Source organism: Amblyraja radiata, chromosome 1 (genome assembly GCF_010909765.2).
Source record: "Amblyraja radiata isolate CabotCenter1 chromosome 1, sAmbRad1.1.pri, whole genome shotgun sequence".
Classification (NCBI taxonomy): domain Eukaryota; kingdom Metazoa; phylum Chordata; class Chondrichthyes; order Rajiformes; family Rajidae; genus Amblyraja; species Amblyraja radiata.
The window spans coordinates 119,207,022-119,442,979 of NC_045956.1; the positions used below are offsets into that span (position 1 = coordinate 119,207,022).

The 235,958-nt window shown below is 42.8% G+C and overlaps 4 protein-coding genes across 12 annotated transcripts; all 4 read right to left on the bottom strand.

The window, feature by feature from the left end:
• Positions 1 to 5,642: 5,642 nt before the first annotated feature.
• Positions 5,643 to 40,851, bottom strand: LOC116978521 (cytochrome P450 4V2). Of its 3 annotated transcripts, none has more exons than XM_033029733.1 (11): positions 40,422 to 40,851; positions 37,096 to 37,208; positions 33,777 to 33,862; positions 28,643 to 28,833; positions 24,576 to 24,645; positions 22,967 to 23,097; positions 20,944 to 21,131; positions 15,819 to 15,921; positions 14,945 to 15,079; positions 8,771 to 8,950; positions 5,643 to 6,238 (listed from the first exon to the last, which is right to left on the bottom strand). In XM_033029733.1, the coding sequence occupies exons 1-11, from the start codon at positions 40,600 to 40,602 to the stop codon at positions 6,075 to 6,077; spliced, it is 1,542 nt and encodes a 513-aa protein (XP_032885624.1). In that variant the 5' UTR covers positions 40,603 to 40,851; the 3' UTR covers positions 5,643 to 6,074. The 3 variants fall into 3 exon arrangements, with proteins under 3 accessions (XP_032885624.1, XP_032885615.1, XP_032885607.1); XM_033029724.1 differs by having other exon boundaries at positions 14,945 to 15,075; positions 15,815 to 15,921; positions 20,944 to 21,135; positions 22,971 to 23,097; positions 40,422 to 40,848; XM_033029716.1 differs by having other exon boundaries at positions 20,944 to 21,135; positions 22,971 to 23,097; positions 40,422 to 40,843.
• Positions 40,852 to 42,680: 1,829 nt separating this feature from the next.
• fam149a (family with sequence similarity 149 member A) lies at positions 42,681 to 135,892 on the bottom strand. Of its 4 annotated transcripts, none has more exons than XM_033029754.1 (16): positions 134,891 to 135,891; positions 101,911 to 102,018; positions 100,714 to 100,846; positions 98,523 to 98,665; positions 96,992 to 97,117; positions 95,170 to 95,340; positions 86,346 to 86,542; positions 81,485 to 81,642; positions 78,983 to 79,086; positions 70,790 to 71,017; positions 67,911 to 68,015; positions 59,460 to 59,580; positions 57,565 to 57,690; positions 46,854 to 46,932; positions 46,311 to 46,457; positions 42,681 to 44,665 (listed from the first exon to the last, which is right to left on the bottom strand). In XM_033029754.1, the coding sequence occupies exons 1-16, from the start codon at positions 135,490 to 135,492 to the stop codon at positions 44,586 to 44,588; spliced, it is 2,628 nt and encodes an 875-aa protein (XP_032885645.1). In that variant the 5' UTR covers positions 135,493 to 135,891; the 3' UTR covers positions 42,681 to 44,585. The 4 variants fall into 4 exon arrangements, with proteins under 4 accessions (XP_032885645.1, XP_032885637.1, XP_032885663.1 ...); XM_033029746.1 differs by having other exon boundaries at positions 100,714 to 100,849; XM_033029772.1 differs by lacking the exon at positions 134,891 to 135,891 and adding an exon at positions 115,197 to 115,691 and having other exon boundaries at positions 100,714 to 100,849.
• A 34,296-nt stretch (positions 135,893 to 170,188) lies between these two features.
• Positions 170,189 to 235,032, bottom strand: trappc13 (trafficking protein particle complex subunit 13). Of its 4 annotated transcripts, none has more exons than XM_033029792.1 (13): positions 234,872 to 235,032; positions 221,223 to 221,291; positions 217,257 to 217,356; positions 208,100 to 208,184; positions 199,360 to 199,487; positions 195,885 to 195,957; positions 187,964 to 188,008; positions 180,527 to 180,544; positions 177,828 to 177,961; positions 175,531 to 175,729; positions 174,749 to 174,849; positions 172,706 to 172,853; positions 170,189 to 170,964 (listed from the first exon to the last, which is right to left on the bottom strand). In XM_033029792.1, exons 1-13 carry the CDS (start codon positions 234,915 to 234,917, stop codon positions 170,857 to 170,859), a joined length of 1,254 nt encoding a protein of 417 aa, XP_032885683.1. In that variant the 5' UTR covers positions 234,918 to 235,032; the 3' UTR covers positions 170,189 to 170,856. The 4 variants fall into 4 exon arrangements, with proteins under 4 accessions (XP_032885683.1, XP_032885674.1, XP_032885699.1 ...); XM_033029783.1 differs by having other exon boundaries at positions 172,706 to 172,856; XM_033029808.1 differs by lacking the exon at positions 180,527 to 180,544.
• Positions 227,710 to 234,476, bottom strand: shld3 (shieldin complex subunit 3). Its single transcript, XM_033029820.1, has 2 exons — positions 234,343 to 234,476; positions 227,710 to 228,821 (listed from the first exon to the last, which is right to left on the bottom strand). The coding sequence occupies exon 2, from the start codon at positions 228,791 to 228,793 to the stop codon at positions 227,867 to 227,869; it is 927 nt and encodes a 308-aa protein (XP_032885711.1). The 5' UTR covers positions 228,794 to 228,821; positions 234,343 to 234,476; the 3' UTR covers positions 227,710 to 227,866.
• Positions 235,033 to 235,958: the final 926 nt, after the last annotated feature.

Below are 235,958 nucleotides of genomic sequence, written 5' to 3' on the forward strand. Positions count from 1 at the left end.
TTGGAGGTAATCTATCCAAACAAGTGAAAGAACTCGATGAGGAGGCAAAAACCCTGGGGCCCATCAAAGCAACGTCAGCTAAAACCTACTTCGGCCACAAACAGCACCCTTACGCACCCACCAGTCGAACAAAACAAACTGGTGAAAGCTCGAAGGCCAGGTACACTGAACATCGGTCTTTTTAAGACCGGCCTTCCTGGAAAATGCGCAAACCTCCAACACCAACCCAACCACAGACACCGGCGCCTCAACGTCCACGGAGGATACCGAGAAAGAAGTAAACCTACCACTGGTAACCATGGAGGTAGGTGGGTCTGGTTCCTTATGAATTAAAGGGAGCATGGAGGTTGGTGGGAGATTACACTTCTATCTGGATGCATGGAATAAGTTAACTACCGACACTTATATTTTAAGCAGTATCCAGGGATATACCATAGAATTTATACATAAACATAACCCTCCAGTTCAGCATGTACCGAACCGAAAGTTCGTGCTTTCAGGCAAAGAAAAATCAAAAGCACACGCTGAACTGGAGCGGCTTTATGAAAAAGGGGTAGTTGAAAAAACCCAACACGAATCAATGGAATTCGTGTCCAAGTTCTTTATCAAAAACAAAAAAGATGGTGGTTGTCGCATCATCATAGATTTTGACTAATTTGAATAATTTCGTACAATATATTCATTTCAAGATGGAAACCTTTGTTACTGCTAAGCAATTGATTTCCAAAGGTTACTACATGACAAGCATCGATTTAAAAGATGCTTACTATTCAGTACCTATACGAGGTGACCACAGATGTTATTTAAAATTCAACTGGATGGGTCAGCCGTGGCAGTACAGAGCACTACCTAATGGTCTAACATCAGCCCCCAGGCTGTTCACAAAAATGTTGAAACCAGCCCTAGCATTTCTGCGGAAACAAAAACACATGGTGATGGCATATCTAGACGACATACTCATTGTGGGCAAAACTTTGGAATTGGCTAAACAAACGGTAACAGCCACTAAACAATTATTTGAAAACCTGGGTTTTATCATCCATTCAGTTAAATCTAAATTAACGCCTTCTACCACAATGGATTATCTGGGGTTCACTATTAACTCAGTTCACATGTCAGTGCCTTTGCCTAAGGAAATGGTTACAGCCTTAACAGAGGCTTGCAGTAACCTCATTGACATCAGTAAACCATCCATCAGATTGGTAGCAAGAATAATTGGCAAAATAGTGGCTGCCTTTCCAGCCACACAATTCGGACCTTTACATTATCAAAATTTACAGAGGGCAAAAATACGAGCACTCAAAATTAATGGTGGTCATTTTGACAGACCAATGAAGCTACCAACCGAGGCCATAATGGAACTAAAATGGTGGAAAGATAACATTCGGCATTGTTCCAACCCAATCATTATCAGCAACCCGTCTATGGTACTACAAACTGATGCCAGTGCACTTGGTTGGGGTGCTACCAATTCCATCTCCAGCTGTGGAGGTAGATGGAATGCACAGGAGGCATCATTATTACAAACACTGGGCATAAACTACCTGGAAATGTTGGGTGCATTCCATGGCCTTAAGTCATATTGTTCTGGGTTATATCACCAGCATGTTAGACTACAAATTGACAATACCACCGTGGTAGCATATATCAACCACATGGGTGGAAACAAATTGACATCATGTGACAATCTGGCCAACACAATTTGGCAATGGTGTATCCAGAAAAATATTTGGATATCAGCTACCTACCTACCTGGTAAACTAAATTTAGTGGCAGACACCAGGTCATGCAAATTTAATGAAAACACCGAATGGATGTTGGATAAAAAAGTATTTGCTGATAGTGCAGCACGGTATGGAACACCAGATATCGATCTATTCGCATCCAGGCTTAATCACCAGTTATCAAACTATGTTTCATGGGAACCAGACCCTGGGGCAGCGGCGACAGATGCATTTTCACTGCATTGGGGGAGATTGTTTATTTATGCATTCCCTCCTTTCTGCCTCATCAGTCGGGTATTAAGGAAAATACAGCAAGACACTGCAACTGGTATTTTGGTAGTACCTGATTGGCCTACTCAACCATGGTTCCCTGTGATACTCAACATGGTATTAAAACCATGCATCACCATTCGGCATAGACCAAATTTACTGTTTCATCCCGTAACAAGGGAAAGCCACCCATGTCATAACCATATGAACTTATTAATTTGTAGAGTTTGAAAGCACCTCTACTGCATCTGGGACTGACGGACCGAACAGTGGACATTATTTCAGCGGCCCACAGACAGTCCACCAAAAACCAGTACCTGGTGTACATCAGGAAATGGGAAATGTACTGTCACAACAACAACATCAACCACAGATCAATGAACATCCTGTCTGTTCTGGAATTCCTGGCAGGCCTCCATTACGATGAGGGGCTCAGTTATAGTGCCATCAACTGCGCCAGAAGTGCTCTGTCAACATACCTATGGCAAGGAACAGAGCAGCATTCTGTTGGGACACTCCCCCTGGTAACTAAACTCATGAGGGGAATTTTTAATGTCAATCCCCCAAGAACCAGGTACTCCCAAATATGGGATGTGAGCATTGTACTGACCATGTTAAGGAACTGGTCTCCAGCTACAGCTCTGTCCCTACAGAAACTGACACTGAAAACAGTCATGCTGATGGCCTTGGTCACGGCACAAAGGGTACAGTCGCTACATAAATTAAGACTGGACAACATGACTTCTTCATCTGGAAACTTAACTTTTCACATCAATGAATTAGTCAAGCAGAACAGACAGGGGTCAGCAGGCCTTAAAATAGAATTTAGGGCCTACCCAACAGATGATCATCTCTGTATAGTAAGACACTTACTATTATATATGGAGTATACAAAAATCATCAGATGCAAAGAAATGGCACTTTTAATCAGCCACAAACAACCACACAAAAAAGTGACAGTCCAGACCATCTCGAGATGGCTGAAACAGGTTCTAATAAAGGCTGGAGTGGATACTAACATTTTAAAATCTTACCTCAAATAATATTGCTCCCATCTCATGCAACAATGAAAAACAGATAATTTTCAATCCTTCCTTGCCCCTAGAACATGCAACAGCTTATTGACAGCATTTACTTCAGTGTCTGAATATGAATTTCACCCAAAATAAGATAATGTGCATGCAACTTTCATATGCATTTATGGAATAAAGTTACAAATGCATTGTTTGATTTGTATGGGAAATTAATTTGAATATTCAATAAACCTGATATTCCTTCTCTCCAGAGATACTGCCTGTCCCGCTGAGTTACTTCAGCATTTTGTGACTATCTTCAATTAAAACCAGCATCTGCAGTTCCATCCTACACTTTCCACCTGGAATGTTGGAATCTGATATATTATTATGCATTTTAATCTGTGACACTATTGCATATGTTCCACAATTATTTGACAACACGGCGGCACGGAGGCGCAGCGGTAGAGTTGCTGCCTTACAGCGGCAGAGACCCGGGTTCGATCCTGACTACCAGTGCTGTCTGTACGGAGTTTGTACGTTTTCCCCATTACCTGGGTGGGTTTTCTCCAGTTTCCTCCCACACTCCAAAGATGTACAGATTTGTAGGGTGATTGGCTTGGTATAATTGTAAATTGTCCCTAGCATGTAGGTTAATGCTAGTATACTGGGATTGCTGATCGTCGTGGACTCGGTGGGCTGAAGGGCCTGTTTCCATGCTGTATCTCTAAACTAAACTAAACAGTCAATATGAGATTCATTATCCATCTGCCTGTTTTTGCAACTATGTCCCTCTAGAAACTATAAAAATTGCCACTGAACATCACCATTTAATGATCTGTTTATGCTCAAAACTAGAAATACCGATAAGGGACCCGACCCAAAACGTCACCTATCTATGTTCTCCAGAGATGCTGCCTGATGTGTTGAGTTACTCCAGCATTTTGTGTCTTTGTTTAATAAACCAGCATCTGCTGTTCCTTGTTTATACAGATAAAGACCAAGCCTGGTAAATTCACTAATTGTAGGTATGTTGCAAAGCCTACCTGAAGCGTCTTTGAAAATCTGCCGCTACGGGTGTGCGCGATTTTGGCGCCGTTTAGAGGGGGCGGGTTTAAAACGCGATTTTCTCTAGGCTGTTCAAATCGAAGATGTTCAGCCTAGTTAATTATTAACGAAAAATCGCTGGAAGACCCCGTCGCAAAAGCTATTATTAGGTTTAAAGGCCTTGAATAATAGTTATAGTAGTTTAAAAATCAAACTCTAAACCCGCGAACACCAGCAACCGCAGGGTCTCATAAAGCAGACAACTGAAGGAAGGTTGTATATTTTTACATTAAAAAGGGCTTCTAAAGATCCCGTTATACAAAGTTTAATATTGCGAGTAGCTCAATTTGGGCCCATTATATCGCGCAGTATTTTTCTGGGCATTTGAGGGCACAAATCTACCGCAATGTGAACGTTCTAAACCAGCGCGTTCCACAGGGACCCACTGGAAAGCTGATTTAAATGGGCATTTATTTACAGCAATTAAACACTGAATTCCTTCCATTTGGCCTATAAATGAATGTAAATGAGATTTAAAAATCATGTTTTATTGTGAATTATTTGTGAATATTATTTGGACATTTAGGCTATTTAAAAATGTTAATCATTTATTAAGAAATGGATAGATGTTTAGATCTAGTAATTGAAGTCTGAAATTAGCTACAATTAGGTAACTAACTAATTATATGCTTTAATTTCAGGTCATCCAAGTAAGATTATTTTATATTTGTTTCAGAATGCTTCAATCTATGATAACTGAAAATTTCATTCAGTTCTCTTAATTTTTAAGAAAGTTATGGGCTTTTGACTGTTCACGATCACAACTTTTTTGTTATGTCCATAGAAAATCAATAGGGAACAAGATGCTCATTTCCGAGTATGAAAATGGCCATAACTTTTTAAATACTTGAGATATGAAAGTGAATTAGGTGTCAAATTAAACTTATTTTTATGCTTTATCTGATCAGATAAATTACAGACTTGATTTTTAAAATCTCAAAATTTTGTAACATTGCTACTAATTGGTTGCTAATCTGGAAAATGATTGAAGCAATTTTACAGCTTCACATGAACTGTAATGATGAATATTTGTGCATATTTACTTCCACCTGCGTTTAATCTTTTGTTTTTGTCAGCTGTTTATAAATCCAGATTTTGGTTCCTGTCAGTATAAACTGTTTGATTTCCTCTCTCTATTTACTACCTATCACACTTTTACAGCAGATTAAACACTCTCCTTAAAATCAATCATTTTAGACACATCTGAGAGTATAAATTAATCTGGGCATAGACATAAGACAGGCATAACCAAATTGATATTCCATTATGTACTTTGCTCAAGCTTCCATTCACTTCAGGGGGGAAAAAGTGAGACAGGCTCATTATTGCTAGCTTTTGAGCTCAATGGAAACATTCTACTTTAATTTTTTTAAAAGAGGCTTCAATGAGATTTTTATTCTTATATTTGAAGTGTGCAATATCATAATTTACCATATGTGCAGTTCTGATTTATGAGAGATGAACGGCAATTTTTTTTTCAATCAATCAAGTTAGATGAAGGAAAGACAAATAAACAAAAGAAGCGTAACAATTTCAAAAGGAACATTTATTTATAATAAGAATATACAAAAATCACTGAACTCCTGATATAATTCCTGACATGATTAGTTTTCCCTGCAGTGGTTATGCTCTGCAATTTGTAATCCAATGTTCATTAAAATATTAAAATATTAATAACAATGTCATTCTTTAATATGAAGATTGCAGAAAGCATTCATATAGAAATTACACATCAGTGACTTCCAACTCTCAGGTTTTGCAACAATGTAAATGTGTTATTAACTTTATAATGCTCATCAGTGCAATGTACTGGTAAAAAATTTAAAATCAAGGCAAACAAATATTTAGTCGCTAGAGAATTTTTTAAATTTATAAAACTAGTCAGAGTAAAATGACACATATTTCCCTGCAGCAGTTTAATCAGCATTGCTATAGCTAGGTGTGCATTTACTGACAATATTTAATTTGTTCTGTGGTGAAGTTCTATCCAGATACCATCCCTGGGACGCAGAATTAATTCTCCCACAAGATGGAGATCGTCGCAACTTTGCTTTGCTTCTACTTGGAATCGGCGAAGAATAGACGATAACAATACTTTCTCTTCAAGCAGTGCAAATTTTTGTCCTACATTGAGTAAAAAGTCAGTTGGGTTATTTCAAGACATAGCCTCAACTGCACTATGTTAGTGCCTTTAATACTGTATAACAACGCTGTTCAAGACATTTTGTAAACGGATGCAATAAAACCACTGATGTACTCCAAGCCCACAAATCACGAGCTCAGATGTGAGGAAATCCTACATAGTTTTATTTTATTCAGCATGGATGCATTGAATTGACTGGTCACATTCTATGATTACACAGCAGAAGGCAAGCACTTGTACACTTGGTGAAAGAGGATCCATACATAGGAAGAGAATTAATCATACAGTTATTCGACAACAAGCAGCAACATTTTGATTCCTAAGTACTAGAGAAGAAGAGCAAAGGAAAATATCAAAGGAAAATTTGAGTGTATTTGGAGCAGACTGGGATATGGCTGATTATTTTTGGACAGATTGCTGTTAAAAACGAGTTGTGGAAGAGGAGAGATCAAGTGCTCAAGGGCCAGCTGCAGTCATGGGTATTGTGTGGTGGAATGAGCTGAGAATATGTGCAGATCATGTGGAGCAATTAGGAAAAGAAAATGCTTGACTTGTTCATTCCACTTACTACCTATGTATTTACAGTCCAGACTCAAGAGGCCCTGAAATGCACCTTTTGTTGAACTTTTGCCTGTAATGGAGATTACAAGGATGTGCAGAACTAGATCTATTCGCTAATATGCCTCTGCAAATTGGCAATAAATACAGTTTATATTAAGCTTTCTTATAACACTGCAGATCACATAAGCAGGAAAATAATATTTGTACTATTATCATTTAAGCTGTGATGATCTTCCACTGTTCTCGTGTGCTGAAAGGTAGTGATTTAATTAGAAAGGAACTCCCAGTGGAAAATTACTCAGATGGACTATCTTCTCATATCTCAGAGGCATCACAAACATAGAAACATAGAAACATAGAAATTAGGTGCAGGAGTAGGCCATTCGGCCCTTCGAGCCTGCACCGCCATTCAATATGATCATGGCTGATCATCCAACTCAGTATCCCGTACCTGCCTTCTCTCCATACCCTCTGATCCCCTTAGCCACAAGGGCCACATCTAACTCCCTCTTAAATATAGCCAATGAACTGGCCTCGACTACCCTCTGTGGCAGGGAGTTCCAGAGATTCACCACTCTCTGTGTGAAAAAAGTTCTTCTCATCTCGGTTTTAAAGGATTTCCCCCTTATCCTTAAGCTGTGACCCCTTGTCCTGGACTTCCCCAACATCGGGAGCAATCTTCCTGCATCTAGCCTGTCCAACCCCTTAAGAATTTTGTAAGTAATGCAGAGCAATGCAATGCAGAGAGTGTTTTGGGAGAGTAGAGAAATGGGACTTGTGGGCCAATGAACACTGAATTTAATTTTACACTCTTGGTCATTCTGGCCACCAAAGGAAAAACATCACTTATTTTCTAATTTCCTAGCAGCCAAGAAATTGTTATGTTTTTTCACACCAGTAATTAAAAAAATGACTTTCACTTCCATAATGGGGAAATAAAGTAGTAACCAATTGAATTCCTAGGCGCAATTTTTTGATAAAACCCATTGTCATCGTTATTAATAAAATTGCTGCAGGTTACCACTTTCAATGCATCAAAGTCATAGAGCTGTACAGCATGGAAACAGGACCTTCAGCTCAACTCATGCATGCTGACTAAGTTGCCCAAACAAACTAGTCCCATAGCCTCTGCCTGCCCGATACCCCCCCCCCCCCCCCCCCCCCACCAAATCTTTCCTATGTATGAACCAATCCTTTAAATGCGCATTGTACATGCTTCTACCCCTTCCTCTGGCATCTTGTTCCATATACACATCACCCTCGGTGTGAAAAAGTTGCCCCTTGGGTTCCTTTCAAATCTTTCTTCTCTCCCCCTGAACCTCTGCTCTCGAGTTTAGACTGCCCTATCCTGAGGAAAAGACTTTGGCTATTCTACTTTTCTATGCTTTTCATCATTTTATAAACTTCTATAAGATCATCTCTCAGCCTCTCATGCTCCATGAAAAAAAGGCCTGACCTATCCAACTTCTCCTTATAACTCAAACCTTCCAGACTCAGTAACATGCTCATAAATCTCTGTTGCACCCTTTCTAGTTTGATGACATCAATTAATATATTTTCATGAATAGAAAAAGGATATTCTACTATACTGCTTGCTTGCACAGGTTCACAAAAATGTCCACGTCAAGGTTTATACAAATTAGTCTGGACCAAGCAAAAGGAAGGGTCTCCACCCGAAACACCACCTATTCCTTTTCTCCAGACATGCTCCCTGACCTGCTGAGCTACTCCAGCATTTTGTGTCTATCTTTAGTCTGGACCAAGACTTGAGTCATATCTGCACTTCTGAAGAACTGGAGCCATTGTGCTCAGTGTTACACCTCTGTTCAAAGTAAACCTTCCATCCAACTGTTTTTAAAATATTAACATTACACCAGAATGCTGCTTTTATAATCTGGATAAATAGTTCTACACAACGCACGTTACATGTGTTGGATCTGAGGTACACGTACCTATGCAGTTTCGAGGTCCACCTGAAAATGGAATATATGCATATGCATTCTTTTTATCTGAATTCTCTGGCATAAATCGCTCAGGCCTAAACTCCTCAGGGTCAGGAAAATATCTCGGATCTCTGTGCAGTGCATAAGGAATTATCATTGCATTGACTCCTTTGGGTATCTTAAACCCTCCTGAAAAACAAAAGTTGAATGTTACAAAATGATTGTTTTAATTCCGCAAATTGACCGTATGAAAATATTATGCAGGGACGTAGAATCATTATGTATTTGTGTAATTAGGTAATGTCTAACTTGGTGTGAAAAATTTACCTTAAAACAGTTAAACACATTTTGCTAGTAAAAGGTGAAAATGCAAGTTTAATTCGCGGGCAGTGATCAGATTTATTGGATTTCTTCATACATTTACTTTGGAAAAATTTGAATAAAATGTTTCAAAGGCCGATCTTAAATCCGAATACACATGATGTGTACACAATAAATCCTCGGTATTACAGACCTCATTATAATGGATCTCGGTTGTAGCGGACGGATCTTCTGACCTTCACCGCCAGGCCAGGTTGCCGATGCTACTCAAGGCCTGCACTGCCACCTCGGCTACTTCCAAACCGGGCTGCTGACGCCACCCCCAGCCCGCACTGCCACCCCAGCCATTTCCTGGCGAGACCTACCACCGGTTCTCACAGCTTCCTCGGCTGCTTCCCCTGCCGATCCTCACCTCAACTCACCTGGATTCCACTACCAGTTCCAGACCAAAAGGGTCTCGACCCAAAACGTCACCTAACCATGTTCTCCAGAGACACTGCCTGAGCTGCTGAGTTACTCCAGCACTTTGTGTTCTTTTGTGTATTAACCAGCATCTGCAGTTCTTTGTTTCCATTACTTATACAATGATACTCTATTACTCAGTAATCCCTTACTCAGTTATAGTGGACAATTGGTAATAATAGACACCATTCCCTCCCCTATGGTTCGTTATAGCAAGGGTTTCCTGTATTTACCACTAAGCTGCAAATATCAGTTGTGGCTGGACACTCCTTCAAGGATTTTAACAATTTCCTCAGCCAAAAATAGAAGGGAAAAGAGTTAGGAATGGAGCTAAGTCACTTGACATCCATCCAACTGGACTATGATCCAAATCAAGAACTGGATACTAGAAGCGACCAGATAGATATCCCTTTCTTTGATGGTTCTGTATTGATAAACTAGGAGGGATGTACGGAGGGATCTTGGGGTCCAAGTCCATAATTCCCTGAAAGTGGCAACACAAGTACATAGAATGGTATAAAATGCATATGGTATGCTTGCCTTCATTGGTCAGGAAATTAAGTATAAGGTTAGGGCGTATTTGGAGTATCGCATGCAGTTCTGGTCTCTCCATTACAGGAAGAATGTGGAGGTTTTGGAAAGGGTGCAGATGAGGTTTACCAGAATGATGACTGGATTAGGAGTTACTAGCTACAGGGAGTTGGTCTGGAAATCCGGACGTTGCGAGGAGACCCGATGGAAGTATATAAAGTGATGAGAGGCATAGATAGGGAAGACAGTCACAAGCTTTTTCCCAAGATGGAAAAATCAAATACAAGAGGGAATAGCTTTAAGGTGAGAGGGGTAAAGTTTAAGGAGATGTGCGTGGCAAGCTCTTTTTACATGGAGGGTTGTGAGTGCATGGAATATACTGATGTGGGTGGTGGTTGAGGCAAGTACGATGGTGGCCTTTAAGCGACTTTTGGATAGGCATATGGATGTGCAGGGAATGGAAGGATATTGATTATGCGCAGGCAGATGCTGGTCTTGGCATCATGTTGGGCACAAACATTGCAGGCCCAAGGGTCTGTACATGTGCTGTACTCCTCTATGCTGTGGGGCTCTGTAAATAACCTCCAAGCATTCATTGGCCAGGCACACTGATACATCTCACAACTCAATTCAAACTTTCTAGCCACGAACTTCTAGCTGATATCATGCTCTCCACCAATTATTCCGTAAATGTTGGCAACTCTCAGAGAAACCCTTTCAGTAGTTTGGTGGGGCTCACCTGCCCATGGGAACATTAACGTTTCCAAGAAGTTGTCACAACCCAGTTCATTCTGATCATATAATGAAAAAGCTCAGGTGCTGTGTAAATTGGACTCCCCATTTACTAACAGCCTGTATTGCACTAGCGATATTGTTTCTAGGTATTATTTTTTTGTCAGGCTTGGAGTCTTTGGTTAAGTAACGTGATTAGAGCTATGTATATTCTGACAATGAATATGACAGAATATATTCTGAATATACACAGCATCCATTTATGTATATTCTGGTGACACAGTGACACATCTAGGAGAGCTGCTGCCTCAGAGCGCCAAAGACTTGGGTTCGATTCTGACCTTGGGTGGAGTCTGTATGGAGTTTGCACATTCTACCAGTGACCCCATGGGTTTCCTCCGAGTGCCGCAGTTTCCACCCACATCCTAAAGACGTGTGGGGCAGTAGGCTAATTGGCCTCTATAAATTGCCTCTGATGTGTAGGGAGTGGATGAGAGTATGAGTTAACATAGATCTGCTACTTTGTCTGCTACTTCTAAATCAAAACTGCTCCACAAATCAAAAATTGCTCAAAGATTGTAGGTCAACCACTACAAAAATTGTATCTATCATCCTACCTTAAATATCTACTAAGGATGGCCAATAACATTTCCTCTGACACCAACCACGTTCTGAATAGTGAGTACAATTTGTTACCATCAAACCGGAGATATAGGGTTCCAAAATTTAATAAGGTTAGAATGAGGGGCTCTTTTGTGCCCCAGTCAATCCTTGAACTAAACACGGTGTTTAATCCCAGATCAAACGTACACTGACGGGCCATAAATGGGGTCTTCTGTTATTGTAATGTCTTGTTGAATGTGGGTATTTTGGGCTCCTGTCTTGATAGCTTGATGCGTGTCTTCTTTCGCCCCTCTTGTCTTTTTTGTGATGCTGTAAATGGAGCTTCTGTGATGCAAAACAAATTTCAGACTAGCTCTGACAATAAAGTATTATCGTATCATATCGTATTGTATCGTATCTAGTGTGAGTGGGTGATCACTAGTCAGCATGGACTCAGTGGGCCAGAAGGCCTGTTTTCATGCTGTGCTTCTAAATTAAAGTAGAGACATATGACATCGTTAGTCAGTACTGCCTCATTTAAAAAGACTAGATATTTTTCAGGCAAGTATTTCTAATTCAACTAAATATGACAGTAGAACATATGCCAATTGCTAAAGTGAATGGAAACTAATGTTACAAATATCCAGCTACTGCCCAATGAAAAGATGAGCAGTCAGAAAGTGGCCAAGGTTTATGTGTTCCTCATATGGTCTCATATAGTCTTGTTTGAATTATAAAATATTACGCATGAGTAAAGTAAAATTATCTTGGAAATATAATTTGAACCCAAAAGCCTTGAACTAGAGATACCAATATTGAGATACATCAAATGCAACAAACATGTTTATTTGCATTGCTCAACAGAATAAATATTGGCCGTACAAGCAAAGCTCTGCTCCTCTCTATCGATGGTGTTCAGTATTTGGGAGGGTAAAGTGCAGAGTATACAGAAAAAGGAACACCGATCGCTGAAACACATCAAGAGGATGGTGCTGTTCTAGGTGTGTGAGTGCGATTGTTCGCAGGGGGCCAACAGATAATTTGATCATGGATCCACTGCTGGGAAATCCATTGGGCACAAAGATGCTAAACAGGTATTGCTGTGAGAGAGCTTACAAAGAAAATCAGATGTCTGAAGGCTTCAGTCAAGGCTGTGGAGAGTGAGCTGGGAGAAAAGCCAAGGCTCAGGGCTAGAAATCAAAAGAGTAGGGGTTAATACTGGTCGATATTCAGAGCTAACACAAGACTTTGTGGAACCTGCATGATCTCTGAATTTCATACTGTGCATTTTTTCATTAAAAAACTTGATCACGTAGTACCCAAAAATGTGGCATTAAGTAATCCAATGATCAGGTCTGGATATTTAGTTTAATTTAATTTTGAGATAGAAACAGGCCCTTCAACCCGTCACGTCCATGCCAACCATTGATTCACACTAGTTCTATGGTATCTCACTTTCCCTACACAGTAGAGGCAATTTACAGAGGGCTAATTAACTTAGAAAGTTGCGGATCTTTGGGATTTGGGAGGAAACCGGAGCACCCGGAGGAAACCCACACAGTCACAGCAAAAACATGAAAACTCCATGTAGGCAGCACCCAAGGTCAGTTTGAACCCGGTTCTCTCCGCAGTGTCCCAGGGACTCAGAGAATCTCTGGTCCATGGCCTCTAAAAGTGGAGAAATAACAATCAAGGTGGCATTGAGAAATTCTCAGCCACACATTGTGAGCACCAGAGGTCGTGTGCAGGTGGTAGAAGCATAGCGCTCCACAAACTACTGAACTGGCCAAGCCATCAATAATCAACTGCCCCATCAGTTTGTAGAGTCCACAGTTCACACATCGATCTCATCAGCCATTTCAGAGCACACAAATCATCCTCATTCCCTACGAGCTGCCTAATGGGCCTGTCCCACTTCGGCAACTTTTTAGGTGACTGCAGCAGGAGATTATGCAGTCACCACATGGTCGCTACATGTTCGCGGGTAGTTGCCGGGGAGTCGCCTTCACGGTCGTGAGGAGTTCCCGCATTCTGGGAACTAGTCACGGCCTCATTATGGTCGCCGTGAATTTTTCAACATGTTGAAAGATTAGCGGCGACTAGAATGAAGCCGCCATGGAGAGTAGCGAGAATTCTCGAGCCATAGGTGGGTCGCCAGGAGGTCCTAGTGGGTTGCCAGGAGGTCGAAGGTTCTCGGAGGTTCTCGTAGGTTGTAGCCGGTGCTGACCGGTGAATTTCATTGGCTCATTGGGGGAAAAAAAGGTAAGCAGTAATTTTCAGAACCAAGTATAACCGACCGGTAATGTTAATGTCCGCCGAGCTTCAGAGCCGTGTATCTCTGGCTTCTTAAAAGTTGTCTCCACTCCTTCTACCCCCTTCTCCCTCCTCTCCCCCCCCCCCCCCTCTCCCCCCTTCTTTTAAAGGACTTACCGTACACTGTGCTTTAGCCATCTTTTTACAGCGCCAACCTTCCTGTTGATCGCGGTGTGTGACTGTATCATCTTGGCTTTGCACCGTGTGATTTTTTAGACAGGGCAAGCAGGGGGAGCGCTGTCTAAAAAAATCACATGGGCTGGTGAAGGAAGCAAAGTGTTTGTGTGTTCCACTCTGACAGTCGCTGTTCCAGTTCCCGGTTTTTCAGGCGACTGCCTGCAACTTGACAGTCGCCAGCAGTCGCCTGAAAAATCGCCAAGTGGGACAGGCCCATAAGAAGAAGCAGCTGCATAGTTTATAAAAAAATCCACCCAGCTTAGGAATGCTCAACTTATGTACAGGCTATGCACAAGATAGAGCCTTTGGGATGTATTTGCCAGCTACTGTGGGACTGCAGGCATCGACTGTCATGTGTGAACTCAGTTCATGGCCACATTTCTGACTTGTTTGTACAAGTTAAAACTCTGCTCCACTTTAGCAGAAAGAGGACAGTATTTGGCTGGGTAAATGCCGAATATGCAATAAAAGGGCACCATTACATTAAGTAGTAATGGTACCATTACATTAAGTGGTTACAAGAATAGGAGCTGCATCGCTAGGCGTGTGATTGCAATGGTTCACAGGGAGCAAAAGGTAATTTGTTTGTGGGCTCACTGTATAGTAATGCAATGGGCACTATACTAAGCAGGTCTTGTAAGGGTCAGGAACAGAACCCTGAAGTAATCTGGGGTGACCTGTACTGAGAACTGTGGAAGAAAATCAGACACCACGCAACTTACATTCTCACCGATTTGCAATTCTTTTAGAAATTGGATCACAAAGTACACAAATATTTGATGGCACTTGATCAAAGTTTGATATCATTAAGAAAGAAAACTCAAAACAGAATTACAACTTGGAGGGTTTTCAAGAATAGCACAAGGTACCCCTCAGGCTATTTAAGCCAAGTACCCTGTTTCTGTGCTGCAAATTACATAATTCCATGAAACCATTTAATTTTTAATATCAATACTCCAATCCAAATTTTATCAAGTAACACAATTCAAGTTACTCCACAAAACAATAGAAGTGTAAGGGAAAAATGAGATCATGCCAACATACCAATATAGCAATCCTCCAGCAAAGTGCGGCCAAAAATTGGAACAGAGGGGAATAATCGTAGAGATTCCTTAATAACACACTGAAGATACTGCAGTTTCTTCAGATCTTCCATCGTAGGAGGACGATCAGTACTACCTGGCAATACCACAATTACATTCAAAAATAATTATCAAGTCCATTGCATATACATATTTATACATATTTCTACACAATGATTTAGCCAAGCTGGGTAGTAGTCATGTCTATGGAAGGAGTGGAAATTGTTGCAGGGGAAGAAAGGAATGGGGACACCAAGCGTCACTGACAGAAAGAGTAGATAGAAGTACCATGTTCTTAAAAGTTAGTTTGGATAGGTCAGAAAGGCACTGTACATTGTTTATAAGTACCCATAATTATAAACAGCTGTCAATTAACCTAATTGTAATAATCTCAGACAATTTTACTGCAGTAACATCTATCATCTGCAAAAACATATTGACTACATTAATTCACAGACTTTTCCTGATATATCTCGACTCTTTCTCGGTATTTCCTAATATCTTAAAATATTTCAGATGTTTTAAGTTACTATGATACACCAATGAAGGACCAATAAAAAGGAATTCCTGTAGTGGTGGTGAATCTGTGCTATTCATTGCCAGAGATGGCGTGGAGGCCAAGTCATTGGGTATTTTTAAAGGTACAGTGATAGGTTCTTGATTAGTAAGGGTGCCAAAGGTTATGAGGAGAAGGCAGGAGAATAAGGTTGAGAAGGAAAGATAGATCAGCCAAGATCAAATGGCAGAGCAGACTCAATGGGCTGAGTGGCCTAATTCTGCTCCTATCTTATGATCTTACGACTTTTAATATTTTTTAGGTAAATGTTGGAACTTACCAAAAACATCATCCAGCTCTTCCTGAGCTTTTTTGAGGACATCTGGATGGGACCCCAAGAGATGAAGAGCCCAGTTTATTGCAGCAGCTGTTGTATCATGTCCCTGATGGAAGTACAAGAAAAGTAGATTGTTTTTAAGATATACAGCTTTAGACAAATTCATCCATCTTCTAAAGGGTGGGTGCATTTTCATAGTCCTCTGAACAAGCTAACAAACAGTTGCCAGCATAATTACATCAATTTGAAAATTAAATAATCTATTCAAAATGACAAACAACAATTGAGGTGGGAGATTGCAGCCTTCATATGGTCCACCCTGTTTTGACGAATGCAATTAACCTGGCGTGCACAAACAGAAGATCAAACAGAACAAGTTGTCTTACAAATGTTGGCTGTGCATGCCATACGCAAGAAAAAGAAGAAGACAAACAACAATAAGCCTTTAAGTAAAATATTCCATTCTTTAATGGACTTTCCTTTTCAATTTATTTTCTAAACTAGCAAAAAAAAATTTAACTCAGATACTGGGTAATTCTTCCAGTAAACATATATTAAATACAGATTATCAATTTAAACTTATTATAAAAACATGGAACAGTGTCATGCAAATTATTGTGGGCAATAGAAAAGCAAGAAACAATTCCATTGAATACAAAAATACTTGAAGGCTTTGTTTATACACGTTTTAAGTTACTTACCTATTGGAATTTACCGTAGTCTAATTTTAGTCTAGTTTATTGTCATTTTTTGTTGCATGTTATCCAGTCAGTAGAAAGAGTATACATGATTACAATCATGCTGTCCATAGTGTACAGATACAGGGTAAAGGGAATAATGCTTAGTGCAAGATAAGTCCTGTAAAGTCCAACTAAAGATAGTCCGACGGTCTCTAATGAGGTAGATGCTAACTCAGGACCATTCTTAGTTGGTAATAGGATGGTTGGCCTATCGATAAGGTCGTTAAGGCATGCGATCTAGCTTTTGCTCGGTGCTGGGATAATTAATCTACAGACACATCGTTGGGATGTGGGAAGAGCAGAAATCCAAACGGTGAGAATATGCACATTCTACAGCAACAGCACATTATGTAAAGTCGAACCTCAGTCCCTGGAGCTGAAATGCAGTAGCATTATCTGCCATGCCACTTTCTCTTCTCTCAAGATTTTCTAAATATTACTGTAGTCATGGAGTCATAGAGTGACACAGTATGGAAACAGGCCCTTCAGCCCGCCTTGCCCACACTGGCCAATATGTCCCAGCTACATTAGTCCCACCTGCCTGCGCTTGGTCCATATCCCTCCAAACCTGCCCTATCCATGTACCTGTCTAACGGTTTCTTAAACATTGGGATAGTCCCAGCTTCAACTACCTCCTCTGGCAACTTGTTCCATATACCCACCACCCTTTGTGTGAAAAAGTTATATCTCAGAATCCTATTAAATCTTTTCCCCTTCATCTTGAACATATGTCATCTGTTCCTCGATTCCCCTACTCTGGGCAACATACTCTGTGCATCAATCCGATCTATTCCTCTCATGATTTTGTACACTTCTATAAAACCACCCCTCATCCTCCTGCACTCCAAGGAATAAACCCAGCCTATGCAACCTCTCCCTATAACTCATGCCTCTAGTCCTGGCAACATTCTTGTAAATCTTCTCTAAACCTTTTTAAGCTTGACAATATATTTTCTATAACATGGTGCCCAGAACTGAACACAATATTCTAAATGCGGTCTCACCAACGTCTTATACAACTACAACATGACCTCCCAACTTCTATACTCAATAGTCTGACTGATGAAAGCCAATGTGCCAAAAGCCTTTTTGACCACCTTATCTACCTTCGACTCGACCTTCAAGGAACCATGCACCTATACTCCTAGATCCCTCTGCTCCACAACACTCCCCAAAGGCCGACCATTCACTGTGTAGGTCCTGCCCTTGATAGATGTCCCAAAATGCACCACCTCACATTTCTCTATTAAATTCCGCCCACATGGCCAATCGATCCTGATCCTGCTGCAATCTTTCGCAACCATCTTCACTACCTGCAAAACCACCCACTTTTGTATCATCAGCAAACTTGCTCATCTTGCCCTGTATGTTCTCATCCAAATCATTGATATAGATGACAAACAGTAACGAGCCCAGCACCGAGCCCTGAGGCACACCACTAGTCACAGGCCTCCAATCCGAGAAGCAACCTTCCACCATCACCCTCTGCTTCCTTCCATGAAGCAAATTTGCTAACAATTCAGCTATCTCTCCTTGGATCCCATGTGATCTAACCTTCCAGAGCAACCTACCATGAGGAATCTTGTCGAATGCCTTACTGAAATCCATGTATACAACATCTGCCCTCATCGACCTTATTGGTCAAGTCTTAAAGAAAATCTATCAGATTTCCCTGCAGCCCTTCTTGAAAAGAGGCACCACATTTGCCACCCTCCAGTCTTCCGGCACTCACCTGTACTTAAAGACGACTCGTAAATTTCAACCAAAGCTCCCGCAATTTCCTCTCTGTTTTCCCACAATGCCCTCGGATATATCTGATCAGGACCTGGAGATTTTTCTCCATACATACATGATAGTACCTTCAGTACTTCTTTGATGGTAACACTGACTGCTCTCAAGACACTTCCATTGACTGACCCAAGTTCCTCCGTCCTACTGTCTTTCTCCTCGGTAAATGCAGAGGAGAAATACTAATTGAGGACCCATCTCCTGTGGCTCCACACAGAGGTGACCGCTTTGATTCCTGAGAGGTCCCACTCTCTCTCTCTCGTGACCCTTTTCCCCCTTATGTGTTTATAACATCTTTTGGGATTGTCCTTCATGGTATCTGCCAGACCCTGGTATCTCCTGGCCCTGTTTTGCCCTTCTGAATTCCTTTATCAGTTTACTCCTTAGTTCCCGAAACTCCTTCAAAAATGCACTTGATCCCAGCTGCCTATACCTGTCCCATGCATCCTTCTTGTTTTTGACCAATGCCTCAATTTCCCTCGTAAGCCAAGCTGCCATATATTTGCCTGCTTTGCCCTTCCCTCTAACGGGGCATTACTTATCCTGAGGTTTTGTCAGCACTTTTAAAAACATCCCACTTGGCTGATGTTCCTTTCCCCCCAAATAACCTGCTCCAGTCAACTTGAGCGAGACCTTCTCTCATACCATCAAAGTACTCACTCTATACTCATGACTTCGTAGCCGGTCATAGTGCGAACTCCATCATCAAGTTCGCTGATGACACCACTGTTGTGGGACGTATCACTGATGGAGATGAGTCAGAGTATAGAAGTGAGATCGACCGTTTGACCAAATGCTGCCAGCACAATAACCTGGCTCTCAACACCAGCAAAACCAAGGAATTCATTGTGGACTTTGGAAGGGGTAGGATGGGGACCGATAGTCCCATTTCTATCAACGGGTCGATGGTGGAGAAGGTCAAGAGCTTCAAATTCCTAGGCGTGCATATCTCTGAAGAACTCTCCTGGTCCGAGAACACTGATGCAATTATTAAGAAAGCACATCAGCGCCTCTACTTCCTGAGAAGATGACGGAGAGTCGATATGTCAAGGTGGACTCTCTCTAACTTCTACAGGTGCACAGTAGAGAGCATGCTAACCGGTTGCATCGTGGCTTGGTTCAGCAACTTGAGCGCCCAGGAGCGGCAAAGACTGTAAAAAGTCGTAAACACTGCCCAGTCCATCATCGGCTCTGACCTCCCTACCATCGAGGGGATCTATCGCAGTCGCTGCCTCAAAAAGGCTGCCAGCATCATCAAGGATCCACACCATCCTGGCCACTCACTCATCTCCCCACTGCCTTCAGGTAGAAGGTACAGGAGCCTGAAATCTACAACATCCAGGTTCAGGAATAGCTGCTTCCCCACCGCCATCAGGCTATTAAATTCAACTCAAACAAAACTCTGAACATTAATATCCCATTGCACTTTATCTGATTATTTATGTGTGTATATATATATTCAATAGTATATGGTCACACTGATCTGTTCTGTATTTATGTCTACTATATTCTGTTGTGCTGAAGCAAAGCAAGAACTTAATTGTCCTATCTGGGACACATGACAATAAACTCTCTTGAATCTTGAATCTCTTGAAAGTTGGCCTTATCCCAGTTGAGCATTTTAACACATGTTCCTATCCATAACTATCTTAAATTGAATCGAACTGTGGTAACTAGTCCCAAAAGATTCCTTCACAAACACTTCATTAACTTGCCCTTCCCAATTTCCCAATACTAGATCCAGTGTTGCCCTCTCACATGTGAGAGCCTCTACATACTGGTTGAGAAAACTCTCCTGAACGCTTTTGACGAATTGCACCACATTTAAACCCTTCACAGTATGTTTTTTTCCCAGTCAATATTGGGAAAGTTAAAATCCCCTAGTACAACAACCTTATTTGACCTGCAGCTGTCTGCAATCTCCTGGCATATTTGTTCTTCTAATTCTCGTTGACTATTCAGGGGTCTGTCGTACATCCCCAACAAGGTGATCATCCCTTTCTTGTTCCCCAGCTCCACCCATATAGCCTCACTGGACGAACTGTCCGTAATGTCACTTCTGACCACTGCAGTGACATCCTCCTTAACCTACAATGCAACCCCCCTCCTCCTTTTATTCCCTCGCCATCCTGCCCCTCCTGTACCCTGGAATAATGGGCTACCAGTCCTGCCCCTCCTTAACCAGGTTTCAGTAATGGAATGTCACTTAATCTGGAATGACATGAATACAAGCAGACACCTGCAAAACCAAGCTGCATTAAACTTACCAGGTATCCATCTGAGCATCCCTGCCCCCACTTCTGTGATTTAACATATTTGTCTCACAAATAAAGAGATGTAATTAGGCTTTCAATGTATATTCAGACAACATGGATGTGCCATAGTTAGTCTGGAAATTGCATTATAACAGTATCTGCAGGTAAATACTCAAAAATAAGTTGTGTTTTTTAAATTTTAACATTACTAAGACTATACAAAGTATCACCTAACTATGGTAAATGTTGATGGTATTCTCAGCCATAGTGTTAGTATTTGGTCCACAAACACATAAACACTGAAGGCATAAAACAGCTAGCTGCTTATTATATCTTCATATATACCTCAAATAGGAACGTATTCACTTCTTCATTAATGTCCCCCTCACTCAGATTTTTTCCATCTTCGTAAGTCGCATTCAGCAGCACATCAAGAAAGGTATTGTACTTCTTGTTCCGTGAATTGGAGTCCGATTCAGAACTGGATTGCTTGACATCTTCATTATTCTCGATTTTATGAATCCTCTCAGCAATCACCTAAACATAACTCACAATTAATTTCTTTGGACTTTAGACTTTAGAGATACAGTGCGGAAACAGGTCTTTCGGCCCACCGAATCCTCGCTGACAACCGATCACCCATACACTAACAATATCCTACACACGAGGGACAATTTATCAAAACCGATTAGCCTACAAATCTGTACGCTTTTAAAATGTGGGAGGAAACCAGAGCATCCAGAGAAAGCCGACACAGTGATAGGGAGAACATACAAACTCCGTACAGGCAGCACCCAGTCAGGATCGCTGGTCGCTGGTCGCTGGCGCCACAAGGCAGCAACTCTATCGCTGCGTCTCAGCGCCGCCCCTATTCCAATTTCATTGGAAGAAATTGGAATGTATTATGGTTGTTGTACAACAGACAAATCCCAAGACCTTCACCTTACTACTTCCACAGCTAACAGCCATCAGATCCCCAAATGACCCAAACCAACACAGCGCCGATGTTAGAATGTTGAAATAAAAAATATAGAAATATATTGTATATATTGTTTATATATTATTTATATATATATATATAAATAAAATAAAAAAGGGATATATTAAAAAACACAGCCCATTAGCACCAGTCTGGACTCCAGGGGCCTAAGCAACAGAGAGAGGTTGGGTAGGCCAGGGCTTTACTCCTTGCAGCATAGGAGGCTGCATGATGATCTTATAGAGGGGAATATCCATGAGGGGAATAGAGCTGGGTGAATGCAGAGTCTTCTTGCCAGGGTTGGGGAATCAAGAATAAGAGGGCATATGTTTACTGTGAAGGGGAAAGATTTAATTTGAATCTGAGGGATAAGTTTTTCATCCAGAGGGCAGTGGAAATATGGAATAGCTGTCAGAGGAAGTAATTAAGGCAGATGCAATAACAACATTAAAAAAATATTAGGACAGGTACATGTGTAGGAAACATTTAGAGAAATATTGGCAAAACCCAGGCTAATGGGTAGGACACAAGTAACTCAGTGGGTCTGACTGCATATCTTGTTAGTCTAGTTACTCCAGCACTTTGTGTTCTAGCATCTGCAGTTCATTGTGTACTGGCAAAGGGGACCAGCTTTGCTGGGGCATCTTGGTTGTCATTGATGAGTTGGGCAATCATTCCATGCAGAATGATTCTATGAATATACCCATCCCAAAAATACAAACTGAGCTCATTCCCCTAGGAAAACGAAAAAAAAATTAGAAAATGAGTGCTGTAATTTTATATAGACATTTAAAAGGGTGGAATCTAGATTGATTCTTTGTTGAAGGCCTTAAGAGTAAATATACAGGCCGGGTTTATTTACACAGGAAAATGGCAATAGAGTTATAAATATCCAATTCACTATTGAATCAAAAATTTATTCTAAGAAGAGTGGATATTTAATTCTTAAATATCAACACTTTTTTCAATATACCTAAAGACTATTTTACTATTTATACATCTTATAAAACGCTTTAATAATATCAGTCTGAAGAGGGGTCCCAAACCAAAACTTTGCCTGCCCATTTCCTCCATAGATGCTGTCTGAACCGGTGAGTTCCTACAGGACTTTGTGTTTGGTTCAAGATTCCAGCATCTGCAGTTCCTTGTGTCTCCTTATTAATATCTTTGTTCTTCCCTTCAAAATTGGTAATTTATGAAAAAATTAAGTATGCAAATCAGGAATTAAATCAGCAGAAATGTAGGCGATGCATCGCATTTGGAAAGTATAAATTCATTGCCTAAAGTAGAACATATTCAGTGGTTCAGCTGCAATATATTTCAGTTTTAACAATGGATTTTTTCTCAGTTGCAATTTCATCTCGTGAGTGCTTTGAGAAATTTATAAACCTACCTTTTCTGTGAAGGAGTGTAGGATCTTGAGTGCTTTTTCATGTTCCTTTCCCTCTCCAAACATGTTGTAAACAAGGTCAGGCCAAAACCAGGGCATTTTCTGTCTGCGGTGTACCAAGTCACTCATCCTAAACAAAGTGGAGCATTTACTTTTATTATCCAACACTCAACCTCCACTCTGCACAATTGTTCACAACTGTGGAAAAGACTTATTTTATCAGCCATCCATCACAATACATCTTCTTTCAGATATCTTCTGTAATCCCCCATGAGTCATCTGTTAAAACATCCAGAATTTTCTGCTTCACGCCTTTGACAAAACGCCTATACCGCATCAGCAATCCAAACATTCTACTTTAGAGATGGTTGATAAAAGCATTCCATCCAGGAGAACATAAAAAAATACAGCATAAAACCAGATATAAATTTATAAACATTTAAACTTCACAGCGCAAAAACAAATGTCATTACAGTTTGTTCACAGTGTGCTTCCTGCATGACTTTCTTCTATGCATGTGTGCAGTTGTGGGCAGAGGCGGAAAACCCGGGGGGGGGGGGGGCAGAGGGGACACGTCCCCCCCATGTTTTGAGAGATGGGGGACATCCCCCCCCCCCTCAAATTTTTGTCATCCAGATTTTAAAATCTCCATTTTCACAAGACAGTGGGAGTGGGATTGCTGATCGAGGGCCGATTGGACGAGAGAGATGTCGGTCAGCAGGCAATGGGGGCGGGACATGATGATTCAGCGCGATGATTGGAGGAGGGAGGAGTGGGGGGGGGGGGGTGGGGCTGAGGATAGAGCGCGGTGATTGGAGGAGGGAGACGTGGCACAGACCTGGGCCTCACCCGCAGCCAGGATTTCCGGCGCTGTCCCGTCCCCACCCGAGTGCCCACCCCACGGGTGGCCAGAGAGGTCGGGAGTCAGATGGGAGCTGTACCCCAGGCCCACAGCCAGCGCAGAGAAGCAGCGCTAAACCCAGCTCATTCTGCCTGTCCCACCAGGTTAACCTGCCTGGGCTTGCGGGAAATATGGCCAGCGCGGAGAAGCAGCGCTGGTATCCCGCCAGTCCAGTCAGGGCTGTAGGTTAACCCGGTGAGACAGGCAGAGTTGAGCTGCATTTAGCACAGGCCTCTGAAGCCTCGCGCATGTGTTTATGAGTGTGCGCATGCGCGCGCGGCCGCCAAATTGTGTGTCCCCCCTGTCCCCCGGTCCCCTCCATATTTTGATAGTGAGTTCCATGCCTGGTTGTGGGAGAAACAGGACATGAAATCCATAAATATTGAGAAATATTGAATACGGCTTAGGTTATAATTGAAAGTGTGGTTCTTAGATCCACATGCTTCTGCCAGGAACTGTGTTAGTGACTTGACTAAATGCAGCCCACATTTAACTGATGGCCACTTCATAATCCTGCAGCAAGTGGAGGAGAGGTTGTCCCAGGAAATGTGATAGGGAAATCCTTTAAACTTTCTTAATTCAATTCTTCTGATAGATTATTGTTCAAAACAGTAAAAATCTTATGATCCTGCCTCAGAAGTTTAAATTTTTTTTTTTTAAACAGCAAAGTGTTAAAATAAAGCATTTAGAAAGTTCCAGTAACTTACTTGTAAACTGCCTGAATATATTCTGAGTCACTGTTGCTCTGGGCAAAGATCTTCTTATCCATGGCAGTTTCTAGAACAATATAAACTAATTGTAAGCAGGCCACTTAGCTAATTGAATTGTTCTTGACAACGTTTTTCCATCTTAATCACTCTGTAAAGCCAGTTGGCTTAAAAGTTAGAAATACTGGGTAATATGGAACGGCCATGAATAAATTGCATGGAAACCAAAGAGAACACATCAGTTGACCATAGAGCCATAATCATAAAGAGCAGAAGCAGATCCCACTGCCCACCATGTTTATACCGTCTACCAAGCACCTATCTGTACTAATCCCACTTTATCTTCTTGCAACCCCATCAACTCTCCCTGATTCTATAACATCCTGAAGCCGCGGTCTCCGGTAAGAAAATGCCAATTCGGGACCTGTGTTTGACTGTCCTGACGTCTGAGTTATGATCATCCCGACGAGAGGGCCTGTACATCGGGCCGACCATAGCGGCGACTACGGAGGGTTTATGGCCCCGACCACGGGTGAACAAAGGACTGACTGAACTTTGTTGCCTTCCACTACAGTGAGGAATGCTGTGGTGGATGTTTGTGTTAAATCTTATTGTGTATTGTGCGTTCTTTATAAGTGTATTGCTGCTGGCAAATTCATTTCACTGCAACTTCGGGTGCATGTGACGAATAAAATTGACTGACTTTTCTCCCACCGGCACACCAGGAGTAATTTGTAGCAGCAAATTAACCCACCATCCTGGTACACCTTTGGCCCATGGGAGGAAACCAAGGCACCTGCAAGGAACCCATGGTCACAGGGAGAATGTGTAAGCTCCACACGGTGATCAGGACTGAACAGCCGTCAGGATCTCTGCGACAGTAATGCTAACTATTGTGCCACTGTGATATTAGCAGTAAATCCACAAATCATTCAGCAACATCACTGTCTGCCAGAATATATGAGGAGCAGCTTTGATTTATGGCATATTTTTGGTTTAGTATAGAGATTCTGCATGAAAACAGGCCCTTCGGCCCACCAAGTGTACGCTGACCAACAATCACTCGTACGCTAGTTTAACGTTATCCCAGATTCACATTTCACAACAGGGGCAATTTACAGAAGCCAATTGACCTACAAAACTTGGAACATGGGAGGAGAACGGAGCACTTGGAGAAAACCCAATGTGGTCACAGGGAAGACGCACAAACTCCGTATAGACAGCACCCATAGTCAGGATCGATCCTGGGTCTCTGGCGCTGTAAGGCAGCAACTCTAATTCTGCGCCACCGTGCTGCCCGAATACAAGGAATTACGAAGAAACTACAAGGAATGGCTGTGAGCATACAATCATTATTTCAGTATAGGAATAAAGAGGTCCTTCTGCAGTTGTACAGGGCCCTGGTGAGACCACATCTGGAGTATTGTGTGCAGTTTTGGTCTCATAATTTGAGGAAGGACATCCTTGCTACTGAGGCAGTGCAGCGTAGGTTCACGAGGTTAATCCCCGGGATGACGGGACTGTCATATGAGGAAAGATTGGAAAGACTGGGCTTGCATTTACTGGAATTTAGAAGGATGAGGGGTGATTAGATTAGATTAGATTAGATTTCCTTTATTGTCATTCAGACCTTTCAGTCTGAACGAAATGCTGTTGCCTGCAGCCATACATGTAATAATAACAACACAATAAACACAAATTAACATCCACCACAGTGAGTTCACCAAACACCTCCTCACTGTGATGGAGGCAAACGTCTTAGAGTTACTGTCTCTTCCCTCCTCTTCTCCCTCTGCGCCGAGGCGATACCCCACCGGGCGATGGTATCAGTCCCGCGGTTCAAGCTCCGCGGCCCGGGGGTGGTCGAAGCTGCCGCCCTCCAGTCCAGCGGACGCAGCTGTTGCAACGGGAGCTCCAGGTCGCCGCCGCCAGAACGCCGCTTCAGCCGCCGGAGCACCGTCTCCGCCCCGCACCGGGCCGCCCACACGGCAGCGTCTCAGCCCCGCACCGGGCTGCCCCCACGGGAGCGCCTTCCAGCCGGGACCCAGGCCGCTCACACGGGAGCGCCTTCCAGCCGGTAGCCGTGCCACCTGCACGGGAGTGTCTCAGCCCCGCGCCGTCCGCCCTCACCGGAGCGCCGAGTCGTGCCGCTGCCCGGACGTCGCCGCAGCTCGAAGACGGCCAGCCTCGCGTTGGTGAGTCCTGGCTGGCTCCACCTCCGGACCCTCGAGGTCGGTCGCAGGTTGGAGGCCGCCAGCTCCGCCATTAGGCCTCAGCGCAGACGGGGGAAGAGAAGGGGGATACGACAAAAAAGTGGCATTCCCCCGAAGGGAGAGACAGAAAGCCCTGTTTCACCCCCCCCCCCCCCCCCACACACACATAACACCACCTAATAACCAAAAAATTTACTAAACTAGACAAAAAAAACAACACAAAAAAGTAAAAACAGACAGACTGCAGGCGAGCCGTATCTTATAGAAACATCTGAAATTATAAAAGGAAGCTAAATGCAGGAAAAATTATCCCAATGTTGGGGGAGTCAAGAACCAGGGGCCACAGTGTTAGAATAAAGGGGAGGCCATTTAAGACTGAGATGAGAAAAATCTTTTTCATCCAGGGAGATGTGAATTTGTGGAATTCTCTGCCACGGAAGGCAATGGAGGCTAATTCACTGGATGAATTTAAAAGAAAGTTAATAACCGTCAAATTTTAGACAGTGATCAACATTCAAGAACCAATGTTATTCCAGACAGGAATCAGGGATATGATTGCCTGTGGAGATAAATGGTTACAAATTAAACTCTTACACTTACCTCTGTTTTATCTTCACATCGTTTTCTACTCTCATACTACCAACTGTATAAAAAAACTATCAACTCATCCATTCACTAATGTTTCTTCAAGTTTCAATCGATTTTCTTTATATTCATCAAATTAACTCTTTCTTCATCTCTACCAGATGACCTGTTTCCTGTTAAGGACCTGTTTCCGTGCAGAATCACTCTATGATTCTACCCAACCCCAAATACTATTGCCCTAAGAAAAATACAAGATTGTTCGAAAATTAGTGTCTTGTAATTTTATATGGACCTCAAAAAGGGAGGAATTTAGTTTGATTCTTTATTGGAAGGCCTTTAGAGAAAGTATACAGGCTGGGGATTTTTTTACACGGGAAATTGGTAATATAGTTATAAACATATGTCACTCAAAATTGTCTCAAAAATTAATTCTATGAAGAGTGGATATTTATTTCTTAAATATTAATCCATTTTTCAATACACATTGTATTTATACATTTGATTATAGTTCTTGTTTTCTTGGTCCTCCAAAATATTCCAAATTGGAATTTAAACTGGAGGTGGAACAGTTGATTATATAGGTTGACATTGGGTTAGAGCAGTAATACAGATACAATAGGCCAATTATCCTCCTACGGTGGCGCAGCAGTCACGATGGCGCAGCGGTAGAGTTGCTGCCTTCCAGCGATTGCAGCGCCGGAGACCCGGGTTCGATCCTGACTACGGGTGCTGTCTGTACAGAGTTTGTACGTTCTCCCCGTGACCTGCGTGGGTTTTCTCCGAGATCTTCAGTTTCCTCCTATACTCCAAAGACGTCTAGGTTTGTAGGTTAATTGGCTTGGTATAAATGTTTTTTTTTTAATTGTCCCTAGCGGGTATAGGATAATGTTAATGTGCTGAGATCGCTGGTCGGCGCGGACCCGGTGGACCGAAGGGCCTCTTTCCGCGCTGTATCTCTAAACTCAAATCCTCCCTAAAAACTCATTTTTATTCTCTGGCTTTCGACACTGGCTGAGACATTGCTCCTGTTCTTAGTGCTTTTAATGTCTTTTAATTTTTACTGTTTTTTAGTCCTTCGTTTTACGGTTTTTAATGGTTTGTAATAACTTTTTGTCCATGAGTTCTCATGTACAGCACTTTGTGGCAACTGCGGTTGTTTAAAGTGCTTTATAAATAAAGTTATTATTATTATTACTAAAAACTAAACTATTGTGTTGCAAATTCTTACACTTCCCTGGAGTTTCATTTCAATAACACCGCCCAACTTACCGAAGATTATGTCCAAAGCACAGAGTGTGATATCATTGAAGCAGTTAAAAGGTCCCTTTCCCACTTGTTTCTCCAGTTTTCCCAGTAATATATCGGTCTGTTCAATCATAACCTCAAGATATTCCGTCAGAATTGTGAAGTGAAATGCTGGAGTTATTAATTTTCTCCTAGCACGCCATTTATTTCCTGTACTAGAAAACAAAGATTTTGGAAGTTGCAAAGACAAATTCACTTTCATAAAATAACTGCAAAGAGAATATCATACCAACAGCAAAATTAATATAGAAATACTCAGCAACTTAGGCAATATTGGTGGAAGAAACAGAGTTAACATTGACAATCAATAATCTATTAGAAAAATACAAAGTGTTGGAGTAACTCAGCGGGTTAGGCAGCATCTGTGGAAGACGCAGAAAATGATGTTTCAGGTCAGGATGCCTCTTCATGTTTTTCAGACTGAAGCATAGCCAATCCATTCCTTCCACAGATGCTGCCTGAACCACACCGTTACTGCATCACTTTGAACTTTACTCAAGACTCCAACGTTACAGTTCCTTGGGTCCCATAAATCTGTTAGGTATATTCTGAAGCTAGAGTACTGATCTGAAAGAATATCTTTGCTATTTTGTCTTACAGTTTTTGGCCTCTGCATTTAAGGAAATATTTACTTGTGTTGGAGATGGCGCAAAGAAGGTTAACCAGATTGATTATTGGGATGAATGGGTTGATGTAGAAGTGAAGGATGAGATGTGATCATCTTGAAATGTCCAGCTTTGAGGGAACTGTTAAGGGTGAATGCTGGGTGAATGATTCCACTATTGTATTTATTTACCGCAGAGATCTGTGGAAGCAAAGTCATTTAACATATTCAACATGGAGAATCAAACTGCATTGGAGTCAAAGGATGTGTGGAGAGAGGGAAAGTAGTGTTCAGGTTAAGACCAGTTCAAATATGATCTTACTGCAGGGCAAAACAGGCTCAATGGATCTTCTGCTTTATGTTTATTGTGTTTTTAAATATTTACTTTAATCCAACACTTTTTGGCATTGACAAAGATAAATTGTAAAGCTTCAAGAAGACAGATGGGGAGAGGGATAGGTAGACTGCTTAGAATGTTGAAAATCATCTTCAGGTTTCATAATAATGATGTGCTTTAAAGAAGGTTGAAGCTGAGCATGTGAGGCTGACACTCACTGCAGTTTACTTTAGTCAAATTCTGTTCTCTGTCGTCAAAGGACAAATGGCAAATTATATATCGAAGAGGTAACAGGACATTTGTTTATCTGTAATGGGGTGACATTTGGCTGTGTTTACTGTTCTGTGTTTTCTGGAGGTGAATAGTCTGAGTGATGTAAAACCATTTGGGAAGAAAAATTCCTAAGGTGCTTGCTATGGTGAACAGACAATAAATGTAGGAGTAGGCCATTCGGCCCTTCGAGCCAACACCGCAATTCAATGTGATTAGATTAGAATTAGATAGAATTAGATAGAATTTATTGCCACACAACCAGGGTCGGTGGAATTTTGGGTTGTCAGCAGCGGTACAATAATAAAGAACACACAACCACAATAAAAATGTAACACAAACATCCACCACAGCATTCATCACTGTGGTGGAAGGCACAGAACTTGGCCAGACCTCCTCCATTTCCCCCCGTGGTCGGGACCTCCACCCTCCGCAGCCGTTGCTGCGGGCGTCCAGATGGTAAGGGACAAAGTCAAAGGCAAGGTAAGTCCAGGATCGGCTCTTCCCCACCGGAGACCGCGGCTTCAGGCTGGTGTAGGCCGCAGGCCGGCGGTCGAAGATTTAAGGTTCCCGCCGCGCCGCAGCCAGAAGCACCGCAGACCGCAGGGCCGGTGGTCGAAGCTCCCCTCCAGGGGTGATGGTAAGTCCATGCCGGACCCGCGGTAGAAGTTGGCCGCGGGCCGGCAGTGATGGCTTCTTCTTCCCCCGGGTCCCCCACGAGGGATCCCGGGCTGTAGACGCCGCGCCAGCTGGAGCTGTGCAGACCGCGCGCGGCTTCAGGCTGCCGGCTGCCCCGGGCCAGCGAAACGGAGCGCTTCCCTCCAGCGAGCCCCAGCGAGGGTTCACCCGCTCCACGCCGAGAGTCCACGCTGCGCCCGCCTCTGAAGCCCCGGGCGCGTCTCCGGGAAAGGCCGCGTCGATCCTTGCTGTTAGGCCACGGGGGAGGCGACCTGGAAAAAGTCGCCTCTCCGTGGAGGAGGCGGCCGAAACGGTTTCCCCCTTACCCCCCCACACCACCCCCACACAAAACACACCGAGAAACATCAAAAACATACTTTAAAACATACTAAAAAAATTTAAAAAGTTGAAAAAAAAACTAACGCGCTGCTGACAGGCTGCTGCCACTGCAGCGCCCCCTACCTACCTGTCGTCCCCAATCAGGTAGGTAGGGGGCTGATCATCCCCAATCAGTTCCCAGTTCCTGCCTTCTCCCCTGCTGTACCTGCATGCTTACCTTCGGTGACTGATGTACAAGGACACCCAGATCTCATTGTATTTCCCCTTTTACTAACTTGAAACCATTCAGTTAATAATTTGCGTTCCTGTTCTTGCCACCAAAGTGGATAATCTCACATTTATCCACTTTAAACTGCATCTGCCATGCACCTGCTCACTCGCCCATCCTGTCCAAGTCACCCTGCATCCTCATAGCATCCTCCTCACAGTTCACACTGCCACCCAGCTTTGTGTCAACTACAAATTTGCTAATGTTACTTTTAATCCCTTCATCTAAATTATTAATGTATATTGTAAATAGCTGAGGTCCCAGCACCAAGCCTTGCTGTACCCCACTAGTCACTGCCTGCCATTCAGAAAGAGACCCGTTAATCCCTACTCTTTGATTCCTGTCTGCTAACCAATTTTCTATCCATGTCAGCACTCTACCCCCAATACCATGTGTTCTAATTTTGCTTACTAATCTCCTATGTGGGACTTTATCAAGGGCTTTCTGAAAGTCCAGGTACACTACATCCACAGGCTCTCCCTTGTCCATTTTCTAGTTACATCCTCAAAAAAAATCCAGATTAGTCAAGCATGATTTCCCCTTCGTAAATCCATGCTGACTCGGACCGATTCTGTTACTGCTATCCAAATGTGCCGCTATTTCATCTTTTATAATTGACTCCAGCATCTTCCCCACCACCGATGTCAGGCTAACTGGTCTATAATTCCTTGTTTTCTCTCTCCCTCCTTTCTTAAAAAGTGGCTACCCTTCAATCCGCAGGAACTGAACCTGAATCTATAGAACATTGGAAAATGGTCACGAATGTATCCAGGATTTCTAGAGCCACCTCCTTAAGTACCCTGGGATGCAGACCATCAGGCCCTGGAAATTTATCAGCCTTCAGTCCCATCCGTCTTCCCATTTCCTGCCTAATGTGGATTTCCTTCAGTTCCTCCGTCACCCTAGTTTCTCTGGCCACTAGTACATCTTGGAGATTGTTTGTGTTTTCTTTAGTGAGGACAGATCCAAAGAACCTGTTCAACTCGTCTGCCATTTCCTTGTTCACCTATAATCAATTCACCTGTTTCTGTCTTCAGGGACCCACATTTGGCTTAACTATTTTTTTCCTCGTCACATACCTAAAGAAGTTTTTACTTTCCTTGTTTATATTCTTGGCTAGCTTACCTTCGTACCTCATCTTTTCCCCCCGGCCTTTTTAGTTATCTTCTATTGCTCTTTAAAAGTTACCCAATCCTCTGGCTTCCCTCTCATCTTGGCTATGTTATACTTCTCTTTTATTTTTATACTGTCCTTGACTTCCCTTGTCAGCCACGGTCGCCTCTTACTCCCCTTAGAATCTTTCTTCCTCTGTGAATTGAACTGATCCTGCATCTTCTGTATTATTCACAGAAATACCTGTCATTGTTGTTCCACTGTCATCCCTGCTAGGGTCTCTTTCCAGTCAACTTTTGCCAGCTCCTCCCTCATGCCTCCATAGTCTCCTTTGTTCAACTGTAATACTGACACTCCAGATTTCCCTCTCAAATTGCAGATGAAAACTTATCATATTATGGTCACTACCTCCTAATGGCTCCTTTATCTTGACTTCCCTTATCAATTCCGGTTCATTACACAACACTAAATCCAGAATTGCCTTCTCCCTGGTTGGCTCCAGTACAAGCTGCTCTAAGAATCCATCTTGGAGGCACGTCACAAACTCCCTTTCTTGGGATCCAGTACCAACCTGATTTTCCCAGTCTACCTTCCCAGAGAAATCTCCCAAAATCACCGTAGCATTACTTTGCCTCAAGCCAATTTTAACTCGTGATTCAACTTGCACCCTATGTACAGGCTAATGTTTGGGGGCATGTAGATAACTTCCATGAGGGTCTTTTTACCCTTACAATTCCTCAGTTCTATCTCTACTGACTACATCTCCTGATTCTATGTCACTCCTCGCAAGGGACTGAATTTCATTCCTTACCAACAGAGCTGCCCCACCCCCTCTGCCCACCTGATACAACGTTTTTGATAGGACGTATACCCCTGAATATCCAGTTCCCAGCCCTAGTCCTAGCAACCATGTCTCTGTAATTCCTACAACATCAAACTTGCCAATCTCTAACTGAGTCTGAAGCTCATCCACTTTATTTCTTATACTTCGCTCATTCATATACAACACTTTAACTTTGGTATTCGCCTCCATTCTCACACCAATCACTATTTCCCCTGACCTTATTGGCTTATCCCTTCTCGAACTTTGCTTCCCATTAATTCGGGAGTCTTTTGTAACTTTTCATGTACTCACTTCCCCTTTAACCCCATCTTTATACTTCCAAATTGTCAACCCCTCCCCCCTGCTATTTAGTTTAAACCCACGCGTGTAGCACTAGCAAACCTGCCTGCCAGAATCATCAAAGGGAAAGTCTGTATATAAGGAGCAGATTAATCTTATATGAATTCAACAGAGTTAACAGCTCTCAGCTGCTAATGCAACTAATGTTATTGCCATATGGTGAAACTGTGCTAAATATCCTAAAGACTAAAGATCGACTCTCTATTACCTTTAAAACACCTCAGAAAATTAACCTACAATGATTTAAATCTGTTATAGCTTAATTAGACAAATTTGAAATCAAGTGCATAGATGCAGGAACAATACCTTGTTAGCAATCCAGTACCAAGCCATGGATGAAGAAATTTGTAGGCATAGGATTTATCAAGATGCTTAGAACTGCTGAGTACCACCTAGAGAAATACAAAATGGCATACTGTAAGATTTTAGTTCTATTGATGGGTCTAAAACCCGGAACATTAATTATGCTTCTATTTCCACCTTGCTGCCAGACTTGTTATGGGGTTTCTACATTTTCTGTTTCTTTTTTGGATTTCCAGCATCTGCAGTTTCACTTCATTTTTCATTGCTTGTACTTTTATATAATACATGTATGTTAAATTGTGTCCGTCAGTCTTTTTATTATTTTTTTGTCTCGTTTGAATGTAGTTTTTATTTTTATTTTTGTGTATGGGTGTGGGTATGTGTGTGGGGGGCGGGGGGCGGGGGGTGGGGGAAACTTTAAAAAATCTATCCCCTGCACGGAGAACCCGACCTTTTTTCTGTCGGGTCTCCGTTGTCGTTGGGGCCTAGCACCGTGGAGCGGCCTCCAGCAGGAACGACCTGGGGCTCCAGTTACGGAGCCTGCGGACCTACTCACCATCGCGGAGCTGGCCGAGTTCAGAGCGTGAGTAGCGGTGGTGGCGCTCGGCTGCGACCCGACCCCGGGGATTCGGAGGCTCCAACCGCAGGTCTGGCAGACAGGAACACCGGGAGCCCGCGGGTCCCTGCTGGGAGACCGCTTTTCGGGGCTTCCGCAACGGCGACTTCACCCGCCCGAGTTGCGGGGTTGAAGAGTACCTGGAGCGGGGCCTTACATCACCGCCCCGCGCGGCTTGGAATGGCTGCAGGACTTTGCTAGCGCCCGCCGGGGCCCCCAACAAGAAGACCCGGAGCGTGGCCTTGCATCACCCGGCGCGGCGTAAATGGCTGCGGGACAATTACCATCGCCCGCCGGGGGCTTTGACTTTGACTCTGACATCGGGAGGGGAATGGGAAGTGCAGGGGAGAGATAAGTCTTTGCCTTCCATCACAGCGAGGAGGAGATGCGCTGTGATAGATGTTTGTGTAAATTGTGTTGTGTCTTGGTTCTTTTTTGTGTGTATGACTGCAGAAATAACATTTTGTTTGAACCTCAAGGGGTTCAAATGACAAATAAATTGTATTGTATTGTATTGTATAAATTCTGAACTCATGTCGGATTCTGCAGTTTGCTGACTCTATAAATGAATAATAGTATAATCAGGAATAACTTTCCAGATATTCTGCTAATTCCTGAAATTTTTACTTTAGAAGTGAATTACTGAAGTTAAATCAGACAGAAAATGTTGGAAACAATCAGTAGGTCAAAGAGCATCTGTGGAAAAAGAAAGTGTTAACATTTCACATTAATTACCATTTTGACAAAGGGTTTAATTCACAAATGTTGCCTTAAAAAGAAGCAGGCAGAAATCACTACAACTTCCTCATAAATCTCCAGTACACTCATTGAGATAAGTATGTGGACCAGAACTATAAACAACAGTCAATCTGTGCTCTAATCAGCCTTGTATACAATTCTAAACCCAATAGTAGTGAAATCGGACACACTGGACTGAACTAGACAGAGAGGTGACCTGATGGAATGGGTGGATAGAATATGTATTCCATCATAGGGGGTATCAGACACAGGAGGGCAGAGGTTTAAATTCAGTAGAAAGAATTTTAAACTATATTTGAGGAAAAAGGTTTTTTTTACACAGGCACATTTGGTGTTCGCTGCTAAAGGAGATGGTGGAGTCAGTTGCAATCACTATCGGGACCGACATCGGGAACTCCAAGCCACAGGAACTTCGACCACCCCGGCGCGGGAGCTTCGATCGCCCTGACGGAGGAACTTTGATCGTCCAAACGCGTGAGCTTCGACCGCCCCAACACGTGAGCTTCGACCGCCCTGACGCGGGAGCTTCGAACGCCCTGACGGAGGAACTTTGATCGTCCAAACGCGAGGGCTTCGACCTCCGGCTGCGGGAGCTTCGTTCGCCCCGGCGGATCGACTGCCACGACCGCGGGAAAATAAAGAGGAAGAAGATTGGACTTTTTTGCCTTCCATCACAGTGAGGAATGTGGGAAATCCACTGTGGTGGATGTTTATGTTAACTTTTATGTAGTTGTGTGTCTTGTGCTTTTTTTCGTATGGCTGTATGGTAATTCACATATCACGACACCTTAATTGGTAGATGTGACAATAAAAGACCTTTGATACCTTTGACTCATCTCCTCCATTTCCTGGTTAAATGTAGTTCCAACAACACTTAGAATCTCAGTAGCAACCATGACAAAGCATTTTGAGTGTGTACTCCTTCCACCACTAGGCCAACATGATCACAATGTTAGACAGAAAATGATGGCGTAACTCAGCGGGTCCGGCAGCATCTCTGGAGAAAATGGATAGATAACCTTTTTGGGTCGGGATCCTTCCTGATCCGAAACGTCACTTATCCAGTTACCCCAAGCAGAGATGCTGCCTGACCTGCTGAGTTACTGCAGTATTTTGTGTCTATCATTAGTAAAAACCAGCATCTGCACTTACTTTTTATTACATGATTGCAATGTGCTCTGTGTAAAAAATACACAAGATCAACGCATGAAAGATTCTTCAAAAGCACCTTCCAAACTTTCTGTTCCTCTATTGTCACTGAACTTAAATTCTTGAACTCCCTACTCTGTATTCCTTCAGGAGCATCTTTACCACATAGAGTGCTGCACGTCAAGGCGGCTACTCATCATGTCATTAAGCAATGATTTCATCTTTATGACCAAATTTACATCTTCTTTGGTCAAAAAGAAAAATATTCCCTTACCTTGCCATCCTTATCTTTCTTTACTGGAACATACCAGTCTGAAATTCTAATCAGCTGGCCTTTAGACAACTCCCACGTGTTAGTTGTGGACCTACCCAATAACAACTGCTCTCAATTTACTCTTCCTAGCTCCTGCTTAATAATGCTGTAACCTGTCTTACCCTAATTTAGTGCTCCTACGCAAGGTCCTAACATCCTTATTCATAACCATCTTAAAACTTAGGGAGTTGTGATCACTGTTCCCAAAATAATCTTCCACCAGTCACCTGGCCCTTCTTCGAGTCGGAGTATCCACCTACTATTTCAGAAAACCCTCTTCTTCAAAATACTGCAGTAACTCAGGGCTTGCTTAATGTCACGATGAGTAGCTGCCTTGAAAACCCTCTTGAAACAAATTCTGCCCCATCTAAGCCTTTTGCATAAAAATATAGCTTCAGCAGCAACATTGATATTTCATGCATTAATAACAAAGATGTCATTTTTAAATGAATCCCAAAACTGAAGGCTAATTGGCTGGTCCTTACCTCCGCCGTCTCTGCATGAAACAACACGACAAATGGTAATGTTCCCAACCATATTTTCATTAATGGTTTATCTCTGAATTGGGACGTAAATTCAATCAACTGAAGAAAGAAGTCTAAAGAGCCAAAGGAAAACGGTTGGAAATGTAAAAAAACACAATAAAGACATTCAATGAGCACTTTTACGGTACAGAATTATAAAGCAACCAAGTTTCACCTTTCCTTAAAATCTAAGTAATTCAACACAAATTTATTCACAATAATTTTGAAACATTAGGCATCCTAGAAATTCCAAAGCATTAGACCAAATACAAGGCCCAGTTGAACAATCTAGGTGGGGCTCATGTTGTCGACCTCCCCTGTCAACTGACCTCAGTCAGGCCAACGACAACAAACAGCGACAGCAGCAGCGCCGCAGCTTGGCGCCAACCCGGAGCATGTGCCCTTTGTAGTGCGGGCACCTATGGAAGGCATCATCTTGCTGCGTTATTATTTGTACATTATTTTGTTAACCTGGGTCCAATTGCAAACCTACTCACGTTCCTGACCAATGATATTCTTGTCACACACTGGGCTCATGCCCAGTAATATCTGGTTGATCTCACAAAGATGCAGGGGATAGCAAGTTTGCAGATAACAATGAGTGATCTGATGCCAAGCTATTAAGATTTCGGAATAATTGGATCTGTTGTCAGAGCTTTGTTGTATTCCCAGAAGATCTACCCAATTCTCTGCCCAGATCAAAATATGTAAACAGTCAGAATCTGGATCAGATTTTGATGTTTGACCTTCACGTAGTTCTTATAACATGATTGTTGTGTTTCTAAGAAATATTTTGTTCTGGAAAATTGCTCTATAAAGACAAGTGTGTCAATGGAGAAATGGGGATAGGAGCCAAAGTGTTTCAGACTAACAATAACAAAGTTATTCTTACCCACAGGATTTCTATCTGTAATGGTCTTTTCAATAGCAAAAAAGTTTATTTTTGTTAGTGTAAGCTAATCTATCTATGATCTCATCTTATTTGTTTGTTTGTTTGTTCGTTTGTTTGTATGCACGTGAGTTCCCGAAATACAGCCAAAACAGTACACGACAGCGCTACAATCTTTGGCCCACCTTACTCACCATTGTCCTGCGGTGTGCATAAGCCAAGTTTCGTTCAGATTATATTGTACGTTATTGACATTTTAAACTTTAAAACATCACTTTCCCACTTGCCCTGCCCGTCAGCCATGTGCAGGATTTGAAATGACCGCACGTGTGCAGTGGGCCATGAATTCGCGCATGTGGCCCGGTATCTGTGCGTGCGGGATTTTAAATGACCGCGGCACAGATGCTGGGGCAAGGTCTGGGGGCGGTGGCGCTGCTGCTCCAGGCCCACGGGGAGGGAGAGGAGTGGGACCAGGGACAAGGAATAGGCCGCAGCCTCGGCCTCTCCCTCCCCCCGGATCCAGGCCGCTCAGCCCATCCTCCCCCACCAACCCCCGCCTCAAGTACAACTTAATTGCCAAAGTGGTGGAGAAAACAGGGCCGACGGTGGTTTACATCGATATCCTGGGGAGGTGAGGAGGGAACGAGTGGGTAGGGAGGGAGAGGAGGGGGGAGTGGGGGAGGTAGGGAGTGGGGGAGAGAGGAGAGGGGAAAGAAGAGGGAGGGTGGAGGAGGGGGAGGGAGTGCTGGGGAAGCGGGGGAATGGAGGAGGATAAGGGTAGGAAGAGGGTTGGCGAGGTAATGGATAAGGGGAGGGGGAACAGAGAGGATGGGAGGGAGGGGTGAGCGGAGGAAGCAGAGGAAGGATGGGGAGAGGGAGCATAAAGGAGGAGGGGAATAGGGGACTGAAGAGGGAGAGTGAGATGTGTTCACATTGATTTTATATTTTACAAGTTATTGCCATTTTAAACTTTTAAAATGTCGCAGTCGCACTCCCACATACCGGCCGCACCTGTGCAGTTGGGGGAGAGTTGCCATGACTCGCGTCACAACGGGGATCTCTGGCTTCACAACGGCAACCCGTCAGCCGTGCCCGCACAGTTGAGAGCTATGGGTGAGTGGTGGAATATTGCGTTGGGGGACCGGGCCCAACGGGTCCGCACTTGGTCTAGTAAATATTAAATATGTTATATTGTTTATTAGAGTATGATTGAACGAGTGTCAATGGAAGCGATTGCTTGTCAATTTGAATGGCCACCTGCCTTTAAATTAGCAGTTAGTTTCTTAAGAGACAATGGTGTCTGATTACTGCTGGGAGGTTACATGGAAACAGGTTTTTTGTCACTTTTAGTAAACTAAGGGTATTGTCCAATCTCCAAACCTACCTCAGTGTGGGCTTTTTGAACTTTTTCCTGTACCTGTAACACTTTACCACTCTAACACTATCTTCTCCGGTGGGTTTTTTTTCTTTTTGCTCTACCTGGTATACTTGTTTATAGCTTGATTGCACTCATATACAGTATAATTTGACTGGATAGCACGCAAAGTTTTTCCACTGTATTTCGGTACACGTGGCAATAATAAACCAATACCATACTTTAAATCCAAGACAGCTTATTTTCCTGGTAGTCAATTTCCTAGTAAGTGGTTCTCTCTTGTTCTGTATCAAAATCGCTTGATAACTAATTTGGCCCGTGTAATGCAAATAATGTTCCCAAATTCATCACTCGCACTATCTTAAAGATAGCGGAGTCAGAGGATATGGGGAGAAGGCAGGAACGGGGTACTGATTGTGGATGATCAGCCATGATCACATCGAAGGGCCGAATGGCCTACTCCTGCACCTATTGTCTATATCTAATTCACAATTATTGAAGCACGCCTTAGTGCAGAACTACTTATACTAAATTATTAAATTGTGTCTTACAATATTTGGAGTTCCTCGATGGTCACGAGCCAAAGCAATCAGTTCCTGTATATTACACAACCTGAGGAAGGTCTGAGGAAGGGTCACGACCCCGAAACGTCAACCACTCCTTCTCTCCAGAGATGCTGCCTGTCCCGCTGAGTTACTCCAGCATTTTGTGTCTACCTTCGATTTAAACCAGCATCTGCAGTTATTTCCTACACATATTGCACAACCTCCTTCTTTACTGAACATTAAACACTGATTGCATAAATAATTCAAAGAGTGCTCCTGCTCAAAGATCTGGGACTGGGACGAAATCTCGTTACACAATGTTTACAAAGTATCAAAAAAATAATTCGGGAGCACAAGAGAGTTCAGATGCCGGAACCTGGAAGAAAGGAGATCTGCTGGAGGAACTCAGCTGGGCGAAATGAAGTCTGTTGTGTTAAATGGCACTCGCTGTTTGCAGGCCGTCGCTGGGAAATCTTACCTTCGCCGCTGGGTTTGAAGAGCAATGCGTTGCCCAATATCGGCAATGTCGGGCTGAGCCCGGGGATGCGCTTCAGCTTGTACCACGTTCGGACATAATTACCGAGCAAGTGGAAAGCGATGAGAGCCAGGAGAGTGAGGATCGCGGCTGCCAGCAGAGCGCCGGACACCAGCACCACCATCCCGCCCGGCCCGCTCGGGGAAGGAGAGGGAAGGGAGAGAGAAGAGAAAGTGTTGCGTGGACGGGAGAGTGGGAAGGGCTCTAATCAGCCCGTCCTCATTCTTATCAAACTGTCACCAGAGTTTCCACTAGTTACTAGAACATTGCAACTCCTGCAACAGCAAAGTGCGCAAGGGTTTCCCAACCAGAGTGCGAGTCATCGCCGCTTGAAGGCGTTCCCTGAGCTTTGGCCACATGATGTTTGCCAGTCTTGTCGCGTTTCTTCCTCCTCGCAGAGAACTGATTTCAAGCCGCCCTGAGAGAGATGAGAGTGGAGTCCAGGGTCAGGGTTGAGATCAAAGACCTTTGGTTGAGATCACTGTTGATTGCGAGTTCAGACACAGGGCTCATACTTTCAAATTCTGAAGATAAAATTCAACCTATTTAAATTGTGGGTTCGGTAGCAGAAATGCGAGGCTGGCGGCGAATGGAATGTAATGGACCAATTCACTGGTATGGTTGTATAAACTATGTGTGCAATCGGTCCATTGGGGTAGAGGGACAGCCGTTCGAGGACCTACTCCAGCACTCTGTGTCTTTTTGTGTATAAACCTGCCTCTGCAGTTCTTTGTTTCTACCTTTGGAGGCGAGAGTGGGTTAGGTTTTTCATTAAAAAGGCGACTGAGGTCTTTATAAATAAAGGCTTCCTGCAGGAAACACTGACGTTAGGGGGTCGCTTGCCGTCGCCACACATCGCACCGTGCATCTAGTAGAGCTGCGCCAGAGATCCCAGTTCGATCCTGACCTCCGGTGCTGTCGGTGAGGAGTTTGCGCATCTCCCTGAACGCTAGCTTCAGCCTATGTGGGTAAATGATCTATATCCCGCTGTATACTTTGATCTATATCCCGCTACAAACTTACTCACCAACCTGTCTACTTTTATATCCAAGTCATTTATATGATTTTAATTTAACACCTCAATAAGCGAGTTCGGTATTCCGAAAAACATAAGGAATCATGGGATTTGTCAAAGGTCACAAGCGATAAAAACTCTCGGCAGCCGTGCCGCGGCATGGACACATACCTGCGCCTCATCTGCAGCCAGGACCGGACCCGGGTCTCCGGCGCCGCAATCGCTGCTGAACCGCCACTGGACCATCCCCGTCCCTTCCCAAGTGTCCCCCCCCCCCAAGAGAGGTCAGGAGTCAGATGGGAGCGGTGCCCCCAGGCCCACAGCCAGCGCAGAGATGCAGCGCTAAATGCAGCTCAACCCTGCCTGTCTTGCCAGGTAAACCCTCCTACAGCCCTGCCTGGACTGACAGGACACATGTAATGTGTTACTAACAGCAGGGTGTGGGACAAGCCCAGCAAATCAGGCTGTACTGTACTAATTTTTCTGCAAAAACAATGTTTCTGTATAATTAATATTGCTGCAAGTACATCTTAAAGCGCTTAATAAATCAGTAGTGAACCATAAACTAGCTTTAGTAATGACTTCAATATCTAATTCATGGAAATGGGGCCAAGTTTAGAATTCCTACCAAGGTACATTGAATCATAAGGTCATACGGCATGGAAACAGGCCTTTTGGTCAAGTCGACCAAGATAATAATAATAATAATAAATGGGCGCCTTTCAAGAGTCTCAAGGACACCGTACAAAAATTTAGCAGGTAGAGGAAAAACATGTAAGGGGAATGAAATAAATAGTAGAGACATGACTAGTACACAAAGTAAAGACAGAATTCAATACAAAACACAATATGAGGCAATTAATGAACAGATGAAAAGGGAGGGGACGTGGGGCTAAGGATAGGCAGAGGTGAATAGATGGCACAACTATGCTTGATCCACCCGCCTGCATTTGTCCCATGTCCCGCTAAAGCTTTCCTATCTATTTTGAGCAGTCTCTCTGCATTAATCTATGTCTTAGATAACATGGTGACCTTTGCACTGAAAATCTTTGACCTTTGCAAACAGAACGCCAATTGAACCAAAGTGACACCAAATTATTATTCATTAGGTGTACACACATCACTACTTGTATCGCTGAGAAATTGTATCTACTTTTCATCTAAGTAAAAATAAATGCAGAAGCTAGTTCTTATTGGATCAAGAAACATTGTTTATTTACACAAAGAATCAAAGAAAGATTTCTGAAATAACAAAATTATTTTGTATCTATAAAAACATATTTTATGACTCACCATAAAATCCAAACAGTATTAGTCAGAGATTACAATGGTGGTCAGAGTTTACAATGATGGTAAAGACACTTAAAAAAATCATACTGTAATTTCTGTGAAAGGTGTTCTGCTTCAACAGAGGCAATGGAAATACTCAACTAAAATAAGTAGCAGAGGAATATCATACAAATGAATTAAATATTCATCTGCCAATATCACAAACTGTACATTTTAAAATCACTGTACACGCGCACAGTTCCAAACTAAATTTGGCAAATTAATGCTTCAAAACACAATCAAAACTTGTCTCGACCAATTACAAAAAACAGTTGATCCTCACTTCACCATCTCTTTTTTAAATCATGGGCCAAATCTTTCTGGAAAATTAAACAAAGTTGAACAAGAATAAAACAAACTGATGCAGATATTAGTACACAAATCAGCCAACCTGTTGAGAAAATTGAAAATATGCTGTTGCACATTCCCAATTCTTGGTGATTGATTTATATTACTTTGTACAAATAGCATCTCATCCTTGGCATTTCTCTTTTTTAAGCTAGCTCGCCCATTAATTGTCAGATTCAGATTCAGATGAAATCTTTATTGTCATTGTGCAGTGTACAGTACAGAGACAACGAAACGCAGTTAGCATCTCACCCAGAAGAACGAACATAGAATAACAATTGTCCATTTATCTTCACCATAGGAAAATATGATTCCTAATTGAAAGCACTTTGAGCAAGATGCCCTTCTTCAGTAAGATTTGGCCTAATGAATTAGGATTGAGTGATCAATTTAAAATTTGAATCCACCATTCAATCACAACATGATAAAATTTGAACAAATTACAGGGAAAGATTATTGGCTTCCAGTGTTTACGAGCTCCGTTGTTGCCATTGCATAGAGTATTTGAATACAATATACAATAAATAGATTACGTAATATTAAATACATTTGGGAATGAAATGTGCAAGACATTATTAAAATACCTTAGAAACATATTTTTCATTTATAAATAATATAAATAAAATAAAACTCATGTAGCCTCAGTGAAATTTGAGAAAAATGGCAAATGCATGCCATAAATTTGTCTTTGCATACTGATAATCTACAACATGTTGTATTCGTCAAAAAAAGGGAAAAAATGCATTTCTGTAGCTTAACTACAAACTAAATATTTCCTTTTAGTTTGCTCACATTGCATTCAATAAGCATAAAGTTTCAACAATAACTATTCTGTTTTAGTTAACACATGATGTACTAACTAGCTGCCTTTCTGTAGGTTACCTATTGAGGTATTAACAGTATATTAGAACCAATGAAAGGGTCACAAAAAAAAAGATGTAAGGCAGTGTGGAGCTAGCTTCTCATGTCAGAGGATTGAGTTTCCTGCCGCTCAGTATGTGCAAGCTCAGGCAGTTGCCCGGGTGTAACAGACCAACCCCACACGCTACCCCAACACCAATCCTGTCCTCTACCTATGGAGTCAGGTTTTCCAATAGGATATCTGCAAATGCTACAATCCCAGAGTGAATTACCTAAAGTCCTGACAAATTGCCTGGAGAGTTCCTGTAAAAAAAATGCTTTGGTTGCATAGTTTGCTTAATGGATATTAATTAATAGGAAGACAACTAATACTCTGTGTATTATTAATTGTTTGAAACCATTGAGGATCATTGAAGCAAGTCTTTTCACTTCAAACTCTTTGGATTTTCATCTTGTTTTCTTTAAGTCGGGTGTCTTCCAAGTGTTGTCTGTGACCTCACATTGTCTTTGTCACCTCTGTAGTCTCATTTCTCCAGTCAGTGGACTTACTGTACCTACGAAACCACCTGCGATCGCTTTTTTGAATTTGTTGGAAATCGGTTGAAGGTTTTGGACTGGAGATGTACTTGTGGTCCTATAATGATTAAAATGAGAGAAACAGGTGAGAATAAACTTTATTAGAGTGTCAAGAGTGTTTTATTGTCACCTGTCCTGAAACGGAACAATGAAATTGAGTTTAGTTTAGTTATACAGCGGGGAAACAAGCCCTTTGGCCCATCAAGTCCTCACCAACTAACGATCCCTGCACATTAACACTACCCTACACACACTAGGCACAATGTTACATGTATGCCAATTAACAAACAAACCTGAACGTCTTTGGAGTGTGGGAGGAAACCGAAGATCTCTGAGAAATCTGTTCGCTGACCACAAGGTCATGTTGCAGCAGAATGTGGACATGTGGGAGTCCAATACAACTCCCACACTGAAGTAAGTTTTATGACATTAGAACCCCTTGACAGCTGACAAGATCAAACTCACCGTCCCCTCAATTGCTCAAACCAATGGATCGTAAAATGATGACAAATATATACTTTATGCAATTTCAGCTTAATTAAATATTTAAATTACTGAACTAGTCGTGGCTGTTACTTTATTTCAGACAAACATTTATCATACTTAAAACAACGTAGGAGGCCCTTGTAGCCTGGTGAGCAAACCTATTAGTTCTATTCCCCTTGATTTTATTTCCCCGTACCCCACGTACTCTCTCATACAAGCCCATCAATTCCCCCGTGATTCTTTTTGCATTGATTATATGGAGTAATTTACAGCAGCCAATTAGCAAAGCTATTTGCTGCCTACGAGATTATGAAAATGGGACATTCATTTTGATGGTGTTATTGTTGCTAAACACCAAGGATGTTTGGTAGCAAACAATGACAGTCAGTAACAAGGAGTCCATAACCTTGGCAATGCTGGATCTTAGTGAGCAGTTTTTTTTAAGATGGTCTACAGCAAACAGAGTCACAGGTTGAAAAATCCAGACCTGCATTATTGAGGAAAGTCCTCAAGTTTTTTTCTATTTTGATTCTAGTGGCGAGTCATTAGATTCAAAACCAAGCAAAATTATTCTTATGGGATGCACTAAAGTAAAGGCTCACCATATTCTACGGAGATGTGTACAGGTAAATAGATCAACTTAACTAGTCACTGAAACTAAGATTAAAAATTGAAAATATAGCTTCATGTCAGCATTTTTTAAAGGATAGGATACCCTGGTTCTACAACTCAATTTATTTCATTAAAAAATGATTATATATTGAAGGATATAATTTTTGTAGGGAGCTCAAAGCTTCATTATCACAATTTAGTTACATTTAATGAATTGATGATGAATCATCCAGATAGTGAGTTCTTGAATGAACTGTAGAGAAAAGAAAACGTAGGGCCAATATATAAGTGTCATGTTACCAGACGTAGCATGTAGTTCAATTAGTTCCCAAAGGCGAAATACGTAACACATGAATTAACAACACAACTAAAATATTCTCCAAAATTTCGGCTATTTAAGGACACTAATATGAGCCGACACCTAGAAATTCAAAATTTACCATATCCTCAGCTTACAGGTTTATATTGTCTCTTAAGATTATAGGTAAGAGGTAACAATTGGTTTCATCCTAACATAATAGTTATTTGTTATCTTAACAACGCACTTTTCTCCTGAAAGGAACTAAATTGCTCTATATTATTTGACAAGAATTATGTATCAGTACCCCACATTGTTCGATATTCTTCCTCATCTCCTTCTGCGGGTGGCTGGTTTGACAAGTGGTGATGATGATGTACGAAATCAGTGTGATAATTGGAACTAGAGGCAGAAATTCCTAAGCTGATGCCAGTCACACCAATACCAGCACGATCTGTAAAAAAAAGTTAAGGCACTGGTAATGTCAAATGGCTTTCGCTTCCATTTTGATTAAAATCAATTTTGATTCTAAACGTGTCAGTAATGGACACTGGGAAATGTTCCAAAGCTGCTCTGAATTCTGACAAAGGATCTCAGACCTGAAATATGTATTATTTTTATTTCCACAGATGCTGCCTGACTTGCTGAGGGTTTCCAGCAGTGTTTGCCTTTGTGTCAGATTTCCAGTATCAGCAGTTTTTTTGATTTTCATCTTCTGCCAGTTAAATGGTTAAAATCCATGTAGATCTTTTTGGCAGATGTTACATTTCAATATTACCAGAGGGACAGAATTCAAATTCCCACACGCCAATTTCGATAAAGTATGATTAGCACAATGTTGCTCATTTACCTGTAAAGGAAGCCCGCCCTAATCGTGCTTGGCTGGCATAGTCCATAGGTGTAAACGACCTCTTGAAAGGCGTATCAGACTGAAATACAATGCATTTTGCAACAGTTAACAGTTCCATTGTTCCAGCTCAGTCAACAATTCTCAATTGGTCATTAGCTCTTCTATTATAACCATAAGGCTATTTTCACCCATAAATCAAAGAGTTTAGACAATGTCCCATAGCAGGCTCTAATCCTTTGAAAGTATTACCAAAATCCCAACAGACACAGTAGAAATGCTAGTAATTAGGGATAAGCAGCACTGTTGTATTAATCATTTGACCCAGTGCATAGTGTGTTCCATCTTGTGAGCATGATTTTAGCATCCAACCAGCACTAACTGTCATTTGTCACAGCACATTGGCAGTCAGCCCATTTTCTTGCATTCAAGAGTTCAACTTTGCTTGCAGTTCTTAAAGCCAGCCCCTACTCATTCAAGAAGGGACATTATCAATGTAGCAGGTGTTCCTTTTGGATACAATTGCAACTTCAGGCAAGAGCAGCACCTCACAGGAGGGAATGTGTTCGGTGGGTCGAGTCTAAGGATACAGAAGGGGTGCACAAAAGTACGTAGTGCACCTTTAAATGATACACCACAAGTCAATGCACCATACCCACATCACTTAACTACTAACCATCCCTAAACAAACATCGGTCAGAACTCTGACCAAATATTCATTTGCTTTACCACATTAGTATTCCAAGCTTCACAACCACATTTCATAGTCTGCATTCATTCTATGTTACAAATACACCATGTTATCCAAGGTGCAGATACACGCACATCATCCAAACATATTGTGATAGACCCACGGGCAACCTAGCCTCTCTTTTGTAAACAGAGTACAATTAGTGCTTACAGCAGCTACTGGGATGAACAGGCACAGGCAAAGTTCCCCTGGCTATCATGCCCAACAGCAAAGTGCAGATCAATGATGATACCATAGTCCAAAGTACAGACAGGAGATTAGTATTCTAATACTAAATCACCTTCTCATATCTGACTTGAACCTCAACTACACTTTCAAAATAACAAACTGAAAATGCTGTAGTTGCAACTCTGTCTTTCATTGAAATTTTCTCACTTTGCGCAACATGAGCTCGAGAGGCCAAGAATAGAGCAAAAATGAAAGCACATACTTTAACACAGCTGCTACATGACATTCACTGTATGCACACTCCGAGAAGTGTGTTCAGCTCTGGCTGAACAATTTCTAATCTTGATGTGGACTCGATAAGAAGAAGCTCATGGGGGAAATGCATGTTTTTTTACCCAGAGTGGGGAAATCAAGAGGCAGATAGAAACATAGAAACATCGAAAATAGGTGCAGGAGTAGACCATTTGGCCCTTCGAGCCTGCACCGCCATTCAATATGATCATGGCTGATCATCCAACTCAGTATCCTGTACCTGCCTTCTCTCTATACCCACTGATCCCTTTAGCCACAAGTGCCACATCTAACTCCCTCTTAAATATAGCCAATTAACTGACCTTAACTACCTTCTGTGGCAGAGAATTCCACAGATTCACCACTCTCTGTGTGAAAAATGTTTTTCTCATCTCGGTCCTAAAAGACTTCCCCCTTATCCTTAAATTGTGACCCCTTGTTCTGGACATCCCCAACATCGGGAACAATCTTCCTGCAATCTTCTAGCCTGTCCAACCCCTTAAGAATTTTGTAAGTTTCGAAAAGATCCCCCCTCAATCTTCTAAATTTTAGCGAGTACAAGCCGAGTCTATCCAGTCTTTCTTCATATGAAAGTCCTGACATCCCAGGAATCAGTCTGGTGAACTGTCTCTGTACTCCCTCTATGGCAAGAATGTCCTTCCTCAGATTAGGAGATCAAAACTGTACGCAATACTCCAGGTGTGGTCTCACCAAGACCCTGTACAACTGCAGTAGAACCTCCCTGCTCCTATACCCAAATCCTTTTGCTATGAAATTATATCAAATTATATCACATCCAGTCGAGGCATCTCAAATATCTATGGTGTCAAGGAATGCCTCAATGAATGTAGTTACATAACTGTAGTCACATTACTGGACATTGGCCAGGATAAAGTTGTGGGCATGGTAATGCACCAGCTGGACATTCAAGAATTTGTTCCAGTTGTCGTACATCTTGCTGTTTAGGCATTGCATCAGCAGACCAGTCAATGTCAGACGGCAATATTGGGAAACATAAAGTACCAGCAAAGCTACATGCTTGGTCTCTCTATTATTCTCATCCAAGAGTTAGTGAAATATACACAGCTCTCGTGTAGCATCCATGACTTCCCTTAAATAATTTGGCAGGCGGGCAATGAATAAAAATTGGTGGAAAGTGTAGCCTTATGGGCCTTTCCCATTTAGGCGATTTTTCCCTCGTCTGAAAACGGGCGACTGTCAGAGTGGAACACACGCACACACACACACACACACACACACACACATCGCTGGCGGGGGACAGGGCAAGCGGGGGGAGCATTGTCTGAAATTCACACGGTGCAAAGACAAGGTGATACAGACACACCGCGATGAACAGGAAGGTTGGCGCTGTAATTAAGACGGTGAAAGCACAGTGTACGGTAAGTCCTTTAAAAGAGAGGGGGGGGGAGGGAGGGAGGAGAAGGGGGAGAGGGAATGGAGACAACTTTTAAGAAGCCAGACAACATTTAAGAAGCCAGAGATACACGGCTGTGAAGCTCGGCGGACATTAACATTACCGGTCAGTTACCCTTTGTTCTGAAAACTACTGCTTACTTTTTTTTTCCCCAATGAGCCAATGAAATTCACCGATCAGCACCGGCTACAACCTACAAGAACCTATGAGAACCTTTGACCTCCTGGCAACCCACTAGAACCTCCTGGCAACCCACCTACGGCACGAGAATTATCTTTACTCTCCATGGTGGCTTCATTCTCGTCGCCGCTAATTTTTCAACATGTTATTCAACAAAAATTTAACATGTTGAAAAATTCACAGTGAGGCCACAACTAGTTCCCAGAAAGCGAAAACTCCTCACGACCATGAAGGCGACTCCCCGGCAACCACCCGCGAACATGTGGTGACTGCATAGTCTCCTGCAATCCCCTAAAAAGTCGCCAAAGTGGGACAGGCCCATTAGCAGCCATTATTAGCAACTCAAATGACTATGATTTTAGTTGTGACTGGAATACTTTGCATGCTTCAGCAAGGACTGCATTGTGAAATCATTGCATCTTATGCATTGGTTCTAACTGGAGTGGACAAATAAACGTTCTCTAAATACTCCATGGGGAAACAGGCTATGTCGTCCTCAGGGAGATGTTCATCCATATCTTCCCTTTTCTCATCTAGAAGGCTGTCCTTCTCTGCACCCTCCCTGTTGCATTGCAGCCACAGATAATGATTATAGTACCTGTTGTGCAACAGCAGCTAGAATCAAAGACCCATAAAGCCGTAGCGCATAGGGAAATGTGCCTTTCCACCCAGCATGACCAAGCAAACTCCAAATGCCAGACAGACTGTACAGTTTACAAAAACTGCTGTGGTTTAGAATCATCAAACTCCCTTACTAAAATCGCACTTAAAGTACACAATAGTAATAGGGGATTCAATTGTCAGGGGAATAGATAGGCGTTTCTGCGGCCGCAAACGAGACTCCAGGATGGTATGTTGCATCCCTGGTGCAAGGGTCAGGGATGTCACTGAACGGCTGCAGAATATTCTGGAGGGGGAGGGTGAACAGCCAGTTGTCGTGGTGCATATTGGCACCAACAATATAGGTAAAAAAAGGGATGATGTCCTACAAGGTGAATTTAAGGAGCTAGGAGATAAACTTAAAAGTAGGACCTCAAAGGTAATAATCTCTGCATTACTACCAGTGCCACGGGCTAGTCAGTAGAAATAGGAGGATATTGCAGATGAATACGTGGCTTGAAAAATGGTGCAAGGGGGAGGGATTCAAATTTCTAGGGCATTGGAACCAGTTCTGGGGGAGGTGGGACCAGTACAAACAGGACGGTCTGCACCTGGGCTGGAATGGAACCAATGTCCTTGGGGGACTGTTTGCTAGTGCTGTCGGGGAGGATTTAAACTAATGTGGCAGGGGGATGGGTGCAAGAGCAGAGAGGCAGAGGGGTGTAAAATGAGGGTAGAAGCAATAGGTAGCAAAGTGAAAAGTAAAAGTGGCAGGCAGACAAATCCAGGGCAAAAATCAAAAAAGGCCACTTTTCAACATAATTGTATAAGGGGTAAGAGTGTTGTAAAAACAAGCCTGAAGGCTTTGTATCTTAATGCAAGGAGCATTCGTAATAAGGTGGATGAGTTGATTGTGCAGATAGTTATTAATGAATATGATATAGTTGGGATCACAGAGACATGGCTCCAGGGTGACCAAGGGTGTGAGCTGAACATCCAGGGATATTCAATATTCAGGAGGGATAGACAGAAAGGAAAAGGAGGCGGGGTAGCGTTGCTGGTTAGAGAGGAGATTAATGCAATAGAAAGGAAGGACATTAGCTTGGAGGATGTGGAATCGATATGGGTAGAGCTGCGAAACACTAAGGGGCAGAAAACGCCAGTGGGAGTTGTGTACCGGCCACCTAACAGTAGTAGTGGAGTTGGGGATGGCATCAAACAGGAAATTAGAAATGCGTACAACAAAAGTAAAACAATTATAATGGGTGACTTCAATCTACATATAGATTGGGTGAATCAAATTGGCAGGGGTGCTGAGGAAGAGGATTTATTGGAATGTATGCGGGATAGTTTTCTAAACCAACATGTAGAGGAACCAACGAGAGAGCAGGCTATTCGAGACTGGTATTGAGTAATGAGGAAGGGTTAGTTAGCAGTCTTCACTCTTGGACAAGAGTGACCACAATATGGTTGAGTTATTCATTAGGATGGAGAGTGACATTGTTAATTCAGAAACAAGGGTCCTGAACTTAAAGAAAGGTGACTTTGAGGGTATGAGACGTGAATTGGCCAAGATAGACTGGCAAATGATTCTTAAAGGGTTGACGGTGGATATGCAATGGAAGGCATTTAAAAACTGCATGGATGAACTAAAACAAGTGTTCATCCCAGTTTGGCAAAAGAATAAATCAGGGAAGGTAGTGCATCCGTGGATAACAAGGGAAATCAGGGATAGTATCAAAACAAAAGATGAAGCGTACAAATTAGCCAGAACAAGCAGCCTACCAGAGGACTGGGAGAAATTCAGAGTCCAGTAGAGAAGGACAAAAGGCTTAATCAGGAAAGAGAAAATAGATTATGAAAGAAAACCGGCAGGGAACATAAAAACTGACTGCAAAAGTTTTTATAGATATGTGAAGAGGAAAAAGATTAGTTAAAACAAATGTAAGTCCCTTGCAGTCAGAAACAGACGAATTGATCATGGGGCATGGCAGACCAATTGAATAACTACTTTGGTTCTGTCTTCACTAAGAAAGACATAAATAATCTGCCGGAAATAGCAAGGGACCGGGGGTTAAATAAGATGGAGGAACTGAGTGGAATCCAGGTTAGCCGGGAAGTGGTGTTAGGTAAATTGAATGGATTAAAGGCCGATAAATCCCCAGGGCCAGATAAGTTGCATCCCAGAGTACTTAAGGAAGTAGCCGCAGAAATAGTGGATGCATTAGTGATAATTTTTCAAAACTCTTTAGATTCTGGAGTAGTTCCTGAGGACTGGAGAGTAGCTAATGTAACCCCACTTTTTAAAAAGGGAGGGAGAGAGAAAACGGGGAATTGCAGACCAGTTAGTCTAACATTGGTGGTGGGGAAAATTTTGGAGTCAGTTATTAAAGATGGAATAGCAGCACATTTGGAAAGTGGTGAATTCATTGGTCAAAGTCAGCATGGATTTATGAAAGGTAAATCATGTCTGACGAATCTTATAGGATTTTTCGAGGATGTAACTAGTAGAGTGGGTAAGGGAGAACCAGTGGATGTGTTATATCTGGACTTTCAGAAGGCTTTCGACAAGGTCCCACATAAGAGATTAGTATACAAACTTAAAGCACACGGTATTGGGTGTTCAGTATTGATGTGGATAGAGAACTGGCTGGCAGACAGGAAGCAAAGAGTAGGAGTAAACAGGTCCTTTTCAGAATGGCAGGCAGTGACTAGTGGGGTACCGCAAGGCTCAGTGCTGGGACCCCAGCTATTTACAATATATATTAATGATCTGGATGATGGAATTGAATGCAACATCTCCAAGTTTGCGGATGACACGAAGCTGGGGGGCAGTGTTAGCTGTGAGGAGGATGCTAGGAGGCTGCAAGGTGACTTGGATAGGTTGGGTGAGTGGGTAAATGCATGGCAGATGCAGTATAATGTGGATAAATGTGAGGTTATCCACTTTGGTGGCAAAAACAGGAAAGTAGACTATTATCTGAATGGTGGCCGATTAGGAAAAGGGGAGATGCAACTAGACCTGGGTGTCATGGTACACCAGTCATTGAAAGTAGGAATGCAGGTGCAGCAGTCAGTGAAGAAAGCAAATGGTATGTTAGCATTCATAGCAAAAGGATTTGAGTATAAGAGCAGGGAGGTTCTACTGCAGTTGTACAGGGTCTGGGTGAGACCACACCTGGAGTATTGCGTACAGTTTTGGTCTCCTAATCTGAGGAAAGACATTCTTGCCATAGAGGGAGTACAGAGAAGGTTCACCAGACTGATTCCTGGGATGGCAGGACTTACATATGAAGAAAGACTGGATAGACTCGGCTTGTACACGCTAGAATTCAGAAGATTGAGGGGGGATCTTATAGAAACTTACAAAATTCTTAAGGGGTTGGACAGGCTAGATGCAGGAAGATTATTCCCGATGTTGGGGAAGTCCAGAACTAGGGGTCATAGTTTAAGGATAAGAGGGAAGTCTTTTAGGACCGAGATGAGAAAATCATTTTTTACACAGAGAGTGGTGAATCTGTGGAATTCTCTGCCACAGAAGGTAGTTGAGGCCAGTTCATTGGCTATATTTAAGAGGGAGTCAGATGTGGCCCCTGTGGCTAAAGGGATCAGGGGGAATGGAGAGAAGGCAGGGATGGGATACTGAGTTGGATGATCAGCCATGATCATATCGAATGGTGGTGCAGGCTCGAAGGGCAGAATGGCCTACTCCTGCACCTATTTTCTATGTTTCTATGTGATTCATGGTCTCTTTGGATGTAGGAAAGGTGGGGAAGGGGGGCACAAATACATTTGATACACTGAGAACTGAAAACAGGATATCAGTTGCTCTGTTGGTCTATTATGGTTAATTTAGCATTGCACCGTGATAAGTGTTACGAACTGCATCGTTTACATATTTCTGGTGGAAAAAAGCATTAATTAGGATTAAGCCATTCGGCCCATCACGTCCATTCTGCCATTCAATCATGGCTGCTCTATCTCTTCCTCCTAACCCCGTTCTACTGCCTTCTCCCCATAACCTCTGACAGCCATACTAAATCAAGAATCTATCTATCTCAGCCTTAAATATATCCACAGACTTTGCCTCCACAGCCTTCTGTAGCAAAGAATTCCAGATTCACCACCCTCTGACTATAAAGAAATTCCTCCTCATCTCCTTCCTAAAAGAATGTTCTTTAATTCTAAGCTATGAGTTCTAGTCCTAGACTCTCCCACTAGTGGAAACATCCTCTCCACATCCACTCTAGCCAAGCCTTTCATTATTCTCTATGGTTCAATGAGGTCCCCCTCATTCTTCTAAACTCCAGCGAATATGGGCCCAGTGCTGTCAAACGCTCATCATATGTTAACCTACTCATTCATGAGACCATTCTTGTAAACCTCCTCTGGACCCTCTCCAGAGCTAGCACATTCTTCCTCAGATATGGTGCCCAAAACTGCTCACAATATTCAAAATGCGGCTTGGCCAGCACCTTATAGAGCCTCAGCATTACATCCCTGTTTTTGTATATAATCCCTCTCAAAATAAATGCTAAATAGTTTGCTTTCTTAATACTGATTCGACTTGCAGATTAACCTTTTGGGACCTTTGCACCTCCCGATTAATTTCTAGATTATCCACATTTCTCCACATTTAGAAAATAGTCTACATCTTTATTCCTACTACCAAAATGCACACTCCACATTTTGCTACACTATACTCCATCTGCCACTTCTCTGCCCACTCACCCAAACTATCCAAGTCCTTCTGCAGAGTCCCTGGTTTCTCTACACTACCTGCCCCTCCACCTATCATCTGCAAACTTGGCCACAAAGCCTTCAATGAAATTAAAATCTGTCACAAAACATCACAATTAATAAAGATTCTGTATTTTACAACAGAATTGCGTTCATTCCAGATTCATAAAGCATCTGGTTTTCTAACTACATACATCATAAGCAAAATGAACCTATGTACAGTTTGAATTGCACATTATCACTAATGTTACTCGAGAAGAGTGAGTTTGTGCTGAAGTTGAGCCGTTCAAGGATGCATTTTGCTAGATTTGAGTTGGCCTTTGGAGGTAAAATAAACTAGGAATTGTTCTCTTCACTTCTCTGACATGTATTGGTTCAGGAAATGTGCACTATAGATTGATGCTTAAAGCATAACAATCAGGATCCCTATCCATGTTCTGATCCGCTGAGTTACTCTAGCACTTTGTGTTTATTTGAATAACAAATAAATGTCAATTCTAACATGTCACCTTTGTGAGCACTTATGAGGTGCAAACTAAAAGGTTTTTTGGTAAAATATATTTATGCTGGCCAGGTTAGTTTTGGTATCTCAAGCCAATTTGAAATGATGGTTAAGAAGTTAAGCCATGGTTTACTTGGGCATTCAGATGCACAAAGATGCAGGGGCGGAAAACCCGGGGGGGACAGAGGGGACACGTCCCCTCCATGTTTTGAGAGGTGGGGGACATCCCCCCCAAATTTTTGTAATCCGGAATTAAAAATCTGGTGAAATCTCCACTTTTCGCGAGACAGTGGCGGTGGGACTGATGATCGAGGGCGCCGATTGGAGGATAGAGACATTGGTCAGCAGGCAATGTGGGCGGGACATGATTCAGCGCGGTGATTGGAGGAGGCAGGAGTGGGGGGAGGGGGGGGTGGGACTGAGGATGGAGTGCAGTGTTTGGAGGAGGGAGATATGGCACAGACCTGAGCTTCATCCGCAGCCAGGATGATCCCGGCCGGCTCTCCGGCGCTGTCCTGTCCCCACCCGAGTACCCCCCACCCCCACCCCTCCCCCCCCGCGGGTGGCCAGAGAGGTCGGCAGCAAAGATCCTCCGCTATAGGATCTTTGGTCGGCAGTCAGACGGGCCAGCGCAGAGAAACAGAGCTAAACCCAGCCAACTCTGCCTGTCCCGCCAGGTGAGCTTACAACCCTTCCTGGACTTGCGGGAAATATGGCCAGCGTGGAGAAGCAGCGCTGGTATCTCGTCAGTCCAGACAGGGCTGTGGTTAAACCGGTGAGACAGGCAGAGTCATGGGCAGAGTTAAGCTGCATTTAGCGCTGGATTGAGCCTCCGAAGCCGCGCGCGCGCGCGCGCGCGCGTGTGTGTGTGTGTGTGTGTGTGTGTGTGTGTGTGTGTGTGTGCGTGTGTGTGTGCGTGTGTGTGCGCGCATGCGCGCGCGGCCGCCAAGAAATTGTGTCCCCCCCTGTCCCCTGGTCCCCTCCATGTTTTGACAGCGGTTTCCGTCTCTGCAAAGATGGCACTATTTTGCAAAACTGAGAAGGGGTCCTTCCTGGGGTCCAGACAAATATTTATCCCTCAACTGGCAACACTAAAGTTAGATTATCTGCTTGTTATCATATTGCTTTTTTCCTGTAATGTGCAAATTGGATACCACATTTTTGACATTATAACAGTGATTGCTTTTCAAAAGTTTCTAGAGAGCTTTTTGGAATTATTTTTGAGGTATCAAAAGTCAATATATAAATGCTAAAAACAAACCATGAAAGGAACTCAGTGGGTTAAGCAGCATCTGTGGAGGAGAAAGGGATTGTTGACATCCCAGGTCTAAACCCTGCATTATGATTGAGACTGGACAGGTAAGATCACCGGTATAAATGGAGAGGCAAAGGGTAAGGCAGTGTACAGAGCATTTTTGGCAGACTGAAAAGGGGTGAAACATGATGGGCAGATGGAGGAGGGAGAGAAGTGGAGTTGGGAGACAGAGGCTGGTGGGTGACAGGTGGAAGTGGACAAAGAGAAAAAAAAAGGCAAATGGACCCAAGGGAGGAGAGGAAAGAGCTAGGTGGAGGCATCTGCTGGTGATTGATTATGGGGCCACAAAGGCTGCAGGCTCTAGAATCTGTTAGGTACGTGCTAATGGGAACTTTAAAGAGAGAGATGATGGGCAGTTGGAACCACATGGGGAGGGATCCAGACAGTGAAGTGCATAGACAGAGATGGATGGAACCAGAAGGGGGGGAGAGAGGGAAAAACAAATGCAAGTTTGATTTTTTTTTTGGTAAAAATTAGGAAGTTCATATTAGAATTGTGCCAGGTTCTGCAAGTTTTCCCTCCATTTAAACTGGTGAAAAGACACTCTACTCCTCTTCTGTCTTTCTCATATTTCCCCCATCTTTAAGTCTCCTAGGTCACTTTAACATTGATCGAGTTATGTTCAGGTCACACAAACACAAGATTACTTATTCATCCTCTAGTATCATTAATAGCTGGCTTTAAATTTACTGGCCTTGCATTAGGTAATTTATTTTCATATAAAAATCATACCCGAAATGTGTGCGTTGTATTTGGCCTTGAAGATGTGTCCAAAGCAATTGGTCTCTCCCTGAGAGGCCGACGGCCTGAGCCTTCTCCAACTGCACTTGACACTCGGCTATGTGGAAATCTTCCTCTCTGTCAGAGAATACACATCATACATTTTTCTTACAATGAATTAATTCATCAATAATTTAATACTCATAAAAGTAGAAGAAGTAGCTATGAACTGGTTAATGAATTCATACTAGAAGAGTGCAATTACAGTCGACTGTCACATTGATTGCTTGTGCCAACACTGTCAATGGTCAATACTTAGGGTTATGGGTTCAAGTCCCACTCCAGAGTGTTGGCAAAAATAAAATCCAGGTTGACACTTTGGTGCCACACTAGAGATGTGTAAGGCAACTGTTTCTGCCCAGCGGGTGCCTAGATATCCTTGCCAGGGCTGGTGGTGGAGGCAGATACTATCAGAAATTGTATCTTTTGGAAAATACGTTAATACAAGGTCCCATGTGCTCCCTGAGGTGAAACTAGAATACCAGTTTGAAGAGGATGTTATCCCCTGCAGCACAGGGGATAAAAACATTTACCTCCTTTTGGTTTTGAGAGATTGCTGTGCTGAAGTTGACTGTCTTCCACCCTGCATTAGAACAGTTTCCTCAAAATTACTTTATTGGTTTTAAGGTTCTTTCAGATGTTTTAAAGATAAATGGGGACACTAAATAAATCAAAGTCTTTCCTTACTGATTTTTATTTTCAAAATTGCTCTTCATAAATAGTAACCTCGAGGTACTTGGTATTAGAACATAGAACAGATCAGCACAGGAACAGGCCCTTCGACCCACAATGTCTAGGCCAAACATGATACCAAGACAAACTCATTTCTGCCTGCACATAATCCATATCCATCTATTCCCCGTATATCCACGTCCAAAAGTCTCTTAAATGCCACCATCGTATCTGCCTCCACCACCAGCCCTGGCAAGAACATCTAGGCACCTGGTGGGCAGAAACAGTTGCCTTGCCCTTCTCACCTTAAAACTATGTCCTCAAGTATTTGATATTAGCATCCTGGGGAAAAAAGGCTATGACCATCTATCCTATCCATATCTCATAATTTGATACACTTCTATCGGGTCCACCCTCAATGTTTGGCATTGCACAGAAAACAATCCATGTCTGTCCAACCTCTCCTTGTAGCTAATACCCTCCAATTCAGGCAACATTCTGGTAAACTCCCTCTGCACCTTTTCCAACGCCCCCACATCCTTCATGTAATGGGGCAACCAGAATTGCACACAACACTCTGCAGCCTAACCAATTCTATAAAGTTGCATCAAGACTTCCTGTAACTTAATGCCCCAACCAATGAAGGTAAACAGACCATATGCCTTTTTGCTACTCTATTTACTTGCGTTGCCACGTTCATGGAATTATGGACTTGGACCACAAGATTCCTCTGTACATCAATGTTGATATTAATTGTATATTTTCTCCTTACATTCTACCTCCCAAAGTGCAACACCTCATATATTAAAATCTATGTAGATAACAGCCTGCTCTCAACTAGTTCCACAATTTAAATGTGAACTCCTGGCAACAAATTAATGTGGAGCATTCTGGAAATAGTTGGCAGTTTTGAAACATCTTTGGAGAGAAACAGTTACCTTTCAAGTTGATAAATTTTCAACAGAATTTAAGAAAACAGTCATAAAACAAGTTTTTCACTCCATGGTTGCCGCCAGACCTGAATATCAACAGTATTTTTCTCTGTTTATTTCTGATTTCAAGCATCTGCAGTTTTTTGCTTTATTAATGCTTAAGCATTCTACGTGACTTTGACGTAATGTTTGGACACAGGCATACGAACGTAACTGACAAAACATGAAGGCTTTCCACCTTACCAGTTGTCTTGATACAGGCATGGGAAAGTGCATTTCTGCCGAATCTGAATTAATAGGTGGTAATTGGTTATGACGAGTTGTTTGTGCTGAAGGAGAAGAGAGTTGATCTAATCCAGAATGTCTAAATGAATGAGAATTAGAAACCCTTTTAGCACAGTGAAAAAAATCTGCAATTAAAATTAGTTTAAAGATACGAGTTAATACTTCCATTGCCCAATAATCAGTAACAGCGCAGAACTAAAACAAAGGTAGATAAAGGTTAAAGGATCAATTCTAATGCACAGATAAAATACCACAGGAATAGTGGAAAAACATTTATTTAACCTTTTAAACCAATTAAAGGTAAAGCAATAGCAGTGTGTATTAAATGAAACGATTGTAACCTAAAAGATGTTTGCAATTAATCATCTAAATATTTTCAGCAAGGCTTGGGCAGTTTAAAATCTTCTGAAAAAATATAATATAGTAAAAAGTATCTTCAGGATTGCTTCTTCTTCTTCTTCTTTGGAGTTTTACGGCAGCCGGCATCCACAATGTTGCATTGCTGCCACCTTCTGGCTTCACTCCACAGTCCTCATGTCTTTACATTATATCCTTTTTATAAGGCCAGAGGCCCTCAAGAAATTAAACAACACCTTTACTCCTTTTCCTTCCCCTCCATACTCTAGAATGTTCTTTTCTGATATATCTGTCATTCCAATTTTCTTCATTTCACTGATCAAAACTCTTCTTTCTGTTTCATATCTTCTACATGCAACTAGAGCATGCTGAACTGTTTCCGGCTGATGGCATTCCTCACACAGCCCAGTAGGGTGTTTTCCCAACATTTTTAATGTGCTGTTCAGGTGAGTGTGTCCGATCCTCAATCTTGCTAATACTACCTGTTCTCTCCTGTTCCCCCCTCTTCTTGCTGTAATGCCCACTCTATTTTGTAGCGAATAGAGGTGTCTCCCCTTTGTCTCCTGTTCCCAGTATTGTTGCCATTCCTGATTTATTTTCTTCCACACAATGTGTTTTCCTTCAGATTTGGATAATTGTAGGTTTACCTCTATGTTCTCTTTTTTAACGGCCTCTTTTGCTAATTTATCCACTTTTTCATTTCCTAGCACACCAATGTGTGCTGGGACCCACAACAAAGTCACGTCACTGCCCTTCCTTGTTACTTGGCTTAATAGTAGTAGAATTTCATACACTAGGTCAGGCCGCCTATGGGATGCACCAGACCCAATACTCTGGATTGCAGACAATGAGTCGCTACATATTAATACTTTGCATGGTTGCACCTGTTCTATCCACCGAACTGCCATCAAAATAGCGTACAGTTCCACTGTATACACTGCCAAATAGTTATTTGTTCTTTTGCAAATCTCAACATTCATTCCTTGCACTACCACAGCTGCCCCTGTTGTTTCAGCTACTGGGTCCTTTGATCCATCTGTGAAAATTAAGAGGTGTTCCCTGTATCTATTATATATATGGTTATGGTATTCTGTTTTTAGGTCCGAATTTTTTTCCCTCCTTTTTGCCTCCCATATCTCCAGATCAACTTTTGGGATGTTCAGTAACCATATTGGGACAGATGGCCACAATACTGCAGGGCAGAACTCTTTGTCCTCTACTTCCATGTCCCTTGCCACACCTCCTCCAACCCAGCCGAAGCTTCCAGACTGAGCCACCCCTCTCTCCCAGCACTCCTGTACTACCTGTTTTGTTGGGTGGTTCTCTCCATGACCCTTAAGGCTTAGCCAGTAATTAGCCATTAGTTGTCTGCGGCGCAGTCTCAACGGCATCTCCCCAGTTTCCACCTGTAGTGCACATACAGGTGACGTCCGCACACCTCCTATACAGATTCTTAGAGCTTCCGCTTGGACTTTGTCCAACTCGGACAACACTGACTTAGATGCTGATCCATAAGCTATACTGCCATACTCTAGTCTGGATCTGATCAGTGATACATAGATATGTTTAAGAGATAATATATCTGCTCCCCACTCTAAGCCTGCTAAGCATCTCATTACAATGATGGCTTTTTTGCATTTTCCAATTATTTTTGTAATGTGGACCCTCCATGTTAATCTGGAGTCAAAATGGACTCCCAGGAAACTGAAATCTTTTACTCTTTCCAAATTGTTGCCGTATAGTTTTAACTGGACATCCTCTTTAATTTTCTTCCTTGTGAAAACCATTGTCTTTGTCTTCTCTATAGAGAATTTAAAACCCCATTTCACTCCCCACTCTTCCACCTGGGCTATCCCTTGCTGCATTTTACCCACGATAAAATCTATATTCTTCCCCTTTCTCCATAGGCTGCCATCATCTGCAAAGAGCGATCGCCCCATCTCTGGTTGAATGTTTGCAAATATATCATTGATCATGATTGAGAATAGGATCGGGCTTATCGCACTTCCTTGGGGAGTTCCATTCTCGACTACACATTTACTAGAGATGTCTGACCCTATTTTAACTTGGATACTTCTACCGTTAAGAAAATCCATTATCCAGTTAAAAATATTTCCTCCTACTCCCATTAAATGCAGCTTTATTAGAAGACCTTGTCTCCACAACATATCATAAGCCTTCTCTACATCAAAAAATACGGTAACTACAGATTCTTTTTTAACTTGTGCTTTCCTTATATCATCTTCCAAGCACAGAACTGGATCATTAGTACCTCTCCCTTTTCTAAAGCCACTCTGATAATTAGCCACTATACCGTTTTTTTCCATTAGATGCATTAATCTTTCATTTACCATTCTTTCCATCAGTTTACACATGTGTGCTGTTAAAGCTATAGGTCTATAATTTACTGGATTACTTGCATCTTTCCCTGGTTTTCTAATAGGCACAATGATTGCTTCCTTCCACCTCTCCGGTATTCGCCCTTCTTCCCACACCTTGTTATATGGTGCAAGTATCTTTTGGAGTCCCTCCTCACTTAGATGCTTTATCATTATGTAGCAAATATCATCCTCCCCTGGGGCTGAGTTCTTACACTTGGCCAGAGCTCTCTTTAGCTCCCCCAAATTAAATGGAATATTGTACTTGTCCTCTGTGATACCTTTCCTTTGTAAGGCCTCAACATTTTCCTCTCTTGTTCTTTCCCTACCTCTTCTTCCTTCATCTGACAAGTTGTGGGAGCTGTGAACCCTACTAAAAGTGTTAACCATTAGTTCTGCTTTGTCTTTATTTGAGACTACAGTTTGATCTCCATTTGTTAGGATAGGATAACTCCACTCCCTTTTATCACCTTCCATTTTTTTAATCATCCCCCATATCTCCCCTACCTGTGTTGTGTTTCCAATTGAATCACAATACTTCCTCCAATATGCTCTTTTTATTTGTCTTATAGTCCTCCTTACAATTGCCTGAGCCTGTTTGTAATTAATCATGTGTTGGTAGTTATGAGTTCTTTTTAATAATCTGAATGCTCTGTTTCTATTCACCACCGCCTCTTTACATTTATTGTCCCACCATGGCACAGCTTTCCTTTTTGATCTTCCTTTACTTTTAGGTATGGAAACTAATGCTGCTCTTTTGATACCTTCTGACAATTTATTCTCAAAGTTTTCTATATCTGTCTCTTCTTGTATCGGTTTTACATATCTATCACTTTCCTCCTTAAATTTCTCCCAATTAGCCTTTCCAAACACCCATCGTCCACTTCTGTTTTCTTTACTCATAGTTAAAGTAATATTTATTTTGCATAGCACAGGATGATGATCACTTCCTATGGTACCCTTTTCATATACTTCCCAGTTACATTTAGCAGCAATCCTATTAGAAACAAGTGTAAGGTCCAACACAGACTCCTTCCCTGTCCTAACATCTACCCTGGTCTTCTTTCCATCATTTAGACATACTAGATTACCATCATTTAATAATCCCTCAATTACCTGTCCATTATTATCTGACTTTCCACTGCCCCATAATGTATTATGTACGTTAAAGTCCCCACACCAAATAACATTAGATTTGCTCTGGCCTTCTACTTCCTGTAACTTATTGACCTCTAATCGCTTACATGGATTATAGTAATTTATTACCACTATTTTCCTCCTCTCAGACCACACTTCTATTACCACATATTCCTGTTCCTGCCCAATTCCTAATACCTTGTATGGTATCCCTTTTTTAATGAAAGTGGCACAACCCCCTCCTCCCCCATTTCCCCTATCACATCTCACTGCAACATAATCATATAGAACAAAATCTAAACTTGGTTTCAACCAGGTTTCCTGGATACATACGACATCTGGTTTTTCCTTCCTACTGTCTATGAATTGCTTAAAGTCTTGCCCATTGGCTAACAAGCTTCTTGCATTCCATTGTAGGATTAACATTAATATTATTAACCCACACATGTTGACTCTTGGCTCGCCTGGATACTGAGACCATCATGTATTTCCTCCCACTTCAATCCTGCCATGCCCAAGTGGTGGACTGCAGCCTTTACAATGATTTGGATCCTTTCTGTTTTGGATTTTACTTCTGCTGTCGCATTTATTACTCCTGCTATAAATATAACCAGGTTTTTCTTTTCTTTCCATATACTCTTTTCTTTTTCTTTTATTGTTTCCATTATGCCCATATCTTGCTCCCTCCTGATCCTTCTTTCATTCATCTGTTTTGTAGGGTCAGCCCTTTTTGCTGCCTCTGCATAGGAGACCTTTTCCTTCACTCTTATGTTTTGTACTTCAGCTTCACGTTTCATCACCTCACAGCCCCAGTAAGCCACACTATGCTCTCCTCCACAATTACAGCACTTTGGTTTGACCCCCTCTCCACACTGACCATATTCATGGTCCCCACTACACCTTGCGCATTTCCTCGCCCCCTTGCACATTTTAGCTATATGCCCAAATTTCTGACATTTGAAGCACCTCATTGGTTTGGGTATGTACTCTCTTACACTATATCGCATGAATCCAAAATGGACCACTTTTGGAAGGGATTCTGTCTTGAATTCAAGCAGGACTGACTCCGTTTCCTCTTTCTTTGCTCCTTTGGTCATTCTTTTGGCATTCATAATTAATTCACATCTCTTTCTGAGTTCCTGAACCAGTTCACTCATATTGACTTTGAGAGGGATTCCATAGATAACCCCTTTACACCCTGCCCTCCTCCGTTCTCCCACTCTCACTACTTTGATTATTTTGATTTTGTCAATCTTGTTCATTTTCATTGCCTTTTCAACTTGAGCCTCACTGTTGCACCCTATTAGCATGTTTCCATCTTCCAGCTCTATCTTCTTTACTCCTCCTTCTCCTTCAAACCTCACCACCACATTTAACGACATTTCCTTTTCTGGTTCCTTTTCTGGTTCCTTGTCTTCACTCTCCGATCCACCAATATTGCTTTTCCTTCTTTTACGGCTGCTCTTCCTGGGACTACCCCGTGTTCCCACAGTTTCCCATTCCTTCTCAACATTTCCTTCATTATCCTCTCCTCCACTGGCCTCCATACCACTAGACCCACTCTCTCCTGTCATTTTGTAACAGCAGGGAATATTGCAGAGCACCGTTTACCGGACCTATACAGGCCGTCGGCCGATACCCCAATACAATATCTCCCTACTATTATTACTCAGTGTCTTCTCTCTCTCCCAACCTCCGGACCGCCGCGGTCCCTCCCTGCAGCTGCACTCAATCGACAGCCAAACTCTCGCTCTGTTGTCTGCTCATTGGAGCGACGCCGAGCACTTCCCTTCAGGATTGCTATGTAGGAGTCTGATATTTAACTAACTTGCTCCCTTTATTGCTTGCAGTTGTTACTGTAGTACTGATTGAAAAGCCTTATCAGTGCAGTAGCCAGCCACAAATTGGGTAAAGTTCAGAGGAAAGGCAAAGAATAATATTTATCTTGCTAAGAATTGGGACTCGATCAAATATATTGCTGACATTCCATGGGTGCTCCTGAGAGAAGGTTTAATTGCAGGGTAGTTACAATTTAAATGCAATTAACAAGCCACTCAAGCCAAATGGCCAATGCCAGGCTTATGCTGGGCAAGGACAAAGGACATTTATTGTCACATACATCAATTGGTCCAGTGAAATTTGAGCTACCATGCAGCACAAATAAGATAAACACAACACTATAGAATTTAACATAAAACATCCCCCACAGCGGAATCAACGTTTGTGAAGGAAGGCAATAAAAGTTCAGTCTCTTCCTCTTGTTCACCTGTGGCCGGGGCCTATTGAGGCCACCGCAGTCGCCGCTACGAATGGCCCAATGTTTCAGGCCCTCTCGCCGGATGATGGTATTCCAGCATCGGAAGAACACTCTCAGTGGCTTGGAGTTTCCGAATTGGCCGCTTCCTACCGGAGACCGTGGCTCCCGAAGTCCACAGGCCGAGCTGGGCGGAGCTCCAACACTGGCGACCGCGGCGAAAGATCCCAGGCCTCCGTGATGTTAAAGTCAGCGCCGCCCGCGGCTGGAAGCTCCGCGGACCACAGCTCCACGGTGTTAATGTCGACAGTCCCAGCACTCCGGAGCCTCCAACACGGCGACCCTAGTAAAGCATCGGCCGCTCCGCGATGGTACTTTAGTGCTGCGTTGTCGCTGAAGCTGAAGCTCTGACCGGTCTCCGGCAGGAATCCGCGCTAATCCAGATGGTAGGCCACGAGGAGGTGGCGAAGATGCGGCTCGGAGGAAAGACGCATCCTCGACCCAGGTAGCGACTGTGAAAAACAGTTTCCCCCCCCACATAAAAAGAATAAAATACCTCCAAAACAAAACTTTTTGACGGACTAAAAATAAAAAAAGGATGAAAGTACGAACAGCTGCAGGCGAGACTGCCACACTCGATGGCGCCACCACTCGGGCTTATACCCAATACTCACCTCCCTACTCTTCAGCTTCATCTTCCTAGGGATTACTACTGAGACCCCTGGAGATAGGTAAATGTCACCAAAGGGAGAAGAAACACATGGATAGGTAATGGGCAGATGGAACCAGATTAAGCGGAAAAGATCGAGGGAAAATAATTTATTGAGGAATTGCAAGTGGGCCTGGGCAATGTTTAATCAATGATATTTGAAATTCAACACAATAAAAGTAATTGAGGAGATTACAACTAAAGAGAGACATAGTTAATGAATGATATTACACTAACTAGAGGGCACAGCGAAAAATATTTCTGAGTGACAGCAATATTGATTTAATATCTTCACCATTTCCCTGGTACCAGGCCAGTGGACGACATCGTCGGGAGCTCGCAGGTCACAGGTTGGTGACCTGTTTTTCCGTAGAGCTCCCGCAACAACAGCTTCGTCCACTGGACTTGAGGGCGGCAGCTTCGGCAGCTTCGACCACCCCGTGCCGCGGAGTTTGAACCGGACCGTTCGCGGAGCTTGGATTCAGCCGCGGGACTGACTTACTTACCATCACCCGGCCTCTATATATTGACCAAGGAATCTTACTTGATAATAGATTCCACCCTTTCAACCCCTTTATACTTTGAGAGACCCAGTCAATATTAAGGAAGTTAACATCTTCCGCTAACACTAACTACCCTATTAATTTTACAGCTATCTGAAATCCCCCTACACATCAGCACCTCTAATTCATGCTGACTCTTGAGGAGCCTATAATACAGTTCCATCAGAATTACTATTTCCTTCCTATTTCTCAGTTATACCCATTGAGCCTCACTGGACAATCACCTATGAGTACTATGGTTATGTCCTCCCTGATCAAAAAGGTAATCTCCCTGCTCACTTATCTGCATCTCCATCATGTCTGTGGTACCCATACTCTGGAATATTGAGCTGCCAGTCCTACCCCTCTTTCAGCCATATTTCTGCTACGGCTACGATATCCCAGTCCCCCGAGCCAGGCCATGCCCTGTGTTTATTCGCCTTACCTGTTAAGCTACTGGCATTGAAATAAATACACTGTAAATCTTCGGGTTTTCTTCTCTTCACCGTGCATCTGGCTGTCCAGCCAATCTTGCTCTCTTTGACTACAGTATTTGACCCCCAACCTTTCATCTGCCTCCTTTCTGCCCTGGAACCATCCACCCTGGCAATTTGGTTAAAATCCTCCTGACCAGCACCAACACCTCTCCCTTTTAGGAATCTGGACCCCTCCCAGTTCAGATGCAACCCCTCCCTCTTACATAAGTCATCTCTACTCCAAAGTGGATCCCAATAATCAAAAATGAGGCCTTCTGCCCCAGCTAGTCAATCACATATTCCTCTGGCCTATTTCAGCCCTCACTAGCACATAGCACCAGAGATTACTACCCTTGAGGTCCTGCTTTTTAACCTCTTCCCTAACTCCCTATATTTACTCCGCAGGTCCTCATCGATTTTCCTATCAATGTCATTGGTACCAATGTGCGTATCAGGCCGCTCTCCCTCCCCCTCGAGAATGCTCATCATTTGGCCAGACTCTGGTTCTCAATTCAGGACAAAGTTCAGATATAACCTGATTAATATTTAATCTTACCTCTTTAGTGTGAAGGGCTGATATGCCTGATGCCTTGCAGCACTGTGGGCTTTTGCAATTACTTCAACATGTTGAGAGCTCTTGTAAGTTGCAGAAGCATTTGTACTGTGAGGAGAAGTAGAAAAATTAATTTGGTATGCCCATTGATTCTTGTGTAGTAATTGACATATTTTATGAATGATGAGCTCAGTGAAATTGACATCTCCTTCATTTCTGAGATTTTGAGTGGGAAATGAAAGTTAATTTCATGAGACTGTGTGCTTGCATGTTTCAATGTGTCTGGCAGTGCTTTGGTCAATATCATAAATCATAAACTGTACCCTAATATTCTATATATTTCCCACTAATTCATTAAAATCCATTCAAATTCAGTAACTCATTAACTCAGTAACTCTGAACTTAAAGCACACGGCATTGGGGGTTCAGTATTGATGTGGATAGAGAACTGGCTGGCAAACAGGAAGCAAAGAGTAGGAGTAAACGGGTCCTTTTCACAATGGCAGGCAGTGACTAGTGGGGTACCGCAAGGCTCAGTGCTGGGACCCCAGCTATTTACAATATATATTAATGATCTGGATGAGGGAATTGAAGGCAATATCTCCAGGTTTGCGGATGACACTAAGCTGGGGGGCAGTGTTAGCTGTGAGGAGGATGCTAGGAGACTGCAAGGTGACTTGGATAGGCTGGGTGAGTGGGCAAATGTTTGGCAGATGCAGTATAATGTGGATAAACGTGAGGTTATCCATTTTGGTGGCAAAAACAGGAAAGCAGACTGTTATCTAAATGGTGTCCGACTAGGAAAAGGGGAGATGCAGCGAGACCTGGGTGTCATGGTATACCAGTCATTGAAATTAGGCATGCAGGTGCAGCAGGCAGTTAAGAAAGCGAATGGTATGTTAGCTTTCATAGCAAAAGGATTTGAGTATAGGAGCAGGGAGGTTCTACTGCAGTTGTACAGGGTCTTGGTGAGACCACACCTGGAGTATTACGTACAGTTTTGGTCTCCAAATCTGAGGAAGGACATTATTGCCCTAGAGGGAGTGCAGAGAAGGTTCACCAGACTGATTCCTGGGATGTCAGGACTGCCTTATGAAGAAAGACTGGATAGACTTGGTTTATACTCTCTAGAATTTAGGAGATTGAGAGGGGATCTTATAGAAACTTATAAAATTCTTAAGGGGTTGGACAGGCTAGATGCAGGAAGATTGCTCCCGATGTTGGGGAAGTCCAGGACAAGGGGTCACAGCTTAAGGATAAGGGGGAAATCCTTTAAAACCGAGATGAGAAGAACATTTTTCACACAGAGAGTGGTGAATCTCTGGAACTCTCTGCCACAGAGGGTAGTCGAGGCCAGTTCATTGGCTATATTTAAGAGGGAGTTAGATGTGGCCCTTGTGGCTAAGGGGATCAGGGGGTATGGAGAGAAGGCAGGTACGGGATACTGAGTTGGATGATCAGCCATGATCATATTGAATGGCGGTGCAGGCTCGAAGGGCCGAATGGCCTACTCCTGCACCTAATTTCTATGTTTCTATGTTTCTATTATCAAGCACTCCTCCTTCAATGATTTTTTAGTGAGAATAGAAATGAATTCATTTGTTCACAATAAATCAAAGATTTCTCTTTTGAATCCATTGGCAAAGAACTGCAACACATTTTTCAGAGCAGGGTATCAGTAACCTTGACCTCAACGTTTTACACGAGCATAATCCAGACATTGCTATTATTTTTAGTTAGTACTGATGGAATTGTTCCACCACTGTCACTGTAAAGACCAGATCATTAATAAATCGTTACTAACACAATTATATAGATACAAATATATTTTAAGTTACCTGCGTGATCAATTCTCTTAGTTCTGCACAAGAGATCAAAATGTACCACTACTACTGTAAAGACCAGATCATTAATTAGATCGTCACTAACACAATTAAAAAGTTACAAATATATTTTAAATTGGAATGACCTGTGAGCTTATTCCAGCTCAACTCTTTTGGTTCTGCACAAGAGATTTTTAAAAAGGTACATTTTTCACGCAAAGGGTGTATGGAACGAACTGCCAGAGGAGGTAGTCGAGACAGGTGCTATCGCAACATATAATAAACGTTTAGACAGGTACATGGATAGGATAGGTTTAGAGGGATCTGGGCCAAATGCAGGCAGGTGGGACTAGTGTAGATGGGAATATGTTGGCCAGTGTGGGCAAGTTGTGCCGAAAGGCCTGTTTCCTCGCTGTGAGACAATATGACTCCATAGAGTTGAGGTGGTGTACGCACACTGCTCGTATCATATTTTCACTGGCATTTCCAGAAGAATAATACGAAGTACTGCATAATTAGGTGTGCCATTAGTCACATGACATGTTAAGCCAAGTTAAAGTTGCCTGCCCACAACTGGAAGAGTTTCCTAGAATAGGCTCAAAAAGCTGGAGTAACTCAGCGGGACAGGCAGCACCTCTGGAGAGAAGGAATGGGTGACCTTTCGGGTTAAGAGCCTTCTTCAGACCCTTCTTCAGACTGGAGTCTGAAGAAGGGTCTCAACCCGAAACATCACCCATTCCTTCTCTCCAGAGATGCTGCCTGTCCCGTTGAGTTACTCCAGCTTTTTGTGTCTATCTTCGGTTTAAGTCAGCATCTGCAGTTCCTTGTATGCTCAGTACAATATTTCAACACTACCAATTGGTTTACCCTGATAATCCAGTCATCTGTTATTTGTGACTCCTAATAAAGTGCAATTTGGATTGCTACTAAAATTTGCTTGAAATATTCTATTATGATGAGCTGTGGTGTTATATTAATGTATATTCTTCCTTTGCACTTTAAATCAATTTTAAGTTGTGGCTTTATAAACGTATCCAGTGTTCTCCAGGTACCACTCACAATTTAGTTCCCCGAAGAATCTCATCACTGTAGACATTGGCGGCTTTCAATTTTAGCAGTTCTGAACTAAGTGATGGCAGCTTTCGTTGTGTCACCGTCTTTCTTGCAGATGCCTGAATGATGCGGGATGCTGAAAGAACGCTGTGTTCCGCAGTCCGTCCCACACGATTTCTTGCAGTAGACAAAACACCAGAGCCCGTACTTAGCTGTTTGTCATCTTGGTCACATCTTTAGGTGGAAATGTAAAAAAAAGAACAAGATATAATATTTGGCAGATGATTCTTGTCGACTCCCATATGAGGAAAATCCATAATATCAAAGTATCAGATGGATCCCCTCAGTTCAAATGAGTTTTTGCACAATTACACCTTCTAATTCCCCACTTCAGGTTGCCTCAGATTAGATCACATGGGATTCAGGAAGAACCACCTAATTAGACATATAATTGGCCTGTTGTTAGGAGATGGAGGTTGGTGGTGAAAGATTGTTTTTCAGACTGGAGGTCCGTAACTAATCTTATGTACAAGACATACATGTGTATGTACAGTATTATGTACATGAGTCATAGAGGACCCATGATTGTCATCTATGTCAAAGATTTAGATGAGAATATGCAAGGCATGATTAATAAGTTTGCAGATAACATGAAAATGGTGGGGGCGCTGCAAGCCGGCGCCCTGTCAGCAGCGTGTCCGTTTTTTTCAACTTTTTTTGTTTTTTTAGTATGTTTTAAAGTATGTTTTTTTGTGTTTCTTTGTGTGTTTTGTGTGGGGGGTGGTGTGGGAGGGTGAGGGGGAAACCGTTTTGGTCGCCTCCTCCACGGAGAGGCGACTTTTTCCAGGTCGCCTCCCCCGTGGCCTAACAGGAAGGATCGGCGTGGACTTTCCCGGAGACGCGCCCGGGGCTCCAGCGGCGGGCGCAGCGGGGACTCTCGGCGCGGAGCGGGCGAGCCATCGCTGGGGCTCGCCGGAGGGGAGCGCTCCGTTTCGCTGGCCCGCGGCAGCCGGCAGCCTGAAGCCGCGGTCTGCAGAGCTCAAGCTTGCGCGGCGTCTACAGCCCGGGATCCCTCGTGGGGGACCCGGGGGAAGCTTCCACCGCCAGCCCGCGGCCAACTTCTACCGTGGGCCCGGCGTTGACTTAACATCACCCCTGGAGGGGGAGCTTCGACCGCCGGCCCTGCGGTCTGCGGTGCTTCTGGCTGCGGCGGGGACTTTAAATCTTCGACCGCCGGCCTGCGGCCTACACCATCCTGAAGCCGCGGTCCCCGGTGGGGAAGAGCCGACTATGGACTGGCTCTGGACTCTGATCTCGACCACGGGGGGAAATGAAGGAGGGCTGGCCAATTTTGGCCAAAGTGATGAATGCTGTGGTGGATGTTTGTGTTAAATTTTTATCGTGTACTAGACTAAGTGGGACCCGTTGGGTCCCAGCATCACACAGGAGGGCTGGTCATCCAACGCAATATTCCACCTCTCCACCAATTCTAATATTGGTGGCCAGTTGGTGGGGTGGGGAGGGGGGGCTTTCTGGAGCGCTAGTATGGGTGTTGTGGGCAGAAGGGGCTGGTTTCCAGAGGGCTAGTATGCAAATTGTGCGCCAAATGGATTCTTGGGCTGGCGTCTCAGTCAATCAAGCCTGTTGTGCTGGCCACTCACTCACTCAAGGCTGGTGGGCTGGTAGTTGACACGGCTAATCCTTGAAATTCTATTTCAAGCAGGGTATAAGGCCACCAAATTCAAGTGCAGTTTCTTAGCACTTCTATCAGGGTGCAAGGCCACCAAATTCAAGTGCAGTTTCATACCATTTGAAGTAGGGTGCAAAGCCACTAAAGACAGCGAGTCGTGACCTCTCCCTCCTCCATCTTGCAGAGACTGAGCCACACCCACATTTCTGGGTTTTATAACCCCTCCTCCCCCCCCCCCCACCGGAAAAGGTGTAGCTTTCATGGAGTGATTGACAGGAGAGAGATTCTCAACATTTTATTTAAAACTAATAACACTTTTATTTTTCATTGATGGGAAGAATTCTCTGCATCTGCTCAGCGGAGGGGGACTGAGTAAGATGGATAAAAATCACAGCCGTAAGTGGTAGCGTTTTATCTAAAATCAATATACAGTGCAAACAGGAAGTAAGTGCATTTACAGTAGTGCCTTTTAACTTCAAGCCAAAGCACCCAAGCCACCATTTGCAGTAAGTAGTGCATTTCAACTTCATGCCACAATTTGCAGTAAGTGGTGCCTTTCAACTTCAAGCCAATGCACCCACGCCACCATTTGCAGTAAGTAGTGGCTTTCAACTTCAAACCACACCCAAGCCACACCCAAGCCACCATTAGCAGTAAGAGGTGCCTTTCAACTTCAAGTCAAAGCAACCAAGCCACCATTAGCAGTAAATAGTGCCTTTCAACTTCAAGCCAATGCACCCAAGCCACCATTTGCAGTATGTAGTGCCTTTCAACTTCAAGCCAATGCACTCAAGCCACCATTTGCAGTAAGTAGTGCCTGTCAACCTCATGCCACCATTTGCAGTAAGTAGTGCATTTCAACTTCAAGCCAAAGCACCCAAGCCACCATTTGCAGTAAGTAGTGCCTGTCAACCTCATGCCACCATTTGCAGTAAGTAATGCCTTTTCTACTTCAAGCCAAAGCTCACAAGCCACCATTTGCAGTAAGTAGTGCCTTTCAACTTAAAGCCAAAGCACCCAAGCCACCATTTGCAGTAAGTAGTGCCTTTCAACTTCAAGCCACAATTTGCAGTTAGTGCCTTTCAACTTCAAGCCAATGCACCCACGCCCCCATTTGCAGTAAGTAGTGCCTTTCAACTTCAAGTCAAAGCTCCCAAGCCACCATTTGCAGTAAGTAGTGCCTTTCAACTTCAAGCCAAAGCAACCAAGCCACCATTCGCAGTAATAGTGCCTTTCAACTTCAAGCCAAAGCTCCCAAGCCTCCATTTGCAGTAAGTAGTGCCTTTCAACTTCAAGTCAAAGCTCCCAAGCCACCATTTCTGGAGCGCTAGTATGAACCATTTTAGAACCAATAGACATTTTTTTGGCAAGCTTTAGAACCAATAGACACACTTTTTGCATGCTTTAGAACCAATAGACATTTTTTGCAAGCTTTAGAACCAATAGACATTTTTTTACATGCTTGAGAACCAATAGACATGTTTTTGCAAGCTTTAGAACCAATAGACTTTTTTTTGCAAGCTTTAGAACCAATAGACATTTTTTTGCCAGCTTTAGAACCAATAGACATATTTTTGCAAGCTTTAGAACCAATAGACATTTTTTTGCAAGCTTTTGAACCAATAGAGACATTTTTTGCAAGCTTTAGAACCAATAGACACTTTTTGCTAGCTTTAGAACCAATAGACATTTTTTGCAAGCTTTAGAACCAATAGACATTTTTTTGCAAGCTTTAGAACCAATAGACATTTTTTGCAAGCTTTAGAACCAATAGAGACACTTTTTGCAAGCTTTCGAACCAATAGACACTTTTTGCAAGCTTTAGAACCAATAGACATTTTTTGCAAGCTTTAGAACCAATAGACACTTTTTTTGCAAGTTTTAGAACCAATAGACATTTTTTGCAAGGTTTAGAACCAATAGAGACACTTTTTGCAAGCTTTAGAACCAATAGACATTTTTTGAAAGCTTTAGAACCAATAGAGACACTTTTTGCAAGCTTTAGAACCAATAGACATTTTTTGCAAGCTTTAGAACCAATAGACACTTTTTTTGCAAGCTTTAGAACCAATAGACATTTTTTGCAAGCTTTAGAACCAATAGAGACACTTTTTGCAAGCTTTAGAACCAATAGACATTTTTTGAAAGCTTTAGAACCAATAGACATTTTATTGCAACCTTTAGAACCAATAGACTTTTTTTTGCAAGCTTTAGAACCAATAGACACTTTTTTGCAAACTTTAGAACCACATTTTTGAACCACTAAGGACACTTACATTTGAGTAGACATGTGTTCAGTGTTATTCACAGCTCAGAGAAACATGACCATCTGCCTTCCTCCATCTTGAAGAGACTGTGTGGCACACCACTTCCTGGTTTTATAGTCCCTCCCCCCTGCTGCCAGCGGGGGCAGCAGAGAGAATGGGAAAATTTGTAAAAACATTAATATCTCTGTCATTTTTAATTGATGGGAAAAATCCTCGGCACACATGCCGCGGAGGGGGGCTCTGAGCAAGGTGGCCAAAAATGACGGCCGTAGGTGGCGGCGTTCTCTCGGAAATCGCAGCACAGATGGCCAAAACCGGTCAAGAACAGACTTTTAGTAATATAGATTGTGTGTTCTTTCTCATTGTATCACTGCTGACATATTCATTGCACTTGCAATGTGACGAATAAACCCGTATTGTATTGTATTGTAATAGGTGGTATCATAGTGAAGAAAGTTATCGAGAATAATAGCGGGATCTTGATCAGCTGAGTAAATAATTGGAGGAATAACAAATTGAATTTCAGAACAGAGCAACATATTGCATTTTTGGATGTTGAACCAGGGCAGGACACTCACAGTGAAATATAGAATAGTGTAGAACAGAAGGACCTAAGAGTACATGTATAGATCCCTGAAAATAGCATCACATGGACAGATGGTAAATAAGGCTTTTAACATTCTGGCCTTCATCAGTAAGGCACACAATACTTTATGAGTATAGAAGGTTGGGATGTTATGTTGCAGTTGTACAAGATGTTGCTGAAGTGCCGTTTGGAGAATTGTGTGTAGTTTAGGTCACCCATCTATAGGAAATACACCATTAAGCTGGAGAGTGTGCAGAAAATATTGCCAGGACTCGAGGGACTGAGCTACAGGGAGAGGTTGAGTAAGCTTGGACTTTTATTCCTTGGAGCATATAAGATTGAGGTATGGTGTTATAGATCTGTAAAATCACAAGGGACGTAGATTTGGTGAATGCCCACAGCCTTTTTCCCAGGGTTGGGGAATCAAGAACAAGAGGGTATTGAAAACTAGAAGAATTAGAACTTCAAGGTGAGAGGAGAAAGATTTAATAGGAACCTGAGAGGCAACTTTTTCCACACAGAGGAGGCACATATGTGGAATGAGCTGCCAGTGTAAGCTATTGAGGCAGGTACTATAACAATACTTAAAAGACATTTGGACAGGTACATGGATAGGAAAGGTTTAGAGGGATACTAGTCAAACAAAGGCAAATAGAAAATTATGCAGATGGGCACCTTGGACAGCATGGATGAGTTGGAACAAAGGTGTAGGAAGGAACTACAGATGATGGTTTGGAAACATAGAAACATAGAAAATAGGTGCAGGAGTAGGCCATTCGGCCCTTCAAGCCAGCAAACCGCAATTCAATATGATCATGGCTGATCATCCAAAATCAGTAGCCCAATCCGGGTTTTTCCCCATATACATTGATCCCCTCAGGCCTTACAGCTAAACCAAAAATAGGTGGTATCATAGTGTAGAAAGTTATCAAGAATTATAGAGGGATCTTGATCAGCTGAGTAAATGAGTGGAGGAATAACAAATTGAATTTAATTCCGAAACTGAAGATAGACACAAAATTCTGGAGTAACTCAGAGGGACAGGCAGCATCTCTGGAGAGAAGGGACAAGTGAAGTTTCAGGTCAGAACCCTTCTTCAGACTGAAAGTTCCTTTTCTCCAGAGATGCTGCCTGACCCGTTGAGTTACTCCAGCACTTTGTGTCTACCCATTGTTCGAGTAATGTGGATAAGACACAACAAGGGACTTGTAGAGTCAAACTATCAGGTGAGTGAACATTTGGAAGGAGATAGAGAGGTCCAGTGTATTCTTGTAAATATTGCAAGCACAAAAGGATCAAGTGTGTTCAGTACTGTCACCTGACACGTGGTGGTTCAAGATGGTGTCTCAGAAAATCTCCACAAGGACATTTAAAGAAGGGCAATTAATGTTGGTCAAGACAGTCAAACAAATAACCCATTACTGATTAAGGGAACATATCTACTGAATTTCAAAATCTTTGCCCAGAAAGGATAATACAGCAGCAAAAATGTCACCATTGTAACGCCAATAATTAATCTAATTAATTTACAATAAACAGAAAAGCGCATGCCAGCTATTTTTTGAATTACTTAGCAGCAGCTGCTGTACCTTTAATTAAATCACAAAGAAGAATAAGCACTTTTAAAGATGAGTAAACACTTAGCTGCATGACCCAATGACTATTTAGGGCTTACTCTCCTTTCAATCGTCTCTCTTGGATAAAAGCACCCAACAGTAAATTAAGAAGGAGCAATGCAAATGAACTCAGGATGTTGCAAAGAGATACAACAGACTGAGTGGATAAAATTACAGCTGAAGGCATTTAACATGGACAACTCTAGATGTTAGGAAGATAAATTGAGTTATTTACGAAACTATAAATCACCTAAAGCTAAGATAGACACAAAATGCTGGAGTAACTCAGCGGGTCAGGCGGCATCTCTGGAGAGAAGGAATGGGTGATGTGTCGTGTTGAGACCCTTCTCTCGACCCAAAACGTTACCCATTCCTTCTCTCCAGAGATGCTGCCTGACCCGCTGACTTACTCCAGCATTTTGTGTCTACCTTCGATTTAAACCAGCATTTGCAGTTCCTTCCTAATCATTTAAAGCTACTGGACAGGTACAAAACCCCATCAATTAGAGAATGGAATAATATAATTTATCTTGTCAGGGCTGAATTACCAGGAACACAGAGGTCTATCATTTGTCAAGATCATGATTGATCTACATCTGCTCCATGTCCATATCCCTCTATTCTCTTAACATTTACGAATCTATCATTCACCATAATGACTTTTGCAATCCTCAACATAATCATTGGTCTCTGCATGGATAAAATCCCCCTTGCACCCCCCTGCAACCCTAACCCAATTTATCTCTTAATCTTAGACATCGACCCATGATTCAAGACTTCACAGCCAGACAAAATATCTTCTCTGTACCCTTTCTGTAAATCCCTATAACATATCTGTCCATTTCAATGAGATCTCTCATTCTTCTAACCCCAGAAGAAAACAGTCTGCTCAATCTCTCATCATTCAGCAAACGTGTCATCCTGGAACCAATTTAATGAGTCTTCGTTAAATGCTCTGCAAGGCATGTACACAATACTCCAAAGCATGGTCTCACCAAGGCCCTACACAACTGTCACTTCAGTCACTTGCCCCTCCCAATTACTGTGTTGAGAATTATATGTTTTTCATGCTTTTTTGAATAAACAAAAAGTGAATCAGAGAATAATCAGCATTTATACAGCAGTTTTAATGAAAAAAGTACATTGCAATTCGTTGGGGCAAATAAGGTGAAGAGGGAAAGATTTAAGGTGAAGGAGGAAACATTTCATAGGAATCTGAGGGGTAACATCTTCACACAAAGGGTGGTGTGTGTGTGTGTGTGTGTGTGTATGGAACGATCTGCCAGCAGAGATAGTTGCGGTAAGGTCTATTGTAATGTTCAAGAAATTATTAGACAGGTACATGGATAGGATAGGTTTAGAGGGATGTGGGCCAAATGCAGGCAGGTGGGACCAGAGTAGATGGTGGTCAGTGTGGGTAAGTTGGGCCGAAGGGCCTGTTTCCACGCTGTATGACTCTATCACACATTAAGAAAAATGGACATAGAGCAGAAAAAAGTTTGTATGAGTTGGCTTGAAGCTTGTACAATAAATATGTACATAGGAGGGTGAGGCTGAGGGGTGAAAGGGCTAAGGGAAAGAAGAGAAATTAGGAAACATCCCATGAAAAATTGCTGTTTTCTCCCCACTCACACATCTCCTGATATAGTAACTTCCCCAGTTTACAAACACCCAACGTATGTACAACCCATACATACTGTAGTAATGAGTGTTTGGGAAACATGTACTCTAAATATTCAGGCTGTTGAAGGGCTACAGGTATCTTCTGTCATGTGGCAATCCATCATGTGGTCACATTTTAGATTTGCAAACTGTTCAAATCATGATCAGGTCGTTGGAGAGGAACCCTGCATAAACTATGGCGTTATGTGTTATGTATTTCAGAGTCGTGAGGCTAGTTATTTACCAAATCTGTCTTCTCGTTCACGGAACAGCACAAATTTCAAAAGAATATTGACGTTTAAAAAGAGAATCACTTAAAGTAATTTCACACCGCAAATAACAATCTTCTGCAAGTATTTTTTTTATTCCATCACTTACTGTGCTTTTTCAGTAAATCCCACGTGTCTCTGTTGAAGCGGCTTGGCTTGAATCGTCATGACACCATTTAAATTATTACGAGAAGAGTTTGCCATACGATGAGCCTAGAAGTTGTAACAAAAAGTTTACTCAATGTCAGTGTGACTGCCAGTTAATTATCAGTTCATTAATACATAGAAACATAGAAATAGGTGCAGGAACAGGCCATTCGGCCCTTCGAGCCAGCAACGCCATTCAATATGATCATGGCTGATCGTCCTAAATCAGTACGCCGTTCCTGCTTTTTCCCCATATCCCTTGATTTCGTTAGCCCTAAGAGCTATATTTAACTCAAAAATAGTTAGACAAAAGGTTTATCCTCTTTAAAATGGTTTGGCTTCCTGGACTGTTTCTTATTTAAGTAACTTTTGTTATTCATAGCTCTTTGCCTGCTATTTCTCTTAAGATCCAAAAACTGGGGTCTGTTTATTCTTTTTAGAAGGAAGTTGTTTCCCTTCCTTCTGTTTTTACAGTGTTTTCTCCTGGAGAATATTCAGTTAACAGAAGTGCCAAAGCAAATACAAGGTTCGGAACTGATGGAACTCAGGGCATTGGGCCAGATCATCCTAAGGATGAGTTTACATTTCCAGGCCCCCTTGGATCCATAAGTCCTCCAGGTCTTATTACCAAGACTGCCCCCACCAAACACGGCAGTTCGGGAAATGTAAATGAGCCCTCCCTAGATGATGCTAAGCCCTGATAATTAGAGACATAAAACAAAGAACAATACAACACAGGAACAGGACCCTTCAACAATATGTGTGCCAAACTTGATGTGAAGTTAAACAGATAGCATCTGCCTGTACATGATCCATATCCCTCTATTTCCTGCACTGCCATCTCAAAGCCTTTTCAACTGCCTCCACCATTAAGCCCTAGCAATGCATTCCAGGCCCCTATCACTCTGTGTAAAAGAACAGCCCTACACATCTCCATTAAACATTCCCCCTCTAACCTCATAACTATGCCCCCTGGTGTTGGACATTTCCACCCTGGGAAAAAGGTTCTGACTGTCTACCCTACCTATGCATCGCCGCTATGGAGGCCCGATGTTCCAGGCCGTTCTCGCCGGGTGATGGTGCTCCGGCGTCGGGAGAACCCTCACAGCGGCTTGGGAAACCTGGAACGGCCGCTTCCTTACCGGAGACCACGGCTTCCAAACCAACATGCCGCGCTGGATGGAGCTCCACCACTGGCGATCACGGCGAGAGATCCCAGGCTCCGCGATGTTAAAGTCAGCGCTGCCGGCCGCAGCTGGCCGCTCCACAGACCTATGGCTCCGCGATGTTTTTTATCGGCGGTCCCAGCATACCGGAGTTCCAGCGCGGCGACCCAGGCCAGGCATCGCCCGCTCCGCGATAGCGCTCCAGCGCTGTGCCACCGCCGAAGTCGAGGTTCTGGCCAGGTCCCCTCAGGAAACGCCGCTCCAGGCCCCACTGGTAGGCCGCGAGGACGGGTCGAAGGTGCTGCTCGGAGGAAAGCAGCCTCTCCGACCAGGTAGGGACTTGAGAAAGCAGTTTCCCCCTTCCCACCCCCCACCCCCCCACACATAAAAAGATTAGGCCCCCAATGACACACTTTGACGTACTAAAAATAATAAAAAATAAGTGAAAAAACGGACAGCTGCAGGACTGGCAGCCGTACAGGACAGCGCCCCCTCTCCAGGCTAGTTGTGTGTCATGTTGCCTTTTTTAGTATGGCTGTATGGTAAGTCGAATATCACTGAACCTTAAATGGTACATGGGACAATAAAAGACCTTTGAACCTTTGAAGTCTCCCCTCAACCCCTGATGTTCCTGTGAAAACAATCCAAGTCTGTCCAAACTCTCCCCATAGCTAAAATTCTCTAATACAGGCAGCATTCTGGTAAACCTCCTCCACATGCTCTCCAAAGCCTCCACATCTTTCCTGTAATGGAACGACCAGAACCGTTGTGAATCTGTGGAATTCTCTGCCTCAGAATGCAGTGGAGGCCTATTCTCTGGATGCTTTCAAGAGAGAGATAGAGCTCTTAAAGATAGCGGATTCAAGCGATATGGGGAGAAGGCAGGAACGGTGTACTGATTGTGGATGATCAGCCATGATCACAGTTAATCGCGGTGCTGACTTGAAGGGCCAAATGGTCTACTCCTGCACCTATTGTGTATAAACTGAAGAAGGGTCCTGAGCCGAAACGTCATCTACCCATATTCTTCAGAGATGCTGCCTGACCTGCTGAGATGCTCCAGCACTTTGTGCGTATTTTTTTATAAACCTAAATTTAAGCCAGGTTAACTTCTCTCTTTCCAAGCTGAGGTTCACCAAGGCAAATCACAAAGCTACAAGGCCACCAGAGTTGAGAATAGATATGTGATTCACATTGTCATTTGCGGTTGTCAAGCATTTACTGTGCAATTTAAAAGATTGTTTATAAACATGCAAAGAACGCAGCTACACACAAGTATAATATGCGCTGTGACGTACCTGAGAATGGAAGGAGGAGGTACCTAGTGCCAAGAATCGTGCCTCAGAACCTCTTGATGGTGGAACGCTATAGTTTGTTAGAATGAATCGCGAGTCGTTGATGTGAGGCAGTTTACTCATTATTGAACTCTGCATGGTTGCTGCTTGCTTTGTCTCACCTGCAGCCAGAGAACAATGCAAAAAGAAATCCAATCATTATCCAGGGCATTATTAAATGGGATGATAACATCATCTGCAGTGCAAAGTTTGACGTTTCAAAATGTTTGATTAATACTAACAGGTTAATAGGTTAATGCTATCAAAATAACTGAAGAGCAGCACATATTTGCAGCTAAAAATATTTTATTACAATTCTCTGCCTCAGATGGCAGTGGAGGCCTATTCTCTGGATGCTTTCAAGAGAGAGATAGAGCTCTTAAAGATAGCGGATTCAAGCGATAATATCTTTAAAATCCAACTTGAACATCCATTTTCATGGTGATAGTGATTCTCAAGCATATGTCTAGTTGAAATCAAGGGTTTCCTGCAGTCATTTTGACAAACATATAGAGAAGTGTGAGTTGTTGCTTTTTGGGACGTGGAACAAGGGCAGGACCTACACAGTAAATGTTAGGCCTATGCATAGTGTTGTAGAGCAAAAGGGACCTAGAAGTACAGATTCAGATTCAGATTCAAACTTTATTGTCATTGTGCAGTGTACAGTACAGAGACAACGAAATGCAGTTAGCATCTCCCTAGAAGAGCGACATAGAATATGAGCAATAAATAATAGTACAGGTGTATGGTTGCTTGAAGGTCGAGTCGCAGGTAGATAAGGTGGTCAAAAAAGCTTTAGCCACTTTGGCTTTCATCAGTCAGAGTATTGAGTGTAGAAGTTGGGAGGTCATGTTGCAGTTGTATAAGACGTTGGTGAGAATCTTTAAAATATTGTGTTCAGTTCTGGGCACCATATTATAGGAAAGATATAATGCCATGCTTGAAAGGGTTCAGAAAAAATTTATGAGGATGTTGCCAGGACTAGAGGGTGTGAGCTATAAGGAGTGGGTGAGTAGGCTTGGTCTATTCCTTAGAGCGCAGGAGGATGAGGGGAGATCTTATAGATGTGTACAAATCATGAGAGGAGTAGATCGGGTAGATGCACAGAGTTTTTTGCCCTGAGTAGGGGAATCAAGGACCAGAGGACATAGGTTCAGGATGAAGGGGTTGAGATTTAATAGGGATCCGAGGGGTAACTTTTTCACACAAAGGGTGGCGGGTGTATGGAAGAAGCTGCCAGAGGAGGTAGCGGAGGCTGGGACTATCTCATAATTTAAGAAGCAGATAGACAGGTACATGAATAGGGCAGGTTTGGATGGATATGGAACAAACGCAGGCAAGTGGGACTAGTGTAGCTGGGACATTGTTGGCCAGTGTGGGAAAGTTGGGCCGAAGGGCCTGTTTCCACACTGTATCACTCTATGACTATGACTGTGCAGATACATTAATTGAAACTCTATGCTTGATCATAATTCTAGCAGTGCATATATGCCTCTTTCCTTACGTATTTTCAACCTCTAATCTTTGTTCTTGATATAAATACTAGGATCTATGAAAATAACATAAGCACAGATCCACAAGGAAGAGAAATATGGGAATAAATGGACAGCAGGTTTACAGATCCGGCAGAGCCACGGCGAGCTGAAAGACCTCCTTTTTTCTGCTGCATGATCTCATGATTTCACAATTCCACCTGACAGAAAGTCACTCAAGACGATAGCTATTTTGCATGGAAATAAAGAACAGGAGTCGACCATTTCGTCCTTCAAGCCTGCTTCACCATTCCATTGGGAACATGGCCAATTCTTTAACTTAACCTCATATTCTGACTCTCATCTCAGATGCCTTGAGTTTTTTTTTAATCTCTAGATGTCTTTCTCCTTCTAAAATAAATTCAGTGACTTGGTCTCCACAGCCTTCTGAGGTAAAGAATGCCACTGGTTCACCACTCTGAGTGAAGACATTACTCTTCAAATCTGTCCTAAATGTCTTACTATTTATTCCAAGATGACGATCTGCAGTTCAAAGTGACCGAGCAAGGAGAAACATCCTTCCTGCATTTAGTCTACCAAGCCTGGTCAGAAACCCCTATAATGGATTCTCCTCTCCTTCTTCTGAATTATAATGAATTCAAGACTAGTCGACCCAACACTCTTTGTACGAGTCCCACCATCCCAAGAATTACTCTGGTGAGCCTCTGCTGCAGTCCCTCCATGGCGAGCATATCCTTATGTTGGTAAAGGGACCAAAACTGCACAAAATACTCTCAGCTAAGGCCCTAGATATTGGCAGTAAAAATCCTTGCCCCTGTACTCAAACACTCTTGCATTGATTACCTACATATCATTTGGCTTAACTGATTTCTGCAAAGCAACATATTTTGTTTTCTGTGGTTAGTGTACGAGCACATCCAGATCCCTTTGTACATGAAGATTTCTCAGCCTGTCACAATTTAAATCATACTTTTATTTTTTTTGCCAAACATAATGGATATTTATCCACTTTGCACTGTTTTTTCACATGTATTTGCTCACCTTGAAGAAACATAATTACAGCTGCATCTCAGGTACCCAACTGTCATAGGAAATTGCCAAATACGATTGAATGTATTAATACTGAGGAAGAAATGCCATAACCTGGCTTATAACATTAGCTGATAGCTCTTTATAAAGAGGCCTTATAAATTCCAGGCAAGCATATATCCCTCAAGTGTACAGGCCTTAATCTCTGATTGTCTGGGCAGGCCAGAATCTGTGCATCCAATAGTATCGGTAACTGAAGGACTCACAGGATGAGGACGATATCATGTGTCTGTCTCTAATGATGCTAACTTTGGTTAATGGAAGAACTTTCACCCGCAAACATTCCCCACATAAACTACCAACATACTCAGGTTGCTGCTCGCTGGAATAACAGGTACTACTTTGCAATTGCACTGGGAAGACTGGTGCCATTTCCAAGAACATTTAATTCCTTACATACACTTCACCGTGCCTATCCAGCCAATCAGTTGCAATTTCCCAGCCATTTACTTAAATTGTGAATTTGAAATTTTGCACTAATCAGGGTTACGTAGTCTCCTGTTCGCTAAATGTTCATAAATTGCACTGTGGTAAAACAATTCAGGAGGTTGAGGGGTGATCTCACAAGGGTGTATATGATCATGAGGGGAATAGATGGGGTGAATGTGCAGAGTAGGGGAATCTCGAACCAGAGGACATAGTTTTAAGGTTAGTGGGGAAAGATTTAATACAAATCTGAGAAGTAACTTTTTCACATGGGTATATGGAATGAGCTGCCAGAGGAGGTAGTTGAGGTGGGTACAATAACAACATTTCAAATACATTTGGACGTATTTGGATAGGAAAGGTTTAATGGGATGAGAGCCAAATAAGCAGGAGGGATTAGTGTAGATGAATGAATGACCTCATATTTTTATACAATTATTCCACAACCATAAAACTACATGGCTTGTGTTTCCTTTTTCTGATGAACACTCAGCAGCAAACCATCAGCATGTCTCTGGCCGAGGTGAGGAATTACCCTGTGTGATTATTTAGGAACAAGCCTCGTTGTATTTTATCAGTTTACAATACAACTTCAGGCAGTATGGTGCCTGCCCACAGTATGTTATTCTAGTAACACTGAAACCAATATAAGAAAGATCCAAATAGTTACAACCCAATTTATCTGATCTACACAGGTTAACTATAATTAGGACCTCCAATTATGATAATTAACTGGCGGAAGAACTGGGCCAGAAATTGCAATTATCTGTGAACGAACATGACCTTGTCTCTTCCCAATGAATTCTCATGAACATTTTCCCAGCGAGTTCCGACCACTCAGAAAATGAAAATGTAGCATTCTTGAGAAAACCTATGAAACCTGTCTGAATAAGCCATTGTCCTGGCTTGTTTTAAACATTTAACGGCTTGAAATACTGCAAACAAACATTAAGGAATCAAGGGATATGTGGGAAAAAGCAGGAACGGGGTACTGATTTTACATGATCAGCTATGATCATATTGAATGGCGGTGCTGGCTCGAAGGGTCGAATGGCTTCCTCCTACACCTATTTTTCTATGTTTCTAAAGCCTGAACCAGGAATAGTCGATTCAATATTGCAAATCCAGAAAAAAAAGAGGTTAAAGTTGGGATAAAGAAAAAGAAAGAAAAATAGAATAAAATGTAACTCGTGTTCTCTAAGACAACAAATACGATTTCATGGCTGTTGAAGATAGCTTTCAGTGCCAGATATTGTTTAGCATAGGTAAGGATCATGCCGATTAGCAGACTACTTAAATGGAGAGGAGCTTAGCCTTCTATGGCTAGTTTGGTCTACAATTTAACACAGATTAATAGCAATGAAAATATTTGAGTGGAGAGAATGATGGCAAAATGCCATTTAGATCCACCTTATTTCAGAGAAGTAAAATACATCTTTTTTCAGAGCAGTATGTCCAGGAAAACAAAAATGAATAAATATGAATCAATAATGGCTGAATTATCAGTAAGTCATGATTATGAACATTGGTAATTCTGTATTTAATTCATAATGATGGATTTATATAGCTCCATTTTGAATTGGCTGTATAACGTTAAATCAAAAGAATGCTCCAAAGAAAAACACCATTGAATTGTCTAACCTTTGGCTAGGACATCTGGTATTGCCAATAAAGATCCCAACTGGCTGTAATTACTAATGGAACTGTACATTTTAAAACGCACATGGATTAAAAAAATGACTTTAAGTTGTAAACTTCCGAAAATTAATTCAGTATAACATTCTAAGCAGTTAAAAAGTTTATTTGACCTCTCGTACCTGAAATGTTGTTTTGCCAGTGTTTCCTGATTAGCTCTTCCAATACATCAATCACATCTCGCCAGATATCATTAAATATCTCTGCAGATACAGCATCTTTAATGCAGGCATTGGGAGAAATGGGAGGAATGCCCCGTTTATTTCTCCTCAGAGCAACTTGATCTTTCTTTTGTTCTAAACTCTCATCTTCGCTAATACTGTAAGTGAAGCACAATGATATTTACATGCCTAATGATGCCATTCTTCATAAACAGGTACTCAGTACTACAATTTACTGAGCTTATTATACAATTTAAATAGAAAATAGACCCTTTTCTGTTGCTAGTATTTTATATAATCTTAGTGAATTCATCTTAAAATTAGTTGTTTAAGCTGTTTGAGAGGCTCCTTAAACCGATTGTTCCAGATAACTCTTCTGTTTCAAACATTATGGTGACATTTTATGCAGTGATTTTCATAACTCTTGTAAACTTCTTTTCATTCCCATTTTCTTTCGCTGTTAGTTTTCATTTTGTCACATTTCGGTGCTCCTTGCATCTTTTCCCGTCACTGGGATCTGTGCTGTTTTTGCCTTTGTGAATGGTTTTATTATCATTCAAATGTTCCCTATTTTTCATGACTAATTTTGGCCAGTACAACTCTTGACCCTCATCAGGTACAAACTGATTCTGCACCACATTAAATGCTTTTTGATCACCCATAACTTTCTCTGGCCAATTTGCTCAGCACAATCTGGGCAAGTAGCGTTTAGATGTAGGCTTTTAGTTGGGCACATGGATATGGAGGGAGTGAAGAGGTATGGATCATATACAGACAGATTAGCTGTTTTTGGCATCACATTCAGTACTAACATTGTGGGCCAAAGGGGCTGTTCCTGTTCTAATATCGCTGTATTTAAATCTTTGTTACTAACTTTAAATGTTTAGTAGTTGTTTCACATTTTCCCTTTCAACTACACATTAAACTTGATGGGCTGAATGTTGGAGCCGCACAGCTCAAATGGCCGCCTATAGTCCTAGCCGGATGATCCACTGGCTCCCTGCACCTCTGCATCTGAACATTGGCAAAGTCGCAGACCATTGTTCCCACCCAAAAACCATCCCTTGCACTCTTTGGCAGGAAGTAAACATGACATGGAGCTTTGTAAACCTCCATTTAAATATTTCTAATAAACCACCATCAACTACTCTAGGACATAACTCCAGAGATTCACTACCCTCAAGAGATATTTTAATGTACCTTGGTTTTAGATGACCAGCCCCTTATCTCAAAACTATGTCCTCTTGTTTGAGACTCTCCTGGAAATAGAAAATATCTCAACATCCTGTTATGTCTCCTTGGGATCTTATATGTTTCAATAGATCACCCCTCAATCTTCTGAACTCTAAAAGAATACAGAACCAACCACTCAGCCTCTTTTATGAGGACAATCTTCTCATTCCAGCAATGGCCAGGTGAATCTCATGTAGACTGCCTCCAACTCTACTGTGTCCTTTCTTTAGGCAAGGAGGCCAAACCTGTGTGCAGTACTCCAGATCTGGTATTATTAACGCCGTACAAATGTAACAACATTTCCCCACTTCTTAACCCCAAACAATGTGTCATTTGTCATCTTCAATACTTGCTGCAACTGTCTACTAACTCTTTGTGAATCATGCACAAGGACACCTTGTCCTTGTATAGTCCGTCTGCACTTCATTAATTTGCAGTCTCCTTCCACTTAGATATCAGCTGCCTTTTGATCCCTCTCACTCACACATTCCCACATAAAATGCCATTTGCTACATTTTTGCCCTCTCACTCAAATCTACCTATATCTCTTTGCAGAGTCACAATATCATATTGCAACAAGCAGCAAACTTAGATACCTTACTTAGATTCCAATTCATAAATATAAATAGTAAATAAAAGTGGGACAAGTACTGATCCCAAAAGCAAACCATTAAAAATTATTTTCAAATGATTGAAATGAATTAACAAGAGAGAGAGTTAGGTTTAACTCTTAGGGCTAAAGGAATCAAGGGATATGGGGAAAAAGCAGGAACGGGGTACTGATTTTAGATGATCAGCAGTGCTGGCTCGAAGGGCCGAATGGCGTACTCCTGCACCTATTTTTCTGTTTTCTGTTTAAAATTAAGCAACATAATTAAAATGTTATTCTCTTTTGTCTCGGCCTAATTTAAATGAATGTATTCTCATATCCTGAAGCAAAGCTGATGACGGCAAGATCTGAGAAATAATTCCTTAATGGATTGCTGGGGATTTCCAGCAAAGTCCACATGTTTTTTGACTCCTAGGGCCCATCCTGTAGAATCATTTATGCATATTCAGCATTTGATCAGTTCCCGAGTACAAATCCAGGGCATACTTCAATGTGAATGGCTCAATGCCCAGTAATTCTGCCACAGTCAACACAGACTGTCACTGTTGGATAAATATCCACACACCCATTTAGATCGTAACTAAATTTGTCTAAATTTTTACTTAGGTAACTTGAGGGATAGTGTGTACTCACTCAGGAAAAAAAATAGTAAGGGAACAGAATATTCCAATTTATCCTGCTAAATGCCATCACCTGTTATGAAGTAAAACTAAAGTGGGCAGTGAAATATTGAAAAGTGTTACAACCACGAATTGAAGTTACAGTGCCCTCCATAATGTTTGGGACAAATACCATCATTTATTTATTTGTCTCTGTACTCCACACTTGGAGATTTGTAAGAGAAAAAATCACGTGGTTAAAGTGCATATTTCAGATTTTAATAAAGGCCATTTATATACATTGTGGTTTCACCATGTAGAAATTACAGCAGTGTTTATACATAGTCCCTTCATTTCAGGGCACCATAATGTTTGGGACACATTGCTTCACAGGCGTTTGTAATTACTCAGGTGTGTTTAATTGCCTCAATGCAGGTACAAGCAAAGAGACTAGAGCGAAGCAAGATTGGCCACTCGACGAAAAAGCCGTAGTAGGTCATGGGTAATCTTTAGCTCCATTTCCATAACCGGCTTCCGTCTCCGCTCTAGTAGCTTTGCTTTGGTCATGGCGTCTTCATATTGCTATTATTTGATCAAATACCACACAAATCATCTTTTTTTTCCTCAGCTGCAGGTGATCATTTTGATATTCCTGCCTAGTCCTCCTAATTAACTTTGAACATACAAAATATTGCCATTAGGAAGGAGCTCCAGAAAATCCTGTCAGTCTGTAGAAGGGTCTCGACCCGAAATGTCATCTATTCCGCTCTATGATCTTTGCTTTCGTCCGTCTGTCCGTGTGTTCGCTCGCTCTTGGTGCCGGCGCTTCTCCCCTCAGACTCCACCAAACAAACACACACACACACACCATGTCCGGCAGATCGGTGCGGGCCGAGACCAGGAGCAGGGCGAAGGATGACATCAAACGGGTCATGGCAGCTATCGAAAAAGTCGACCCGAAATATCACCTATTCCTTTTCTCCAGAGATGCTGCCGGATCCGCTGAATTACTCCAGCCTTTTGTGTCGGTCTTCGGTTTAAACCAGCATCTGCAGTTCCTCCCTGTACAAGGTTAGTGCCATTTTAACTGAACGCATAACTGACATAGGAACAACAATGGCAGGTATTTCTAGGAATAAGGTGCAGGGTCAGTTCATTCCTATGGAATGATTCTGAGGAAGAAAGATTCCAAGGGTTGTAAGGGGCGACCGTGGCTGACAAGGGATGTCAGGGACAGTATAAAAATAAAAGAACAGAAGTACTACAATGTAGGCTAGCAAAGATGAGCGGGAAGCAAGAGGATTGGGTAATGTTAAAAAGCACCAGAAGATAACTAAAAAGACAATACGGGGAGAAAAGATGAGGTATGAAGGTAAGCTAGCCAAGAATATAAAGTAAAAGCTTCTTTAGGTATGTGAAGAGGGAAAAATTCGTTAATACCAAAGTTGAACCCTTCAAGACCGAAAAATATGAATTTATTATGGGGAACAAGGAAATGGCAGATGAGTTGAACAGGTACTTTGGATCCGTCTTCATTAAGGAAGAAACAAACAATCTTCCTGATAGTAGTGGCCAGAGGATCTGGGGTGACGGATGGCCTGCATCCCAGGGTACTTAAGGAAGTGGCTCTAGAAATCCGTGGATGCATTGGTGATAATTTTCCAATGTTCTATAGATAATTTTCCAATGTTCTATATGTCAGGATCAGTTCCTGTGGATTGGAGGGTAGCAAATGTTATCCCACTTTTTAAGAAAGGCGGGAGAGAGAAAACGGGGAATTATAGACCAGTTAGCCTGACATCGGTGGTGGGGAAGATGCTGGAGTCAATTATAAAGGATGAAATAGCCGCACATTTGGATTGCAGTAACAGGATCGGTCCGAGTCAGCATGGATTTACGAAGGGGAAATCCTGCTTGACTAATCTTCTGGAATTTTTTGAGGATGTAACTAGGAAAATGGACAAGTGAGAGCCAGTTGATGTAGTGTACCTGGACTTTCAGAAAGCATTTGATAAAGTCCCACATATGAGATTAGTGGGCAAAATTAGGGCACATGGTATTGGGGGTAGAGTGCTGACATGGATAGAAAATTGGTTGGCAGACAGGAAACAAAGAGTAAGGATTAACTGGTCCCTTTCAGAATGGCAGGCTGTGACTGGTGGGGTACCGCAAGGCTCGGTGCTGGGACCACAGCTATTTACAATATACTTCAAAGATTTGGATGAAGGGATTCAAAGTAACATTAGCAAATTTGCAGATGACACAAAAGTTGTGTGGCATTGTGAACTGAGGAGGATGCTATGAGATTGCAGGGTGACTTGGACAGGTTGGGGGAGTGGGCAAATGCATGGCAGAGAAGTTTAATGTGGATAAATGTGAGCTTATCCACTTTGGTTTCAAAAACAGGAAGGCAGATTACTATCTAAATGGCATCAAGTTGGGAAAAGGGGAAGTACAATGGGATCTGGGGGTCCTTGTACATCAGTCTATGAAAGTAAACATGCAGGTACAGCAGGCAGTGAAGAAAGCGAATGGCATGATGGCCTTTATAACAAGAGGCGTCGAGCATAGGAACAACGAGTTCCTTCTGCAGTTGTTCAGGGCCCTAGTGAGACCACACCTGGAGTATTGTGTGCAGTTTTGGTCCCCTAATTTGAGGAAGGACATTCTTGCTTTTGAGGAAGTGCAGAGTGGGTTTACAAAGTTAATTCCCGGGATGGCGGGACTGTCATATGCTGAGAGAATAGAGTGGCTGGGCTTGCACACTCTGGAGTTTAGAAGGATGAGAGGGGAACTTATTGAAACATATAAAATTGTTAAGGGTTTGGACACGCTAGAGGCAGGAAACATGTTCCCGATGTAGGGGGAGTCCAGAACTAAGGGCCACTGTTTAAGAATAAGGGGTAAGCCATTTAGAACAGAGATGAGGAAACACTTTTTCTCACAGAGAGTTGTGAGTCTGTGGAATTCTCTGCCTCAGAGGGCAGTAGAGGCCGGTTCTCTGGATACTTTCAAGAGAGCTAGATAGGGCTCTTAAAGATAGCGGAATCAGGGGATATGTGGAGAAGGCAGGAATGGGGTACTGATTGGGGGTCATCACATTAAATGGCGGTGCTGGTTCGAAGGGCCGAATGGCCTACTCCTGCACCTATTGTCTATTGTTTAAGTCGGGTCGGGTCAAAGATAGGGTCGGGTTTACTGAAATGGCGGAAGTTACGCCCCATTGCGTGCTACACGTCAGTCCATTGGATTTTGCAGGAGTGGTCTATCTTGCTCCACTCTAGTATCTTTGGGTACAAAAGAGTTCTAAGCACCGACTCTTTCCTCCAGTCTTCCCATCACCTTTGGAAACCTTGATTGCTGTTTATCAACATGAGGACCAAAGTTGTGCCAATGAAAGTCAAAGAAGCCATTATGAGATGGAGAAACAAGAATAAAACTGTTAGAGACATCAGCCAAACCTTAGGCTTACCAAAATCAACTGCTTGGAACATCATTAAGAAGAAAGAGAGCACTGGTGAGCTTGCTAATCGCAAAGGGACTGGCAGGCCAAGGAAGACCTCCACAGCTGATGACAGAAGAATTCTCTCTATAATAAAGAAAAATCCCCGAACACTTGTACGACAGATCAGAAACAGTCTTCAGGAGTCAGGTGTGGATTTGTCAATGACCACTGTCCGCAGAAGACTTCATGGACATAAACACAGAGGCTACACTGCAAGATGCAAACCACTGATTAGCTGCAAAAATAGGATGGCCAGGTTAGAGTTCGCCAAGAAGTACTTAAAAGAGCAACCACAGTTCTGGAAAAAGGTCTTGTGGACAGATGAGACAAAGATTAACATGTCAAAGTGATGGCAAGAGCAAAGTATGAAGGAGAGAAGGAACTGCCCAAGATCCAAAGCATACCACCTCATCTGTGAAACACGGTGGTGGGGGTTTTATGGCCTGGGCATGTATGGCTGCTGAAGGTACTGGCTCACTTATCTTCATTGATGATACAACTGCTGAAGGTAGTAGCATAATGAATTCTGAAGTATATAGGCACATCCTATCTGCTTAAGTTCAAACAAATGCCTCAAAACCTATTGGCTGGCAGTTCATTTTACAGCAAGACAATGATCCCAAACATACTGCTAAAGCATCAAAGGAGTTTTTCAAAGCTACAAAATGGTCAATTCTTGAGTGGCCAAGTCAATCACCTGATCAGAACCCAATTTAGCATGCCCTTTATATGCTGAAGAGAAAACTGAAGGGGACTAGCCCCCAAAACAAGCTAAAGATGGCTGCAATACAGGCCTGGCAGAGCATCTCCAGAGAAGACACCCAGCAACTGATGATGTCCATGAATCGCAGACTTCAAGCAACCAAAGGATATGCAACAAAATACTAAACGTGAATTACTTTCATTTACATGACATTGCTGTGTCCCAAACATTAATGGGGGGGGGGGGGGGGGGGGGGGGGGGTGACTATGTATAAATACAGCTGTACTATCTACATGGTGAAACCAAAATGTATAAAAATGGCCTTTATTAAAATTTGACAATGTGCACCTTAACCACATGTGATTTTTTCTATTACAAATCTCAAATAGTGGAGTACAGAGGCAAATAAATATATGATGGGTCTTTGTCCCAAACATTATGGAGGGCACTGTACATGTAACACAAGGAATACAGTTCTTGTTGAATGGTTACACTTGGTTCTTTGTACCATTATACATTTAAAAACATAAACACAATAAAATGGTATGGGTCTATTTATTTCTCAGAAAGAAAATGCTGATTAAATTTGTTGTTTAAAAATGCTTTCAAATTTTGTTTATATTGAATGCAATTTAATTAAAAAGTTGGTGATCCAATCTGAAGGCAATAAAAACAACTCAAGGTCGACAATGAGGAATCCTTGCACACTCCACTTAGGCTGTCTGCAATTGCTTAATTTGGATTCTGGAATAAATGTTATGGAAAAGTTACCTTCAAAGCCATATTCCAATTTCTAACTTCTAATGATGCGCCCATTTTCATTTGCTCATTATTACATTTTGTTGTTCCCAAATTCGTTCTTAATTACATTTTATCTCAGATCTGTACCTTACATTGAATTTATTTTCAGATTGCAAATGAATGCTGCAGAGATGCAATGTGTATTTTCTATAGGGGAGTATTGTGCACTAGTGAGTGATGTGATGCAATAAATATAAATACTACACTTCTGCCTACAGCAAAATAGATTCATTTTCATTCTTGCAATAATACAGCACAGAACTTCTATGTGGACAAGGTGAACACCCAGCAGAAAGTACTGACGTTTTTCTGGACAATTCAAATTAGTGTTCCATGTTATTGGGACTTGTCACCAATTTAATTAATGGTATTTGATGTTGATGTTAATGATGTTTATGTTAAATTTTTATTGTGTTTTTGTGTGTGTTCTTTATAATTGTACCGCTGCTGGCATATTCATTTCACTTGCACTTATGTGCAATGTGACAAATAAACCGTATTGTATTGTATTGTATTGTATTGTATTGGTATGCATGAAAAAGTAATTGTGGTTTATCCCCCAGGTGAAGCTCAGGATTTAAGGAATTGTAGTGAAACGACAATTGCAGTTTTGAAGAGAGCAGCCGATTTAACAACCTTCCCATGACATTCAAAAGCACTATCGCTACTGAAATCCCCATTAGGAAGTCACATTTGCCAGAAATTTAACTGGACCAGCACATAATAATGTGGCAACAGAACAAAGCAAAGTTGGGTGAGCTGAGGCAAGTGGCTTGGATCCTCACACACCAAAACTTTTCCATCAGCAATAAGGCACATCGGAAATGCGATGGAACTCTATCCCTAGTAGGGCCCTCTGTATATTGCCAAAGGAAACTTTCCTGATACATTTGACGAATTACATCCCGTCTACGTCCTTGGCACTATGACAGTTCCAGTCCATATTGACAATGTTAAAATCCCCTACTATGGCAACCTTGTTAGTTTTCCAGCTGCCTGCATTCTCCCTCATCCCATATCATCAATGGTTTGATTGCTTTGGCCAGAAATATGAAATGAAAGATTCAGCAGGTCAGGTGGCATCCATGCAAGAGATACAAAGTTTCTAAGGTCGATGGACTTTCATCAGAATGGGGAAAAGTTTGTGATGAAACTAATTTTAATTTGCAAGGATTGGCCTCTGCACATTCCTAAAAGCAGTAAAGCTATTGTTAGATAAACCATCAGTTTGTTTATCACTCCAATATTCTGATTATTTGTAAACCACACTGTGCACAACATGACACAGTACATGTGAATCCCTTGCTTGTATGTTTTATTACCCACCCACTTACCATTCTTTACTGTCGTATGCAAAATACTCCTCAATTTTACCATCCACATCATAAATCTCCTCTTCTAGGAATGAGAAAACAGAGCAATCCGAGTCAAGGGAACTCATTGTGGAGTTTGAGCTGTTGAAGGGAGAGTGTGTAGGAAGCAGACGTACTCCTGAGAGGCTAAGCCTGAAAAAGGAGGGGAAATATCTTCAACAGGAATTTATTCAATGCTTACGTCCAGAATTTTAATTTTAAACATGATTTCCATCCCTTCATCAAGAACCTTGCAACCACCATCTAGTCCTCCCAATACCAGACTTCTTCTCCTTGTCATGAGGTCCATACCATATCTCACCAAATGTCCAATCCCCTGACCCCATGGTATACACTCGTCACCATCCCTGCAGCCCTAGTCTTAATGTCCTGATGTACCATCAATTCACCACAGCAGAGGCCCACTCACCCTCCCTTCTAAACATTCATAGGTTTTAATGACCCCCCCAATCTCAGGTCACAGTACACGTCAAATTGAGCCTATGGCTACAAAGCATTATAGCCACCAGTAGCTTGCAGCAGAGGACCAAGAACGTTCTTTAATTCTGAGGCTATGACCTCTAGTCCTAGACTCTCCCACTAGTGGAAACATCCTCTCCACATCCACTATCCAGGCCTTTCATTATTCTGTATGTTTCAATAAGGTCCCCCGCCCCCCCCCCCTCCCCCCAACATTCGTCGAAACTCTAGCGAGTACAGGCCCAATGCCAACAAACTCTAGCGAGTACAGGCCCAATGCCAACAAACGCTCATCATATGTAGGTCAACCTATTTGTTACTGGCATCATTCTTGTAAACCTCCTCTGGACCCTCTCCAGAGCCAGCACATCCTTCCTCAGATATGGTGCCCAAAATTGTTCACAATACTTCAAATGTGGCCTGACCAGCGCCTTATAGAGCCTCAACATTACATCCCTGTTTTAATGTTGCTAACATTCAGCAGATCATTCAATATATGGGAGAACAAACACATCAGCTGTGATCAGAACTGGAAACAAATCAAAGATGAACAATATTTTAAAAGAACTATCAGTTTGATTATCAAATCGATATCCGAAGAAAGGTATCGACCCAAAACGTCACCCATCCATGTTCTCCTGAGTTACCCCAGCACCTTGTGTCGTTTTTTTGTAAACTATCTTCTGCAGAACCTTGCGTCCGTTTGAAAAGAACTATCAGAAAGAGAAGACAGACACAAAATGTTGGAGTAACTCAGCAGGATAGGCAGCATCTCTGGACAAAAGGGATAGGTGGCGTTTCGGGTCGAGACCCTTCTTCAGACTATCAGAAAGAGAAACTGAACTTAAGAAAACAGGATAGCCATCCACATATACTGTTCAGTTATAGCATCCAGTTATGGCAAATGCTCCATACATGAATAATTGACCTTCTTTTCTCTCCTCACATGATTTATCACATTACATTATTGTCTGAATTTGTTTCATTATTAACTGCAAAATATTTTAGCTTTTGACCTATCGTTGTGCAGTATGCTATTTATTAAAAGCGTCAATGTATTTAAAATAAACAGCTTAGTTCCTATACAAAAACAATTGAAAAAGGAATGTCTTATCATAATCATCATCTCCACATATTATCCAAAGTAATTTCTAACATTTCAATTATTTTCAAAACAAATTCCAGCAAAATTTGGTAGCTGCAAATAATTTGCCAGGTAAAACTGAAAAGGAGTTTTGTGAAAATTGCGCAAAAGATCAGTGACTGGTAAATTCATTAATTAATTAATTAGTCCATCTGTGAACATAATGATCTTGGAGCTTACTCTTTCACATCGCTGGTGCTTTCACAGGAACTAGGTAACGTTCTAGTTACCATCGAGCTGTTTCCTCTGCTCTGGAAATGCTGGAAACCTTCATCTTTTGGCAGCAAGAGTTGGGTTCCCAATATCCTGTACATGGCACACGAAGAGATAGCAGATATAAATCTTACAGTTAGTTATATTCTTTTTCATCCATGCTTCACTCGTAGGCCATTTTTTTCTACTAGAATTATTTCTTATATTTTTCCCCCTTCCTCCTCTATGTTAAAAATTGCATAAGATCAAAAATGCAAGGACTCAAACATGGATATATTAATATGGTGCCTTTGTTGTAGAGGGACATCCCAAGGCACTACTCTGGAGCATTTACAAACAAAAAATTACCATTGGGCTCAGAGGTAGATCATTGGACTGAAAACCAAAACAGACAAAATAAATTTTAAACATAAGATCTCGGGAGCAAAATGATTGATCAGCAACAATGGATCCTTTGAAAAATTCAATCAAACTGGTCAGACAGGATCTCTCCCAAATAAAGGTATGTTGAATATCTTTGATTAATCCCGGGCCTTCCAAATGAAAATTAACCCTGTCCCCCAGAATATTTTCAAATAGTTGCTTCCCACTGACTCACAGGTCTGTAAATACCTTTTTTATTCCTGTTCTCACTCAACATAGGTAGCACATTTGCAGCCTATAGATAGATGCCTGGCACCTCAACTATCGCCAGTAATTGTTTTTTTAATCAATGTCACGTCCCAGCTAAATCCTCTCATCAGGTCCTGGACAATGATCCACTTTTCACTTGCTGAAATACCTAATACCTGCTTTTAATGATAACATGCTCTTGAATGTCACCATCCATTTCCCTGAGTTATTATTCTGTAATGTTCTTCTCCTGATTTAATACAGATCATAGGTATTCATTTAACACCACACCTGTGTTTGCTGTTTCCTTGCACAGATTGCTATTTTTATCCCTAATCAGCTCTAATTTTCCTTGGTTACCTTCTTGTCGTTAATATTTCTGAGGATTTTCTTTAATCTAGATTGCCAGTGATACTTTGTGCCCCCTGTTTGACCTCCAATGTTGGTCCTTTATAAAACCCACCGCCACCTCCTACAATCCACACACGTTCTATACTCCCAAAGATCCTTCATGCTCTATATCTGCCTCCTCATGTTTTCTTTATTGAGCCCTCAAAATTCCTTAAAATCCAAGTTTCATTCAGCCTTCTTGTACCTCAATGTACCTCAATGTCTCTGAACACTCATTGTTTCACTTCAGAATGCATTTCACTTGTTGTACATAATTAGCTGCAAGTACCTGCTTCCAGGTTACTTTTACAGGGTACCTTCTTATGATATTGAAATTCACCCTCCCAAAATTCAGGGCCCTTGCATCATCGATTTAACGCTATTGGATGAACAAGGATGCAAATGTATCAGCTTTGTCAATTGGCACTCAATCAGCGGGCATAGCCTTTAGCTACTAGCTGAAAACACATGGCATTCTATTAGTCCGAGCACTCACCTAAGCTGGGGCGAACGTTCTGTCCATTCTCGACACTCAGTTTGAATGCTTTCAGTACGACTGCTCACCTTTCCCTCAAACAGCATCTCATCGATTTCCCAGAAAAGTTGATGCACTGTCTGCGTGTTTGCTTTGTCAAATTCCTGAAATTCCGCACGCAAATAAAATTACGTGTCAGTAATACTTTCCAAAAATACACAAATAATTTCTGACCAGATGAGAATGAGAACATGTGGGGATCTGAGTTATCTGAAGTGATACAACCTGAGCCAGTTCAGCTAAAACTTAAGAGTTCAGCTGCAGGACACAATAAAACATCAGATATGAGAAACCAGAATATGTACCTGACCTTTCACAACAAAAATGAACTGCCAGCTGAATATAGTCAAGTCTGATTCAAGCCCCTCCAAATAATGGACATAGATTGTCAGTGCTAAAGCTGTGCTACAGACCCCAAGTGGCCCCAGGATACCGTCTCTGGTCGGCACGATGGCGCAGAGGTAGAGTTGTGGCCTTACAACGGTTGCAGCGTCCGACGGGTGCTGTCTGCGCTGAGTTTGTACGTTCTCCACATGACCGCAAGGGTTTTCTCCAAGATCTTCGGTTTCCTCCCACATCTCCAAAGACGTACAGGTTTGTAGGTTAATTGGCTGGAATAAGTGTAAAATAGTTCCCAGTGTGTGTGTAGGATAATGTTAATGTGTGGAGATCACTGGTCCGTGCGGACTCGGTGGGCCTGTTTCCACGCTGTATTCGTAAAGTAAACTAAAACTAATCTTGTCCCAGGGCTGCCAGGAAAATTGGATAGGCAAGAGTATTTTTGGAGTTGGAAAATGGAAAGTACAACACGATCAGGAGGGAATAGGTAAATATGAGCCTTTGGTAGCAGAGGTTTATTATCATTGATTGGTGTTACATGTGTCCTCTACTATAGGCCAGCCCATGTACGTAACATATAACCATATAACCATATAACCATATAACAATTACAGCACGGAAACAGGCCATCTCGGCCCTACAAGTCCGTGCCGAACAATTATTTTCCCTTAGTCCCACCTGCCTGCACTCATACCATAACCCTCCATTCCCTTCTCATCCATATACCTATCCAATTTATTTTTAAATGATACCATCGAACCTGCCTCCACCACTTCCACTGGAAGCTCATTCCACACCGCTACCACTCTCTGAGTAAAGAAGTTCCCCCTCATGTTACCCCTAAACATCTGTCCCTTAATTCTCAAGTCATGTCCTCTTGTTTGAATCTTCCCTATTCTCAAAGGGAAAAGCTTGTCCACATCAACTCTGTCTATCCCTCTCATCATTTTAAAGACCTCTATCAAGTCCCCCCTTAACCTTCTGCGCTCCAGAGAATAAAGACCTAACTTATTCAACCTTTCTCTGTAACTTAGTTGTTGAAACCCAGGCAACATTCTAGTAAATCTCCTCTGTACTCGCTCTATTTTGTTGACATCCTTCCTATAATTGGGCGACCAAAATTGTACACCATACTCCAGATTTGGTCTCACCAATGCCTTGTACAATTTTAACATTACATCCCAGCTTCTATACTCAATGCTCTGATTTATAAAGGCTAGCATACCAAAAGCTTTCTTTACCACCCTATCTATATGAGATTCCACCTTCAAGGAACTATGCACGGTTATTCCCAGATCCCGCTGTTCAACTGCATTCTTCAATTCCCTACCATTTACGTCCTATTTTGATTTGTCCTGCCAAGGTGTAGCACCTCACATTTATCAGCATTAAACTCCATCTGCCATCTTTCAGCCCATTCTTCCAAATGGCCTAAATCACTCTGTAGACTTTGGAAATCCTCTTCATTATCCACAACACCCCCTATCTTGGTATCATCTGCATACTTACTAATCCAATTTACCACACCTTCATCCAGAACATTTGGTTCTATTAAAATTTATGGAATCAAATATCGATGGTGCTACAATAGATGGGCTGAATCTTCCACAACCTCTTCACCCTGCCCAAAACTATTCTCCTTCATGACGCTGCCTATAAGGTTATAATCCCATCATATATTTGCGTCTACATCTCCCAACATCTTGTTCACTCTGTCAATAACTCCAGCATCCTTCTTGAGTTTATAACCCAACATCCTTTTCATGCAACCTTAAATCCCTAAATACAATCCCCGTGTCCAGGCAATACTCACATCATCTCTCCAGGAGTACACTGAACTACATTCAGTGGACAGGCTTGTCGTATAGCTTTGAATTCCAAACCAGGAATTGTTAAGGTCTGTTGGAGGACTATGGCCAGCAGACGATTCTGATGCAATGGATTCACTACTGAAGAGAAAAGTAAAAGGGCTGTTGAGCAGGGGGATGGATCTCAGAGTACAAGTACATAGTCCCCTGAAAGTGACATCACAATTAGATTGAGTGAAGAAGGTAGCTTTTCGTATGCTGGCCTTCATCAGTCAGGGAATTGAGTATGGAAGTTGGAACATTACGCTACTGTTGTACAAGAGGCGCATTTGGAATATTTACGTAAGTTCTGTTCTGGTCACCCTGCTGCGGGAAAGATGTCATTAAGCTGGAAAGTGTGCAGAGAAGTTTAATGAGGATGCGGCCAGGATTCAAGAGCCTGAGCTATAGAGCGTGTTTGAACAAGCTAGGACTTTATTCTTTGGGGTGCAGGAGGGTGAGGGATAATGTTACAGAGGTGTATAAAATCACGAGGGGTATAGATTGGTGAATGAATAGACTTTTTCCCAGGGCGAGGGAATCACAAATGGGAAGGCATGGATCTAAGATGAGAGTAGAAAAATGTAATATGAACCTGAGGGGTACGTTTTCCCACACAGAATGTGGTGGGTATATGCAACAAGCTGGCAAAAGACGCAGTTAAGGCAAGCACCATATCAACATGTAAAATACATTAGACAGGTACATGGATAGGACGGATATGGGCCAAATGCAGGCAAATGGGACTAGCTTAGATGTGGCATCTTAATCGGCATGAACGAGTTGTACCAGATGGGCTGATACCTTGCTGTTTGACACAAAAACTAACAAATTCATAATAAATATCCTAATGAACCCAAAATAACTCAACTAGGTCAACAAAAAATGTAATTACAATTAAAGAAACGGAGCAAACTGTAATGTTCCAGAGTTTGAAAATTGGGAAAAGTTGCAATTAAATGTACTGACAATCTTTTTATTTACACCTTCAAAACAGGTACAATGATAGCATGTGCCTAGTTAGGACAACCGTGCAGAGTATTCAATAATCACACCTGGCTTCACTTCAGGACTAAACTAATCCTATCCTGTGTACATTAATCATTCATTACTGTGCAGTTTCTCTCTAATTATCACTTGAATAATGCATGAAAACATTTTACCTGTTGTAACTATGAATTGCTCCTTGGACACGATTTGTGAAATTAGTTGGAAGAGAATCGCTTGTTTTCTCAGGAAGATAGTCAGTGTTTCCTTTTGATAAACCTTTCCTGTTGGTAATGAAGAGGTTCATAATTAAATATCATTAACTCCTTGGTAAAATGGTTTAAAAACTAGTCCCAACATCATATTTGAGCAGAGCCCTGTGCGAGTTCAGAGTTTTGTTTAGACATTCAGCAGGTAGAGGGTAATGACACAGTGTGATGTGCTGGTGGTCAGGTCCAGCATATCAGGCTGTACTAATGGAGACAGGAAAACTAAACCAATATCACAGATGGATCTCTTGCAGAATGAATGGCCAGTTAGAAACATAGAAATATAGAAAATAGGTGCAGGAGAAGGCCATTTGGCCCTACGAGCCAGCACCGCCATTCAATATGATCATGGCTGATCATCCAACTCAGTATCCCATACCTGCCTTCTCTCCATACCCCCTGATCCCTTTAGCCACAAGGGCCACATCTAACTCCCTCTTAAATATAGCCAATGAACTGGCCTCAACTACCTTCTGTGGCAGAGAATTCCACAGATTCACCACTCTCTGTGTAAAAAATGATTTTCTCATCGCGGTCCTAAAAGACTTATCCTCAAACTGTGACCCCTTGTTCTGGACTTCTCCAACAGTTCTTATACAGGTGGAGAAAGCAAGTCACCTGAAGCTGAAGGATTCAGTATCATGTCTGGAAGGCTGCAGCATGCTTAGACGGAAGATGAGTTGTTGCTCCTCAAGCCTGAATTTTAGCCTTGTAACAGCAAGGCACTCATGGGTCTGAGTGAGAGTCGGATTGAGAATTAAAGTGGCATGTACCAGCACAGTTTCTGACTCGCAATAACAAAGCTTTTTCTCTCCAGAATGATTTTCAAAACAAAAAATGCGGCACAGTGTCGCAGCAGTAGATTTGCTGCCTTACAGCACTAGAGGCTTGGGAGCGATCCTGAATATGGGTGCTGTCTGTACAGAGCTTGCACGTTCTCCCTATGACTGCGTGGATTTTCACCGGGTGCTCCGGTTTCCTCCCATACTTCAAAGACGTGCAGGTTTGTAGCTTCAGTAAAAACTGGATATTGCCCCAAGTGTGTAGGATAGTGTTCAAGAATGGGGTGATCACTGGTTGGCATGGACATAATAGCTTTAAGTTTATTTTTGTTACTGCAAGTTAAAAATACTTAAGGCTGTATGTTGCGCTGTTTTTTAATTGAGTATTATTGTACAAGTGTCAATAGAAGCAATTGCTTGTCAGTTTTAATGGCCACCTGTGGTGATAATGACAAACTGTTTTGTAAGCCACAATAGTATCTAATTACTGCGAGGAGGTTGGATTTAAAAAAATCCCCCCTGGAGTTTTGTTTTGCTAGATATCCTTTTTCAGCTTGTTAATTTCCAAAATAAATGTTGTGGTTCAGCTATATCTAACTATAAATCTATCCAGATTCATAGAGTCATAGAGTGATACAGTGTGGAAACAGGCCCTTCCACCCAACTTGCCCACACTGGCCAACATGTCCCAGCTACACTAATCCCACCTCCCTGCATTTGGTCCATATCCCTCCAAACCTGTCCTATCCATGTACCTGTCTAACTGCTTCTTAAACATTGAGATGGTCCCAGCCTCAATTACCTCCTATGGTAGCTTGTTCCATACACCCACCACCCTTTGTGTGCAAAAAGGTACGCCTCAGATTCCTATTAAATCTTTTCCCCAATACCTTAAACCTAGGTCCTCTGGTCCTCGATTCATCTACTCTGGGCAAGAGACTCTGTGCATCCACCCGATCTATTCCTCTCATGATTTTATTCATCCTCCTGCACTCCAGAGAATAATAATAATAATAATAATGCATTTTATTTGCTGGCGCCTTTCTGGACACCCAAGGACACCTTACAGGACATAAAATCACAATACATTTATCAATATTAAAATCTTCGGGCGCCTTTCAAAGTCTCAAGGACACCTTACAAAAATTAACAGAAGAGAAAAAAAACACATAGTCGGAGAAAAAATAAATAATAAGGACATCATCAATACACAAATTAAAGATAGAAATCGCTCCAAAGACACAAAATCAAAAAATCAAAAAACACAACGAATAGAGTCCCAGCCTATTCAACCTCTCCCTATAGCTCAGACCATCTAGTCATGGCAACATCCTTGTAAATCTTCTCTGTACCCTTTCCAGCTTGACAACATCTTTCCTATAACATGGTGCTCAAAAATGAACACCATACTCTAAATTCGGTCTCTCCAACTTCTTATACAACTGCAACATGACCTCCCAACTTATATTAGATCCACAAGATGCAGCCCAGCTTTAAAAGGCTTACGTACAGTGAATACCTAATGTAATACTAGCTTCACACTGTAATCATCAAAATTTAATTTACCAATGTCGAGTATTTCATGAAATTATCTTTATTAATAAAATTAATTCAACTAAAACTGTGATTACATTAACGATGCAATTATAGATGCAAGTTGTCCCGAAATGTCACCCATTCCTTCTCTCCAGAGATGCTGCCTGTCCTGCTGAGTTACTCCAGCTTTTTGTGTCTATCTCCCAACTTCTATACTCAATACTGATGAAGGCCAATGTACCAAAAGCCTTTTTGACCACATTTACCTGCTACTGGACCTTCCATGTACCATGCACCTGCACCCCTTGATCCCTCTGCTCTAGAACACTCCCCAGAGCCCCATCATTCACTGTGTAGGTCCTGCCCATGTTAGACTTGTCCAAAATGCAACATCTCACATTTCTCTGCATTAGAAACATAGAAACATAGAAAATAGGTGCAGGAGGAGGCCATTCGGCCCTTTGAGCCAGCACTGCCATTCATTGTGACCATGGCTGATTGTCCCCAATCAATAATCAGTGCCTGCCTTCTCCCCATATCCCTAGATTCCACTAGCCCCTAGAGCTCTATCTAACTCTCTCTTAAATCCATCCAGTGATTTGGCCTCCACTGCCCTCTGTGGCAGGGAATTCCACAAATTCACAACTCTCTCGGTGAAAACGTTTTTTCTCACCTCAGTCTTAAATGGCCTCCCCTTTATTCTAAGACTGTGGCCCCTGGTTCTGGACTCGCCCAACATTGGGAATATTTTTCCTGCATCTAGCTTGTCCAGTCCTTTTATAATTTTATATGTTTCTATAAGATTCCCCCTCATCCTTTTAAACTCCAGTGAATACAATCCTAGTCTTTTCAATTGTTCCTCATATGACAGTCCCGCCATCCCAGGGATCAATCTCGTGAACCTACGCTGCACTGCCTCAATCACAAGGATGTCCTTCCTCAAATTAGGAGAACAAAACTGTACACAATACTCCAGATGTGGTCTCACCAGAACCCTATACAACTGCAGAAGTACATCTTTACTCCTATACTGAAATCCTCTTGTTATGAAGGCCAACATTCCATTAGCTTTATTCACTACCTGCTGTACCTACACGCCAACTTTCTGAGACTGATGTACAAGGACACCCAGGTCTCACTGTACCTTTCCCTTACCTAACCTAACCCCATTGAGATAATAATCTGCCCCCTTGTTTTTGCCGCCAAAGTGGATAACCTCACATTTATCTGTATTATACTGCATCTGCCACGCATCTGCCCACTCTCTCAACCTGTCCAGGTCACCCTGCAACCTCCTAACATCTTCTTCACAGTTCACACTACCACCCAGCTTTGTGTCATCCGCATACTTGCTAGTGTTGCTCCTAATTCCATCTTCCAAATCATTAATATATATGGTAAACTCCACTCGCCACTGCCTGCCATTCTGAAAAGGACCCGTTCACTCCTACTCTTTGCTTCCATTATTAAATTCCATTGACCATTCCTCAGCCCACCTGGACAATTAATTGATCAAGACCCTGCTGCAATTGTTCACAACCATCTTCACTATCTGCATTTTGGTTTCAAACTCATTTTATCTGAACGGGTCAGACAACATCTCTGCAGAAAAGGAATAGGTGACGTTTCGAGTCGAGACCCTTCTTCAGACTGAGGGTCGGGGGAAAGGGAAATGAGAGAAATAGACAGCGATGTAGATAGATATAGAACAAATGAATGATTGACGTGCAAAAAAGTGACGATGATAAAAGGAATCAGGCCATTGTGAGCTGTTCGTTAGGTGAAAACGAGTACAATGAGACTCAACAAGACGACTTTGATCTTCTGATTAAACCAGCATCTACAGTTCCTTCCTACTAATTTATCTAAAGGCAGTCTTCCACTGATGGAAAAAATTACCGTAGGTTGCAGAGTTCTACTGAGTGTTCCAGTTGGAGATTGTTCTTGGTGCTCTTCAAATTGAGCTCGTTATTTTTAGTTAACAGTTATTAGGGGACAATGTTAAAAAGTGTCACTAATATTAAAAATTCTCCAAATACTCTGACTTCAGCAAAATAATGAGCGGGGGGTGGGGGAGGGGAGGAATGGGGAAGAAGGGCAAGGTTAATTTAAATGCTTTTAATATGTCTTAAATGCAAAATTGACTTTTTGTGTTTTTTAAATAATTACACAATGCATCCATAATTGCATCGTTAACACGATCATATTTTTAATTGAATTCATTTAATTAATAAAGATTCATGAAATATTTGACATTGGTTAGAATGAAACTTTGATGATTGCAGTGTGAAGCTAGTATTACATTAGGTATTCACTGTGCGTTAGCCTTTTAAAGCTGGGCTGTATCTTGTGGATCTAATATAACAGCTCTCTATTTACCATAACACTAACCAATAGAATTTTAAGATCTTGCTTCCTGAAATGATATGAATTGTTTAATCCTTAATCCTATCATTTCCTGAAATTCAAATAAATTCCCCCACTGATTTCCAGAGAATTATTACTTTTGTACATTAACCGAGATCGAATGGCAGTCACATTTTTCTTGTGTACTTCAAAGCACTTCAAAGTATATTATCACTTTACTTATAGGGATTATAGCTTCCACAGGCCAGAAGATGCTACTTAACCCATTGGGGTTTTCCAGCATCTTCTGACTTTATTCAAGATGATTACAAGTTTGGATTTCAGTTTGTGTAGAATTATAAAACCCGTCCAGTGATAGCCCTTTAGCAGTTTACAAATAAAAAGGTCACATGAGGTTTTCACTCATCATCATACAAACAAAATAAATAATAGCAACATGGGCATATTTGGCCTTTCAAACTGCTACATCATTCAACAAGATCATGGCTGACCTTCAATCTCAATGTCATTTTCTTGTGCTATCCCATATCCATTGATTTCATTAACAATCGCAAATTTTGTATTTTGAATGAATTCAACAGCTGACTCTTCATAGACTTCTAGGATAGAGAATTTCATAGAATTTTCACCTTCTGAGTGATTTCCAATCCAAGTCCTAAACAGACTACACCTTATTCTAAGATTGTGACCCATGATTCTCAACACATCATTGTGGGCCAAAGTGGTTCCTATGCTGTACATCAGCCTGAGGAAGTATGCTTCATCTATCCAGCCTGCTGAGCACTGCAAGAATTGTTTAATTTTGAGTGTGTCGCCTTTCATTTTTTCTCAGCTCAAAGGAACACAGACTTACACTATTCAATCTTTCCTCATATGGCAAACCCACCACCCTTCAATTCAATGAAACTTCACTGCATTCTCTCTACTGGTATATCCTTTTTATTGTAAGGAGATCAAAACTGTACTTAATACTCCAGGTGTAGTCTCACCAAGGCCCCGTATAATTACATCGAACCATAGAAAATAGGTGTAGGAGGAGGCTATTCGGCCCTTCTAGCCAGCACCGCCATTCATTGTGATCATGGCTGATCGTCCCCTGTCAATAACCCGTGCCTGCCTTCTCCCCATATCCCTTGACTCCACTAGCCCCTAGAGCTCTATCTAACTCTCTCTTAAATCCATCCAGTGATTTGGCCTCCACTGCCCTCTGTGGCAGGGAATTCCATAAATTCACAGCTCTCTGGGCGAAAAAGTTTTTTCTCACCTCAGTCTTAAATGACCTCCCCTTTATTCTAAGACTGTGGCCCCTGGTTCTGGACTCGCCCAACATTGGGAACATTTTTCCTGCATCTAGCTTGTCCAGTCCTTTTATAATTTTATATGTTTCTATAAGATCCCCCATTATCCTTCTAAACTCCAGTGAATACAAGCCTAGTCTTTTCAATCTTTCCTCATATGACAGTCCCGCCATCCCAGGGATCAATCTCGTGAACCTACGCTGCACTGCCTCAATCACAAGGATGTCCTTCCTCAAATTAGGAGACCAAAACTGTACACAATACTCCAGATGTGGTCCCACCAGAGCCCTATACAACTGCAGAAGAACCTCTTTACTCCTATACTGAAATCCTCTTGTTATGATGGCCAACATTCCATTAGCTTTCTTCACTGCCTGCTGTACCTGTAAGCCAAATTTCAGTGACCGGTGTACAAGGACACCCAGGTCTCGCTGTACCTCCCCCTTACCTAACCTAACCCCATTGAGATAATAATCTGCCCCCTTGTTTTTGCCGCCAAAGTGGATAACCTCACATTTATCTATATTATACTGCATCTGCCACGCATCTGCCCACTCGCTCAACCTGTCCAGGTCACCCTGCAACCTCCTAACATCCTCTTCACAGTTCACACTGCCACCCAGCTTTGTATCATCCGCAAACTTGCTAGTGTTGCTCCTAATTCCCTCTTCCAAATCATTAATATATATGGTAAACAGCTCTCTTCCAGATTTCACCCCCTGTCCCCAACTGCAATCAGATAAAGAATGGTCCCAACCTAAAATCTCTACTGTCCATGTTCACCAGAGATGCTGCCTGACCGGCCAAGTTGCTCCAGCTCTTTGCCACCAGTCTCTCTTTGTAAACTAGCATTTGCAGCTCCTTGTGTCTGCGTCATTACCCCATTTATTCAAATCCTTTCTTAATAAAGGCCAATATATCATTTGTCCTCCTAACTGCAAATCTAAGTCCCTTTGAATATCATCAATCTCTTTTTTTATTTTTTTTATGGATTATCTGGTCCAAGAGAAAACTGGTTTTATATGCATATACCATAATGCTAAAACAAGCATATTTCAAAATTAAAAAAATAATGTTTTTATTATTGCAAATGGTTTATCTATTTCACTTTCTACGCTATCAGGTGCAGGTCCACCAACGATTTTCCAGAGACTGGGGGTCCTTACCTCCTTTAATTTGGACAAAATTCTGAGTGCACACTTGAAATCCCCCTGGAAGTCCCCCCGAAAATGTGGTGCCAAGGCTGGGTGAGCTGGCGATCTCTAACTCATCGGGACTTCCTCACTGATCGGTGGGTCGAATTTGCCCCCTCCTGCCGAGGCTTTGGAACTCCGGCCTGGCCAGAGCCGGCACATCTGTTCCCATCGCCAACCTCCGAGTCAGACTTTGCAGGCCGGTATCTTGGCACCCCCGGTGGCCCTTTTCCGGTTCTGTTGGACTCCTCTCAGAGACCAAGGGCATCAGAAAATCGGTGGTGGGCCTTTATATGTGTTCTAACCATTATTCAGTTGCTCTTATAATGTAACTATAGATAGGTGTTTTTGCTTTCTGATTTACTTCCATGGTTGTTCACAATTCAGGGTTTGCAGTTATTGGCAGCAGCAAGAAGCATTATAGTGGATGTTATTGCCAGAGTGATCGCTGGGTCTTCATGTGGAACTCTCTCTGAGGTTGACAACAACGCCATTATTTCACTCCTCACCAAAAATTCAGATCTTTTTTAAACTTACCTCCAGCTGATATTAATATGAATATTCCAGATCCATGGGTAGTTTCTACCCAGCTGTTATCTGGCAACTGAACCATCCTACCAACAACTAGAGAGCAGCCTTGAGCGACCTCTACCTCATTGGAGACCGCAGACTAACTTTGATCAGACCTTACTGGACTTTATCTTGCACTAAATATTATTCACATTATTTCCCTTTATCATGTGCCTGTACACCATGGATGACTCGATTGTAATCATGTATTGTCTTTCCGCTGATGGGTTAGCACCCAACAAAAGCTTTTCAATGTACCTCAGTACAGATAACAAAAAACTAAATTAAAGTAACAATCTTTCTCCAAAACTGCCCAAAATAACCTATTCATGAGCAAGAAAGTTAAAGACTTATTTTACTTGCTGAGTTGGCAAAATCCACCACCTCCGCATGGTATCTCCCTAATTGATGCCTGCTATTGCACGCTTTGTAGTTGTGAGCTGAAGCCACTGAGACCATCATAGCTCGTGGAATTATTGGAATTAAAGCCATGACAAGGTCATTGAATTAATGATTAATATTAATAGGTCATAGTAAGTAAATGCCAACTTATTTCTAAGTGCACTTAAGAAAAAAAGTTGCAAAGATGCGACCTCAGTGTATTAACTGCTGTGAATTAACTCCATTGAAATGAACACAAAGGGTTAACATATCCACAATTGTGAAGGTAGATACAATATAGAAACATAGGAACATAGAAAATAGGCTATTAAACCTGGCTCAGACAAAACTCTGATTATTAATAACCACTTTCTGTTATTTGCACTTTACCAGTTTATTTATTCATGTGTGTATATATTTATATCATGGTATATGGACACATTTATCTGTTTTGTAGTAAATGCCTACTATTTTCTGTGTGCTTTAGCAAAGCAAGAATTTCATTGTCCTATACAGGGACACATGACAATAAACTCACTTGAACTTGAAATAGGTGCAGGAGGAAGCCATTCAGCCCTTCAAGCCAGCACCGCCATTCATTGTGATCATGGTTGATCGTCCCCTATCAATAACCTGTGCCTGCCTTCTCCCCATATCCCTTGACTCCCTATCTATGTTTCGGAAAAATTTAGCAAAGCACTTGAATAGGCAAGGTGTAAAAGGATACTGTCCTAATATGGGCAAATGAGATTGTGTACAATGGTAAAACAGTCACATGGACTTGATGGGCAAAATGTTTTTGTATTATACGACTCCATAAAGGCTGGTTTTACAATGAGATGTTGATTTATTCATTCCTATATTTAAATATGCAACCATTGTAAACCATGCACAGTTCTTTCAAATAGTTTAATATGCAAGTTGGGGACCAATCTATATAGATTCAATCATGTGACATTTTTTCTTATATTTAAGCTAAAGATTTAGGTTAACACCAGTCACCAAGTGGAATCAGCATTTCACGCTACACATGATGGAAAGCTGAACCTTTTCGTGCAAAGGACGTTTCCATGCATAGGCCCACTGGGCATATTGGAGTGACGTCAATCAGCATGCAATGCACATTTAGTACTGTTGCTCCAACAACAGAGTGCACATAAATGACTGAAAAACAGCCAGGACCTCAGCCAGAAATAGCCAAAACCTAATGGAAGTTAGGAAGGCCTGCTTGAGTTTACTTTGAAAAGACAGACCTTACTTCATTGACAGCTAGAAGGGAACAATAGATTCTTCTCTGATGCACCAATGGATCAAGTACCCGAGTGTAAATATAACCAACAACTTGACCTAGTCCAAACACATCAACAGTATAACCAATTACTTCCCCAGACGATTAAGAGGATTTGACATATCCACAATCACTCATACAATTTCCTGCCGGTGCACCATAGAATGTGTCCTATCAGGATGCATCACAGCTAGGTATGGGAACTGTTGTGCCCACAAACAGCAACAATTGCAGGGAGTTGTGAATGCAGCCCAGCCCAAGGTAGTGTGCTGGCTCCACTACTATATAACATCTACACCAATGACCAGCCAATGGACCAGAACACTGAGCGGTTCATCTACGCCGACGACCTCTGTGTAACATCCCAAGAGAGTACGTTTGAAGCTATAGAAGCGAATCTCACCTCAGCCCTAGATGAGCTACACCTCTACTACGAGCGCAACCACCTACACGCAAACCCTGCGAAGACCCAAGCCTGCTCGTTCCATCTCAGGAACCGGGAAGCAAACAGGCCCCTTAACATCACATGGTCTGGAACACCTCTTGAGCACTGCACCAACCCTGCCTACCTCGGTGTAACACTGGATCGCACTCTCTCCTATAAGGAACACATCAAAAACACCAAATTGAAAGTTAACTCCCGAAATAACATCCTCCGGAAGCTGACCAACTCCGAATGGGGAGCCACAGCACACACATTAAGATCTACTGCTCTGGCCCTGTGCTACTCCTCTGCGGAGTATGCGTGTCCTGTTTGGGAGAGATCATCCCATGCCAAGAAACTAGACCCAGCGTTGAATAACACCTGCCGCTCAATCACTGGCTGCTTGAAGCCCACCAACGTAAACAACCTGCACCTCCTCGCTGGCATTGCCCCTGCTGATGTGAGACGGGAAGTCACCAGCCGAGTAGAGATGACCAAGGCCACCAGTGATGAACGCCACCTCCTCTACGGACGTGTACCCCCGGCCCAACGGCTGAAGTCCAGGAGAAGCTTTCTCAGCCATGTCCAGCCCCTAATAGCATCACGGGAAGAAACCAGACTCCAACTATGGACAAAAAGGCTTGAGGACGACACCCCTCCTACTGACATGGGTATCCCTCCTTCTGAAGCCCTCCCTCCGGGCTCAGAAGCACCATGGGTCCAGTGGAAGACACTCAACCGCCTGAGAACAGGAACAGGGCGATCAAAAGCTGCCATGGCCAGATGGGGCTATGAAACTGGCCAAACCACCTGTGAATGTGGAGAAGAGGACCATACAATGCAGCACTGCCTTGTCTGCCCCCTACTACCCAACCAGTGCAGCCCAAAGGATCTTGCAGTGTTCAATAAAAACGCAAAGGACTGTGTAAAGGAATGGGAAACTGTCATATAGCCAACCAGCTTCAAAGACACGAAAAAAAGAAGCCCAGTCCATCACGCAAAGCAGCCTCGGCCCACTCAATAGACCTTTCCCTCTGCTTGGGAAAGCAGCCAACATTATCAAGCATCACTCACGTCCTCTCTTTTGTCAGGAACAAGACACAAACGTTTGAAAGTATGTACCACCTGGTTCATGAACATCTTCTTCCTCACTGGAATCAGACTCTTGAACAGACCTCTCATATTCTAAGGACGTATTCCTGATCTGCTAATTTGCCTCGTTGCAGCCCTTAAACCTTTGTTATTCACTGGAGTTTGGCTTGTATTCACTGGAGTTTGGAAGGATGAGGGGAGATCTTATAGAAACATATAAAATTATAAAAGGACTGGACAGGCTAGATGCAGGAAAAATGTTCCCAATGTTGGGCGAGTCCAGAACCAGGGGCCACAGTCTTAGAATAAAGGGGAGGTCATTTAAGACTGAGGTGAGAAAAACTTTTTCACCCAGAGAGTTGTGAATTTATGGAATTCCCTGCCACCGAGGGCAGTGGAGGCCAAGTCACTGGATGGATTTAAGAGAGAGTTAGATAGAGCTCTAGGGGCTAGTGGAGTCAAGGGATATGGGGAGAAGGCAGGCACGGGTTATTGATAGGGGACCATCAGCCATGATCACAATGAATGGCGGTGCTGGCTCGAAGGGCCGAATGGCCTCCTCCTGCACCTGTTTTCTATGTTCCTATGTTTCTATGTTATCTGCTCTTTCTCTGCAGCTGTAACACTATATTCTGCACACTGCTTTGTTCTCTTTTCCACTGCGTGGTGCACTCATGTGAAGTATGATTGCACTCGTGTAAGGTACGGTCTATTTGGAGAGCACACAAAACAACGTTTTTCACGAAGTTAGACACAAAATGCTGGAGTAACTTCGCAGAACAGGCAGCATCTCTGGAAAGAAGGAATGGGTGACGTTTCGGGTCGAGACTGAAGAAGGGTCTCGACCCAAAATGTCACCCATTCCTTCGCTCCAGAGATGCTGCCTGTTCCGTTTGGTTACTCCAGCATTTTGTGTCTATCTTCGATTTAAACCAGCATCTGCATTTCCTTCCTACATAGTTTTTCACTTCATCTCAGTACAAATGACAATAATAAACCAATACCAGATGCATTAATATTTTGCACGCAAGAATTTAGTTTAGTTTAGAGGCACAGCGCAGGAACAGGCCCCTTGGCCACCGAGTCCATGCCGACCAGCTAGTCCCGTACTCTAGCACTAACCTACACACACTAGGGACAATTCATAATCTTTACCAAAGCCAATTAACCTACAAACCTTATACGTCTTTAGCTTGTGGGAGGAAACCGGAGCACCTGGAGAAATGTCACGGGGAGCATACAAATTTCGTACAGACCGCACCCGTAGTCAGGATTGAACCCGGGACTCTGGCGCTGTAAGGCAGCAACTCTACCGCTGCACCACTGTGCTGCCCATAAACCACCGCCGCTTCTACTTTGGTTGGGAGTACGTCAACCCCACCAGAACTCCCCAACCCCCAAATGTCTCGCTCCGATCTTCAGCTGCAATCCATACTTTTGCCTCCGAGATGTCCTATCAAATACTGGGAAGCAGGTCGGTCATTTGCACCCGATTCACCTTTCCTTGCATAAAGTGATTCAAAAGCACTCCACTGGATATTCCACGATGAAATCAAGACCTCATGCCAGGGTGGGACATTCCACAACTAAGCTAAATTTCTCATGCAGCTCCTGAAATACACTCAGTCACTGTGTACGGGTGTTATAGGCTGAGGAATTAGGCACTTTTTAAAAGCCTAAGATAGCCTAAAACCCGCAAGCCCAGATAAACTGATATGTGACATTTCAGCACACATTTCTCTATGTGAAGCATTTTCCGGTCTGAACTTTCTATTTGAGGTATCGTGTTCTTTGAGAAATTATTAATGCACATGTACATTTTTCCTCAGTGCTCTTTTTAAAATTAGTCAATCAACTAGTCAACCAGCAAAAGGCTTAATAAACCAACATTGGTTAGATACATTTTTCCCCCACCCAATTTGAAAGAGTGCCAGATTTGTCATGAAATAATTACAGAAGTTTACCAGAGGCTGTAAAGGAGAAATATGCATAATCTTTGACTGAACAGGGATGTAATCATACAAATCCTAACGTCATGCTTGGGAATTTGCAGATAATTCATTTTGTCTTTTGCAAACATTAGAGAACCATTATTTAAGAAAAATCTCCCAAATTTGATGAGAGCAGCAAATATAACATGATTAAAATGGTTCAGTGAATCTATAATTAATTGACACTTTGCATACCTGCTTTATAAGATACAGGATCTTTATACGAATAACCGGTAAAAGTTTTACAATGTGATTATAAGCTTGAACTTACCCTATTACCATAAGACTGAGGTTTTTGTTCAGCTCACTTTCTTTACAGCTGCACTTATACAGTAGTTGGACATTACTGGAATGGCACATCAAACCAGGAGGATACACATCGCTGGAACCAGGCATCAGTGAAGCGCTAAATCTTTAATTTTTCAGATCAAAGAAAGAGGACGCATTTTCCAATGCAGCTCACGCGGCACAAATGGCAAGCAAGGAGGCAAATATTGCTGCAACGTGTGATCAGAAGCAGCATTTATCAGCCTGGCCATCTGCAGGTTTACACACAGAATGCAAAGTGTAGATGAAGCATTCCAAAGGATTCACAGTTTGCAAACATCAAATGCTCAGGCCACCGACATCAGTTCTTCATAATGATCAGAGCATTGCTCTTCCTCACCCACTCTCCATACACTGTGCAATAGTCAAATTCCTGAGCACATGGGCACTGATGCCAGAGATGAAAGACTTGTCATATCAAAAGAGTTTTTTGCGCGCGCGCATGTGTGTGTTGGCTAGTATTTATTCTATTGGTTCTGCATGAAGCAGAATGTTCTGCAGTAACAGCCTCACTATGACTCACAGCAACATCAATATAGGATGGTTATTTATTTTCTCCGAGTGTTCCCCCCCACCCTCCTCCCCCCCTCCAAAGCCTCGGGCAAACTGCAAACCGCACTAACAGCTGCTGAGAACTGCATGGAATTGTTCATCCATTAAGCTGTTAACACAGGGTCACAAAGCACTGACAGCATTGAAGCAAGCTGCTGGTAGCTTATGTTAGAAAATAAGCAATGGTCTTGAAAAGCACAATTCAAACTAATTGTTTTGCACCAGCACAACTGAGGGCAATGAGTGCCAAGGATAATACCCTCCTGCACCACAATGAAGGTGGAAGCTGCATTCACAACTGTATTCTTATGATGAATACACAATTTAACTCATGCTTTAAAAGGGTCTGACTGAGAAAAAAAACACAAAAAGTATTTCCAAAATTACAGATTTAGGTTTAGGTGTACCGAGAGACAGTAAAAAGCTGTTATTTCAGTGCTATCCAATCAAATCAGATAACACGATACATAGATGCAATCAAGATATACATAATGATAAAAGGTAGAATGAAGAATGGTTGGAGAATCAGGCTTGACCCAAGCTCATGGAAGGACCATTCAGAAGCCTGATAACAGAGGGGAAGATCCTTTCCACGAGTCTGATGGATCACATTTTCAAACTTCTGTATTTACTGCCGATGGGAGCGGGGAGAAGGAGGAATGACTATGGTGGGAAAGGCCTTTGGCTTTGATGGGTGCTTTCACGAAGCAGTGCAAAGTGTAAATAGAATCAATGCTGGGGAGTCCGGTTTAACCATATAACCATATAACAATTTACAGCACGGAAACAGGCCATCTCGGTCCTACAAGTCTGTGCCGAACACTTATTTTCCCCTAGTCCCATCTACCTGCACTCAGACCATAACCCTCCATTCCTTTCCCATCCATATACCTATCCAATTTATTTTTAATTATAAAATTGAACCTGCCTCCAGCACTTCCACTGGAAGCTCATTCCACACAGCTACCACTCTCTGAGCAAAGACCTTCCCCCTCATGTTACCCCTAAACTTCTGTCCCTTAATTCTGAAGTCATGTCCTCTTGTTTGAATCTTCCCGACTCTCAATGGGAAAAGCTTATCCACGTCAACTCTGTCTATCCCTCTCATCATTTTAAAGGTTTGTGTGACGGATGAGGCTACATCCACTACTCTCCCGAATGTCTTGCAATCTTCGACAAATCCCAAATCAAGCAATGATGCATCCCGACAGTATGCTTTCTGCAGTGAACCTGTGGAAGTTTGTAAGAGGTATTGTAGATGAATTAGATTTGCTCAGCCTCCTCAATATGGACTGCCGCTTCAATATGATTGTTGGTAATATTTACGCCTAGGAACTTGAAGCTCTCAACCATTTCCACTGTGCTTTGGTACTTATTAGGCCATACACCACCTTGTTTCCTGAAATCGATAACTGGTTGCTTCGTCTTGCTTACATTGAGGGAATTTTTTTTTGTTCTGACACCATCTTATTAAACTCCCCATCTCCTTCCTATACTCAGTTGTGTTATTGTTTGTCATTCGGCCCACTGCAGTGGTGTCGTCTGCAAACTTGTAAATGGAGTTACAATAGTATTTGACCACACAGTCATGAGTGTATAGGGAGTATAATAGGTGGCTGGATGGGACTATGCTGTCAAAGGCAGACCTATAGTCAATAAATACAAGGCTGAAATAGGTGTTGCCCAGGTGTTCCAGAGACGTGTTTTTTTCTCAGTTCAGTTCAATTTTGTTTATTGTCACGTGTACCAAGTAGTGAAAAGCTTTTATTGCGTGTTAACCAGCTAGCGGAAAGACAATAATTGATTACAATCGAGCGGTGTACAGATACATGATAAGAAAATAACGTTTATTGCAAGATAAAACCAGTAGAGTTCAATCAAAGATAGACCGACTCCTCGATGATGTAGGTAGTAGTTCAGGACCACTCTCTGCTTGTGGTAGAATGGTTCAGTTACCTGAATACAGCTGAGAGGAAACTGTCCAGTGTTTAGGGTCAAGGAGATAACATTTGCTGTAGAACTGCTGTGACAGTAGGCAAACTGCAGTGCATCGAGGCTGTCCGAGAGGCTGGAGTTAATGTGAGCCATCAGCAATCTCGCAAAGCACTTCATGACGCAACCTTGCTTTTCTTCAACATGATGATGATCATGGTCTTCTTAAAGCAGATGGAGTTGTGAGAGATTAAAGATGTCTGTGAATACCTCTGCCAGCTGCTGAGGACTCTATCCAGGCCAGCAAAATAATGCCTGAGATGCCAAAGGCAGCGCGGGTGAAACATCCAACTCCACAAAAATAATGTTGCAGGAAGGAACTGCAGATGTTGCCTTAAACCGAAGATAGACACAAAATGCTGAAGTAACTCAGCGGGACAGGCAGCATCTCTGGATAGAAGGGATGGGTGATGTTTTGGGTCAAGACCTTTCTTCAGACTGAAAAGATTCAGTATAAAGAAGGGTCTTGACCTGAAATATCACCCATTCCTTCTATCCAGAGATGCTGCCAGTCCCGCTGAGTTACTCCCAAATTTTGTGTCTATCTTCCACAATAATAATGAGCTGCTGCCAGCGTGGCTCCCGCTGCTCTCCATTGCCACATTGTTTTGCATTGAATTCCAACCAGTCAATCTAGTCAACCCAGACCCACATCAGGTATATCTGAACAAAGAGCCAGCAAACTGGTGAAACCAAGGCATAGGTCCACGTTCGACCAAAAGCAGCATGCTGTAGAAAGAAGAAATTCAGCAACCAATGGATCAGGCCAAATCTTTGCATACCTGCTACATTTAGGGATGAATGATGGCAGGCAATTAAGCAGCATAAGGAAACTCCATGGATATCCCCATCTTCAAATGGTAATGGAGCTCAAGCACGTTGGTATGAATCACTTCGGGCACCATCTTGAGCAGCACAGGGGCTCCACAAGGAACTGTGCTGGCTCCGTTCCTGTTTACCATCTACACAGCGGATCTCCAATGGAACACCAACAACTGCTTTTTGCAGAAGTATTCGGATGATACAGCTGTTGTCAGCCTCATTAAAGGGGGCAATGAGGAGGAATACAGAGACATTATAAGTAACTTTGTGGAGTGGAGCGCACACAATAATCTCCATCTCAACACCAAAAAAACAAAGGAGATAGTGGTGGACTTTAGGAGGGGGAGGAGGAGGACTCAAGCAACGCCGATCAACATTAAGGGCACTGAGGTGGAGGTGGTTGCTAATCACAGGTACCTTGGGGTGCAGCTTGACAGTGAGCTGAACTGGAAGTGTCATATGGAGGCGGTGTACAGGAGGGGACAAAGCCGACTGTATTTTTTAAGGAGGCTGAGGTCTTTTAATATCTGCCAACCCCTACTGTGCAGTGTCTACCATTCAGTGGTGGCCAGTGCTCTGTTCTTTGCTGTGGCCTGTTGGGGAGATGGCGCCCGTATAGCGGATAAAAACAGATTGGACAAACTAATTAGGAAGGCCGGCTCAGTGGTCGGGGCTGAGCAACGAACGGTCCAGCAGGTGGCAGAGGCCAGAACTTTAAATAAACTAGGTTCCATAATGACAAACCCCACTCACCCACTCCATGCCCTGAAGGTGATCAAGAGCAGTATCTTCAGCAAGAGGCTGATTGCACCAATGTGCAAAACGGAGAGATACAGGAAGTCCTGTTTACCAGCTGCAATAAGACTTTTTAATGAGCACAAATAACTGCACTTTTTTTAAATTAATTGTATTTTAACTTGTATTTTAACGTATTTTAACTTGTTATGTATGAAAGCGTGGTGTTATGTTATGTTTGTCTTGAAGCTGTCGTGGCAAATAATTTCCTGAAAAGGATTATTAAAGGAATATTCTATTCTATTCTATTCACTTGACTGACACTGTTACAAACAGCAAGAAGTGCCAAGTGGTGATAGGAATGAGTGACCTTTCGGAGCGAGACCCTTCTTCAGATTAATCTTCACCTGCCCCACTGAGTTACTCCAGCAATTTGTGCCCATCTTCGGTTTAAACCAGCAACTGCAGTTCCTTCCTAAACATTTAAGTGCCAAGTGGTGATGTGTCTCAGACTCCTAGCTTCTCCCCTTTAAAAGTTCCATTAGTCTTCTGCTAATTCTCTACAGTAAGAAACAGTTCAACAGCAACATCCCAGCTATGAACACCTGTATTCCAGAATTAGATGCATGCAAAGCTGTTCTAGCACTCAAATTTGACACTCAAATTTGAGCAAAATTGTCCGTAGACCTCCGAGACAGGTTTGTGTCGAGACACAGATCTGGGGAAGGGTATAAAGCAATTTCTGCAGCATTGCAGGTCCCGAAGAGCACAGTGGCCTCCGTCATTCTTAAATCGAAGATCTTTGGAACCACCAGGACTCTTCAAAGTGCTGGCCGCCCGGCCAAACTGAACAATCGGGGAAGAAGGGCCTTGGTCAGGGAGGTGACCAAGAACCCAATAGTCACTTTGACAGAGCTCCAGAGTTCTTCTGTGGAGATGGGAGAACCTTCCAGAAGATCGACTATATCTGCAGAACTCCACCAATCAGGCCTTTATGGTAGAGTGGCCAGACGGAAGCCACTCCTCAGTAAAAGGCACATGACAGCCCGCTTGGAGTTTGCCAAAAGGCATCTAAAGGACTCTCAGACCATGAGAAACAAGATTTGCTGGTCTGATGAAACTAAGATTGAACTCTTTGGCCTGAATGCCAAGAGTCACATCTGGATGAAACCAGGCACCGTTCATCACCTGGCCAATACCATACCTACGGTGAAGCATGGTGGTGGCAGCATCATGCTGTGAGGATGTTTTTCAGCAGCAGGAACTGGGAGGATCGAGGGAAAGATGAACAGAGCAAAGTACAGAGAGATCCTTGATGAAAACCTGCTCCAGAGCGTTCTGGACCTCAGATTGGGGCGGAGGTTCACCTTCCAACAGGACAACGACCCTAAACACACAGCCAAAACAACACAGGAGTGGCAAGTCTGTGAATGTCCTTGAGTGGCCCAGCCAGAGTCCGGACTTGAACCCGATCAAACATCTCTGGATGGACCTGAAAATAGCTGTGCATCGACGCTCCCCATCCAACCTGACAGAGATTGAGAGGATCTGCAGAGAAGTATGGGAGAAATTACCCAAATACAGTTGTGCCAAGCTTGTAGCATCAAACCCAAGAAGACTTGAGGCTGTAATCGCTGCCAAAGGTGCCTCAACAAAGTACTGAGTAAAGGGTCTGAATACTTATGTACATGTGATATTTCAGTTATTTCTTTTTAATTACTTTGCAAACATTTCTAAACACCTGTTTTCACTTTTTTATAATGGGGTATTGTGTGTAGATTGATGATAAAAATAATGAATTTAATCCATTTTAGAATAAGGCTGTAACGTAACAAAGTGTGGAAAAAGTGAAGGGGTCTGAATACTTTCTGAATGCACTGTACACCATTTAATTATTTGTTATCTCAATGCCTCTATCATTTCAAATGAGCCAGTGCACAATCTGAGGCTCTGATATTATGTTTCAATGCAGTACTACAGTAACATTAGAATTATAAAGTTCTATCAGTGGAATACACATCGCCACCAAATTGTTAATTACTTCAGCTTTTCATGTGGAACATGCATCTTCAATTCATTATTCTTTTTCTGCGGACAAGATCAGCTTTTCTTACTTTTTTCCCTGCCATATTAAAATTCCATCTGAAAGCTGTTTTAGTTTTTACTTAAATTTTAAGTAAGGATTGCACAGTGGTGCAGCTGCCTTAAAGCATCAGTAAACCGGGTTCAATCCCAACATCGGGTGTTGCTTAGGTGGAGATTGCACATTCTCTCTATGATCGGTCTGGTTTCCTCCCATATTCAAAGATGTGCAGGTTTGTGGTCTCTGTAAATTGTGTCTGGGGCAGGGATGCAAAAATGGATTATAGAACTGGAGTAAAAACGTGATTGATGGCTGGAGTGGACCCGATGGACCGACCCGAAGGACCTGTTTGCACACTGTATCTTTCAACCAATCTACATTTCTGTTTATTATACATTATTAATATTCTGTGTAGTTACATTATTAATCAGTCACAAAATATTCACTCTATTATCTCAATTGTTTCAATCGCAATTGAAGAAGGAACAAAACAAAATTGTTTCAATCTTTTCTGACTGAACCCAGGAACAAAAAGAGCAATTAGACCCAACATTGAATTGAATACTTTATTGTCACATGTAACAAGTCACAGTGAAATTCTTTGCTTGCATACCCAAGGTATTCAAATAAAGGGCGCTTATAAAGCTACAAATCCCCCCCCCCCCCCCCCCCCCCACCAGTCCCCCTTTGTTCTCCCCCCTCTCGCCCTCACAGCGGGCCCCCCACGCCAGGTCCTACATTGTCCATTGTTCTACCCCCTCCCTAACGGCAGTCCCCAAACATCGGGTTCCCAATGTTCTTCTCCCTTCCTCACGGTGGTCCCCCCACCTTTATTCCTTCTTTCCCCACCTTTAGTCACCTCCTTTATTCCTTCCCGTGTCCTCCCTTCCTCGGTCAGCACCATCAACAACATCTCCACTGCTGCTGGCAGGTCCTCTCCGGACGCCTCCGTGGTGCCGACCCAGGCCCCAGCCACGTGCTCCGCAGACCCAGGCACTGATTGACACGGGCTTTGTTAACCCGCGAGGCTCCGCCTCTGGACCGCGAGGCTCCGGCCCGCAAGGCCTGAGAGGTCCTACCTCCGACACACGAGGTTCTGGCCTTGGCTTCTCAGCGGCACCTCCACACCACCCGTTCTTTCTATCCAGAGATGCAGTCTGTCCCGCTGAGTTGCTCCAGCATTTTGTGTCCATCATAGTCCTTTATCACCATTGTGGCTGACAGAACAAAAATATCGATCTGTATTTTCAATATGTTCTAGTGACATTTATTTTAACACCAAAATACAATCTCGTCCAAATGGTGTTATATATCATTGGAAAAAAAGTCCAAACCGGGTGTTGGGACCATGCAGATGCCAAGTGGTTCACGTCAGATTGTGGAGCAAAAGCAGACCAAATGCAAACCTGGAGAATCTTCTGTCAAATGATACAGGCTCCTCCAGAATGCTCCATGCAACAGAGTCATTATCTGATCAAATCACATTTCATGTGGTGCATAACCATAATTGCTGGAGTATCTGAAGAAATTATCCAAACGGTCACCTGCCCATGTTCTCCAGGGATGCTGCCTGACACACTGAATTACATAGAAACATAGAAAATAGGTGCAGGAGGAGGCCATTTGGCCCTTCGAGACTCCACTGCCATTTATTGTGATCATGGCTGATCATCCACAAACAGTAACCCGTGCCTGCCTTCTCCCCACATCCCTTGATTCCGCTAGCCCTTGGAGCTCCATTTAACTATCTTTTAAATCCATCCAGTGGATTGGTCTCCACTGCCTTCTGTGTCGGAGAATTCCACAAATTCACAACTCTCTGGGTGAAAACGTTTTTTCTCATCACAGTTTTAAATGGCCTCCCCTTTCTTCTTATACTGTGGCCCCTGAGTCTGGACCCCCCCAACATTGGGAACATTTTTCCTGTATCTAGCTTGTCAAGTCCTTTTATAATTTTATACGTCTCTATAAGAGCCCCCTCATCCTTCTAAATTCCAGCGAATCCAAGTCCACTCTTTCCAATCTTTCCTCATATGACAGTCCCGCCATCCCGGGTATTAACCTCTTGAGCCTACACTGCACTGCCTCAATAGCAAGGATGTCCTTCCTCAAATTAGGAGACCAAAACTGCACACAATACTCCAGATGTGGTCTCACCGGGGCCCTGTACAACTGCAGAAGGGCCTCTAAACTCAAATCCTCTCGTTATGAAGGCCAACATGCCATTAGCTTTCTTCACTACCTGCTGTACCTGCATGTTTACTTTCAGTGACTGGTGTACAAGGACACCCAGGTCTCATTACTCCAGAATGTTATGTCTTTCCACGGTAAACCAGCATCTATAGTTTGTTGTTTCTACATGTATGTACTGGGTTGCTACCAGACTGAAGGAACCATGTCGTCAATAGATAGCTGATGTCACATGGTAGCTGACGTTTGATTTATGTTGAAGCTCAAATGCAGATAGCATAGCAGACCACCATAGAATGAAAGCAATCATACCTTTCAGCCAAAATGCTATCCAACTTCCTGAATGATGCACCTGTTTATGGTCACCTATCAGCAAGAGTGGGTGGCAAACTGCAAAGTATGTCAAGTTTGACCAGCTCTGGTCAAGAACAGCACAAGCAATGACAATGCAATGCTTGCTTAACACTAACCTTTAAGTTGTGGCCATAATGGATGATAAGATTTAGAAGGGATCTCAGAGAATCATAAAGTTGTACAGCACAGAACCAGGTCCATCACATACATGCCAACCTCTTTGCACATCTGCATTGATCCCGTTTACCCTTGTTCGGCCGATATCCTTTAATGCCTTGCTTATTATTAAAGTGCTGTCTAAATATAAACCTAGTCAAAGTATCTGTTCCACCACCTCTGGTAGCAAATTCGATATAGCAACCACCGTCTACGAAAAAATCTCTCCCCTCGAGTACCTTATAAAACTTCTCCTCTCACCTTAAACATATGTCCTCTTATGTTTGATATCACTTCCATGGGTAAAAGATTCTGACCATTGATCGTATGTCTCCCATAATTTCATATACCTCTATCAGATTACACTTCAGCTTCCTTCACCCGCTCCAGCGTAACCACATCCTTTCTATAATGCAGTGACCAGAACTGCAAATGGTACCCTGAGTGCAGTCAAACCAATGTAGAAAGGAACTGCAGATGCTGGTTTCTACAGGAGACGATAGCATCTACGGAAGACAGACAGAGAGTGCTGGAATGTTATCTAATTTACTGAATGTTGTACTATGTATGATCACCTATCAGCAAGGGGAGGGGGGGGTGGGGATCTGCAAAATATGTCAAGTTTGACCAGCACTTTGCGTCTATCTGCAATCAAACCAATCTTTGACAAAGTGGCAACACTACCCAAACTTTCAATGCCCGAATCTATGAAGGCAAGTGTGCCATATGGAGACGGCTTCAGGCGGGGCCTGTCGGGGACTGGTGGGGGAAGGGTGTGTGTGTAGGGAAGGGGGTGTGTGGAGGAGGAGGGGGTGTGGGGGAGGGGGGGGGGGGCTGGGGCAGGGGGGGGAGAGTGTGGGGGAGGGGGTTTGTTTGGAGGGGGTTTGTAGGGTTGTGGGGGTAGGGGAGGGGGTGTATGTGGGAGGAGGGTGTGGGTGGTAGGGGGAGTGAGGGGGTGTTTTAATTTAGATGTTGAACCCAATGGAATAAAATGCTATTTACATCATCGTATTAATTTGGGAAACTGTTGAAAATGCATTGGTAAGAGCCAGCAAGATGGAAAAAAATCATCTACTTTAATTGAGGCTGACCTAACACAGCTAAATTGAAAAACACAGAAGTTGTTTTCACTTTCCGAAAACATTTTATAAATTATATTAACCCTATAATGTCAACAGGCCACATCAAATTAGAATCTTAATCATGGAATTAGTAATATCAATATAAATCCTTAATCCCAAGACAATTCAAATGAACGTTAGTGAGGCCAGACTATGCGTATTGTGTTCAGTTTTGGTCACCCTGCTACAGGAAAGATGCCATTAAGCTTGAAAGAGTGCAGAAAAGATTTACAAGGATGTTGCCAGGACTCAAGGGCTTTAGCTATAGGGATGTGGATGCTGCAGTATGACAAAGGTTAAGATAGCTGTACAGCACAACCTTTAGGCATTCATTGACGCACACAAATGTTCCTGATAAACATTCCTTAACACACACTACTAGGTTCTTGGTAGTCATCCTTAGTGAAAATTAAATAAAGGATCAAATAGCTTGTAGTTTTACTTGTATTAATGTCATTGCTTTTGTATTAGTGTTTTGAGAACATATTGCTATTGATGAAATTAGAAATTGTGCACAACTTCAAGGGTCAAAATCTGTATAAAAATTGACCGTTCCGAGTGGAATTTTAGTGCAGTAACTGGGACTGTGCTGCTCTCCTTGACCACAAGTAATGAAGTGTGCCTGAAAAATGAATGTGAGTTGTCAGTCCAGTTGATCGATGACGACAGGGAGAAGCTGAGCGGGCTGGAAATTTATTCTTTGGAGCACAGAAGGCAAATGGGTGATCTGATAGGGATAATGCACAGTAAATCTCTCCCTGCACGGGAGACCCGACCTTTTCTTTGTCGGGTCTCCGTTGTCGTTGGGGCTGCAACGAGGAGCGGCCTCCAACAGGAAGACCGGGGGCTCTGGTACCGACTACTCACCTCACCGTCGCGGAGCTGGCCGAGTCCAGAGCGGGTGGAGCTGTGGTGGACGCTGCTGCGACCCGACCCCCGGAGATTCGGAGGCTGCAACTGCGGGTTTGGCGGGCGGCACCGGGAGCCCGCGGGTCCCTGGAGGGAGACCGCTTTTCGGGGCTCCCGCAACGGCGACTTCTCCCGCCCGAGTTGCGGGGTTGAAGAGCACCTGGAGCGGGGCCTACATCACCGCCCCGCGCGGCTTGGAATGGCTGCGGGACTGCGAGCGCACGCCGGGGGCTCTAACATCAAGACCCGGTGTGCGGCCTTGCATCACCCGGCGTGGCTTTAATGGCTGCGGGACAATTCGCCATCGCCCGCCGGGGGCTTTGACTTTGACTTTGACTCTGACATCGGGGGGGGGAGAGTGCAGTGGAGAGATAATTTTTTTTGGCCTTCCATCACAGCAATGTGATGGATGTTTATGTAAATTATGTTGTGTCTTGGGTCTATTTGTTTGTAATGTATGGCTGCAGAAACGACATTTTGTTTGGACCTCAAGGGGTCCAAATGACAATAAATTGAATTGTATTGTATTGTATTGTATTTTTTCTCATGGTAGGAGAATCAACAACTAGAGATGTGAGAGAGGAAAAAAATAATAGGGGCAACTTTTTCCACACAAAGAGAGGTAGGTATATGGAATGAGCTGCAAGATGAAGTTGTTGTGCAGATACCAATACTAACATTTAAAAGACATTTGGACATGTACATGGATTGGAATGATTTGGAGGGAAATAGGACCAGCTTAGATGGGGCATCTTGGTCAGCATGGACAATTTGGGCCGAAGGACCAGTTTCCATGCTGTATGATAATTGAATCTAAATACAATTACAAATCCTCCCAGGTGATTCATTGGTCAATTCATCGGTTGGCTCTGTTTGTCCAATGGTAAATTATTTCTAGGGGGAAAAAAAAACTTGACAGCAGCTTCCCGTTTCAAACTAATATCCTCTTAGAAGAACATTTTTCACAAAAACTACAATCTTGTAAGTATGGCTTTGAATCATGTGTGAATAAAATGGGTAATCTGATTGATTGATTAACCATCAAATATATGCTACAGGCAACAAAAGCAATTTGACAAGGGAGATGGAGAGTGAGGGATGGAGGGAGGGAGGATGAGAGATATTTGACTTGTACCTGCCTCAACTATTCCTTTATCAGCACATTATAAATAAACACCATCCATTGTGTGAAAAAGTTGCCCCTCGGGTTCATATTAAATCTTTCCCTCTCACCTTCAACCCATGTCCTCTGGTTCTTGATTTCCCTACAGAGGGTAAAATATTTTGTGCATTCCCCTCATGATTTTATACACTTCTATAAGATCACTCCTTATCCTACTGCACTCCAAGGAATAAAATAATTGCTTGCTCAATCGTTCCCTATAGCCAAGGCCCTTGAGTCCTGGCAACATCTTCACAAATCCTCTCTGCACATCTTTCCTATAGCAGGGTCACCAAAACTGAATACAATACTCCAAATGCAACCCCACCAAAGTATTGTACCATTGTAAGAGAATGATCCAACATCTATATTCAATACCCTGATTGATGAAGGCCAATGTACCAAAAGCTTTATTTACAGCCTATCTACCTGCTACATTCAGGGAATTGTGTGCCTGTACTCCTTGATCTCTCTACTCTACAATATTGCCCATGGCCTTACCATTCACAGTGAAGGCCCTTCACATGTGAATGACATCAAATTTCTTGTGCATTCCCTTGTGCAATCATACAATGCGGAAGTGAAATCTGAAGAGAGAGATTTAGGAGTAATGGGCCTGTTCACAGGATAGATGTGCCTAAAAGAATGTGAAAGAGAGATTACGGGTCTCTCATTAATAATAATGTTGGATGGGATTTATATAGCGCCTTTCTAATACTCAAGGCGCTTGAGTATCATTAGATAAATGGCCCCCATCGGTTTGTTCCCGAGTCAATTAATAACCAGACGGAATGCGGCCAGGATAGACAAGCCTATTATACTGCACAAATATCCCTTGGGAGGTGTGGTTAATACTCATACATTGATTGAACCAATGGAATGTTCTGTCACAATCAAATATTGACTTGAGTCAGGCGTCTCCAAGTACATGGTCACATTGGAAAAGGGATGTCAAAAGAAGCATTCATTCACTTTCTTGCTTTGGACTGGTTAAGAGACAATAATTGAACCTCTGTACCTTAATAGAATTGTTGTCTTTCATCTCCAAATGTCCCATAAGAAATGTCAGTCTTTGTAAAATCAAGTGTGTGGATTGCGCCTGTGAGGTAATTGGACCACCCTCTCTCCTGGGCAAGAATAAGAATATGATTGAATAAAAACCCCTCCATTTGGACTGCAAACAGATGTGTGAGCAATTCCTTTGTTCCACAGCAACTACTATAGCCGATGGACTATTATGGAATCTGAAATGTGGACACTTTGGAACAAATATGCATATTTTAGGCATTACAGATATTTAGTTATGTGGAGCATGAATGGGTAAAAATATAATGATTGATTGTGTGATTCCAATTTTTTTTAAACTCCACATTGTTACATAATTCTGTCTTATCTGCGCCAGTCCAAACCTCCTTCCCTTTCTTCACTCCCACATTTGCCTCTGCTCTGAGCTGCTTCCATACGAAATGTCTGCTTCAGAAACTGAAAGCAGTCACCCTTTCATGCATTGGCTTCACAAGTTAAATCAAATCAAATCAAATCAAATACGTTTATTGTCATTGCACAACAACTGTACAACGAAATTTCATTGCATCTCCTTCAGTGGTATACATAGAAGACACGGTATAAAAGATTAAAAGAACAACAACACAAACAACCATCGACTCTCATATACCGGCAAGATCAGTAAATGAAATTAATAAATAGATAATAGAAATATAAAAAAATATTGCGCATTATATTGCACCACGAATATTGCACCAAGAAGCGACATCTTTGAAAACATGGTGAAATTTCAATTGATGGCCTCCTGCTTCTTCAAATGAATTGTCAGAAAATTAACTGCACCGACTCAAATTTATATTTGGTGCCCTTGGTAGACGAGGCAACATCAATAGTAATGCTAAGCTAGAAAAAGATCTCAGAAATACTAACAGAGCAATTTAAAGCATGGAGATTGTAAACTGAAGTGATGACCTCAATGGCTAAGGCTTATGGGATAAAATTCACGCTCCAGTTACACATGCGGCATCTTCTGTTTCTGTCTGATGAATATTCATGAAATAAGCTAACTATTCCTTTCTTATTCCAATAACTAATACAAATTAGTCACTTTCTCAAAGTGTCAAGTTCAATTTTATAATTTGAAATATTTTGCTCATATTAATTGGCAATCAATACTCTATAAGGCAATAGCATTCAGATAATGAATAGAAAAATACACAACTAATATTAATCCTAACAAGAAGGAACCAGATCTTCGAGATTGAGACTGAAAACCTACACCTAACTGTTCCTGTTTTAACTTTTTTTTAATTAGTTACTTGCTCTCAGAGCTTAACTATGACAGAGACAATTAAATATTGAAAACTTCACTTTAAACCTTGGGCTCAAGTTTTCAGGTCCATGAATGGCAGGCTATTATGTGGAGAAGAAATATTATACTATGTAAAGTTTGGCTGGTTTGCTGTTTTCATTAAACTTCTTTCCAAATGCTGCTGTCTGAACAGTTGGAGGTTTCCCTTATAAGTGACCTGCATTGTGTTATTTGCACTAAACCGTAACTTATACAACCTTAAAACGTCCATGAATTGCAGAACACAAACCAGAATTGTTTATTTCAATCCTTTTCATATCTTAGAATTATTTTCCAAAAAGAGCTGCTAAAGGAACAGTGAATTAAAAAATTGAGTGCATCACTACAAACTTCCTGACTGCCAGATTGTCCAATGGTCCACAATAGTTCATCTCGTGCACTGAATATATATTCAATTGTTATCCACTGCATATTTCAGTTATTATATTTTCAAATGAATTTCACTCGAGGACTTCGTTCATGAAAAGCATATTCTTTGCAATCCTATGTTATGCAATATAATTTTTCAAAAAGAGAAAGGAAAATGCCATTAATAAATAATACTCTGAAATATATAACAGGCAGAATAAGTGCCTGAGCAACTCAGCGGGTCAAGCAGCATATCTAGAGGACATGGATAGGCAACGGTTTTGGGGCAGGGCCCTTCTTCAGATTGATTGTAGTAGCGAGGAGAAAGCTGGAAAAGAGGCGGGGCGGGATAAAACCAGACAAGCGATAGGGGAATACAGGTGCGAGGGGGTTTGTTTGCAGATGGCTGGAGAAAAGCCAGAGATTGGAAGAAGACAAAAGTCTGTAAGATAAGCAGAGAGATAGCTGAAAGGAAGCCTTTGTTTGATGATGGAAAGTTGGCTTTCAGACTGGAGGCCTGTGACTAGTGGTGTGCCTCTGGGTTCAGTGCTGGGCCCATTGCTGTTTGTCACCTATGTCAATGATTTGGATGAGAACATACAAGGCATGATTAGAAAGTTTGCAGATGACACTAAAGTGAGGTGGTATTGTAGATAGTGAAGATGGTTGTCAAAGTTTGCAGCAGGATCTTGATCGGTTGGGCAGGTGGGCTGAGGAATGAATGATGGAATTTAATACAGAGAAATGAAAGGTGTTGCATTTTGGAAAGTCTAATATGAGCAAGACCTACACAGTGAATGGTAGGGCGTCTGGGTTGTGTTATAGAGCGGAGGCATCTAGGAGTGCAGATACATAGTTCCTTAAACATGGCATCACAGATAGTTGGGTGGTCAAAAAGGCTTTCAGCACAGTGGCCTTCATCGGTCAGGGTACTGAGTATAGTTGGAAGATCATGTTACAGTTGCATAAGGCTTTGATGAGGGTGTTCAGTTTTGGTCACTGTGTTATAGGAAAGATGTTGTCAAGCTGGAAAGAATGCAGTGAAGATTTACAAGGATGTTACCAGGATTAGAGGGTCTGAGCTACAGCGAGAGGTTGAGCAGGCTAGGACTTTATTCCTTGGAACGCAAGAAGATGAGTGATGATCTTATAGAGATGTACAAAATCATGAGAGGAATAGAACGGGTAAATCCACAGAGTCTTTTACCCAATGTAGGGGAATCGAGTACGAGAAGACATAGGTTTATGGTGGGGGGGGGGGGAGATTTAATAGGCACAAAAGGGGTAATTTGTTCTTTACATGAAAGGTGGTAGGTAAATGGAACGAGCTCCCAGAGGAGGTAGTTCAGGCAGGTACTATCATAACGTTTAAGAGACATTTGGACATGTACATGGATAGGAAAGATTTAGAGGGTTATGGGCAAAGCACATGCAGGTGGAATTAGTGTAGATGGGGCATGCCAGTCAGCGCGGGCACTTTGGCCTGTTTTCACACTGTATGACTCTATGACTCTAACATGAACAGACTTTTGTAAAAGGGATGCTGGAAGAAAGAAATTTAATTCACATAGATCTTTCAAAGCAATGTGTTAAAAGCGGTGAAAAGGTTCTGCTTTATAAATAGAGATTAATAAACTATTATGGATTGTATATGGTTGCACTACATTCTTCAACTTGCACCACTGCTCCAATGCACTATTATGGTCTGGCTACCTGGCATAACTATTATTGTTGATTATATATTTATTTGTTGTGTTGCTGAATTTAATGTGACTGTAAACTGCAGCTAGTACAAATTTCATTGGTCCTGTCCCGGCGCATATGACAATTAAACACTCTTGAAACACAAAAGTGACATGGTAATCCTTTCTAAATCACTGGTTGGGTCTCAACTTTTATTTATTTCTGAACAGTACACTTGAAACATTAAAAGCTCCTTAAAACGTTGAAGTGAACGCTTGGCAAATGTATGAGAATGATGACCATCTAGATTGATGATAATCTAGAAGGATTATCCAGAGGGCGAGATAAAAGGCATTAATATGCCAAGATTCCAGCAATACTACACAGTAACTGCAGGTTATTTGAACAAAATAAACACAAACATATCGATACATCACTTTTACAATCAAACAATGTTCCACAATCTATTTTACAAATGTGTTACTTAACAAGATTGACACAAATCCACAGTAATTTATTTTGTGGAAAGTGACCAAAGCTTGTCAATTAGGTAGTTTAAATGTGGATCTTAAAGGAGCATACGAGCAGCAGAGATGTTAAAGGAACCAACTGCAGAGCTTGGGATAATGATGGTTCAAACCATGAACGACATTGATGGAGCAATTAAACTTGTGGGTGAACTACAAGGGCAGAATTAGAGATGAAGATTTTTGCAGGGCAAGAAGAGACTGCAGAGACAAGGTAGGAAGAGGCCATGGAGGGATTTGAAAAATGGGTGAGAATTTAAAAATATGTTATAAATAAGGAATCAAGCTATATCAACAATCACAGGGGTTTAAAGTGAATGGAACTTAGCACAAGATAGGATATAGGCAGCAGAGTTAAAGTAACAAATGTAGTTTTGCAGTCAAACAAGGGTTCCATCAATGGCTCAAAGTATCTATGGGAACCATGCCAGCGTGTAGGGGTGGGAGATTGCAACCTTCACGTGGTACACCCTGTTTTGACTAATACAATCAACCCGACGTGCAAAAAGAAATAGATGTAGTGTTTTGTTAGGCTGTGCACGTCATACGCAAGAAGAAGAAGCCCAGTGTGTAAAATCAGATTGGGAATTAAACAACCTACAAGAAGGATAATCTGTCAGTGGCTAAATAAGGATGTTTTCAAGAGAGAGTTAGATTTAGCTCTTAGGCTAAAAGAATCAAGGGATATGGGGAAAAAGCAGGAACAGGGTACTGATTTTGATGATCAGCCATGATCATATTGATTGGCGGTGCTGGCTCAAAGGGCTGAATGGCCTACTCCTGCATCTATTTTCTATGTTTCTATGAAGGCAAGGGTGGTTTCATATTGAAAGAACGGGTATTCAATGTTGTTAGGACTTTTTTTTAAAGCAAAAAGTAGACAATAACAAAATGACAAGAGATATAAAGCAGACATAGCAGGTTTGTACATGCATATACAAGTATAAAAAAGATACAAAGTGCTGGAGTAACTCAGCATGTCAGGCAACATCTACAGGTGCACTTTGTGTATTTTTGGTTAAACAGCATCTGCAGTTGCTTGTCTCTCCCTATATATGAGAATATCCTGGATGGTGAGATGAAGGAATTCACAAATAAGTGAATTTGATGTATTTCTATGATAGAAGACATTAAAGGAATCTAATAATGATGGAAAGATCAGGCAAAATGGAGGGAGGAACTCAAAAATGACTATCACTGGAAAAAAATTACTGCAAAACGCCCATTAATCAATCCACCATCTAATGGTTAGAAATCCCAAAGATTCTGTATCTGGCTCAATGGGCAATAATTCTAATCCTTCTTGTAAAACACTTGGGGCCTGCTACCATGTTCCCTTAAACTTACCTGGTCAGTTAGAAAATGCATGATACTACATTAAAAAAATGTTAATTAGAAATGTGTTGGAATATTAATTTCAAGAGAGTCAAGTGTGTTTAACTGCCATATGTACCGAAAACAGAACAATTAAATTCTTACTTGCAGTAACATAACAGGCTAGTAAACAAAGATAACAAAATAAACAAAAAAAACAATAAATTGAAATAACTTCCCATAGTCTGGAAAATCTGACAGTTCGGCAGTGAAGTCCCAATCTTGATGCATTTACTGAGTTTTACTCTATTATGTAAAGAAATTGAACTAATAGCTGTCGAGTCCATTGGATCTAAAGTACTGTCTTTAAAAGAGGTGGCTGTGGAAATAATGAATACATTGACCGTGGGTCTTTCCAAATTGCCTAGATTCTGAAACTTCGATGAGATTGAAAAATTGCAAACGTGGCGCCACTAGGCAAAAGCCTCAAAATAGGAAACTATCGGCCAATGAGACGACATCTGACATTGGGGAAATGCTGAAATCCACTAACATATTCTTAAAAATATGTCAGTAAAAGGCAGACACCGCATTCAACGTGATACCTGCCTCTGGGAGCCTGCAGGCATGCTGAAGGCAGCGCCCCTTGTAGATGAATCCCATCTCTAGCACGCATTGTTTTGATGGATGTCCTAACTACAGGAATCGCTGCAACAGCGCTGACTCCTAGTCCAGCAACATCTGAACAAGGATCCCGACCGGAAACGTCACCTATCCGCTCAGTTACTGCAGCACTCTGTGTCTGTTTTTCCTCAAATTTAATACCCATGCTTGTCGCTGCTCTCTGCCAACTTTACAAAACTCCGAGATCCTTGCGCTCTAATTCAAGTTCCTCCAATCACCCCACCATTTTAGTAACTGTGCTCAGCTGCCTGCCTGCCTGCAGTTTTGTTTGGATTTATTTTCCTCAACCTATCTACAACTCTGTCTTATTTTAAGAAGCTCTTAAACTCAACCTCTTCCACCAGGCTTTTTGACACTCGCTCCAATAGCTCTCCAGTTCAGGGAGCTTAGTGTTAAATGTTGTTCAATGGCTCTTGTACTAAACGTTTTGGGTGGATTCACCACATCGAAGATGCTGCACAAAGTGCGTCTGATCGTATTTACAATTGCCCACCTCCCAGCCGGGATCACGGGATAACAATAGCAAGACTCGGGGGGGGGGGGGGCAAGGAAATCAGTCTTTAAACGCCCGCTCTCTCCCTCCCTCCCTCCCGGCCTTCCCCGTCCCAATGCGAGGAGAAACTCCTTACTTTTCGTTGCTACCTTCCACTGACTCGGTGTCCGTGAGCCACTCTTCGCCGATGTCGGGTAAAGCGAAGGGATACTGTTTGTTGGGCGGGTTCCAGCTAATATTGTCCGCGACGTGTCCGGAAGACCTTCCCGCGCTGCCCATCGCAGCGCTGCCGCCGATGCCGATGCTGATGCTGCCGCTGCCGCCTCCGCCACTGTGAGCTTGCGCGGTTTTCGCAGCTCCTGGTCCGACCGGGCTGGAGCTGGAGCTGGAGCTCGGCGGCGGCGGCGGTCGTAGCGGCGTCTGGTTTGCAGCCCCACTGCTCAGCCCGGCCGCTCTCGCCCCACTGGCCGAGGGAAGCGGAGAGGCGCTGCACACTTTCAACACGGCTGAGTACTCGGGACCAGAGGCCGCCCCAGCCAGCACTGAGGCTTTCCCTGAGGCATTGAACAGGGAAGACGTGAAGAGTGTTGCTTTAGATGAAGACACAGAGAGCAGTGGACCACGCGGAGAGGCTGGGGACCCGCTGCTTGAAGAACCAGCTGGATGTACCACAGGAGAACCAGAGGTCGTGAAGATCTTTGCAAATATGGTTCCCAAGTCCAACACTGCAACCTTCATTTTTTTAAAATAAATATACAAAAATGCAGAATAATCAGCTCGGATACAGGGATCCGAGCACCAGGATCATTCGACAATGAACTATAATGTAATTTGGGTTTTTTCCCTCCGGTCAGTTGCAAGAAAGAGCAAACAAAGTTATTTTAGCAATCTGCCTGGCGAATCATACTACAGCTCCAAGCAACAGTGAAGACGAGTTTTCCTTCACTGACCGAAAGTGAAGCATTTGCCAAAAGGCCGGACAGTGCCCAAGGAATTGTTGAGGAAAACAGTCTTGATTGGCAATTTTTGCTGGTTTAACTGCTGTTACAGACACATCTTAGGTTGAGGAAATAGCTGAAATCTTCTCGTTTGCTTGCCTGGTTAACAAAAACAAATAAAAAACAGAGTTGGCTGGCTAATGTGTTTGTCAGGTGACAGCAGCAGCAGCACAGGTTGCTATGTGAAACAAAACCCTCTCTGCTGGTTGGTCCTATGCCGATAACTGAAGGGCGGTTCTTGAATCCCATGTCGAGAAACTTTTCTTTATATTTAAGCCGCAAAGTATTGATTTCACATAAAATAGAACGATGTGCACATTTTTCCGTTTAAAGAATATTCTGGCTACTGCTGCTGACTTTCTTTCAAGTCATCGAGCAATCTCCTGGAGGATAGACACAAAATGCTGGAGTGACTTAGCGGGACAGGCAGCATCTCTGGAGAGAAGGAATGGGTGACGTTTCGGGTCGAGACCCCTCTTCAGACTGATGTCAGGGGAGAGGGAGATAGATAGTTAAGGAAGGGCACGGTGTGAAAGGGCAATGAAGATCAAGGAAAATGTAGAATTGATCATTGTTAACTGGGAGAAGGTAACAACAAAGCAAAGCAGATAAAGTAGATGAGGGTTTTGCCCCGAAACGTTGCCTATTTCCTTAGCTCCATAGATGCTGTCTCACCCGCTGAGTTTCTCCAGCACTTTAGTCTACCTTCGATTTTCCAGCATCTGCAGTTCCTTCTTAAACAGTAGATGAGGTTGCAGGATGTGCATTATCCTGGAGGAATTCAGCGAGTCAAGCAGCATCTGTAGGTGGAAAGGAATGGTCATTCGAAGCGCTGCTTCAGGAGTGAGTGTGGAAGGGGGAGATAGCCAGTGTTCAAGTTTACATTTATTGTCACATGCACCAATCGGTACAGTGGAATTTGGGTTGCCATACAGCCATACGAATAAAAAAGAACACAACACACCAATAGAATTTAACATAAACATTCCCACAAGGCGGAATCAACGTTTCCCACTATGCGGGGAGGCAACAAATTTCAGTCATCCTCCTCTTTGTTGTTCACCCGTGGTCAGGGCCTCCCGAGCCCTCCGCAGTCGCCGCAACGGCGGCCGGATGTTCAGGCCCTCTCGCCGGGATGATTGGAACTCCGACGTCGGCACCAAAGAACATTCTCAGCGGCTTGGAGTTCCGAATCGGCCACTTCTTACCAGAGACCGCGGCTCCCGGAGTCCACAGGCCGAGCTGGGCGGAGATTTAACATTGGCGGCCCTCGGCAAGTGGAGCGGGGGAATGGAGAGTGGGAAGCGAGAGGTGAACCGAGGAGGGGGAGAAGGGCCTATTGGAACCTTCTTGTTTCCAGTCAATTTGCTGTGATTTTTTAAAAATCTCCTGTGCCAGGAGTTGAAAAATAAAGGATTGTATTTATGTAACAGCTTTAAGAATCCCAGATCCCACAAGGACATCTGGTGCCGCTGGTGCTAGCTGCCTCCACCTTCAGTCCGGTATCTTTTTTGTTTTTTTGTTATGTTGAAGAGCGTTTTTCTGTGTTTTTTTAATGTCTTTATGTGGGGGAAGAAGGTACGGTAAGGGGGATACCGTCCTTCAGTCGCTTCATGGAGAGGATGCGACTATTATTCGAGTCGCGTCCTCATCCCCCCCCCCAGCGGCCTACCTACTGGATTGGCACTGCCTTTCCTGCCGGGACCGACCAGAGCTCCAGCAGCAGCAGCAGCGGCGCAGCGTTGGAAACATCGCGGGGCGGGCGATGCCTCACCGGGGATCGCCGTTTGGAGCCCCGGGTGCTGGGCCTGCTGCACCGACATCGCGGAGCTGTGGTTCGCGGAGCTCCCAACGTGGGCGGCGCTGACCAACATCGCGGAGTCCTGCGACTCCGCCCGGCTCGGCCTGTGGACTTCGGGAGCCGCGGACTCCGGTGGGAGGTGGCTGATCTAGAGGTTCGGGCCCCTGAGGATGTTCTCCGTCGAGGTTCAGCGTCGGTGTCCAGCATCCCGGCGTGAGAGCCTGAGCATCGGGCCGCCCGTGGCGGCGACTGCGGGTTCCACCTAGTTTATATCAATCACTTTTTCGCAGATGAGCAATTCTTTGGAAATGTCACTGATTTGAAACATTATCTCTGTTTCTGTCCCCACAGAAGCACCTGACCAGCTGAGTATATCTAACATTTCCAGTGTTCATTTCATTTTCTCAAAGTGCAGTGGAAAATCCAAAGCACAACAACACTGGATGAGTGGTCCCCCATTGCACACAAGCAAACAGATCGCTAGGAGTCCAGTAAATGTCCACCTGCTGCATTAATGATGCATAAGGGCAATATTGCTCTAAAGGCATGTCCATTTAATATTCCAGTGCAAGACCAATGTAATTGTGCAACCGCTGGAGGTAATAAGCAAATCCAGGCTCAATTATTTATTTCTCAGCTACTCTTAAAAACAGCATAGATGCAGGTTTTGGGCAAATTACCCTTTGAACCTGTATCACCATTCAGTCAGATCATGGGTGATCTGATCTTTATCCTCAACTCTGTTTTCATGCCCTACCCCCATAACCTTTGATTCCCCTGCACTCAAAAAAATCTTCTCCAGCCTTGAATATGTTTAATGATTCTGCATCCACAACTCCCTGTGCTAGAGAATTCCAAGTACTTGCAGCCCTGAGAGAGAAGAAATTACACTCATTCCAATACTATTGCTTTTAAACACAGATACATTAAATGACTTTTATTGATGCAAATTATGCATAAAATGTATTAGGTCAAATTTCTAGGCCTTGATACGTCCCTAAAACCATAATGTCTGCTACTAGTCCAACAGAAATAGCTGCCTTTAAAAAATACAGTGGAGATCTACAGTGTGATATTCAGCTGAGGGAGTTTCTCTAACAAAGAGTGCTCATCTTTCAGGGTATTTTATTTCAGACAGGAATACTATCACCTGCAAAGAAAAGGCACAATGGAAGATGAGATGAATGAATAGAAGCTGGAATAATTTGCTTCGTTTAATTACGGAGTCATCATTTAGCAGTTTGATTGTAAATGTATCGACCTACTTTTAGCTCCATACTCGGCAGACATTATCTCCAGCAAAGCTGCATTTAAAAAAATGATAAGACATTTAAAAAACTGAATTATTAAATCCTCTTTCACCTGAGGTCTTAGAGATTGGACTGAAATTTGTGGAACAAGAAGTGCTTGCAGTGTTAATATGATGCATGTACGAAATTCCAGGCACTGTTCCGTTACAGTTTCTTGCAAGACCAAGGCAAGTGCTTTACATTTCAGCCCTTTGATTTATATAGAATCCACTGGCATTTTTATGGCCTGTTGAATGAAACCAGTAATTAAAATCCACCATATTGCACACCTGACTTAGAATATTAGAAGATAGACAAAAATGCTGGAGCAACCCAGCGGGTGCAGCAGCATCTATGGAGCGAAGGAAATAGGCAACGTTTCGGGCCGAAACACTTCTTCAGACTGTCTCCAGCATTTTTGTCTACCTTCGATTTTCCAGCATCTGCAGTTCCTTCTTAATGACTTAGAATATTGTCTATGAGTTTTTCTATGTATGGGAACATGGTTCAGGAGCGCGGATTCCAAATATTTATAGCCTTAGGAATTTTGTATACCAAATGCTGCTCCAATTTAAGAAAATAATTCTAGTTAATGCTGAGGTATTTGCCAGATTTCCCCAGATGTGTTTGTTGGTCACAAGTTCTTTGTACATGGTCACAATTCAGGACTTCCTACAGATAAGATTTTGGCAGTTATATTAGTAAAAGTAACTTTGATGTAAAAAGCAGCAGTTCCTTTCTGCATGTATTGTTTTTTCAAGTAGGTGTCAGTAACAGTCATTCCTTCCACCCAACAAAAGTAAACATCTTTGCAGATGTTAATCAAGCTCCAGTGATAACAACACTAAACACAGTGCCCATTCTGTTAAAACCATGTGTAATGATATGATCCCTGAAGTATAATGGCACTAGAGTGTGCCGACTCTTTGAGTGCTGGCCCAAACCACTTCTTGATTGTTTTTCATGAAGTCCATAGAGGTCTTTCCCATGAAGTCTGTCCCTGTTGCGATCGAGGAGACACATGTAAGGGCCTCATCTATAATGGAAGAGGGAACCATCATTCCTTAAAGAATGAGGCCATCTCGGATGTCCTGGTATGGAACACCTCATCTTGGGCGCAGATGCGGCGTAGATGGAAGAATTTGTAGTAGGGGATAGAGTCTTTGTAGGAAACAGAGTGGGAAGAAGTGTAGTCAAGATAGTTGTGGGAGTCAGTGAGTTTGTAATCAATCGATAGTTCAGCTCACGTGATGGAGACGGTGAGATCAAGAAAGGGGAGGGTCGGAGATGATATAAGTGAATTTGAGTGCAGGATGGAAATTGATGAAGTTAATTAACTCTTAATTCATTCTTTGTGTCTATGCACAGGATAGTGCAAGACAAGAACAGGTTCTTCCACCCACAATATCTGTGCTGTAAATGATGCCGAGACCAACCCTTATTTGCTTGCACATAATCCACATCTTCAGCCCACTCACTCTGTTCCCTGTATATCCATGTACTTATCCAAATGTCTATTAAAATGCCACTGTCATATCTGCTTTCCACCACCACAACAGCGCATTCTAGGCACTCACTACCTTTTGTAAAAAACTTACCACACACATCGCCTTTAAACTTTGCTCCGTTCACCATAAAAACTATGCCCACTGGTCTTTATTATATATTCTGGGAAATAGGTTATGACTATCTACCCTATGCCTCTCAAAATGTTATATACTTCTATCTGCTCTCTCCACAACTTCCAATGTGCCATTGAGAACAGTCCAAGCCTGTCCAAACTATCTCTGCAGTTAATATGCTCTAATCCAGACATCATTCTGGTAAATCTCCTTTGCACCTTTCCAAAGCCTCCACGTTCTACTGGTACATTTAATATTGCTAGTGTTATACTGAGAAGTGTTAGTACCTCTCTTTTTCCTTACACATAACACCATTGCCACACATGTGTGCTCGGTGCTGGGACCGCAGCTATTTACAATATACATTAATGATTTAGATGAAGGGATTAAAAGTAACATTAGCAAATTTGCAGATGACACAAAGCTGGGTGGCAGTGTGAACTGTGAGCAGGATGCTATGAGGATGCAGGGTGACTTGGAGAGGTTGGGTGAGTGGGCAGATGCACGGCAGATACAGTTTAATGTGGATAAATGTGAGGTTATCCACTTTGGGGGCAAGAACAGGAAGGCAGATTATTATCTGAATGGTGTCAAGTTAGGAAAAAGGGAAGTACAACGAGATCTGGGTGTCCTTGTACATCAGTCACTGAAACTAAGCATGCAGGTACAGCAGGCAGTAAAGAAAGCTGATGGCATGTTGGCCATCATAATAAAAGGAGTATAGGAGCAAAAAGGTCCTTCTGCAGTTGTACAGGACCCTGGTGAGACCACATCTGGAGTATTGTGTGCAGTTTTAGTCTCCAAATTTGAGGAAGGACATTCTTGCTATTGAGGGAGTGCAGCGAAGGTTCACAAGGTTAATTCCTGGGATGGCTGGACTGTCATATGTTGAAAGAATGGAGCGACTGGGCTTGTATACACTGGAATTTAGAAGAATTGGAGGGGATCTTATTGAAATATATAAGATTATTAAGGGATTGGGCACGCTAGAGGCAGGAAACATGTTCCCGATGTTGGGGGAGTCCAGAACGAAGGGCCACAGTTTAAGAATAAGGGGTAGGCCATTTAGAACGGAGATGAGGAAAAAAGTTTTCACCCAGAGAGTTGTGAATCTATGGAATTCTCTGCCTCAGAAGGCTGTGGAGGTAGTTTCTCTGGATGCTTTCGAGAGAGAGATAGATAGAGCTCATAAAGATAGCGGAGTCAAGGGATATGGGGAGAAGGCAGGAACGGGGTACTGATAGTTGATGAACAACCATGATCCAATGAATGCGATCGAAGGGCCGAATGGCCTACTCCTGCAACTATTGTCCATTGCCTATTGTCTATTGTCTGAGGTGATATCCCCTCCCTTGTTTGAGGGGTGTCCCCACCAGACTCAGCCCCTCAAAATCCAGCAGTGGAAGTACTTTGGTACTCTCCCACAGAGCCTTAATGCTGGCTGTACCGAGCATCAATGTGTCTCTCAGTGTGGAATAGGCCAGTCAGCAACATTCCCTGGCGGACATATCACTTTCCTGCAGACCAACAATTTTCGGGCAAACCAAAGAACAACTTTCACTAAATTGATGTCCATTATAGTGTGACCCTAGCAACAGCCTGTGATTCAGAAAGAGGTCGCTGTTGCACAGATGCTTGGTATGAATCATGATGCATCTTGCATCTTTCTACAAATCTCATTAACAAATCTACACTCTGCAAAGAGGTGGGGCACCGTTTTCTCTCCATAACAGCCATACCCAGAGCAGGGCGCATTGTTAGTAAGACTCCCACGGTTCAAGAAGGGTTTGATTGTGAAGTCTTCTGCCGCCAGCCAAGCGGGTTCTTGGTGCTTGTTGGCGATGAGGCATTTCACTAGACAATCTCAGGAAGCCACACGGTCATCAGGATACATTGAGTGTTTGTCCCGCAGTGCCTGCAGTATGTTCCACTGTCTGATGGGCGTATTATCAAAAGGTGCTGATCTGGATGAACATTTACACAAAGGATAGGTCGTGCAACAATATCCAGCCGACTGGCACATTGCACTGAAGCACCGCCAAGCCCATCCTTTGCAAAGCCAAAGACAGGTATTATCTCAAAGATAGACACAAGAAGCTGGAGTAACTCAGCAGGACAGGCAGCATCTCTGGAGAGAAGGAATGGGTGATGTTTCAGGTCGAGACCCTTCTTTTTGACCCGAAACATCACCCATTCCTTCTCTCCAGAGATGCTGCCTGTCCCGCTGAGTTACTCCAGCTTTTTGTGTCGATCTTTGGTTTAAACCAGCATCTGTAGTTGTTTCCTGCACAGGTATTATCTCAGCAGGTATTGACACTTGATGCCCACCTGCTTTGGCTCTACACACAGCCTGATGCAGCTGCATGCTTTATGCAAGCCTGCCTAATCCCAGAAAACAGATCTGGTGTATAACAGTCGCAATGGATGGGAATCCTATTCCACTTTATTAGGGTTGCTGTTACATCAGGGTGACTTTGTTAAGTCCAAAGTTGGCAATCACATTAACATGTTTATTTTGGGAACATGTCCACTGGCCTGGTTAAACTACTATCCTAACCCTGCATGGACCCACAAATATGAGCGCACAGGGTGGGGTTGGGTTTCAAATTTTCACATTTTTATCAGCTGACACTTACAGCAAAAAATATATATAGTTCTGACAAATAATTTTTAACCTGTAGCATTAATTCGTTAATTGAAGCATTCATTGTTTCTACATTAATTTTATTTCTATTTCCACAAATGCCGCCTGACCTGCTGAGTGTTTCCAACAGTTTCTGTTTTATTTCAGATTGCCAGCATCAGTTCAGAATTTGCACTCTTGTTGGTTTAAAAGCCCTGTCCCACTGTACGAGTTCATTCCAAGATCTCTCCCGAATTTGCCCTGATTCGAACTCGGAGATTTACGGTAATGGCCGCTCGGGGCTATCGTGGGCATTTTTGAACATGTTGAAAAATCTTCATGAGTCTTCCCGAGCTTACCGTGTTTCCCGAGTACCTGCCGTTAGCGTTACGAGCCGTTAAGAGACGTCCCCGAGCTCCAATGTACCCGCTACGTACATTCTACGTACTTACCACGAGTTTGATTTTTTTTTAAGTCGGGAGAGCTCTTGAATTACCTCGTACAATGGGACAGGGCTTTAAATGTTCCCAACTGTTAACTTCCGTAACATTGGGGCAGGAGTAGTCTTTCCAGCCTAAGCCTACTGTGCCATTTCACTAGCTCCTGGCTGATCTCTTCGGCAAAATGCCCTATTCTTGTCCTATCCCCACAACTGGTGAATCCTGCATAATCCAGAGATCTTGCTATATTTGTTTTGAATATCATTAATGACTGGGTCTTCATTGCCTTCAGGATGCAGAATTTCAAAGAGGTGGCGCAGTGGTGCAGCAGTAAAGTTGCTGCCTTAAGGGCCTGTCCCACGAGCATGCAACTCCATGCGGCAAGCGCGACCTAATGTGGTCGCTGGAGCTGTACGGCCTCACAGGCCAGTCCCACTTCGATCGCCGGAGCCGTATGGAATTGTGCGGAGCCGGTCCCGACATCGCGCAGGGCTCCGAAAAACTGACCGTGTTCAAATATTCCACGCAGCAACGGCCTGTCGGCCCGCAGCCGCCTCGACGCCATACGCACCGCCTCGATGGGCGTGCGCAGTGTCTCGACACCGTACGCAGCGTATTGATGCCGTACACAGCGTATTGACGCCGTACATCACTCGCGAACGTCCCGCGGACTTCGCTCGAACTTCACGTCACTCACTCGACCTCCGCGCAGCCCCCGCTTCCGGTTTGGTCGCGCTTGCTGCATGCAGGTCGCATGCTCGTGGGACAGGCCCTTTACAGCGCTATGGGTGACTACGGGTGCTGTCTGTAGACAAAGTTTGTACTTTCTCCCTGGGTGCGTTGTTTCCAGGTGCTTCAGTTTCCTATAGGATTACTATAGTATCTGTGCAAAATACTTGAACCTAAGGCTAAATCTGTTATAATGTGAGAACAAAATGAAAGGCGTTTTCACACTAGCACAAACATCCTTGAGGGCCTAAATAATTGAACGTATAAACAGTATTTATTTTGCATTTCCTAATACACCGATAGCAACAAAATGTCACTCTGTCACAAACCCTTTGTTTTTATGCATGTAACAACTTGTTATAGCAGGTATTGCATTCCAAATCTATCATTATGCTTGACTTTTATAGGTTTTACTTAGAAATTCCAACATCATGCTGCAGGCATGCCCATTGTTTGGTTTGCAGGACTATAATATTTCCATTAGGTGCTGTTTGTTCCTTGTGATTAGGGGCTTGTGAGGGGATGCAAAATTCAACATCTGGTGATTAATTTTAGGACACTTTTGTGAGTCAGTGAGTCCTTGACATTGACGGCTGTGGGGAAAGAGAAGGGCAACTTAACCATCTAGCCAGGCCGGTGCAGTAGCAATTAGTCGTCTCCTGTGCTCTAAGATTCTCAATCCAACATAATTTTATATTGCAGATTAAATAAGCACGCAAACATGTATGTGACAGGTAGACACACAAAGCTGGAGTAACTCAGCGGGACAGGCAGCATCTCTGGAGAGAAGGAATGGGCCAGATGTTCTTCTCAAAAATCTATGAGATTGCAAATACTGAGCACAATAAGAAAGAAAATAAACACTTTTGTGCATTTCTACTCAAAAAATTAAGAACTTGTGCAGATTCATGTCTGCCAAATAATAGTCTCTTTATTCCCTCTGGAATTTTCAACAGTTCAGTATCACTCACATTGCTGCCCTCTCCAATAATATCCTTATTCCCATAAGGTAGGTGATGTTCCATACACAGCACATGCACTGAAAACTAGTATAAATACAATTATTTAAGCAGTAAAGTTTAACAATTGAAGGTACTTGGGTCTAAGACGTTGACTGAAGGAACACTAGCAACAGCACTCTTCCCATGTGCCATTGATAATTCCTCTCAAGAAGCTTGACAGGGCAGAATGAGAGGGTGGAGGTGATTCAGCAATCGACTTAGATTTAAATGACCTGATTTAGGATATTATACTGCTTCTACCACTATTGGACTCCTCAGCCACATCTCGACATTCATTCTTAGTCATAGCAGGTGGTTTCTTTTTCTCCGTTGCTGGGAAACAGTTTCCTCCTTCCTTGACCTTATTGCAACCAGCACTAAATCAACGGATGACTCAGTGTGGAAGGGTGTAGGCACTGACTTTCCATACACCATCTGTTAATTTCTCTTGCTTTCTTGAACTGTTCCCAACATACTCAAAGTCCATATTTTTAAGGATACTTTCAGTAGCTGAAGATAAATCGTTTCAGAAAGATGTACATCACAAGCGCTTATGTTGGTTGGTATTGTCAAAAAGACAATTCTGCTGAATCTGAACAGTCTCATGTGCTTCATGTGTTACATGTTTGCACTTATTTTCATTCCCTCTCCTGCTGATATTCGAGCTTTCTTTACTAATGTCTTTTATTTATTTAATGGAACATTAAATCTGATTTTTGATGATTATACCATCAGATAACCTTTATGAACTTTATAAAGTCATCTGCACACTATTAGTTACTCAAGTCCAATGTGAGAGGACAATTTCAAAGCTAAAGATCATAAAGACAAGGTTACGATATTCGCTGTCTGAGGAGAATTTGGAATCATACATGTTGCTATCCATTGAAAATGAATTGTTAAATGAATTGGATGCAGAAGCAATTATTGGCAGATTCGCACAATCATCTAGCGAACACAAACGATTGCTCTTAATATAGTGGACTGCATGCAATGCTCTAATGTGCTTTTGAACTTACAGACACAAAAAGCTGGAGTAACTCAGCAGGACAGGCAGCATCTGTGGAGAGAAGGAATGGATGCATTTCGGGTTGCGGGACAGGCAGCATCTCTGGAGAGAAGGAATGGATGCATTTCGGGTTGAGACTCTTCTTCAAACCACTGTATCTTTGAATGGATTACCATAGTTAAGCCGCTACCAAAATTAAACTGAGTAACTTGTATTTACCTACTTTATTCCTTCCTCTTTTAACAACAACAGTACAAAGATAGCAGTCCTTCAATCTTCTAGCATCACTCCTATAGCCTTTGGTGGAAGGGTGGGTGTGGGGGCAGTTGAAATTTTTTATTCCAAAAGCCTTGAAAAATCTGAAACCTTTTGAAAAGTGAATATAGGAAATTCAGCAGCAGTTGATTAATTATTTTACATAAATGTTCGCTGCAAAGGAAGAGGATAATATATGAGATATCCATTTGGATTAGAGTCAGAGACTCAACAAAATAATATCAGCAGAGTAGCAGTAATCAGTGCAATGATTTTCATTCCAAAATGTGAAAGGATGCGTGTGAAAACATGGTGAGTGACCGGAACATCATATACCAAGGTTCTCTTGTTACAGGAAATAGGAAATACTCTACTACTTAAGTAAAATGAGAGAGAGTTAAAAGGGGAAATATAAACCAGTTGGCCCAACGCCCATTGTTGTAAAATTACGAGAAGCTATAATTAAGGGTGGAGAGACTGAACACCTTTAATATTATTAGCTGATAGGAGTGAGCTAGCATGCCGATTGTAAAGGACAAGGAATTATTGATCTGGTTAGGAAATTAACCCAGTGCCAGGAGAAGGAAAGAAAAATTAGGCATATTAGGCAAGGAGTTGTGCAAGGTAGGTTTTTACACAGAGTGGTGGGCGCTCCCAGGGGGACAAGTCTGGGACAGTAAAAAAATAAAAGAGAAGTATAACATAGCAAAGATGAGCGGGAGCCAGAGGATTGGGAAACTTTTAAAGAGCAACAGAACATAACTAAAAAGGCAATATGGGAAGAAAAGATGAGGTACAAAGGTAAGCTAACCTCAACCTCAAGGCTGCATGCTCAGCCCCCTTCTTTACTCACTCTATACCCATGAATGAGTAGCCAGACATAGTGCCAACTCCACCATCAAGTTCGCCGACAACACCACTGTTGTTGGCCGAATCACAGATGGGTTGAGGGAGAGTATAGAAGTGAGATCGACCGACTGACCAAATGGTGCCAGCACAACAACCTGGCTCTCAACATTGCGGACTTTGGTAGGGGAAGGATGAGGATCCACAATCCTGTTCACATCAATGGGACGATGATGGAGAGCGTCAAAAACATCAAATTCCTGGACGTACATATTTCCGAAGATCTTTCCTGGACCCAGCTCACCGATACAATTATTAAGAAGGCACTTCCTGAGAAGATTACGGAAATTCGGCACGTCGAAGAGGATTCTCTTAAACTTCAACAGGTGCACGGTAGAAAACATTCTGACTGGTTGCATCGTGGCCTGGTTCGGCTACTTGAGCGTCCAGGAGCGGAAAAGACTACAAAAGGTTGTGACTACTTCCCAGTCCATCACTGGCTTTGACCTCCCCACCATCAAGGGGATCTCTCAGATCAGATTTTCAGATTCAACTTTAATTGTCATTGTCAGTGTACCGTACAGAGACAACGAAAGCAGTACAGAGACAACGAAATGCTCTCATAGTCGCTGCCTCAAAAAAGCAGCCAAAATCATCAAAGACCTACACCATCCTGGCCACACATTCATTTCACCATTGCCATCAGGAAGAAGGTACAGGAGCCTGAAAATTGTAACGTCCAAGTTCAGGAACAGCTTCTTCCCGACAGCCATCAGGCTATTAAACACAACAACAAATAAGCTCTGAGCTCTGAACTGCAAAACACTACATTATTATTGCACTATATTTGTTATTTATTGAACTTTTTTCTCTTCTCCTGTTATGTACTATGTTTACATATCCACATATTCTGTTTTGCTGCAGCAAGTAAATTATTTCATTGTCCCATCTGGGACATATGACAATAAAACACTCTTGACTCTTGAATTGACTCTTGAAGAGGAAAAATGAGTTAAGACCAAAGTTGGACCCTTGAAGACAGAAACAGGCAGACGAGTTGAACAGGTACTTTGGATCCGTCTTCACTAAGGAGGACACAAACAATCTCCCAGATGTACTAGTGGCCAGAGAATCTAGAATGACGGAGGAACTGAAGGAAACTCCCATTAGACAGGAAATGGTGTGGGCTAGACTGATGGGACTGAAGGCTGATAAATCCCCACGGCCTGATGGTCTGCATCCCAGGGTACTTAAGGAAGTGGCTCTAGAAATCGTGGACACATTGGTGATCATTTTCCAATGTTCTATAGATTCAGGATAAGTTCCTCTGGATTGGAGGGTAGCTAATGTTATCCCACTTTTGAAGAATGGAGGGGGAGAGAAAACAGGAAATTATAGATCAGCCTGGCATCAGTGGTGGGGAAGATGCTGGAGTCAATCATAAAAGATGAAATAGCGGCACATTTGGATAGCAGTAACAGGATCAGTCCGAGTCAGCATGGATTTACGAAGGGGAAATCATGGTTGACTAATCTTCTGGAATTTTTTGAGGATGTAACTAGGAAAATGGACAAGGGAGGTGGATGTGGTGTACCTGGACTTTCAGAAAACATTTGATAAGGTCCCACATAGGAGATTAGTGGGCAAAATTAGGGCACATGTTATTGGGGGTAGGGGACTGACATGGATAGGAAATTGGTTGGCAGACAGAAAACAAAGAGTAGGGATTAACGGGTCCCTTTCAGAATGGCAGGCAGTGACTAGCGGGGTACCGCAAGGCTCGATGCTGGGACCGCAGCTATTTACAATATACATCAATGATTTAGATGAAGGGATTCAAAGTAACATTAGCGAATTTGCAGATGACACAAAGCTGGGTGGCAGTGTGAACTGTGAGCAGGATGCTATGAGGATGCAGGGTGACTTGGACAGGTTGGGTGAGTGAGCAGATGCATGGCAGATGCAGTTTAATGTGGATAAATATGAGGTTATCCACTTTGGTGAACAGGAAGGCAGATTGTTATCTGAATGGTGTCATGTTAGGAAAAGGGTAAGTACAACTGTTCATCAGTCACTGAAAGTAAGCATGCAGGTATAGCAGGCAGTGAAAAACGCTAATGGCATGTTGACCTTCATAACAAGAGGAGTTGAGTATAGGAGTAAAAAGGTGCTTCTGCAGTTGTACAGGGCCCTAGTGAGACCACACCTGGAGTATTGTGTGCAGTTTCGGTCTCCAAATTTGAGGAAGGACATTCTTGCTATTGAGGGAGTGCAGCGTAGGTTCACAAGGTTAACTCCCGAGATGGCGGGACTGTCATATGTTGAAAGAATGAAGCAACTGGGCTTGTATACACTGGAATTTAGAAGGATGAGAGGATATCTTATTGAAACATATAAGATTATTAAGAGATTGGGCACACCAGTGGCAGGAAACATGTTTCCAATTTTGGGGGAGTCCAGAACCAGGGGCCACAGTTTAAGAATAAGGTGTTGGCCATTTGGAACGGAGATGAGGGAAAAACTTTTTCACCCAGAGAGTTGTGAATCTGTGGAATTCTCTGCCTCAGAAGGCAGTGGAAGCCAATTCTCTGGATGCTTTCAAGAGAGAGTTAGATAGAGCTCTTAAAGATAGCAGGATCAAGGGATATGGGGAGAAGGCAGGAAAGGGGAACTGATTGTGGATGATCAGCCATGATCACAGTGAATGGCGGTGCTGGCTCGAAGGGCCGAATGGCCTACTCCTGCACCTATTGTCTATTGTCTATAAATCCATAACTCCCTGAAAGTGGCAACACAAGTAGATGGACTGCTAATGAAGGCACAAGGTATGTTTGCTTGATTGCTCAGGACATTGAGTAGAGAGTCAGAGAGTCATGATGCAGGCCTGTTTAACTTTGGTTAGGTTGCATTTGGAGTATTGTGTGCAGTTCTGGTCACCCCTTTACAGGAAGGTTATGGTGGCTTTTGATATAGTGGCAGAGGAGGTTTACCAAAATAATGACTGGATTATGGAGTATCAGCTACAGGGAGAGGTTGGCTAAACTTGACATGTTTTCTCTGGAATAAAACAGAGGTTACGGAGGAGACCTGATGGAAGTATATACAATTATGTGAGGCACAGATAGGGTAGACAGTCATAGACTAGAGGGCATAGCTTTAAGATGAGATGGGCAAAGCTTAAAGGAGATGTGCAGGGCAAATTCCTTCACACAGATGGTGGTAATTGAGGCAGATGTGATAGTGGCATTTAAGAGACTCTTGGAAAAGCACATGGATATACAAGGAACGGAGTGATAAGGGTTGGTCTTGGCATTATGGTTGGCACAGACGTAGTGGGCTACAGGCCCTGTTCATGTTCTGTACTATTCTATGTTCCATATTCAGTGAAGGTGGCGGGGGCAGATACAGTATGATAGTGGCATTCATGTGACTTTTAGATAGGCACATGGATGGTATGGATCATGTGCAGGCAGGTAAGATTAGTTTATCTTGGCATGTTCACCACAGATATTGGGAACCATAGGGCCTATTGCTGCTCAGTACTTTCCTTTGTTCTAATAAAGACATACTAACTAAATGGTAAATACTATGACAAATGTATTTTCATCACAGGCCAACACAAAGTCACCTAAGAACAAAATATAGCATTCTAAAATTAATAAAGACCACCTACCTGAAATTATAAACCTATTTCTCACTACACAAGTGCTTCCTAAGCTGCTTGGGTTTAGGCTTATTATTGTCACATGGTCCAAGGTACAGTGGACTTGTTTTGCATGAGATCCAGTCAGATCAGACAATACATAAATACAAACAAGCCAATCACAAGTGCAATAGGTTGAGCTAAGTGAAAGATACACAATTGTAACACACCAGTTCCATAAAGTCCACTGTCAATAGATAATAGGTGCAGGAGTAGGCCATTCGGCACTTCGAGCCACACTACTGTCCTCAATGGGGTGGAGGTGAATTGGACACTAAGTCTGGTTTGTGGCATTTCGATATTGGAGATTAAGGAGTTAAGGAGTGCATATAGATCATTAAATGATCATGCTGTCAGGAGCAGAAAATACCTTGAAAAATGTGAAATGCTAGCTTTATCCAGAGGACTAGATATTACACTGAGCCCTACTTTGAAAGTTCTTTAAGTTGCTTTTCAGTCACTTTAGGAATCAGCCTTCAATCAAGTGCAGCATGAACTCACCAAAATAGAATCAGGATTCAGGGTCAAATTATGAAGAGAAATTCAGGTTTTATTTACTGTGAATATTCAAAGACAATTTAATTGAACATTTCAAAGTCGTAAGGGGAATACACTGTAGTTAGAACAAAACGTTTCCTATAATTGGGGAGCATAGAAATATAAGTGATAGCTTGAAATCTGGAGATAAGTCTTTTGGGAGTGAAATTTAAAATTGTTTCTACTCTGAAACATTTTGAACATTTCTCTGCTATTTTCCAATTGATGCCATGTTGATTATTGATTTTAAATCTAAGGTTTATATATAGTGTAAACCCTTGCTTTAACGGAACTCATTATAACAGATTTTGGTTTTAGCGGACTGAACTACCGACGGCTTGCTCGGTCCCCGGCTGCTTACAGCGCCAGCTATGCCAGGCCAGTGCCACATCTCCAGCCGTACCATCTGCCGCCGTCACCAGCCTACACAGCTTCCTCAGCAGCTTCTGGGTCATGCCTGCCTCCATCACTGCCGACCCTTACCAGCGACCAATGACTCCGTTGCCTCTCACCTCTCCTCCGGCTGCCAGCAGGCCAGGGCCGTCACCTCACCTGGATTCTAGTCCCAATTCTAAACCGAGAGACTGAGGTAGGGTCTTGACCTAAAATGTCACCTATCCATCATTCTCGAGAGATGCCGCCTGAGCTGCTGAGCTACCCCAGCACTTTGCGTCCTTTTGCGTATTAACGAGTGACTACACTGGTTACTGGACACCATCATCATCCCCCCCCCCCCCCCCCCCCCCCCCCCGCTCCCATGGTCCGTTATAACGAAGTTTGTATCTGTCCACTAAAAATAGTAAAAGATGAATGGTGCAGCAAAGGCAGTTTTACACAATAGGTCATTGCTGTAATCTTATTAATTAGAGGAACAAGACGAGTTGGTAATTGGTCTCACCTGGCTCCTGTGTTCTTATTAAAAATGACACAAGCTGCCCAGATATGATCTGTGGAATGTTGTGGGAGAATGAAACTTTGTTTTTTGCAGACCTGCGCACTGTGCCTAATGAAGGAATAAATTCGATCCGTCACAGCGCTAGAGACCCGGGTTCGATCCTGACCGTGTGAAGTTTACATATTCTCCCTATAATCGCATGGGTTTTGTCCGGGTGCTCCAGCTTCCCCCTGCATCACAAAAACATGTATGTTTGTAGATTAATTGTCCTTTGTAAATTGCCCCTAATGTTTAAGGAGAGCGTGAACAAATGGGATAACATAGACAGGGTGAATGATGATAAGCCAAAGGGCCTGCTTCCATGCTGTATCTCTGAACTAAACTAAACACTCTGTGTCACACACTTTGCATTTGAATTAAATCCTTTTGAGGAACATGCAACCTTCAGATAATCTATGCTGACAGAGCTTTAGCAATTAAGCTGCGTAGATCTGTTTAGGGATTTTAAAATCCAATAAACTCACAATAAAAATTCAAATGTGACAAGAATGGAAGAAAGGCGAAACTTTTTTTGAATAAATCTTGTTGAACCCAGGGTCATCTTTGCCACAGTTGCCATTCGAAGTTACCACAATATCCTGCAGTGTGTAAGGGTAAAAGGTTAATCTCCTTTGTCAGACACAGAAAGGGGCCTAGCTAAAGTCAATGTCTCCACTCCCTAATCTCACAAATCCTCCATGCATTGGAATTTTGATTGTGTATTTCATGACTTTTTTTAAGCAAGTTTCAAAATTCCTAAAACATAGCTTTCTTCAAACTTTGGTTAAGTAATGTTTGAAGAAGAAACATAAGTGTTCTGTGGGAGTGCAGAAGAATCTGGCGTGATTTAAAGACTACAGACTACATTCAAAACTAAGAGTCTTCATTGCTGAATTGGATATGACAGAAGCTTATGGAAGGAAGGAATATTATTTATGGAAAGTATCTCTTAGACTACAATATAATACAGTTTTATACGTCACATTGCACATAAAGTGAAAGTGAAATGAATTTACCAGCAGCGGTACAATGATAAAGAACACACAATACACAATAAAAATTTAACACAAACATCCACCATCAAACAAACATTCATCATCACTGTGGTGGAAGGCACAAAATTTGGCCAGTCCTCCTCCATTTTCCCCCGTGGTCGGGACCTCAACCCTCCGCAGCCGTCGCTGCGGGCGTCCAGATGTGCAGACAAGGTAAAGTGCAGATAAGTCCTGAAGTCCTGAGGTGCCTCCCCAACGGAGACCGCGGCTTCAAGATGGTGAAGGCCGCAGGCCGGCGGTCGAAGATTTAAAGTCCCTGCCGCGCCACAGCCAGAAGCACCGCAGACCGCAGGGCCGGCGGTCGAAGCTCCCCTCAAGGAGTGATGGGAAGTCCACGCCGGGCCCGCGGTAGAAGTTGGCCGCTGGCCGGCGGTGGAAGCTTCTTCTTCTCCCGGGTCCCCCACGAGGGATCCCGGGCTGTGGACGCCGCACCAGCTGGAGCTCTGCAGACCGCGGCTTCAGTCTGCCGGCAGCCGCGGGCCAACGAAACGGAGCGCTCCCCTCCGGCGAGGGCTCGCCCGCTCCACGCCGAGAGTCCATGCTGCGCCCGCTGCTGAAGCCCCGGGCGTGTCTCCGGGAAAGGCCGCCCGATCCTTGCTGTTATGTCACAGGAGAGGCGAAATGGAAAAAGTCGCTTCTCCGTGGAGGAAGCGACCAAAACGGTTTCCACCTCACCCCCCCACACCACCCCCCACACATAACACACAAAGAATCATTAAAAACAGACTTTAAAACATACTAAAAAAATTAAAAAAGTTGAAAAAAACTAACACGCTGCTGGCAGGGCGCCGGCTTGCAGCGCCCCCACCGACCGGTCTTCAAATCAATAAAGCTGAATAATCGCGTCTTATCGAGTCCACACACAAGATTAGAAGTTGTTCCGCTAGAGCTGAACACACTTCTCGGCATCTGCACAATGGTGTATGTCTTGCGCTTCTTGTGCTTCTTGTGCGTGGTGGTGGAAAGATTGGTGGAAACAGGGCCGCGACGTGAACGCTCTTTCCTTGACCCCAGAAATAATGGATGAAGCCTGGAAACTGTGCCACAAAAATATTCTAAGAAGCTGACAGTGACAATCATCAGGACTACTCTGCAATGCTGGAGAGAATCAATGATTTGAGGGAACATCAAAGGTAGCGTGATCCCCAAATCAAGAGTTCCATTAGTGTTGCTGTGCACTTAGTCACAGAGATATACAGCACGGAAACAGGCCCTTGTGCACAACTTGCTCAAGCTGACCACGATAACCCATCTACGCTACTCCAACCTGCCCACGTTTGCCCCACTTCACACACTTTTTGCAGACTGGATAGCATGCAACAAAAATCTTTTCACTGTATCTCACCACTCGTGACAATAATAAACTAAACATTCCTCTAAACTTTTTCAATCCCTTGTATCTATCCAAATGTCTTTTAAATATTATCGTATGTGCCTCAACTACCTCCTCTGGCAGCTTGTTCCATATATCCACCACACTCCGTGTGAAGAAGTTTTCCCTCAGGTTCTTATTAGATCTTTCCGCTCTCACCTTAAATCTATGTCCCCTGATACTTGATTCCCCTACTCCATGTGAAAATGTTTCTCCTAGCGTTCCTCAATGAGCCCAGCACCAATCACAGGCTTCCATTTTGAAAAGCAACCTTCCATCATCACCTTCTGCTTCCTTCCATGAAGCCAATTCTCTATCCAGTCGCCTTGCTCTCCCTGGATCAGTTTCAATCTAACGTTCCAACCTACCATGCGGAACCTTATCAAGTGCCATTGCTGATGTCCATATAGACAATGTCTAAGGCTTTCCACTCGTCAACCTTTTTGTTACCTCTTCAGAAAACTCAATCAGAATCGCAAGACACCATCTCCTACGTACAAAACCATGGTGACTATCCCTAATCAGCCCCTGTCTATCTAAATGCATATAGAATTTACCTCAGAAACTTCTCCAGTAACTTGCCTACCACAGATGTTAGGCTCACTGGTGTACAGTTCCCAGGCATTTCCTCCGCCCTGCTTGTACACTAAAAATGTTGATAAGGTGATGCACTTGAAAAATTAAAGGTAATAGTAAGATTAAACAAGAACTTACCAGTTTGAAGTTTGATCTGTATTTTATGAGGAGTTACGATGAGGGATTACGTGAAGACCCCGTCCAGCACGCATGCGCGACATACTTCATAGCAACGGTGTGGAATCACAGAAAACCCAATAATTGAAATAAACATAGTAAAGATAAGGAGAACTAAGATACCAGTTGATCTCTATAATTGAGGGTGGGAGCGGAGGGCACGTAATCCCTCATCGTAACTCCTCATAAAATACAGATCAAACTTCAAACTGGTAAGTTCTCGTTTAATCTTACTATATTACTTCGGAGTCACGTGAGTGACTACGTGAAGTTTTTAAAGCTCTGTGATTTCAAACTGTGTAACAGTCCATACTTCACTCACTGCCGAAGTAATCCAAGGGAGGAAGTATGTTATCGTAATCAAACATAAATCTGTTTGTAAAACAGCAATGGTATTATTTGAAAATAATAACAAAGAAATTAATGCTCCCCCGGGCTTAAATTATATATTTTTTGCAGCGTCTAAAATTCTCTCTGCAAGTGAAACAGGTTTTATAATGGCTTGTTGTAGAATGTTTGAAAAGTTCTTTCCATGGACCACCCCGCTGTTACCAGGGTAGGTCCAATGGCACATTCATACTGTTAGCCGCCGACGTGGATGCTGCTCTGGTGGAGTGAGATGTGTAATTATCGGTATCCACTCCAGCAGCTCCCAATACCTGTTTGAGCCATCTAGAGATGGTTGACTCGGTACCCGACCAAGTGGCTTTTTTGTGGCTGACCCGTTGTGCTTTTTGTCTCCCTCGGGAATTTTAGGTTGTGTTGATATATTGTAGAAGGTGAGTCATGACACATAACGGTGGTCAGGTGGGTACGCCCGGAATTCCATAATGAGTCCTGAAGTTCCTGGTCTACTCTGTTTTACCAGCTCCTGAATGGTGAATGTTATTTGGTCTGATGTTACGACCATATTGTCCAGTCTGAGTAGGTAAAAGGACTGGACCCTTATGCTGAGACTAAGCCATCAGCATGACCGTATACAGGGTAGCTGTTTTCAGAGTAAGGGATCTGGCTGGTGGCCATCCCTTAGGTATGTCAGGACAACGCTGACATCCCAGATCTTGGTATATCTAGGTCTAGGGGGTTTTGAATAGAAGGTACCTCTCATTAATTTGGCCACCAGTGGACGAGACCCTATGGCCTGTTTCCCTTGGTGCCTGTCTTAGATAGGCTGACAGTGCACTTCTAGCATATTTGATAGTGCTATAGTTCAGACCTTCATCGTGGTGAAGGCTGGCCAGGAACTCCGGTACATAGATATGGTGGTTGATTAGTAGGTTGTCTCTGTTCTCGAGCAGTATGTTTCCCATTTTCTCATACTGGAGAGATATTGTTTCTTGGTGGAAGTCGGTGAGATGCTGTCATCGTGTCCATGGTCCTATTTGACAATCCCAGGTCCATCAAAAGGTCTTTTTTGAATCTGCAACCCAGTAGGCTTATTCTGTCATGGCATGGGTGACTTACGCCTGATACAGGGTGGATCAGTAGATCTGGTCCGTGGGAAATGGTCATGGGTTTTCAATGACCCTGTCAAGGACCACTGGGAACCATGGCTGTGTAGGCCAGTTGGGTACTACCAAAAAGTCCGAAGCAAAGTTCATCTGTATTTTGCGTAGTACCTGATTGATGAGGCAGAAAGGGGGGGAAAAACATAGAGATTAGTTCCCCCCAGTTCAGCGAGAATGTATCCATCGCCGCTGCCTCAAGGTCTGGTTCCCAAGCGACATACATCGGTACGTGGTGATTCAGTCGGGATGCAAAGAAATCGATATCTGGTGTTCCATATTGCTTTGTAATTTCAGCAAATACTTTGGGGTTTAACATGTCTGCCACAGTATTTAGCTTACCTGGCAGGTAAGTTGCTGATAGCCAAATATGTTTGTCGACACACCATTACCAGATTGTGTTGATCAAATTGTCACATGATATCGATTTTATCCTGCCCATGTGGTTAGTATAGGCCACCACTGTGATATTGCCAAATTGTAAACGAACATGCAAAATGGTGCACTTTTGAACAATATGCTTTTAACCCATATAACGCACCCAACATTTCCAACTAGGTTTATGTGCAGTGTCTGTAGTAGTGATGACTCTAGATTAGTCCATCTACCACCTGTTCTGGATATGGGTTATTGATAAATGATGGGACTGGAACTATGCCAACTGAACTATTCTCTTTCCATAATTATAGGTCTGAAATAGGCAATTTCATGGTTCAGTCAAAATGACCTGTATGTTGCTTAAAAAACGCTAGCACCTTTGCTCTAATGCAAAGGTCCAAGTTAAGTAGCTGATAATGCTGCTACTAATTTCCCAATCACTCTTGCCACTTTGTCGAATGGTTGGTTGATTGTTAATCATTAATTTGTTACAGATTTGTGCCAAATCTGCTGACTTTTCTTTTGGCAACGTTATAGACATGTGGACTGAGTTAATTGAATACCAGATAGTCCATAGTTGTGGATGGTGTCAACATAGATTTATCTGGATGTATGACAAAGCCCAGGTTAAATAAGTTTTTAGTAGCTAATGCTGCTGAATTAGCTAATTCCATGGTTTTGTCTATTGTTAAATATCATCGAGATATGCCATGACACTATGTTTCCTTAATAGTGTCAGGGCTAGTTTAAATATCTTGGAAAACAGTTTTGGCTCATATTAGTTCATTAGTCTATAATTTGTACTGCCATAGTTACCCCATCCAGGTAAATTTTTTAGGTATCTCCGATGATCTTTATGAATGGGTACTGAATAGTATGCTTCTTTTTAGTCAATGCCTACCATAAAGTATCCTTAGGAAATCCATTGTTTGGCAGTTACAATGTTTTCCATTAAAATGTGTATACCTGACGAAAGTATTCAATGTGGTTAAGTCAATGATGGTGCGACATTCACCATCTTATTTGGTTTTAGTAAATTTAATAGAATTCCAAAGGTTCATATTTAGACTTCTTTATGACCCCTTTGTATGTAACTTCTCCAGTTCAGCTTGTCCCTCATGTTTTCTTTTTAGTAAGAGGGTAAAACCCCTTTGGGGTGCATGCTGAACTGGTGGCAAGTTTTTCTTAAATTCAATTTTTATCCTTGAATACGTTTTGGTATATAACTACCAAGTGTGATAGTTCTTCATGCTTACAAAAACAGGTGTAGTTTCCCCCCCTGTTAGCACAATCCCCTCACCTTTTATGTGATGGTAGGATCCATACTCACCTACCTCCACTGTTGTTTGGTGGTGTGTTCATTTCTTCGGTTTCTGGTTCCTTGTCTGTCGGGGTGGTGCTGTTGGGGGGTGGCGCATTTTCCATGGGGCCCGCTCTGGGCCCTGTCCTGAAAGACGTGCGGGGATGGTATGCGGGCCCCGAGCTTTCACCAGTACCATGAAGTAGACGCCTACTGGTGGATGCGTAGAGGTACTATCGTCTGGGTTTTGCATGGTTTGCTCATTCCAGGTCCTGCCCTCATGAGGCCGAATGCCTTGGATTCTTCACCCAGATTTTAGGCTTGATTTGGTAATTCTTTGCCAAATAGCCAGATCTGTGGTTCTGAGGCCGGCGTTCTACACAGTCCTGCGAATTTTTGAGGTTGAGGGCAGGTTTTATGACCTCCTTCCAGAAGTTGCCAATCACATACTGTGTTGCACAGTAGAGCCAGGGTGTTTTGGCATGGAATGAGCATGTGAAGTGATAGCCGACGTCAGGTATATCAACATTTTTTGCAATTTTAAGTTTTGGGTTTAAATACCCTGCTCAATGTACCCCCAGTAATGGCAGGCACATTGAGCAAATGCAATTTTGGGGAGGCGTGATAAAGTCCAACGCCTCAATAACTACCTGTCTTGGAGAGGTTTAAAGGACAGGTAGTAAGCTGGCCGCCAGTTTAGGCTGTAACGGCCGTCTCGCTCGTGGTGTTGCCACGTAGCGGTTCACCACACCCAGCAGCTCTTCCTGGTCCTGTACCTCAAGCATACTCCCGATTTTCTTCAGCCAGTGAACCCTCTTCTTGACCAGCCCAGTCCTGGTCGCCAACGCTCCCCTCTGTTGAGGGAGATGCGATGGCCAGTGCTGTTAGTGCACTGGAGCGGGAGTGTTTGTGCTCCCTTACGTGACTCCGAAGTAAAATTACTCATTTTAATCACAAATATGGATGTCACAATTTTAATAAAACAAACTCTGGAGTGCTTGGTGATTTGTATGTTCTTTGCCGGTCACTTTGGTATTAGATTAGAGATACATGTGGAAACAAGTCCTTCGGCCTACTGAGTCTGTGCTGACCAACGATAGACTTTAGTGGGACAGGCCCTTAAGTCAACAATACTCATGCTCCATAGACTTGTTCTATCCTACACAGGAGTGGGCGCCGCCTGTGTATGGCAGCCTGCCCGCAGTCCGTCTCTACACCTTTTTTTTAATTTAATTTTATTTTATTTTAAGTCCTGTTAAAAATGTTAGTGGAGGTCTTCTATGTGGGGGGTGGGGGTGGGGAAGGGGGAAACTTTATTTCTTAGTCACCTACCTGGTCGGAGAGGCAACATCCCTCCAAGCTGCTTCTTCGCCCCGTCCTCGCGGCCTACCATCGAGAATGGAGCGGCGTTTCCTGTCGGGACCGGCCGGGACTACAGCTTCGGCGGCAGTGGCGCAGCGCTGGGATACCAACACGGAGCGGGCGATGCCTTACCGGGTCGCCGTGCGGTAAGCTCTGGAGCGCTGTGGCCGTCGATCCCAACATCGCGGAGCTGGGGCTGCGGGCATCCGGCCGCGGGCGGCGCTGGATTTGGAGCCAGGGATCGAGTTCGCCGGGGTCGGAGCTCCAACCGGCGCGTCCTGAGGACTACGAGTGCCCCGGTCTCCGGGGAGGAGGCAGCCGCTCCAGACTTTTCCAAGCCGCTGAGGAATGTTTCACCCGACGCCGAAGTTCCATCTTCACGGCAAGAGGGCCCTGAAAATCATCGGACTGGCTGCACGGCCACAAATGGGCCCCGACCTCGGGTGTTTCACAGAGGAAGAGGACTTAACTTTCTGGTGCCTTTCCCCACAGTGGAAATTTTTGATTCTGCTGTGGGGGGATGTTTGTGTTGAACTCTATAATGTGTTGTGTCCATTTTATTCATTTATTTAACCTTTTTCTATGGTTTGTAATGGAAACTTATTATTTAATTTATGTAAAGCACTTTGGTGTCAATGCGAGTTGACTTAAAACGTGCTATATAAATAAAACTTACTTACTTACTTACTTACACTAGGGACAAGTTACAGAGGCCAATTAACCTATAAACCTGCACCACCCATTGTAGTGCCTTCCTGTCCGCTACGGTGCAACTGCTGTACCATACCGTGAAGCAGGTGGTCAGGATGCTTTCGATGGTACAGCAGTAAAAGTTGGTCAGGATCTGGGGGGACAGGTGAACTTTCTTGAGCCTCCTCAGGAAGTAAAGGCGCTGCTGCGCCTTTTTGATCAGCTTGGAGGTGTCGCAGCATGGTCGACACGAGGTCCTAGGAAGTCTTTATAACTCTCCTTCATGCTCGCGAGTAGTCCCTGCGTACGCGAGGCCTCAGCTAGGCCACGGCGTATTTTTCAACATGCTGAAAAATGCCCGCGAGTAAAAAATGGTCGCCATGGAAAAATATCTATATTTTTTTACTCGTAGGTTTAGTCGAGGTAGGTCATAGCAGGTCGTAATGCTATCGTATGTAATCGAAGGCAATCAAAGCTAATCGAAGGTAGTCGAAGGTAAAGCTCGTTGAGAAAAAAAGGTAAGTTTCAATCTAACCTTCAAACGCACCCTACCATCTCCGCGCTCTCTCCGCCCCTCTCTAAAGGACGTACCGTAACTGTGCCAGCTGTCTTTTACCTTCCTGTTCATCGCGGGTGTGAATTTCAGACAGCGCTCCCCGCTTTCCCTGGCTCCCTCCTTTGCAAGGGGGGGGGGGGGGGGGTGTGCGTGTGTGTGTGTGTGTGTGTGTGTGTGTGTGTGTGTGTGTGTGTGTGTGTGTGTGTGTGTGTGTGTGTGTGTGTGTGTGTGTGTGTGTGTGTGTGTGCGCGTGTGCGTGCGTGTGTGTACGGTCGATCCGGCTCGTGGTTTAATCGCTGACGGTTGATCCAGCTCGAGGCTTTTCAGGTGAGTGCCCTCGAGCTTGAAGGTCGAAGACAGTCACTGAAAAGTCGCATTAGTGGGACTGGCCCTTAAGGCAACAACACTACTCATGCTCCATTGTTTCACCTGTTCATACATGTTTATTACAAAGGAGCCAAACTGCCATATTTCTTTGGTGTCATCAAATACTGAAATGCAGACTGACCCTGCTTTCATTTAAAAGAAAATCACAGTGCCTCGAGCAGTTTCCAGCCAACTTATTTGGTTGACAGTTCAAATGTGCTAGAGCACATCATTTTATTTGTCTGCTTCTCCCAAATGCACCAAAGGTGCAATGCCACGTGTTTACAAATGTGTGTGCGTGTAAACAGATCAGATGAGGCCTTGCATTAGGTCTGACTTACTCTGCTAAACTTTTGTTCTGGGAAAGGTCACCCACCTAGGATACAGGGAACACATTCAGCAAGAATGTTCTCTACAGAGTAAAGGTTGCACAGTCTTTTCTTTCCTCTTCAAGGATTTTCATTTGACCAAGCTTACTGAATTTTAATGTTTGTCATTAGGAGGGTAAATCAACTTCCTCTCAATATGACTGCCATATGCCAAATCAGATCTGACAGTTTCTTCAATGCTACAGTACATTTACTACATAGGTTACAAATCCACTTTGATTTAAAATTTGATTGGGGAGCTTCATGTGGAAATAAATGCTTGATGTTCTTACTTTGAATTGCAGTACAGGCTATTTGTTCTTAGGTTTTTATCTGTTTATACTAACGTAAAAACAGTGCACACAAAATATATATTCTGCACCCTGTATCTTCCCCTTTGCTCTATCTATTGTACTTGAGTTAGGCTCGATAATATTTACATGTAGTATTATTTGATTTGATTGGATGGCATGCAAAACAAAAAAAAATTTTCACTGTACCTCAATATACTTGACAATCATAAGCTTAAATCTAAATGTTGCACCCATCCCTGTCTTAAATGCCTTAATTTTAAATAGTGATGCCTGGTTTTATATTCTCCCATGGAAGGGAATATCCGTCCCACATCATCCCTGCAAATGCCCCTCAGGATCTTGGCTGTTTCAATCATCCACTCTCATCTAACTCTTTTAAATGTCAGTGAATATAAGCTTAACATGGCAACCATTCTTCTCCTGAGACAACTCACTAATTTCAAATATCAAAATATTAAACTTCCTTCAACTACTTCCAATGCATTTGCATTCTTCCTTAAATGAGACCAATGTAATACGCAATGCTGCAGATATTATCGTACCAATGTCTATAAGACATTGATAAGAACAAACATACCACCTTTGGCCCTTGGTGCTCCTCAGCCATTGTTTAACATTATGGTTGAGCTGTTTGTAATCTCAACTCTACATTTCCATATTCCTGCAGTAACCTTTCAACCTTGTCGGATCACTGAATTCTCAATGATTTGCTGAGTCCATAAGTAGCGTTTTAAAATTTGTATTCAAGCATGATGATTCTATTGCATCAGAGCAAAGCATTACAATATCTGCAGACATTAACTAAAAACTGAACATATATCATAACTAACAAAACAAAGAAACTATGGAATTAGAACCAAAGGACTGAAGACTGAACATGTGTTTAGCAAGCCTATTCCTGAGCAGTTAAACGATACCCCATCAGTTCTCTGCAAGCCCCAACAAACCTCTTGCCTAGCGAGAATCAATGTAGCTCCCCTTTGAGTATTGAAAAACTCAGCTTCCAATACCTTTTAAGAGAGTTCCAAAAACCAATGATCTCCTCAAGGAAGCTGAGGTTCAATGAAACAATGTATTTTAAATACCTCATCTTATATATAACTCTAGAACAAACACTCACCGCATGTAAACTTGTAGCAACTGTTAATTGAATCATCCAAATGCCACATCCAGAGTGCTGAAAGTTTTAATTTCTGTACCAAGGTAGGAACATTCTCTGTGTTGGAACGAACTGCAGATGCTGGTTTAAACCGAAGATAGACACAAAAAGTTGGAGTAACTCAGCGGGACAGGAAGCATCTGTGGAGAGAAAGAAAGCTTCGGGTCGAGACTCTTCTTCAGACTGAATGTCACGGGAAAGGGGACTGAGAGATATAGACGATGATGAAGAGAGATATTGAACAATAATTGAAAGATATGCAAAAAAGTTACAATGATAAAGGAAACAGGCCATTGTGAGCTGTTTGTTGGATGAAAACAAGAAGCTAGGGTGGGGGGGGGGATGGAGAGAGAGGGAATGTGGGGTTACTTGAAGTTAGAGAAATCAATATTCATACTGTGATATGAAATACTGCAATATGAGATGCTGTTCCTCCAATTTGCGTTTAGCCTCGGACAATGGAGGAGGCCTAGGACAGAAAGGTCAATGTGGGAATGGGAAGGAGAATTAAAGTGTTTAGCAACCGGTAGATCAGGTAGGCCGAGGCGGACTGAGCGAAGGTGTTCAGTGAAACGACCTTGTCCAGGGACCCCAACAGTCCTTTCAGGTGAGGCAGAGATTCACTTGCACCTCTTCCAACCTCATCTACTGTATCTGTTGTTCAAGATGTAGACTCTTATCCATCTGCGAGATATATATTGTATGTAGGTAAAAATCTGATGATGGCAATTTAGAGGATACCTGGATATCAACAGGAATAAACGGCAAAGAAATTAGTGGACCAGGTTTTGAGAAGAATGGAGGAGTGAGGTTGAGTTTAAGAAGTAATACAGTAGATCAGTTCCAGGATAAAAGTATTTTATGATGAAGGTCCACGATAACCGTCTCACATTTTAAGGCAGAGATAGATAGATTCTTGAATAGTACAGGTGTCAAAGGTTATGGGGGGGGGGAAGGCAGGAGAATGGGGTGTGGAGGGAGAGATGATTGAATGGCGGAGTAGACTTGATGGGCCTAATTCTATCCTATCACATGACCCTTATAACCTTACGATCTTTGGGGAAATAACAATTTTAGGTTTATCTGTGAGACTGATCGAAAAGAAAAGTATAACACAAGAAAATTGGAAATGTAGGGAGGTAAAGGGATTATATGGTCATAAGGAATAGGAGTAGAATTAGGCCATTCGACCCATCAAGTCTATTCCGCCATTCAATCATGGCTGATCTATCTCTCCCTCCGAACATCATTCTCCTGCCTTCTCCCCATAACGTCTGACACTTGCTCTAATCAAAGATCTATCGACATCTGCCTTAAAGATATCCATTGACTTGGCCTCTACAGCCTTCCGTGGCGTAGAATTTCACAGATTCACCACCTTCTGATTAAAGAAAGTTCTCCTCATCTCCATCCTAAAAGAACGTTCTTTAATTCTGAGGCTATGACCTCTAGTTCTAGACTCTCCCACTAATTAATTATAATTGTCTTTGAGCACTGGCAGAGATAGAGAACTGTGCGACACTGACAGTTATTGAAGCATTCACTAAATCACAGAGGGACCCCAGTAATTTGGAACAAGCCCAATGTGCAGCATATGTCCTGATTTAGCTCTTAGGGCTTAAGGAATCAAGGGATATGGGGGAAAAAAGCAGGAATGAGGTACTGATTTTAGATGATCAGCCATGATCATATTAAATGGCGGTGCTGGCTCGAAGGGCCGAATGACCTACTCCTGCACCTATTTTTCTATGTTTTCTATGTCAAAAATGAGATAAGATATGGCATCAGCAATATGGCATCAGCAATATACAGCAATATGGCATCGGAAGGGTTTCGGCTCGAAACGTTGCCTATTTCCTTCGCTCCATAGATGCTGCTGCACCCGCTGAGTTTCTCCAGCATTTCTGTATACCTACGGCATCAGCAAATTCATTTATCTTATGTCAGTTTCATTTTCCATATTTCTCATGACAAAGATGGAGATCATTCACCCTATTGTGTCTAAACTCGCTCATGTTAATCCTCTTCCTTGCACACGCCCATCAGCACAGTCCCAATTCACCCACCTACACCACGTAAAATTTACAGTGGCCAAGTAAGCGTGTTTGGGTTCTGGGAGGAAACCAGAGCCCTCAGGAAAACTAAAACCATCAGAGAGAAAACATGTGGTCTCCACAGGAGGTCAGGATTGAACCTGTATTGCTGGAGCTGAGAGGCAGTTGTGCCACCCACATATAATGGTGGAATTACGCTTCTGCAGCAAAAATGAGAGTCACGTACAACTGTAATAAAGTTAATGGTAATCATAATGAATTTAGAAGTGCTCCATTGGGAGAAAGCAGGAACGAGGTACTAATTTTGGATGAACAGCCATGACCATGTTGAATGGCGGTGCTGGCTCGAAGGGCCGAATGATCTACGTCTGCACCTATTTTCTACGTTTCTATGTTTCTATAACCTCTTAAGCTTCTTGGAGGAAATAACAAAAGTGAATTTTAACTCAGTACAAGATACAAGATACATTTATTTGTCACGTGCCAGTTGACACAGTGAAATGTGATCACCATACAATAAAATAAAGAACATAACACATAAAAGTTCAACATAAAACATCCCCACACAGCAGAATCAAACGTTTCCCACTGTGAGGGAAGGTACCAGTCAGTCATCTTCCTCTGATGTTCATCCGTGGTCGGGGCCTCCGGAGCCCTCCGCAGTCGCCGCTACGGGCAGCCTCCGCTCAGGCCCGCTCGCCGGGATGTTGTCACTCCGACGTCGGAACAGGCCAACCTCAGCGGCTTGGACCTCCAAAACGGCTGCTTCCCACCGGAGTCAGCAGCTCCCGACGTGCCCAGGCCGCGCCGGACTTTATTACAGTTGTACGTGACTCTCATTTTTGCGGCCCTCGGCAAAGGGCCCCAGGAACTCCGCGATGTTGGTCAGCGCTGCCCGCACTGGGAGCTCCGCATACCACAGCTCCGCGATGTCGATGCTGCAGGCCCAACGCTCCGGAGCTCCAAACGGCGATCCAGGTAGGTATCGCCCACTCCACGGGGAATCCAGCGCCACGCCGCCGCTGCCGAAGCTCTGATCCGGTCCCCGGTCTCCGGTAGGAAAGGCCGCTCCGATCCAGTGGTAGGCCACGAGGAGGGGGGGGGGGGGGGGCGAGGATGCGACTTGGAGAAATAGTCGCATCCTCCCCCTCCCCCACATAGAAAAACTAAAGTATCCCCAAAACAAAACTGTTCAGACAAACTAAAATTTAAAAAAGAGGAGGGAAAAATGGACAGACTGTTGGCAGAGGCGCCTTCAGTGTCCTCAGTAACTTGCATCTTAACTTTCTCAAAGATTTGGAAATGTATTTCACAAAGACAACCCTGGTGAATCTTGGGAATGATTAAGACACAGACTAAAGGAGCTGGTACCATGAATGTGCATTTAAAAAAATTAAAAAGCTGCATCCAGAGGTAGGCTGTGGACCGAGCATCAAAAATGTGTCTAGAAATCCGTTTTCGTGACCCAAGTCACCGAACTACATGAAATTTTCCACAGATTTAGATGAAATATAATTGAGAAGGAAGTCATAACTCGTCATTGCCAAACGTTGCACATTAATTAATTAAACAAATTAGAAAATGAGATCGGGAAAGAGCCATCTAGTGGCCAATACCCATATTACACCATGGGTAGCCTATTTCCGCGTTGGTCCATTTAAACTATATATATAGTTTATAGATGTAAATATGACTGTAATCATATATAATTAAGTATAAGGGTCAGGTAGTGGCTACAAAAAAAACATCTCATAGTCATTAAGTTTGCATGGACTTCAATTCATAACATTTCAACCTCTTCTTAATGTTAATGAGAATAACACTGTTCCTACCATAGATAAATTAGTTAGTTCAAGTTCACATACACCAATTCATTTCTACATAAACACCAGCCATTTCTCACTCCAATGGCAGCCTATAAAGTGCAATGAATATTCCTCCATTTTTCTCCCGTGGTCGGGGCCTGGAGACGGCCGCTACTGATGGCACTATGTACAGCCACTATGTACAGCCTCCCCCCCCCCCCCCCGCGGAGATGATCCGCGGCTCCGCGTTCGCGAATTGGCCGCTTCTTAATTGAGACCGCGGCTTCACTATGTTAAGTACATAGGCCCCGCGATCGGAGCACTTTTTCCCGGTAAGTTATCACAGGCTGCTCCCAGATTAGATGTTAAAGACTTATTACACTACAACAAGTTGGCATTAGTAAAAATGTTTAATTTACCTTGTGTTATGGATACACATAGTTTAGGCCCTCAACTTCATGAATGAATGAATGAGTGAATGAATGTGAAGGAATGAATGAATGAATGAATGAGTGAATGAATGAGTGAGCGAATGAATGAAGGAATGATTGAGCGAATGAATGAAGGAATGAATGAATGAGTGAGTGAGTTAGTTAGTGAATGAATGAGTGAGTGAGTGAGTGAGTGAATGAGTGAGTGAATGAGTGAGTGAGTGAATGAATGAATGAGTGAGTGTGTGACTGAATGAGTGAATGTACAGCCTCTAAATCTCATTTTTTCACATTATAAAAGGGTGCAATTAAATTAATTAAAGTCCATACAGATTAATTTTCATAAATTCAGATTTTAGATCTTACCTTTCAGTTTGAGTTGATTCACAATGTTTCACAACTTTGTGTTGCAGCATCTCAGCAGGGACTTTGCTTTCAAGACTTTCTTCCACTTCTATCCACTTAGCTGCACATTTTTCAGACTTCTTAATGCTTTTCTCACTAAATTCAATTACCCTGCTGCAAGTTTCCACGACATGTATTCCACAGAACTCGAAAGAACCTTCATCGGAATCTCCAGTAAAACAGGCGTCAGTGAAGTCCTCTCAGCCATGTTGTGTGCTAGCCTGAAGCAAAGCACGTGATTGGCCAACTGGCATACAACTCAATGTTAAACGTGCTTTGATTGGACAAAAAATACCCGAAATTTTCCCATTTTTTCTCTAATTTAATAAAAATGTGCAAGTCTTGTTCATGACGAGTTTCAGTGGTGATTTATATATTTGTACACAATATGGGAAAATTTCATGTAGTTCTGTGACTTGGGTCACGAAACACTGGAATAAAGCTCCTCGGCCCACAGCCTAATGGTGATGGTGTGGCTGCAACTTGATGCCTGCAGCTGGGGCAAACTGGGTGACTGCTTTGCAGAGTACCTGTGTTCAGATCTTCCAATTCACTGGAATTTAGAAGGATGAGAGGAACTCTTATAGAAACATATAACATTATTAAGGAATTGGATACGCTCGACGCAGGAAACATGTTCCCGATGTTGGGGGAGTCCAGAACCAGGGGCCACAGTTTAAGAATAAGGGATAGGCCATTTAGAATTGAGATGAGGAAAAACCCATGCGGTCACAGGGAATGTGTAGGAAGGAGCTGCAGATGCTGGTTTAAACCAAAGATAGACATAAAATTCTGGAATAACTCAGCGGGACAGGCAGCATCTCTAGATGGAAGGAATGGGTGACATTTCGGGTGGAGACCCCTCTTCAGACTGAGATTGCTTGACCTGCTGAGTTACTCCATCATTTGTATTTATCTTCACCAGGATGGTGATTGTAATAGAGAGCTGTGGTTACAATGAGTGTTTGGATAGGATGTGTTCACTCTCTCTGGAACGTGACTAACTGAGGGGTGACCGAATATAGGTTTACTTTAAGAGGTTTAAGGTGAGAAGGGAGAACTTCAAACGACATCTGAAGGATGGTGATTATCTGGAACAAACTGCCAGGAGGTGGTAGGTACAACTACAACATTTCCAAAGCATTTGGACAAATAGGCACAGATAGGAAAGGTGAAAGGGATACAGATCGTATACAGGCTAATGGGTTTAGAATAGATAGGCAGCATGGTTGGCAAGTACGAGGCATGCTGAAATGGCCTGTTTTTGTGTTGTACGATTCAGATCCCACAATAAATGAGGTACAGACACTTGAAGATGCCCCACTGAATTAAATAATATCTAGATCACTATTTAAAAATAAAACAACGGTTTAATCAATACTATTTAGAATAAGTTGCCTTCATAGCTAATAGAAAATAACATTATAATGGGTGGCACAGTGGCGCAGCTGGTATGATTGCTGCCTCACAACACCAGAGACCTGGGTTTGATTCTGACACGGGTACTGTCTGTTTCATGTTCTCCCTGGGACTGTGTGGGTTTCCTCCAGGTGCTCCAGTTTTCTCCCACATCCCACTGCCTTGCAGGTTAGTAGGTTAATTGGCCTCTGTAAATTGCCGTTAATGTGTAGCGAGTGGATGCGAATGTAGGCAAATATAGAATTAGCATGAACAGGTGGTGATCTAATGGACTGTGTGGATTTGTTGGGCTGAAGAGCTGTTTACATGTATCTCTAAACTATTTTACTTCTAAAGTAATGTACTATTTAAACTGTTTCTAAAAGTTCAATAAGCTTTATTGCATAAAGTTAAAACCATTTTTGTGCAAACATTTAAAAAAAGTGTGGACTTTATTCTCAGTGCGAGCTGAAGTGTAGTAGTACAGAGCACACCAGCTTGGACATTTTCATTATGAAACATCAGCGGAACAGGTACAGCACAATTAGATTAAAAGCTTCCTCTGTGCCCAAAATATCCTCTTGCACCAACCTCAGAAACGCGTGTGACAGTTTAATATTTTCCACGCTCATTAAGCATTCCTGCATGAGATTACCAATTAAGTGACAAATAAGACTTAGAATAGAAGCAGAAAATGCTGGAGATACTCAGGACAGGCAACGCTGACATTGATCTATCAATTTCACATAATTGGTTATTACCATAAATAAATGGATTGCAACTGTTCAAACTTAAGTGCCATTTTTTAATTTCCAACAAGCAGGCCGACTATTACCCTCAGATCAGTTTGCACTGGATTTGAAATTAGGATCCAAGGTACAGTGTTTCATTGCACTCACTTGCTCAATATCTTAAGTTTTACATTTTACATGTTTGGTTTATGTCAACATGGTGATTTTGCAAGTGAAAAAACACGCCACATCATTAAAACAGTTCTATTGATCCACAGTTAACCACAGGAATGTGATATCATTACTGATGCCTCTAGCTTTCTGGCTTCAAGTGTGAAAAGACTACGCATACTTGTGCAATATCATCATATTCATATGTTCTTTTTAAAAATGTATCCATAAGTCGTAATCCTGAAATACTCTGAAAGAGAAATAAATGGAATTGTCAGAAGCATATAGATACAAAAGTAAAGTTTGTTCAAGGGACAGTGTTTGTCTTTTGGTTGCAAGTACATTAACACGTTAAAACATCACAGCGTTGAATGCAAATAAGAAATGCACATAAAGGCACATAAAGGCAATCATTGCTCATCATTCAAATATATGAAAAATTGGAAAGAAATCTATTAAAGTTAAGATGTAATTCAAAGATACTAATGTGCATTTGTTGTCTTGCATTATTATATGTTTCCCCTCAACTGCGACATAATTTGTGCAAGAACATTGTTACTAAAGTCCCAGTCCAGAAACACGAGTGAAGAATTGAGTCACTAAATGATTTGCATCACTTGGTCAACACAATGGTAAGTAATAGGTTACATTGTATGAATAACGTTTCCCCACATAATGCATTGTACTCCATTTTATCTGCCAACTTCATATCAGACAAATGACAGATTTCCTTCCCTGACGAATGAATATACATGGATTTTTATAGTAATCAAATAGTACTATAGTTACAATTATGAAGAATAGCTTTGTTTATTTGCTTCCAGATTTAATTACTGACATATCCGACACAGTGCTTCTACACCTCAAATTTTCTTTTCCTGAAATAGAATTCCTAATTACCTGAAATTTTATGGTAAGCCTTCCCCACCTGTGCATGTGCGACTGCCGCCACAACTGCGCACGCGCGGATACCGGGCCCACTGCGCATGTGACGCGGCTGACAGGCCTACCCCCAACTGCGCAGGTCGTAAATATACAGGCACGTACTTTTTTTCCGAAAATCATCCCGTGGGCCTGATTGGACCCCTTCACGTCTCCCTGCGCATGTGCAGTGGGCCCGGTATCCGCGCGTGCGCAGTTGGGGAAGGCTTACCGGGTCGGGAAATTTCCCGAAATTATTTTATTTCTCTAAAATTACCCGAAGACAACCAGAATTTCGGGTAATTTCCTTCAAAGTGGAAACACTGATCCGACAAGCAGCCTTAGTTTAGTTTATTCTCACATGTACCAATGTAGAGTGAACCACTTTTTTGTAGCAGAAAGATGATACATTATTACAATCAAGCTGGCCATAGTGTGCAGAGGCAGGATAAAGAAAAGAACACTTAGTGCAAGATAAAGTCCAGTAAAGTCTGATTAGTCCAGTAAAGATAGTCCGGGGGTCTCCAATGAGATAGATGGTAACTCAGGACCGCTCTCTAGTTAGTGGTAGTGGTAGTGGTTAAGTTGCCTGATAACAGTTGGGAAGAAACTGTCCCTGAATCTGGAGGTATGCCTTGGAGCTTAATCAACTGTTAGTTAGCTGTATCGGGCTTCTGCTTGTGCTGGCAATATGGTAACATGACATTACATACAGTAAGGATGTTTCGTGGAACAAGACCGTGTCATTATAGATATGGATAGTACTTGCCAGCAAATTGGCATCACGAGATCTATATAAGGCAAATATATTGCTGGCAGCAAGTCATTGCCGACAATACTCTTGTATACTGTGGCTGATATTCCCCTTAAATGCCTTTAATAGCCCACCATATTTTCTTTGAAAGGAATGTGAAAAGGTGGCTGGTAAGTGAACATGACCTATAAATTCTTATTGTGTCAATTTGCAAAATCCAAATTTAATGCTCAAAATACCAAGCACAGTTTTCAAGGCTACTTAACAAAATAATTTCTCCCTCTCCCTTTATTCTTTGCACAGTAATAGCACTTACCTGTAAACCTTGCACAGAAGCCAATAACTTGAGTGCAAGATGTAAAGATGAATTTGGACTCAACTTTCCAAGCTGTCTTCCTGAAACTCCACACCAATGGATTGCATTTGTGTTGCACATTTCAAGTACCAGATCCATAGTCCTCTCACTGCTAGAGAAAGGGGAAGTTATGAAGAAATGGACGGCTCACCACAATATCAAACATCATGATATAAAAATAATGATACAAGCCCACCTGATAAGCATTTATCAAATATGTCCAAGAGTATGAACATTTTACTACATGCTCATCAAGAACAGTTATGTATAAAATTCAGGCACACAATGGAAGGAAATACTGTTATTACCTGTGCGGTGCAATCCATTGAGGGACAGACAAAGTCAAAGCTAAACTACACGTTAATGTTCACTACAAAGTTTTGCAACTCTACCACATCAAATTAATATGCTGACAGATAGTAAGATATTAAAATGGTTAATGATCATCCATTGACATTCCTATTCTCAATCAGTATAGATATAGATATAGATATGCCATTTATTGTCACTATACATGTACAATGAGATTAAAAGCAGCTCGTACTCAGTGCATACATATAATTTAGTACAAAAAACAAGAAACAGAAAACAAAACAAGGGGGGGGGGGGGATAGGTGCACAATTCTGCGGCGCTATATACATATCTATAAAGGCAAAATGGTGAAGGATGAATAGGTAGTATTCTTAGGCAGATTTTTAAAGTTATATTAAAATATTTTTAAATTATTTTTAAAATATTAAAAATTACAATTACAATACATATTACAGTTCCAAATTTCAGTACGTGGATGGAGTAGATGGAAGTCCGGGTGTTGGGCTGTGAAGTCAGTGCATGTGTGAGTTAAGAGTAGTTATGACTTTCGGAAAACAACTATTCCTGAGTCTATTTGTCCTATGTGGAATATTAGGTGTGAGGTTGTCCTAAGGAGATCCCCACAATGGTTAATAATTTAAGTGTCTCCATGTGACATTAAGAAACAATTCATTTCACTGGATACAGCGATACTTGTGCTGTTTCAGGTCAACTTCAAAAAGGGCATCCAGTTGGCAATGTTGGTACAATAGTTATGCATGGTCAATCTGTATTATTATAAATTATAAAATAAAAGATAAATCTAACAGTCACTTACTGCTATATCTGCCTCTCCCCAAATCAGAAGCAAATCAGCACTATTGGCTTCCGGCATCATGTGATACCATTAATAGGTTCCATTCAACTGCAGATTTATTTACAGCATTCATCCAGATGGATTCAAAATATTTGTGAAATATTTTCCCCAAATTAATCATCCATGCAGTTAAAAAAACAAAACATTCCTACTATGATGTCATGGCTCATGTTTATGTTAAATTATTTATTTACCAGTGACAATATCTTGATGCTATCTTATCAGAATCCACATGGGTTTCAGAAATGCCAATTTTGGATTTGTCAATGACGCTGCAGTAATAATGGAAAATAAACAGAGAAGCCAAGACCAGAACATGTCACCGTGTTCCTCTTCCATGAGAGTTAAACATATAATAATTGCATTGTTAATATACATATGGATGACAGAACACCATAAATTCTACTCCTTCATTAAAGATTCTTTACAAAATGTGTTCTCAGAGATGCATAAGAAAATCATTACTTACATCTAACACATAATAATTTGATCTGCTGAATTAGAATGGAACCAATAGCAAGAATGGCAACTATTTTTTTTATCTCTTGAAACCTAGTTTCCAGTAGCCTAGCGCCCATTCAGGATCTCCGTGCATAGGGAGGAAGCCAACGTCAGTCACAAATATCCAGATAATATCTCTCCACTAATGAGCGGATACCAGAACATAGATACTTTTGCAGGAATTAATTTTAGGCAGAGTCAATTAAATGTTTCACTTTTAACTGGAGGGTCTTTTTGGGATGGAGTGATTCACAAATTTAGCTGAAAGTTATCCTCGTTCGAATGAAATAGAATTCAGTTAAAACATGTACTCTGGGTTAATCAGTGAACTTACCTGCAATTAGTTATTTTACATGTAACTTCAAACGGTTCTTCAAGATTTACAGTATCTGGGATCATCTCCAGGGATAGTCTTACATCACCATACCCAGGTGCCTAAAGTAAAACCCATACAAAAAACACTGGTTACAAACATGAAAAAAATAAGATAAGATAAAGATCAAAAAAATTATTGCTGCCCATATCAAAAACTGTACATTTTAAGAAACAAAATCCAAAGCTATATACAACCCCGAGGAAGTAACACCATGACCATAAGGATCACAGGCACAATCTCGGAAGAGAATTAACTGTTTAATGTAGAGGGGAAATAAAATGTGGCCTTGGTTAAGGAGAAACTTCGGGTGACTCTCCAATCATTTTGGCTGCAAGTAAAGACGTTTGTGCGTTTCAGGGACATCTAACATAGCTCCAACGTCTGAAAAGATGAAAATTATTCAAGGTCAAACTGAAAATCAATTACTGCACTAATCTACAAACAAGTCACCACCTTCAGGAGACAGAACAAAGCAATGCCAAAATTTAAAAAACGCTTACAGAAGCTGTACCAACAAAATCACTTCATTAAACAACTAGGATTAAACTTTTTATACAGCTTTCTTGAAAATACCACAACATTCAATAACAATTTATCCTTCTGGTGATTATTCCACTTGTGATTGCAAAAACCTGAATAAGCACAAGTAGGATGTAACCTTCTTCCACAAATGGAATAGGCATGGGAAGTTTTACCAAATGCAAAACGTAGAAAACTATATTGTACAAACATTTACTAACCATTCTTTGCAACTGACTTGTTTGTAGCCGTCCTTTCTCACCCAAGTTTGTTTTCCAGACTATGTCCAATTTTCCAATAACTGTGACTCCTTTAATGACCCCAGCTTTCTCTGAAAATTCAGGTTTAGGTTTGAGGCAGTATAGATATTGCCTTGTGTCCATGGACTGCAGATAGGTCATTTTCCCAAATGTGGAGGATCTGCACAGACAATAAATAAATACAGTTAAAAAAAAAAAAATCATACTTGAACAGTGAAGCTGAAATTGCAACAGGTTCTACAGCTAAATTGGGCAGAGAGGCTGAGGGGGCAAAACAAAAGACGTTAATAATATTATGAGAGGCATAGTCAGAGTTTTTCTCCCAGGTTAGAAATGGCAAATTGGTTTGATGAGAGAGGGGTAAAAGTTTAGAGATTTAAGAGGCAATTTTGTTCTGTTTATTTTACACAGAGAGTAATGCGTGCCAAAAGAATGCACTGCCGGGAGATGTGTTAGCAGACAGGATGGTGAAATTTAAAAGGCATTTAGATAGGCACATGAACATGCAGAGAATGGACAGATCGTAGGGGGCGCCGTCGAGTATGGCTGCCCTGCCAGCAGCTGTTACTCTTTTCACCCTTTTTTTAATTTTTAGTGTGTTAAAAGTGTTTATTTTGGAGGTCTTCTAGTTTTTATGTTGTTAAATTCTTTAATGTTGTGTCTTATTTTTTTCATGTGCTGCATTGGCAAGTCAAATTTCACTACACCATTTGGTGTATGTGATAATAAATAAATGTCCTTTGTTGATGTGGATAATGTGTTGGCATATGGAGTTAGTTTAATTTGGCAGCATTGCCGGCATAAAAAATATCAACACAAATCTACTCTCAATAGACAATAGGTGCAGGAGTAGGCCATTCGGCCCTTCGAGCCAACACTGCCATTCAATGTGATCATGGCTGACTGTACAATGTCTCCAACTATTACATCAGTCAGTGCTATTTGACATCATTACACATGATTCTGTAGCTAATGCACCAGAAAAGTCATGGTTACTCTACATTCTGGCGTGGACAAATATCAGTGAAAGATAATACATTTTCCTTGCCAATGAAAGATGTGTGCCTACATTGCCAAATACTCAAACTGCAAGGTGCGCAAGAACTCATAATGACACAGCATTTTATAAGAGATTTAGATCAGTTTATAGTTTAATTAAATTTAATGAACTTTAATTCCATTAAAATTAGATAGAGCTCTTAAAGATAGCGGAGTCAGGGGATATGGGGAGAAGGCAAGAACAGGATATTGATTGTGGATGATCAGCCATGATCACATTGAATGGCAGTGTTGGCTCGAAGGGCCGAATGGCCTACTCCTGCACCTATTGTCTATTCTCTAATTAATTTTATAATTTCCTGAAAATAGTATTTTGTATCCTTTGCATGACAGTTATCAGTTAAACACAACTGACTTAAGCAGTTCCTTTAAATATACGAAAACCAACTAGAGAACGTTAATTACTGAATTAATTACTAGTCTAGTTGGATCTTTTTTTACTACATTTCAGTGTGAATAGTCAAAGAATAGGGAATAGCATCAAAAAGTAAGTCCAACAGGATGTGCAAATAGAAATGCAGTGATATGTAATGACTAATATGCAAGAAAGAAAAATGAAGCTTTTTGCACAGCATTAATTAACATCACCAAATCAAATGTTTTAATAAAACTTTAAAGCAAGTTCACACTCTATTTACAAAAAACACTGTTTTCTCCTACCTCATTATCTTTATGAAGAAATCAAATTTAATGCTCTGTATTTCATGGAGCTCTTTTAATTCAGACAAATTCTGCAATCTTTGCCTAGCTGAGAGATCCAGTATTTCATTCTGGTTGGAAACACAACTTTGTCCATAATGGGCCTGTCCCACTTACACAATTTTTTCGGCGACTTGCAGGAACCCATCATAGACTCAGCAGGTCGCCGAATGTTGAAAATATCAGCGGCGACCAGAAAACGTTACGACTTTTTGGATGACTACTCACAACCAAACAGGCGTCGCCCCGCGACATGAAAAAAATCGCGTAAGTGGGACAGGCCCCGAGTGCCCCAAAAAAACACCAACTGCTGTCCATAATGCCTTCTGTTTAATATTAATACCGATATGGAATTTCAGTGTATTTGGAAGGCGGAAAATTCACCAACCAAAAAAAAATTGGTTGATTTTTTTGTTCTCAATAAAACACGTTGTAAAATAACATGCGCAGAGAGAGATTATAAAGTAGCAGTGATTCAAACACAACTTTAAGTTTCTTACCCATCCACTCCGGTATTGACAGTGTTCAGCTCAGTTACACTGTACATGAGGGATGGCTCGAGTGAAACTTTTTCCATGTACATTGGAGTAGTCGTAATATTTTGTATCTGAGCTTCCAAAAATACTTCATCCGTCTATGGGGTGAGAGGGGAAGGGATTGAGAAGGGTAGGATAGAGGGGGGGGGAAACAGAGAAGAATCTTCTGAATAATATCACATAAGTTTCTCTGACAATTAAAATGTTATTAGTTCATGCCTTGGAATCACAGTGCAGGTAATTAATGAAGAAAAGCAGAAGCATAATTTAGATAAATATATTTTTTCCCACATTGGCTTATTAATTTAGTTACAGCAATGGATTTGTGATAAATTTACTTTATTAATTTAATTTATGTTCCCACAACACAACAGTTGAGTTCTGAGAATATAGACATGTTTAGATCACCTGTGAAGCATATTTAGGACACAGCTCTGTTTTCCTAGATACACCCTATTCTCCCTCTTAAGGAAAAATAAATGAATAAAAATGGTTGCCCCATTAAAGTTGAAAAGACATTTTTTAAACACACCTTACACATTAGTTTTAATATTAAAGATTTTAAAGAGTAAAATAAATACAAAATGGAAAGTTGAAAAGATTATGCTGCTGAAGATCTACCGTATGCCTAAAAACTCTTTGTAAATCTGGATAAGCAAGTACAATCCACGATTAAGTACCGAATGCATAGAAACATCTCACTGAGTCTATATGAAAGAGTCGCCAGGGTTTTGGCACAATTTTCAAAGTCCCTGCTGCAGCGGGCCACAAAGGACCATTGCAGCCGTCGCCTCAATTTGGCTCGCCAGTGAACCGTCATATTTTTAGCTCCGCTTTCCATTATATAAATACCACCCATAGAACAGGATCAATCTCATCATGACCAATTTAATCAAATTATGATCATCTGCAACTATTAAATTAAACAAATTTAAGTTAAAGAAATCCATTTATATTCCTTATATATGGCACAATAAATTGTACTTTTTTTGACAGGCTATAAAAATACAAAGAATGATAAAGCTATTTCTTGTTTACCCTTTCTTCAAGCAGCACATGGTTTAAATTTTTTTTTTTAATGGAATTGCTTATAGTCTACAGGTTCCTGCAATTCTAGTGGAATAATCGTAGTTAAGCTCATCATATGCCCATTATCCAAAGAATGGTATTATTGCTTTGTTGGGTGACGCAGTAACTAATATTAACAAACAATGTGCTGGAAGGACAGCAGGTCAGGACAGCATCTGTGGAGGGAATGGACAGACAATGTTTTGGGTCGGGACCCTTCCTCAAACTATTGGGAGTAGGGAGAGGAAAGCTGGAAAAGAGGAGTAAGGATTGGGCAAAATTGCCAAGTGATAGGTGGATACAGAGTGGTTGGCAGATGGGTGGACAAAGGCATAAAAAAAGGCAAAAGCATGTCATATAAGGAAAGAAGAGGTGTGAAATGTAAAACCCAAGGCACCTGCAACCACCTTGATTACATCTCCTCCAAACCTGCCTCTTGCAAGGACACCCATCCCTTACTCTCAGTTTCTCCATCTCTACTGCATCTGATTCCAAGATGTGGATTTCCACTTTTTGATGTCCTCCTTCAGGAAACGTGACCTCTCCCTGCTGTTGTGGATGGGGACTTTACATCTGTATCTCCTCTGTGACCCATAGTTCTACTCTCGCTCCCCTTCCTCTCAGATAAAAGGAAAGGAATTCCCTTGATCCTTACTTTTCACCCCACCAGCTTCTATATCCAACACATCCTTCCCAACATTTCTGCCACATTCAGTCATCCCACAACCAGTCACATCTTCCCATCCCCAGCCCTTCATCTGGGACTATTCTCGCTGCAATTCCTTAGTAAACTCAGATCTTCCCACCCAACCCACTTCCTCCCCCGTCACTTTGCCCTGCAAATGCATGAGAACTAACCCCTGTCCCTGCACCTCCTCTCTTACTTCCAATTAAGGAACCATCAGCCATTCTGGTTCTGGTTGATTACTGTGCAAACACCTCATACGTGGATTTTTGAAGGCATTGAAGACATTTGAAGGCATATTTTCTCAATTGATAGCATCAGCTGATAAGTTCCGGTAGGATGTGAAAGATGGCAAAGGCATTATCACCAGAGTTTCAATATTGGCTATCTTATATTTTAGATTTGTCTCCAAATTCCGATGTATAACCTTTAAAATAATCAAAAACACTTGCCACATCTCAAATCTGTCATTAATATTAATAAATTATTTTAAATATATTTTTGGCAAACTATGTTCCCACAAATCCATTGCTCAAACCCCTTGATTAAATTAATTTTATTTGCCATTTAGCAGAAATTTTATGCAAGCTTGGTTGATGAGATTAGTGATATAATGGAAAAGCATAAATTTGTTACAATTCAATTAAAGTTATTCGAGTTTTCCAGTAATTATTTACTGAAATTAAATTGTAGACAATTCAGAAAAAATGGATTTTGCAGATGAACAAACCATGCAGTTATTTATTTTCATGTGTTCGTCATTTCGTGAATTGAGTTTTCAACGGTAATTAAAATTTGACCAATGCTTCTCCATTATTTTTCTACAAATTTAGCTAATGTTAATTAAAGCAATTGTGATTACATTGCAATTAAATCAATGCACAAAGTAGCAATAAATAAAAAAAATTACCACAGAACTGAGGTCACTCTAATGGGGGAAAAATTTTAAAAAAGCAAACATTAGAGAAATAAGGGTTAAATGTTAAAAAGAACGACTTTACCCAAAGATTTTATGAAAAGCATATTTATCTTTTTCATTGCATTTCCAAGATACTATCACCATTATGGAATAAAGACAAAGTAAAGCACCCACACGAAGGTGGCAAAATAAATATATGTACCTTCAAACAGGCTGGCATTTTCAAAATACCCAACATGAAGAACACATTTAATAGAACATGAAGCCAACCAAAATGTTATTTTGTTTAAAAACTGAAATAAAAACTAGAATTTTGTGTAGTATGATTTATTTACCATAGGAATGGGAAGATAAGTCGGTATTTTTGATTTTTTTGCCTCTAGGGAGACAAGATTTTAATGAATTTCTACATGTGCAAATAAATATATTTCTACAATTGTGCCATCAAATATTTGTTACTGCTTTTCATAACATCTGATTCCAATTGGAAAAGGTTTAGTTCTCAACTTTTTAAAATGACGGGAGTACAAGCACGCTGGTGACACGAGTTAATCACCTCAGTACACCTCCAGAGGGCTGAACAACCAATTAAAAATTTATAAATAGCACAAAAATAGTCACGTATAATTACCAAATAATCTCTTTTAGAGGAAATGTTATCTTTAAGGTCCCATCATCATCCAGATAAATTTGCAACACATCTTGTCTCTTGCATGCCTATGAGTCAGTGTCCAAAACTAACTGCAGTACACACGTGGGATCTGACAAACTCTGTACAGCTGGTTTCCTCACCTTTGAATTCTAATTGGTGACGATGCAAAATCTTCCTTAAGATTGTGTGATTATTATGTAACTGATCATTATCTTAGTGGTATGTTCATATTCATACAATTCCATGTAATCAACCACAGCTCCTACAGTGCTCTCTATAATGTTTGGGACACAGACCCATCATTTATTTATTAGCCTCTGTACTCCGCAATTTGAGATGTGTAGTAGAAAAAAAATCACATGTGGTTGAAGTGCACATTGTCAGATTTTATTAAAGGGTATTTTTATACATTTTGGTTTCACCATGAAGAAATTACAGCAGTGTTTCTACATGGTCTCCCATTTCAGAACACCATGTTTGTGACACATGGCTTCACAGGTGTTTGTAATTGCTCAGGTGTGTTTAATTGCCTCCTTAATGCAAGTAAAAGGGGGCTCTCAGCACCTAGTCTTTCCTCCAGTCTTTCCATCACCTCTGGAAACTTTTATTTCTATTTATCAACATGAGGACCAAAGTTGTGCCAATGAAAGGCAAAGAACCCATTATGATTTAGATATGGCCCTTGTGGCTAAAGGGATCAGAGGGTATGTAGAGAAGGCAGGTACGGGATACTGAGTTGGATGATCAGCCATGATCATATTCAATGGCGGTGCAGGCTCGAAGGGCCGAATGGCCTACTCCTGCACCTATTTTCTATGTTTCTATGAGACTGAGAAACAAGAATAAAACTGTTAGAGACATCAGCCAAACCTTAGGCTTACGAAAATCAACTGTTTGGAACATCATTAAGAAGAAAGAGAGCACTGGTGAGCTTATTAATCGCAAAGGGACTGGCAGGCCAAGGAAGACCTCCACAGCTGATGACAGAAGAATTCTCTCTACAATAAAGAAAAATCCCCAAACACCTGTCTAACAGATCAGAAACACTCATTCATGAGTCAGGTGTGGATTTGTCAATGACCACTGTCCACAGACGACTTCATGAACAGAAATACAGAGGCTATACTGCAAGTTGCAAACCACTGGTTAGCCGCATAAATAGGATGGCCAGGTTACAGTTTGCCAAGAAGTACTTAAAAGAGCAACCGCAGTTCTGGAAAAAGGTCTTGTAGACAGATGAGACAAAGATTAACTTATATATGAGTGATGTCAAGAGCAAAGTATGGAGGAGAGAAGGAACTGCCCAAGTTCCAAAGCTTACCACCTCATCTGTGAAACATGGTGGTGGGGGTGTTATGGTCTGGGCATGTATGGCTGCTGAAGGTACTGGCTTACTTATCTTCATTGATGATACAACTGTTGATGGTAGTAGCAATAATGAATTCTGAAGTGTATAGACACATCCTATCTGCTCGTTCAAACAAATGCCTCAAAACTCATTGGCCAGTGGTTCACTCTACAGCAAGACAATGATCCCAAACATACTGCTAAAGAATCAAAGGAGTTTTTCAAAGCTAAAAAATGGTTAATTCTTGAATGGCCAAGCTAATCACCCAATCTGAACCCAACTGAGCATGAATTTTATCTGCTGAAGAGAAAACTGAAGGGGACTAGCCCCCAAAATAAGCATTAGCTAAAGATGGCTGCAATACAGGCCTGGCAGAGCATCACTAGTGAAGACACCCAGCAACTGGTGATGTACATGATTCGCAGACTTCAAGCAGTCACTGCATGTAAAGGATATGCAACAAAATACTTAACATGACTACTTTCATTTACAGGACATTGCTGTGTCTCAAACATTATGGTGTCCTGAAATGGGGGGACTATGTATTAACACTGCTGTAATTTCCACATGGTGAAACCAAAATGTATAAAAATTGCCTTTATTAAAATCTGACAATGTGCATTTGTTTATCATGTGCTGATCCAAAATGGGTAACTTCACTTCTCCACTGTTATTCATCTTAGTAGCACTGATGAAATTAAAATACTTATGAGAGAAAAATGAATTAAAAAAACACCACTATGCATCTGCTGCATGCTAGCATATGGCAACAGAAGCAACTTAAAAGCAGGGAAATATTCATCTTCAACTTTCAAAGGAGTAGTTCATGAAAAAAACTCTGAAGATGGGTCCCGACCCAAAACAAATCCATGTTGTTTAGAGATACTGCCTGACCCAGGGAAAGGGGAAAGATTGAGCAGGCTACCACTCTATTTCTTGGAACACAGGAGGATGAGGGGTGATCTTATAGAAGTGTACAAAATCATGAGTGTAATAGATCAGGTACACGCACAGTCTCTTGCCCGGAGTAGAGGAATCAAGACCCAGAGGACATAGGTTTAAAGTGAGAGGGGAAAGATTTAATAAAAACCTGAAGGGTAACATTTTTTTTTACACACAAAGGATGGTGGGTTTATGGAACAAGCTGCCGGAGGAGGTAGTAGAGGCAGGTACTATCATAACATTTAAGAAACATTTAGATCGGTTCATGGATAGGACAGGTTTAGAGGGATATGGGCCAAACTCTCTGTTAATCATCAAGGTTTAACATTAGCATTAGTTTCAAAACACTGGCATGTTTTAATCAGTAGCAATTTTATCTAAAAATGCTTCTGCAATGTGAAATCAACATTTCTACAGGTTACTAAGTCCCATCATATTTGAACATCTGATTGAAAATCAATGGTGATAGATATGCTTCTATGTTCGTCCATTTTTATTTCCATGAGCCACAAAATAACGTAAAAATAAATTGTGTTTTAAAAGTTGCTTTTTAGCCACTTTAACCAATCACACCTTCTTAATATTCCTAGCAATAAAAACAAAGAATCCAGCTCTGTTTATTGATAACAGAAGGTGGAATGTTGATGCTGTGGAAAGGAACATTTTCTGTTAAAGGCACTCCTGTATCAGGCAAACTTGTCAATAGCAGTGCAAAGGTTCCCAATACAATCCTAAAAGCAGGACTAAGAACAGTTTCCATTATAACAGTGATATTTTTCCATTTCTCATCCTAGTTACCCAAATGCTAGAGTGAAATTGCCTGTGAATGTTAAATTAAGGACAATGTGTGAGAAGGCAATTCTCACTTAGTACTGAACCCAGGCTGCATACAAAGCCAGCAAGGAGGACTTTAAATTAGCCCATACAGGATATATATATTTTTTTTAATCAGATGCCAGTATTTAACACCCATTGAGTAAATCGATGTACCAACCACCTTCACTTGCTCAATATTCTGATAATAGCTGTATATGAATACTAACAACAATCCAACATACCCCCATATTTGAGATCTGAGGAATGACGAAATTGTGAAACGCCCTGAATTCCATTGCAAACACAAGTTACCAAACATTTATATCTGCAGTTACATTTTAAGACAATTAAAATGAAATACTCTAATCTTACAGATGCAGAATAAAACACATGTATGCATGAAAATTAAAATAACTAGATGCCAGAAATATGAAGTTAAAAAACAAACTGCTGGAAATAATCAAAAGGTCATGCAGTAGAAAGCAAAATAGAATTAAATGTTCAGGTCTGAATTTCTTTGTCAGATATGAGAAAGGGAGAAAACAAATTAGCTTTAAGTTACAGAAGAAGTGGAGGTGGGCTGAGTAGAACAGGAATTTTTCTCTCAGAAGGATCTGCAGATAATGCTAGAGTAACTCAGCGGGACAGGCAGCATCTCTGGAGTGAAGGAATGGGTGACGTTTTCGGTCGAGACCCTTCTTCAGACTGATGTCAGGGAGTGGGAGGTACATAGATAAGGAAGTGTATAGAGAAGGAAGTGTAAGGTGTGAAACAGTACAGAGGGAATGAAGTCCAAGGAAAATGTAGAATAGATCATTGTTAGTTGGGAGAGGGTAACAACAAAGCAGAGATAAAATGTAGTCGGAGACAGTAAGACTGGTCGGCTAACTGGGAAGGGGGAGGGGATGGAGAGAGGGAAAGTAAGGGTGACTTGAAGTTAGAGAAGTCAATATTCATACCGCTGGGGTGTAAGCTGCCCAAGCGAAATATGAGGTGCAGTTGCGCCAATATACGCTGGGCCTCACTCTGACAATGGAGTAGACCCAGCACAGAAAAGTCAGTGTGGGAATGGGATGGGGAGTTAAAGTGTTTAACAACCGGGAGATCAGGTAGGTTTAGATGGGCTGAGCGATAGTGTTCAATGAAACGATCGCTGAGCCTGCGCTTGGTCTCGCCAAATTACAGGATATATCTCTGACAGTTTAAAGCCAAGGTTGCTTCGGGATGAGTTGCAGAGACCAATTGGAAGTTGCATTAATGCGGGCATATAGTAAAAGACAATTCAGGGACTCAAACCGTACTCCCAATCTAGTATACTGTATTTAGAGTCCAGAATGTAGGCTTCTCTACTTTGGAGAAACTAAATACAGACTGAATAATGAAGGAAATAGGCAACGTTTCTGACCGAAACCCTTCTTCAGACTGATGCAGGATGGGGGGGGTCCACAGGTCGGATTCGGAATGGGGAGTTGAAGTGCTGAGCCACAGGGAGATCAGGTTGGTTAATGCGGATCGAGCAGAGGTGTTGCAAGGGAGTGTCCGGGGAGTTACGGAGGGAGCGGTCTTTGCGGAAAGCAGACAGGGAGGGAGATGGGAAGATGTGGCGAGTGGTGGGGTCACGTTGGAGGTGGCAAAAATGACGGAGGGCTATTTGTTGTATGTGACGGCTAGTGGGGTGGAAGGTGAGGACTAGGGGGACTCTGCCCTTGCTCCGAGTGGGGGGGGATGGGGAGAGAGAGCAGTGTTGCGGGGTATTGAAGAGACCCTGGTAAGAGCCTCATCTATAGTAGAGGAGGGGAACCCCCGTTCCCTGAAGAATTAGAAAATTTCCAATGCCCTGATGTGGAACACCTCATCCTGCATCAGTCTGAAGAATGGTTTCAGCCTGAAACGTTGCCTATTTCCTTCGCTCCATAGATGCTGCCGCACCCGCTGAGTTTCTCCAGCACTTTTGTCTACCTTCGATTTTCCAGCATCTGCAGTTCCTTCTTGAACACAGACTGAATAATCTTCGGCAAAGCACCTGCATTCAGTCCGCAGCAAGGAGGGGGTCCCTTACAGCTTTTTGGAAGCGGAAGTTCAAATATTTTATTGCTCCTATGGAACCAATATGCAAAGATCTAAAATAGACGTTCACCTGAATAAAGGTGGTTACATCAAGTTCGCTGGCAGTAGCCCAGGTAAGTTAGCACTGTCAAACTAATGCTGAAGCAGAGACCTCAAACCTTCAGTTGAGTTCTGCATTAGTGATCTTGCATGCACCATATGTATGGTGGAAATTTGTGCAAATGTAGACGTCGGCACACAGATGGAATTGCAACGGCCAACCACTTCTGTGGAAACGTTGGCAATAATTTCAGTTTGCTGTTAACTGCTCCAACATGAAAATCACACACCAATGCTTTGGTTTGGGGATATGTCTGAGCAGTTATGGCACATCAGTTTAGACGTCGAACGCCTAAAACAACTGGCATCATGGAGGTGGTTGGGATGGTTCTTTTACAGTGTTTGGGAAGATACAAATTTTAGTTAACAAAGCAATTAGGAAGGCTAATGGAATGATGACCTTTAGTGCAAAAGGCACAGAAGGGGGAAGGTTTTGATGTAACCTTGCAGAACTCTGGTGAAATTGGACTTTGAATACTAAAAGAAAAGCGTTATATGCACTGGAGGCAAATATGAGGAAATGTTTAACAATTTACACTTACATGTCACAACTGGGGTTCGGAAGAATGAAAGAATCTTGCTGAATTTCATATGATTCTGAGGGATACTGAATCAGCGATTAATTTAGTGAAAGATGAATACTGTGGCTTTAAATAGTTATTTTCCAAGTCATACAAATGAAATAGGCAAGGCTTTTTACATGATCAAGCAAGCAAGAGAATAAAGAAAAATAATAGAGACACTACTACACAGTGAAAAACAGAATGGTGGGGGGAAGCCGGAAGTGTAGAACATATAAAAAGAATTGAGGGAAATAGGGGAGCTAGAACAAGGAAGTAAATGTTTTCACTGCAACTGCAAAATAAGAATATTTAAATTTGAAAGCAGGGAGTAATGATATGTAAGTATATTGCACAGCCAAACTTAGTGTAGATTTTGGTGTGAGATAGGAAGCTAACGTTATTGTTGTGACTGCAGGCTATTATCCATTCATTTCTTAAGCCATGCATGTGGTAAATTCAAAGCAAGTTCAATTTAACAAAGCACGCATAAATCCAAATTATTGTCTTAGAATTACTGGAATGTAATCATTAGTGCTGAACTTTCACCTAAAACAATGTTCACTGATATGAATCCCCCAAAAATGCCATTCAATTCAAACCATGAACTTTTCAAACACTGAATAGGTCTTTGTAAAATGAAAGCATCAAATGTGGTACAGAGCATTTTACTTTTACTTCAGTAAAACTAGCTGGTTTATTTCCGGACTGTAAATCCAGCTCTTACAGCGACAGAAAATGTGGTGTCAAAAGACTGAATCATAAAAATGCACTTTTGAAAGACAAACTGTTAAAAATAATTCTAAAAAAAGGTGGAAGAGTCTAAACCATGTCGTAGATATATTTGTTAGTAGCTTCAAATATGGTGAGAGATTTATCTTTAAAATAAATAAAATGAATTAATTTTGGAGCTCTCCTTGGTAAAATGAATTGTATACACTTACTTCAGCATTGTAGAACTTGGTCTTTACATCAAGTGGTTTAAGGACCTGTGTCAAAAGAGAGTGCAAGCTGAAGACTGGTTTCATTGGCAGATCATCCATCAGAGCTCTTAGATGGAGTCGTTCTCTAAATTGCACCAACGTAAGGAATACTTTTTAAAAACAAACTTTAAACCTGTTGCAGAACCGATTGATAGAAGAGAAACTAAAACATACAACAAACTGATTGGAGAACTTAAGGACTCATTGCCACAAAAAGCCTATTCATTTCATAAAATGTTAGGAATCACATGGTCATCAAGCCTTAAAAAACAAAATTGTCACAGAGAATCTTGAAGGATTTAAGTGTTTAATAACCAGTGCACCAATTAGCCTTCTGTTTTTCACATTAAAAGAAATTGCACCAGTCTTCTATCTTCGTAACTGTTTCTAATGAGAAGATGTCAAATACCTTTTGTATTACGCTGAAGTTATTTGTACATGCGTTAAAAGTCTTGGTTGCAAAACACGCGTAGTACTAACTGTAACAGCATTACCCACTAAAAGACTAAAACCACTTAATCTCCAATCTGTATATCCACAGTTGCATCAGGCTGCTATTTATTTTTCTCAACCAATGAGTTTATTGTAAGAAAGAAATACAGATACAGGTGTTATTACAAAATTCCTACCACTCTAACTATAGGTTGCTGCTGCTAAACTTTTGATGAAATCTCAAAGTTCACATTTTTTTAACATGAATACAATGAAACATTTAGAAAACAACATCTTTCCGATTGCTAAATCTTGAAAGAAAACATCTAGACCAGGGGTCTCCAAACTATGTCCCGCAGGCCACATCCGGACCGCCACGAGATTTTATCCGGCCCGCAGCAAGCTCAGCGCAGGATGGAGCATGTGTCAATTAGGCGTCGAGTCGGGGAGCACAGCGGCCCAGAGCTGCTCTTAGTGTTGTTACCGGGTAGGTCTCTCGAATTATCAAAGAGCCGAGATATCACTGAGCCACCATGAAGAAGGGTGCAATGGGGGGGGGGGGGGGGGGGGTTGTTTGGCAGCGTCCAGAATGGGTCGGTGGCGTGTTATAACATGCAACCATTCCTCTCTCTCTCTCTCTTTCATTAAATTTATAAAACTGACATTTCTTTATTTTTTCCCATGGCTCGCAAAAACGCGCCAAATATATATTGTGGCCCTCATGCTGAAAAGTTTGGAGGCCCCTGATCTAGACCTTCAGAATTCAGAAGATTGGTCTTATACTTTAAAAATATTTATGTTGGGGATGTGGGCATCACTAACAAAAGCAACATTTAATGCCCGTCCTTAAACGCCCCACATTGGTGATGGTGAGTTGCCACTTTGAAATACTGAGTAGGGAGTTTTAGATTGGAGTCAAAACAGTGAAGAGCAATAACTCTCAATTTTCCTGTCGAATGCTTCTCTGATGGTCATGTGCCTTTGGGCAGTGGCAGCAGAGACTTTTAATAATTTTAAAGCAAAGTTAGATGCATCATATACACGAGAGTAAAGGATGACATGGCTGGACTGGAATGGGGAGTTATAGTGACAAACCGATCATCCAAAAATCTTATTAAATGCACCTAGAATCCTAATCCTGATCTCAATTTTTATGTTCACATATGTTTGCAGCCCATAAAAAGACATCTTGACTATATTAAATGGCAATGAAAGGGTTAAAGTAAAACATTAACTTAAAAAGCAGTAGAAGGACCAAATTCCATTGCTTGAACTCGTCGAACACGCTCATAACACCTGTATTTTATAACATACTGACTTGATAAATTAGTCCCAATTTTTTTATTCTCATTGCCATTTTCAAGTGCTTGCATAGCTTTGCCCCATGCCTTTACTTTATCTTCAGCTTCTTCTACTCTTTGAAGTGGAGCATCAAATGCTCCCTGATACTCTGGACTGTTGTGCATCGCAAAGCATATCATCATGTCTCCTCCACTCAGTAAAATCAAATGCTGATCAAAATGTTGATCAAATATTTGACCTAATCTCCCCCTAATATCTAACATTTTGGTTGGTAATGTTTTCTATGAAGCATTGAGGATCATATATTAAATTAATATGTGTTATGCAATAAGAGTTGTTGTGCTCCAGGAAACTGGTAAATAATAACTTTAGGACTGGTACCAGGATTCTGTTCTTCACGAGAGTGACTAAACTAGAAAGGACTGCCCAGATTAGTGGTTACATAAATCACGCGCTAATTCAATAAACAAGCATGTGCTACCACTGTGGCCGATAAATTGAGGAGAGAGGGGCTGAAAATAACCAAAAGGATTAGAATTGTTATGGTTTAACAAGTTTTGAAGGGCTGAATCATTTTCCTGATCCTAAATTTACTTGAACTGGTCAACTGCCAAGGCCTAAATGAACAAATTATGAATTATGAAGCATTTAAAATGGAGACATGAGACAGCAGTAATCAAAAGATTGCAGATGCTGGAATCTGAGGAAGGATCCCAACCTGAAATATGGTCTGTTCATTGCCCTCCACAGATGCTGAGTTTCCTCAACACTTTAATTTTTTGCATGAAGCATTTGTGTTTGGTTATGAGGGGGCTGTGAATTGTTTGTATAATATTATCTTTCATCTTCAAGTGTGATTATTTTAGCTCATTACAGCCAGGAATTCTAATGGGGACTACTGAGAAAGAAAACATATTTCCTGAAGTAGTTTTATTAAATGGGCACAATCTTTAACACTATGTATGATACTTCAAAACTTCAACTTTTTGCCTGTTCGGGAGAGTTGATATTTTTTAGCTTAGAAAGACAGATCTGAATTGTAAGAATAATAGAATATTTCAAGTTTAACATATTAAAAGAACTGAAAAGTCAGAATAAACATAACATTCTTTAGTCAGAGGGTGGTGTATCTGTGGAATTCATCACCACAGATGGCTGTGGAGGCCAAGACAATGGATATTAAGGCAGATATTGACATAAAGTATAAGAAATAAAGTGGACGAACATGAGGCTCAGTTAGAAATTGGCAAGTATGATGTTGTGGGAATTACAGAGACATGGCTGCAAGAAGGCCAGGGCTGGTAACTGAATATTCAAGGGTATGCCTCCTATCGAAAAGACAGACAGGTGGGCAGAGGGGGTGGGGTAGCTCTGTTGGTGAGGAATGAAATTCAGTCCCTTGCAAGCGGTGACATCGAAACAGGAGATGTGGAGTCAGTATGGATAGAACTAAGGAATTGTAAGGGTAAAAAGACCCTAATGGGACTCATCTACAGGCCCCCAAACAGTAGTCTGGATACAGGGTGCAAGTTGAATCAGGGGTTAAAATTGGCATGTAGTAACGATAATGCTACGGTTGTTATGGGAGATTTCAACATGCAGGTAGACTGGGAAAATCAGGTTGGTACTGGACCCAAAGAAAGGGAGTTTGTAGAGTGCCTCTGTGATGGATTCTAAGAGCAGCTTGTATTGGAATCTACCAGGGAGAAGGTAATTCTGGATTTAGTGTTATGTAATGAACCGGATTTGATAAAGGAACTTGGGGTTAAGGAGCCATAAGGAGGTAGTGACCATAATATGGTCAATTTTAATCTACAATTGGAGAGTCAGAAGGGTAAATCGGAGGTGTCAGTGTTACAGTTGAATAAAGGGGACTATGGAGCTGGCCAAAGTTGACTGAAAAGATACCCTAACAGGGATGACAGTGGAACAACAATGGCAGGTATTTCTGGGAATAACACAGAAGGTGCAGGATGAGTTCATTCCAAAGAGGAATAAAGATTCGAAAGGGAGTAGGGAGCGACCGTGGCTAATAAGGGATGTCAGGGACAGTATAAAAATAAAAGAGTACAACGTAGCAAAGATGAGCGGGAAGCAAGAGCATTGGGTAATGTTTAAAGAGAAACAGAAAATAACTAAAAAGGCAATACGGGAAGAAAAGATGAGGTACGAAAGTAAGCTAGCCAAGAATATAAAGGAGGATAGTAAAAGGTTCTTTTGGTATGTGAAGAGGAAAAAATTAGTTAAGACCAAAGTTGGACCTTTGAGATCTGATAAGGGGGAATTTATTATGGGGAACAAGGAAATGGCAGATGAGTTGAACAGGTACTTTGGATCCGTCTTCACTAAGGAGGACACAAACAATCTTTCTGATATACTAGTGGCCAGAGGATCTGGAGTGACGGAGGAACTGAAGGAAATCCACATTTAGGCAGGAAATGGTGTTGGGTAGACTGATGTGACTGAAGGCTGATAAATCCCCAGGGCCTGATGGTCAGCATCCCAGGGTACTTAAGGAAGTGGCTCTAGAAATCGTGGACACATTGGTGATAATTTTCCAATGTTCTATAGATTCAGGATCAGTTCCCGTGTATTGGAGGGTAGCTAATCTTATCCCATCTTTTAAGAAAGGCGGGAGAGAGAAAACAGGGAATTATAGACCTCTGGAGTGTGGCGGCACCTAACGGCAGCGGCTAGACTGCAGTCCGCCTGTCTTTTTTTTAATTTCTGTCCCGCTAGATGTATGTTTTTGGTTCTAATTTTTATTATTTTTTAGCTGTGTATATGTGGGGGGGGGGGGGGGGGGGGGGGGGGGGGGGGGGGAAACCGTTTAATCTCTTCCCTGTACGGGGACCCGACTTTTTCCCTGTCTGGATTCCGGTATTGTTGGGCCTAACATCGTGGAGCCGGCGGCGACCTCCAACCTGAGGGCTCCAGTCGCGGAGCCTGTGGACTCGCCATCGCGGAGCTGGCCGACTTCGGAATAGGGAGAGCTGTGGTGGGGTGCGGCTGCGACCCGACTTCGGAGCTTCGGAAGCTCCAGCCGCAGGCCCGGTGGACAGGCCCGGTGGATCGGGAGCTCGCAGGTCCCGGGTGGGAGACCACTTTTCGGAGCTCCCGCAACGGCAACTTCTCTCGCCAGAATCGCGGGGTTTAAATGACTTGGAGCGGGGCCTAACATCGCCCGGCGCGGCTTAAACGGCCGCGAGACTTACCATCGCCCGCCGGGGGCTTTAACGTCGTGAGCTCTAGTCGCCTCGACGCTGCAGTTGGACTGCTGGACCACGGGAGAAGAACAAAAGGAAGAGATAAGACTTTTGCCTTCCATCACAGTGAGGAGGTTTTGGAGATTCACTGTGATGGATGTTTCTGTAAATTGTGTTAAGTGTGGGTCTTGTTTTTTTTTTTGTGATGTCAAGACAGTAGGAATGAAATTTTGTTCAAACCTTGTCTGTTTGAATGACAATAAAAGACATTCTCTTCTATTCTAGTTAGCATGACATTGGCGGAGGGAATTGCTGGCGTCAATTATAAAGGATGAAATAGCGGCACATTTGGATAGCAGAATCAGGATCGGTCCGAGTCAGCATGAATTTACGAAGGGGAAATCATGCTTGAATAATCTTCTGGAATTTTTTGAGGATGTAACTAGGAAAATGGACAAGGGAGAGCCAGTGGATGTAGTGTACATAGGAGATTAGTGGGCAAAATTGGGGCACATGGTATTGGGGGTAGAGTGCTGACATGGATAGAAAATTGGTTAGCAGACAGGAAACAAAGAGTAGCGATTAACGGGTCCCTTTATGAATGGCAGGCAGTGACTAGTGGGGTACCGCAAGGCTCGGTGCTGGGTCCGCTGCTATTTACAATATACATCAATGATTTAGATGAAGGGGTTCAAGGTAACATTAGCAAATTTGCAGATGACACAAAGCTGGGTGGCAGTGTGAACTGTGAAGAGGATGCTATGAGAATGCAGGGTGACTTGCACAGGTTGGGTGAGTGGGCAGATGCATGGCAGATGAAGTTTAATGTGGATAAATGTGAGGTTATCTACATTGGTAGCAAAAACAGAAGGCAGATTATTATCTAAATGGTGTCAAGTTGGGAAAAGGGGAAGTACAACGGGATCCGGGGGTCCTTGTTCATCAGTCAATGAAAGTAAGCAAGCAAGTACAGCAAGCAGTGAAGAAAGCGGATGGCATGTTTACCTTCATAACAAGAGGAATTGAGTATAGGAGCAAATAGGTCCTTCTGCAGTTGTATAGGGTCCTAGTGAGACCACACCTGCAGTTTTGGTCCCCTAATTTGAGGAAGGACATTCTTGCTATTGAGGGAGTGCAGCATAGGTTTACAAAGTTAATTCCCGGGATGGCGGGACTGTCATATGCTGAGAGAATGGAGCGGCAGGTCTTGTATACTCTGGAGTTTAAAAGGATGAGAGGGGATCTTATTGAAACATATAAGATTATTAAGGGTTTGGACATGCTAGATGCGGATGTTGGGGGAGTCCAGAACCAGGGGCCACAGTTTAAGAATAAGGGATAGGGTTAGGGTCCCGTCGCAGTGGCCTCTGCAGTCCGTCTGTCTTTTTATTATTTTTTGTCTTGTTTAAATGTAGTTTTTATTTTATTTTTTTTGTGTATGTGTGTGGGTATGTGTGTGGGGGGCGGGGGGGGGGAAACTTTTAAAATCTATCCCCTGCACGGAGAACCCGACCTTTTCTCTGTCGGGTCTCCGTTGTCGTTGGGGCCTAGCACCGTGGAGCGGCCTCCAGCAGGAACGACCTGGAGCTCCAATCGCGGACCTACTCACCATCATGGAGCTGGCCGAGTTCAGAGCGGGAGGAGCTGTGGTGGCGCTCGGCTGCGACCTGACCCCGGAGGTTCGGAGGCTTACCGCAGGTCTGGTGGACAGTGACACCGGGAGCCCGCGGGTCCCTGCTGGGAGACCGCTTTTCGGCGCTTCCGCAACGGCGACTTCACCCGCCCGAGTTGCGGGGTTGAAGAGTACCTGGAGCGGGGCCTTACATCATCGCCCGGCGTGGCTTGGAATGGCTGTGGGACTTTGCTAGCGCACGCCGGGGGCTCCAACAACAAGACCCGGAGCGCACCCTTGCATCACCCGGCGCGGCGTTAATGGCCGCGGGACAATTACCATCGTCCGCCGGCAGCTTTGACTTTGACTCTGACATCGGGAGGGGAATGGGAAGTGCAGGGGAGAGATAAGTCTTTGCCTTCTATCACAGCGAGGAGGGGATGCGCTGTGATGGATGTTTGTGTAAATTGTGTTGTGTCTTGGTTCTTTCTTGTGTGTATGACTGCAGAAACAACATTTTGTTTGAACCTCAGGGGTTCAAATGACAAATAAATAAATTGTATTGTACCATAAGCCATTTAGAATGGAGACAAGGAAACACTTTTTCCACACAGAGAGTTGTGAGTCTGTGGAATTCTCTGCCTCAGAGGGCGGTGGAGGCCAGATCTCTGGATACTTTCGAGAGAGCTAGACAGGGCTCTTAAAGATAGCGGAGTCAGGGGATATGGGGAGTAGGCAGGAACGGGTTATTGATTGGGATGATCAGCCATGATCACATTGAATGGCAGTGCTGGCTCGAAGGGCCGAATGGCCTTCTCCTGCACCTATTGTTTATTGTCTATTGACAGATTCTTGATTAGTAAGGGTGTCAGAGGCTATATGGAGAATGGGGTTGAGACGGAAAGATAGATCAGTCATGATTGAATGGCGGAGTAGGCTTGATGGGCCAAATGGCCTAATTCTGCTGCTAATTCTGCCGGCGACTCCGGATTGTCAAAGCTGCCACAGCCAGACATAAAAACAGTTTTTATCCACGAGTAGTTGCTCTACTAAACAGCCAAAAATCTGTAGCCTCCCTTTGATCTATGTTCTGGTATTTTGTTGGTTCACATGCTTGATCAATGGTGTTTTATCAATAATGTCTTATTATTATTAATGTTTAGTATTTTCTGAGTCATTCGTAACTGTCACTGTATGTCATGTTGTTACTTGTGGGCGGAGCACCAAGGCAAATTCCTTGTATGTGAATACTTGGCCAATAAACTTACTTAATTTCTGAAAATGATGAGTAATCCACAATATTTTTGATCCTGTATTTTGCGCATATTACCTGAAATTTAAAGAATTTTCTAAAGTACATCTTCTCTCCAGCTTGTGTAGTGTAACTAACTGCACAGACCAAGCTGCAGAGGGGAAAAAAACAAGTTGAATATTAAATCAATTACATGAGTGCACGTTTTATACAACATAGTGAATGAGTTTAATCATATGTCAAACAATTAAGACTGGAAGAAACATAAAATTCTTCATGGTGCTAATCAATGACTTAACAATAATGAAGACACAAAAAGCCGGAGTAACTCAGCGGTTCAGGCAGCATCTCTGGAGAGAAGGAATGGGTGATGTTTCGAGTCAAGACCCTTTTTCAGACTGGTTAGGGATAAGAGGAACGAGAGATATAGACGATGATGTGGAGAGATAAAGAACAATGAATAAAAGGTACGCAAAATAGTAACAACGATAAAGGCCATTGTTAGCTGTTTGTAGGCTGAAAACGGGAAGCTAGTGCGACTTGGCTGGGGGTGGGATAGAGAGAGAGGGAATGCCTGGGCTACCTGAAGTGAGAGAAATCAATATTCATACCACTGGGCTGCAAGCTGCCCAAGCGAAATATGTGATGCTGTTCCTCCAATTTGCAATTAGCCTCACTCTGACAATGGAGGGGACCTTGGACTGAAAGGTCTGTGTAAGAATGGGAAGGAGAATTAAAGTGTCCAGCAACCGGGAGATCAGGTAGGTTCAACGGGCTGAGCGAAGGCGTTCCGTGAAACAATGGTCCTGTCTACGTTTGGTCTCGCTGATGTATAAAAGTCCACATCTTGAATAAAGGATACAGTAGATGAGGTTGGAGGAAGTGCAGGTGAACCTCTGCCTAACCTGAAAGGACTGTCGGTGTCCCTGGACAGTCGAAGGAGGAGGTTATAGCGACAGGTTTTGCATTTTTTACAGTTGCAGGGGAAGGTACCTGGGGAGGGGGTGGTTTGGGTGGGAAGGGATGAGTTAACCAGTGAGTTGCGGAGGGAACGGTGTCTGCGGAAAGGGGTGGGAAAATGTGGCCAATGGTGGGATCCCATTGGAGGCGGTGGAAATGTCGGAGGATTATGTCAAGTCAAGTCAAGTTTATTCGTCGCATACACATATAGGATGTGCAGTGAAATGAAAAGTGGCAATGCTCGCGGACTTTGTGCAAAAAGACAAACAAACAACCAAACAATGTTGTACGTGATGGCTGATGGGGAAGAAGGTAAGGACTAGGGTGTCTCTGTTGCGACTAGAGGGATGGGAAGCAAGGGTGGAGCTGATGGGTACCGAGGAGACATGAGTGAGGGCCTCATCTATGATGGGAGAGTGGAACCCCCGTTTCCCCCCAAAAAACCTGGTCCCCGACAGACCTTTCAGGTTCTGCAGAGGTTCGCCTGCATACATCTGAGATGTCCTCATTCTTCAGTATCTCATATTTCGCTTTGGCAGCTTGCAGCCCAGTGAATATTGATTTCTCTCACTTCAGGTAGCCCTGGTATTCTGTCTCTCTCTATCCCTCCCCCACCAAAGTCGCACAAGCTTTTCGTTTTCACCTTACAAACATCCAAGAATGGCCTGTTTCCTTTATCTTTGTTACTTTTTTGCATATTTTTTATGTATTGTTCTATATCTCTCCACATCATCGTCTATATCTCTCGTTTCCCTTATCCCTAACCAGTCTGAAGACCACACATTAGTAATCAAGCTGTCTAAGCAGCCACTCACATTAAATTATCACACCAACCCCAGGATGGAATAAAAGGTTATTTTTAATTGACCTTCCCAACATTGTACAGAGCCCTAAATAAAAACTCAAACAAACTAATATGAATAAAGTGAATTAGCAAAGCATTTAAAAAACATTTTAGTGTTCCTTAGGTAGACACAAAATGCTGGAGTATCTCTGCGGGACAGGCAGCATCTCTGGAGAGAAGGAATGGGTGACGTTTCAGGTTGAGACGGGTTACTCCAGCATTTTGTGTCTAACTAGATACAAAATTGGCTTCAAGGTACGAAGCAGTGCTGGTGGTTGAAGGTTGTTTTCTTCAGACTGGAGGCCTGAGACTAGTGGATTGGTGCTGGGCCTATCACTGTTTGTCATCTACATCAACGATTTGGATGAGAATGCACAAAGCATGATTAGTAAGTTTGCAGATGACACAAAAATAAGCATTATCCTAAATAATGAAGATGGTTATTAAGAATTACAGTGTGATCTTGATAAGTGGGCTGAGGAATGGTTAGGTAAGTGTCAGGTGTTGCAGTTTGGGAAGTCAAAGCAGGGCAGGATCTTCAGACAGTGGCGTATTGTGGCGCAGAGGGATGTTGAAGTACAAGTGATGTCGCAGGTGGATAGAGTTGTGAAGAAGGCGTTTGGCACGTTGCCCTTCATCAGTCAAGGAATCGAGTACAGAAGTTGGAATGTTATGTTACAGTCGTACAAGATGCTGGTGGATTCAGAGGATATTGCTAAATTTTGGTCACCCTGCTGTAGGATTGATGCCATTAAGCTGTAATGGGTGCAGAGAAGATTTATGAGGATGTTGCTAGGACTAGAGGGCCTGTCCTCTAGGGAAAGGTTGGGCAGGCTAGACCGAGGTGAGGTTGTGGGGAATATTATTGAGGTGTATATTATCGCTAGGAAAATAGATAGGGTAAATGCACAGAACTTCTCCCAGTGTTGGGGAAAAAAGAAACAGGTTTAAGGGGAGAGGGAAAAAATGTAATAGGAACCAGAGGGGCAACTTTTACCACCCAGTTTGGTTGGTATGTGGAACAAGTTGCCAGAGGAAGTAGCTGAAGCAGATATAATAACATTTAAAATATATTTGGACAGGTACATGGATAGGTACGATTTGGAGGGACATGAATCAAATGTGGGAAAATGGGACCATGTGGGCAAATGGGGCACCTTGCTTGACACGGACGAATTGGGCCAAAGGGGCTGTTTTTGTGCTGTATGACTCAATAACTTTGCAAATCCTCTGTTCAAATCAACAGATATGTGTGGTGCTGGAGCAGAAATATGTTCCTGAGATTCACAGTGTGTCACCATTACAGAATTCTATACACTGCTATCAGCAATTAAAATTATACTGATTATTGTCCACACACATAACCATGCTGACTATCTGCAATCCAACCACTGTCATTCCAAATGAATGTCCATCTTATCCCTCAAAATTCCCTGCAGTAACTTTTTTACCACAGATGTTAAGCTAACAAGTTTTTCTTTGCAGGTCTTCTTAAGTAGAGGCACAACATTAGCCACCCTCCATCCTTCTGGAAACACACCCTATCCAACAATGTTCATATACTGTATCTCAGTCAGGACTCCTACAATTTCTTCTCTATAAGATCCTATAACTTCACAGTTTTCGCCTGAGTTGCAGTTCTTCCAATTTCACCAGAGATTGTTTCTGTAGCTCAAGCATTGCATTGTTAATAATTTGGTAAAGTGTTGCTTTAAAAGACTCTCTTTAAAATGAAAAATGAAAACATACATGTGCGTTCCAATTTCCTTCACTTCATGGTGAATCACATCATCAATGCAACGATCAGGATTAAGTTCAGCTAATACAGCATTAGAAGCCGACAGGTTTAAACGTTGAGAGCTGGTCTGAAGATCAGCCTAATGTAAAAAGAAACAGTTTTAATGATAGATTATGGATTTTTTAAATTTAATCTAACAACTGGCAGCATTTCGGAAGTGGCGGCGCTGTTAACAGCTTCCGGAAGTGGCGGCGCTGTTAACAGCTGCGGCTCGCCTGCAGTCCGTCTGTCTTTACTTTTTTCTGGGTTTTTTTTGTCTTGTTTTGGTTAAGTTTTGGTTTATTGGGTTGTGTTGGGTTGTGTTAGGGGGGGGGGGGGGGTGAAACATGTTCTCTGTCTCTTCCTTCGGGGGAATGCGACTTTTTCGTGTCGTATCCCTCTTCTCTGCCTCCGTCTGCGCTGAGGCCTAATGGCGGAGCTGGCGGCCTCCAGCCTGCGACCGACCCCGAGGCTCCGGAGGCAGAGCCAGCCAGGACTTGCCAACGAGAGGCTGGCCGTCTTCGGGGCTGAGGCAACGGTGGCCCGACTTGCTGGTGCGGCGTTCTGGCTTTCGGCGACGGCCTGGAGCTGATGCAGCGGGGCTCGGAGCTGGGGCAGCGGCCCGAGCGGAGACTGCAGGACCCGGAGCTGGGGCAGCGGCTCGGAGCGGAGACTGCAGATCCCGGAGCTGGGGCGGCGGCTCGGAGCTGATGCTGTGGCGGGCTGTCTTGGAGCAGAGACTGCAGGACCCGGAGCTGGGGCAGCGGCTCGGAGCGGAGACTGCAGGACCCGGAGCTGGGGCAGCGGCTCGGAGCGGAGACTGCAGGACCCGGAGCTGGGGCGGCGGCTCGGAGCGGAGACTGCAGGACCCGGAGCTGGGGCAGCGGCTCGGAGCGGAGACTGGAGGACCCGGAGCTGGGGCGGCGGCCTGGAGCGGGGGCGGCGGCCCGGAGCTGATGCTGTGGCGGGCCGTCTCGGAGCCGAGACGGCGTTCCGGCTTTCGGCGGCGGCATCACCACGGAGGTCCGCTGGACTGGAGAGCGGCATCTTCGGCCTGGATCGATCGCCTCAGCGCAGAGGGAGAACAAGGAGGGAAGAGACGGAGACTAAGACTTTGCCTTCATCACAGTGAGGATGTGCTTGGTGAACTCACTGTGGAGGATGTTTAATTTGTGTTTATTGTATGTTTTGTTATTATTGATTCTGTGTATGACTGCAGGCAACATAATTTCGTTCAGACCGAAAGGTCTGTATGACAATAAAGGATCTATCTATCTATCTATTTTGATTTGAAAATTAAATTTCAACGAATATCCGAGAATCCAAATATCTAAGGAGCAGTGGCTTTATATATAAGTTGAATTTATACAGGCACTTTATCAGCATATATAGGACACAGATTTCCAGCAGCATTTTCCCCATACAGCAAAAGCTCTATGCATGATCATATTCATTAAATAACTTTTTTATAATCTGTTCCCAGAAACATTTTGGATCAAACTATATTACAGTTGTAATGCAAATTTAAAAAAAATAATATTTTTTACTAACAAGAAGAAATAAATTAATAACAAGAAGAAATCTGTGACCAGCAAAGTGACCAGTGAGCAATGGGAAATGTAGAAACCCCGACATGGATTTAATAGAAACATAGAAAATAGGTGGATTAGGCCATTCGGCCCTTCGATATCATCATGGCTGATCATCAAAAATCAGTATCCCGTTTCTGCTTTCTCCCCATATCCCTTGATTCTGTTATCCCTAAGAGTTATATCTAACTCTCTCTTGAAAACATCCAGTAAATTGGCCTCCACAGCCTTATGTGGCAGAGAATTCCACAGACCCACAACTCGGTGAACCTACGCTGCACTCCCTCAATAGCAAGAATGTCCTTCTTCAAATTAGGAGACCAAAATTGCAAACAGTACTCCAGGTGTGGTCTCACCATGGCCCTGTACAACTGCAGTAGAACCTTCTTGCTCCTATACTTAAATCCTCTCGCAATGAAGGCCAACATGCCATTTACTTTATTCACTGCATGCTGTACCTGCATGTTTACTTTGAGTGACTGATGTGCAAGGACACCCAGGTCCATTGCACCTCCCCTTTTCCTATTCTGATACCATTCAGATAACAATCTGCCTTCTTGTTCTTGCCACCAAAGTGGATAACTCACATTTATCCACATTATACTGCATTTGCCATGCATCTGCCCACTCACCCAACCTATCCAAGTCACCCTGCAGCTTCATAGCATCCTCTTCGCAGCTCACACTGCCACCCAGCTTTGTGTCATCCGCAAACCTGGAGATGTTACATTTAATTCCTTTGTCTAAATGGTTGATATATATTGTAAATCCCAGCACTGAGCCTTGCAGCACCCCACTAGTCACTGCTGGGGTTAGATTATTTTTAAAATGTTAATTGCTTGAAGGCAGGTCTGCTGAACAGTGACAAAGAACAACTTGTGAGCTCAAGGATACAACTGGGGGGCGGGATGCGGCACCACACTCATACTAACCACCCCCCAAACACACAGGTGGGGGAAGGGGGGAGAGAGAGAGACGGGGTGGGGAGAGGGGAGGGTGAGAAGAGGGGAGGGAGGGGAGAGGGAGAGGAGGAACGGGAGAAATTTGGGAGGGAGAGGAGAGCGGGGTAGGGGGAGAGAGAGGGGGATGGGGAGGGGGAGGAGAGTGGGGAGTGGGAGGAGAGCGGGGAGGGCAGGAAGGGGGGGAGAGGGGTAGGGGTGGGAGAGGGGTAGCGGGGGGAGTGGTTGCAAGAGAGAGGGGAAGGGGGGTGGGGGAGATGGGGGTGAAGAGGGGTGGGAGAGGGGTGGGAGGGGAGGAGGGAGAGGGGTGAGGAGAGAGGGAGAGAGGGGTGGGGAAGGGGAGAGAGGGAGGAGGGGGAGGAGGGAGGGGAAGGAGGAGGGTGAGGTGGAAGGGAGAGAGGGGGAAGAGTGTGGAGGGAGGGGGAAGAGTGTGGAGGGAGGGGGAGAGTGGTAGGGAGGGCGGGGGAAGAGTGGGAAGGGAGGGGGGAGAGAGGTAGGGGGGAGAGAGGTAGGGGGAGGGAGGTAGGGGGGGAGAGAGGTAGGGGTAGAGAGGTAGGGGGGAGAGAGGGGAAATAGTGGTGAGGGAAGGGGGAGGGTAAGAGTGCGGAAGAGGGGCAGAGGGGTAGTGGTGGAAGAGGCAGAGATGGGTACGGGGAGAGGTGGGGGGAGAGAGGGGGAAAGGGAGGAGGAGAGAGGGGTGTTGGAGGGGGTGAGAGAGGGTGGGGGGAGGGGGGGGAAAGAGGGTGGGGGAGGGGGGGGAGAGGAGAGAGGATGGAGGGGAGGGAGGAGGGAGAGGGGGAAGAGTGTGGGGAGAGGGGTAGGGGGAGAGAGGGGGAAGAGTGTGGAGGGAGGGGAGAGGGGAAGGGAGGGCGGGAGAGATAGGGGTGGGGGAGGGAGATGGGGAGGGGTGGGGATGGGGGAGATGTGGAAGAATGGGGAGGGAGGGGGAGAGGTGTAGGGGGGGGGGTGGAAGTGGGAGAGAGGGAGGGGAAGAGGGGTAGGGGGAGTGGTGGAAGAGGGACAGAGGGGTCGGGGGCGGGGGAGAGATGGAGGGGGTGGGGGATAGAGGGAAGGGGGGTGGGAGGAGGAGGGGGAGGAGAGGGAGAAGGGTGAGGAAAGGGAAACATAGAAACATAGAAATTAGGTGCAGGAGTAGGCCATTCGGCCCTTCAAGCCTGCACCGCCATTCAATATGATCATGGCTAATCATCCAACTCAGTATCCTGTACCTGCCTTCTCTCCATACCCCCTGATCCCTTTAGCCAAAAGGGCCACATCTAACTCCCTCTTAAATATAGCCAATGAACTGGCCTCAACTACCTTCTGTGGCAGAGAATTCCAGAGATTCACCATTCTCTGTGTGAAAAATGTTTTCCTCATCTCGGTCCTAAAAGATTTCCCCTTTATCCTTAAACTGTGACCCCTTGTTCTGGACTTCCCCAACATCGGGAGCAATCTTCCTGCATCTAGCCTGTCCAACCCCTTAAGAATTTTGTACGTTTCTATAAGATCTCCCCTCAATCTTCTACATTCTAGCGAGTACAAGCCGAGTCTATCCAGTCTTTCTTCATATGAAAGTCCTGACATCCCAGGAATCAGTCTGGTGAACCTTCTCTGTACTCCCTCTATGGCAAGAATGTATTTGGCAAGGGAGATGGAGAGGGGGGAGGAGAGAGGGGTGGAGGAGGGGAAGAGAGAGGGGAGGAGGGAGATGGGGAGGGGGGGAGAAGAGTGTGGAGGGAGGGGGAAGAGTGGGGAGGGAGAAGGGGGGTGGGGGAGAGAGGGATGGGGGTGGGGGGAGGAGGGGAGGGGAGGAGAGGGAGATGGAGAGGGGGAGGAGAGAGGGGTGGGGGAGGTGAGGAGAGAGGGATGGGGAGGGGGAGAGAGGTGTGGGGGGTGGTGGGGAGGGATGGGGATGGGATGGATAGGGGAGGGAGGGGGAAGATTGTGGAGGGAGGGGGGTGGGGGGAGAGAAGTGGAAGAGTGGGGAGGGAGGGAGAAGGAGAGGGTGGGGGGGGTGGTGGAAGAAGGACAGAGGGGTAGGGGTGGGGGAAGGGGTGGGGTGGAGAGGGGAGGGAGGGGGAAGGGAGGGGAGAGAGAGAGGGGTGGGGGACAGAGAGGGAGAGGGGTGGGTAAGGGGGAGATAAATGGAAGTGGGGAGGGAGGGGTAGGGGGAGTGGTGGAAGAGGGACAGAGGGGTAGGGGGAAGGGGGCAGGGGCAGAGAGGGAAGGGGGGGGAGAGGGATTGGGGTGGGAGGAGGAGGAGAGGGAGAGGGGTGGGGGAGAGGGGAGGGAGGCGAGGAGAGATATGGGGTAGGGGTTAGAGGGGGAAGAGTGTGGATGGAGGGGGAAGAGTGGGGAGGGGAAAGGGGGGTGGGGGAGAGAGGGAAGGGGTGGGGGGAGGGGGGGAGGGGGAAGGGGGAATGGGGGAGAGGGAGTGGGGAGGCGGAAGGGGGGGTGGGGGAAAGGTATGGGGGTGGAGGAGGAGGGGGAGAGGGGGAAGAGGGAGATGGAGAGGGGGAGGAGAGGGATGGGGTGGGGGAGGGACGGGGGGGGTGGGGGGAGGGGGGTTGGGGGAGAGAGGGATTGGGTGGGAGGAGGAGGGGGAGAGGGAGAGGGAGAGGAGAGAGGAGAGAGGGATGGGGGAGGGGAGAGAGGGATGGGGAGGGGGAGAAGGATGGGGGAGGGGGTGAGAGGGATAGGGAGGGGGAGAGAGGGATGGGGAGGGGGAGAGAGGGATGGGGGAGGGGGAGAGAGGGATGGGGGAGGGGGAGAGAGGGATGGGGAGGGGGCAGGGAGGGGAGGAGGGAGATGGGGTAGGGGAGGGAGGGGGAAGAGTGTGGAGGGAGGGGGAGAGAGGGGGGGGGGGGGAAACACACACACACACACACACACACACACACACACACACAGAGTTTTATATTATAGATAAATAGAAGATACAGTGGCTTGCAAAAGTTTTCATACCCCTTGAACTTTTCCACATTTTGTCACGTTACAGCCACAAATGTAAATGTATTTTATTGGGATTTTATGTGATAGACCAACACAAAGTGGCGCATAATTGTGAAGTGGAAAGAAAATGATACATGGTTTTCAAATTTTTTTACAAATAAAAAACTGAAAAGTGTGGCGTGCAAAAGTATTCAGCCCCCCTGAGTCAATACTTTGTAGAACCACCTTTCCCTGCAATTACAGCTGCAAGTCTTTTGGGGTATGTCTCTACCAGCTTTGCACATCTAGAGACTGAAATTTTTGCCCATTCTTCTTTGCAAATGGAGAGCGTCTGTGAACAGCAATTTTCAAGTCTTGCCGGAGATTCTCAATTGGATTTAGGTCTGGACTTTGACTGGGCCATTCTAACACATGAATATGCTTTGATCTAAACCATTCCATTGTAGCTCTGGCTGTATGTTTAGGGCCGTTGTCCTGCTGGAAGGTGAACCTCCGCCCCAGTCACGTCTTTTGCAGGCTCTAACAGGTTTTCTTCCAAGATTGCCCTGTATTTGGCTCCATCCATCTTCCCATCAACTCTGACCAGCTTCCCTGTCCCTGCTGAAGAAAAACATCCCCACAGCATGATGCTGCCACCACCATGTTTCACAGTGGGGATGGTGTGTTCAGGGTAATGCGCAGTGTTAGTTTTCCGCCACACATAGCGTTTTGTATTTAGGCCAAAAACTTCAATTTTGGTCTCATCTGACCAGAGCACCTTCCTCCACATGTTTGCTGTGTCCCCCACATGGCTTGTGGCAAACTGCAAACGGGACTTCTTATGGCTTTTTTTCAACAATGGCTTTCTTCTTGCCACTCTTCCATTAAGGCCCGATTTGTGGAGCGCACGACTAATAGTTGTCCTGTGGACAGATTCTCCCATCTGAGCTGTGGATCTCTGCAGCTCCTCCATAGTTACCATGGGCCTCGTGGCTGCTTCTCTGATCAATGCTCTCCTTGCCCGGCCTATCAGTTTAGGTGGACGGCCAAGTCTTGGTAGGTTTGCAGTTGTGCCATACTCTTTCCATTTTCGGATGATGGATTGAACAGTGCTCCGTGAGATGTTCAAAGCTTGGGATATTTTTTTATAACCTAACCCTCCTTTAAACTTCTCCACAACTTTATCCCTGACCTGTCTGGTGTGTTCCTTGGGCTTCATGATGCTGTTTGTTCATTAATGTTCTCTAACAAACCTCTGAGGCCTTCACAGAACAGCTGTATTTATACTGAGATTAGATTACACACAAGTGGACTCTATTTACTAATTAGGTGACTTCTGAAGGCAATTGGTTGCACTGGATTTTATTTAGGGGTATCAGAGTAAAGGGGGCTGAATACGTTTGCACGCCACACTTTTCAGTTTTTTATTTGTAAAAATATTTGAAAACCATGTATCATTTTCCTTCCACTTCACAATTATGCACCACTTTGTGTTGGTCTATCACATAAAATCCCAATAAAATACATTTATGTTCGTGGTTGTAACGTGACAAAATGTGGAAAAGTTCAAGGGGTATGAAAACTTTTGCAAGCCACTGTAGATGGTTTGGGGAACAGTCATAGTTCGACTCAAGGTTAACAATCTATTGAATTACTTCCATCACTGGTGTGAATGGTTATTATGTAATTTAAATTGACAACTCGGGGCAGGAGCTCAATACAACAGCGACAATTGAGATTGGGTGGCCACAAATCACAATTTGGTCTGTTCCCCCATATTTCACAGGGCACCAGTGGTCACTACTTTCCTGGCTGGCCGACCCCTCAAGCAATTGAGTGGTGACCAGGCTTTCCTTAATAGCTCTGAGCTATTTCACAAATTCCACTATTATAGCCAAAACATCACTGGTATAATTACGAGATGTTTCTAAACACAAGCTCTAAACATGTATTTTGCAAATGTGCACCCCCATATTCCACTACTGTAGCTTCACGTGGTATAGTACTAATTGATCTACAATCCGTTAAAGGTTGTCCAGTGTGATACACAGGCAGGGTCCCCACATTATGCTGCCCAGAACATGGTGAGACAGCAGGATAGACTCAGCCCAGGTAAGCACAGTGACCCAACGTGCTTACTCTGAGCAGCAACCCTGGCCCAGCATGATTTGATCTAATGTCCTTAAGAAAAATAACATTTACCTATTGACTTTCAGACCATGATGCACTATGATGCCAAAAACAATATTCTGCACTCTGGATCTTCCCCCTTTGCTCTATCTATTGTATTTGAGTCTGAATTGATTATATCTATGTATGTTATATATGATGTGTTTGGATCTCATGCAAAACAAAGCGTTTTACTGTACTTCGGGATATAGAATAAGAAACCTCAACCCTTATCTGATCTTGTTCAACTCCTAATGAATGTAATCAACTCTGAACCACCCTCTGAAGAGGCCTAGCAAGCCCCAAAGTTGTATAAAACGACAACAACAAAATAAACAAAAGAGGTTATCTTCTGCAGATAGCATAAGCATATCCAGCCCAATCAATCCTGAAAAGTCCTCCTCAATAACATTTGGAGCACCATAATAGCCTGACAAAACCATACATTCCAACTAACGTCCCAGACTCCTCCATCACTCTCCAAGTATGTCCTGTACCAACAGCAGGACAGAGGAAACAGAAGCAGAAAACAATATGACAAACTCCTCAACATCATTTCTAGATCAGGCATCATGCAAAATTCAATACCATCTTCCCTCAACTGATGATTCAGCTCTTCTCCAATAATAACGCTCAGGATAGCAGCAAGTCTACATGACATGACTACAACTTAGTCTGTGAAACAACATTGGCCATTTACAAGAGAAATTCTCATGCAGAAAATCCTCTATGTTCTGCAGTGATCAATTTATGATATATATATATTTATTGACTTTGCCAGTTCTTAATGCAATATGAAATAAAGTTGTCAATCATTATCATTAATTCAGCTCAGAATTCTACAGCACAATTTGCTACCTTCAAACAAAACTCAAATTTGATGTTTTTGGTTTATGTCAATTAATATAAAATTGTACTGAAATACTAGTGACAAAGAAATGTGTTTATTCATAATCACAAATATTAGTGAGCAAATCAAGTGGTACCTGCATTGATTATTTTTAAGTTTCTAAAACATTTGCACAAATAAATTATATGCATAATACAGTGGATTGACTTACCTTAATTAAAACATCCTTAACAACGTGCGTACTGTCATTATGTACACTGATGTAGCTTGAAAAGGTTTCACCTAAAAAAATATTCCTACACAAAAAACCCAAAATGTAAAATTATTTTTTGCATCTGATAAAAGTAATAACAAACCAAGTTACATAAAAATCTACTTCTGCAGGGGTTCATTTTGCAGCTTTAGAAACAAAGCATTTTTCAGAACTGGAAATGAGAAGGCTTCTTTAGATTTCTGGTACTTTTAAACCTCTTCTGAGTGAGAATTTCAAAATGTGGGGTCGGGGGGGATTAGCCATGCAATACATATGAGAAGAGATTGTTGAACCAGAGGATGGTGAAATTCTCTAAAGTTTTCAGTCTCTGTGCATATTCAAGACAAGCTGATGGAATTTTGGATATTAATGGAATTAAAAGATTTGGGATTAGTGTAGGAAAGTACTGTTGAGATAAAAATCAACTGCTACCTTAGTTAACCATAGCTAGTCTTGCTTGCAGAATACATTGAACAATCTTCATTTCAGTCAATTCGTTTCACTTCATTCTCCACATTTAGATTCATCTCTGCTTCTCAATTTTAGAACCCCAATTTCAGGGGACAAGCAAGGGGCCAAAGTTGAAGGTAAGCACAGCAACTCCCACCGCTACCTTGATTACGTTTCTTCACACTCCTTTTCCTCCTAAATATTCCTTTTACCCAGTTCCTCCATCATATTTATTTGGATAATAACATCTTCCACACCAGTGTTTGTCAGTGATCATAGTCATACAGTGTGGAAACAGGCCCTTCGGCCCAACTTACCCACACCAGCCAACATGCTTCAGCTACACAAGTCCCACCTGCCCGCATTTGGTCAATATTCCTCCAAACCTGTCCTATCCATGTACCTGTCTCACTATTCCTTAAATGGTGGTATAGTCCCTGCCTCAACTACCTTCTCTGTTTCATGTGCCCACCACCCTTTGTGAGAAAAGGTTACCCCCCAGATTCCTATTAAATCCTTTCCCCTTCACCTTAAACCTATGTCTTCTGGTCCTACTTTTGTCAAGAGACTCTGTGCATCTACCCAATCGATACCTCTCATGATCATATACACCTCTAAAAGATCACCCCTCATCCTCCTGCGCTCCAAGGAATAGGGTCCCAGCCAACTCAACCTCTCCTAGAGCTCAGACCCTCTAGTCCTGGCAACAAATTTTCGTTGTATCCTTTCCACCTTGACAACATCTTTCCTTTAACACAGTGCACAGAACTGAATACAAATGCAGCCTAACCAACGTCTTATACAATTGCAACATGACCTCCCAACTTCTATACTCAATACTCTGACTTTCACAACCCAATCTACCTACGACTTTACCTTCAAGGAAACATGTACCTGCACGCCTAAATCCCTCTGCTCTAAAACTACCCAGAGCCCCATCTTTCATGTCTCATTAATTTTGTCTCATTAATGTCTCCTGCATCTTTCACTATCATTGATTTGATAACTTAATCCATCCTGCTTTCCACTCTATCTCTGACCTTTCCTCTCTCTAATGGCCCTGTCTCATGGTGCGAGTCCACCCACGTGCGATCCCGAGTGAAAGAAAAAATCACTCATGGTTGTCTACGAGATTCCAAGTTTATGTTCACGAGTTTAAACGAGTTCCCACGTGTATGTCTAAGTTAGCCGTTTACTTCTCATTTCTGCGATGTACCAAGTTCCTCTCCCGAGTTACTCTTGAGCCAACCATGAATGAAGGTCTGTTTTAAGTATCAAATAGAGGAGCTGGACAGCATCTTATACAGTAAGTATATTCTGATTCAGTATTGAAAGTTATTCAATTTCAGAACTTATAAAAACTAGGCAGGATCTCGGCCCCACACTCGCTGCCATTGTGCAGCAAGGAGGCGGTAGTGGCGAAGCAACAGTGTTAAAGAAGACAGCTCCATCCTGAATTTACTGCCAGGTCTACACACTGCAGGGGGACGGGAGATGAAATCTTTGAATGTGGACGGATGTCTCCGCGCCTGCTCGTTCTAAGCGGAATATATTTTTAGTTGCCTTTCAAGCCTGGCTTTGGTTTTATTCCTTTTTTTTGTTTATTCGCACACACATTTCGTGTGTGAGAAGTCCATGCTGGGTGCCGGCCGGCCACAGCCGATGTTCTTTCACATTGTTGGGAGACGGAGCTCAGGGTTCACCTCCTGAGCTGCTTTGGTGCCCAGGCGCGAGTTGAGGTGGAGGGAGGCTGGGGTGAGGGGGGGGGGATGCGTAGGCATCATTAATCTGTCTGGGGTGACAAGGCTCTTGGGTTAAGCTGGGATCATTCTCTGCTCGCATCTCTCTCTTTCTGTGTGTGCATTAGCTGGGGGAAGAGCGGTCTACCTCGCTGGGGCACAAGACCTCTGCCGCCTGCCCCTTGCTGCCATCAACTTGTTTGTTCCTTTGGTGCGCCTCATCTGCCCTGTTCCCATCCCAGCCCTGCCCCAGCTCTCTGCCCCATTCTCTTGCAAATGTTGCTTCCGCCGCTGTAACGAGGAGGGGTCCTGGACGTGAGGCTGACCTACCGGACGTGAGCTACCGGACGTGAGCACACAGTTAGCTGCAGACTCCGCCCAGGACAGGAAGGCTCTGCAGGAACGGAAGGGAGTCACGACCGCGGTGCCACAGGTGCTGTCGCCGAGGGAGGACGGACGGAGCCGCGGCTCGAGAGACTAACAGAGGCAAAGAGGTTTGCCACGCACTGCAAGGGAGCAGTGGACCAGACAGGAAGAGCGGACGGAATTACCACTAGACAGCCAAACCAGTAGGTAATTTACGGCTGGGGTGAGTACTTTCCCATTTATAGGAGGTAGGATTATATCAATAAGGGGTGTATCAATACAGTAGGGGATTCTTAAATAGGACCAGTTAATTACTTATATAAGATGGGCGGTCAGGAGATGTGCCAATACTGCGAGATGTGGGAATTTGTCGACACCATTGATGTAGAAGATCCCTACAGCTGCAGTAAGTGTTTGAGGCTAGAGGAACTCCAGCTCCGCATTGATGAGCTGGAGACCCAACTTCATACGCTGCGGTACATCAGGGAGGGGGAGTATTACCTGGATGTTTTGTGCCAGGGGATGGTCACACCGACCAGTTTAACTAATTCAGTAGGCAGTGAGCAAGGAAAGGAAGGTGTGGCCATAAGCGAGGCAGGTAGGGGGAACCAGGAGGAGATGCGGCAGGAGCCACAGCCCTTGTCCCTGACAAGCATGACCGAGGCTCTTACTCAATGTAAGGACGGGATCAGGGGCTGTGGGAGGGATGAGCAACCTGGCTGCAGCACCGTGGATCAGGAGGCCATTCAAGAGGGGGGAGTTAGAAGAAATGCCGTAGTGATAGGGGATAGTATTATTCGGGGGGTAGATAGGGTTCTCTGCGGCCAGCAGAACATGTCCCGAAGGCTGTGTTGCCTACCCGGTGCTAGGGTTAAGGATATCTCTGCGATGCTGGAGAGAAATTTGCAGTGGGAGGGGGAGGATCCAGTGGTCGTGGTCCATGTGGGGACCAATGACATAGGAAGGACGAGGAAGGAGGATCTGCTGAAGGAGTTTGAGCAGTTAGGGAATAAATTAAAAAGCAGAACCTCGAGGGTACTGATCTCCGGATTGCTACCTGAGCCACGGGCCAAATCGGCGAGGGTACGTAAAATTAAAAAGCTGAATGCGTGGCTCAAAGACTGGTGTGGGAATAATGGGTTTGGTTTCTTGGGCCACTGGCACCAGTACTGGGACAGGGGGGATCTGTTCTGTAAGGACGGACTTCACCTGAACGGTGCTGGGACTGGGGTCCTGGCAAATCATATAACTAGGGCAGTAGAGAGGTCTTTAAACTAAGTAGCGGGGGGGAGGTATCAAGGGGGGTAATAACGGCAGGGGTAGAGGAAATAGAGCAGGGTATCAGTGGGGAAGCGGAAAGTCAAAATGTGACAGGAGACAGAATGTGTGAAGATAAAGCTCTAGATGTAAAAGGGGCAAAAACATAAGGAAGGGTAGTAAAAATCATCTGAAAGTGCTTTATCTAAATGCACGGAGTATTCGTAATAAGATAAATGAATTAACGGTGCAATTAAGTATATATAGTTATGATATTGTGGCCATTACGGAGACATGGCTGCAAGGGGATCAGGACTGGGAGTTAAATATAGAGGGGTACTCGACAATTAGGAAAGATAGACAGGAAAGAAAGGGAGGAGGGGTGGCCCTTTTAATAAGGGAGGGAATAACGGCAATAGAGAGGAAGGATATTGCGTTGAAGGATCAGGATAGTGAAACAGCTTGGGTACAGATAGAGAATAACAAGGGGAAAAAAACACTAGTGGGTGTAATTTATAGACCTCCAAATAGCTGTGACGCTGTTAGTCAGAACATAAATCTGCAAATAGTTGACGCATGTAAAAAGGGAACTGCTGTAATCATGGGGGACTTCAATTTTCATATTAATTGGGCAAACCAAACTGGGCAGGGTAGACTAGAGGAAGAGTTTATAGAATGTATTAGAGACGGGTTCCTAGAACAGTATGTTACAGAACCGACAAGGGGGGAGGCAATCTTGGATCTGGTCCTGTGTAATGAAGCAGGATTAATTAAAAATGTCATAGTTAGGGACTCGTTGGGAACAAGTGACCACAATATGGTCGAATTCCATATTCAAATAGAAGGGGAGCAGGTTGAAACTCAGGCTAGGGTGCTTAGTCTAAATAAGGGGGATTATGAAGGTATGAGGAATGAGCTGATCAAAGTTGACTGGGATAGCAGACTCAAGAATAAGACGGTACATGAGCAGTGGTGTACGTTTAAGGGTCTACTGTATAACCTTCAAGAAAAATTTATTCCTATGAAGAAAAAAAGGGGTAAGGGTAAGAACAGTCAGCCATGGCTCAGTAAAACTATAAAGGATAGTATTCGGCTGAAGGCAAGGGCATATAAGGTAGCCAGAGATAGTGGGAGGGTAGAGGATTGGGAAGCATTTAAAGGTCAGCAAAAAATAACTAAGAGATTAATTAAGACGGGGAAAATAGACTATGAAAGGAAATTAGCAAACAACATAAAAACTAATAGTAAGAGTTTTTATAGCTATATAAAAAGAAAAAGGGTGGCTAAGGTGAACGTTGGTCCATTGGAGGGTGAGACTGGAGAGTTGTTGGTGGGGAACATGGAAATGGCAAAGGCATTAAACGAGTATTTTGTATCAGTCTTCACCATAGAAGACACAAAAAATATTCCAACGCTGGATAAACAGGGGGCGGTAAGAATGGAGGAGCTAAATACTATTAAGATCACCAAGGAGGTGGTATTAGGGAAATTAATGAGACTGAAGGAGGATAAATCCCCTGGGCCTGATGGATTACATCCAAGGGTCTTGAGGGAGATAGCGGTGGGGATTGTGGATGCATTGGTGATAATTTTCCAAAACTCCCTGGAGGCAGGAACGGTCCCAGTGGATTGGAAAATGGCCAATGTAACACCTATATTTAAAAAAGGAAGTAAACAGAAGGCGGGTAACTATAGACCGGTTATTCTAACATCGGTGGTGGGTAAAATGTTAGAGACAATTATTAAAGAAACACTAACGGGGCACTTGGATAAACATGACTTCATCGGACAGAACCAGCATGGTTTTGTGAAGGGGAAGTCCTGTTTAACGAATCTGCTCGAATTCTTTGAGGAAGTAACAACCCGGGTGGATAAAGGGGAACCGGTGGATGTGGTATACTTGGACTTCCAAAAGGCTTTTGACAAGGTGCCACATAAGAGACTGTTGCTAAAAATAAAAAATTATGGGATTGGGGGTAATATATTAGCATGGGTAGAGGATTGGCTAACAAATAGGAAGCAGAGAGTGGGGATAAATGGTTCATACTCGGGATGGCAACCGGTAACTAGCGGGGTTCCGCAAGGGTCGGTGCTGGGACCCCAGTTGTTCACAATTTATATAAATGATTTGGAGGAGGGAACCAAGTGTAATATATCAAAATTTGCGGACGATACAAAAATGGGAGGAAAAGTAGGGGATGAGGAGGATAGGAAGAGTCTGCAAAAGGATATAGATAAGCTAGGTGAGTGGGCAACAACTTGGCAGATGAAGTTTAATACTAATAAATGTGAAGTCATTCACTTTGGGAAAAAAAATGATAGGGCAAGTTATTTTCTAAATGAGGAGGAGCTGCGTTGTAATGCAACGCAAAGGGATCTAGGGGTATTAGTACATGAATCACTAAAAGTTAGTATGCAGGTGCAGCAAGCAATCAGGAAGGCCAATGGAGTTTTGGCCTTTATTGCTAGGGGGATTGAGTATAAAAACACGGAGGTCTTGCTGCAGCTGTACACAGTATTAGTGAGACCACATTTGGAATACTGTGTACAGTTCTGGGGTCCATACTTAAGAAAGGATGTACTAGCCCTGGAGGCAGTGCAGCGAAGGTTTACAAGATTAATTCCTGCAATGAGGGGATTGACATATGAGGAAAGGTTAAGTAGGCTGGAACTCTACTCTTTGGAGTTTAGAAGAATGAGAGGCGATCTCATTGAAACATATAAGATCGTGAGGGGCCTTGATCGGGTGGATGCACCGAGGATGTTCCCAATGATCGGGGAAACTAGAACTAGGGGACATAGTTGCAGAATAAGGGGGGGCTCTTTTAAAACGGAGATGAGGAAGAACTTCTTCACCCAGAGGGTGGTTAATTTATGGAATTCACTGCCCCAGGGAGCAGTGGAAGCAGAAACTTTAAATATATTTAAGACTAAAATAGATGGTTTTTTAGCTGCCAAGGGGATAAGGGGCTACGGGGAGAGGGCAGGGATATGGACCTAGGTATGGTTAGTATAGTAAGACCTGAGTGATCTCCTGGACAAGTGTCGATCGCCTGGATTGGGGTCGGAGAGGAATTTCCCGGATTTTTTTCCCGAATTGGACCTGGGTTTTTATCCGTTTTTTTGCCTCCCCCAGGAGATCACGAGGTTCTTGGGGTGGAGAGGGGTGATAGCGGTATAAAGGGGAGGGTAGTGTCTTGTATTCTGTGTCTTGTGTCTACTGTTTGTGGGTAAGTGTGTCTGTTTAGTGTTCAGCCATGAGCGAATGGCGGTGCGGGCTCGACGGACCTGGTGGTCTACTCTCGCACCTACTTTCTATGTTTCTATGTTTCTATGGGTCCGGCTGGCTGGCTGGCTTCATGGGTGGGTGGGTGGGTGGGCAGGGAGGGGGAGTGGGCACAAACCACCGAACCCATTCTCAAAAGTCGGGCAGAGCCGAGTAGAACTCACGTTTCTCTCTGCTTCATATACGTGGGAATTCCCTCAGTATGGTCACTCAGCGGGACAGGCAGCATCTCTGGAGAGAAGGAATGGGTGACGGGATGACGTTTCCAAAATTCTGCTGCGTCTTTGTGTTACTCCAGCACTGTGTCAACCAGCATCTGCCCTTTCTTGTGTAGGACATTATTTGTATCTGTGGCAGTTGATTGTCGCTCCCTTCAGTTTCCCAGGAGGCCGGGACGGGACTGGAGTTGGGAGGGAAAGGTTGGGTGGTGGGGGGGGGGGGGGGGGGTTTGGGTGACTTAGTACGGGAGACAAGTGTAGGAGAGGTGTACTGACTGTGTGCGCAGACACTTTGGTAGTGATTGCCCACCAGTCTCAAAAGCCGCTGTCTCCCTGTCCCTGGGATAGCAGGGGGCATTCAAACAGCACAATACCCCCCTCCCCCTGCACTCCAACACGAAGGGCAACGATACCAAGGCTTTAGTCAGAAACAGCGGGCAGACGACAATCACCCGCCATAACGCGAGAGAGATCATGCACTATTGTCGGCGTTTCTGTCTTTCTCCATCTCATTGTTGGCCATGTCTGTCGCCACCCCCACCCCTCTGCTTCACGGCCATGTGTGTGACCCCTTCCATCCCCTCTCCAGCTCCCCGCCCATTGCACCGGGTCTTCGCACTGTCTTCACGTCGGCGACACCAACAGGTCAGTGCCAGTCGCCCCGGGGCAGGTGTTCGGGGGGGCTCTCTCCCAGCGTGGCCCCGGACCGGGGGGGGGAAGGGGGGGATGTGAGTCAGCGGGCACGCTGGCTCTGCCACAGCATGGGCCGCCGCCAACCATGCCACCCATCCACGTCCACACGCTCGGTAGAACAGGAGCCGAGACTGGGAACTGTACCGCCGTTGCCCCCTCCCTCTGCAATTGCAAACAACCCCACTCTCCTGCTCACCTAACCCGCCCATCTCTTCTCTTTGGGTATTGAAGTTTTTCAAGAATGCACAAGTTTTCCGGGTACCTGCTGTTAGCGCCACGAGTCGCTCAAGTTGCATCCACGAGTTCCGACGTTCCCGCTACGTTAATTGTACGTGATTACCACAAGTTTAATTTGTTTTAAACTCGGGGTCATTCGTGGGTCGACTCGTACCGTGAGACAGGGGTTTAAAGCTTGTTCACCTTTAAACTTTGCCCAATTTTCATGAAAGATCATCAATGGGAAATGTTAGCTTTATTCATCTCTCCACAATTGCACAAATTATTAATGAGCAAACCAAGTGGTACCTGCATTGATTTTGAAAAAGTATTTAAAAACTATTTACATAAATAAATTATTTGCAGAATATAATTGATTGACTTACCTTAATTAAAATATCCTTAACAACTAGCCTACTATCATTATGTACACTGGTGTATTTTGAAATGGTTTCTCCTGACCCAAATATTTCCAATATTTTTTTGTTTTCATTTCCAATTACCAGCATTTCTAATATTTTGCTAATGGATCAAGAAATGGATCAGAATCCAATGGACTAGAGTATCGAGTCACACAGCAGAGAAACAGGCCCAAAGCCCGTTCCAACCAGGATACCCCTTTCAAGCTAGTCCCATTAGCCCATATCCCTCTAAACCTTACATTCATAGCAAAAATAAAACATTCTAACCCAGCCCAGAGCAAAACATGTGATTCTATTGGAGAAATGCACTGCATATTTAAACAAATTACATTGTACCAAAAAGACCAATTTGCATTATTCTTTTTCTTTAACTTTCTTTTAATTGGTATTTGGAATGCAAATGAAAAATAATAAAGAGGAGAAATCTAAATATACACCTTAATATGTTCATAATTGAGGCATTCTTACCCAAAATTCTGAGGAAGAGTCAACATTTCACCCAACATGAAAGTCTCTGCTCCTTTAACTGTAGAAGGATCATCCTTCATTAGTTGACTAAACAGATCCCCTGTTGTAAAAAATGGACTGTTAATATTGAATCAATAGTTCATCACACAAAAATGACTATAAACAAAGAAAAAGACATGAAACATTCAGATTGTCCAATGCATGTGTTTGCAGCATGCAAACTGCATGCCAGAACTGCACACTATATTCCAAATGCGACCTAACCAACAATTTATAAATCTGCAACCTGTCTTTCTGACTCTTCTACTCACTGCCTCAACAACTAGACAAACATACCATACGTCTTCTTTACCACTCTACTTGTGTTACCACTTTCAGGAAGCTATGGACTTGAACCCGAAGATCCCCCTGCAGATCAATGCTGTTACATTAATAATTTCTCATTAACTTGCCATGAACTTATTGCTAACTTGGCAATAAACATACAACAACATTGCCAACTTGTTTTGATTGAAGCACATTGATGTCATCAATTTCACAATCAACTAACTAAACACGTACAGTAGACCAGGACGTAAGATCATTAGTGACAGCAGAATTAGGCCATTGGGCCCATCAAGTCTACTCCACCATTCAATCATGGCTGATCTATCTCTCCCCCCGAAACCCCATTCTCCTGCCTTCTCCCCATTACACCTTTCAGATATGGATTCAAGAGGCCAAATGACTGTTTTCTTTGTTACAAAATGTAGTAAATGTTGGATAGATCCTAGAAATAATGAGCTTTTGAAGATATGTTTTAAAGAATCTTTGAAGAAGAGTTTTGTGCTGCCAAATTTAGAACCTGATTAGAGCTTTACACAGATGAAGGTGGGCCAAGGTTGGGGCAATGGGCTTGCAGGATATCAATGCGATTCACTTTTTCCTGGATCTTCAAGTGTAGGATTACACTCTGTTGATTCTCTCCATTGTAATATTTTGACTTTTTATTATCCATGGTGCACATCCAAGGGTAACATTCTGCTATAACCAGGTGCACACCATTCCCAATAACCAATGAAGTGCTAATAATTGATTATGTCATTAGGCTGTGATTTGTTTCAATAGGTACTTCCATCTATACAAACTCTACATAAGCAGGAAATGTATTTCAGAGGATAACAATTCAGTCTAATGGACAATGATCTTTATATCTGTACTTGCATCTGGGATTTCTATTGTCATTTATTGGTCTATCTTAGCTTTTAACATAATAGTGTTTATTACATTGAAATAAAGCTTTGTAAATTGAGTACTCATGCCCCAAAAATGTAACTTTGCTGCAGCGAAGAAAAATATGTTGAACTTACTTCAATCAGAGTGTAAACTGCTCGTTCTAAGCTTCCCCCCAGTCTAATTTCAGTAAAAACACTGAATCAAGCACTTGAAATAACTAAATTTTATTTTAACAAAAGCACGTTACAGTTCAACTACTGTCCCTATCCCACCGCGGGATCGATCCTCGTATCTGCCTGTTCAAGTCCTCTAGGCCTCGCTCAGACAGAGACACTCCAGAAAGTTACACAGTCCCAAGCGCTCTCCCAGAAGATTGATGCTGGACCTCGTGGTAGCGGACTTTTATATGTCCCGGGACCTCGAGGGGCCGAACCACATGGGGGTGGTCTCTTAATAACCCAATTACAGATAGCAATTAACCCCATGCATAACAGACATTTCCCTAACCCAATAATACAACAGCTCAATGCATAGTATTCCAACCGGACTTCGTAAGGAAGCCAACTTAGAAACATTTACCCTAGTCTGCCTGAAACCCAGTCAAGGCTCAATACCTCATCCAATCAACACTCGGCAAAGTCGAACTCTGCAACATTATTTACAATTATTTACACGGTGTATGATTTGGTTTGCAACCATCCAATCCATTCTATGCATTTTGCACCTAATTGACAGGGCCTGCAGATTATCTTATTCTTTGCTTGCAAATTGTATCTAAGCTCTAGACACACTGGCACCTGTCCGCAGCTTGTCCCAGCTCTGCAGAGAGCAAATCCAAGTTGATCAAATCTCCCAGCAGCCTTGAAGCTTTTACCCCATTTTAAAATCCTAGCTTCTCCAATTTAGCCAGGATTAACAAAAGCACACCTAATCTCCAATTCTACAAAATCACAAGTTCTGTAAGTTCATAAATTCTACAAGTTCATAAGTTCTAGGAGCAGAATTGACCCATGTGGCCCATTGTCTACTCCACCAATCAATCGTGGCTGATCTATCTTTCCCTCTCAACCCTATTCTCCTGCTTTCTCCCTATAACCACTGACACCTGTACTAATCAAAAATCAGGGGGGGGGGGGGGGGTGAGTCCTCGGAAAGCGCCTGGACCTGATGTTATACCCGGCCGAGTTCTCAAAACCTGTGCAGACCAACTGGCTGGAGTTTTTGCAGACATTTTCAACCTCTTATTACCGCGGTCTAAGGTTCACACCTGCTTTAAGAGGGCATCAATAATACCGTTGCCCAAGAAGAGTAAGGTGACGTGCCGGAACGACTATCGACCAGTGGCACTAACGTCTGTGGTGATGAAGTGCTTTGAGAGGTTGGTTATGGTGCATATCAACTCAACAAGAACCTCGACCCATTACAGTTTGCCTACAGTCACAACAGGTCAACAGTGGATGCGACCTCACTGGCTCTCCACTCCGCACTGGACCACTTGGACAATAAAAACACTTACGTCAGGCTGGTGTTTTTAGACTACAGCTCGGCGTTCAATACCATCATCCCCTCCAAGCTGCTTACCAATCGCGGTTCACAGACTCGCCAGCCGCCTGCCACTTTTGCGGGCTGGAAGAGTCTGTGTACCACGTGTACATGGAGTGTGTGAGGCTGCAGCCACTGTTTCAATACCTAAAGGGGCTGCTCCTTGCCTTCTGGCTGCATTTTTCACCCACCATCCTCATCTTTGGACACCCTGTGCGTAGGGGAGAGGGTAGGGCTGAAGATGTCCTGGTTGGGTTGCTCCTGGGCCTGGCCAAGCTGGCCATCCGCGAGTCAAGGCGGCAGACGGTGGAGGGCTCTACCCGAGCCGGCTGCCTGCCCCTTTTCCGGGGATACGTCCGTGCCCGGGTGCGGATGGAAAGGGAATACGCCCTGTCTACGGGCACCCTGAGGGAGTTCCGCGACCGCTGGGCACCGAGGGGGGTTGAATGTATCCTTGACAAGGATTGTAATATAGTTGTTTAGCAGTTGGTTAGCATATTTGTTTCGTCTTGTATTATGGTGGTGTTTTGTTTTATTGTATTGTAAATATTATTTTAATATCTGAATATTTTTTTTAAATAAATAAATAAATAAAAAGCTGGTTACCAAGCTCACGGAACTGGGTCTCTGTGCATCCCTCTGCAATTGTTTCACTGTACATGTGACAATAAACTAAAATGAACTGAAAACTAAACTGTACAAGCATAATTTACCACATGGCTCAGTCTCAGTGTTGTGTATGCATAATTTGGCATTATACATTTTTAAAAGAGCATTTGCAAAGAGAGACTTTAATAACCTCGATGACCATAAACACCAACATTTTAGATTAGATTAGATTAGATTATTTAATGACCACACAGTCAAGCTGGTGGAATTCAGGTTCAGTACAGGATGTTACAAGGTAGGCTGATTCCCGTCAAACATAACATAAAACACAACATCTTACAATATACAGTTCATGCATGGGGTTATTTAGGTTAGACCAAAAATGATTTTGATTCTAGTTCTGAGAGGTAGCCCAGTTTTGTGCAATCAAAGTACATGCATTTCAAAGAACTCAGATAAAATTTATTTCCAGAAGTTCAGTGATAACCTCATATAAGTGAACAGTTTACATCCCAATTTAAATCATGATGGGCAGTGTTGCATTTTTACACTCCTGGATACTGAAAGTGATATAATTATCATAAAATTAGTCCAACTCACCTGGAAGGTCTCTATCTTCACAGGTCACTGGCAAATTGGTAAACAACGTTGGTTTTGTTAATCTCATCACTGTAATGAATAAGGGGGAAAAAATTACATTACAAAAAGCCAAATCAACCAAGTTGAAAAGTAACAAAAATGCATCAATTGCAATGAGCAATTGAATTTATACTGATAGAAAGAAAAAAGCTCACATTTAACCAAGTTAATTACAGAGAACCACTAACAAAGAGCAAGCCATTATATCTGTGCCATGATTTTTAATGAGATCCTGGCGTTCAACTCAATTTACCTGTCTTCATGCCTTCTCTCAATATCCATTAATAATATTTTAACCCAAAACTAATATACTGGAAATTTCAAAATAAAAATAAAAGTATTGTGTAATTGGTATATTATTTGACTGTTGTGATATTGATCCAAAGATTAACAGCCGGACAAAAAATTGTGATAAGTTGCTTAAAGGGCCTGTTCCACTTACGCGACTTTTTCGGCGACTGCCGGCACCCGCCATAGGTCGCCGAAAATTTTCAACATGTTGAAAATTCAGCGGCGACCTGAAAGACGCTATGACTCTTTGGGAAATTAGGAGACCTCTCACGACCATACAGGTGACCCTCTGGCGACCTCTCACGACCATACAGGCGACCCCCTGGTGACACCCGTCGCCAGGGGTCACCTGTATGATCGTGAGAGGTCTCCTAGCCACCCAAAGAGTCATAACTTCTTTCTGGTCGCCACTGAATTTTCAACATGTTCGGCGACTTATGACGGGTGCCGACAGTTGCCGAAAAAGTTGCTTAAGTGGACAGGCCCTTTACTGTTTCCTTCACAATGCAATAATCAGGTAACCTGGAATGAGCATAAACAAGCCATCACCTGCAGCAGAGTTTGAAAAAAACAAAACATACAGCAGATTTTGAAAAACAAAATCATCTCCCAATTAACTACGGTTTGTCTCTACAGTTCATCTAACATTATCTGGAAAATGTTTATTTCTCTTCTTATTGATTATTAAAGCACAGTTCATAATTGAAGATCCATGTCCAGCATTGTTATTTCAGGCTGAATGGATAGTGACAAAAATCATTCAAGCAGGAATGAGCAATTATCATCTGGAATATATTATGGTATAAAATCTGATGATTATTTTCCATTTTACAAGTATTAGCTTGGATACGTGACTAGATCAGAATAATAAATTTACTTGATGTTGAATCCAAATCCCTGTCACTGAAATCAATTAATTAATTAAATAACATTTAAGGATGAAAGCAACCGTGCCAACATTATCCCATCAACAGTTTAGGACTACCTTTGGAGTTTGAGAGAAAAGGAAAGATTGTGGCAGAAAAAACATGATCATGATTCTGGTTGCAACACAAATTAAGTACCTCAAGGGTTTGCATGGAGATTATTGAAACACTTGAATTTGTAAAGCCAAATAACGTGTTTGTACGTTTTGTTATAATTTCTAAATGATCTTCATTGTGTCTTCATAAAACAAACAACAACAAAAAATCTGTTTGGATAGGATGCATTACGTGTTCCCAGATGGGAAAAGGGGAATGCTTCATTGCCTTCGTCCGGTACTATTTGGACATATGATCCACATTACGACAAAAACAAGTAACTTCCCTCAAATGTGTTTTTTTGCAGTGTGCAGATTCTTGAGGTCGAACTTCTTTTAGTCATGTTACATATCTCAATAACAGTTACTCTCACTTATCCCAGGGATGCAGGCTGAACTCAAGAATGTTACTTGTTCAAAGAATTGAGCAAGTTAGTTAACTGCCCACTGTCACAGAAATTGTAATTTGTTTATTATAAACCTTTGATGAATTTTTTTAATGGATCCGTCAGTTAAAAGTCATGCAATATAGATTCCAGGAATTATGTGGAGATTGAATATAAGGTAAAATATCTAGGGCATATTATTACAGAACAAATGACAGATGATGAGGATATTTATAGGCAACGACGCATGCTGTATGTACAGGCGAATATTCTCTTGCGTAAATTTGGTGCGTGTGCAGATGTGGTGAAGTTGTCGCTATTTAGAGCATACTGCACACCACTCTACACTGCGCACCTGTGGTCGAACTATGGAAAGACAAGTATGCAGAGACTAAAGGTGGCATATAACGATGACATGAGAACACTGCTAAGGAAACCTAGATGGTGTAGTGCCAGTAATATGTTTGTGGCTGCAGGAGTCAGTACTTTAGAAGCTATCCTAAGACATCACATGTGCAGGATAAATGACTCTAAAAATGTGATTATTGTGGCCTTGTCAAACATAAGGGTTAGCACTACACGCTACGAATCCCAGCTGTGGAGACACTGGTATCGTTGTCTCGTTGTAGGACATTGATCATTCTTTTAATCTGGATTTTTAACTTATGTATTGTGTTTTTTTTTAAATATATAATTTATGATGCTTTTATAAGTGATATACTAAGATTTTATATGTACTTTATATTTAATATGCAATGCATTTTTATGTAATGTTGCCCCTTGTCTGGACCTTGAGTCCGTAATAAAAGTTTATTATTGTTGAAAGTAGGAAAACCAACAAATTAATATTAAACGGATATGAAAAAATCATTTCAAATGCTACATACAGTGCATTCAGAAAGTATTCAGACCCCTTCACTTTTTCCACACTTTGTTATGTTACAGCCTTATTTTAACATTGATAAATTCAAAAAGAAATAACTGAAATATCACATTTACATAAGTATTCAGACTCTTTACTCAGTACTTTGTTGAGGCACCTTTGGCAGCGATTACAGCCTCAAGTCTTCTTGGGTATGACGCTACAAGCTTGGCACACCTGTATTTGGGTAATTTCTCCCATTCTTCTCTGCAGATCCTCTCAATCTCTGTCAGGTTGGATGGGGAGCGTCGATGCACAGCTATTTTCAGGTCCCTCCAGAGATGTTCGATCGGGTTCAAGTCCAGGCTCTGGCTGTGCCATTCACGGACATTCACAAACATGTCACAAAGCCACTCCTACATTGTCTTGGCTCTGTGCTCAGGGTCGTTGTCCTGTTGGAAGGTGAACCTCCACCCAGTCTGAGGTCCAGAACGCTCTGGAGCAGGTTTTCATCAACATTCTCTCTGTACTTTGCTCCGTTCATCTTTCCCTCGATCCCAACTAGTCTCCTAGTTCCTGCCGCTGAATAACTTCACCGTAGGTATGGTATTGGCCAAGTGATGAGCGGTGCATGGTTTCCTCCAAACGTTACGCTTGGCATTCAGGTCAAAGAGTTCAATCTTGGTTTCACCAGACCAGAGAATCTTGTTTCTCATGCCTTTTGGCAAACTCCAAGTGGGCTGTCGTGTGCCTTTTACTGAGGAGTTGTTTCCGTCTGGCCACTCTACCATAAAGGCCTGATTGGAGGAGTGCTGCAGATATAGTTGTCCTTCTGGAAGGTTCTGCCATCTCCACAGAGGGCTCTTGGTCCCCACCCTGACTAAGGCCCTTCTCCCCCGATTGCTCAGTTTGGCCGGGCAACCACCTCTATAAAGAGTCCTAGTGGTTCCAAAGTTCTTCCATTTAAGAATGACGGAGGCTACTGTGCTCTTCGGGACCTGCAATGCTGCAGAAATTGTTTTATACCCTTCCCCAGATCTGTGTCTCGACACAATCCTGTCTCAGAGGTCTACGGACAATTCCTTCGTCTTCATGGCTTGGTTTTTGCTCTGACATGCACTGTCAACTGTGGGACCTTATACAGACAGGTGTGTGCCTTTCCGAATCATATCCAATCAATTTAATTTACCACTGGTGGTCTCCAATCAAGTTGTAGAAACATCTCAAGGATAATCACTGGAAACAGGATGAACCCAAGCTCAATTTTGAGTGTCATAGCAAAGGGTCTGAAAACTTATGTAAATGTGATATTTCAGTTATTTCTTTTTGATTACTTTGCAAACATTTCTAAACACCTCTTTTCGCTTAATTATGGGGTATTGTGTGTAGATAGATGATAAAAATGAATATAATCCATTTTAAAATAAGGCAGTAACATCACAAAATGTGGAAAAGGTGAAGGGATCTGAATGCACTATACTTGGCAAATATGTGTCCATTGTATTTGCATACACTCAGCTTTCACACATGGCTTAGTGGGAGAAAATTCAATTATAAGAGTTCTTTCTTCCCCCATCCCTTCTCAGCTGAAAATACTAAGAACTGAAATCTATTGCCGCGTCAACAAAGTATTTTTCATCAAGCCATAATACAAGTGTTCACGTCTATCCATCAGGATGAACTATTTATTTGGGAACCTGACATTTGTATTTTTGCCACCAGTTGATTGAGCAAGTTTTTGATAACATTAATCACAGGTTCAACTAGGCTCTGCACAAGACAAAGTCTGGTGCACAAAAGATAATCTGATCAATGATTTTCAATTTCAAATCAAAATAATTTCTCCAAAATCATTGCTAAATGCTGAATTTGACAAATGTATATGCCTGGTAAATGGAGATCAAAATTCCTACCCTCGACATAATCTTTCAAATTTCTTAATGGCAGTGTTGATACAAGACTTCACTGGTGCTGTTACTGATTGCTGGGACAGCTGGCATTACAATTAAAACAGTATCTATTGAAGAGGTGAATACTTACGGAAACATTACACATCATTTATTCACAGAATGTTTCCAACATCTTCAACTGTCATTGTTCCCATGTTTTGTCTCTCAATGCTAAAATTGTGCTAAAGCTTCAATAATACTAAAACATTCAAATAGTCCCTGCTAGTCAAAAGAGAGCAGACAATTAAAAACTAGCGAAACTGATTATAATTAAGCCTGACCTTGTCCTGAGACCACATCCATTTATATATTCCCAACAAAGGTAATGATACAACAATCAGGATCAGCAATTTGGTCTTTTTTCTCCCCTTTCCTTTTGCACGGAAGATGAAGCCAATTGTAGCATTACCAGGATTTTTCAGATTCAAATGTCTCAATTAACAGTGACCCAAAAAAAATCCTTCCATCCTTGAGCAGCACACCACCATAGGGTCAATATATCATTACATTAGAGCCCCCAAAATAATTCCATAAAATACAATAATGAATGAGTATATTTTTCTTCTAAAAATGTTGAACTCTTGTAAAAGAAAGGCTAATTCTATTTAAGACCCCTTGGCTTGCATTTAATAGCCAAGGGGTCTTAAATAGTACCTTAAAATAATGTTGTTCATGATGCAATAGATGGTTGCCAATCTGCGCAAGTCTGGATTCCACTAATTGCAATTTGTTAATACCAGTTATCTAATTTTGGTGATTTTGTTTGAGGATTAAGTATGGGCTATGGTATTGGACAGAATTCCACTTATCGTCTTTCAATAATGCCACAGAATTACTTACATTGACTGAATGGTTTAAAAATAAAATAATTCCAATCACAATAAAACTTCCTTGGTACTGCAGTTACAAATACGCAGGAAGGGAAAGCCAAGAGACCATGCACAAATCTTCATTGACAGGATGGGCAGTGGAGAGAATCAACAGCTTCAAGTTCGTGGGTGTACACATCTCCAATTATTGGTTCTGGGCTCACAAAGAATGCTCACCAACACCTCTACTTCCTCGGATGTTTGAGGACATTGGGCATGTCGCCAAATTTGCTCTCAAACTTCTATAGGTGTACTGTGGAGAGCATTCTGGTTGCTTCACAGCCTGGTTCGGTATTTTAAATGCTCAAGAGCAAATTATGCCACAGAAAACAGTGCTTCCCCGGTGCTTCACAGGTACTGACCTCCGCATCAAAGGTGGGAGTGCTCTCAAGAAGGCCTATAATATCAAAGACACAAGTAACCCTGGCCATGCTCTCAACTCACTGCTACAATCTGAATAGAATACTTTGTAGCTTTGTCGACGCCCTATATGTGGCAACTCTTTGCATACTTGAGAATGCCAAACAAAGAATCTCACTGTGACGTCACATGTGATAAAGTATCATTCAATTGAAGGTATGTAATAGTGCAAAATTAAAGTTCAAAGAACAACTATTGTATTGTAAAGACCATAATGGCTGAGGTAGGGTTGTTGTTGGGGCTGTGCAGGGTGATTCAAGGAGCCCACAAACCATTACTGTTTGTTTCAAGACAGCTTCTTCCCATCAAATCAATTTCTTGAAGCAACCTGTATAACCTTAACGACAACCCCACCTCAACACCAAGCCATTACAGACTTTGCATAATATTGTTGCTCAACATACTTTGGTTGTTCACTATTACGGTCTGATTTACCTAGATTAGCTGATAATTTATTGTATATTTATTACCTGTTGCATTTAATGTGCTGTAAAGCTGCAGCAAGTAAGAATTTAATTGTCCCGGTTCACGTTCCGTGCACATGACAAATAAACACTCCGGAGGAGTTACCCCTTGTGCTTTATCACTGGAGTGAAAGTTGAGCAACTATTTTGAGGATGGAGAGCAAATCTAAAATGATCACCACAAAATTAAAGAAATCCTGATTTATTAGCATTACATGCAAATTTATATTTACAACATTGCTTTAAAAAACTACATTGCATGTAAATTTGGATTTAAAGTCCATAGACAATATGATGCAATTCATACATATCAAAAAGCAGTTTGCTTTTAAATAACATTTAACTACAATTTGTAAATACTACCATGTCCACGCACAAATAAGCTGAGTTTACCCGTAAGATTTAATGCTTGTTTTATCAGATTACCAACATATTCACAGCATTGAACGTCACAGAAAATCCATATTTCACCAAAATGTGCATGCATTTTAGCATTGCAACTAGGAAGGTCTCCATATTTAATTATACTGCTCAGTTTTGCCCAGATTTCCTCCAGCTTCTGAGAACTGCAATTGGATTGATCAATGATCCATTTTGCCCTTTGAAAAGAATGCAGCTGAAATTTTTCTTTGATTATCTGAAGACTCCGACTGACTGTAGAGGTCTTGTTTCTCCATTGTTTGCTGTTTGTTGCAATACTCCAAGACCTTTCTGATTTGTAATCCTTAGTTGTAATTCCACACCGTGAACCCGTTTCTGATAGAAATTCCACTGCAGCCATCTTATTTACTGAACTATTCCTCAGTAGATTTGTGGAAAACTCCAAAAGACTATTGGTACAATCGTAATTTGGAACTTCTGCTATGAATTCTCTTTCAACCAAATATTTCTCAATATTTTTTGCTTCTTCGTTTGAAATAATTGGTGGACTTTTCTGAGGTTTCAATTGTAAACTTTGCATATTGTTTGGAAACCATGGTGTGAATCTTGATAATGTTCTTTGAGGGAAGTCTTCCAGCAATCGTTCTGCAATTTTTGATAGTTCTGAATAGTCTTGATTGGGTTTATAGTGTACTACTAACTCCATTTTAATGTTAACTCTTGGCACCGTCTTGTTTCTGTCATCTTGAATCCTCGTTGACCAATGAATAATGGCCACTCTTTCCGGTTGTCTTTCCAAATTTATAAAATCAGAGGATATTTCCTTCATGCATTTAACACAGGTTGGAAGATAAAGTGCTTCATGCGGAAGTATAACATTGTGTTGCATCGGTCAATCTCCTTCAGGAAGCGCTATCCTGCAGAAATAAATGTCTTTGAATCTTGTCTATTTATGCTTAAACTAAAAGTAAAAAAATGAAAATATTTTAAAATTGTCCTAAAAAACAATGACATTTGGTTCTTCTTTATTTTTTGGATTTCACACAATCAACCTAAAGGTGTCACAACAATCATGACTATATTTTGAAAGTAATTAATTGGTTTAAAACATTTTTGAACATCAAAAGACAAGCACCTTAAACTTTTGCATGTGAATAATTGTTAGTACCTGTACAATGTGCTATGCATCAATCTACTATTAGTTGGGCTTATCCAATGAAAACACAACCAGTGTTTTGAAAATATTGATTTTTGAAAAAGTTATTTTGACCTTTTTATTAATAAAATATGATGGCTGCAAGTCAGTGGTTTAATGATGCCCATTTCTTTTGAGGGAATGATAATGCTGAAAAAAATTGAAGCTAACAGGAAACAGCTCCATATCTATAGCCATCACCATGGTTCTGTAACACTTCGGTGCAAAATACAAAAGAGGCATAACCAACTGACGGTATGGAGTATGGAATATGAAACAAAACTAAAGGAAGACTATTAATACACAGTACAGAATCATGGTACTGGGACAGAGATAGAACACCAAAGATATTAACAACCGCAAAAAGGTGTGCAAAGTGAAATTTGCAGAGAATAAGACTAACAAAAATTGTTGACAAATTTATTTTGACAGAAAAAGGTATCGCGGGCTTAGTGCTGATGTTGCAGATAATGCACGAGTTCTGAATAATAATAAATAATTAATAAACACGATGAATCAGAAAATACAAACAATGTTTCAAGGACTCTAGTTAATACCTGCAGGAATACAATATTAGAAAAAAATTGGTCAACGACTTGAAATTTTATGAGCTGATTCTTTGTACTGCTGGTTTTAAAGGCAAATAAATTTGTAGATCCTTTACCCATAAGTCTGGATTTTGTCAAGTGGGATGGGGATCTTATTGAAACATATAAGATTATTCAGGGTTTGGACATGCTAGAGGCAGGAAACATGTACCCGATGTTGAGGGAGTCCAGAACCAGGGGCCACAGTTTAAGAATAAGGGGTAAGCCATTTAGAACGGAGATGTGGAAAGACTTTTTCTCACAGAGAGTTGTGAGTCTGTGGAATTCTCTGCCTTAGAAGGCAGTGGAGACCGGTTCTCTGGATGCTTTCAAGAGAGAGTTAAATAAAGCTCTTAAAGAGAGCGGAGTCAGGGTATATGGGGAGAAGGCAGGAATGGGGTACCGATTGTGGATGATCTGCCATGATCACATTGAATGGCGGTGCTGGCTCGAAAGGCTGAATGGCCTACTCCTGCACTTATTGTCTATTGAAAGATTTGGCCCATAATTTTGTAAAGCTTTGTGAATTATGCAATTCACTGATGGTTTTCAACACAAGGTGTACAAAGGCATTTACAAAATGCCGAGAGGTCCTGCAGGCCATGCACTGCGCAATAACCAAGTATAAAAATTGATCACCATAAGCTTAAGAATCTACAAAAATTAACTAGTCAGAATAATTTTGGCTTGAAATTAACGGATCTACTTAGACAAGTGTATACAAGAATATGGAGCTTTGGCATATACAGCACTGCAGCAGGCCTTTCAGCCCACCATATTTGCACCAACCAGGCGACAATTTAAACAATCCCATCTACCTGGACATGGTCTGGGTCTCTTTGTTCTCTGCTTGACCAAATGCCTCATAAACATTGCATCTGTTTCCACCGCCGGCAGCAAGTTCTTGCCATACAAATCACCTTTATATTTTGCCCCCTCTCATCTTAAACCTTTGTCTTTTAGGATTTAACAATTCCACAGTGGGAAAAAGACTGGTCCATGTCTTGCAGAACTTTATATACTCGTTTTTTTTAAAACAAAATCACACTGCACTGTTACGATCAATGACAGGAAAAATGATAGCCCAAAGAAAAAACGTTCTGTAAAATTTTAAAGCTTCCAACTTCTCTAAAATAATTGCTCAATAATTCCTGCTCCACAAATTACAATGCAGACCTCATCATTGTATGGCATTTTGCAATACTTCAATGTTGTATGGAATGGTGAAAAAAACAATACTGATGTGATTTAATGCAAGTATGATATGATTCTTATATCTTCAAGTTGCTTGTTTGCATTAGCCAAACTGCCTAGAATTTAAAATCTTCTCTGAATACAAATCTTGAGCAGCAATACCTATAATTTTATGGCTCGAATGTTTGGCCAAGGTTTGTAAATATTCTCTTTTTCACACACTCATACAGCAATTGGAGCGATTTACCATAAATTCATTAAATTATATGTTTTACACTGAGAATTATTGATGCATCCTTTGTACGTCATGAACAACTATATTACAATATTCATATCCCTCAAGTACTTTCTACTGATAATTATATTGGAAGTAGAAACATAGAAGCAGGAGTAGGCCATTCGGCCCTTCAAGCCAGCACCGCCATTCAATATGATCATGGCTGATCATCAAAAATCAGTATCCTGTTCTTGCTTTTTTCCCCATATCCCTTGATTCCTTTAGCCCCAAGAGCTAAATCTAACTCTCTTGAAAACATCCAGTGAATTGGCCTCCACTGCCTCCTGTGGCAGAGAATTCCAGATTCACAACTCTCTGGGTGAAAAAGGTTTTCCTCATCTCAGTCCTAAATGGCCTACCCCTTATTCTTAAACTGTGACCTTTGGTTCTGGCCTCCCCCTACATAGGGAACATTTTTCCTGCATCTAGCCTGTCAAATCCTTTAAGAATTTTATATGTTTCTATAAGATTCCCTCTCATCCTTCTAAATTCCAGTGAATACAAGCCCAGTCGACCCATTCTTTCATCATGCGTCAGTTCCGCCATCCTGGGAATTAACCTGGTGAACATACGCTGCACTCCTTCAATAGCAATAATGTCCTTCCTCAAGTTTGGAGACCAAAATTGCACACAATACTCCAGGGGCGGTCTAGCCAGGGCCCTGTACACTGCTGTAGGATTTAAGAAGGAACTGCAGATGCTGGAAAATCGAAGGTAGACAAAAGTGCTGGAGAAACTCAGCGAGTGCAGCAGCATCTATGGAGCGAAGGAAAGAGGCAATGTTTCAGGCCAAAACCCTTCTTCAGACTGATGTGGGGGGTGGGGTGGGGTGGGGGGGGGGGAGAAGATAGGAGAAAGGAAGAGGAGGAGCCAGAGGGCTGAGGGAGAGCTGAGAAGGAGAGGAGACAGCAAGGGTTACCGGAAATTGGGAGTCAATGTTCATGCCGCTAGAATGCAAACTCCCCAGAATATGAGGTGCTGCTCCTCCAATATCCGGTGGTGCTCACTCTGGCCATGGAGGAGGCCCAGGCCAGAAAGGTCGGATTCGGAATGGGAGGGGGAGTTGAAGTGCTGAGCCACAGGGAGATTAGGTTGGTTAATATGGTGCCGTGATAGTCTGGCACGTTGATCTCTACAAAGCTAAGGCCACGCGCCAACTCTCGGACACCTCCTACTTATCCCTGGACCATGACCCCACTGACCTCATCAACTCCGGCTCCCTGCTCTCCCAAGCCTCCAACCTCATCCTTCCCCAGCCCCACGGCCCGATTTTACCTTCTCCCCAAAATCCACAAACCTGACTGCCCTGGTAGACCCATTGTCTCTGCCTGTTCGTGCCCTACCGAACTTATTTCCACATACCTCGACTCCATCCTACCCCCTTGGTTAAATCCCTCCCTACCTATGTTCAAGACACCTCAGACACTCTCCGTTGTCTCCGGGCATTCCGTTCTCTAGGCCCCCATCCCCTCATCTTCACCATGGACGTCCAGTCACTCTACACCTCCATCCCCCACCAGGAAGGTCTCAAAGCCTTCCGGTTCTTCCTCTTCCGGAGAACCAACCAATCCCCGTCTACAGATACTCGCCTGGTCCATACCCTTAATAACTTCTCGTTTGACTCATTTCCTCCAAATACAAGGCGTAGCTATGGGCACGTGCATGGGCCCCAGCTATGCCTGCCTCTTTGTAGAGCACGTCGAACAATCCTTGTTCGAGACGTACACGGGCCCCATCCCCGACCTCCGCTACATCGATTGCATTGGTGCTACCTCCTGCACCCACACACAACTCACTGACTTCATCCGCTTCACCACTAACTTCCATCTGGCACTCAAATACACCTGGACCATTTCCGACACTTCCCTACCATTTCTTGACCTCACTATCTCCATCGCAGGTGATAGACTTCTGACCGATATCCACTATAAACCCACTGACTCCCATGGCTATCTAGGCTACACTTCTTCCCACCCTACATCCTGTAAGGACTCCATCCCCTACTCCCAATCCCTCCGTCTACGCCGCATCTGCTCCCAGGATGAGGTGTTCCACACCAGGGCATCGGTAATGTCCTCATTCTTCAGGGAACGGGGGTTCCCCTGCCCTAAAATAGACGAAGCTCTCACTAGGGTCTCTTCATTACCCCGTAACACTGCTCTCTCTCCCCATCCCCCCCACTCATAACAAGGGCAGTCCCCCTAGTCCTCACCTTTCACCCCACTAACCGTTACATACAACAAATAGTCCTCTGTCAATTTCGCCACCTCCAACGTGACCCCACCACTCGCCAGATCTTCCCATCTCCCCTCCTGTCTGCATTCCGCAAAGACCGCTCCCTCCTTAACTCCCTGGTCAATTCTTCCCTTCCCTCCCCCACCACCCCCTCCCCGGGCACTTTCCCTTGCAACTGCAAGAGATACTACACTTGTCGCTTTACATCCCCCCTCGACTCCATTCAAGGACCCAAGCAGTCGTTCCAGGTGCGACAGAGGTTCACCTGCACCTCCTCCAAAATCATCTGCTGCATCCACTGCTCTAGATGTCAGCTGATCTACATCGGTGAGACCAAGCGTAGGCTTGGCGATCGTCTCGCCAAACACCTCCGCTCGGTCCGCATTAACCAACCTGATCACCCTGTGGCTCAGCACTTCAACTTCCCCTCCCATTCTGAATCCGACCTTTCTGTCCTGGGCCTCCTCCATGGCCAGAGTGAGCACCACCGGAAATTGGAGGAGCAGCATCTCATATTCCGCTTGGGCAGTTTGCACCCTAGCAGCATGAACATTGACTTCTCCAATTTCCGGTAGCCATTGATGTATCCTCCCCTTCTCAGCTCTCTGGCTCCTCCTCTTCCTTTCTCCTATCTTCGCCTGTTCCTTCCCTCCATAGTTGCCGCCTCACCCGCTGAGTTTCTCCAGCATTTTTGTCCACCTTTGATTTTTCCAGCATCTGCAGTTCTTTCTTAAACCATTCAGATAATAATCTGCCTTCCTATAAATAGCACGCGGGCCTCGGATACAGATCAAAGGGCGAAAGATGCTAGAGCATCTGATTTCGTACAACTGACAGGTAATCGCGTACAAACGGAAGTTGTGGAGGAAGCTGAACATTTACAGTATATATTACTGGTCCCGCCTATTTCCAGAGATGAGACATACAAAACAGATAGACGCTGCATTTACCTGGAATTACAACTGGTTGACTACTAGTACGCTTCTCCCCAAAGGACCCGAACTGGATAGATCCCAACCCTCTCCCACCGGCGAATCAATGAGACATAACAGATGCAACATTGAAACTTGCCCTTTGGCCACCGAGTCCAGGCTGAGCAACAACCACCAATTAACACTGGGCACAAGGAACTGCAGATGACGGATTACACACAAAGACAGAGCTGGAGTAACTCAGCGGGTCAGGCAGCATCTCTGGAGGACATGGGTCGGGCATCAAACCCAACACGACACAGTTTACAGCGGCCAATGATCCTGCCTGTAGCCGGGGCCAGAACTGGCAGTAATGATTTACAGAGAGCAGAGAGATGGGCTGCAGATGCCGGGGCACAGACAGAGAGAGAGCTGGGGTAACGCGGCCGGCCGGCGGGTGGGTCGCTGGGTGGAGACCGCGGACTGACCGGCCCCATGGCCGCTTGGCCTTGTTACCCCGAGCACCGTGCGGGAGGGCAGCGGTCCCGGCCTCGGGCCCCGGCGTTACCTTTGAGGGCGAGCAGATGCTCCTGCTTCAGTTGACTCGCGTCCATCGCCGCCGCCGCTCCCTCCCCCGCTGGCTGGCTGACCGACCAGTGCGCGCATGCGCCAACTGCCCGACGGGGCGCGGGGCGAATCAACGCTGCGTCCGCGGGGCCGGCGATCTCGAAACAGAAACGAATCGTGACGTATCACAGACGCGCACCAAAGCTACGAGAGGAGCAAAAGGGAACAAGATGCTAATTTCCGAGTATGAAAATGGCCATAACTTTTTTTAATACTGAAGATATGAAAGTGAATTAGGTGAACTTAAAGAAAGGTAACTTTGAGGGTATGAGACGTGAATTGGCCAAGATTGACTGGCAATTAATTCTAAAAGGGTTGACGGTGGATATGCAATGGAAGACATTTAAAGACTGCATGGATGAACTACAAAAATTGTTCATCCCAGTTTGGCAAAAGAATAAATCAGGGAAGGTAGTACATCCGTGGATAACAAGGGAAATCAGGGATAGTATCAAAGCGAAGGATGATGCGTACAAATTAGCCAGAAAACGCAGCATACCGGAGGACTGGGAGAAATTCAGAGACCAGCAGAGGAGGACAAAGGGCTTAATTAGGAAAGGAAAAATAGATTATGAAAGAAAACTGGCAGGGAACATAAAAACTGACTGCAAAAGTTTTTATAGATATGTGAAAAGAAAGAGATTAGTTAAAACAAATGTAGGTCCCTTGCAGTCAGAAACAGGTGAGTTGATCATGGGGAACAAGGATATGGCGGACCAATTGAATAACTACTTTGATTCCGTCTTCATTAAGGAAGACATAAATAATCTGCCGGAAATAGCAGGGGACCGCGGGTCAAAGGAGTTGGAGGAATTGAGTGAAATCCAGGTTAGCCGGGAAGTGGTGTTGGGTAAATTGAATGGATTAAAGGCCGATAAATCCCCAGGGCCAGATAGGCTCCATCCCAGAGTACTTAAGGAAGTAGCTCCAGAAATAGTGGATGCATTAGTAATAATCTTTCTAAACTCTTTAGATTCTGGAGTAGTTCCTGAGGATTGGCGGGTAGCAAACGTAACCCCACTTTTTAA

Coding starts and splice junctions, on each gene's coding strand:
- shld3 (XM_033029820.1), bottom strand. CDS start 228,793: ATGCAACACAATGTTATACTTCCGCATGAAGCACTTTATCTTCCAACC.
- trappc13 (XM_033029783.1), bottom strand. CDS start 234,917: ATGGACGCGAGTCAACTGAAGCAGGAGCATCTGCTCGCCCTCAAAG. Junction 188,009..195,884: donor GAAAATTCTTTAAATTTCAG/GTAATATGCGCA, acceptor CTTTTGACACAG/GTCCTTAAACCACTTGATGT. Junction 174,850..175,530: donor CAAGTCAGTTGCAAAGAATG/GTTAGTAAATGT, acceptor GTTTTACTTTAG/GCACCTGGGTATGGTGATGT.
- fam149a (XM_033029746.1), bottom strand. CDS start 135,492: ATGAAGGTTGCAGTGTTGGACTTGGGAACCATATTTGCAAAGATCTTC. Junction 57,691..59,459: donor TGCCTGTATCAAGACAACTG/GTAAGGTGGAAA, acceptor ATTCTCTGACAG/AGAGGAAGATTTCCACATAG. Junction 46,933..57,564: donor ATACAACGCACACATTTCGG/GTATGATTTTTA, acceptor ATTGTATTTCAG/TCTGATACGCCTTTCAAGAG.
- LOC116978521 (XM_033029733.1), bottom strand. CDS start 40,602: ATGGTGGTGCTGGTGTCCGGCGCTCTGCTGGCAGCCGCGATCCTCACT. Junction 28,834..33,776: donor GGTACTGGATTGCTAACAAG/GTATTGTTCCTG, acceptor TTTGTTTTCTAG/TACAGGAAATAAATGGCGTG. Junction 23,098..24,575: donor TATATTCAGGCAGTTTACAA/GTAAGTTACTGG, acceptor CACTTTGTTTAG/GATGAGTGACTTGGTACACC.